We start from the raw sequence: 288,358 nt of genomic DNA, 5'->3' as shown, positions 1-288,358 counted from the left end.
TAGGATCTATTATCTGACATCACTTCCTACAATTTTTGTAAGTCAATAAAAAATCTCTCGCTAATTTTGAAATTATGGCTGTATTGGCAGCTTTACATGCAGAGTACAATGTAATGAATTTGTAAAACAAGTCATTTACGACAAAAATAGAGCAGAAGGGCTTTGTAGATCTGGGCAGTGGTCCATACAGATGTACAGAAGCCAAACTCAGTGGTTTTTCTGGAACGTGTCCTTGGCTCTTTCTGTTTAGCACTTTGACCTTTGACACCTGTCACATGTAGCTAACTGTTTGTGGATTTTCCTCATTGTATTATAAAAATATACAGTTTCTTGCAGCTTCAGCAGACATTTCTGGGCCCCCATATTCCTATATCTCACATGGACATAATGTGCTAATCTATTGTCATGCTATTCAGGAAAGCTTAATTTCCATTTTTCAGAATCCAATTTTGTTTTTCTAAACAAAATTACCCTCAAAAATTGTCCTCTAGAGAGGGCATCAGCCATCACCTCATGTGAACCCTTAATCTGCATTACTTCAAAGTCAGATTGTTGCATAAGGAGGCCCCACTAGCCAATTGACTATGATAGAGTCAACACTCTTGTAGGTAATTTAATGCTTTGTGGTCTGTATATACAATTAATGCTGACTTAACAGATAAAATTTGAATTTTAGGGATCCCCACTGAAATGAAATTCCTTTTCAGTCACTGACTATGCCTTTTCACACTTTCACCGCGTCCTACTTGCAAATGCAATTGTCTGATGTCTGTATTTACTATTTACTTCATATTCTTGAAACAAATGAGCTTCCAGCCCAATATTGCTACCACTCGTGGCTAATTAAAAAGAGTAGAGTGAAATCAGGTCCAAATAAAATTTTGCTATTGCACAGGGTCTCTTTTGCAGCATCAACTACTTTCTAACAGTTACTGGCCCAGACACAAACTATAAGATGTTTCTTTAGTCGGGGTGCATTTAAACACCGTCCATTCATAAACTGTCCATAGAAACTACGTAAACCATAAAGTGATTTAAGTTATTTCTTGCTTCTTAGGGGTGGGAACAAGCGACTACTTTACGTTTCTCAATATCAGGCATGTTCCAATGTTCTGTGATTTTATAACCCTGGAATAGCCCTTATTGAAAACTGCACTTCTTTAGTTTTAAAGTCATGCTTACCTCTACAAATGCTTGAAAACATCTTTGGGCAATTCAAGATGAGTTGTTCATTTGGCAGTAGATATTAAAATATCACCTACATATATTGTCTGTCTGTATGCTATATCTGCTGCAAACATGAAGTGAAGGGCTCATATGAGCTCTTCAGCAGAGACATTCGAGGCAAATGGTACCACATATAGTAATGGTATATAAGAAGGCAGTGTACTTGACAGAATCAGAAGCTAAGCCTTTCTGGTGATTGCCTGCTGTTACCTCCATACTCCACAAATTGTATATATATTACACTTTACTGGTTTTTAGAGGGGAAAAAAGTAAACACTGTGGTTATCTTTGTCATAGTCATGTTGCTGGGGTCTGGAACTCCTGTTGACGTTATAGAATGAAGTTCGCGTTTTTAAACCCTACCTTGTGCAAAACACAATGTATGTTTACTCAGATATGTTTTGACAGCTGAGAGTCATCTTCTGTGGCCTATTTGTTTTTGAAACTAAATTGATTATGAAAACTTACTTCTACAGGTCGGCTTTTTTATTCTTTCTATCACATCGATGGCATGTTATGTTTATCGACCAGGTTCTTTTTCTATTGCAATTCTATACATTGTTTCCTCACCTTTTTACTGTCGGCGACAGGAACATAGCGCCTCTCTATGAGTATGACGACATAAGTATTTGTTCAAATCTCACTTCTGTGTAAAAATCTTGTGAAAATAGATTTTAGTGAAGTATTAAAAGGTGTCGAAAACACACCAAAGAAACACAGATGGACAAAAAACATGAGGTATTGTTGAAAAGACAAAAGGTATAAAACCAAGCCGATCTGTAGAAAACAATTTTCACAAGTAATGTAGTTTTAGAAATAATTCGAGACCCATGGAAGGTGACACTAAGGTGTCTAAGCATGTATGAGTAAAGAGAAAAAGGAATACATTGTGTTTTGCTTAAGGCGGAGTTTAAAAACACAAATGCACTTATCTTGTGAGCTCGAAAGGTTACAAAGGTTTGCGTTAAACACATACAATGATGGAAAAAGATCTCAACACCAAGAACTAAATAACGTAAAATAATGAAACTTCGGGAATACATTTGTCTAGGTAACACACTTAAGTGATTAACGTTGCAAGATCACAGGTTAATGTAAGCGCGAGATAAGCCATTGTAAATGTGAAATGCTGGTACATTAATAACTGGTTTAAACGCCAGAATGTTGAATGCAAGCGTGCAAACGTGCATGCATTGTGTTGTACAGGTGCTGGATATCATTTTGTGGGACGGGGTTCCACTTTTACACTTGTTCGGTCAATACAGGTACGGTTAATACTGGTTGCGGATGAGGTTGGAGTTGTCATCCGATGATCCCCCACATGTGCTCGATTGGAGACAGATCTGGTGATCGAGCAAGTCAGGACAACATGTCGACACATTGTAGGGCGTGTTGGGTTACAACAGCGGTATGTGGGCGAGCTTGTTGGGGAAACGCCCCTTGGAATTATGTTCATGAATCACAGCACGACAGGTCGTATCATCAACCGCCGTAAAAACAAATGCAGTCAGGGTGCGCGGGATAAACACGAGAGTGTTCCTACTGTCGTTACGAAATCGCACCCCAAATTATAACTCCAAGTTCACTTATTCTTTTGAGATTGGAATATATTGTTCTTTATTTATATTCATTATTGTTTTTCTTATTGAATATGATGATTATTTTTTCCTGTTATTTTTTTAGTTTTTTCGGTTTGTGAAGGTGCTTAAGGTCTTCCCTATTTTGGTTTCAATAATTCGGTCTCATGGTACTGATTTTTTAAATTCTTTTGGTTTGTCTTTATGTTAAAGTATTTATTTATAACTATTTTTTGATCCCTCTTTGTTTAGTAAATAATTGTTGGTGGTTGGTTCATTCTTTAATGTTCCTGTCAAGTGTTGTTTTTATTATTTGTGTGTATTCATATGCTGATTTGAATATAATTAGATATTATTTTGGTATTATTTTTCTCTTAGTTTAATTCTGTTGCGTTTTTTAATTTTTTCTTTAATAATTACTGCTAGATGTTCAGTTTATTTAAGTTCTTATGATTCTAATTTTTTGTTTTTATGGTTTTGCTTTTGATAATTATACTATATTGTTCATTTGCTAGATTGAATCTTCTTTCTTTTTATATATTTTTTCGAGGCTAGATTGGTTCCTACTTTGCTTTTGATTTTAGGTTGGGTTTATCAACCTGACCGTTTGCAGGCTGGTGTTTATTTCATTTTTTATACTTTGGTTGCTAGATTGCCTTTATTGTTAGTTTTATTTAAGGTTTATGACTTTTCTAATACTTTATATCTCCCTCTATTGGTTGATTTTATTTATTATTATTTTATATTTTATGTTTTTACAATTCTGGCCTTTTTAGTTAAGATGCCAATATTTTTAGTTCATTTATGACTTCCTAAGGCCCATGTAGAGGCTCCTATTTCTGGTAGAATAATTCTTGCTGGTGTTTTATTAAAGTTAGATGGTTATGGTATTTTTGGTGTAATAAAAGTTATTTCTTATTTGGGTTTAAGGTTTGATTATTTCTGGTTGTCCAACACAGAGACAGGTTGGTTGCAGGCCCTCAACTGTCCTCCTGCCAACCAACACACTGCCATCACTGGCACCGAGGCAGAACGAGCTCTTGTCAGAAAACATAACAGACTTCCACCCTGCACTCCAAATGAGCTCTCGCGTGACGCCCCTGAAGTCGTAAATGGCAGTTGTTTGGGGTCAGTGGAATGCACGTTACAGGGCGTCTGTCCTTGAAGTAACCGATTCGTAACAGTTCGTTGTATCACTGTGGTGCCAACTGTTGATTTCATCGCTGCTGCAGATGCAGCACGATGCGCCACGGCCATTCGCCGAACACGATACTCTTCCCTTCCGGGAGTACCACGTGGCCGTCCGGAGCCCGATCTCCTTGCGACCGTTTATTCGCGTGACCACCGCTGCCAGCAAACGTGTACTGTGGTTAGTTGCCTGCCAAGTCTTTCTGCAGTGTCGTAGAAGGAACATCCATCTCCTCGTAGCCTTATTACACCACCTCGTTCAGACTCAGTGACGTGTTGGTAACGGCGTCTTTGGCGCCTTAAAGACATTCTTGACCAACATAGACTTACCACAGTCTCAAAGATTAATGACGCTCACGACCGTTACAGGATGTATTTAACGCAAACCTGATTCGCATCCTCAGAGTTGCGCTGCTAGCGCCAGTGTTACGCGAGTGGCGCGGAACTGGAATAGACGTCATCTTTCAGGTGTAGAAACGCGCCTACCAACTTCCGTTTATGTCAGACAGCTCTTTCTTAGTTGCAATTTTTTACCATCAGTGTATTTGCCATCCACCTGGAATTTCGGGGCTTCTCTTCAAAAAACACTTGAACAGAATTCGTCACAAAATAACCAGAGCATAAAATAATCCCGGCGTAGAGTTCCCATTCGTGGAGTTTTCTATGTTTGGGACAAATAAGAATTAAAGTCTGAGCTCCCCTTCAATGCAACACGAATCCAACTTGTGCACTCCATCAATGTCACCAGATGTATTAGCCTGGCTGCAGTACAAGTAAGTTCTAGGTCTCTGGCGCCACAGCACACTTGTGCTGTCAGGTTTCTCTATACCATGTAAGTAGTCGTAAGTCAAAATATGTCTTCCTACTACAGTATTTATTAATTAACACAACCCACAAAGGAATTTCAAGGTAACAACAGACATTGGACATGTCTTCGTCCTGTTGCCAATCTGCATGAGGATAGGATTCACAGGAATTAAAATTATTGCAGATTCTACCCTAACCCTACGTAGCACAATAATTCACTCTGAACCGCTTTTTGGCCTCTCTCTAACATCTACCTAAAGGTCTCCTCTCCCCATCATTTTAAGGGATGTGAAGTCAGAGAAAATAACTAAAAACATATATTCAATAACAGAATTAAGCTACCTGAAAACTTAGGAAATTTTAATTTACATTAATATTAGTTTAAAAGAATTTTTCGTCGTATATTAAATTTTTTTGAATGTATATTAATATGGTAGCACCCATTCGTAAGTAATTATTTCCACAACCTTTTGTGCCGTCTTAGCAAAATAAAATTAAAATGTCACCGGCGACAGAATACAGCTTCAACAAATGACATGCGTTCGAATCTGATAAAACAAAAATATTGTGCCAGCCTAGTTGACTTTTGGGAGAGCAGTATTAAAGAATCAATGGCGAGGTCTACAAGCTAAGTTCGGCTTGAACGCTGCAGTAGCGGATGTAAGGTGAGACTGCGACTAGAAGATGACACCACGCGAGTCTAGCCAAGACTGATTGCCGTGAGAATTGAACAGCGGTTCTGTTCTAACTATGGGACACTGTCTATGCGCCAGAGGAAAGAGTTGGGGAGAGGCGGGGAGAGGCAGCCGGCACTTTGGTTGGAACCCACATCATCTCGACACTTCGCTTGAAGAGCTCAGATGGCAGCCCGAGTAGATTTCTCCAGCAGTATATGCTGGGAAAGGCTACATTCACATATGAAACAAATGTTTGTTCTACCGTGAAACTTCTGACAACTGATGTGTGAAGCGTCATTTCAATGGAATTTTCATACAGACTCCAAAACTTGCCTTAGATTTTGCGAGTCCGTAATATTTCGTAAATTATGGACAATTTGACATTACGATTTATATTTTGGTAATATTAACTCGGCTGATATGTTCAGGTTGGACTTGCATATGTAAAACGTGATCTTTGGTACCTAGTATCATTTGAATGAACATTACTTATCAAACCAGAACTCTCATAAAAAATCTATTTTATGCACCTATGAATTCTTTTCATGTCTGCCACTATTATTATTATTATTATTATTATCACTATTAGTGGCAGCAGCAGCAGCAGCAGCAGTAGTGGAAGTACTCTCATTGTTAACTTTCTCACTCCATAGTCAGTATTACTTACTCACATTGAAAGTATAGACAAAGAATTAATACTACTTACCATTCTAAAATTGTTGTTTCTTAGGAAACTATCATTTAAGAAAAGGTACTGTGTGTGTGAGACCCCAGTCTGAGGTAAGAGAGGGTCTGAGAGCACTAATAATGTCAGATTAAACGTAAATAAATAATTCAATTTTAACATTGCATTAAATGTTCCTATGTTAGTACATGATACAGTTTTGAAATTAAGCAAATGAGTAGGTTCCCCACGAAACCTTACATCCTTTTATTGTCTTACATTACTAATATCCTCAGCTCATGATGACAAAATATGGGGTTAAGGATTAAACCAGCTTCAAGATTCGAAGTAGTGATTTCTTACAGTAACACGAAATAAAATTTCAGAAAATTAGTGTAGTATCTATGGAACCAGCACAGCAGAGCTGTTGCTATATGTATGTCGTATGTATTAGAAAGTAAATGGAATTTACATGATATAAACTTAGGTTAGGGTCAAACCATTTGTTGCTAGGTATCACGATAGATTTTGCTTCGATAATCTATTACAAAATTATACTACATCAGCCATGCTGGCCAACCAGTTGATCAGCCTGCTGGCCAACCAGTCAACCAGTTACTTAGCCATGCTGGTCAACCACTCAAAAAGTTGTTTAGCCACACTGGACAGCCAGCCAGTAAGGGGACCTGCTGCCCGCTGGTGAGCTATTGTTGCATCTAACATCACTTGGCGAAGCAAGTTAGAACAATGTGTTACCGCGCATAACTTTTTGGTGTTATTACTGCTACTTTGTGTTCGATCGGATGTTTTGATTTTTGCTTCATTCGTCAACGTCATTGGCCTCAGTTCCATTGATTGTGCAGTGTGGACTGTTAACTGAGTACCTTAGCCTTTCCTGACGCCGTGTTTTTTTGTAGATTTATTTAATGTAGAGAGATCAACGTCATCAGGCGATTTGATGCATGTAATCAGGCATTCTATATGTTCTACATCACATTCATCACAACAAGCATGTCATAAGTTACTTCTAATACAGCAAACAACTTTTACGAATTACTGTTGTGCAGAAAAACCAGTTAAACGTTGAGCTGGAAAAGGGGCCGCCTTTCGGGAAGGGACAAAAAAGTCGTTTAGTCCACAAAAGGTTTAAATATACTGTCGTGGAGCTGCCTTGTAGCAACTGGTCCCAGGGCGAAGCATCACACACCATTACAACATATTTTAGCCACCAACTGTGGTTAGGAATCCAGTACGAATGTGTTAGAGATGACCCCCTGTCGAGCCTGATGATGGTGATGAAGCAAGAAACATTCTGTTTGCAGCGGAAGGGTTGTGTTATGCAAGTTTATATTATTCATATTCATTATAGCAGCAAAAGAATGTGTTACGAGCACACAGGTTTACTCATAATGTACCAAAAATACAACCGCAAGCAAAATACAGCAAATTAGACAATGGTGGGTATGTTTCACCTTTATCTTGCCAATCCTTCGGTGGCCACTGGCATATACTGTTATGAAAAGGTTTCTACTCGTCAGGTAAGTGTTGGAGAATTTCCTTTACATCTTATAGTTCCTTTTTTATTGGAACAAGTCCACTATGCGCTTGTTTATATGAACATGATCCCCTTTCTTATGTAAATGCCTTTCTCACGAGTACTTCTATGCAGGGGGCATAACACCTGTTGTACCAAACGATGCGTGCACGCAAAGATCAGTTATCTCCATAACGTAATTAAAAAAAAGAAAAGAAGTAGGCATAACCCCTTTTTCAACTCATCTATTCAGTTGTATTAGTTCGTGACAAATAAACCAGGGAAGACAAATTACAGGAGGTAGGTTTATACTATGAGCGCTACTGACCAGGAACTTCCCGTGTTGTCAACTCGAGAGCGGCGGCCGGAACAACACTCCCAGGGACATAAGGACAAGGGGAGCTGGCGTGTCGAATTGTGGCCGCTATTGTCTGCGAGAGGGTGTTTATTACGAGGCTGCCGCGCGGAGCGGAGCGGAGCGAGCTGTTTATTTGTCGCCACCGCGGGGGTGGCCGGCACTCAGCGCTCAGCCCGCCTGTCTCTGGAGGCTCAGCACCGTAACACGGACACCTGCAGTAATCACCTCATTCCGGAGCTTGCCTTCTAGCTAAACTGCAGTCGTCTTTTGATTTTCTATCCTACTATATCATATTTGGAAGGATTCTGAGGTGTCAGTACGTCTCCGGTTATTATCATTTTAGGTCCATCTATTGCGACATCGTGCCTGCTAAACTAAACACGAGAGAGAAAGGTGAGCTGAAACATCAGGAGGGAGTTAAAACTGTTTCTTAAGTCTAAAAAGACGACTTTAGGGAAGCGCCTGCAGAGTGAAACAAGTATCGAAGACAACACTGTGACGGAGACTAAACAAATTAACGTTATTCCTTGATTCAAAAAACTTTACCAACAGCCGTATGTTTTGGGTTATTTTATTTTACATCTCAAATACTACCAGTTTCGGCAACTCAATAATGCCATTTTCAGGCCCCATAAGCTATTATCGTATTAACAATCTTATCGAATGGTGTCATAAAACTGGAATCGTAAATCCGATCGTTATGCAACAGATTTCTGTGAATGGGTGAAGTTTCTTGAATCACGAAATATGTACCAGCCGATGTCTCCCAGGCCATAATGGACCGACAGAGACAATAAACGTTGTTGCCGTAGTTGCTAATGCCAGACGCATAGTAACCGTGTGAAAGCTATGAGGCGCCACAGACGCGTAAGACGCGGACTGCCCACCACTGGAAATGTGTTACATGTTGAGATGAGTCTACAGGGATTCCCTGTTATTACTATTCCCTTTTAGTAGTCTAACAATCTTTGAGTGACTCCTGCTATTCGAATAGGATCTGTGTACGGAAAAAGTGTGAAGCGATGGTCGACCGGACCCCATGTTTCGAAGTGGTGGTCACACGCTTGTCGTTGCAGTTTGGCGCCTGCTCTGGAGGTTACTCTAGAGTTCCAGATGGGGTGTTTGGCATTGATGTCGCGTCCTATTATGTGTTTGCCTTCAATTTGGCATAGAGTAGCTATATCTACCTCGTCTATCTCGTCTTGAGGGGGTCGACAGATTGCAAAAATTGTTAGGGGTCCGGTGACAGTGGTTACTTCCGCAGCCACTGCTTCGATTTTATTGGTAGCTGGTAAGAATACCTCGTGTTGGGGGATCCCTCTTTTTATGTATATGGCCACTCCTCCGCCTCGGGTTGCCCTGCCCTTAAGGTAGCTAACGTAGTTGGGGACTGTCGCTTTCATTCCCCCATCATGCATATGTCGATGGAGAACTCCTTCATGAGTTCTCTGAGCTTGAGCTCTTTATTAACAATGCCGTCTGCGTTAAAGACGCACATTGTCAGGCCTTGTATATTTGGTCATCTATCCATGATGGGGTGTTGAAACTACTGAGGAAGTCGCAGACGGGAGCGACTGAGTGTTCTGCTTCTGGGCCTCCCTGAATTCCTTCATCATTTCCATGACGAGGTTCATGGTCTGCACCATAATGCCTAACAACTGATCCGAGGGGGTGGACTGAGTGTGGAGTTCCCTAGGGCTGCTTCTGTCTTGGTGGACCTGGTCGTTGTTGTTGTCTGTTTCCCGGTGTTCTTGTGACTGTGTTTGGTGTTGTAGTGATAGGGCTACGTTTTCATGGTTTCTCGAGGGAGAAACCACTTCCGCATATGTTGCCCTTGGGGTGTCTGGTCTTGGTTTTACCCAAGCCCTGTCTGTGTGTGTTGACGGGTTTTGTTTCTTTGTGTAACCGGATGGGGTGGTGGTGTCTTGTTTTCGTGTGTGGGGGGTGGCCTTTGCACACTTTGCCTGCTGCGATTGTCTTTTGTGGACCTCACAACCTTGGTAACACGCTGTGTGAGTTTCGCCACACAGTGCGCACCTTATTTGTGGCTGCGAAGGTTTTAGTGTGCACGACGTCATGGCATGGGCCTCAGTGTACTTTCTGCGCCTTATCGCCACGGTGCAGGGTGCGGCAATGTGATTTAGGCTCTGACACCTGAAGCGGAGTGGTTCGGTGGTGACAGGCACAGCCAGGGCCATCTTAATCTCCCTTTTGGCCAGTGGGATGTCTGGCAGTGTGATCTGGAAAAGTGGCGACATGCTTTCCACTTTGCCCATCTGCTGCACGGCCTTGACGACATACCCCTGGGCAGTCAAGTCTGTTTTGATTGCCTGGGGAACAGTCGTCTTGGGAGGTCTCTGATAACGATATTCTTGTTTCGTGTTTTCGTAGTGGGGAACGTGTAGTGGGGTATGTTTCTGTTAGTGAAAAGTGTTTTGACTGTATTGTAGTCTTCTAGTGTGTGTCGTGATATTTTTATTTTGTCACCACCGGCAGGTTTCGCCTCGAAACTGCCTCCCCCGATTTCTGTTTTTAGCAACTCGAAGAGTTCGTCGTAATTCTGAGGAAACTCTGCGACAATCTGAGGGAGGTGGTGGGTGACTTGTTTCTGTGTTCGTGTTTCTATAGTGTTGTTTTGTGTTGTCCTGGCTCATCAGCCGTCGCCTGAAACCTGTTCGGGGTGTGTTCCACTCCCCGGGCCGCCGGAAGCCTCGGCTGGCGAAAGGTTTTCTTCGCCAACACGAAACCGTCCGAATCCTGCCCGTTTACGTGGTTCCCTTCCAGGGCGATGGTTTCTTGGTTCCCTCTGCTGTCAGGGAGCGCAGGCTCCTCAGAGGGTGAAGGAGTGGTTGTGGAACGTTTCTTGCTCTTAGGGTGCTTGTCCTTGCGGTCCTTCTTTGCACTCCGCTGCTTGGATGAAATGGACTTGTGTGGGGATGATTTAATGTATTTGGATCGGGTAGAGGGCTGGGTCGAGGCGGTGGGTTTGGAGAGGATTTCGATCGGCAGCCGGGTAGTCAGCTTGCCTTTACTCAGGGTGCGATGTAGTCTGGTAGGTGGTTGGCGGCGTTGACAAGCAGGAGCGGACTTAGGACAAGGGGAAGAGGGGTGGGATCGCATGTACTGACGACGTATGAAGCTGTTGGTTCAAATGGTTCAAATGGCTCTGAGCACTATGGGACTTAACAGCTGAGGTCATCAGTCCCCTAGAACTTAGAACTACTTAAACCTAACTAACCTCCAGGACATCACACACATCCATTCCCGAGGCAGGATTCGAACCTGCGACCGTAGCGGTCGCCCGGTTCCAGACTGAAGCGCCTAGAACCTCTCGGCCACTCCGGCCGGCGAAGCTGTTGGCGTTTTGTGTATAATCGCATTTCCTGTGTTATTAGAAATGTCTGTAACGGAATAGGGGGCTGCTGCCAAGGGGGTGCCACTTACGGCTATCGTTGTCACCGTTAGGTGGCCCCGCTGCATTGCTGGCCTTATTGCACTGGTGGACGCGGAGGTCTGGACGGCGGCGGCGGAAACCTCTTCGGTTCGGCGGCCGGCTTCCAGGTCCTGGTCAACAATTTCCCTAACCTTGGGCGCTTCAGTCTGGAATCGCGTGACCGCTACGGTCGCAGGTTCGAATCCTGCCTCGGGCATGGATGTGTGTGGTGTCCTTAGGTTAGTTAGGTTTAACTAGTTCTAAGTTCTAGGGGACTGATGACCTTAGATGTTGAGTCCCATAGTGCTCAGAGCCATTTGAACCTAACCTTGGGGGGGAGCAGAGCCTGACTCTGCGGCAGCTAGGGCACCCAAAACGGCCGGCGACGAGGCCAACGGCGACAACAAGACGCGCCTTCTGTCGACATCGGTAGACCGTTTCGACCCCAAGGCACCACTGGAGCTCGACATCCCGCAAAAAGAAAAGAGACGCGACAATTCTGCTGTCGGGCGTCGCTTAACAAAATATCCTGCCCGCCGTAATTGCTTACTGCAGACCTGTACTGAAATTCCGCCGATTCTTTAGTAAAACCAAAGCCGGAGATTCTCCTGTTTTGTCACTCGCGCAAGTGGGGGCCTATGGCTGACAGTGCGCGAGTTAGAGGAACAGATGTTCATCCCTTGACTGCCGCTCAGCGAGTCCGAGCGTCTACAGAAGAAGGCGTACACGGACTTATATCTGAATGCTCGGAGCTGCCACCATCCAGCACAACGTAACTCAGTACTCAACACCTTAGCACAAAGAGCGAGGTCGACCTGTGACAGCGAGAGTTTGCCGCGTGAGTTAGCACATCTGCGGGAAACCTTCCGAAAGAACGGCTACACCGAGACACAAATAAGACACGGCTTGCGTGCAGACAAGAGGCGGGAGGAAAAACCAGAAAAGACGAAGCAAAACGTGTGGCGTTTCTGCCGTTTGCTGGACCGCCGACAGCCAAGATCGCAAGAATATTAATGAAGGACGAAAGAACGTGCATCTTTCGCTCACCGAAAAAAGTCAAAGATATACTTGGCTCAACCAAAAACCAGCTGGGGTTGCAGACGCCGGGCATTTACAGTATTGAGTGCGAATGTGGGATGGAATATATCGGGCAGACACAACGATGTATCTCCCAGCGCTGTACTGAACACATGAGGAACGTACGACTAGAACAGGCAGACAAGTCCGCGGCGGCAGAACATAGCATTACCGAGGACACACCTACGAAATCGAAAAAAACGAAGAAGCTGTGCAGCGCTAACGGTTTCTAACACTCATTCTTCAAAGAGGCAGTGGAGATACGTCTGCACAACAATTTAGTAAACAGGGATGGCGGTTTTCAGCTCAGTGCAGCGTGGAATCCCACAATTGATAGAATACGTCAGGAACGCTCCGATCTGAAGGCAGCGGCGTCCGCAGACAGATTGGATAGCCACCGGGTCCCCCATCCCCCCCCCCCCCTCCCCCACCGATGCAGTACCCCCTTCCGGAGGAACGTGATTGGCCGGCCTACAGTAGCGGACGACGGCCAAGCAGCTATATAGATATGCAGAACACAGAATCCCGATATCTTTCGTGCTGGGGTGCCACAGGGATCGGTCCTGGGGCCCGTCTCGTACAGTCTGTACACTGCAGATACACCAACGGCCCCCCTGGTGCACACTGCACAGTACGCGGACGACACAGTCTTCTACACGAGAAATGCGAACAAGGACCTGGTCATTCGTAGGCTACAAAGGGTTTTAGACGACACAGAAACTTGGGCCCGTCGCGGGCGCATCACCATCAACTCTGAGAAGACGCAGGCTATGCTGATTACCCGCAGGCTCGGAAGGCGCGAACCTCCTCAACGCCCCCCCCCCCCCCCCACTCCATCTTCACCTAAACAGAACCCAACTCCCCTGGAGCAGAACCGCCAAGTACCTTGGCGTCACCTTGGACTCTCGTCTTACGTGGAAACCCCACATAGACGAGGTCCACAAGAAGGTCTGCGCCAGAATGTCCATCCTATACCCTATCCTGAACACAACCAGCTCCCTTCCCTGCCCAGTAGCAGTAAATGTGTACTAGGCCCTGATCCGGCCAGTAATGAAATATGCGTGCCCTGTCAGGGGATACACAGCGAAGAAGCACCTGGACAAACTCCAGAGGCTGCAGAACCGCTCCCTCAGGAGGGCACTGCATTTACCTCTTGGATTCCCCATAGATGCACGCCTGAGAGAGCGTTTCCAAGATCTGGCAAGGGCCTTCTATGAAGGTTCTTCCAGATCAGGAAACGACCTCATTCACTCCCTAGGTCGGTATGACATGTCCCGCGACAAGCAAAAGCGCCCCATGACGATCTTCGACGATTAAGTCGAAGAGAAAATCCCAATATCCAATCCTTAATCCTGCTCCTTCCCACATAACACCAATCATCTCGCCAACCTCAGGCAAGTACCAGACACAAACAGAACAATTATCACATTTCACAGACACCAAAAAACTACAGATGTAATCACACACACACGTATACAGGGGAATAAAAGCCGAAAGGCTACAAACTCCCCCTCACACTTCCGCAGAGAGGGGAAAGTAACAGATGAGAGCAGACAGCATCCCGACACTTCGCCAGAAGATGATGGGTACGAAACTCATTGAAACGTTGCGACAAGACGGCGCCACCACTCGGTTGATAACCCGAGAAGGATTCATCAGTGGAATACGGCGACAAAGACTGAAATCGCAAATATGAGTTTCCGCATGTTGCTGCTGAAATACCTCACGCCAAACAGTTATGAACGAATCAGAAAACTTTCAAACTTTCATAAATGTGGAGAGTGGTTAGAAATTACGTCCCGGTTACCTTAAAGCCATTAGGTATGGGACGATTAGTCACTTGAAAGATGACAGGGAAAGGAACCGACTGTGGTTTCACTCAAGGAATCATCGCAGCTTTCGCTTGAAATGATTTAGGAAAATGATGGAAAACTTTATCAGGGCTGCCGGACGGCTTCCAACTCCATTCCTACGAAACACGTTAACGACTGCGGCATCTCTCTCGATCCTATATTACGCGCATCAGCAGCCGCGCCGGGCTTTCGCGACGGATATCTGTGAAGGACGAGATGCTCGGGCAGCGTCACTTGCGGGGCGGGCTGTGGCGGCTGTCTGCTGTATTAGCACTTCACACGGCCCGCGGCAAGACGTGTAATCCGGGATTAGGCGGCCTTTGTGGGCGCGACGCGCGCTGCAACCACTGGCCGCGCCGGCGAGTCATGCCGTCCGCTCAGGGGAACCCCCCACACAGCGCCGGGCCGATGCGCGTGACACACACATACACACACACCAGGCTGCTGCCACTGGCAGTATTAGGACTACGCCCGCCGAAAGCTGTTTATGGATCTTGCAGTACGTCCAGTCGACAGACCTGTCATGAATATTCGTGCATCGTACCAGCTACGACGTGGGGTATATAAACAGCGTCTGCAAAATCACCATTCCCAAAATCACTGACGAAAACAGCTTAAACCTCTGAAAGATAAACAAATGGCAGTGAATTTGGAAAGCACTTACAAAATCTAGGAGAATTTGTGGTATCCAGAATGAGATTTTCACTCTGCAGCGGAGTGTGCGCTGATATGAAACTTCCTGGCAGATTAAAACTGTGTGCCGGACCGAGACTCGAACTCGGGACCTTTGCCTTTCGCGGGCAAGTGCTCTGCCATCTGAGCTACCCAAGCACGACTTACGCCCCATCCTCACAGCTTTCTGCGAGATTCGCAGGAGAGCTTCTGTAAAGTTTGGAAGGTAGGAGGCGAGGTACTGGCAGAAGTAAAGCTGTGAGGACGGGGCGTGAGTCGTGCTTGGGTAGCTCAGTTGGTACAGCACTTGCCCGCGAAAGGCAAAGGTCCCGAGCTCGAGTCTCGGTCCGGCACGCAGTTTTAATCTGCCAGGAAGTTTCAATTTGTGGTATGTTCCCTGCTAGATTAAAGAAGTGGCCGCCAATCTGTGGGTAGCGATGCACTAGTGGGTTTGCGGGCTCTATTCAGTTGGGTCACCGGACGACTTTTAATTTATCTAAGTAAAGTATCGTACCGACAGAAAAAAATATGAAAGTGCATTTCAAGAGGAAAGTTTTATAATATGAAAATTTATGTACGTGCGTTATCTGCTTGACGTTTAGTGTGTGCATGCGTGTTTATAGTGTTTTTCTTTTTATTTTATACTATATTTCTGTTTTATATTTGTCTCACTGTCTACGCGTAGATTAAGACTGGATGGTGCCGCGAAAGACAGACTACAGTTAATTATGACAAACCTTCCACATCCGGTACCAGTGCTTCATGTAATACAGCTAAAGGTGGCAGTGTTAGTGAAGTTAGCAAAATGAACTCGTTCATAAAGAAGGCAAAACCAACTTTCGTAAATACTACGCTGACTATTTGAAATATGAGTGTGTGTTTTGTGGTACACAAGACTAGCCGCTTCCTCAGTGCGTTGTGTGTTCTGAAGTACTTGCTAATGAAAATATGAAACCGTCAAAACTGGAAAAATATTTATGAAGAAAACATGCAGAATTGATTGTTTCCAGAACAAAAAAACGATTATCTGTCAAGTCAAAGTCAGTGAGGACAAAATCGACTTCTGGTGAACAAAACAAGCAGACTGCAATTGCTTTATATCGACTGTTACTATTGACAGCCAAAAAGGGACAACTTCCAAAATAATATCTGGTGCTTTACTTAACGAAAAGCAAACAAGACTAATTGGTGAAATACCCCTATCAAATACAAAGGTAAAGTGAAGAATCTATGGAATGCCAGATTTTGTGAAACAGTCAATGACCATAATTTCAAAGCATGATGAAAGTACAGATGTAGGTGTCGAGGCTATTCTGTTAGCTTTTGTTAGGTTTGAGTTTGATGAGAGGGTAGAGTAAGAAATACTCTTTTGTAAATGTTTGCCGTCGACAACAACGGGAGAAGAAACTTTTAAACGTATTGATGGCTTTGTACTAGAAAATGAAAGAGTAGTCAAAATTTGTGGATCAGTGGTGCCCATGCTATGTCTGGCAGTTACTCAGGTCTGACTGCTAAAGTTAGGGCAGTTGCCCCTTCAGTCCAGTGGACTCACTGTAGCCTGCAACGAGAGGCCCTTGTACTAAAAGATCTGGCCGAAAGGCTGAAGAAAATCCTGCACTGTGTACGCTGGCTGTCAAGAGGGTAAGTGCAATCAACATTATTTGAGCTTCGAGATGAACTGAGAATGTTTTTGTGAACAACGGTGACGCGAAATTGACGAAAACTGGCTAATATGGGTTTAATATTTGGGTGATATATTCAGTGCTCTCAATATCCTCAGTTTAACGCTGCACGAGAAGTTCTGTGTTCAAGACAAAATAGAAGCAATTATTAAAAAACATTAAATATCTTCCAGTAAAGTAAAAGACAGTTGTTTTGAACGACGTCTTACAAACATATGGAATCGATGTTTAAAAAGGTACTTCAATTGCCATGAAGGAACACCTTTAAGCACTAAGATCTAGTATTAGACAATTATTCTCAAAAGATTTTACTAGTAACCTCTTAGATTTAAAATATTTCTTATTAAACATAATTCTTATTATTTTCATGATATGTTTAACCCGATAAAGAAAAGTTACAATTAATTCTACAGCTTACTTATTCCAGATGATAATGGTTACAGGTTTCGCCTCACTGAAAGTTTTTTTTATGTAAATTATTTAAAACTGGTTCTTGTTTTAGGAGTTACTTTCCTATAATTCCTGATGAATTGTTGTGGATAGGAAATCCATTTATAAAGGATAATCTTAAAACGCTAAAACTGTCAGCATATGAGGAAGACTCGCTCATGGAACTATCAAGTTAACCTCCTTTAAATAGTCAAGCCTAATCCCATTTGGGATCAAAATAAAGGGTGAATATCGAGAGCTTTCACATATAGTTTTAAACAAATTAATAGGATTTAGAACGCTTAGTTATGCGAGCCTGCATTTTTTAGCTCGCTTCTTATATAAAAAAATTATAGAAACAAACACTTTTCGTTGTAAACAATTTACGCCTAAAACTAACAAGATTCAATCCAGATACAGATGTTAACACCAACACTAGATACTAAAAATCTCACTGAGTTTGCCATTTAAATTAAATAAATTAGTTATTGAAAAAAATATTGTTTCTTTTTCTTTAATAATGTTCTCTTCACCATTATGAAAATTCTTACTCAGCAAATCATTCGCTCATATGATAATAGCACCAGTTTCCAAGTTTATGTAAACTTTATATTTCTATTAATTGCTGTGAGGTCGCTTTAGTGGTAGTGAGACGCGAAAATGTTTCCAGAAAGATTGTGGGTCCCATTAAAAAAGAATGGGAACCACAACCGCTAGGATAAAGACTGACAGGTTGAACACTTTCACCCAAGTCAGGGCATGGCATATCTCATAATAATCAAGGTCCCGACTTGTAATGATTGTTTAAAATTGTAAAACAACGCTCATATGTGTGACTGTTTACAGGGGTGAACTTTCGAGAACGTAGTAGTAGTTTTCACGTGTTATGGCTGGAGTTAGAGAACAAATGTCTTCTGAAGATTTTTGTAGCCTTCTAAGAGACTCAGTACAATGCTCATCAATGGACACAACAGCATGCAGAAATTCGAAAATAGGGCTCCGTATCTTCTTGTTCGAACTCTTGTCAGTGATATACGCTAGTTTAAATATAAATAGCGACCCGTCCCAATTTCCTACGGGTACCACGAAGTGTCTACGGTCGGACGTCTTCCTTGTAATATGTAGTGATGCAGAATTGTTCCTCATGAATCAGCCTATTTAATACGGGAACTCGAGTAGTGCTGAGATGCACAACGACAGGACGGTACCATGTGCGTAGATTACAAAATGTGCAGTTGCATATGCTAAAACTGCACGATAATGGACTGGCAAGATTAACTCTTTGAGAGGCAACCATGTAGAATAGTAGTACGTAGATGGGGCTTAGTTTTTTATCATTAGATGGTTGTGAGCTTAAACCATTTTCATTTCGTGTCTTTTCATTCTATTCTACTCATTACGTTATTTCAAACATTTTGTTTTACTAGAAATAACTTTATGATTGTAATTTGAGCAATAAAGAATTGTAATACGTCTTTTGTGTCAAATTACCTGCAACAGTCACTCAAAAGGGTGGGTCTTCGTGAAATAACAATAAATAAATTTTAGAAAGTAGGAATGTTTTACGTGAACTAACGTGGAGGTCAGACGTTATGCAATTGTTTAGTCAAAGTCGAAACACATCGAGGAGATTGTATTTATGTCATTTTCATTTCTCAGTGGCAACAACGCTGCGTTGTCGGTTTGTTTATTTATTTATATAACAACATTATTTCTGTCATAGATGACCATGATAAACGATTGGAAGATATAGTAGAAATAAATGCATTGAAAATAAAAATAAATGCGGCCCTTGATTGATAAATGTAAACACAGGATGGTATGTCTTTCTGGGGGAGGGCGCTGAGTCGAAAAGTGGCAGCAACGAAACAGTGCTGATTGATTAGAAGACTTTTAAATGTTCAGAACCCGAAAACGATGGAACATGTCGAAAACTCTTTTGGGTTCCAGAAAGAGTGTTCTTTGCGTCACTTTCGGTACTTGTCAAATTTCTTAAGAGATGACGCACATGGTTCGATAAAGCTTCGTTTTAAAGGGCGGGGTCTTATCATGAACCTCGCGAGATTATATCGGCACTCCTGATTCTCAAAAGCGAGTGTGTTTTTATTTAATTCAGGGGGGAGTGATTCCCGGCGGCAGTGTGGTATGGTGTGGGGCAAATCGCTGACTGGAGGAGCAGTTGGCGGCAGAATCTTCCGAAAATTTTTTAAAGTCCAAATAAGCCGAAGTGGGTCATGGAACTAAACTGAATATTCACATATTGTTATTTGCAAGTCATATGACGTACTTCTTTTAGAGTAAAATTTGCCTCTCGTCTTCCTCCCCCCTCCCCCTCCTCCTCCAGGAATCTCCACTCTACCAGTACCTTGTTTTTTTCAGTCAATCATATTGTGCAGTGAAATGTACTTATATTTTGGTAAAGTTAAGTTGATCGTTGTTGAAGTTTAGAACTACTTGCTTTAGCTTTGTACGAAATATTTCTCAATGAATATACATGCCACATACGTATACTCATAATAAAGCGCCGAAATCCGTACTGTGAATATTTCGTACTACGAGTAATTACCGAGTCTTGCTTCATAAAAAAAGATGGAAAAATGGAACTTAAGTGTTGGACAATTTCTACTGACCTATTATTGGACTATTACCCTCTGATTTTTGTTTTATGTTATTTTGGATACATGGGAAAGAGACCTACATGTGCATGTACGTGATTACTCTGCTATTTACAATAAAACTCCTGGCAGGGGGTTCAATGAACCACTTTCAAGCTGTCTCTCTACCGTTCCACTCTCGAACGGCGCGTGGAAAAAAAAGAGCACTCAAATTTTTCTGTGCGAGCCCTGATTTCTCTTATTTATCGAGATGATCATTACTCCCTATGTAGTTGGGTGCCAACAGAATGTTATCGCAATTGGAGGAGAAAACTGATGCTTCCCTTTTTGGGTGTTGGTGTGACCAGTGCAATTTTCCAGTCTTTAGATACGGATCTTTCTGTGAGGGAGCGGTTATATATAATTTCTAAATATGGAGCTATTGTATCAGCATTCTCTGAGAGGAACCTGACTGGCATACAATCTGGACCAGAAGCCTATCCTTTATTAAGTGATTTAAGCTGCTTTGCGACACCGAGGATATCTGCTTCTATGTTCCTCATCTTGGCAGTTGTTCTTGATTGGAATTTGGGAATATTTACTTCGTTTTCTTTGGTGAAGGAGTTTCGGAAAACCGTGTTTAATAACTCTGCTTTAGTGCCACTGTCATCAGTGACTTCACCGTTGTTATCGCGCAGTGAAGGTATTGATTGCGTCTTGCCACTGCTGTGCTTTATGTATGACCAGAATCTCTTTGGGTTTTCTGCCAGATTTCGAGACAGAGTTTCGTTATGGAAATTATTAAAGCATTTCGTATTGAAGTACGCGCTATATTTGCCTTGAGCGATTTAGTGAAACTAGTTTAAATTTGGTAGATTCTGCTCGACTGGTTTAACGCGCAACGTACTAGCTTGCAATATACAAGCCGGCCGTTGTGACCGAGCCGTCATAGGCGCTTCAGTCCGGAACCGCGCTGCTGCTACGATCGCAGGTTCGAATCCTGCCTCGGGCATGGATGTGTGTGATGTCCTTAGGTTAGTTAGGTTTAAGTAGTTCTAAGTCTTGGAGACTGATGATGTTAAGTGCCATAGTTCTTAGAGCCGTTTGAACAATTTTTTTGCAATATACAGGGTAATGAAAGAAAAACGAGGTTTGTAAACTTTATGCAAAATCTAATTATGTTTGCAATTCGATCTAAAGCTAACTGTTACAAGCTAACTGTGGTAAGAAGGCCAGAGAAGCAAAATGATATAATTGTTAACTTGACGCTGTTACAATTTTAGCGAGAAAAAGTAATGAACAGTTAAGGCCGACTAAGCGTGTGGCGTTAGAGGGCGAGAGGATATTGAAAATCTGCGTCAGCACTATGTGCTGTTGATTGGGTAGCTTTCGTAGCCCGATCTGAGGTGGTTTTCCGGCTTGACAGACCACAGTGTCATATAGCAAGTCGTTCGTCTCGACTTTACCTTCCCCACTGTGATACGCTGTAACAGTTATCGTTTACACCCAGTAGGGAGGTGAGCTAAGCCCGGGTTCAATCCTGTCTCTAATGACCACATTTTCGACGGGATGTTAAACTCTAATCTTCCTTCAGGATTGAATCCGCGCCACGGCTAAACGACGGTTCAACTAGTGCACCGGCCTCACGGAACATTCTCCATCCTCGTTTAACTTTTTGAGTCCCAATAATAGAAACATAGTTAATTTTATAATTTTTCAAAAAATTGACCTTTATAATCATAGTAAGCAACGAATACAAGAAGAAATTGGCAAAAAGTAAACAATCAATTGTTTTCAAGTTTTGGTTTCACTTTGCAAACATTGGGACAACACAGTTTCAGCTGCTCCCCACTTCGTGAAATATATTTGAAAGCAGTTTCGCGTTTCTGCTAGAGACACCCCACATCTCGGACGCGTAATGCCTAAAAGAAATTATAGTCCTAAACAACAACCAACAGTGGTCCTAAAATTAAATAAATTTACATCAAAAGTACATAGTGGTTTCATTTCCAAACCACTCACAGCAGCACTAGTACAGACTCAAATTTACGTTACAGTGTTTTTAGATATACCTACTTTCACTGTCAGTGAGCTCCTCAATACCAGCACTATGAAAAATGAAAACGTTATGTCATAATCTCCGACAATCGCATAGCATAATCCCAGCGCCTACTGCTGCTTTGGACGCTGTGACTGTTACAGTACACAGCATACGTAAAAGAAGTAACTCAGTGTACCACTAGATGTGTCTGTCTTGTAATAGCATCTGTGGTTTCATGCGAAAGGCACTAGTACTTGGAAAAAAGTAACAAAATGGCGGTTACAGGCAGAAATCATCGGTACCCAAGTAAATGGTGTGGTGGTCCCGAAACACCTCTTCAGAAAATATCATACAATCAAGCAAAAAAATTTTCGAACTTTCTGCTAGATACGCCAGGAGCCTGCCTTGTAATCGCAATGTTGATGGTTCGATTCTCGGTAGACGCAAATTTTCTTCTTTTATTTCAGTTCTACATTCATTATTGAATTGAATTGTTAACTAACAAATACTGAATCACTATTTTTAATAAAATTTATTCTGAGTACTTCCATTTTCATGCTGTCAGTAGTTCAAAACCGATGTTATTTTTATTAGAAAATTATGATCCAACTTTTAAAATCAGGATATCATTTAATGATAGATGTACAGTTCAGATAAAAGTAAAAAAAAAAAAAAAATACGTCCACTTAAAATCGGATCAGCATGTTCGCGATTATAAGACAATAACGCTACACAAACACCATGTAGTCGCCCTGTTAGAAATCTCGAAATTTTTTCTGCTAAATATCGCTTGCAAGTCTCGAAAGGCGAATTCATCGAGAGATTTTGAAAAGTAGACGTACTGCTATGGAAACCGATGTTTGGGAACTGATCTTCAAATGCTATAAGTATGGAGAAAATGTAAGGCCTCATTGCAGGTCTGAGTGACTAGAGGGGGATTTGAACCGACGTCCCCGCGAGTTCGAGTACGCTACATTACCGCTGCACCATTTCGCTAGATGAATTGGTCCGACTCCGACTCCTAAGCAAGAGCTCGTCGTCGGAGCCGAACGGGCAGTTATTACGCCACGAAGAGGCGCAGGAACCTTAAAAAATTGTAGCTATTGAGGTACTTGTACTCGTATTTGGGTCCGCCGAATGCAGGTTGATTTTCTAGCTGTTACGGTGCGTAACACGGCTCGCGGGGCAGACGTATGACGGGCAGCTGTTCCGGCGTCCCGCTGCTTTGTGCGCTAAACGCCGCGCAGAATGGCGGCCGCTCCTTCGAGGAACTGTGTCGGCATCCCGTGGGCCGGTTTAGCGGTAGGGGTGTCTCGGCTGCCGGCTAATAACTTGTCAGTTGCGAGCGCCGCCGCCGCGCCGCCCCGCGCGGGGAACCCAAAGCAAATTATTTACACCCAAACGATTCTATTTCAATATCGGAACAAAAGAAGTGCTGGCGGCGTCGCGGGCCGAGGGGCCGCCACGGGAGGGGTCGCCGGCGCAGCGCCTGCAGCCTCCCTGCGCGCAAAGCGCAGCTCACTCACCCTGCCGCCTGCCCGCTCCGCCACTAAAACAGCCTCGTATCTCTCCCTCTGTGTCACCGACTGGGGAAATTGTCACTCGAGTACGCTGTACTCGAGGAAGATTCTTCGTCAGGGATACATTCAAGGTCAAACGTGGGTGTCCCTCACGGATGAGTTTTGGGGCCGTTCGTTTCCTCAATACTCCCACAGAACATCGAGACGTTATTTACGATTCGAGTCACGGAAACTATCTTCTTCGCATACAAAATTCACAAAAAACTGAATAGTTTGGTTCTGTAGTATACAGAAAAGTTGAAGCATTAGAAAATTGCAGCGAAATGCAGGAAGATCTGCAGCGGATAGGCACTTGATGCAGAGAGTGGCAACTGACTCTTAACATAGACAAATGTAATGTATTGCGAATACATAGAAAGAAAGATCCTTCATTGTATATGATAGCGGAACAAACACTGGTGGCAGTTACTTCAGTAAAATATCTGGGAGTATGCGTACGGAACGATTTGAAGTGGAATGATCATATGAAAATTAATTGTTGGTAAGGCGGGTACCAGGTTGAGATTCATTGGGAGAGTCCTTAGAAAATGTAGTCCATCAACAAATGGGGTGGCTTACAAAACACTCGTTCGACCTATACTTGAGTATTGCTCATCATTGTGGGATCCGTACCAGGTCGGGTTGACAGAGGAGATACAGAAGATCCAAAGAAGAGCGGCGCGTTTCGTCACAGGGTTATTTGGTAACCGTGATAGCGTTACGGAGATGTTTAACAAACTCAAGTGGCAGACTCTGCAAGAGAGGCGCTCTGCATCGCGGTGTAGCTTGCTCGCCAGGTTTCGAGAGGGTGAGTTTCTGGACGAGGTATCGAATAGATTGCTTCCCCCTACTTATACCTCCCGAGGAGATCACGAATGTAAAATTAGAGAGATTCGAGCGCGCATGGAGGATTTCCGGCAGTCGTTCTTCCCGCGAACCATACGCGACTGGAACAGGAAAGGGAGGTAATGACAGTGGCACGTAAAGTGCCCTCCGCCACACGCCGTTGGGTGACTTGCGTAGTATAAATGTAGATGCAGAATATAACATCCGCTTATGTTAAAGCAACAACTCCGTACCCAGTCACTAAATTTTATTTACTGTATTTGTAGCCTCGTTTTGAAAATCAATTTATTTGCCAAGATGGCTATGTGAACACAATTACTGGATTAGAGTACTAGTTTCGGCAATATATATTGGCATCCTCGCATCTATAAAAGCGGGCAGTAGCTATATCACACAATGTCAACACCACTCTGTCACATGAAGACTATGCAATATGCGCAAAACAGTCGAGGTATTAGAATGACATGCCAGGTGTCTATCATAAAGTACGTACAACCCTATACACGAACCAGACAGACAAATGCCACACCTTGATCCTTCGTGGCTTGTTGCCTGCGACAGAGTAACTCACGATTGGATTTGGACTATTTATTAGCCAAGGTCTGTACAGGTTCAGGTCCATCTACAGTTGAAGATCGCGGCCTCTCTAGTCATCTGGCAGCACAGCTCTCGAACGCTGTTACATGTCCATCGATTTGGTTCAGTCTACATTCTGTATTGAAGGAAACTAAAGTTCTGGAAGTGAAATACAAACTTTCAGGTTTGCCGATGACACTGTAATTCTAGTCTAAGGACTTAGAAGAGCAGTAACATGAAACGGAGAGATCTTCAGGAGAGGTTGTAATATGAATATTAATAAAAGTAAAAAGATGGGTAATGCAATGTATTTGATCAAAGTTACGTGATGCTCAGGGAACTGGATTATGAGTTTTGCTGCTTAGGCACCAAAAGTAGAGAACATATGGGTCGAGACTGCCAACATCAAGGAAAGCCTTTCTCAAAAACAGAAATTTGTTACCAACGAACACGAATTTAAGTGCTAGAAAACACTATCTGAAATTTATTGTACTTCTACAGCTTTACATCGATGTGAAATGTGGATAGGCGATAAACAGTTCAGACAAAAGGAGCATACAATCTTTTGAAATGTTTTGTTATAGAAAAATGCTGAAAATTGTAATCGAATTAGGCAGAAAATAAATTTATGGCACAGCTTGACTGACGGAAGGAATCGGTTGACTAGACACGCCCTGAGTCATCAAGCAATTTGGTAATAGAGGGGAGTGTGGGGCGTAAATGTTGTAGAGTAAGCAGGTTCCAACACATGCAGAGGACACACTGGCGTAAGGAGCTGCATTAAACCAGTCTGTGTACCAAAGACCACAACAACATTGTTCTAGTGACCTATGCAGTTTTCACCTCAGAACTGCGTTTCTGAGAATTATTCCGATGAAATAAAATTTCTAAGAAGATAACATTAAAGTTTCAAATCTCTTCAAGCCCAAATAAGGTAAAGTGTAGTTACTAAGTTATTGCTTTCATCGTTTCATATTCAGCCACAGACATAGTTTCAGCAACATTTGGCTGTGTGAGAAAATAATTTTTTTTTTCCGCTGAAAAATAAAAGAACCCAATTTTTTAATGCAGCTTTTGATGTTGCTGAGCAACAGTCATACAATAATTTTTAAATGAACAAACCTCCATTTGTATTTATGAGCTAGGTTTCGACCTTTTAGGCCATTTTCAAGTGATTGAATTTATGTCATTAATATACATTGCAGGGAATCAAGCTCAAAATTGGCCATAAATTAAGAAAAATATTGGCTCCCCACGAAATGTGAGGCGTAAAAATCACCAACTTGTAAAAAGATCAGTAAATAATAGTGTGTTCACTAAATATGACGCATTACCACTACTATTTACTGATCTTTTTACAAGATGGTAATTTTTTACATCTGACATTTCGTGGCGAGCCAATATTTTTCTTATTTTGTGGTCAGTTTTGAGCTTGATGTCCTGCAGTATATGTTAATGACATAAACTCAATCACTTCAAAATGGCATAAAAGGCCGAAACCTAGGTCGTAATTAAATAAACATCAATAAAGTCGAATGGTGGGTGTTCATTTATCTTTTTTAAAAAAATCAGCAGGTACATTATTTTCAGTGGCTTGACTGCATCTTCGACCTGCACTTTTAGAACATTTTCCCGCTATGTCTACGACAAGGATGAATCCAGAAATAAGCCAAGCCTTGTATCACTGTACTCCCTTTTTTGAGAGCTGGCAAACACTGCTAAAACTGTTTAATTGACACCATCTTCAGACACATGCGGCTGCACTATAAGCTTTTATTAGTCAGACTGAGCTTGTTTTGAACCGAAGTCCATTTCAGCAGTCCTCGTGGTAAAAAATGTTATGAGAACTTAAGGCATCTTGGAGACCTCCTGCTGCTAATATGTCCCTGTAACAGTCTCATAGTGAGAGGGGACCCCATGTCCGTCAATGTTGTATATATACAGGCACAAATGAAAGTGGAAAAGCGGCAGGCAGCAGTAATATTGGCGTAAATACTGAACAAGGACAAGAAAAGTATGTACTGGCAGATTAAATACGTGTACCAGATGGAGACGCGAACTGTGGACCGAGTTCGAGTGTCGGGCCGGCTCACAGTTTTAATCTGCCAGAAAGTTTCGCATCACCGCGCACTCCACTGCAGAATGAAACAGCGCATAATCCATTGAAAAGTGTAGTTGCTTCAATATTTCTATAGTTAAAGAACTTGTGTTACGAAAAAAGCAACCTACTCATCGCTTTCGCATTGTTTCGTAAAAGTTGTTTCAATATCATACGCGTTAAAAGTACAGCGGACTTCACTATAAACTCGTCGAAAACCTTGTATTGATAACTTGTGCTGTTCAGGAAGTATAACTGGTGTCCATGTTATGTCAAACAAGCTGCTTGGAAAAAGTCTATCGAAGATGAGCAACGTCGTGAAAATATTTGTTGCCCATTTATTCATGTAGTTATCGTCACTCTATAACTGTTAGCAGGCACATAACGGCAAAAAAATTATGTTTCGGTACAAGGCCATCTTAAACATGAATGGAAGCAATATGTACTGTTCTGTTCAATTAAAGTATTCGCCATTTCACAGGCAAAATCATTTGTGGGACGTAATTAAATGATACGAATACGATTAAAATGTTAAGGAAATTGAATCTACTACCAATTTCAACTCTTGTTACTAATTGAAGGCCTACTAGCCACATACTGCTGTATAATCCTAAAGTAACGGAACACGATAGAAAGAAAACCTAGACAGTGTTAGGAAATGTGGGGAGTGCACTAAACACAAGAGCAGAGCAGTGTTAGCAGTCCATGGAGCCACTCCCTCACTGATTGTACCTTCCAGTCTGAATCAAGCTCTCAACTGCTCGAGTCCTTCCCTGATAAATTTCAATTTTCGATTCTTTCTCATTATTACATTAAGACTCTCGGTTCCTACGGGTGCAGATTTAGAATTAAAAATGGTTCAAATGGCTCTGAGCACTATGGGACATAACATCTACGGTCATCAGTCCCCTAGAACTTAGAACTACTTAAACCTAACTAACCTAAGGACATCACACAACACCCAGAGAATTAAAAATACTTCTGTCACAATCGTGTAGTTGTGATTCTCTTACACTATTTACGCTGCTGTTAATCAGCTCGATATTTTTTTTTTGTCACTTACATTGACAGCTCGGCTACGCTTTATCTATTTTACTAAGTGCCTCTAAATTTATTGATTATGCATTTATTGAATCAGCGTTCTCTTAGAAAAAAATTTCACTTCACACTTTCGTGCACTGTAAATTTTCTAGCTTGCAAGTTGACATTGTGCTTCTACTCTCAAATATATTTTTTCAGTATGTCATATATTTACGTAGTTTTATGTGACTTTCGCGATTATTTGGTGTACATACGTTCCATGAGAGCGTGACTTCATGCAAAATATCTTTTGATCTGTTACTGGTTTGGTTGCAGCGGTTTTTTGATTACCATTCTTGCAGACAGCTCCTTCTCAAAAACGACGTTATGCAAACGAAAGTTGCACATGGCAGTGAATACTTTATGGAACAGTCGTCGCCATGTGAACATAAGCTAATGCAACGCATCCTCTAAACATGTATTGCCTATCAAACTATGAAAATAAGATGAACTCGCTATTCCACACACACAAAGGAGAAATAATAAAAGAGAAACTTCGCTAGTACTACCCAAGAACAGTTCCACGTGCCCCACCTCCCCCACCCCCTCCCCCGCTCAAATACATTCGCCTTTTTTATTTTTATGTGGGAAATGCGACAACTGTGACGTAGGAATAAATTAAAATAGTTCCAATTCTCTACTTCTGATCAATATTTTCGGCAAGTTTTCCTTGCTTTTAAGGCAAATACTGCAACTGGAAACCACCATACCATTCATTTACAACTGGGGAATTCCTCGGCCCTACTACCAGGTAGCTTGATATTTGGCGGAAAACAATCAACACTCCATAATGGGTCTAGGCTGCTGTACCCTTTAGATTAAAGATGGAGAGGTGCAGCGAAAAGTAGGTCATAGCACGTACCTTTTTGCTTTTCGTATCCTTATTAAATTTATAAATTTTCTTGCACTCGTAAAGCAGCAGCGACCTTATATGTAATATCCTTGCAGTGCATCGTCTCTGCGTCATATAGTGTACATCTTTGACCCGCACTTTCATATGTTCGTGTCAGTAGGACATGTAGTTCTCTCTTGAACCAAAACATTTTGTTTGTGTGAGCAGAAATTTAATTCCATCTGTCACAAATAATCTTCCTTAATTGTCTGCAACTGGTCAATAATGATTCAAATTATGAAGTTACTTCACTAGCCACGTTTTCTCTTGCGTAACACATTGTGTTTCGATAACGTATTCTCATTTTCAAATACTATGGGAGATTACGTCATGTTCAAAAACGATGTAAACTCCGACATAAATGAGAATAAATTCTTGGAACTGGTGGTGCTAGCCAAGAAAAAAATGTAACTGTTTCAGTAACTTTATTATTTGAATTATTACGTAAAACTGTTTCGGTAAAGTTAAGACATCGGTTTTTTCCTTCTTTACATATTCTCTCACTGCTCCTCTCTTGAGTTTTTATGAAACTGCTTCAGGTGGTGTTTGATCGTGTAATGCGTCATGTGTTTCATTCCTACAGTTTAGTGGCCAATTCATCAGTTCTGCAAATATTAAAACGTAAGAGCAGGCTTATCTGTTATTTTCGACTTTGTACCAGCTACGACTATTTGACAGCAGTCGAATGTCCATGTTGTTATGACACATTATTCCCTGTTCAACAGTCGTACACAGGCATTGCCGACCGCAGCGGCGTATTCTGCCTGTTTACGTATCTCTGCATTTGAATACCCATGCCTATACCAGTTTCTTTGGCGCTTCTGTGTATATGTAAGTACTAGTCAACAAGGATATCTTTTACGCTTAAGCGGCTGCGCATGCTTAGCATAGCTGGCTGGACGATGCGTTATTTCCTAATGAACGGCGTCACTGAAGCAAGCAATGGCGGCGACAGGCGCGCCTGTCACGGGATTCGAGCGGCGAACCGCGGCCAGGGACACCCGGCCCCGCCGCTATGCTGGCGGTTGGGCCGCCCCGCCTTCGTTACACGCCACATTAGCTTCCGGCTCGCAAATAAATGGCTCCACAATATTCCGATAATTAATGCTTTCACAGCCGAAATGGATTTCCGTTTAATTAAAATCGTTAAACAGCGGACATGTCTGAAAACAAAGCAGCATCAGTTGTTGCTAGGGATGCCTGCTGCAGAAATGAGTTCGCGCACGCACGCACGCACGCATGTACACACCGCCCACCACCCTGCTCGTGACTTTACTAACGAGAAGCACAATGGTGATGGACTGTTCGCTCCTATTGGTTGTTTCACGGTCGTGTGAACCGTGCGAAAACTGTTCGTTGCATAAAAAAGGCATCCCAATACCATATATTGTGTCCACATTTTTCCACAATTCAAACAGCACTTATAATTGTTGTAAAGTAACGACTGTTCGACAACGAATGTATTAATACCCTGTTCGAGAAGAATTAGTCTTTGTATTCGCTAGAACTTGTTTTGAGGGAAACTACGAATAATCAGAATCTAGACACATGGCAGGATACTTATGTACCGAATAAGAATGGAATGCTTTTTAGTATTCAATAGCAAAGTGGTCTTTTGACCAGTACACGAGGATTGTTTTGTTTACATTTGCTTATTCAGACAGAGGAATCCCTAAATCAGTGTGTTTATAGATACCGTGTTAACCCAGTACCGTTCCTTTTCATAGTGTTCGTTGCGTGTATGTATCCAGCAATCTTGCGATTATCCGGGTGCGGATTATCCGTGCATCATTCGGCGATTTTCGAAGAAATAAAATACGAAGCACGTAGTTGCCTATTATAAAGAGAACGGATGTTTTTTTTAAATAAAAGAAAAGGTGGTTCATAGTAGGCTTTATTTAAATCTTGCGGTTAGCTAATTTCAACGACTAGTCATTTTCAAGAACAGGTGTAATATTTTGTAATACATCTCGTGATTGTCAAGTTATTGTTTTTTTCACGACGCGTAAAAAGTAGAAGTTATATTCCATCCTTACGCGGAACAATATAAGGATGGAATATACCGTCTATTTTTTTGCATGTAGTGAAGAATACTTTGACAGTCACGACACGTAATTCATAACATTACACATGTGCTTGAAAATGACAAGTCATCAAAATTGGCCGGCAGCGATGGCCGTGCGGTTCTAGGCGCTGTAGTCCGGAACCGCGGGACTGCTACGGTCGCAGGTTCGAATCCTGCCTCGGGCATGGCTGTGTGTGATGTCCTTAGGTTAGTTAGGTTTAAGTAGTTCTAAGTTCTAGGGGACTGATGACCTAAGATGTTAAGTCCCATAGTGATCAGAGCCATTTGAACCAATCATCAAAATTGCCTTAACGCACAAATAAAATAAATATAGTCTATATTACAGCCTACTATGGACCATGTTTTATTTTATTAAGAATTTAGAGGCTGTGGTTCGCCACTGGAACAACATTTTGAGAATTTTTTTTTTTGTTTAGAAAACGTACACAACGAAAACGTCCGCGAGTGGTTAAAGAGCTATACCTATCAACCGGGATATCAGCAGGTAAGTGATGCAGATACAGTGAACAAAGTATGTTTGATAGAGAAAGAGATGGAAGACGACGCTTTCGAGGAACCCGTTATCACCCACAGCGTGCACTGAAATGCGTTGATTCATTGTTAGACTACGGAGGATAAAATACGTTTCAGCACTCTGGAAAACAAGAACTGTTGTCAGGATAAAAGTTAATGAAAAAGAGAAACACGAAAAAATGGACCATTATTTCCCGACATCCAACTGAAAGGAACTGATTAGAAATACAATGAGTTTTAAGTATAATTTTGTCAACACACTGTCTGTCTCCGACAGGTGGTGGTGGTGGTGGTTAGTGTTTAACGTCCCGTCGACAACGAGGTCATTAGAGACGGAGCGCAAGCTCGGGTTAGGGAAGGATTGGGAAGGAAATCGGCCGTGCCCTTTCAAAGGAACCATCCCGGCATTTGCCTGAAACGATTTAGGGAAATCACGGAAAACCTAAATCAGGATGGCCGGAGACGGGATTGAACCGTCGTCCCCCCGAATGCGAGTCCAGTGTGCTAACCACTGCGCCACCTCGCTCGGTCTCCGACAGGTAACGTATAGGTAATGCAACAGGTTTCAACATTAAGTGTAGGATGTTTTGTTAGTACAGTAAACACTACTTTCCGGTAAAATCATGTGTATTTTGGATTATCGGTGTATTCGGTTATCCGCGCAGCTTCGGATTCGCACTATTCCGAATAATCTGGAGCGTGGTGTGTATTTAAAGCCATTTATTGAACCGATTCTAGACTTGTTCGAAGATTACAGTGAAGATGAAAACAAGATGATGAGTGAAACAGTTTTTCACTTCCACCAGTGAGCCACAGATGCATTTTGTCTGCATGATTCATCACACCCGTAAAAATCTCGCATCTTACTCTGAGAAGATAGCTGACGTATGTCACAGTGTTCACAGATGGCTCAAATCAATGGGGAGAGAGGGAAGTTTGGGTTACGCCACCGTATGGGACATAAGAACTTCCATCATTGCAAATTCTGTCGAGGAAGGATGCTTTCCTAAAAACACGATTCATTTCTACGGCTTTCCAATCCTCATGGATTCGACAATGGAAGTGTTAATATAAATGTTTTCAATTAATGTGGGCTATGGGTCTTTTTGGTACTTCAGTTAGAATTGTTGGACATCAATGGCGAAACATGTATAACTGTAGGCCAATCTCATTCAACGTCCCATCGTGCACAGGATTTGATGCTATATTAAGCAAGCAAGCACTCAACAAAGGGGACAAAAATTGACTGACTTCCCAACTCTCAAATGGACGCCATTACGTAAAATCCCCCACCAGTATACCGAGAGCAACATGGTTTCCCCACATAAAACAGTCATACTACGACCATAACAAGCACCATCAATTTGGATCAGAGCTGTCTCCAGATGATTAAAATTTTGGCATCCCTTCCTATGGAGAGATCCCAGACGAGACCATTATTTTTATGACATCGATGAGCTCAGGAATTCCAAGACCTAGGTGCGTTTCGAAACTGTCCTGGCAATCGTGTAAGCCGTATTAAGTCAGTATATCCCCAATTTCGAAAGAAAGAGACAGTATTAACGACCAAGAAGAGAACTTACACGGTACATTGATTAAACTGACGGCTCAGTTACTCTCAATACCACCGTACATATTTGAGGTTGTTATATATTGAGCTACACAGTCCAGTCACATTAATGTGATCACCTGTCAAAGGCCCGAATAACCATCTTTCGCAGCGCAGATCGTTGCTTGACGTGCAGGAGGAAGTCAGTGAGCCACTGGAAGATGTCGACTCCAGTGGCGTGTCCAGCTGCGCTGCTTCTCGGTTGAGGATCCATGACGTGAACAGCCCGATCGAGGTGGTCCCACAGATTCTCAATTGGGTTTAAATTCGGGGAGTTGGGTGCCAGGGGAGTACGGCAAACTCGTCCTGGTGCTTTTGGAACCACGGACCCTGAGCTGTGTGACACGTTACATTGTCCTGCTGGTAGATGCCGTCGTGCGGAGAAAAACGTTTCACGCCATACTCGCCAACAGCCATCTGTCCGATGGAACACGAAACTTGATCCGTCGGCAAAGGCCACCTGACGCCTCCCAGTGGACGTCCAATTTCGGTAATGAGGCACAAATTCCAGCCTTGTCGCCGATGAACAATAGTCTGCGTGGATGTGTGGACGCAACAACTTTCGCTGAACGGTCGATGAGGAGACACTACTGATTGCCCCTTGGTTCATTTGGGTGATCAATAGCTCAACAGTTGCACGTCTTTTCGCCCGTACACCTCTCCCCAGCCATCGTTCACGCCTCTCATCTATGGCCCGTGGTTCACCACACTTGCTTTGGCGCTGGTTTTGGATAGCGCCATTTTGCCATGCACCGTATACTCTGACCACGCGAGCAGTTTACAGACGTAGTCATTTCGGAAACAAGTCCACCCTTGGTCCGAAAGCCAATGAATACTCCTTTTTCGGACGTCAGTTGAATCTTTAGCTTTTCATATTACGACAGCGGTTGCACTGTTTTGCGTGTCCCTTCGGCACCCTTACATACTTTCCACTGCTAGTACTGCCACCTTGCCGTCTGTTGGTTATTTATTGGACGTTGATGTCGAACATAGGCGTTGACACATTAATGAGACTGGAACGTGTATAAGTAAGTTACCTCTGTGGACAAAATATGTTATTTTGTTACTAGTATTCGAGTGATGTTTTACCAATATCATCTTCATCCTTAAACTTACGTTTATGCATAATTCCTGCCAAATACCTCGTTGAGCCAATGGCTGCCGCGTCACCGTACGGTCAGCTCTCACTTTCCTGCATATTTACTTATGGCAAATGAAGCCTGTTTCATCGGGGCTGCAATATTCAGTAGCTATCGCCTGGTGGTGTTGCAGGAAGGAACGCGGTAAGTCAAGTATGTAAGCGGAGCGGAGACGAATTCAGGGGTCATTCTTGCTTCGATACGGGTTACATACGGGAAAATCCACTGTCTTTGACAAGGACGAGTTTGTTATGGTTCCAGCTTTTCAGCTGTTCGAGTGCTGTTGTCATGGGGATCGATGGGAAGTGGTTATAGTATGGAGAAACCTCTGGTACGGGATAAGATATTGGACGCCGACGCCTCATAACAAAACGTGGAGGTCTGAGGCTTGTCCTCTCCGTGAAGCTTGATAAGTGACGACCTGTGGCAGATATGACGACAGAGTACAATGCTGGTGCAGGCAAAAGTTTTTGGAACACACAATTTACCGCACATTATTGAACATGGGATTTCGCATCAAACGACCCTTACCAGTTCCCAACGACATCATAAATAACGATTGCAACGGGCACGAGATGAGACAGACTGGACGGTGGATGAATGGAAACTTGTCGCATGGTCTGATGAATCATGTTTCTTGTTACGTCGGATCGATGGGTGTGTCCAGATACGCCGTCAACGGGGCAAACGGCTGCTCGAACGCTCCACGAACGCACCCCGGCGGGGGAAGGTGTATGCTGTGGGGGACATTCACCTGGGCTTCCATAGGACCTGTGGTAGTCATAGAAGGCACCAAGACAAATGTGGAGTACATGACCAGACCAAATGCATATCACTCCATACTTCTTTCCGCGTCACAAGGCCAGAAATCTGCTACAGTGTTTTGACGAGCGTAATAATGAAATCGCGTTTGCCTGGTCTGAACCCAATGAAACCCATCTGGGACGTTACTGGACCCCAGCACTGTGCCTGCAAACCACCGGCCCATAATTTACCGGACGTGGATGAGCTGTGCGTAGAGATCTGGCACCTCACACCTCTAGAAATCTAGCAACGAGTTGTCGAATCCATCCCACATAGAATCGCTGTTGTATTGCATTCCAGAGTGGACGAACACGCTATTAAGCAGGTTCTCATAATGGTTTGTCTCCTCAACGTCTATCAATTGGCGTGTAATGACCGAATTATGAAATGTTGCCAAAAGAAAAATCATCCAAGTAAGAATGTTAGCTGCTAAGCCTCGTAAATTTGGCAGAGGCGCGTAGTGCAAACCGCTTTCGTTAATTCTTTACGGAGAAACAGCCGGTTTGATGCTCACTGATTGCGAATTGGAAGTAAAAATAGACGCAGTCACATACCATCTATAAGCACACATCCTCACGCCTTATATAGAAACCCTCAAACGCCAAGCAAGGCAGAGGTTACCAGAGTTGCGAAAGTTCCAGCGAACGGAAGAGATCCAGCAATAGCGCTCTTGGATGAATGAGTCTACAGCTGAAGCAATGTAAGTGAGGAGTCAGACTGAGTTAACTATGTGCGTTAAGCACTTGAAAAGGTCGCCTGTACATACTTCTGGACTAGCGTTATTGGTTTCCATCGTACATTTCTCAACATGTACCGACGTCTTTATGTCAATTAATTGTGACGTGTACTTGAACCTGACAGTCCCATTATAACAGTTGAATCTGGCCCGTCCCACAGACATACATCCAGTGCCTAACGCCCAAGGAAGTTGTCGTCGTCATCATCGTCAGTTTCGCTGGCTTCCTGCTCATCTACGGCAGAGGTAGTTAACCTGGTCCCTACCGCCCCACTAGTGGGCGTTCCAGCTTTCATGGCGGCCGGAGGTGGCAGCGGTTTAAAAAAAATTTTCATTACTTCGTCATAAAGTATCTGGAAAGCAATTATTAGCAGATGCTTAACTTGCTATAAATCTGCGTTATAAATTTTGTAATGTAAAGTAACTTCCTTACTTTATACACAATGGCCAGAAACAGTCTGAAGAGCTTCTAAGGGTGTTGAATGCTTGGTTGTACCGAGAAATAATTGCTGAGAAAAAAATTCGATACGTTACGCCGTTTCCGAGTTAATTAGCATTGAAATAGACAATCAGGCCATTGTAAGCGCAGATTCAAGCGGCCCGCCAGATACAGTTAGTGTCAGGTGTTCTCACGGCACACGAGACTGCTGAGCCTTTGGCTCGGGTTCGTCCCACGTCCAACCTTTGTATCGCTTCCGTGTTCAGATTTACGAAACCACACGGAGTAGACGTTTGACGATACCGTCTCTGGAGGCTGCTTGAATCTGCGCGCGAAACGACCTGATTGGCTAACTTCAGTGCTAATTAACTCGGAAACGGCACAACATTCAAATCTTTCTCTCAACAATTATTTGTCAACGCAGTCTATCCTGCAACACACAAGCTTTCCACACTGTTTCTGATCATCCCCTGTATCACCATTGCTGTGGAACCAGTGAGCGGTTAGAAAATTTCAATACTAACAGAGAGACTATAGTGATAAGGTTGATAACCTGATTTATGGGAAGTAGTTAACGGACGTATAAGCCTCAAACAGGCGACATGGTATTGGACGTCGACGCCTAATTACAAAACGTGGAGGTCGGAGGCTTGTCCTCTCTGTAAGTCAGGATAGGCCGATATATGGCAGATCTGATGACTGAATAGAATGCTGGCGCAGGCTCCAGCGTTTCGGAACAAGCCTTTCAGCGCACAGTGTTCAACACGGAATTTCGCAAGAGACCCTTACGTGTTCCCAGCGACATCATAGATAAAGAGTGCAACGGGCACGAGGTGCCTGTCGGGTTGACTGTTGCGTCCTGGGTTTCATGTCACGTCTATTTTGTCGCTATTTTTATGTACTGAGGTACAAGGTGGTGCTTGAAATCGAGTCTGCCAAACCATCCAATTTATTTCCACGCTGTTTCGTCCTCAACAGCATTGCAGAAGTCCTCGTGTGTGTGCTCTAATCTGTGTGAGGAGTGTGCAGCGTATTATGAAATGTCCTGTGGAACCTCTCTCTCCACAAGCACATTCTTCCTTTCAACTGAGGTGCATTCAGTGTAATTGCGTTGGGTAAGGCTAAAGTCCAGTCAGGAAGTGGACCATTCCTCTGCGGGCGTCGACGTTTCCCATTCCTAACCGTTCCACGGTGCCAGGGAGCGCACGGTTCTGAAATGTAGACAAGAAGATCGCCCAGCAGAGTCGGTGATGACGTCTCTGCGGAAGGCACGTCACAGGTTCGGGGCGCGCCGGGCACGCGGCGTGCCTGTTTGCCTGCCCGGCTGCCTACGGCACGGCACGCCCATTCCACCCCCGCCTCCGCCCCCGCCTCCGCCTCCCGCGCATCGATTGGCAGCTGGCGGCTGGTGGCTGCTGGCTGAAGCTCCGGAATGCGTTGCCCGCTAATTGGACGCGCCGCTGCCGCCCGCTCCATTGCGCACGCACACACACACACACACACACACACACACACACACACACAGAGAGAGAGAGAGAGAGACATTCACAAATATACAAAGGCGCCCCGCGCGCATCATCCAAACCCAATGGCAACACGGTACTACTTCCACTGTGTTGACTCCTCCGAGCAAGAGAAAACGTTGGCAAAACAAAAAGATATTAATTTCAGCAAAAAGCGGTACATCATCGTCACGTGGTGGAAAATATCCCCATGTAACGCTGTCACCTGCGGCTATCCTTTATCAAAATTTCGTCTGTTTAAAATTTATCCGTCATATACTCCCAAGAGGAAGAAGCTAACTTACACCGCCGCGAAGGAATTCACAAGCGATATGGTGGAAACTCATAAAGATGTCGCCTCCGATATTCTTATCACCTTCGCTGCGCCGATATCACGACTCGTGATCTTCAAAGAACGACAAAAATAAAATAATGAAGTAATACCTAGAAAATGTTGACAAGAAATAAAGCGTTAAATTATGGTTGACAAGATGGTAATGTGTGTTGTTTCGAAACTTGGAGTACGATCGCTTGATGAGGAAAGAACGTGTGACTGGTATTGGGAAGAGCCAGGAGATTAGATGTAACTGAACGAAGGCTTGTAGCATTGCCAGAAAGGAATTGCAGTTTTCACTCGGAATGGAAGAGAAGGTTATACAATAAAAAATGCGAGCTCCTCGTGCAGGCTGTGAAATCCAAGGGGTGTCGACCGGCCGCCGTGTCGTCCTCTGTCTTGCGGCGTCATGCGGATGCCATGTGAATGGCATGTGGCCAGTACACCGCTCTCCCGGCCGTTTTCCTCACTTTCCAACCCGTCGAGACGGTACTTCTCTTTCCCACTTTCAAAAGACGCTCCTGGAAATGGAAAAAAGAACACATTGACAGCGGTGTGTCAGACCCACCATACTTGCTCCGGACACTGCGAGAGGGCTGTAAAAGCAATGATCACACGCACGGCACAGCGGACACACCAGGAACCGCGGTGTTGGCCGTCGAATGGCGCTAGCTGCGCAGCATTTGTGCACCGCCGCCGTCAGTGTCAGCCAGTTTGCCGTGGCATACGGAGCTCCATCGCAGTCTTTAACACTGGTAGCATGCCGCGACAGCGTAGACGTGAACCGTATGTGCAGTTGACGGACTTTGAGCGAGGGCGTATAGTGGGCATGCGGGAGACCGGGTGGACGTACCGCCGAATTGCTCAACACGTGGGGCGTGAGGTCTCCACAGTACATCGATGTTGTCGCCAGTGGTCGGCGGAAGGTGCACGTGCCCGTCGACCTGGGACCGGACCGCAGCGACGCACGGATGCACGCCAAGACCGTAGGATCCTACGCAGTGCCGTAGGGAACCGCACCGCCACTTCCCAGCAAATTAGGGACACTGTTGCTCCTGGGGTATCGGCGAGGACCATTCGCAACCGTCTCCATGAAGCTGGGCTACGGTCCCGCACACCGTTAGGCTGTCTTCCGCTCACGCCCCAACATCGTACAGCCCTCCTCCAGTGGTGTCGCGACAGGCGTGAATGGAGGGACGAATGGAGACGTGTCGTCTTCAGCGATGAGAGTCGCTTCTGCCTTGGTGCCAATGATGGTCGTATGCGTGTTTGGCGCCGTGCAGGTGAGCGCCACAATCAGGACTGCATACGACCGAGGCACACAGGGCCAACACCCGGCATCATGGTGTGGGGAGCGATCTCCTACACTGGCCGTACACCACTGGTGATCGTCGAGGGGACACTGAATAGTGCACGGTACATCCAAACCGTCATCGAACCCATCGTTCTACCATTCCTAGACCGGCAAGGGAACTTGCTGTTCCAACAGGACAATGCACGTCCGCATGTATCCCGTGCCACCCAACGTGCTCTAGAAGGTGTAAGTCAACTACCCTGGCCAGCAAGATCTCCGGATCTGTCCCCCATTGAGCATGTTTGGGACTGGATGAAGCGTCGTCTCACGCGGTCTGCACGTCCAGCACGAACGCTGGTCCAACTGAGGCGCCAGGTGGAAATGGCGTGGCAAGCCGTTCCACAGGACTACATCCAGCATCTCTACGATCGTCTCCATGGGAGAATAGCAGCCTGCATTGCTGCGAAAGGTGGATATACACTGTACTAGTGCCGACATTGTGCATGCTCTGTTGCCTGTGTCTATGTGCGTGTGGTTCTGTCAGTGTGATCATGTGATGTATCTGACCCCAGGAATGTGTCAATAAAGTTTCCCCTTCCTGGGACAATGAATTCATGATGTTCTTATTTCAATTTCCAGGAGTGGATTTGCTGAAACTGACGGCGCATATAATCCTTCGCGCTTGCATAGGCGTAGTTCGACTAAGGAAATAATGCAGGACGTATTGAACCTGCCGATACCACTTGTCTGATTTGACCCATGACGTCACCAAAGTGGTGGAAAAGCCACTTATTGGGCACTAACATGTGTAGAATAAGGCGTCATAGCAAGAATTATGGTTATTCTCGTGACATAACACTCGTCGAAGCTTCAATTGACAGCCAGACTGTCACCTTTCAACCTAACGTAGACCTCATGCTATGCTACAGATCTGTATGACACTACAGCAGAGATTTAGTCTTCACATCTGCTGGCTTCGCCAGCTCGTAACCAAACTATCATTTTCCAACGAAGCCTAGACCCCGGGTTGTGCCACAGTCCAGTCCTATGCCACAACTTACATTCCCAAAAGTAACATAGAAGAAAAAGAAATATATAGTCGGTGTTTTTCTCTATCCGTTATCCAACGTGTGATGTCACACGCCACGTCATTACCGACGTGCGTTTCCAGTTGCCTGGTTCACTGTCTGCGACTCTGTTGTGGTGGGCAGGAGTGAGCAAGCCACTCTTGCGTCAGCTCGACTCCAAATGGCCACGTGACACTCAGTTTCTTGGAAGTGGCTCGGGACGGAGCGGCTCTAATGGTGTGCACTGATTTTAGCTACAAGCGGGAACACACGCCAGCGCTGCCGCTCCGTCGTGGCTGTCTTCCTGCTGCAGGCTTAAGCAAATTCTTCGCAGGCCGGACGTCTGACACAAGAGATAAGTTCCTAGTATAGGTTGGAGCCAGCCACTCCCCAGGCGGAGAGACATTTGGTGTTCTGAGAACTCATGTTGTCTCTGTGTCACGTGGCTGTTGTGCCACGTGTTACGCACGGCGAATGCTTCACGCACGGATCTCTACTTCCGTCTTTGGGGTTAGCTTCCAAGATCCGAGGCCTTCTCATTTCGCGGTATCTGTAATCGACTGGCTTCAGGTGAGTAATTTCGTGTTTAAAATAAGCATTAAAGTCCACCTACAGCTACAAATTACGATCATATCCAAGAAGTACGTTGTACGAGGGCAGTTCAATAAGTAATGCAACACATTTTTTTTTCTCGGCCAATTTTGGTTGAAAAAACCGGAAATTTCTTGTGGAATATTTTCAAACATTCCCGCTTCGTCTCGTATAGTTTCATTGACTTCCGACAGGTGGCAGCGCTGTACGGAGCTGTTAAAATGGCGTCTGTAACGGATGTGCGTTGCAAACAACAGGTAGTGATCGAGTTTCTTTTCGCGGAAAACCAGGGCATCTCAGATATTCATAGGCGCTTGCAGAATGTCTACGGTGATCTGGCAGTGGACAAAAGCACGGTGAGTCGTTGGGCAAAGCGTGTGTCATCATCGCCGCAAGGTCAAGCAAGACTGTCTGATCTCCCGCGTGCGGGCCGGCCGTGCACAGCTGTGACTCCTGCAATGGCGGAGCGTGCGAACACACTCGTTCGAGATGATCGACGGATCACCATCAAACAACTCTGTGCTCAACTTGACATCTCTGTTGGTAGTGCTGTCACAATTGTTCACCAGTTGGGATATTCAAAGGTTTGTTCCCGCTGGGTCCCTCGTTGTCTAACCGAACACCATAAAGAGCAAAGGAGAACCATCTGTGCGGAATTGCTTGCTCGTCATGTGGCTGAGGGTGACAATTTCTTGTCAAAGATTGTTACAGGCGATGAAACATGGGTTCATCACTTCGAACCTGAAACAAAACGGCAATCAATGGAGTGGCTCCACACCCACTCCCCTACCAAGAAAAAGTTTAAAGCCATACCCTCAGCCGGTAAAGTCATGGTTACAGTCTTCTGGGACGCTGAAGGGGTTATTCTGTTCGATGTCCTTCCCCATGGTCAAACGATCAACTCTGAAGTGTATTGTGCTACTCTTCAGAAATTGAAGAAACGACTTCAGCGTGTTCGTAGGCACAAAAATCTGAACGAACTTCTCCTTCTTCATGACAACGCAAGACCTCACACAAGTCTTCGCACCCGAGAGGAGCTCACAAAACTTCAGTGGACTGTTCTTCCTCATGCACCCTACAGCCCCGATCTCGCACCGTCGGATTTCCATATGTTTGGCCCAATGAAGGACGCAATCCGTGGGAGGCACTACGCGGATGATGAAGAAGTTATTGATGCAGTACGACGTTGGCTCCGACATCGACCAGTGGAATGGTACCGTGCAGGCATACAGGCCCTCATTTCAAGGTGGCGTAAGGCCGTAGCATTGAATGGAGATTATGTTGAAAAATAGTGTTGTGTAGCTAAAAGATTGGGGAATACCCTGGTGAATTTCAATGCTGAATAAAACAACCCCTGTTTCAGAAAAAAAATGTGTTGCATTACTTATTGAACTGCCCTCGTATTTCGAGTTGTTTGTGCTCTTCTTCAGATACTTAAAGCAATTTTTCATCGATGTTTGTATGAAATTTTTGCTGGTCTTGTTCCGTTAGTGATCGTACAGAAGTGAGGCCCAGATGTTTCAGATGGCGTTTGGAAATCTCTGCTTCTTTTTTGTCCTGGCATGTGTTAACACACTTGCTGATCCGTGTGCGGCTCGCGTTCTTGCCGTTCGTAACTTGGCGTCTTATAATAGCGGTAGTGGCGTCTCGTTTCCTTCTTGTGTTCGTGGTGCCACTGAGTTTGCTAGTATTGCTTGTCCGCGAGTGGCAGCAGCAGCGGTTATCGATAGCCAGTACTGTGGTCCTATCTTTGGCGCCACGGCTAGTATTTCCGGGTCGTCGTATGTGTCGGACGGAGCAGCGAGGTGGCCAGCAGCGTGAGGGCAGGCCGGGACCGCTGGCGGCGTGCAGGCACTGCCGGACCCAGGACGTTTCAAGTTGAATGAACCTTATCCAGTAGTGAAATCTCCACGGTTTGAGATCTCGCTGTTGTTTGCGTATTGCTGCTCCCAGAGTTGGTGAGACCAACTGCAACAAGTGGAGTCTGTCAGGTTGGCGGAAGCTATCATCCGCCTTCTACTGCTTGCCGTTAGTTTGGATTTAGTGTTATTATTGCTGAAGTGCAACCAGCGGTATCTTCCTGCTTAGTGGCCGCTAACGCCCCAGTTACCTGCCCTGGAGGGTAGCGTATTTTGCGGCAGTGTACTTTTCCTCGACTTGCCGATCCTGTGCGGCATGGCGTGAAATTTGACAGCTTCCTTGACTGGCGTATGGATAATTGCTTTCCTTGTCTACCTGAGTTATAGCGACTCCTCCTGCCTTTTGGCGTTTTAAACACCGGATTCTGGAGACGCAGTACTGTCTGTCACTTCGCTCTCGCGTGAATTATTCCATCGTTGTACTGGTTATCTGACGTTAGGTGGATTTGCTAAGAAGATTGATCGGCGTTTAAACCGTCTCTAGTTTGAGTTGCCCTCCTTAGGTAAACATTACTCTTGGCTGTATGTCTGACCGCTTACACAGCTGTAGTCACTTTCCTCAGGTCGATCCAGGGGGCACTCTCTGTGGATCACTCCGTCATACTTGGTCAAGTTGTCATAATTGTTTAAAATTTACCCTAATGTTTTAACGCGTAATTGCCTTCCTCATTTGTAATTCAGACCTTCAGCTGTTGAGTATTGTCAAGTTGCTTGTGGCCTTCAGCCGACAAATAATTTGAAATCCTTCATAGTAAGGTCTTCAGCCGTCAGTGCAGTAAAATCTTTTAAAATGATGGTTAAAAGTTGTTTCTTCAAATAAAGTGTATATGTTTACTGTAACCAACGGTAGCTGATTACGGCTCCATGCACAATCGTTGCCTTATCCTGCCTCTCGCTGACTACCAGATTACACTTGCGTATAACGAATTCATGTAAGATGTAGACTCTAATTTGCCATGTTGTGTCTATGGAGCATCAGAGCACACTTTATTTGACTACAGAGGTTCACAGCCAACGCTGACTTTCGGTATATATTTCATTGGCCACTGACCACTGAGAAAGGCGTATGTGTCGGAAACAGCTTATCTACTAAACTATATATTATGTGAGCACTGAATGTTAACTTCTGTAGCTAGGAAAATAATTGTAATGCGAAGTGAATTATTTGTACTTCTGTGTAGTTATTTCCACAGGCCAGAGGCATACAATCACTGATTTTTCTCAGCTACCCCCTGCGAGAAATTCCGATATATGCGTAAGTAATGAAACTAACTGTTTTAACCATAACTTTTATTCTTTTTGTACATCAAGGCTGTCCCCTAAAGAAATGTTCTCTTCGGCAGTTCCACAGCAATGGAGCAATGGTAGTGTTGTTTCCAGCATTGTTAGCAGTTCTGGAAGGTTTCGCTGGAATACACTTCCGACTGTCAGTTACGCATTTCTGGATACGGTAGAGAGAACCAGAGTGACATCCTTCCAAGTGGAGTTTAGGACGGGGAAATAAACAAAGGTCACAGTGGTCCTGTGAATAGAGAGGCTGAGAAACCACAGGAATATCTGTGTGATCACCGTTGCTGTATCACTGTCGATACGAGAACAAATACAGCCTCTGAAAGGTGCAACAACACGCGCTTAAGCATGCAGGGCCTCAACAACGAGTTTAATGGTTGCTCGATTTGGGGCGCGCCAGTGCGGCCAGTCGTTCAAATCCAACCCACAGTTGCTAACATCCGTTCGGAGGAAGTAGCTGAATGGTAGCCGAGTAGTGTATTATATACTACAGTGGCGTTTCGAGCCAAGTATAATAATAATTCACGAAAAAAGTTGTTGTTGTTGTTGTTGTTGTTGTGGTCTTCAGTCCAGAGACTGGTTTGATGCAGCTCTCCATGATACTCTATCCTGTGCTAGCTTCTTCATCTCCTAGTACCTACTGCAACCTACATCCTTCTGAATCTGTTTAGTGTATTCATCTCTTGGTCTCCCTCTACGATTTTTACCCTCCACGCTGCCCTCCAATACTAAATTGGTGATCCGTTGATGCCTCAGAATATGCCCTGTATTCTAGTCAAGTTGTGCCACAAGCTTCTCTTCTCCCCAATTCTATTCAATACCTCATCATTAGTTATGTGATCCACCCATCTAATCTTCCGCATTCTTCTGTAGCACCGCATTTCGAAAGCTTCTATTCTCTTCTTGTCTAAACTACTTATCGACCACGTTTCATTGTTGTCTAAAAGTGATGCATTCATCAAAGTTGAAGTTTTAGTCGAATCTACTGGTATAATCGGGAAATACAAAGAATATAACTAATAGCGACTTCATATCAGTTGTGCTTACTGGACTCTACGGAGTTGTCATGTAAGGATAATTAATCCATAATCGGCAACGAGAGGACTAATTATCATTGAAATGAGGAAGCAAGGATTCCGACCTTGCGAAAAATTCATCGATGGAGATTACCGCGTGACAGGGTTCATTGTCATGGTGCAGCATCCAAAGTGCGAGCTAGGCCTTGTCTTAACACACGCCACTCTTTTCCTGACCTTTCAAGAAGCTCCCAATATAAAAATTTGACTATTTGTTTTGGATGCAGAAATTCATTTCAAACAATTCCTCGACAGTCAACAAAAGAAATGAACAAAGATTTTCATTTTGGATTTGCTCATTCTCGTTTTCTTCAGACAGGAAGAGTTTGCAGTGTGCCTCTCCCGACCCTGGCGTTTTGTCTCGGAAGGGTGTTGGAAAATCATTTATTCGTCATTTGTGATTACGCGAGTGAGTAATTCTAGTTCCTTCTCAAGGCAGTCCATAATATGAAGACACACATCTTTCCTGTCACTCATATGCTCAGTCGTGAAGTTCTTTGGAAACCTCTTCGCTCAACTTTTCTCGTGCCCAATCCGGGGTTAAAATTTGATGGATTCTAACCACATTCGCACTGAGCTCATTGCTGATCATTCTATTTGTGAATAGACGATCTGATATCACAAGGCACTTCTTGAGCTTGGAAGTCTACACACACTAGCTCTGTCTTGCAAATCTTCTCCGCTCGTTAAATAGGCTTTGTGTTCTGCGTAAGCCCTTTCTAACTTTACGTGTGACACAGTAGCGGTTTTGTGAAGCTTCACATAAAATTTTATGACGGAGAATTGCCAGTCCACGCCCATAAAACATTTGATAGACAAAACTTCATTTCAGACTTTCTTAAGAACAGCAGCAGCAGAGGCACGAGTCTGATGGTCTGGTACTGAGTCAAGGCCGCAATGCTACCGGACATCTGTGGCAAGGAGGAGTAAACAGGATTGTCGGTTCATGCTAGTGTTGCCATTCACATTCTTTTCCGACAAACCTCATATATTGCGTGAAATAAACGTTGTAAGTACATTGTTGGCCTCAAAAAATGCAGCAGCAGAAAGCGACAGGCATCAAAAGTCAAAGTGGTATAAAGTGCGCCGCAAGCTTAGATATGCAAATGATTAACGTTTCACGCAGCCTCATAAAGCAGATAGAGGGATTGGACAAAAATATGCAAGCAATGCGAGAAAAGCAAATTCTAACCATGATTGAAGGTTGCGCTGTTGTGTTTGACCACGAACAGCACCTGTGCAATGCCCTCAGTATGTTGCAAATGTCAGTCATGATCAGAACAGTTTTCTATGTAGTTATGACTGCATTATGGCGGAGCTAAGTGAATTCGAACATGTGGAAATTATTAGTGCTCGTATGGTGAGTTCTTCCGTAACCAAGCTGGCCGAAGTGTATGATGTTTCAAGAGTCTCCATATCGAAGATTTATAGCACATACAGGAAAAGCGGAGAAATATAAACCGATAAGTCACAACGCGTACGAAACTGTGTGCTGAATGATAGTGGCGGACGGTCACCGAAGAGGACTGTGATGAAAAATATGAGGACGGAAGCAGCAGAAGTTACTGCAGAACAGAATGTCGTACTCGCGAACTCTGTCAGTACCAAAACAACACTAAGTGAGCTCCACAAGCAGGGAATTGCAGGGCGAACTGCTGGAATTCCAGAACCATCAGCGAGTGATGCAAATACTAGTAACAGGAAAACGTGATGCCGAAGCCATAAAACCTGGATTGTGGAGCGATGGAAGGAATTCATTTGACCGGCTGGGTCTCGTTTCGCACTTTTTCCAACTTCTAGCCGAGTTTCTGTCCCAACATGGCGGCGGTTCGGTCACGATTTGGGCAGCCATAGCGTGGTATTCCACGGGCCCCTGGGTTACTCTGCTAAGTCGTATTACTACCAGGAATTATGTGACCTTTCTGGCTGGTAAGGTCCATCCCAAGGCACAATATTTGTTTCTCAATGGTGATGCTGTGTTCCAAGGCGACACAGCACCTGGACACACAGTTCGATCGTCCTGGGCGGCTTTTGTGAGCACGAGGAAGAATTATCGTATCTCCTCTGCCCACCGCACTCACTATTTCAATATTAATGAGCCTTCATGACTTACTTTCGAGAGAACGGTGCGTAATCGCTGCCCGTCCATCGTCGTTACCTGAACTTGTCACTGTCCTGCGGGATAATGGTATAACATGGCCTTGAAATCCATACAGGACCTGTATTCGTCCTTTCCGAGACGATGGAAGCTGTTTTGAATGGCAACGGGTTTCTTACAACGCATTAGGCATGGTAATGTTTTGTGTTCTTGTTGCATCCATATTTTTGTCCACCCCCTTAAGAGTAATGCCGACTACATTTGAAACATCCCCTCAGAAAAATTTATCAATTATTGTGCTGGAAAACCTCTACATTATTTGATTTTCAAACAGCTGAGCAAAACTAAACGTACTCAGACATTTCTCTCTTTCCTTATTCTGATCAACACTAAACTGACACACAATATTTTTAGCGCAACGCAATCTGACTTTCAATAATCCCTACAAAAGAATGGCCCTGACTAACATTAACCTATACCTTTCACAAATCACTTACCTCACAAAAATCTTCGTTACTCGAACTAGTGCAATACAGCGAGCGCCAACACTGCCAGCTAAATAAAAGATTCTAACTAGTGAAGGCACTAACTACTGATAGGCATAGTTAGCAAATAAAAGATTTTGATAGAGAACAAACAATGTATTTACCTTAATATATATATATATATATATATATATATATATATATATATATATATATAATCAGTTCATGACATTTCCTTTCTTTTTCTGATGGACACACATTCAGATCGTCCGCTCTCAAAACTCTTCCATCTCTCTCCCCACATCCACCACTGCTGACGGCTCACCTCCAACTGCGCAACGCTACGCACTGTTCACATCCAACTGCCCAACACTACAATAGCGAATATTCCAACAATGCCAACCAGCCTCAGACTGCACACAGCACAGCCAGTGATTTTCATACAGAGCACTACATGGCGTTACCAATATAAAAACCTAAAGAGCCTACTTACACATTCTACGAGAAGTGGGCCAATAAGTTATGGAAAAGTTTTTTTCACGGCCAGTTTCGTTTGAAAAGCAAAATACGGAATTTGTTGTTGAACATCGTTTAATATTACAGCTTCAGCTCCTATAGTTTCATGAATTTCCGTTAGGTGGTGGCGCTGTACGTGGCGTCTGTAGTAGAAGTGCGTTCCAAACGAATAGCTGTCATTGAGTTGCTTTTGGCGGGACACCAGAGCATCGCACATGTTCATAGGCGCTTCCAGAATGTCTACGGAGTCCTGGCAGTGAACAAAAGCACGGTGAGTCGTCGGGTGAGGCGTCTGTCAACATAGCGCAAACTTGTCTTATGCCGTGCCTGCCGGCCGCACACAGCTATGATTCCTGCAATGTTCGAACGTGTGCCACTCTCATTCGAGGTGGTCGACGGATTGCAAGTCAAAAAAATGGGTCAAATGGCTCTGAGCACTATGGGACTTGACATCTGAGGTCATCAGTCACTTAGAACTTCTTAAACCTAACTAACCTAAGGACAGCACACACATCCATGCCCAAGGCAGGATTCGAACCTGCGACCGTAGCGGTCGCGCAGTTCCAGACTGAAGCGCCTAGAACCGCTCGGCCACTGCGGCCGGCCGATCGCAAGTCAGACCCCTCGCTGCTCAACTGAACATCTGTGTTTGTATGAAACTTCCTGGCAGATTAAAACTGTGTGCCGGACCGAGACTCCAATTCGGGACCTGGAGGAATAAAAGTTGTGAGGACGGGGCGTGAGTCGTGCTTGGGTAGCTCAGTTGGTAGAGCACTTGCCCGTGAAAGGCAGTAGGTCCCGAGTTCGAGTCTCGGTCCGGCAGACAGTTTTAATCTGCCAGGAAGTTACATATCAGCGCACACTCCGCTGTAGAGTGAAAATTTCATTCTATCTGTGTTGGTAGTACTGATATATTCGTCCACGAGTTGTGGTACTGAAAGGTGTGTGTCCCCTGGATTCCTCACCGCGTAACAGAAGCCCATAAAGAACAATGAAGGACCATCTGTGCGCAACTGCTTGCTCGTTACGGGGCTGATCGCGACTCTTTTTTTTTTTTTTTTTATCGAACGTCGTCACAAGCGTTGAAACATGGGCTCATCACATCGAAACAAAATGGCAATCTATGGAGTGGCGCCACAGCACTTCTCCCCCGAAGAGAAAGTTAAAAGCAGCTCCCTTAGCCAGCAAAGTCATGGCGACTTTCTTCTGGCAGTCTGAAAGGATTATTCTGTTTCATGTCCTCCCTCATAGTGCAACGATGGACTATGAAGTGTATTGTGCCACACTCAGGAAACTGAAGCAAATACTCCAGCATGTTACTCATAACTGAAGATGACCTTTCTTTCTTCTTCCTTTCTACCAAACCACACTCTGTAATGCTTACTGTTGGTGTTTAGAAGACTTTCTGGAATTATATCATCGGCAAAGTTGTCGTACCTGTAACGATAAATTTTCCCTACTTTACATCATGATGGTCTTTCCTAATTGGGTTTCGGCGTTTATTAGGGTGTTGCATGGTCCAACAAAATGATTTTTAAAGCGGAATTTAACGCACCTATTCGATAGAGCGACCCCACATTAGGCTAGTGCGTTATTCGTTTTATCGATATGTATTAACAGGGACAGTAATGGACGGACAATGATCAGTACTTCAGCAGCGGTTCTGCATGGCGGTAGCAGTCATCGCGGGCCAGGGCAGTGCTACAGGTGGTGAAGTAGCGGTTGTTCTTCCTGTTTTACTGTCGGTGTTAATACACGCCGATATAGGGAATATTCCTGTAGACTAATCTGCGACCGCTCTGTCGAATAGGCAAGAAAATTACGCATTGAAAATCAGTTTCTTCGTACCAGGAAATGAACCGACGCTCTCCATCGACGCTGGGCGTCGCATGGAAGACGTGATGAGCAGTATCCTACTCTGTAGGAATCAACATGGATTGCGGAAACAGCAATCGTGTGAGACCCAACTCGCTTTATCTGTTCATGAGACCCAGAAAATATTAGATACAGGCTCCCAATTAGGTGCCATTTTCCTTGACTTCCGGAAGGCGTTCGATACAATTCTGCACTGTCGCCTTATAAGCAAAGTAAGAGCCTACGGAATATCAGACTAGCTGTGTGACTGGATTGAAGAGTTTTTAGCAAACTGAACACAGCATGTTGTTCTCAGTGGAGAGACGTCTACAGACGTTAAAGTAACCTCTGGCGTGCCACAGGGGAGTGTTATGGGAGCATTGCTTTTCACAATATATATAAATGACCTAGTAGATAGGGTCGAAAGTTCCATGCGGCTTTTCGTGGATGATGCTGTAGTATACAGAAAAGTTGCAGCATTAGAAAATTGCAGCGAAATACGGGAAGATCTGCAGCGGATAGGCACTTGGTGCAGGGAGTGGCATCTGACCGTTAACATAGACAAATGTAATGTATTGCGAATACACAGAAAGAAGGATTCTTTATCGTATGATTATATGACAGCAGAACAAACATTAGGAGCAGTTACTTCTGTAAAATATCTGGGAGTACGCGTACGGAACGATTCGAAGTTGAATGATCATATGAAAATTAATTGTTGGTAAGGCGGGTGCCAGGTTGAGATTCATTGGGAGAGTCCTTAGAAAATGTTGTCAGTCAACAAAGGAGATGGCTTACAAAACACTCGTTCGACCTATACTTGAGTATTGCTCATCAGTGTGGGATCCTTACCAGGTCGTGTTGACAGAGGAGATAGAGAAGATCCAAAGAAGAGCGGCGCGTTTCGTCACAGGGTTATTTGGTAAACGTGATAGCGTTACGGAGATGTTTAGCAAATTCAAGTGTCAGACTCTGCAAGAGAGGCGCTCTGCATCGCGATGTAGCTTGCTGTTCAGGTTTCGAGAGGGTGCGTTTCTGGATGAGGTATCGAATATATTACTTCCCACTACTTATACCTCCCGAGGAGATCACGAATGTAAAATTAGAGAGAATCGAGCGCGCACGGAGGCTTTCCGGCAGTCGTTCTTCCCGTGAACAATACGCGACTGGAACAGGAAAGGGAAGTAATGAGAGTGGCACGTAAGGTGCCCTCCGCCACACACCGTTTAGAGGCTTGCGGAGCATAAATGTAAATGTAGATGTAGTGTTCCTTGGGCCTGAGTCCAGCTACACGTTGAGAAAAAAAAAGATGTTTGCCGAAGCACAAGAGGAAGTGCGCCTGACGACTCTTTTATGAGAGGCCGTGTACGTGCATGTTAACGTAAAAGTGTCAGGTGTCCAGCTCAGACTGAGGGGTGTAGTGGATCGACTCTGAGAGTCTCGGTGTGCGGCCGTGAGGGGCCCGGCTGCCGCTCTGGCCGGCCGGCTACGCCGCCTGCTGCGCGCAGTGCTGCCCCCGGCGCGCCTGGCGCGGACGCGGCCGCTCAGCGATTCCAATTAGGCGCGCGGCCGCCACAAAGGGCCGCCCCCGGCGCCACGCCCCGGCCACGCCCACCTTTTAATTAATCCGTTTTATTAATCGGCCGACATTATCTGCGAGCGCGAGCACGATTAGCCGCCGGCCGGCGCCGTTATCTGTACCGCCGCTGCCGCTGCCGCTGCGGACCCCGGCGCGCCCACTCCCCCCCGGGCTGTCCGCACGCACAGGGGCCGCGAGCGTACCCGCGCTACACCGCGCCGCTGACTCCGGCGTGGCGGTGGCCGCATTATTCTAGCGCGGCTCGTGTCGGCTACAGCTGTATTTGCACTGTAGCGGCCGGCATCGGGCAGGCGCATTAGCTGACGCTGCTGATGAAGTGGAAGAGCTGCCGCGGTCAGGTCGCTCACTTTGATCTGAATCTACATCTACACAGACACTCAGAAAGCTACCGTAAGGTGCGTGCCGGACGGTACCCTGTATCACTACTAACCGTTTTATTCCTCTTCCACTGTCAGATAGAGTGAGAGAAAAACAACTGTGTATATGCCTCCGTATGAGCCCAAAGGCAAAGGACCTGGAAAAGCAGCTGAACGGAATGGACAGTGTCTTGAAAGGAGGATATAAGATGAACATCAACAAAAGCAAAACGAGGATAATGGAATGTATTCGAATTAAATCGGGTCATGCTGAGGGTATTAGATTAGGAAATGAGACGCATAAAGTAGTAAATGAGTTTCGCTATTTGAGGAGCAAAATAACTGATGATGGTCGAAGTAGAGAGGATATAAAATGTGGACTGGCAATGGCAAGGAAAGCGTTTTTGAAGAAGAGAAATTTGTTAACATCGAGTATAGATTTAAGTGGCAGGAAGTCGTTTCTGAAAGTATTTGTGTGGAGTGTAGCCATGTATGGAAGTGAGACGTGGACGATAAATAGAGTAGACAAGAAGAGAACAGAAGCTTTCGAAATGTGGTGCTACAGAAGGATGCTGAAAATTAGATGGGTAGATCACATAACTAATGAGGAGGTATTGAATAGAATTGGAGAGAAGAGAAATTTGTGGCACAACTTGACTAGAAGAAGGGATCGGTTGGTACGACATATTCTGAGGCATCAAGGGATCACCAATTTAGTATTGGAGGGCAGCTCGGAGGGTAAAAATCGTAGAGGGAGAGCAAGAGATGAATACACTAAACAGATTCAGAAGGATGTTGGTTGCAGTAGGTACTGGGAGATGGAGAAGCTTCCGCAGGATAGAGTAGCATGGAGAGCTGCATCAAACTAGTCTTTGGACTGAAGACCACAGACGGCCGGAGTGGCCGTGCGGTTCTAGGCGCTACAGTCTGGAACGGAGCTACCGCTACGGTCGCAGTTTCGAATCCTGCCTCGGGCATGGATCTGAGTCCTGTCCTTAGGCTAGTTAGGTTTCATTAGTTCTAAGTTCTAGGCGACTGATCACCTCAGAAGTTAAGTTGCATAGTGCTCAGAACCATTTTGAAGACCACAACAACAACAATGAGCCCAAATTTCTCGTATCCTGTCTTCACGGTGCTTACGCGCATTATACGCTGAAGAGCCAAAGAAACTGCTACACCGGCCTCATATCGTGTACGGTCCCCAAGACCACTCTGAAGTGCGGCAACACGAAGTGGAATGGACTTTACTAATGTCTCAAGTAGTGCTGGAGGGAACTGACACCATGAATTCTGCAGGGATCTCCATAAATCCGTAAGCGTTCGAGGGGGTGGAAGGGGGGGGGGTGGAGATCTCTTCGGCACAGCACATTGCAAGGCATCCCAGATATGCTCAATAATGTTATAACTGGGGAGTTTGTTGGTCAGAGGAAATGTTTGAAGTCAGAAGACTGTTCCTGTAGCCACTCTTTAGGACTGTAGCAATTCTGAAAGTGGGGGGGGGGGGTCGCATTGTCCGCTGGAGTTGCCCAAGTCCGTCGGAATGCACAGTGGACATGAGTGGATGCAGGCGATCAGACAGGATGCTTACGTACGTGTCACCTGTCAGAGTCGTATCTAGACGTATCAGGGACCCCATATCACCGCAACTGCACGCTTCTCACAACATTACTGAGCGTCCACCAGCTTGACCTCAGATGACATGTAGGGCCCTTGGATTCATGGGGCTGTCTCCATACACGTACACGTCCATCTGCTCTATAAAATCTGAAACGAGACTCGTCTGTTCAGACAACATGTTTCCAGTCATCAACAGTCCAGTGTCGGTGTTAACGGGCCCAGGCGAGGCGTAAAGCTTTGTGTCGCGCAGTCATCAAGAGTACACGACTGGGCCTTCACCTCCGAAAGCCATATCGACGATGTTTCGTTGAATGGTCCGCATGCCGACACTTGATGGCCTAGCATTGAAATCTGCACCAATTTGCGGAAGGGTTGCACTTCTGTCACGTTGAACATTCTCTTCAGTCGTCGTTGGTCCCGTTCATGCAGGATCTTTTTCCGGTCGCAGCGATGTCTGAGATTTGTTTACCTGATTCCTAATATTCACGGTACACTCGTGAAATGCGCCTACGGGAATATCCCCACTTCATCGCTACCTCGGAGAGGCTGTGTCCCATCGCTCGTGCGCCGACTGTAACATCAAGTTCAAACTCACTTAAATCTTGATAACCAGCCATTGTAGATGCAGTTGGCGATCTAACAACTGCGCCAGAGACTTCTTTGTCTTGTATAGGCGTCGCCGATCGCAGCGCGGTATTCTGCCCGTTTACTTACCTCTGTATTGGATTGCGTATGCCTATACCAGTTCCATTGGCGCTCCAGTGTATTTTGACGGCAGTAGGATGTTTCTGCAGTCACCTTCAGATTCTGGTTCTTTAAATTTTCTCAGTAGTGTTCGCCGAAAAGAGAATCGCGTTCTCTCCAGGGATTCCTGTTTGAGTTCCCGAAGCATCTCCGTAACACTTGCGAATTGATCGAACCTACTGGTAGCAAATCTAGCATCTCGCCTATGAATTGCTTCGATCTCTTCCTTTAATCCGACCTGGCACGGATCCCAAACCTAGAGCAGTACTCAAGAATGGGTCGCACTAACGTTCTATATCCGATCTCCTTTACAGACGAACCACACTTTCCTAGAATTCTTCCAATAAAACGAAGTCGACTATTCGCCTTTCCTACCAAAATCCTCATATGCTCGTGCCATTTCATATTGCTTTGGAATGCTACACCCAGATATTTAAATGACTGTGTCCAGCAGGGCACTACTAATGCTGTATCTGAACATTAATAGTTTGATTTTCCTACTCATCCACATTAGCTTACATTTTTCTACACATAGAGGCAAGTGCCATTCATCACGAGTGGCATTTATCACACCAACTAAATATTTTATCTAAGTCATCTTGTTAACATCCTGCTCTCACTCATCTTCAACACCTCCCCGTGCACCACAGCATCACCAGCAAACAACCGCAGATTGCTGATTATCCTGTCCGCCTGATCATTTATTATACGTATACAAAAATGGCACTGTCCTGACTATCTGTCTGACTCATCGAAGCCCATCTCAAACCGTTAAGGAAACTGGGACAAGTTTTTTTTCCTTTGTCTGAGTCACTTTTAACTACGATAGTGGGCCGTTTAAACCATTAGACAAATTGTTTCTGTCATATAAATTGTTTCTTATTACATATATTTTTAAACATAAATTATATACTCAACAATACTCTGTTTTGTTTTCATCCTGGCAGACAAATTTCACAGAAAAAAGACGGTTGTAGTTCTGACTCATCGACTTATGATTAGGATACTACTATAGCATCTGAAATTGCAATAACAATAAACATGGCTCAAGGTCAGATGTGGGGCAGAAGAGATGAACAGAGGGGTTGAAGGAGGTGGTGATCGAAAGAGAGAGATGGATAGAGGGAGGAGGAAGCTGGAGATCTGGACATACGTCCAGTTCCCATACGTATTAGAAACCTGCGCTTCCTCTTTTCTTTCTTTTCTATTTAACCAGATTGAGCCACAGCAACGTCTGGTCGGTTACATCTAGTCATTTATTTATTTATTTCTTGCGAACAGCTGCTCAGTAATTTGAACTTATGTAGGACATCGTTTCTTTTTCTCCTCCCAATGTCTCTTCATTCGTTCGCTGTGTTTCTTCTTCCATTCAATCTGTAACATGTCGATGGAGCTTTTCAGTAAAATTATAGTTGTTAATTATGGTTAAGAATTTAGTTATGGACTGGTAGATGTCTTCAAGCATGCAGTATGATTAACGTCTTCATGAATGTTAATCAGCCAGTTGATCCATTGCTTCAGTTCTTCATCGATAAAGCTAGGCTATATATTTTCTTTATGTATCAGTTACGCACACACTGTAACCGACCATATGTATGTGTGGTCGCCGTGTCAGAATTGCTTCCGCGATTTTTTTCTGTAATTTGACGTCTTTAATTTGATTTCTTATTCATTATTCATCGAAATTCCATTTTTGCATTTCGGTCCTAGGACTGTCCTTAAAATTTTTCTTTTTTCTTATTATTTTTGATTTGAGATCTTCCAGTTATCATTACAGTTCCGGGTTCTTTACGTACTTCCATATTAATGTCTGTTTTACAGTAATTTTGCTTTCTGTGATAGAGATTTATTATATCCGTAATAAACATGTTTGTATGTTCATAGTAGTATATTGTTCACATTACTGCAGTTTAAATATTGTCCCATTTAAAATAGTTTTGCCCTTTGGCAATGTTCATTTATTTCTTTGTCCCCATGTCCGACTGCTTCCTGTAACGCATTGCTTGAGACGGCTTGAAATTTTTTCACCAAATTTTCTTAGATTTCATCTGTGAAAATTATGTCTTATCAATGTGGTTTCAGTTTGGGGATCCGCCAGGTTGGCCGAGAGCGCTAACGCGCTGCTTCCTGGACTCGAGTAGGCGCGCCGGCGGATTAACGACGAGGGCCGGTGTGCCGGCCGGCCCGGATGTGGTTTTTAGGAGGTTTTCCACATCCCAATACGTGAATACTGGGCTTGTTCCCACATCCCGCCTCAGTTACACGACTCACAGACGTTTGAATACGTTAAACTATTCTATGAGTTACACTGGACACAGACAGCTGGGGTACACCAGTTCCCTCCCAAGGGTTATGGGGTGGTGGCAGGAAGGGCATCCGGCCACCCCTTAACATTAATCTTATCTGATCTATTCCTAACCATGCCGACCCTGCGACCGAGGGATAATGGCATAAGAAATAGAAGAAGAAGAATGTGGTTTCAGTCTGGGGAATATGAAGAAGTCCGTCGGGCCCATATGGGACGAATAGGTTTGTTGGACCACAATAGCTGCGACTTGTTTTACCTCAAAGAGCGATGTCTAAGTTGATGCCCTGTGGTTTCCCAACAGCTCGGGCCTCTCCCTGCATTCACTTTCCTGCAAACGTGTCAGAACGGTTGGGTTCGAGGTCACAGGGTACATACCTTTTGATGCACCATGTCCTTGTAAAAGTCGTCTTTACCTTGGAGGTTAATTGGTTTGCTTCGGGTGACGACAACGTATCAGCCGTAGACATGGCCTCTGTCTCGACTTCTCTATATTTCGAGGTTGCTGCAGACTGATAACGGGCCGATTCTCTTTCTACACACTGCTTTTTCTTTTAGACACAGTCGTAGAAAATGATTACAATCGCTACCGGTTGCGGCCATTTACAAATTCTACACACTGGAGCGTTCACGACATGCTAGTTCGCTTAATATCGCGTGTGATGTGAAAGGTCTGAAGATGGCGATTGTATGGCCGAAGCAGGTTACGTTTCTGTTTATATTCCGTGACACTGTCTAAAACAAAAAAAGTGTTTCATGTAACAGTAATCCTTCTTTGTACATTTAATGTCATTTGTCGCAGATTCTCTGTCTATTCGTGCATCAGGAGGCAAAGGACGATTTTTGCAATGACACGAATCATGCGAGAACCATGATCTGATTCCCTACTAATCCTCGCCGATCGTCACGTATTCATCGTCTGCATGGTGGCTTTCTGTTGAATAGGAAAGTCGTCCTGCCGGTGGACCTTCATCGACTGACTTTCTAACCTCTTTAAAGCAATTCAACCTCTCGTATAATTGCTCAGATTTTGTTTAGCCAATTCAAATATTTTTGTAAAATTGTTTGCCCATTTTTCATCAAAATTTGGCACACTCAGATGGTTCTCTCAACTCTCGCTTGGTAAAATTCGTCGACCACTGAGACGGCCGTTGCATACCTTACTCAGTTACTTCTAGAAACACTTCGTGTTCTTCTATCATCGTCAGTAAGTACTTATAAGTTACAGTCATTGATTGGCGACTCCATAGTGTCCTGTGCACTACGACCAGATAATGGGTATACTTGCAAGGAGAGACAGCATTGGTCGTACATTTTTGTTTGTTATCGCAAAATCGATTTTCGGTCACTTAGTGACCATCTTCAGTGCTGTAATATATAACTTAAATTAGTAAGCACTGGTGTCAATAAGCTTACGGCGACCACATAGACTATGTGATCGCCGTAAGCTTATTGACACCAGTGCTTACTAATTTAAGTTATATATTACAGCACTGAAGATGGTCAGTAAGTGACCGAAAATCGATTTTGCGATAATAAACAAAAATATACGACCAATGCTGTCTCTCCTTCCAAGTTACAGTCACATCATACAATGCTGATACCTTTGCTATGAGAATCCTACGCTCGTGTCCATTCACACAGGACGTCTTCTAATACTCCTAGTAAAGAGACACTGCTTGGGCTCAGGGACAGCGGTTTAGGGGAATAAAGTAAACCTTAATGGCCGGGTGGGGATTTGAACCGCTGCCCCGACGAAGACCCTCGAGGGACGCCACAGTGGAGGTACCTGTCGATTCTTAGGAGCGACGATGTGACGGTTCCCTTTACTGGAGCGACGAGTCGGTGGCCACGACTACGCGCCGGCAGAGGAAATGCCAGCGGTTAGGGCGACAGCGCGCAGTGGGCCGCCGCCCCCTCCCGCCCCCGCCCCCTCTCCAGGCGTGCCCCAGGGTATTGATCTGAACGACGCCGGGCCACGGCGCGCCGCTCCGCGACGCCTTGAGACGTGCCGCCGACGCCGCACCTGCGACGCCTTCTCCGCTCCTTCTGCAGCGCCGCGCCGCCAACTTCACTGCCGGCCTTTCTAAAGCCGATGTTACGCTGTTGTGTGGGGGCGAAACAACTGGTCAACTCTTCCCAGCCTGGCTGATTCTGTCGCATTTGACACAACCGACACTTTAGACCGGTGGTTCCCAACTTTTCTGAGTTCACTGCCCCTGAGGAAAGTCAGATAGAAGGTGACAATTATTGAACTATACTGAATAAAACCATCAAAACTTTTGAACGGTTTGCGTTAGGACGTTCAAACTGCACTGTTGGCCGGTGGGGATGATGGAAATTAGTATAGTTTGGTTTAGCGAGGAAGTCCACTTTCATCTCGATGGGTTCATCATTACGCAAAACTGGCGCATTTCGGGGACTGAGAATTCGTATTTCGCGATCGAGACGTCTCTTCTTCCTCAGCGGGTGACTCTGTGGTGTGCAATGACCAGACACGGAATGCAGAATTTCGCTACTCGTCTGCGCCACATTATCGCCAATGATAGAAGTCATATCGAACATGTCGTAACCTGAATCCGATTATGGGACATTTAAATGTTGTATAAACTGTGTGCACGCAGTAGTTTGTAATTAATTCACGTTTTTTTTTTCATATAGTTCAGTAACTGTCACCTTGCATCTTTCAAAGTCCCCTTCAAAGTTTAGCGCATTTCTAAGTTGAGAGGCTGAGAGTCCACATGTTCCTTCAAGTATGTCGTATCCAGGTGAAGGACTCATTGCTCATCAGATCCCCCAGAGCTTCTAAATTAGTACGATTTACCCTCAGTTCCAAAGAGTGTGTAACGGGACATACTCCTCTAGGATTTCTTTTTCTCAACAGTAGTTGTGGATTCCAATATCATTTTTCGAATTTTGGACAGGTCAATATTATCTCAGCTGCTTTTCTGAAAACTTTCATATAATTTTATAGATGATATGTTATATTTCAAGCTAAAATTTATGAAAAGGATGTACTTAATTTTAGATTTTACTGTCGATAAGTACTAGCTCGGAATATACAGTTAAAATTATTTTTTTAGGAACATTGAAGTTCCGAATTTTTTTTGGCACACTTAAAATTTCTTAATTAAGCAATCTAGTACTGTTTATTAGGCTTATTTCTGGATTCATTTATCAAATAATAATACAAACTAACAGAAATTCATTTGTCAAGAAAAATTGTAAATCCAGTGGAATCTTTTTATGTCCGCTGAGTAAAGCAGTATTAAGCATGCCTCTGATGTGATCGGAGGTATTGTTGTATTTTGGCGACAATGTAAATTCGGCTTTGTTAATGTGAAATTGAAGAGACTATGATATACTAAAATGTTACAAAATATATTAACTTAACAGAAATTCTGCAACAACAATGTTCAAATTTATTTAGATCAATTTAACACCTAGACAAGAAGAACTCGAGCCAACTCTACACATAAAGCTAAGTAAATTAGAAACTTTTTGTAATCTTCGCTCCTCTCACATTTTTCATAAAATACTTTACTTATTGTGGACAATAGCTGCCACTAGGAAGGAGAGAGTGAATTAAAAGTGCTACACATTTTCTATAGGATTAAGATTGGGTGATTTATCGGTCCTGCCGAGGACGTATAGAGAACCTCAATATTCGCCAAAACAGGAAAATCTGCGTGCGACACAGTGAGTATCTTGGAAGACGGGAGCGTCTACGTCACACTCCTCGTAAAGATGTAGAAGAAAGAGCAACACTTGGTCATCGAGAATGCTGAAACAAACATCGTGGTGAGAGACTGCTTGTTGACGGGAAATCGGGGGTCGAGTCCACGTCCGGCGCATATTTTCTTTGCACCTTCCCTTCTACAGCGGATGGTTGTCCTCATTCGCAATTGCGAATTCACTTATTGTAAACCAAGCAGATGTTCCATTCACACCTCAAAACGCGCAGCTCCAAAGCATGTCCACAAAATAGAACTACAGCAGCAATAATCACGAGATACCCCCATACCCACATTCTGAACTACTGAGCTATTAGTATTTTCACCCACGTCTCGCACTTCGAGTGATACTACGAAGTCCTTGTGTATTATAACTAATCGAGTACGTGTATGGAAGTAGCTGCCCCCTTTCTTGGTTCATTTCACGCTGTCGAAAAAGTAACTAATGCCTTATTTCTTCAAATAGTGTTAATCATGTTTGTGCTTATCATCGAGTCCTGACATACCAAAACATACGGTTTCAAGATTTTTACTCAATGTGTTAGCCACGTTTTATCTGCCTGCTCCCTTTCTCACTTTCTCTTTCTCATTATCTGTTTCTATCGTTATTTTTCTCGCAGTGTGATTTGATTTTCCGCAGCATTTTCAACATAAATCAATTATTGCAGCGCCATTTCTTTAATTGCTATGGAAAAATATGTACGTCCGCATTGTGGAATGTAAGGCGAATGGTCGGATGTAACGGAGAGTCCGAAGTTTTTCAGTTGCTCATGGTACTCGGAACTACATTCTTTTTCGTCATTCCGTATAAGACAAGCCTCTCCTCTAGTATTTACAAATGGCCGTACTGTGCAGTAGACCACATCTCCTTTATTTACATTTGAATCGCAGTCCCTATGTTAGTCTACTTGACTACATTTTCACTTTAGGTGCAAAGTACGGCTACTTAGCACGTCACGCATGGGGAGTTCACGTTCCTAGCTAAGAGGAGGTAGGCAGTCTCCTACCAGACTCAAACAGCATTCTTTATCAGGGAATCTCTATCAGGGAATAAAATTGTATAATAAACTGTCCGAAGAAATGAAAAAGATTACCAAAATACATCTGTTCTTCATAAGTAATGCATATCACATATTTAAAGGTTATATCATATTGCAATGCTTGTGTTATTCTGCATGCATGCATGTCCAAATGAACACGTACTGCGGCGAGCACAGCCGTTACGAAACACACCGAATGAATTCGCAATTGCGAATGGGATCTACCATCACCCGTAGAATGGAATGACAATGAAAATTTGTGCCGTATCAGGACTCGAACCCGTCGCTTTACCATTTGGCTGTTCGTGCACGACTCACGACATACAACTATTTGGATCTGGCCGTGAGTCGTGCACGAATAGCCAAATGGTAAAGCGACGGGTTCGAGTCCTGATACGGCACAAATTTTCGTTGTCATTCTATTCTACAGGTGATGGTAGACCTTATTCACAATTGCGAATTCATTTGGTGAATTAAAGATTACTCATAGGAATCTGTGTAGGGATTAATAATGAAAGGAATAACAGGAACACCTCATCACATTGCAAGAAAATCACTTGCCAAGATCTGCAGTGCACGTTAGTAATGTCAAATTTTTTCTCAGTTCAACATCTCACTCACCAAGGGGGGATACTGGCTCAGTTTTCCAGGCAGACTGAAGTGATGACACGGAAATATGAATGACGAATGGTAGCACGTTTGTGGTCCTGGAGTTAGTTTCCTGAATGGACTGAAGGGAGCGCGGGAGGCATCGCAGGATGTTTGTGGTCCTGGAGCCACCAACGGATGTTTGTAGTGAGTGGAGTGACGCTGTGGTGAGACGGGAAGAAGTAGTGCAAAACTACTTTTGATATTACAACTTATCTTGTGCAAATTGCGTGTGATCAAAAGGCCGTTGTGACACTGACCTCATGTTTGGGAGGCTGGAGTCCGCTCTGTGCTGTCATCCTGACTTAGGTTCTCCGTGGTATTCCTAAACCGTTTTAGGCAAATGCTGGTGTAGTTTCTTCATCAGGGCCACGGCCGACCACTTATCCTGTGCTCTAAAAGATGCTTATGTATTCTGTCTATATCTATATTTTGTGCTATTGATTTTCGTTGCACTACCGTGACGATCCTTGCATCAATAACAATAAAAGCAACGAATATTCTTTATTACTTTTGGTCAGTGTCCTAACTACAACCAAAATTTGAGCGCTACTACTGACCTAGAGCGCTCTGTGTTTGACATGAAACGAAAATCTATTTCTAGGTTGTGGTGTTTAGAAGAAGGTACGCTGTTGGAATGTGAGCAGGCAGCAATCTACGTACGTAAATCCTTGACGATCGGTATTCTATTTCTGAAGAAGTAGGAGTGAATCTGAAGTCTAACGTCAATGTTTCTTTGGGTTGTCAGAGAAACGTGCAAGGTATTTAGAAAGAAAGAACCCACTGTCTTCGGTAGCCAGTTGTGGAGAACTTTGCTTGGATTCTTAGGCTAGGCGCAAATTGAGACGCGTATAGCACGTGAGACGTGACACGACACTACAGCGCGACACGCACGTGCCGCACGAGTCGCGCGGGTGCAGCGCATATTGCGACGCGTACACCGTACTTCGCACGCGCCGACTGGCGACGCTCTGCGCTGACAGAACCGAAGCGAGCGCAACCTCTTATCTTTCTCAAACGATTTTACAGAAACTATTCGCTGATAATATATGATTTTTGTCTTACTTGTAGCGTTATATGTCAGCTTCGTGACGAAGTGCTCATCAACTCGCTAATGACCATTCTTATTGTAATGTACACATTTTAGTAAGACACTACGCAAAACTCAAAAAGTTTGCAACGAAAATTATGGGTCGCTATGATTTTGGGTTTGGTGCGTATTACACCATATGTTGCTGCGCATAAAATTTAGCTAACATGCTCAATTTTTGTTTAGATTTGGGAGGAGGTCTCTATCTGCCTCCGATCTCGAGAAAATGGATCCCATGTAGCGCGCTCACTTCCGATCTCACGCCCGCGAGAATGAAATACTCGCAACATTTCTCATATCTCCTAAACCGCACGAGACATCGAAACGAAAGTTTGACGAATTATAGCACACAAGAAGGAGAGTGTTCTGTCAATTCTTAAACACACGGAACTTTCTTATCTATGGCGATATATCAGTACTTATACTTCCCTTTTTAATTTATTTCACTCCACTGACTGTAATTTTTTAAGAGTTATCGACAGCTAGCGAAACAAGAGCTTCGTAGTATGAAAATAAACGTGAAATTACTTCTTTTATGTTACTGCAAACCGACAATATGAGGTTTTTCGTAAGCTATTGAACTCTGTGACTGCCAATTACTTGTTTAATGAGGTACTCCGTTTCGGAATTCTGTCTCAATAGTTGCTGTGAGATGAGTTTTGCAAATTACAGTGTGACAAAGGAAGTACAATTAAACCATTCACCAAGAGAAATGTGGCCGTTACTCACAAACGGTGCTGCTTCTTCGAAAAAAATAGATTACCAATTCCGTTGGAATGTTGGTGGAATGCACGTAACCCATCGTATTTTGACACTGAGCGACTGGAATGGAAACTTACCAAAGGATTTTATTCCTTCTCTTGATCTGAGTAGTATTAAAATAATGACGAGCGTTCCTTCAGGCGGAATGATAGGCACATGCCAGATACTGGTTACTCACCTACGACTTGCCAAACTGACAATGTGAGATCGCGAATAAAATAGTTGTTATTGAGAAAAATAAACAATTGATCTGTCGCACAACACAATTGTCAGTGTATTGTCAGCAGCGGAGGATAATGCGCGCGACAAGAATGCACAAGCTAGCCATGTGTGCCTTGTGAGTTGGAGTTCGAAAAACATTGTCATGAAAGTAGATCTGTCTTTGTCAGCAGTACATTTCAACAAATTAAATGTATCTAATCATAACACTCTTTTAGGATATTCCTACTTTCGTAATAATACCGACCATTTTGGCCGGCTTGGGTGGCCAAGCGGTTAAAGGCGCTACAGTCTGGAACCGCGTGACCGCTACGGTCGCAGGTTCGAATCCTGCCTCGGGCGTGGATGTGTGTGATGTCCTTAGGCTAGTTAGGTTTAAGTAGTTCTAAGTTGTAGGGGGCTGATGACCTTAGAAGTTAAGTCCCATAGTGCTCAGAGCCATACCGAACATTTTCTTCATTTGTGTAGCCTGTTGTATAATTAGTTTATTAATGCTGATGATGTGCATACAACAATTGAAATGCTTTTTCTCATCACGGCGAACCAATTAAAACATTGTTATTTGTGACTGCTTTTCGACTGTTTCTAGCTTGCAGTGGAAATATGTTGTTCACATGCATGTAGTACAGTGTGTCGTATTACATTGTTACATCCATATCAGAGTAATCACAGTGAAACTTCTATACTTCAGATCTTCGACGCTTTTTACCAGGAGCACAAAGGGATCACACCTGTGGAGATTATCCCTTTCTAATTTTTTGTAACAGATCGTACAGATACGCCAGCATACTAGACAGCGAGAAGATAACCTTGTTTCACTTTCCTACCTTCATTATTAATCACATGATTTTATAATATTCCTTGCATCCTTATTCACTATCTCTGTCCTTTCTTGCGATCTGAAAACATCGCGGAGGCATATGATACAATTCCAGCGGCCAATGGCTCATCAGTTACTGAAGTATGCATTTTTCTTGACATAAGAAAAAACAAAACAAAACTATACAGATACAAATAACAGAAAAGTATAACGTGCTAACGAAGAAGGATGGAGCGTTTAAATGGCGAAAAACGAAACACTACCAAAGGCAATGAAATTTAGTACACAGTAAGGCAAAATTTATCGTATGGGCAATACTACCACTGCTCATATGCACCGTTCCGATGTGAGCATATGGCCGGGCTACTTTTCCGCTCCCCACCTCAAATTTCCCCCGGTGCTAGGGAGGCACGCGCGACGCGTGGCGCGAGAAACTGTGCCTCAACCACAACGCCGCGCGACCTGGCGCAGGCGCGTGTCGCGTCCCAGTCGCGTCGCGTCGCAATTTGCGCGGTCCCATTTGAACCTGTGATGTTACAAAAACGCGCGCTGCGCTAAGTCACGCCACACGCGCTATACGCGTCTCAATTTACGCCTAGCCTTACGCTGACTAGCTACTGGACTGTGTTGCAGTTATAATAAAATGTGTACCAGAACAAAAGCATATCGAACAGCACATCTCATAAAAATACACTCGAGTTTGTTCACGATGGCTGTTCAAACAGCAGACTGCCATCCCTCCGTCAGATCGTGCAGCTACGCAACATGGACTGGATTATGCGCTAAGGAATTGATCCGGCTCTGCACACGTACATCCGTCAACAACGTGCCGTTGCTTATGCGTTGCCATCGCTGTCAGAACAAGGGCAACGCTGAGTGCGGAGAACCGTGGAACCGATCACACACTCGATATCAGCAGTTTAAAAACAATACTAAACAAAACCCATCCCGAACAGACCATGAAGGCCCAACGGTACTGACCGGCAGCCGTGTCATCCTCAGATCATTGGCGTCACTGGATGCGGATATGCAGGGGCATGTGGTCAACACACCGCTGTCCCGGTCGTATGTCAGTTTCCGAGACCGGAGCCGCTACTTCTCAATCAAGTAGCTCCTCAGTCTGCCTCACAAGGGCTGAGTCCACCCTGCTTGCCAGCAGCGCTCAGCTGACCGGATGGTCACCCATCCAAGTGCTAGCCCAGCCCGACAGCGCTTAACTTCGGTGATATGACGGGAAGCGGTGTTACCACTGCGGCAAGGCCGTTGGCCATATCAGAAGTTGGGAGGAATATTTTTCCCTTACAAACACCACATATGGTCGCATTTACCAGAATATTCAGTGATGTGTAGGTATTTTCAGAGCAATACAGACGCAAAGATATCTTTGCCACCAAGCGGGAGGAAGTACTCTTCCTGCGGAGAACAGCGAACCCTCGAGTCAAACTATTCGTCTGACAGCTCCTAAAACTTGCTTACAGTATTCGACTCATTCTATAAACTAGATAAACATGTGGTTACAGTAGCTCCGAGTTTCGGAAGATGACTGCGGGAAAACTACAAGATTGATAGAAAACAGATGCATATAAATGAATGGAACAACTTGCCAAGTTCTTAGCCGGCATTACAGGTGCTCAGGATTGGCACCGTTTGAGATGCAGCAAACACCAATGCGATAGTCAAAGTATTGTCACACACGTCTCAACACGTCGATATCAAGGACTGCATCAACTATTTTTTCTTGCAACTCTTTCAAATTAAGTGACATTGCAGACAGGAACGTATGATCTTTGACATAACCCGAGACGAAGAAATCACACGGAGTTAAGTCATCTGTCTACGGGGGCCAGTGAAGAATAGCGGTGTCATGACGGAAAGCACGTCCAATACAACACTGGGAAGTACGGTGTTGAAGCAGTCGCGAACGCCTGAAGAAAAGTGTGGTGGAGGCCTCTTGCTGGCAACTGAAGTCTGCACTGTCTGCTGTAATTTTTGGATAATCCATTGCTGCAGCGTGTCCACGCATACGAAACCGGTCATAGTTTTCTCCGCGAAGAGACTGGTCCATACTCTTTTGAAGAGAACATTGTACAAAAGACGTTAACGTCAGATGAATCACGAACGGGTTCCAGAATCTCGTCTACACGTCTTATGGCCCAAAAATGCACATTATGACGATTCACCTTTCAAGACACATGAAACGTGCATTCGTCACTGAAACAGGTTTCTGTGAAAAACCATCTCACTCCAATTGCCGCTGCATGACGTTGCAAAAATCTGAACGAAGCTCATTGCCCAGAGTGGTCAGCGAATGTAGCAGCTGCAGCTGGTACGGTTTTACACGAAGACCTTGGCAGGACAGTTGATGCGGCATCTGCAGTTCTCTGCTAGCACCTCTTCGGCCTGCTGACTAATGATTGCAGCACACGCACCGCCTTCTCTGCTGTCGTTCCCGGATGGCCTCTTTTCGTCAGACGGTATAAACACCTATGCTCACGGAAAGTGTTGTACGACTCATGTGTCGTTTTCTTTGCTGGAGAATTTACCTGATATTTGGCAGGAAGTGGGCGCTGAACCGACACAACTCACTCACATTTAGTGAATTAAACGACACAAAACACTCGCATCGGTCCATTATACGCCATATTCTAACACTTCTGCCCCTCTTTTCTTGCACTTCGCAATTACGCCACATTTCGAGCCGAAACTTGGATAGGTACTCTATCCACTGATATGTGTCATTTTTCTGTATGTCTTGTAGTTTTTGTGGAATAGTCCTTTGAAACCAAGGAGGTACTTACGAATAATCCTCTGCTGCAAAACAATTATAAAAACAGCAACTTAGATTTGTTGGAAGCGTTCTGGAAAAGTGCGGTGTTTCTCTAAAGGAAATCGCATACAAGACGCTATTGCGACTAATTCTAGAGTACTATTCCAGCGATTTCAGTCCTTATGAAGCATGCATGACAACAGATATCGAACCATTTCAGTGGCGGACTGCTACGATCGTAACAGGTTGGTACAGACCATAACAAAGTGTAACAGAGAAGCCGGCCGAAGTGGCTGAGTGGTTCTAGGCGCTGCAGTGTGGAACCGCGCGACCGATACGGTCGCAGGTTCGAATCCTGCCTCGGGCATGGACGTGTGTGATGTCCTTAGGTTAGTTAGGTTTAAGTAGTTCTAAGTTCTAAGGGACTGATGACCACAGAAGTTAAGTGCTCAGTTATAGTGCTCAGAATCATTTTTTGTAACAGAGAATCTCGTGGAAAAAGGCGGATTCTTTGTCGTAGAATCATGGCGGATAAATTAAGAGAACCTGTATCCAAACCAACGTGTCAACATTCTGTTGCAGCCATCGAATTTCTCGCGTAGGAACCATGAGAATATAATATAAGAGGCTATGACGCGTAGAAAGGTATGTACATGATGGAGAAAAACGACCTCGTTATGACGTCAGAGTGGGCGGGCGTCTAGTCGAGTAAAGTTTTCAGGATAACCTTCGTTAGGAATTGCGCCATTGTGGAACTGTGGTCGTAAAACAACAGCCAATTAGCCACCAGCGTGCGAAGTTTGTCTTCTGGACAAACGTGTTTGGGTGCCTAGCTGTGTGACTCTCTAGCCCATAAAAGCATAAAACGCCTTCTGTTTACGCAGTACAGCTTTTCGTCTAAGAAAATTAACGGTATTACGATACTTTTAGAGACGTAGATTTAGCAGTCAAGTTTTAACCAGTAAACATCACAGAAAATATGTACCCATTGCGATCAGCCTTGGATAGGAACGAAAGGTTTACTAAGTTTTGACTCTTCAGACGAAGCCATTATATTCAGAGAATTTTATTAGTAACTGAGCTCTTTAGCTTAAACAGCTATTACCTGAAATAAGTTACTTTAAGTGCACACAATTCCGAGCGCTCGTCGCTGATTGGTGGTTGTTTTTATGGCCGTAGTTCAGCAGGGTGCGTTTCCAACCTGTGGTTATCTGGAGGAACTTGACCGATGAGAAGGTACACACACCACCCTCATGTTATTACCAGGCTGTTTTACTCAACCCAGCAGACAGTCATTATCCCTCATTACATTCGGTAATGCGATAGAGCAAAAAATGCTAATGTTGGTACGAAGTATTTTAGCCTGGGATATAGACATGAATGGGAAGCTGGGTAATTGTCCAGTATCTTCTTAAAGTCATGTAATAAAGCTTACTGAGGTTTAGAGAGATGGCTTAGTATTGGGTGCCGTAATTCACCTAAAGTGAGAAGGTGGGAAGATATGTTAGTGACTATAAGAAGATACTGCACAATCTTCCAGCTTCCCAATCATGGCTGTGTTCCAAGTGTAACATGTTACAGGCTAAAATACAGGCAACCAGCAATAAAAAAATTTGCAGAACTTTTTGACTAAGGATTTGATATATGCCATACATGGCAACAGATATGTATTTAGCAAGCACCATCAGGAATGCAAACTAACCAAGATTCTTTCAATAAGCCAGCAGGCTTAGAAGTGGCCTGTGCCCAAGGACAACAAAGCGTGGAGATTGCAGGATCTCTCTCTCCAAGCGGGAAAAAAGTGCCCGACCTGTGTCGCGTTTGTGGCGACACATCTCAGAGAGTCCAACACTTCGAACAAGAGCGCACTTCAAGATTTTATTGAGAGAGCGCAAATAACTTCCCGACACTGACCCCAGATGGAGCTGACTGGACTGAGAAATTAAATCCAACATTATAGAGCGTGTTTCTAAAATATTTTCACTCTATTTTACAGCTGTTTTTCATTACTGTTTAATAATATTACATCTGCATCTACGTGCATACTAGGGAAGTCGCCATATGGTGTATGGTGGAGGTTACTTTGTACCACTGCTAGCCATTCCCTTTTCTGTCTCACTCGCAAATGGAACGAGAGAAAAACACCTCTATCTGTGCTTCTGTGCGAGGCCTGATTTCTCTTCTCTTATCTTCGCGGATCGTTCTGCAGTCTGACGCAAATTCCAGTTCCGCAAAGTTACTCAATAGTGTTTCGCGAAAAGAACGTTTTCTTTTCTCCAGGGATTCCCAGTTCATTTCACGGGGCATTTCCGCATCATTGGCGTGTTAGACGATCGTACCGCCAACTAATCTACCAGCATGTCTCTTAATTTCTTCGGTGTCATCCTTTAATCCGACCTTTTGGGGATCCCAAATACTCGAGCAGAACTGAGTCACACTAGCGTTCCATTCGTGGTCTCCTTTGTAGATGAGCTACACTTTCGAAGAAGTCTCCCAATAAACCGAAGTCGACCGTTCGCTTTCCTGACAACGGACCTTACAGGTATGAGCACATTCCATTTGATGTCGCTTTGCAACGTTACACCTAGATAAGGTGACAATTATTGAACTATATGAAATAAAATAGTCATAACTTCTGAACGGTTTGCATTAGGACGTTCCAACTGCACGGTTGGACGCGGGGCATGACGAGAATTAGTAAGGTTTGGTTTAGCGACGAAGACCACTTTCATTTCGATGGGTTCGTTAATAAGCAAGACTGGGACATTTGGGGGACTCTTAATCCGCATTTCGCAATGGAGAAGTCTCTTCAGCGTCAACGGGAGATTGTGTGGTGTGCAACGACCAGTCACGGAATTATCCGTGCGATCTTCCTTGATGGCACCGTGACTACCGAACGGTACGTGAAGATTTTGGAAGATGACTTCATCCCCAATATCTAAAGTGACCCTGATTTAGACAATACGCAGTTCTTGCAAGATGAAGCTCGAGTCCATCGATGCGGGAGTGTGATTGATGTCCTGGAAGAGCACTCTGAGGACCTCATTCTGGTTAGAGGCCACTGGCATAGGCTTCGATTGGTCGCCATATTCTCCGAATCTGAACACATGCGACTCCTTTTTGTGGAGCTATATTAAGGACAAGGTGTAGAGCTATAACCCCAAAATCATTGCGGAGCTGTAAAAAGCCATTCTGGAGGTCATCGACACCATCGATATTCCGACACTTCAGCGGGTCAGGCAGAATTTCGCTATTCGTCTGCGCCACATCATCGACAATGGTGGCAGGCACATCGAACGTGTCATAACATAAATCCGAATACCTGTAGTGACGTTTAGATGTTGAATAACGTGTGTGCACGCCGTAATTTACGTTTGCTTTCGTATAGTTTAGTAATTGTCATCCTGTATATATCGATATTACTGTATCAAGCAGCACACCACTAATACTGTATTCGAAAATTACAGAATTATTTCTCGTACTCATCTGCGTTAAAGTAGACTTCTCCTCTTTTGGAGCAAGGCGATAATGATCAAACCAAATTGAAACTCTGTCCAACAAGTCCTCCTGTGTCCCCGCATAGTCACTCAACGACACTTTCCCATGGACAACAGCGTCATCAGCACAGAGTCGCCAGTTACCGTTTATCCTGTCCGTCAGATCGTTTACGTATATAGAGAACAATAGTGATCCTGCTACACTTTCTTGGCGCACTGCTGTCCATCTACGACAACGTACTCTTTGCTCTTTCTTTGCAACAGCCCGTATCCCGCATTGTGCGCAGGATCGGCAGGGTAAAGTACGGATTTGGCATGATCAATGTCTTTAAGGGGTGGCCGGATGCCCTTCCTGCAGCCACCCCATACCCCCCGGGACGGAATTAGTGTACCCCAGCTGTCTACGTCTAGTGTAAATCGGGAAATAGTGTGAATGAGTTTCAAATGCATGCGAGTCGTGTAACTGAGGGGGGACGTGAGGACCAGCCCGGTATTCACCTAGTGGGATGTGGAAAACCACCTAAAACCACATCCAGGCTGGCCGGCACACCGGCCGTCGTCGTTAATGCGCCGGGCGGATTCGATCCGGGGCCGGCGCGCCTACCCGAGTCCAGGAAGCAGCTCCTTCGCCTGAAGATGATGGAGACGCATTCCATCGAAACGTTGCTGCGAGACGACGATGGCTGACAACCCGTGAAGACTTCATATATGAAATTCTCCGAGAAAGCCTGCACTCGCATATAGCGCGTTAGCGCTCTCGGCTATCCTCGCGGGTCATCTAGGACAACGTACGAAGTCCTACTAACGCTGAGTGGCCGGCGAGCTGTATACGTAGATGTGTATGTAGGCGCACTAGTCTGGCCACGACCTCAATATGAGATTCTCGCGTCTGCCCCAGCGCTGATCCCCTGACTTTCGGCCCACGCTGCCAGGTCTGCGGCCGGTCGGTGGCCCCCTTTCGAGCAGTACGTGGCCCGGACAGGAGCGCCTTCTTTGCCGGCGTCGAGGAGTGGACCGGAGCGGCGAGTAGTTTAGCGCTGCGGCGGGCGCGTGGGCGAATGTAAACGGCGGCGCGTGTAATAACGCGGACACGGCGCGGATGCAGGGGAGCGGGGGAGCACTACTGGCCAGCAGGGTGGCGGGGGCGGGTGGCAGGTGGCCTAGCTGCAGGGGCGCCGGCGGCGGGCGGCGGGCGGCATTCCACGCGTTTAATATCGGCGCGGCGCCGGCCGGCCTGCCCTTTGTGCCCGGCCCGCCGAACCGGCCGCGGTTTTAATAAATCTGCAGCGCCGCCGCCCCCAAAGGAGCCGGCCGTTTCTGTGTCTGCCCCGCCGCCGCCGCCACCGCCGCCTCTCAAAACTTTCGCCAGGGCACAGCGTAGCGCCTTCCGCATAACTCACTGCTCCGCGTTTCCTGACACTCTGGCTGTGGTGCACTGAGGTACCACACGAGAAGAATTTGCGACAGGTGATACCAGAAGTGCCGTGAACGTCCGTCCGCAGAAAGAATGTGGCTGCGCGGGAACCGTACACGCTGCCAGCGAGAATCACGTTCTCTGGAGCGGCGGCGCCTCCAGTGAGAGAGAGACGCGTTTGAGTACTCGTGCGCAATCAGAAGTCGTTTCCTGCTATCCTGATTTAGGCTTTCTGTGATTTACCTAAATCGCTTAGGCAAATTCCGGGATGATTACTTTGAAAGGGCTCGACCGACTTCGTTCTCCATCCTTTCCTAATCCGACGGGGTCGATGACCTCGGTGTTTGGTTCAAAAAATGGTTCGAATGGCTCTGAGCACTATGGGACATAACTTCTGAGGTCATCAGTCCCCTAGAACTTAGAACTACTTAAACCTAACTAACCTAAGGACATCAGACACATCCATGCCCGAGGCAGGATTCGAACCTGCGACCGAAGCGGTCGCGCGGTACCAGACTGTAGGGCCTAGAACCGCTCGGTCACCCCGGCCGGCACGCTGTTTGGTCCCCTCCTCCAAATCAACCAAACAGAAATTTTCAGTTGCAAATTGTAAGTCAGTCCAACTCTTGGTAGGTAATTCCTACAGAACATTAGTCGTTATCTTCGAGTCTTTGAGTCAGATAAAAACAGTAGCTAGTCTTCAGTAGAATAGAAGCATCGTCTATGGCAGAACTCGCCTGTCTAGATATTTAACTGAATACTGCTGGTTTGGAACCGTTCTTCGAATAGTAAATCAAGACAGAAGATTAGTTTTCTTCCGACTTTAGTTCAAAGAACATTATTTAGTTTGCGCTCGTGGACGTGTAGCCAACGCAGAACAGATAGGCTAAACCTCCATTCAACAATAACTGTAAGCGGCGTTACCGAAGCTGAATAGCACATTTTACGATTCACTGTTCTGTGTTCTTTTGTTGTGCGTTTGTGCTGCCCTAGAACCCACGCATCTATCCTACCAGGACAACTGTGTTAATCTTTTTCAGCGGCAACGAGATTTCATGAAAGCGGAATCTCAGTCCACAACACTGACCTCACACGGAGGCCCATCTATTGGTTGAGCAACAGAAAGCTGCATGTGATAACCTACACCGTCCGACAAGAAATTGTAGTACGCGGAAGACATGATCGGATGTCAATGTAACGTCGTTTAGGAACATATCATCCGCTCGTACGTATAGGATTAGCGTTGCAATTCTCGGTCACAAGTAGAACGGTCAACAGACCACATATAGCGAAACTAAAGCCGAATTTTTAAACTTCGCATTTAAGGTACCTTTGAGGCAGTAGAACTGTATAAACATACCGTCGTTTGACCGTCACATAGACTCCCATATGGAGGACATAGTAATAAGCATCCCTGATGCAAAGAAACAACTGGAAGAGTTGAAAGCAAATAAGTAGCCTGGTGCTGATGGTATCCCAATTCGGTACTCTGCAGCACGGGCCCATTATTTAGCTTACGTTTGTCGCGAATCTCTCTCCCAGCGCATAATCCCAAGCGACTGGAAAAAACTCATGTGATTCACGTACGTAAGAAGGGCAAAAGAACGTACCCGCAAAATTACAGATCAATATCCCTATTTTCTGCAGAATCCTTGAGCATATTCTCAGTTCGCCGGCCGGTGTGGCCGAGTGGTTCTAGGCGCTACAGTCTGGAACCGCACGACCGCAACGGTCGCAGGTTCGAATCCTGCCTCGGGCATGGATGTGTGTGATGTCTTTAGGTTAGTTAGGTTTAAGTAGTTCTAAGTTCCAGGGGACTGATGACCATAGATGTTAAGTCCCATAGTTCTCAGAGCCATTTGAACCATACACTGAAGATTGTATACCGACTAGGTTCCTTTCAGATTACGCTGATACAATAGCTCCCTACTTAGCAGTCATATACAACCACTCGCTCACCGATAGATCTGTACCTACAGATTGGAAAATTGCGCAGGTCGCAGCAGTGTTTAAGAAGGGTAGTAGGAGTAATCCATCGAACTACAGACCAATATCATTGACGTCGGTTTGCAGTAGGGTTTTGGAGCATATACTGTATTCAAACATTATGAATCACCTCGAAGGGAACGATCTATTGATACGTAATCAGCATGGTTTCAGAAAACATCGTTCTTGTGCAACGCAGCTAGCTCTTTATTCGCACGAAGTAATGGCCGCTATCGACAGGGGATCTCAGGTTGATTCCGTATTTCTGGATTTCCGGAAAGCTTTTGACACCGTTCCTCATAAGCGACTTCTAATCAAGCTGCGGGCCTATGGGGTGTCGTCTCAGTTGTGCGACTGGATTCGTGATTTCCTGCCAGGAAGGTCGCAGTTCGCAGTAATAGACGGCAAATCATCGAGTAAAAGTGAAGTCATATCAGGTGTTCCCCAGGGAAGCGTCCTTGGACCTCTGCTGTTCCTGATCTATATAAATGACCTGGGTGAAAATCTGAGCAGTTCTCTTAGGTTGTTCGCAGATGATGCTGAAATTTACCGTCTAGTAAGGTCATCCGAAGACCAGTATCAGTTGCAAAGCGATTTAGAAAAGATTGCTGTATGGTGTGGCAGGTGGCAGTTGACGCTAAATAACGAAAAGTGTGAGGTGATCCACATGAGTTCCGAAAGAAATCCGTTGGAATTCGATTACTCGATAAATAGTACAATTCTCAAGGCTGTTAAATCAACTAAGTACCTGGGTATTAAAATTACGAACAACTTCAGTTGGAAAGATCACATAGATAATATTGTGGGGAAGGCGAGCCAAAGGTTGCGTTTCATTGGCAGGACACTTAGAAAATGCAACAAGTCCACTAAAGAGACAGTTTACACTACACTCGTTCGTCCTCTGTTAGAATATTGCGCGGTGTGGGATCCTTACCAGGTGGGATTGACGGAGGACATCGAAAGGGTGCAAAAAAGGGCAGCTCGTTTTGTATTATCACGTAATAGGGGAGAGAGTGTGGCAGATATGATACGCGAGTTGGGATGGAAGTCATTAAAGCAAAGACGTTTTTCGTCGCGGCGAGATCTATTTACGAAATTTCAGTCACCAACTTTCTCTTCCGAATGCGAAAATATTTTGTTGAGCCCAACCTACATAGGTAGGAATGATCATCAAAATAAAATAAGAGAAATCAGAGCTCGAACAGAAAGGTTTAGGTGTTCGTTTCTCCCGCGCGCTGTTCGGGAGTGGAATGGTAGAGAGATAGTATGATTGTGGTTCGATGAACCCTCTGACAAGCACTTAAATGTGAATTGCAGAGTAGTCATGTAGATGTAGATGTAGATGTAGATGTAGAAGCTCCAAAGAAACTGTACCAGGCATGCGTGTTCAAATACGGAGATACGTAACCAGGCACAGGCTGTTATTCCCGTGCTACTGTTATTTCTTCGACAGGAATGTGATGTTCTTTTTCAGCAGGACACGTCTGCATACGACTGCTGCAACGCAAGATGCTCTTCGTGGTGCGTAACAACTTCTGTGGCCAGCAAGTTCACCAGATTTTTCGCCAACTGAATGTGTGTGGGACATGAAGCGTGAACTTAATTCTGCAGGGCCTGCAAGAACCATTGTCGAAGTGCAACAAAAGGCGCAAGAAGATCGGGACATTCTATTGCAGGCTGGCATTGGTCACCTTCATGATGGTTTGCAGGCTAGAATACACACCTGCGTTGCCGTCAGAGGGGGCACACTGTGTCGATGCCATTATTCGGGCACCCTTTGCTGTGTCATGTGTGTTTCATTTATTGTGAATTTGCTACTATATTCTTCTACAATGATGAAGTACCTCTTACCTCGCGTGTCACAAATAAAATGGCCTTGAACTTGACGGTGTTGCATTCCTCCATCCCTCCCCCCTCCCCCGGCAGTGTACACTGTGTTGACGTGATGCTGGGTGCTTTTCTGGGAACGATAAGCTATTGGCAAATTACCCGTGCAGAGCTGCTTCACAGCTGTACTAACACGAAATATTGTAGCGAGATCAGCAGAGATGTGTCAGGTCCCCATTATTTGCGAGTTCGTTTTTCGCGGCTCCAAATCGAGAACGGCCTCCTCCTATGCAACAGGCGCCGTGACGAGCGAGCCAAATGCCGAGGAGCAACACGGCGTTCAGGGAGACGCGAAGGGACGCAGTACGCGACCGAGATCCGCGTGGAGCAGCGCGCATCCTTGGACGGCCGGCAGAATGCGTTCTCCGAGGAGGCGCGGCAGTCCTTTGGTGGCGAGCAGATCGCTTACAAAGGCCGCCCCTGTACGCGGCGGGCGGGGGCGGGGTGGGCGGCTGCAGCTTTGTTGTGCGAGCGCACGTGCAGCGCCGTTTGATGGCCGCTGGCGAGATGCAATCTGCGCCGATGCTATCTGCCTCCTACAAACGGCCTCGCCTGTCAGCGGGCCAGCAGGGTCGCTGCAGCAGCGCGCCTGGCGCTCCGGCAACCCGCAGTACGCATCGGCCGCCCCCTCTGCTCTACACTACAAGCGCTTGCTGGAAAGTGACGCCTCCGAATACTTTATTTAAAAACTCTTAAATCTTTTTTTTATAAATAAAACAAACTCTGTTAACATTCTACATCTTAATTCCTCGTGTCTACATATTTATTTCCAGGACAGTCACCCTGGCGATGAACACTTCTGCCGAGAGACCAGTTTGTTGATACTATCGCTGTAGAACGTTCCACTTTGTTGGCGGGGCCACAAGACCACCGCTGCGTGCACCGATTCATCACTATCAAAGTGAAGTCCTCGAAGGTGTTCGTTAAGTTTTGGAAAGAGGTGAAAGTTGGGTGTTGACAAGTCGGGACTGTATGGAGGATGATCGATGACGATGAACCCAAGGATTATTGAAGATGTCGCAGCGCTGGTATGAGGCCTAGCATTGTCATGTTGAAGGAAGGGGTGCTCCGTGTGTGGACGACCTCTTCGAATTCTCAACTCAATTATACTAAGCTGTTTCTCACGTACCGACATAGTTACTTTGCACACGCTACAATTCGGGGCCCTCTAGCGGTGAAGCGGGAAATTCTACCGAGTAATAAGCGTGATGTGTAATACCCAAACCGATGTTGAGAACAGAGAAAAAATTTGGGAGGCATTACCTATCAGCTCGCTCTGGTACATATGCAGCTTTCGGAGTTAAAGTTACCCAAGTATATGTTTTGCTATTTCTCGGCTGTATCGTACAAATATGTTACTGTTCAGTGGAGTATTGAACGAAGTCCACGGTTAAATCTACATCCACCAGTTAGACTTCTTGCCTCAGAACTAGACCGTACAGTCAACTGAAGACTAAGTATTTCAAGCGTTCCAAGTGCCAAATCTCTCATCTGGCAGGAGAATCAAAAAACAATGTATCTCTTTTTGAACATAACTTACTTTTAGCAAAAAATTTGAGATGTTATTCTGATATCACATCTTTAAACTAAGAAGAGACCGTTGTATGCATTGAAGTTATATCGAAGGGTTAATACCTTTAGCTGAATCAACGATCTTACGTAAATCTTGCGGATCAAAGGACTCGTTTACTTTTCTTCATTACTCTATAATCCCAAAACCTCTCTCGCAACTCAAAAAACTGTGCCCACTCACCTGGAACCTGTGCGGTGTCACTTAAATCCATCCCTGGCCTACCAGAAACCTAATTAAAAATGCAGCCGTGCAAGTTACATTTTGGTCAGCACAGTTATCTGACCAGATGACATGTTTCTTATGTGAATTATCTCTTTTTCATTGCAAAGATGTTGTGATACAAAGAAAGGGTTACGTGTGCTACATATCACTCAAACTGTGCATCAGCTAAACGGAGGAGGCCTTGACACATGGCACTTCGAACTCCAGCGAGAGACACTATTTGGCACAAAGGCCATGCTCCATCTAGTAAGGAGTATCTCAATCATTTTCTCCATAATTTTGCTCTTGTAATAAGTCTAGGGATATGCAACAGAGTGCCGACAACACAATAGCTCAATATCACTGAAAACGTGTTTTGTGGAAAAAATGGCACTTAGAACGTTTGTCATTTCGACTCTTCAGTTGTTTTCAGTTATAGTGAACCAAGTCCACATTCGTATTATTTTATGACGCTTATATATTCACGGTCTAGCTCTTTGCTTTAAATGGTTCGTAAATAAACTCCAAAATTTTTACTTTTTGTGTGTTACTATAGTGGTAGAAGTAAAAAAATATAACAGTACCATTCTTCTATGAGCAAGTATTTAAGAGATAATCGACGCAACTTCAGGGATGTAGTTCTGTTTTTCAGGCTCTTGTTCGAGATAAGACCGAAACTATACTGAAACTAGCCCAAGTTTCTGGCCTGGAAAAATTCTATAATCTAGGCGTTCATTTTTACCTAACGATGTTGATTTCGGTGTAATCCAAAAAGCTACTAAAAAGGAACATTACGTTAACGTGCCAGAGAACTTGTTAAAATGATAAAATCAGCAAAGAGGAGTAATCCGAAATTTTCATTAGTTTAAATGCTCAGAAATGATTTTTTGAATAATTAAACTTAGAAATACTCAAAAACTAACGGGAAAACGGTTAGTCTGACAATTAAATCAGTATTCACTGGCTGCAATTTGAAAAAGACCCGGCCTTAATATTTAAATTCGAAGAAACAGTTAACGAGTTTAATCTGGAAGTGAGAGAACAGTTAAGACCTCAGCAAGAAAAGCACATCAAGATCTACTTTATTGGTTCAGAAGACGCTTGAGCGCGCAGAAAAAAGCGTATCTCGAACTCAGCAGAATGTTTGGCTGGCTGATATTGCATTTGTATACATGAAAACGATAAAACAAACCAGTACAGTGTGAAACCAATATCTTTTGAAGTCTAACTTATGCTTCCTAACAGCTTGCTCGCAACTGTACGATGTATGTAATTTCTAGTTTTGTTACAGCCGTGCCTCGTGATGGCTGGGTGTTGTGTGCTGTCCTTAGGTTAGTTAGGTTTAAGTAGTTCTAAGTTCTAGGGGACTGATGACCATAGATGTTAAGTCCCATAGTGCTCAGAGCCATTTGTTACAGCCGTTTTTTCCTACACATGTAAATAAAACGAATTCCATTTCAAATTCATTAATACTAATCTCATGGTAACCTATAAACAGTTTACTTGACTGTCAGGAGTTACTCAAACAAACCACGAAAGTGCAACGGGCCAATTTCATGCGTGTTTGTTTGCACCTTGAGACACCCATAAAGGCAAAACATAACAACAAACTTCTTTCTCCGTCTCCAGTCATCTCGATGGTGTGTAAGACTCCAATCTTCATTTAACTGTATGAATATCTATGCGGATGAATCTGAAGGTGGTTTGAGATCTCCTTAATCTGCGTGTACTATTGAGTCTTTTATGCCTGGAGCGCACGGGCACCGGAGTCGATTGTCCAGAGCGAAGTGACGGGTGAAGTGGGCAGAGGCTAGCAACTGCAAGTAAGCGCGCTGGGTAGGGACGGAATGTGGCCGGGGTTAAGAGGCCTTGAAACACATCTCAAGGGAGTTAGTGCGGCAGACTGGAATGCAAAACGGGTGCTCCACTGGGACAGTGAACGAGCAGAGCAGAACCATGTAACGGCATCCGTTGGGGCGTTTCACTACACGGAAGATCAGATCATCGGCACACAGATGTTAATGCATTGTCTTCTTTGTGTGTGAGCTTAACGTTCTGCAGAAACGGAAGCAAGTCCAAAACAAGACATTTATGTTCCTAGTGGAAGATGCACTGTCGCCTGGGAATGGAAAAACTACTGAATAAATATTTTCTTGCTTGTGAAAAGACACGAAGTGACAAAAGCTCAAAATCCAATAAACTAAGAGAATAGTCGTATTTGCGATAAATGTCGTGTGACTAGGGCCTCCCGTCGGGTAGACCGTTTGCCGGGTGCAAGTATTTCGATATGACACCACTTCGGCGACTTGTGCGTCGATGGGGAAACGAAATCAAAGAAAATACAATGTTTATTGTTAACACTAATTGTGTTAAGACTTAAACTATTAAGGCTTACTTCTGTACCGAGCGAGGTGGCGCAGTGGTTAGACACTGGACTCGCATTCGGGAGGACGAGGGTTCAATCCCACGTCCGGCCATCCTGATTTAGGTTTTCCGTGATTTCCCTAAATCGCTCCAGGCAAATGCCGGGATGGTCCCTTTCAAAGGGTACGCCCGTCTTCCTTCCCCGTTCTTCCCTAATCCGATGAGACCGATGACATCGCTGTCTGGTCTCCTTCCCCAAACCAACCAACCAACTTACTTCTGTTCGAGTCTTTGGAAGAATAAGACACAAACTTGTACGCTAACATTTTATAACGTAGATGGAAATGTCTGTGATGTAATAATTTCTGTTTGTTATATCAGAATACAATTACTGTTCGTTAAAATAAAATAACTGATTTTATTTAATGTTCATGTGTGTGTAAAGCATCTTACCTCCGAGTTGTTGCCATATTCAGAATACCAGATGTACTTTAATTGTTGCTAGCCGTTGCTGCAACATTCTCTAAATTCACCTTATGGGGTGGCACCCACATGTTCGCTGAAAACTGACTTCATTAATCAAGAGAAGTAAAACGTGCAAGCAGTTGAAACACATATGGCAGGAATTAAAATTATTTCATGTACAGCAGAACGCAGCCAGCCGATTTTATTTTACTGTTTTCTTCTACTTATAAATGATTTCTAGGTCTTCAGCAGTGGTATATGCAGAAACCACATTCACCCTGAAAATAAGACAGTCATGACCTGCTATTTAATCGGCTGTTCAACAGAATAGTTGTCGTCACACTTGTATGAAATTAGCCATATCTTTAAGCAAATAGTAATTATTGTGAGATGTTTTACTTTAACTACCTGGACTGTTATATGAAATATTGACGCATCGTGCAGGGAATGGCAATTGAATATCAATGTAGACAAGTGTAATGTGCTGCGAATACAAAGAAAGAAAGATCCTTTATCGTTTAGCTACAATATAGCAGGTCAGCAACTGGAAGCAGTTAATTCCATAAATTATCTGGGAGTAGGCACTAGGAGTGATTTAAAATGGAATGATCATATAAAATTAATCGTCGGTAAAGCAGATGCCAGGCTGAAACTCATTGGAAGAATCAAGGAAATGCAGTCCGAAAACAAAGCAGTAAAGTTATAGTACACTTGTTCGCCCACTGCTTGAATATTGCTCACCAGTTCTGGATCCCTACCAGATAGGGTTGATAGAAGAGATACAGAAGATTCAACGGAGAGCAACGCGCTTCGTTACAGGATCATTTAGCAATCGCGAAAGCGTTGCGGAGATGACAGATAAACTCCAGTGGAAGACTCTGCAGGAGAGATGCTCAGTAGCTCGGTACGGGCTTTTGTTGAAGTTTCGAGAACATACCTTCACCGAGGAGTCAAGCAGTATATTGCATCTTCTCCGTTGTTTCAGACATGCCGGCCGTTGTGGTTGAGCGGTTCTAGGTGCTTCAGTCTGGAACCGCGCGACCGCAACGGTCGAAGGTTCGAATCCTGGCTCGGGCATGGATGTGTGTGATGTCCTTACGTTAGTTATGTTTAAGTAGTTCTAAGTTCTAGGGGACTGATGACCTTAGATGTTAAGTCCCATAGTGCTCAGTGCCATTTGAACCATTTCAGACATGTTCGAATGGACAGAACTCATTCTTGACCTCACAGCCGTTCATATACATGACAAAAATATAGGGGAGAGAAAGGATCCACCTTGGTACAACAAACATATTAGGAAGTTGGGCCGGTCAGAGTGGCCGAGCGGTTCTAGGCGCTACAGTCTGGAACCGCGCGACCGCTACGGTCGCAGGTTCGAATCCTGCCTCGGGCATGGATGTGTGTGATGTCCTTAGGTTAGTTAGGTTTAAGTAGTTCTAAGTTCTAGGGGACTGATGACCTTAGAAGTTAAGTCCCATAGTGCTCAGAGCCATTTAAACCATTTGAGGAAGTTGGTGAGAAAGCAGATAATTTTGCACAGTCGTTTTAAACGTAGTCACTGCCCCGGTGACAAACAGAAATCATGCAAAATGAAAGCAGCTGTCAGAAGGACAATGAGAGATTCTTTTAACGCATTTGAAAGCAATATTTTATTTGCAGATTCTAAAAATAAGCCCAAAAAGTTTTTGTCGTACGTAAAATCTATGAACGCTACAAGTAATTCAATACCTTCTCTTGCTGACAGTACGGGTAATGTGAATGATGATGATAAACATAAGGCCGAAATTCTAAACCCAGCTTTCAAAAACTCGTTTACGGTACAGGAACGCAGCACAATTCCCCTTTTCAGTTAACGAAAAAACGCAAGGATGGCTGACATAGTGTTTAGGGTTCAAATGTGTGTGAATTTCGAAGGGACCAAACTGCTGAGGTCATCGGTCCCTAGACTTACACAATACTTAAACTAACTTACGCTAATAACAATACACACACCCATGCCCGAGGGAAGGCTCGAACCTCCTGCGGGAGGGGCTGCACAGTCCGTGACATGGCGCCTCTAACCGCGCGGCCACCCCGCGCGGTATAGTGTTTAGTGTATCTGGGATTGTAAAACAGTTAAGATCCTTAGACGTCAGGAGTGCATCTGGCCCAGACGGTATCCCCGTAAGATTATGTGTTGACTATGTTACAAATATAGCACCATTCTTATGCATCATCTATCAGAGATCATTGGAACAGCGGAAAGTTCCACGGGACTGGAAGACGGCAGCTGCTTTTTACGATTTACATAAACGGCCTGGTTGATGGTACTGACAGCGGCATTAGACTGTTTGGCGATGATGCTGTAGTCTACAGGAAAGTAGTATCACACGAAAGTTGTGAACAAATCAGTGAGAATTTGCAGAAAATTAATGCATGGTGTAATGACTGACAGTTATGTCTCAATATTAGTAAGTGTAACCTACTGCGTATAACAAGGTGAAAATCCCCATTAATGTACGAGTACAAAATAAATGCCCAGTTTTTGGAAGCGATAACTTCCGTCAAGTATCTGGGTGTGACTATTCGAAATTATCTCAAAGGGAATGATCAGATTACACAAGTAACGGGTAAGGCGAACTCTAGATTGCGGTTTGTTGGTAGAATCCTAAAGCGCTGCAGTCCTTCAACAAAGGAAATAGCTTACAATACGTTAGTTCGTCCAGTCTTGGAGTGTTGTTCGTCTGTATGGGACCCTTACGAGTTCGGTCTGATTCAAGAGATTGAGAAGGTCCAAGAAAGAGCGGCAAGATTCGTGACTGGTACATTTAGGCATCGCGAGAGCGTTACAAATCTCATAGAAAGTTTGAAGTGGGACACTTTTGCAGACAGACAGCGCGCTAAACGGAAAGGGCTGCTCACTAAATTCCGAAATCCGATCTTCATCGAGCATTACCGAACTTTCAAATCGTGCAATGATCACGATTTAAAGATGAGGGAAATTAAAGCTCGTACTGAGGCGTTCAGACAGTCGTTTTTCCCTCGCGCGATCCGGGAGTGTAACAGAGAGGGGGGAGGGGGGGGGGAGGAATATGACTATGACTTTGGCGTGAATTGTGCCCTCCGCCACACACCGCTTGGTGGCTAGCGGAGTATATATGTAGATATGTAGATGCAGATATGTTGAAAATGGTAGCAGCACTTTTGCACCACATTTGTTCACGAAAGAGCTCCTTGCAAGTGGTAGGAGATGCTCCGTAGCGGCGCATTTATGAAATACGCCACAGTTCCGTCTCACCCAGTGGTCCAGTCCTGCCGGACTTACCCTGTGTGTTGGCAACAAAAATTTCGTGCTGCGTATCTCGCTCCCCACTACGTCGACATGCCTACTTTGTGGTAACAGAATGCGTGTGTGCGTGTTTCCAGAGTAGTTAACTGTCAGCTGTAAAGAAACGCAGCAGGCGAGGTGTGCGTGAAGCCTCGGCGGAACCGTGTAGTAACGCTGTAGGGGGAGAGGGCTCTCGCTGAATGACTCCCTTCCACCTCCTCCCGTCCCCTCCCCCGCCCCCAAACCCCTCCCAGGAGGCAGCGTCTTCAGTAAACTAATCACGGCCGGCGAACGCGCAAGTTGCTGCAAATTATCCGCTAATGCGCGCCAAGTTTATCCGGCGCCCCCTCACAACAACCGCAGCGAGATAAGATCATTTCCTGGACGGGAGCGGGGCATCAAACGCAGCGCGCCTCGCCGCCCAACCCTTGCCTCCCCCGCACGCCGCAGCCAACAAACCAGAATAATTGCGTTAAGAGGCGCCACCTGCGCAGCCGGCCCGGGACGGGACGGGACGTCGCCGAGTGGGCGCAACAGCCGAGGGGTCGCCCCGCCATGTAAACAACACTCTGGCCTTCTAACGCAACACGCTCAGTTTTCATTTAGGTTCTGTGTTGCCGAGACCTGAACTGACTGATGAACTCAGGCAAATCGCTTATTAATTTCTTCGGCAGAATTTGATGTGATCACCACCTATATTCGACGCCAACGTGGGATAACCGCTCACAGACGGCAAGGTGTGATGTTTCAAAAGTCTAATCAGGAAACATCGTGTTTCTTTACTGCTTGAGCGACGCCAGTATGTGAAGTGGAGACTTGTTATTTAAAAAGATTTTGTTTCTTTTCTTTCGTGTCGAGCGTGGCAGCAAGATGGTCCAGTGGGGACTCCAGACGCGGCGGACGACGAGAGCTAACCACTATTGCATCGTGGTCGACGGCCGGCGGAACCTTTGAAATATCATGCTGACCATTATTAAAATATGTTTTATGTTTTTTTATATAAAATGAAAAGGAGTTCAATGTTGAAGGTGGAATGATAAAGTTTGTAATTGGATGTCAATTGTTTATCAACTGTTAAATAAACTGGAAGTTAAAACAGTCAGTTGACTCTGATATTACGACATACATCGTAAATATTACTTATGTGTGAAATTTGCAAATTTTATTAAAATTCAGATTTTCTTCTGGCAGAATTTTATCAGAAGTGTGGACGATCTTCAATAACTAACTAGTTTAAAGTTTTATTAATGAGAAGTCGACGCGTATTGATATTTTGAAAATAATCGATACTGTGAAGTGTATTAAAATTCTGTTTTAAAACTTTATCGGCGATTGTGGTCAAGAAGATCGGTTTTAAAGTGGAATATTTCGTTAAATGAGAACAAGATTGATTCTTTAGTGACATTGATTAATTATTTAAGGAAAAATTAGGAGAATTTCAATTTATTCTGGCAAAGATATCAAGGAGTGTCAGACCGCACAATGAACATATAGAGAAACCCTGTGACTTTGTTGAACTGCCAGAATTTTTTTTTTTCGATAAAACTTTTCTACAACAGGGACTGGTGAATTTTGCTGCGTCTATCCTTATCTTCTAGGTTGTATCTGCTACAGGTTAATGTTTTTCTTTATGGATATTTTAAGTAACTGAGAAAACAACTTATAATTTGATCTGCGGCGGACCGTCGATATTGGGTACACGGTTAGGCTGTTGTGTAGCCTGTTGGTTTGCAGATTGCCTTTCTTTCCCCTGCTGCAGACATCGTTGCTGAGTTCCTGCGATAGGATCGGCGGTTCAGCGCAAAGGTGGCCACACTAGCAGTAGAAGGTGTAGAATGCGTGTCGGGGCGATGTTGAAGAAAGTGCAGTCGTTGTTGTAATGCGGAAACGGAGAGATTTACCAGTCGTCCAAGAGGGCATGCTCATTGGCTTTCACACAGAGAATGGAAGCATTTCCAAAACGGCTATGTTTGTAAACCGTTCGTGTGCTGCTGTCGTTAAAGTGTACCATGTCTGGGAAAACGACGCCAGCAAAAACCGTGGGTCATAGGTGTCAGGGGGTGAAAGACGGTTGGCGAGGTGCGTACGGGCGAAGAGTCACGCAGCTGAACGCCCAGAGGGACAAGGGCCCACCAGCAGTGTCTCCTAAATCACTGTTCAGTGAATGTTGCCACGCACGGCCTCCGCAGCCGGCGCCTGCTTCATGCTCGCATGCTGAGTGTTGTTCATCGGCGACGAAGGCTCGAATTTGCACGCCAGTACCCCACAGGACATCTACTGGAGGACGTCCACTGAGTGGTGCGATATTCCTGGCTCTGGCCGCCAGTATTTTATTTTGCTAGACGCTCGCCTTGTTGCAGCTTGATACACGCGAAATAGCATATGGTACAAAAGTGGAGTCAGATACAAGCGACAGATGGTACAGTATGTACGAGGCGTGTTTTTTAAGTAAGTACCGTTTTGAAATTGAGAGGTGGCAGTAGCCCCCTCTCATATTTCTATCTTACTCTGAGTAATTAGATTTTCCTCTCTAATTGCATGCGGTGAAAAGTTGCTATTCCTTCACACGCGGACCTCCCATGCAGCGTCTCTCGTCACCCGGGTGGTCCGGTGACAGGCGGGCACTGCTGATCTTGAAAGGGTTAAGCCGACGGGTGTGAGGGAGTCGAGTGAATGCTTTCCAGACGCCGACATTTTGATAAAAGCGAGAGCGACACGCCCAGATGCGCCTGAAGGGGCGGCTGGGATAGAGATTCCGTTACTTCACAGGAACTTAGTGAAAACCGTTTCTGGCGGGCTACCAGCGAGGCGTGGGAATGACTTGTGTTCCCAGGCAGTCTTGGCAGGCAAATTCCTGCGTTTTCTGCAAAATCGTAACTGTGATTGGCTTGCTCAGGGCATAGCTCCGTGACGTAACAAAATCGGCGCAGAAATTGGCGCCAAGAATCTCCATTGGTGGAATGGTAGTGCTTCGGCAATAGAGTGGAATTTTCCGCCAGTTTTCGAGTTGCTGATTGGAACGTTTAACCACCTCCACTGTCGTGGGGGCGGGAATGTTCTGTGTTCGGCTTGTACGGGTGCTCTTGAGAGGGTCGGCTCTCGCCTTTCGGTCGGAGTAGGTTACAAGACTGAGCTCTCGCTGCTCTGGACAGCCTGCCTTCCGTTGGCTGTCTAATATACTTTTATTTGATTGTAACTGTTTGACGAAGCTGCTGAAGTTTCGACTTCAACGTAACTTTCCGAGTACAGTTGGCAATTGAGCGTTCTGCGTACAAGCGGCCTATGTTGTCTGTCTTGAGCAGTTTTGGCTAAAGTTGACTGTATCGGAGTTACTGTGTGACTTTGCTTGTTAAAATCAATCACTGTACCGTCAGTGATTGTGTGACGAGCCTTCTTCGTCTCCCTCAGAGGTGCATTTGTATTGCTAGGAAGTCTTTAGTCTGGAACAACCAGACCAGGATAATTTGTTTTGGGCTATACTCGCGACATTATCATCACCACGACCGGACGTCGAAGCAGCCAGCTTCTGGTACGCCAGATCGTGTCCTTGCAGTTAAGAAGACAGCCTGGTAATGTATGTCGGCAGCATCGGCAGATTAGCGAATTTTGCTCTGTGATAATCAGATCTCAGCAGAGCGCACCTGTTCCCGTCTTTTCTTATGTGGTTCTGCCTTGGATGCTCACTGTCTGAGTTCTCGCTACTGTAGTAGCAATTAATGTTGTGTTGGCTGGGTGTTTCTCTTAAGATTTGAGTTGCAAGGGATGGGCTCCACATACCACTTCATCATAAATGTCACAATCTAGTTTATGGACAACTTCACCTTCACAGCATTTATTTTAGTATCCAATTTGATGTATTGTAAATGTTTCATGTGTTTTGTTTATGATTTTGAGTTTAGTCGTAATAAATCAAATTGTTATTTTGGATAGAACTTTCATTCTGTTAATCGGTAGAGCAACCTTTTCATTTCTCACTACGTTACTGAAACTTTCCTTTATTTAATTAATGTCTATCAAATTAAATTATTGCAGGTGCCAAACTCTTTTCTACTCCACTTGCAGGGTGGATTACAGTCAGTACGGGTTTCTTCTTAATCCATGTGCAACAGCAAAAGTAGGAGTTAGAAAAGGGGGGGCTTAGAGCATCATTTCCATATGATGATTCGAGAAGAATTTAGTGTTAAATACACTGCTAGCCCCGGCACCTCGCAAAATTAAAAGAAGACGTGCTAAGACATCTCAATAATTTTGTTTTTACATGAAATCCTGTACCTTAATCTAAGCACTGACGCCACTGCACTGTGATTGTTCCTTGTTTACGTTGTGTAGTGAGTGTTTGAGATGCCTCCGATAATCGTGAGTCTCGCCGACTGTAAAGTACCGGCTGTTATAAGATTTTTTAGTGCTAAAGGCCTAAAAGCGATCGATATTCATCGTGAGATCTGTGCAGTTTACGGAGAAAACATTGTGAGTGATGGAATGGTAAGAAAGTGGGTGAGAGCATTTAAAGATGGCCGTACAAGGGTGCATGATGAACAACGGAGTGGGCGTGCTTCGGCCGTTAATGAAGGTTTGGTGCAGGAAGTGGACAATAAGGTAAGAGAAAACAGACGCTCTACGATATCCTCCTTGCGGGATGACTTTCCTAATGTTTCTCGTAGTGTTTTGTATGGCATTTTGAACAAGCACTTGAATCACCGAAAATTTTGCGCACGTTGGGTAGCGAAAATGTTGACGTATGTGCAAAAAACCAAGCGTTTAGACAGTGCATTGACTTTCCTTGAGCCATACCACAACGACGATGATCATTCCTTAAGCCAAATTGTTACGGGCGACGAAACATGGGTGGCCTACGTCACACCAGAATCAAAGCAACAGTCCATGGAAGTTGAGCAAGGGCATCGTTTTGCTGCAAGACAATGCCCGTCCGCATATGGCGAATCATACCATAAATCTCATCACATCTTTTCGATGGGAAACTCTAGATCATCATCCGTACAGCCCCGATCTTGCGCCCAGTGACTACTATCTGTTCCTGCACTTGAAGAAACACCTGGGCGGTCAGCGTCTTCAAGACGATGACGAAGTTAAAACAGTGGTGATGCAGACTTCTATGAGGAGGGTATTCAAAAACTGGAACAACGTTATGACAAGTGCCTCAATATTGACGGAAATCATTTATAAAAGTAGATTTCATGTAAAAATAAAATTATTGAGATATCTTAGCACGTCTTTTTTTAATTTCTAAACGGTACTTACTTAAAAAACATGCATCGTATCAGTCCCGTCTGAGAGTCCGCCAATTGTACTGACCTTGCTTCTGACTGGTCGACACATTGGAGTGCTAGGCGCCAAAACACCTAACGTGTCTTATTAACTATTTATATACTTTTCATCGTATTAAATCCAGTTTTCAGTGTGACAATCTCTTTTGGTTATCCTACGAATCTATCATTTTTGTTCATTAAATTTCACTAGTTTTGAGAACCATAAGAGTAACGACACTGAAACCGAATTGCTTCGGACACCTTCGGGTCGCTTTGGCGCACCTAGGAGATGAAGTACTTCGGCTGCGCTAGTCACTCTGTTTTGTGCGTTCTGAAGGTCCACTCACGCAATTCTGTTTCGGGAGTTCCGGAGGACTGTGTGTGGAACACTGCATCCGCGCGACTGCGACATCCTGCCTCGGGCATGGATGTGTGTGATGTCCTTAGGTTAGTTAGGTTTAAGTAGTTCTAAGTTCTAGGAGACTGATGACCACAGATGTTAAGTCCCATAGTGCTTAGAGCCATTTGAACCATTTTTATGCACAGGAAAGTATACCGCACACTGACTGGACTACGAGGAGGAGCCTGTCTGCAGCTTTAGAGAGAGAGACCGTGTTTTGGTGCCCTCATCAAGACAATAAGTATTAGTGCTAACAGTATCAAAAATTATGGATGGAGTCGATAATTAGCACTTCTGCATCAATAAATCATCTCTCGCCCGTGATAGCCTCAGATGTAAGGCCTTTCCAGGCTAAAATATTGTGTTGCAAGACTTACGCCAGTTGCTTCAAGAATGTTACTCAAAGTTTGACATTATGGAGTCTGGTCTATCTAATTAATGTGAGTTGCGAAAGTATTTTTGCAACACATTCTCAGCTTCACTGATTCTGAGAAGGCAAGCTACAAACAATTAATTTCGCTGTTCGTATACAGGAAGTATAGACTGAATTAACTTAGATTGTGTTGGAAAGTGCTCTTCGTCAATATATTGGCAATTAATTTAAACCAGTTTACAATCTCATTTCAACTATTTATTTAGATCCTATTTCAAAATTACAGTTCATTGTGTAGGAAAGAAATAACACTAATGTCATAAGTGTGTGATTTATTAAAGTAAGAAAGTGGTGCCACTCATCCTTGATGGCTCGCATTGTTATAATAATTGATTAAATTTCTTTTGTTTAAATTTATTTACTGAAAGTTACAAGATTAAAATAACTTCATTCTAATGACAATTACTAAATTTTTGTTTTGTAAAGTTCATAAAGAAATGTTTCATTCTGATATAAAAAGTAATTATTGCACTTCAGGACTTACAAATTCATTCTAAGATGAAGGAACAGACTTTCTTTCAAAACCAGTTCCTTCAGGTCGTGCCGACCCGTACTAACATGTAGTGTAATTGATATTCCGGTGGAAAACACTAAAGGTGAGTTGGTATTGATTGATGGCCCAGTCGTGAATGTTATCACTGTATTTTAATGGGACAAAATTAACAGGATTATAACTGAACTGTATAATTTGTTTCTCGGTACAATGACCTGCTAGTTTGCCCGCTAAACACTCCGGAAGTAGTACCATAGCCCGGTTAATATACAGACAGGTACAAATACAGTTAACACGAGTGAGACGAGTTCGATGTACTCTAAAATAGTGATACAGTTGCTAATACTTTTGTTCTTAGTTGCGAGTACGAAATTATACGTTACGACAGACAGTCGAGATTCTAGTGTGGTGACGAAGCGTAACAGGCGCGACATGACAGTCGGAATAAAACTTTACAAGAGAACGCTGTAGTTACGAATGGAGTAGCGGGTGTAGGACCGTTACAGTCTCTCTTCGCCTTCTTCTCATACACGCGACAGACTTCCAGGTATCCGCACTGTACTAACCTCTGTTCGCTTTTTTGGCGCCCAGGTGGTATTAGATACCATCGTTTGTGCAAACAGCGCCACACGTAAACAGTGGCTCGTGGATCTGTGGGACAGTGTTTCGCTTAGTTTACTTTTTTTCTATGATGCAGAACGTGTCAGTAGGTTAACAAATAAGTTATCTTTCCTCTGTGACAATACGACTACATACTGAAAATTTACATTTCAATAATAATTCACAACAAATGGTGGTTAGTGTAACTCAAAAATACATTAGAGACTTATAAGTTTTTTACGAATTAGAAGAAATTGTCAAGTATAAATTACTTCAATTTCTTTTTAAAACTTTCACTAGACACCGTTCTACAAAACTATGCAATATGCTTCCGGACTTTCTTTCATTTGCACCGAATAGTTAGCGTGTAATGTTACTTCATGTATCTCGCCTTTAAGTTTTGAAGCACAGTGTATATATCAGTAGGGCAACTGTTTTTGAGGCATCATTCTTTTCTTTTCTCTGTGCAAGAGGCTATTTTCTTTCTTGTCATGCAGCATGGTCAACGACAGTCTGAAAAGCTTGTAAGGCTGTTGTAGGGTAGGTCGTGCTGAGAAATAATTGTTAAGCGAAACATTCGATTCATTGCGGCGTCTTCATCTTAACTGACATTGAAGTTAGGCAATTAGGCTGTTGCGCGCAAATTCAAGCAGCCCGCCACAGACGGTGTCGCCAAACGTGTTATTCGTTTGGTTTCCTAAAACCTAACTATGAGCGATACAAAAATTGGACATGCGGTGGCAGGAAGATTGGAGCCCGAACCAAAGGCTGAGCAGTCTCGTGTGCTGCCATCTACGCTATGAGACAATCTGACACCTACTGTATCAGGCGGGACGCTTGAAATCGGGTACGCAACGGCATGATTCGCTAATTAAGTCGGAAATGGCGTAACGTATCGAATATTTTTCTTATCAGTTACCCTGCAACACCCTTACAAGGTTTACTGTTTACTGTTTCTGACCACGCTGTATTTATGACAGCTGTTCTTATTTATCAATTGTTCTTTATTCTTCCACGAAACTTCGTAAAGGAGTAAACGTATTGTGAGGCTGTTATTAGCACTTTCTTTTTTACACAACTGCTTAGCTGAAGTTCGAGGATGGACACCACATACCACCCTTAAAGCATATTTATGTCCAGTGAATACTTCTGTTTCTGTGGGAAAATTGCCCCACAAAATTATTCCATATGACATCGGTGAGTGGTAGAGTGCGGTGTGAGCTATTTTTAATTGTTGTTGTTAACTATGAAGATGTCGTATCTTTCTCCATGCAGAACTGAACAGACTGTTTTTTGCCTAAGTTAGATGGTAGACTATGCATTGACAACCAATCTGTAACACTTTTCAGTATTGCAGTTACTGCTCGTTCTATTTTTGCCGCCACGTTCTGCTTGATTATTGTGATAACATCAGCTAAGGGCACTATTTCTGCTTTATGAGCTCAAAATTGAAAGGCATTTATGTAAGGTAAAAAAGAACGCCAGTATTAATTTGCACTCCCATATAAATGATCGTCATGACAACTGCAGGAGTTGACCCTTTGCTTTCTCATCAGTTAAATATGAACTGAACTGCTTACGCATTATACCTTGAAACACACAAACTTAATAAGCTTCTCCAAAATCATGTTGCGTTTTGCCAACCCGCGATAAGCGGTTAAGACTGCTGAAGCATAATGCTCATGCAGCGTCCTCTCTTTTGCGAGATCAAATGGCAATCTCCAAAAGTCTAGCAACAGAGAGCTGATTGTTACGGACTGCAAGTAACCAAAATGCGTTTTTGCAAAAAAAGTTTAAAAAAATCAAGTGGTCCCATTTCGAAATGGACGATGAAGGCGTCATTGTTCATCGCCGCGCGTGACACGTAGACGCACGCACCATTCATAACACACACACACACACACACACACACACACACACACACACACAACGACCTCCTCCTTCACCCTTGCCACCGGCAGCTTGTAGGGAAATTGCAACTTCTGCGACAGATATAAGCTCCACAGCCAATAGTTTTGAACTGATCTATGACGAACCTTCCCTGAGAGGTCCCCAAAGATTCGGAGTCTAATTTGTGGCGCTTCGAACGCTGCTAAGGCTGTTATCGGTCTCTCACCTATTGATCTACTGTTCTAAATCGCAAGTGTCTCTTTGCAGATGACGTGATCTTCACCAAGACATCACACACTATTCAGGATGAAAACTCGACTAACATAGACGTCATGTACGTAAAGGACTGTTTTCGTCATATTTGAGTCAAGCTCGTATTCGAAGCAAAAGTATTTTTCAGTTATGCAGCTAATGTGGTTCCTGAAACCTTCTGGCGGATTAAAACTGTGTGCCGAACTTAGGCGCGAAACTGGAATCCGTGCCTTTCGTCCTGTTCCATCAACTGATCCATCAAAGAATGACTCACGACCTACCTTCACGCTTTACTTCTACCAGGTTCTCGGTTCCTTATTTTACAGACGTTCTCCCGCACATCTTGCGACACTAGCACTCCTGGAAGAAAGGATATTGGAAGACATATCTTAGCCACAACCTGGGGTTTGTTTCCAGAATGCATTCTGAAAGCATAATTCCTGTCTGTATGGCGATACGGACGGTTACTTGACGGTGACGGATCATCTTTTATCTTTCCATTTCTCTGTTTTCCTAAACATGTTCAAATCCATAAAGAAAAAAGTTTTTAACGAAAACCTCTCACAGTTTAAGCCTCGAAGTAATGAGAATGAGACATGCCGAAACATCACACTGCTATCTGGCTGAGTACTCGTGAGCATTTCAACAGGAGTACTCAAGGTGCATTTAAAAAATACGGGAATTTTTCTTTTTCGAGAGTAATTTCATTTATCTTTGTACTTCAATATTATGCCTTTCAAAATAGTCCCCGTTAAATAGGCCATTGCTTTTTCCGAGCTCCGAAAGACTTCTGGAAGCGTTCGATGGATTTTGGGTCTCTCAGCAATGCGTAAAGTGCACTGGCCTAAGCTGTCGCCAGCCCACCAGTCGGTAAGGATGTAGCACTAAGATTGATAGTGGGCGCTGGATGAAGCGTGTATCACGAGAGAGGCCAGAGACACACCGACAAGCAGCGCGCCGCCAACACCCTCTCGACAGGATGTATTTAGGCTGCCGCCGCGGCCGCGGCTGTCCGGGGGGCCTCACTGACTCACTAGCTCACACTCCAGTTTGGCATCTGTCAGTTAGTTGCAGTGCTGGCTGTCTTCACGTCTCAGGTTACGACAGTACATAGCGACCAGACTAGCGAGACTAAAGATTGTATTATCATGATTACTGACATTGTCTGCAAGAGGACTGTTCAAATGGTTCAAATGGCTCTGAGCACTATGGGACTCAACTGCTGAGGTCATTAGTCCCCTAGAACTTAGAACTAGTTAAACCTAACTAACCTAAGGACATCACAAACATCCATGCCCGAGGCAGGATTCGAACCTGCGACCGTAGCGGTCTTGCGGTAAGAGGACTGTTACTGATGAGCTTGTACCACGAACATGGACTCTATTCAAGATGTAAATAAAGAACTGTGTTAATCCACGTGTGCATTTTGTATGTAGAACGAGGATATCGGCCACCAGTAACAACATCCTCTCCCTTGCTTCCTATGGAACAAGACTCTACATAAAAAATACTGTCTGTTCCTGCAAAGCGATAACTCCTTAAGGGATTCTTTATTTTTAGAAATATAAAAGAAGTCACATAGGCCATTTCTGGCGAATGTGGATGTTGGAACATCATTACAGTACTATTTTTGGCCAAAAATTCACAGACAGTTATGAAGTGTAAGCAGGTTCTTTATCATGCTGCCAAAGCCATGAATTATTTCGCCACAAATCGGGACATTTTTTCGATTTTTTCACGTTAACAGCCTTGAACTTTTAAGGAGTACTTGTTATTGATCGTTAGACTTACTGGCAAGAAATCAATGCATTATCAAAGAACACGGCGAGCGTGAAGTTAACTTGTCGAGCTTTTTCCGGTTTTAGTGATCCTAAAGTACTCCACTGGGACGATTTATCTTTAGTTTCGATGTCATATGCGTGGTTATATGTTTCAGCAACTGTTATGGCAAGTTTTAACAACTCTGCGTCGTCATCGCTTTACCTAGGATTCCTCAGCAACTTTTACTCACCGTTTTTTTTTTCGAAATTCAACAAATTTAGAACTAATTTTGCTGTCACACGTTCCATACCAGAAACAACAGAAACCATTTCTTGGAAACAGCCATCTGATGTGAAAGCATCAGCAGCGACTTCTCTGTTTGTGATCCAGCGACAGTTCGTAATCATTTCTTTCATTTTTTTCCCCTGATTTCATCGGTTGATAGTGTTGTGAGTCGTCGATGGCGCTCGTCCTCTTCAACATTTTCACGGATTTCTTCGAAAATCTTATACAAATGTTGCTTTAGACATGGCAGACTACAAAAAAAAATCAATATTTAACTTTTCTAAAACTAATATGCCGTAGTCTATTCCGTTCTTGTAGCAGAATTTAATACAAATTCCCTCATCCATTTTTATAAAGATCTCACCATTTACTCGCGGATTGAAACGCGTACTGTACATATAGTGATCACATTTCTTATTCAGCCCTCCCTCTCTACCCAGATCTTTCTGACCACTCTCTCCGTCCATTCCCTACTCCTCCCTCTCCATCTCCTGCTCTTCCTGTCTTTTTCCATCTCCTCTTGCCCCCCTCTCTCTTAATCTCATCCTCCTGCTCCTCCTCCTCCCCCTATCTCTGTCCATCCCTCTATCTGTCACCCTCATGTTCCTTTTTCATCTGCCCACCATTCCCCTCCATGTTGCGCCTGCCTCTTATATCTAAACCCTCATCCCCCTCTCTCTTTGACCGTCTCGCCCTCCCCCTTTCTCTCTGTCAGTCCCCTCCTACCGCTTCTCTCGGTCCATCAGCACCATCTCCTCGCTCTGTCTATCTTCTCCTCCACCTCTTCCTGACCATATTCACCCTCTCTAACCCTCTCCCACAACCACACAACAACTAAAAAGTCGTACATATTGGGCTAACTCAACTCGTATGCACGGTAAATATATCTTCACAGAAACAAAGTTTTACTTTGGAGTTACTTTAGTGAAGGGCTTGTGCAGCGGCGCAGTTGGCGGACCTACCCTTCTTGGTGTGGAGGTCGAGGTCCGGGTCGGCCAGCACGGCGCACCCCGGGCTGGGCTGCAGGGGCGCGAACGGCGATCCCCCGGCTGGGTACCTGCAACGCACGGCGAGCAAGCGCTTTACCAGAGCCAACCTTTTACAAAATACTAAATATGCTCCTGCACCTCATCAGACACAATGGTTAGTAGTGGTAAAAGTTGCCCTTCAACATGCATCGTACGGTGGCGTGAGTAGTATAGGAGGTGCGGCTAGAAAAAAACCGGACTGATGCTGGAAAAAACATTTATTTACAATTATTTACAATTTCATGTTATCTCCTTCAACGCACTCTCCTCCTCGGTCTCTACACCGCTCCATACGAATTTTCCACTGTTCATAGCAATGCTGCAGATCATTTTCGGTAAGTCCATACATTACTTCCGTCGCTTTTTCTTTTACTGCTTCAACAGTCTCAAATCTAGTTCCTTTCAAAGCTGACTTGACTTTAGGGAAAATAAAAAAGTCACAGGGGGCCAAATCAGGTGAGTAGGGTGGATGATCTAAGATGGGAATGTTGTGTTTTGCCAAAAACGTCTTCACTGACAACGCACTGTGAGCTGGGGCATTGTCTTGGTGAAGGATCCATGACTTTTTTCTCCACAAATCGTTCCGTTTTCTCCGTACTCGCTCACGTAGGGTAGCCAGGACGCTAATGTAGTAATGCTGATTCACTGTTTGTCCCTCTGGTACCCAATCAATGTGCACAATCCCTTTGATGTCAAAAAAAACCAATCATCATTGCCTTGAATTTCGATTTTGACATTCGTGCTTTTTTTTGTCGTGGAGAACCAGGAGTTTTCCAATGCATCGATTGGCGTTTAGTTTCGGGATCTTAAGTAAAAAACCACATTTTGTAAGAAGGTGGGATCACTTTCAATGTTTTCCAGGATGTCAGAACAAATCATTCTTCGGCGTTACTTCTGTTCAATTGTGAGACACTTTGGAACCATTTTTGAACACACTTTATTCATGTTGAAATTTTCATGAAGAATCTGCCTAACACTTTCCTTGTCAACTCCTGTTAACTCAGACACTGCTCTGATTGTTAAACGGCGATCTTGTCGAACAAGTTTACCGATTTTTTCAATGTTTGCATCAGTTTTTGCTGACAATGGTCTGCCAGTGCGAGTGTCATCACTGGTGTCTTCGCGGCCATCTTTAAATCGTTTAAACCACTCAAACACTTGTGTTCGCGATAAACAATCATCGCCGTACACTTGTTGTAACATTACAAACGTTCCACTTGCAGATTTTCCTAGTTTGAAACAAAATTTGATGTTAACACGCTGTCCTTTCTGTACACTCAACATTTTCAGACGCACAGACAAAACGTCAACTACTTAAAACAGACGCCACGGGCAGACTGAGTGCAGGAGGCAGATGAAACTCGAGCAGTAGGCGGAGCGAGAGTCACGTGACAGGCCATGCGACTTTCAGCCTTATTGCATTCGTTTTATTGTTTCACCAGTACTAGTCCGGTTTTTCTCTAGCCACACCTCGTACACGATGAAGCGCCAAAGAAACTGGTATAGGCATGCGTATTCAAATACAGAGATACGTAAACAGGCAACATACGGCGCTGCGGTCGGCAACGCCTATAGGAGACAATAAGTGTCCGGCGCAGTTGTTGGATCAATTACTGCTGCTACAATGGCAAATTATCAAGGTTTAAGTGGGTTTGAACGCGGAGTTAGTCGACGCACGAGCGATGGAACACAGCATCTCCAAGGTAGCGATGAGGTGGCGATTTTCCCGTACAAGGATTTCACGAGTGTACCGTGAATATCAGGAATCCTGTAAAACATCGAATCTCGGACATCGCTGCAGTCGGAAAAAGATCCGACATCAGCGGGACCAATGACGACTGAAGAGAATCGTTAAATGTGACAGAAGTGCAGCCCTTCCGCAAATTTGTGCAGATTTCAATGATGGGGCATCAGCAAGTGTCAGCGTGCGAAACATTCAACGAAACATCATCGATATGGGCTTTCGGAGCTGAAGGCCCACTCGTGTACCTGAGCCGGCCGAAGTGGCCGTGCGGTTAAAGGCGCTGCAGTCTGGAACCGCAAGACCGCTACGGTCGCAGGTTCGAATCCTGCCTCGGGCATGGATGTTTGTGATGTCCTTAGGTTAGTTAGGTTTAACTAGTTCTAAGTTCTAGGGGACTAATGACCTCAGCAGTTGAGTCCCATAGTGCTCAGAGCCATCACTCGTGTACCTCTGACGATTGCACAACACAAAGCTTCACGCCTTGGTAGGATCGGGGTTAATACACAAACAAGAGATGCTTCGTGAACTGAAATTCCAATACCTGTTGAGAAAGTATAGACAGCTGGCATTTTCGGCTGACTGCAGAACAGTCATACTGGCGCCAGTGTGCATTTCACGTAAGAACTGCAAAGACAAGATAAGAGAAGTTAGGGCTCGTTCAGACGTACATAGATAGTAGGTTTTTCCTTCACCCCATCTGTGAGTGGAAGAAGAAAGGGAATTGGTGGCGGTGCAAGGTGCACTCCGCCATGCACTGTATGGTAGCTTGAGACGTAGACGTGATGGGGAAGAGCACAAGTTCTCCCTCAGCCTGAAGAACAAGCTACCTCAGGTTCTGGGTACGCCTATCAGATACGGCATCGAGACCACTGAGGCGCTGTGGAGAGTGGGATTCCGCTTACACTGCGTTTACAGGCACCGACAAATCCGTTTTACCATGGGCTTTTTCCCAATATCGCCTGTGGTCTGTTACGTAAATGCTTTATCACCGATTCGACAGTGACAACCGGTTTTCGATTCATGTAACACTCTACCGCAACTGAATCGTGCTTGGCAAGCCAGGATACTACTTTCTTATGAAATGTTTCCTTACGCAAACAAAGTGATTTTGTCTGGAGCAAGGAAAAGAATTACGGGATTGGCCTCTGACTATGGTAGACTGCCACATCAGTCTAAGTGCAGCATTCTTTACTGGAGTTGACTGCTGCAGCAAGCGCTGGTCTACTGTGGTGGGGTCGACTGCTGCAGAAGTTTTGAGACATCAGCACGTTTAGCGTTTAGCTGCCGGGTGGTGATGCTGGCGTCATTGACAAAGATCTTTTGTCCTCATCTTGAAATAGGTGCATCCCCCTTGGAACGCATTTCCGACATGTCCATATAACCTTTCTTGCTCCTTATCGTCTGAGACAGCCAACGGTCTTGCCACGGTGGTAACATCGGTTCCCGTCAGATCACCGAAGTTAAACTCTGTCGAGTCTGGCTAGCACTTTCATAGGTCACCGTCTGGGTCTGCCAAATGCTGTTGGCGAACAGGCTGCACTCAGCGCTTGTGAGGTCAATTGAGGAGCTACTTCATTGAGGTGTAGTGGCACTGGTCACGAAAACTGACAACGGCCGGGACAGCGGTGTGTTGACCACACGCCCCTTCGTCTGAGGATGACACGGCGGCCGATCGGTACCGTTAGGCCTTCATGGCCTGTTTGGATGGTGTTTGATTTTATTTTTTATCTTCTGGTGGATCGTTCCAGCATTTTGTCCCCATTTAGCAATATCACACTGCATATACAGGGTGTAATGGCTATAACTGCAGATATTTGTATTGGCGACTGAGGACTGAGTACTGCACAACAATACATCAGTATTTACGTCATCTGCAGACTACAAATTATAGATATTACAAGTCGTGCGTTTTTACACTACTGGCCAAAAACGAAGAAGAAATGCAGATGATAAACGGGTATTCATTTGGACAAGTATATTGTACTAGAACTGACATGTGATTACATTTTCAGGCAATTTGGGTACATAGATCCTGAGAAATAAGGAAGCAAGAACAACCACCTCTGGCCGTAATAACGGACTTGATACGCCTGGGCGTTGACTCAAACAGAGCTTGGATGGCGTGTATAGGTACAGCTGCCAATGCAACTTGAACACGATACCACAGTTCATCAAGAGTAGTGACCGGCGTATTGTGACGAGCCAGATGCTCGGCCACTGTTGACCAGACGTTTTCAGTTGGTCAGAGATCTGGAGAATGTGCTGGCCAGGGCAGCAGTCGAACATTTTTTGTATCCAGAAAGGCCCGTACAGGACCTCCAACGTGCGGTCGTGCATTATACTGTGAAATATAGGGTTTTGCAGGGATCGAATGAAGGGTTGGCTCAAATGGCTCTGAGCACTATGGAACTTAACATCTCTGGTCATCAGTCGCCTAGAACTTAGAACTACTTAAACCTAACGAACCTAAGGACATCATACACATCCATGCCCGAGGCAGGATTCGAACCTGCGACCGTAGCGGTCACGCGGCTCCAGACTGAAGCGCCTAGAACCGCACGGCCACAGCGGCCGGCAATGAAGGGTAGAGCCACGGGTCGTAACACATCTGAAATGTAACGTCCAATGTTCAAAGTGCTGTCACTGCGAACAAGAGGTGACCGAGACGTGTAACCAATGGCAACCCATACCATCACGCAAGGTGATACGCCAGTATGGCGATGACGAATACACGCTTCCAATGTGCGTTCACCGCGATGTCGCCAAACACGGATGCGACCACTTGATGCTGTAAACACAACTTGGATTCATCCGAAAAAATGACGTTTTGCCATTCGTGCACCCAGGTTCGTCGTCGAGTACACTATCGCAGGCGCTCCTGACTGTGATGCAGCGTCAGGGGTAACCGCAGCCGTGTTCTCCGAGCTGATAGTCCATGCTGCTGCAAACATTGTCGAACTGTTCGTGCAGATGGTTGTCGTCTTGCAAACGTCCCCATCTGTTGACGCAGGGGTCGAGACGTGTCTGCACGATCCGTTACAGCCATGCGGATAAGATGCCTGTCATCTCGACTGCTAGTGATAAGAGGCCGTTGGGACCCAGCACGGCGTTCCGTATTATCCTCCTGAACCCACCGATTCCATATTCTGCTAACAGTCTTTGTATCTCGACCAACGCGAGTAGCAATATGGCGATACGATAAACGATAATCGCGATAGGCTACAATCCGACCTGTATCAAAGTCGGAAACGTGATGGTACGCATTTCTCCTCCTTACACGAGACATCACAACAACGTTTTACCAGGCAACGCCGGTCAACTGCTGCTTGTGTATGAGAAATCAGTTGGAAACTTTCCTCATGTCAGCACGTTGTACGTGTCGCCGCCGGCGGCAACCTTGTGTGAATGCTTTGAAAAGTTAATCTGCATATGACAGCATCTTCTTCCTGACGGTTAAATATCGCGTCTGTAGCACGTCATCTTCGTGGTGTAGCAATTTTAATGGCCAGTAGTATAGATTGGTTAGTACCTCCAAGTATGTGTGGCACGCCGTTAATGCTTGTTTTCCCCTTGCCGGGTAGTCAGGTGTTGAAGTGAGAACGCCAAACAGTTCATCTAAACTGACAGACGTCGTTCACTTCGTGGCCTAGTTGCGGCTGTGCAGAAGATATCAGCTCGTTAAGTTTATGACGTGTTTGAGGGAAGACGTTCGATAAGGAGAAGAAACGACAAATACATGATGTGTGTGCGTATTACGGCACCACATATAAAAAAATCTGCACTTACAAGCATCACACCCTGTATAGCCCGTCGAACAAACTTATTGGTAACCTCAAGTTCATTGTGTCGACCGAAAGCGAGCAGTGAATTTCCAACAGTCTTAGAAAACCGATATTTGATCGGACTGGTAAAATTTAGTCAAACCTTAAGATGTAAACACCTCAGCGAAAATCGGTATCTGTTTAGTGTATGTCAGAGTGAGAGAGAGAGAGAGAGAGAGAGCGAGAGAGAGAGAGAGAGAGAGAGAGAGAGAGGGAGGGAGGAGGGAGGGAGGGAGGGAGAGAGAGAGAGAGAGAGAGAGAGAGAGAGAGAGAGAGAGAGGGAGGGAGAGAAAGAGGGTGGGGGGAGGGAGGGAGGGAGGGAGGGAGAGGGAGCGAGGGAGGGAGGGAGGAGAGGGAGAGAGGGAGGGAGGGAGGTAGGGAGGGAGGGAGAGAGAGGAGGTGAGGGAGGGAGGGAGGGAGAGAGAGGGAGTGAGGGAGGGAGGGAGGGAGGGAGAGAGGAGAGCGGAGGGAGGAAGGGAGGGAGGGAAAGAGAGGGAGCGAGGGCGGGGGAGGGAGAGAGAGGTAGCGAGGGAGGGAGGGAGAGAGAGGGAGCGAGGGAGGGAGGGAGAGAGAGAAGGGAGGGAGGGAGGGAGCGAGAGAGAGAGAGAGAGAGGGAGGTAGGGTGACAGGGAGGGAGAGAGAGAGAGAGAGAGAGAGAGAGAGTGAGAAGAGAGGAGAGGGGAGGGGGTGGAGAGAGAGTGATGGGGGGAGAGGCACTCACCAGGGGGAGGGCGACGGCCGCGGCCAGGCTGGCTGGCCGTTGAGGACCCCGCAGCTTGTCGTAGACGGCGTCCTGCGGGGGGCGGGCGGCGGCTGCTGCTGCTGTTGCTGCTGCTGTGCTGCTCCTTCTGCGAGGCCAGGTTGCGCAGCACGCGGTTTATGGACGAAACCTGCGGGCACACCGGACACTGCTGCTCAGGCACATAGGTGGGGGAGCGGGTCACAGCCCGGTCTGGGTTGTGGTGGGGTGCCCAGAAAAGCAAACACCCTAAAGTTAGGCGGACTACATATGGCATTGGGCTGTGAGTGTGTAAACCTGTGAAATGTACAGTGCTGGAAATATTTATTACAACGCCATGAATTACTTCGTCTTTTGCAGCAGTTTGCTTCAGGTTACACCAGTCCCATTGTTGCTAACCTTTGCTGACATATTCTTGCCGTAATAATCTGACTTCTTCACGCATGTTTTCCAAAAATGCACTACTCTTTGTTGTTGTCGTTTGGTTTTACAATGAAACCAGTGTTTATACTGCCATTTTGAGTTGAGACTTTGCAGTGAGAAGATGGGCAGGTCAGGTGAATTAACGCCAGAAAAGAAAGCTGCTATACTCGCTTATTCGTGTGTTGGCCTCAGGACCAGAGAGATAGCCTCTAAGACGGGATTCAATCAGTCTACGATTTCGAGGTTACTGAAAAAATACTTGGAAAAAAGGAAATGTTGATCGTGAGAAAGAAAGAGGTCGGAAAAGAGCGTCTACTGCCGAACAGGACAGGGTATTGAAAAGGCTTTCGCTCAACGATCGTCGCATATCATCAACTGAACTAAAGCGAGACTGGGTAGAGATGTGCGACATCTCAGTAACCTGTAGAACTGTAAGAAATAGACTACTGGAGGCTGGACTCTCAGCCTGTTGTCCAAGAAGGAAGCCTTTATTGACCAACATAATGCGACAACAGCGACTACAATGGGCAAAGGCACATGTGACATGGACACCAGAGAAGTGGAACAAAGTAATCTTTGCAGACGAGTCCAAATTTAATCTGCATGGCTCAGTTGGAAAAGTGTTCGTGGGTCGAAGAAAAGGTGAAGAATTTTTGCCGCCATGCATACAGTCAAACACCCACAAGGACAGATTGTCTGAGGATGCATTTTCAGTCACGGAGCAGGTCGTCTGGACTTCATCAATGGCACTGTCAATGCAGATGCCTCCATAAGCATCCTTGAAAGGAAGCTTTCGCCAACCATTGGAGACCAGTTTGGAGATGTTTCCAATTGCATTTTTCAGAATGACTCCGCTCCTTGCCATAGAGCTTTGAAGGTAAGTCCTATGACTAATATTTGTAACAAACACGAAGCAGATTACTTTCTTGGTTAATTATCACGTAGTTATACATTTCTTTTCTTCGACAAAATGTGGTTCGAGTATTAGATTGACCTGGAAACAGTCCTGATCTCAATCCTATTGAGAACTATTGGAAGGTATGTGAAATGCTGTCACCAAAAAGAAGCCACAGAATAAGTGGGGGGTGTTGGAGACCATTGTGCGGGTGTCGTTTCATGAACTGAGTGAGGAGTACATTAAAAAGTTAATTATTTCAATGCCTTCATGATGCAAGCAGTGATTAACGTGCGTGTTGGAGAAACAATGTATTAAATGCAACAGTGTGTTCATATGAGGCAATACAGACACTGAAATCCATCAGTGTTATAACATTAATATGCAGTGTTTCTTCCAACATTATTATTCATATTTCAGAATAGCAAACAAAATAGCTGACATATTCACTTATACTCACTTTTCATGAAAGTGTTAAATTATAAAAAACAAACATTTTTATAGAAACAAAAATTAAGAATGAAAACAAATTGACAAAAATTATTCTGTATATTCATTTCTGATAGAAATCAAGACAAATCAGGCAAATTTAGCTCAGTTATTCAATGTTTGTAAAAAAAATTGTTAAATGTAAGAGGTGATGCAATAAATATTTCCACCACTGTAGCAGAAACGTATGTTTGTATATCTGTTTGAGTGTACTGCGTGTCCCCGTCAGTCCGAAGACTGGTCTGATTCAGGTCTCCACGATATTCTACGCTACGCAAACCTTTTCAGTTCTGCATGACAACTGAAACCTGCATTCCTTGACCATGTTTACTATAGTCAAACTTTGACCCCCCTCTATACACTGTACCCCTATCCCCATCCATTTCACTCCATTACCTATTTAATGTCCCAGGATATATCCATCCGATGTATCTCTTTGCTCCCCATTATTCTTATGCAATGACACATTTAAAAAACTTCTCTTTTGTTTTTGTCTGTGCTACACTCAAAACAAATACTATCAGCAAAAACTTCCTACAAGTCAAATTTACGTAATTTAATTTTTTTTAGCGACAATGGAATATAGTCGAATTAAATCAGGTGATGCTGAGGGAATTACATTAGGAAATGAGACGCTTAAAGTAGTAAATGAGTTTTGTTATCTGAGAAGCAACATAACTGATGATGGTCGAAGTAGAGAGGATATAAGATGTAGACTGGCTATGGCAAGGAAACCGTTTCTGAAAAAGAGAAATTTTTTAACATCGAATGTAGATTTAAGTGTCAGGAAGACTTTTCTGAAAGTATTTGTACGCAGTGTAGTTGTCTATGGAAGTAAAACATGGACGATAAGTAGTTTAGACAGGAAGAGAATAGAAACTATCGAAACTAGGCGCTACAGAAGAATGCTGAAGATTGGACGGGTAGATCACGTAACTAATGAAGAGGTACTGAATAGAATTGGGGAGAAGAGGAATTTGTGGCACAACTCGACAAAAAGAAGGGATCGGTTGGTAGGACATGTTCTGAGGCATCAAGAGATCACAAATTTAGCATTGGAGGGCAGCGTGGAGGGTAAAAATCGTAGAGGGAGACCAAGAGATGAAACACTAAGCAGATTCAGAAGGATGTAGGTTGCAATAGTTACTCGGAGATGATGAGGCTTGCAGATAGAATAGCGTGGAGAGCGGCACCAAACCAGTCTCTGGACTGAAGACAACAACAACAACAGCGACCCAAACAAATCAGCCTTTCGTAATGCTGAAGTCGGTTTCGACCAGCCGGTGGTGCTCTTCAGACTGTCAATAGGTAATTATTTACAGACACTCTGAAGATGATCGCTGGTTGGACTACACCGGTTACGGCATTATGATATGCTCGTGTGTTTGTACCGGGAAACATATGCACTGTCTCATCAAAAGTATCTGAACATTCCTATGTAATGCGGAATTAGGCGTTACGTGTCACAAGAGGGGGCAGGAAGAATTGTGTTATCAGTAGAGAAACAATAACGGCAGGCTGGGTGAGTCAGGAGAGCACAGTGATTTCGCACGTTAACTAGTCATTGGATATCACACGAGTAACAGATCCATTCGGGTTATTTCTACCCGTGTAAAACTGCCCAAGTTGATTGTTGGTAAGGGTAATGTGATTCTGAAATGGGCACGAGAAGGAACAAGCACATCTAAACAAATACCAGGCGGACCTCATTTACTGTCTAGCATTGTGGTGGGTGGTCCAAGAAAAAAAAAAAAAAAAAGGCATGGAATGAGTGGTAGCAGTCACTCGTGAGTTCCATAGTGCTACCATCAATCCAGCAAGGACACTGACTGTCTGTGGAGAGTTACAAAGAACGTGGTGGAACGTTGGAGCAGCTCTTCGGAAGCCACACATTTCTTCAGTCAGAGCCGTGTGCCAGTTGAAGCAGTGGAAGACAGCGACGTCACTGTACCGTGGATGACTGGAGACGAGTGATTTAGAGTGACGGATCAAACTATACCCTTCGGCAATCCGATGTAAGGATTTCTGTTCGGCGAATGTCTGGTTTTGTTACCCGTCATCATGTTCAGTGTCAACAGTGAAGTACGGATGAGGTTGTTACAGTGAAGTAAGGATGAGGGTGTTACGGTATGGGGTTGCGCTTAGGGTGTGACCCCTCATTGCGGTTAAGGAAACGCTAACTTTCCTGAGACGGACTGGCCTGCCCAGAGTCCAAACCTGAAGCCAGTGGAACACTCCTGGGATGAGTCAGAACGCCGAATCCGCTCCACACCCCAGCGTCCGACATCAGTGCCTGCACTGGTTTCAGTTCTTGAATGGGCTGCCATTTCTTCACAGATATTCAAAAATCTCATTGAAAGGAGTGTCAAGTCGTCAAAGGCAAAGTGTGGACACACACTATTGTAATGTCCACACATTAGTGTCCGTATACTTTTTGATCAGATAGTGTAAATCACTCACTCTCGGAGACATTACATCATTTTTTCTAAAATTTAAATATGTGTTCGATGCCAACATTTTAATTTTTTTCAGAAAATATTTCACTGATGCGTGTGCGTCGTATATTCTCTCTGCTTCTGCCATTGTCAGTTATTTTTCTGCACAAACAGGAGAAAATCATAAATATTCAGCTTCCCATTTCCTAATCTAATCCATCCAGTGTCAACTTTGTTAATCTGACTACACTCCATTACCCTTGTTTCAGTCTTATAGCCGGGCGTGAGCAAAACACTATCCATTCCGTGCCTTATCTTTATGTTTTCGTCGGAACGTCTCGTCGGTTTCCTTACTGCTCCTTCAATTCATCACCACGCCTCCTTGTCTGACCAAGACAAATTGTTTGTCAACTTGCCTAAACACGCTCACCAATGCGACCTGCTCAATCTACGAGCGTTGAAGGTGTGTCGACTGTCTCATTCAGTAACTGAGAAAGCCCATATTGTAGGTGTGACGGAGGCTCGACGCTTCTTCCGCAGAATCAGCAAACACAATGGAACTAGAGGTTTCTGCTCTTCTCGATGCAAGGGTAGCGGCATGCAGATCCCTACCCTCGACGCTGCATCAGACGACTAGACATACATGTTCGCACTAACAGCACGTAACAAATTGTAACGCAAGTTGCAAAAGAGTGTCAACATACACCAGAAGGAATCGCTTGCGCGAGGATGTCACTGGTCTGACTTCCCCTTACAATCCATCTAGGGCGCAACCGGGCTTTAATAGTATAAGGTAGGAAAATTATGGTTTAACGTTCCGTCAACGACAAGTCATCAGAGACGGGATTTATGCTAGGACTGAGGTAGGACTGGGAAGGAAATTGACTGTGGTCTTTCAGAGAAACCATCCTGGCATTCACATTAAACTTCTTAGAAAAATCACGGAAAACCTACACCTAAACGGCCAGACAGGAAATTCCGTCTCCGTCCTCCCACATACGAGTCCAGTCTGTTATCCCTTCGCCACTTTTTTTTCTCGGTTGTACTACTGGACATATAGACACACACACACACACACACACACACACACACACACACACACACACACACACACAGAGAGAGAGAGAGAGAGAGAGAGAGAGAGAGAGAGAGAGAGACAGATGCTAACAACAGCTGCGTAACAATTTTGATGGCTTTCATCTTAACTTAACCCTAAAACGCGGATAATGTATTTTGCGAGGGCGAAAAGAAACACCCGCTTCTGTACAATGGCGTTAGACTCGGAGAGAATCGCTTTGATGGAAGATATTTCCATCGGTGGTATTTGGACGACAAGCGGAGAAGAAGTGGTAGCGGAAAGTTTGTGATTACCAGAATCTGTCTCATTGTCCTGGGTTAAATTCAAAATTTCTCCGCAGTCTCTCATGGAGTGAGGGCATGAGTCACAGTTGATAGCGAACCCTCCGTTGGCTAGAGACATTAAGCTCGGCGGCGCCCTAACTGGTATTCGTGAGGTGTAGTATGTATTGCTGGCATCAGTTTGCACGTCCGCCTTCTCTTCCTCTACAACGCAGCCCTACATCACGACAGACATCCACACGACACAGGTGCGCATGTGACAGTTCGCAAAAGGACGGAGGAAGGCAAAAGCAAAACATCTCCTTAGGGACCCTGCCTAGGACAGCAATGTTCGATGATTTCACGTACTGCCACCCCCCCCCCCCCCAACCTCTGACTTACGGAGGAAAAAATAGATAGAAGAAAAAAAAAAGACAGTCTGCACCAAGAACCATATATACATCGTCAAAGTACACTGACCACTAATTTTCTTTGTTGACAAATTTGTGACATTTAAAATAATAGCATATAAATAATAAAATTATGGAGAAACAATATTAGGATAGACGTCTTGGCTTTTCCAGACAACTTGGCGATCATATGTCACGACATCCAAAAAACGCAAGAGCAAACAGAAACTCTTAAGAAAAAAGAAGGAGTGGAACTCCAGATATAGTTCGAAAAAAACAAAGAACATTTCCAGCAGAAATCTGGCGCTCACAGTTGTAAAAACTAAGTCTGGAGCAATCAAGAGAGAGTACGTAAAATACTTAGGCGAAACCATTTAGGAAACGGGCCAGGGAAATAATGGTTACGAAATTGTTACAAACTGAAAACAGCATTCAAGTTTTGAAGAGATTTCGCCAATATAAAATTCATCCCAAAAAAGCTGAACTAGGACACTAAAACAATATCACGAAACCAGAGTGTCTTTATGGGGCTGAGAAACTCATTTAAAATAAGGAGATATTGAAGAAATCCAAACGAGAGAGTAAAAAGTAATCAGGAAAATTTTAGGTTCAAATTGTGTAGAAGAATGAACGTACAGACTAAGAGAAAGTGAAGAAACTGAAAAGTTTACCTACTTGTATCAGGATATGACAAAAGAAGGCTAAAATTCTATAGGTATATTAAATGAATGGCACCAACTGAATTAGCTAGAAACTCGCATAAAGCAAAAATAGAAACAATAAAATAGAGCAGCGCAGTAAAAGAAGACTTGGAAGAAGGAGGAATGACAACTTGATATACCAGTCTAGAGGATATTTAGGCAGAAAATTCACGATTTGATAATTGGCCTGGCAGGAAAACCCAAGAAGACCGGAAGAGCTTGGTCTTTGGAGCTGAATTGAGCCCAATCTATGGGCACAAAGGGAAGCTGAAACAAAACTCTGAAAACGGCCATGTTGTATATCACGTCGCCCAGTAGGACCGATAATGATGATGATAATAATAATAATAATAATTAGTATATAAATTTCATGACCGATTTCGTTCTCTTGAAAATGAGTGCAAACACGTATGGGACGATATGTTATTCGAGCCCGCGCGCTCCTTTAACTTGACTATGCTTAGAACGCCAGCATTATACCTTTCGCCCAGCCCACCAGCAAAGGAAAGCTTCCTTCCTCACGCATATCAGCGACAGTGTCATACGTTGACTACGTAATGACTTGCACGTTCTTACGCCTGAGGCTGTTGGTAGACATCAAGGGCCCTCCAAGATAGGAAATCAGAGACGTAATGCAGAGAGCAGCAGGCAAAAGTGGTAGCGTTTAAGGTACCGGAGCTAAATAGCAAAACTACAGCCCTGAAAATTGCAGGCACTCTGGGCTTCTGATAAAGGGGAGAAGTTTCGTTTCAGAAACTTATCTCGTAACTCCGCCTGCCGCCTAGACGCTGTTGTAAGCAGTCACAGTTGAGGATGGCCAGGAAAAGGCACGTTTTAGCAGAGGCAGCAAGCTTGATAGTTGCTCCTGAGAACTGCAGCTTCAGTGGGTTTAGAGACGTTAGATGTTACTACAGCAGCCACCACTCACAAAGGTGCGAGGGCGAGGCCAAGTGATGTAAAACGCTGTTGTTGCTGGCCACAATAGGGGTGGCATTGACGCTTAGCTTTCAGGTGAACGCTGTTGCTACCAAACTGGGGGTTGTCAATGTAAAGTCCAGAAGCATCCTCATCTACCGAGAAGGCGCAGGACAGGAATCTACACTACTGGCCATTAAAATTGCTACACCAAGAAGAAATGCAGATGATAAACGGGTATTCATTGGACAAATATATTATACTAGAAACGACATGTGATTACATTTTCGCGCAATTTGGGTGCATAGATCCTGAGAAATCAGTAGCCAGAACAACCACCTCTGGCCGTAATAACGGACTTGATACGCCTGGTCATTGAGTCAAACAGAGCTTGGATTGCGTGTACAGGTACAGCTGCCCATGCAGCTTCAGCACGATACCACAGTTCATCAAGAGTAGTTACTGGCGTATTTGGACGAGCCAGTTGCTCGGCCACCATTGACTAGACGTTTCAATTGGTGACAGATCTGCAGAATGTGCTGGCCAGGGCAGCAGTCGAACATTTTCTGTATCCAGAAAGGCCCGTGCAGACCTGCAACATGCGGTCGTGCATTATCCTGCTGAAATGTAGGGTTTCGCGGGGATCGAATGAAGGGAAGACCCACGGGTCGTAACACATCTGAAATGTAACGTCCACTGCTCAAAGTGCCGTCAATGCGAACAAGAAGTGACCGAGACGTGTAATCAAGGACACCTCATACCATCTCGCAGGGTTATACGCCAGTACGGCGATGACGAATACACGCTTCCAATGTGCGTTCAACGCAATGTCGCCAAACAGGGATGCAACCATCATGACGTTGTAAACAGAACCTGGATCAATCAGAAAAAATGACGATTTGCGATTCGTGCACCCAGGTTCGTCGTTGAGTACACTATCGCAGGCGCTCCTGTCTGTGATGCAGCGTCAAGGGTAACCGCAACCACAGTCACCGAGCTGATAGTCCATGCTGCTGCAAACGTCGTCGAACTGTTCGTGCACATGGTTGTTGTCTTGCAAACGTCCCCATCTGTGGACTCAGGGATCGAGACGTGGCTGCACGATCCGTTACAGCCATGCGGATAAGATGCCTGTCACCTTGACTGCTAGTGATACGAGGCCGTTGGGATCCAGCACGGTGTTCCGTAATACCCTCCTAAACCCACCGATTCCATATTCTGCTAACAGTCATTGGATCTCGCCCAACGCGAGCAGCAATGTCGCGATACGATAAACCGCAATCGCTATAGGCTACAATCCGACCTTTTATCAAAGTCGGAAACTTGACGGTACGGATTTCTCCTCCTTACACGGGGCATCACAACAACGTTTCGCCAGGCAACGGCGGTCAACTGCTGTTTGTGTATGAGAAATCGGTTGGAAACTTTCCTCATGTCAGCACGTTGTAGGTGTCGACACCGGCGCCAACCTTGTATGAATGCTCTGAAAAGCTAATCATTTGCATATCACAGCATCTTCTTCCTGTCGGTTAAATTTTGCGTCTGTAGCACGTCATCTTCGTGGTGTAGCAATTTTAATGGCCAGTAGTGTAAATGTGGTAGGGCAGAGGCGACCTGGCGTCGCATAGCGTCTCGTTAGACGGGTGGATTGGTGGGTCGACTATGGGAAGGGAGAAATAGCGCGCCGCCACGATTCTTTAAAAACCGATGTTTTTGTGTTCAGAGGGAGTTCTCAGTCAGGTCGCCGGGGCGCCGACTCTGTGTCGCTCGTGGCCGGCCTCGGTAAGCTCCGACATGTCTGATTTCCTCACTTGGAGTGCTGCTCTAAAGTTTGTACTTAAAATGCTGCTGGTGTTCTCTACTCCTGTCAGCGCTCACCCCAGTGAATTCAGACACCGACTTCTGTTGTGTAACCAATTGCGTCCTTTGCTTTTTGTTTTTTTTAATTGACCTTCGGTGTAGTAATTAGCCTGATCTATAATAGGTAGTGTTAATTGGACCGCTGAATTCCACGAGTCTGCTGCTGAAAGCATCCTGTAGAATCCCAAAACCCGCGCCTCTCCTGGGTGCCGTGTGACTGTGTTCGGCGTTGATGCAAGTGATGATTAACTGAAACCCTCAGCTGCCGACAGGTGTTGTTGATATACCTCGATGGGGACACCTGATAATGTGTGCTTCGACCGGGGCTCGAACCCAGGATCTCCTGCTTAAGTGGCAGACGCTCTGTCCATCTGTGCCATCGAGGCTGTCCCCATCGAGATATATGAACAACACTTGTCGGCAGTTGAGGGTTTCAATTAATTATCATTTACTCTAGAGAAGCTGCACGGTCATCAGTGGTATCTATTCTTTCGAGAACAGTCTCTATCTTCATATATATAGTTAAAGGCTACCCAACCATTGACCTTCGTCTGTGCCAATGCGCACAGGTTGCCCTAACTCTTACGGGAATCGTCACCTAGTGTGCGCGAGTAATGAGTGGATGGACAAATATCTATTAGGTATATTACGTATGTAGAGTGTGGACAGTTGGGAATGTGGGTCTCACGGGAAGCGTGCAAGGGATAAGTCCCTGCAGTCGCGCTGTTCATCTGTGTCCTCGGTGGCTCAGATGGATAGAGCGTCTGCCATGTAAGTAGGAGATCCTGGGTTCGAGACCCGGTCGGGGCACACATTTTCAGCTGTCCCCATCGAGGTATAGGAACAACACCTGTCGGCATCTGAGGGTTTCAATTAATTATCATTTATTCTAGAGAAGGTGCACGGTCATCAATGGTATCTGTTCTTTCGAGAACAGTTACTATCTTCATATGTATGTTGATACAAGTGATCAGCCTGCTGTCGTGGAGAATTTGTCTTCCTGCATTTGGTTCTCACGACTCGGAAATTGCAGACTGACCTCAAACCCCCTGTCTTCCCTCTTATCCTGTATCGTGACACTGTAACATACCGATTTCAGAAATTTTTCAATGTTTCGGAAACTTTTAAGCTGGGAGCCAGATATGTATATGTGACATATCACACCCAGAATTTAAAACAAAGAAAAAGCAGTGCTATAGTGACCTTCACCTTTTGCTGAAGTTGGTTTCAAATGACCGAAATTAGTACGCTGAAGCGCGTCGAAATCAATGGGTCACAGGGTGTAGCCTCTCCTAGTTAGCCAGGATTGATCCCTGGCTGTAAAGATGCGTCGGATAAAGGCTGAAAATAAGCGCGTCATGTCGTAGAGTAAGAAGCGGATGACGCACGCACCGCCCGGCTGGGGTCTGCCATTAATATCGCACATCGCGAGGTGTGTGGGAGGAGGTGGCTATTGTAAGGGTGAGGCGCCGTGGGGTGGAAGGGGACGGGGGGGGGGGGGGGGGAGCTACCTCCCGCAGGTTCCGCCGGCCCCCCGCGGCTTCATTTCTGGGGCAGACAGCCGGTGTCGGTGCTAATCTAACCCCCCTCCCAATCACCTCTCTCTCTGTCACACGGCAGGGCAGCTCAACGAGATTTCTGTGCTCATGCAGACGCACTTGGAGCAGAGAGAGCGAGTAGACTACACTGGTGAGTCCTGTTTAACAGCGTGTTGGTACAGCTTTGGAACGCAATGCAGCAGCGATTCTGCTTGGCGTAGGGTCACTAGTCCAGGTAAATGGTACCGTAATCCTACGCACACGTCACTCACGCAGTTCCCGTGAGCTACGGGCCAGTGGTGTTATGGGCGGGGAGCTGCAATCCGACACTGCCCAAAATGTGGTCCATGCGGTTCAGATCAGGCGAATTCAGTGGGCAAGATATCAATCTAAGCTCGCTTTCGTGCTCCTTGAACCACTCTAACACGGTTCTGACCTTGCTACACGGTCTGTTATCCCGCTAGAAGATCCCATCCACGTTGGGGCAAGTCATCGAGTATAAAAGGATTTGGGTGATTGGAAATAACTTTCGTGTATACGATATTGCAAGGCCTGTGTTGTTCAGAAATACGATGCAACGTTTTTTCGAATATAGATGCGTGTCCAAAGGACCTTTGCCTCGTATTTCTGAACAACACAGGCCTTGCAATATCGTATTTATCCGCCGACACCGGGCAGGCGACTTTCAAGTAAAAACGTCTCCACTTCACGGGAGGTACTACCACGGGGTGTAGACACATGGTTGACAGCATAAGGAAGTTTATGTCTGGCCGGCCTCGCGGTGAGTCGTGCTAGGATGGCCACATGACGAGGTACCGATCACGGTGAGCGGGAAATCGGGGTTCGAGTCCCGGCCCTGCACAAATTTTCATTGTCGTCGTTCCATTATACAGTTGATGTGTATCCAAATTCGCTACTTCACATACATTTAATGTAATTTTCGTGTTCTCCACAACTGTCATGGTGCCTCCAATTACTACACTGGACTCGCATTCGGGAGGACGACGGTTCAATCCCGCGTCCGGCCATCCTGATTTAGGTTTCCCGTGATTTCCCTAACTCGCTCCAGGAAAATGCCGGGATGGTTTCTTCGGAAGGGTACGGCCGACTTCCTTCCCCATCCTTCCCTAATCCGATGACACCGATGACCTCACTGTCTGGTCTCGCTCCTCAAACAATCCAACAACCCAACCTTCAATTACTACCATAGCTCTCGTGGAAGCCCCTATGCCGTAATACTAGCCTCCTTGTCCTGCAACGCAATAAATGTTTACAGTAACCGTTCGTCCGGAAGACGGCATGTACGAACCCGGCCATCGACCAGGCAACACGTTTCCATCGATCCACGGCCAAATCTTGACCTTGTGCCCAGTGTACTTGTTCAAAATGGTTCAAATGGCCCTGAGCACTACGGGACTTAACATCTGAGGTCATCAGTCCCCTAGAACTTAGAACTACTTAAACCTAACTAACCCAAGGACATCACAGGTATCCATGACCGAGGCAGGATTCGAACCTGCGACCGTAGCGCCGGCCGTAGTGGCCAAGCGGTTCTAGGCGCTACAGTCTGGAACCGCGCAACCGCTACGGTCGCAGGTTCGAATCCTGCCTCGGGCATGGATGTGTGTGATGTCCTTAGGTTAGTTACGTTTAAGTAGTTCTAAGTTCTAGGGGACTGATGCCTTAGAAGTTAAGTCCCATAGTGCTCAGAGCCAATTTTTTTTATTTTTTATTTTGCGACCGTTGCGGTCGCAAGGTTCCAGACTGAAGCGCCGAGAACCGATCGGCCACCCCGGCCGGCTGTGTACTTGTAACTGCCACAGACGGCCGCGTATCTGCTCCGCAGAGCGGGCAAGCCTCCGACCTCCACCTAGTGTGATGGAGGCGTGCAAGCCCAAAACCTTGTCTTGTACTCGTGTTTTTACTGTTCTTCAATCACTTTCCGTACATGTTCACGATAGTAGCACGCGAACAGTCGACCAGCTCATTCGTTCCGAGAAGCTCGTTCGTATGCGCTCCGAGCTGCAACAATCCGGCTTTTGCCAGAGTCGCTTACATCAGTGGATTCCCCAATTTGCGCCCCGCATCGTGGCTAGAGTGATGCCCTGCTCGTCTCTGCTCCACGTACAGACTTTCCTTGCCGTATAACACGTCCTCAGAGCAACTTTAACAGTGGAAAGTATTTGTTTACAGCCTTTACAAAATAGATACGTGTTTCAAAGTGTTACTGTCCTTCAGAGTAGCCGTCAGCATTCTGTATGACGCGTTGCTGGCAATGTGGAAGTCATAGGGTGCCCTAAGTAGCGCCGGTTCTGCTGGTAGTTCGAGTGGATCGATGAATATCGGTGAAAGCTCTGAAGCGAACGGCATGAATTGATTCCTTCATCTGATGGCAGTTTGTGTTCCAAAAACGAACACCTCAGAGAAATAAGCATCGAAATTTGCTGTAGGACCCGCACGTCATTTAGTAGAACAATGCTCGGGTGCATATGGCGAAAGTTGTGACATTTGTTCTATCGATGATGGCTGCGAAGTGCACCAGCCACACTCGCCAGACTTGATCCCTTGTGACTTCAACCTGATTCCTAAGATGATTGAATCACTTCACGCCCTTCGCTTCAGAGCTGCTACAGAGATTCGTCGGGCAACAGATAGCTCCAGTCGAACTATCAGCCCAACTGGCGCTGCAAAAGGGCATGCTGCTACTTCTACATCGCTGGCAAGTTTGTACAGAATGCTGGTGACTACCTTGACGGACAGTAAAACATATATCTATTTTCTATGTTCAAATGTTCAAATGTGTGTGAAATCTTATGGGACTTGACTGCTAAGGTGATCAGTCCCTAAGCTTACACACTACTTAACCTAAATTATCCTAAGGACAAACACACACACACACATGCCCGAGGGAGGACTCGAACTTCCGCCGGGACTAGCCGCACAGTCCATGACTTCATCGCCTTAGACCGCTCGGCTAATCCCGCGCGGCATCTATTTTCTATAAATTGTAAATAAATACTTGGCAATATTAAAGTTCCAACCGTTGTGTATGGTCATTTAGTGTGATATATCTAGGACGGAGCAATCCCAAATTTAACAATTTATTGCCGGCCGCGGTGGTCTCGCGGTTCTAGGCGCGCAGTCCGGAACCGCGCGACTGCTACGGTCGCAGGTTCGAATCCTGCCTCGGGCATGGATGTGTGTGATGTCCTTAGGTTAGTTAGGTTTAAGTAGTTGTAAGTTCTAGGGGACTGATGACCACAGATGTTAAGTCCCATAGTGCTCAGAACCATTTTTTTAACAATTTATTGGACGAGCATCAACAGGTAAACATCTGAATATTGAATAAACTTAGCTGCAGCTGTTGTAAATCCTTTGTCAAAGGCACGACCGGTTGCGTAATTTAAATTACATCATCAGGTTCAAATCTTAGAAAATCGAAGAAAGAAACAGTAAACGATATTACGCAATGACAATACCGCAGTGATAAAGTATCCGTAAGACTAAATACCATCTTCGTGGTGTAGCAATTTTAGTGGCCAGTAGTTTAGAAGTGTGGAATGCTAGAAATGAGTGACTGAATACACAGGTGGGAAGAAAGTGATGCTGCGTCATTTCGAGAAGGATCTCGGCTGTGATGCCGGGACGGGCGGCTGATTTCCTCTTCACCCCCAGAGCGCGTTCCAGCTCTCGAACTCGGACAATGGGAGCACGCGCCGTGGCGACCGGCCTTAAACGCCACTCGGGCGCTACACGGCCCGCGCTGACATTGTAGCCGGCCCGGCCTCCCGGCGAGAAGTGCGCCGCGACTGTTTGGAGTCGCGTGCGCTTTGTGGCCGAGCAACTGGCGGCTGGCCCCGGCCCGGCGGCCGCTGGAGCGCCGCGTCGCCTCGCGCTGCGGCCTTCTCCGGTCCGGTCCCCCGCGACGTGGCCTGGAGAGCCCTCGACGCGCTGACAGTGATTGGCACCGCAGAGAGCTCTGCAGGCCCGGCGACACGTCACTCAGCCCATTCTCCTCCGCGCGCTTTGAATATCGAAGACGCCGAGACAATGGCGCGGGCCATGGGAAAGCGAAACGCCAATGGACCCGTTAGCGGCGCAGTATTGAAGGAGCCGGCCGATACGGCGAGCATTGAGCCGGTCCGCGGGGGGCGGCCTGCCGGCTTTGTGACACCGGCCGCCAACGGCTGGGCACCACGGAACGGGAGTGCTCCTCCAGCAGGCCGCGCTATCCGTTTCCCGCCGTCGCCGCCACTCTCCGCATCGACGGCGAGCACTGGCTTTCGTGTGTCAGGGGAAAACAACAAGGTCGCGAGGGGAGGGGAGACTGCTTTATCCGAGGGTAGCAACACACATTTAATTATCAACTGGAAAAGTCGGCCTGCAATCAAGGAACCTGGTGACGGTCTTTGTTATGAGATGATGATGACGATGAGTATGGGTTTTAAACAGATTAAACATATTTGGTCATCGATCACTAATTCACTCGCCAAGACGGAATGTATACACTCCATCTGTTCTCGTCCAGCCGAACGGTCTGAGGCGCTGCAGTCACGGACTGTGCGGCTGGTCCCGGCAGAGGTTTGAGTCCTCCTTCGGGCATGGGTGTGTGTGTTTGTCCTTAGGATAATTTAGGTTAAGTAGTGTGTAACCTTAGGGACTGATGGCCTTAGCAGTTAAGTCCCGTAAGATTTCACACCCATTTTCTCGTCTACAGTAGGTCTCGTGTGCAAGTGTGAGAGATTTTTCTAAATGTAAACAAAGCTTCTGATATGATGTTTTCTATTGCCTTGACCCTGCAGATTTTCACCCTGCAGCGGAGTGTCCGCTGGTATGAAACTTCCTGGCAGATCAAAACTGTGTGCCGGACCGAGACTCGAACTCAGCACCCGTCTCCTACCTTCCAAACGTTGCAGGACCTCTCCTGCGAACCTTGCAGAACTAGCACTCGGGAAAGAAAGGATATTGCGGAGACATGGCTTAGCCAAAGCCTGGGGGATGTTTCCAGAATGAGATTTTCACGCTGCAGCGGAGTGTGCGCACGAGAGCTTCTGTACAGTTTGGAAGCTTGGAGACGAGGAACTGGCAGAAGTAGAGCTGAGGACGGGGCGTGAATCGTGCTTCGGTAGCTCAGATGGTAGAGCACTTGCCAGCGAAACGCAAAGGTCCCGATTACGAGTCTCGGTCCGGCACACAGTTTTCATCTGCCAGGAAGTTTCATATCAGCGCACACTCCGCTGCAGGGTGAATATCTCACTGCAGAGAAAGAAACTTGGGGAATATTCATGAATGGTTGTGAAAAGTCTATGGAGCATCTGCTGGGCACGGAGGGTGATGTCATTAGAAGGCGGTTCGGCGGAGCTCCACGATTTGCAGCGGTCGCTGACACCATCCACGGGGGTCACACCGATGGCCCTGACCTAGCCCTCTCCAACTTCCACTTGTTTGGGCCAATAAAGTATTTCATTCGTGGAAGATATTTTGAGGACGATGAGGAGTTGGTTCACACAGTGAACCACTGACTCCGCCACCACGACAAGGTTTGAAACAGACAGGGCATACACGCCCTTGTTTCGCGCTGGAGGAGGGCCATAGAACGGGATAGAGATCACGTGGAAAAATAGGGTGTATAGATAAAACACTATTATTTCGTGTGTGTAATTCTCATTGTATTCAATAAAGAAATGTTGGAAAAATGCGATGCATTACTTTCAGGGTAACCTCGTTGTAAACCAGTGTACATACAAGCGGTCATGGCAATAAAAAAACTTCATATCAGAAGCTTTCTTTACACCGAATTAATTGATCGCTTTCCATCCGCCGACAATATTAAGTATTTAGAGTTTTTCTAAATGTTCGCACAGCGTGTATCTGAGCTGGGACTTGGATACCAGCCCAGTCTTTACCTTGTGGGATGTGAGAAACAGCTTAAAAACGAGGTCCAGGTTGGCCAGCTCAGTAGTCCCCATCGTTGATCTGCGAGCCGGATTCTATCCGGGTAAGGTTCGTCTCCCTGTCTCCTCCTGCAAGCTATGCTGGCGAGCGGTGGTCTTTTCTACACATTCACTGTCATACATTGTGACATTAGTGTCAGACATCGCTAGGCGCTAGTGTTTCATTTTACTGTCACTGTTTAGTGGTTATGTGCTGGTGACCACAGGGTACATTTACTAGGCAGGAGAGCTTTCTGTTTTGCTCACTGAGAAGGTGCGTTCGTGATGTGGTCTCAGGTACCTGTTTTTTTTTCTGCAAAAGGCAGTCAGAGAACCTCATTACGAGATACGAACCTCCTCAGGGGAGTGGGCAGTTTTCACGGAAGCTGGCCTCCAGCTTGATCCGTGCTTTTGTGGGCAGAGCCGCCGGGACCTGCCCTTGCTAATGGCAGAGGCCACTGTGCCGCCACTGTCATCCCCACAGAATAGCTCAGCATGATATTTTTGCCTTTTCCGTATGAACATCAAAGGACGAGGTGCTACAATGTCATCCAGCCAGTGTGAGAAAGCTGGCTGCTGTCACTCCAAAAATTTTGGTATGTCCAATCGAATGTCTCGCCCTCATCACAGTGCTTGGCACGATGGAGCTGACCAGTGGAGGAGACAAGTGCCCCGGACCGGAAACAGCCTGTCGTGTCCCACTGACGTGTCCTGAGAGGGAGTGGAAGGACTGCGTTGGTGCGCGTCAGAGAACTCACTTGGCATGAGGTCTCGGTGGTGTGGGCCGCCAACTCCTCACTGCTCCGTTGTAGAGAAGGCTGCAAGGTGAGCTAGAGTACGGAACTCGGATAGGATCTTAGGGAAGCTTTCACGTATGAACACTCGATGTATAGAACGATTATACTGGAAGTACCCCTGGCACTTGTGATTTAAATAAGATTCTATATACAGTCTCCAATGATTGTCTATCTGGCTATGCAGTTGCCATCCCTAACTTCCCAAACCTAAGTCCTAATACAACAGAAGCGAGCGCACCAGGCTAAGTGTCAGCTGTGTCGATTCAGCCTAACTCCCTACTTGTTGCTGTGCTCAATACTCTCCTGCAACTCTTGCAGCATCCCGACGCAGACTAACGTGGACCGGCGTCCTAAGTACCTCACTCCATCACTGTCCTTCGATCTAGCGGCTATCCGCTTTTATAGGGGGTAGTGCACCCGGCACCACTTGTTCTAGAAGGTTCTAGCAGCCCCGAACTTTGAGCCCTGAGTAGGCTAGTCACGCGGCAGCATGTGATGCCTACGTGATGAACTAGCCATTCTCCACTGTTTGCTGTGTCCAAGGGTTGCCACTAACTGTGCTTGAGCCTCGTGATACTGCATACTCCGCTCTTGTTAAAATGGCTCTGAGCACTATGCGACTTAACTTCTGAGGCCATCAGTCGCCTAGAACTTAGAACTAATTAAACCTAACTAACCTACTGACGTCACACACATCCATGCCCGAGGCAGGATTCGAACCTGCGACCGTAGCGGTCGCTCGGCTCCAGACTGTAGCGCCTAGAACCGCACGGCCACTCCGGCCGGCTCCGCTCTTGTTAGTCGAGTACACATTACACATTACACATGAGATAGTCTGGTCACGTCCTCCTCGCTTGATCTGTAGCAATAATTTTCCAGCCTACAGCCTACATGATTTTAATTCTATCTTCTACTATCCGCGACAAGCCTTGTGTTTGCTATGCATTTTGTACACCAAGATAGGGAAGTTTCTGCTGTGTACCCCTATTTTCTCATGTATTAAGAGATATTGTCGTGTGTCACGTTGGCAGTGGCACCGACTTGTAAAATATTTTGAAAAAAAAAAAAAAATGTTCAAATGTGTGTGAAATGTTATGGGACTTAACGGCTAAGGTCATCAGTCCCTAAGCTTACACACTATTTCACCTAAATTATCCTAAGGACAAACACACGCACCCATGCCCGAGGCAGAATTCGAACCTGCGACCGTAGCAGTCGCGCGGTTCCGGACTGAAGCGCTTAGAATCGCTCGGCCACCGCGGCCGACTAACTCGAGGCATTACAGTGACATGCGAAGTCTGCAGTCATAAAGTATGTACAACTTTGGGTCCGCATGGCACGAACAACACAGGACACACGTCGCTTCGTGGTATGTTGCCATGAAGGCTGCGACAGAGTAACTGCGTCTTACGACACTTCAAAATTATCTTTCGGGATAGAACTACAAATATTCTTCAGATCTCTACCATTCTATGAAGCAGAGGCGGTACAGATAAAACCAGACAAATAATAGCTAGTGCAGACGCGTACAAGCAATCAATCAACTCTCGCAAGATCTGTATGGGACAAGTAGAAACTTTAATATACCATAAAGAAATACTCTGCCACATACATCACAGAGTGTAGATGCTGCTGATAAGGGACAGTAAAAGAGATGATGTATTTTGAGTGTTCTGAAACCGTCTGATAGGCTTCACTGATTATCCGTGATATTGTTTAGCACGAAAAGCTGCCTTAAATTGACACCACCTCGCCACAGCCTGCATATTATTGTTTGCTGCTTATTTGGCACGAAGATCGTATTAACAGACTGCAGCTTAGCCCAAGGTTTAGTGACGGTCTGTGAGGAAGCGAAGCTAACGAATGTGCTGTGACAAGAAACTGTTGTTTGGAGTAAACGTACAGTGACAGACTTAGCAGCAGCATAGCCTGAGACTTAGGTTAGAGTGGAAAGTGATAGATTGGCGGAGGGTTGGCTAAGCCAATGAGTCTGTGTCTTGAGAAGAAGCTCGACTGTAGCTACTGAACCGTTCGAGTAGTGATTGACAAGTCAGAGATAAGACGCTAAGCAAGTCCCACGTTACTTTGCGTTGTAATTTTGTAAAGTCTTGGTGATGTGGCAAACACGTTACGCTGGCAGGTTTCACACTACGCGTGACCGCGGTGCTTCGAACGGTCCCACAAGAAGCGTCTGCTGATAGTCCCCGACAGCCTTACGACCGATGTCAGAAGCGTACTGTGTTAATAGTGATCACTTTGAAGCCCAGTAAAGGTATCTTGTCTATAGCTTTTGTATCCTTTATTGTCTGAGACCATTCACGACAGTTTTCAGACGCATCTTGTGTATTAATTGTGGACAATAGTAGCCCTACAACAGTCCCTTGGAGTAGGCTCCGAATCAACTGTTACGTCTGAAGAATTCTCTACGTTGGAGAAATAGTAGCGACGTTCTGCTTATCAACTGCCGATGAAACACGTACACTTATGCTCTTCGTTTCTTTCTTCGAGAGAGAGAGAAAGAGGCGGAAGGGAGACAAGGTTTAATTCGATGAGTAATGTGAGAGGGTCGCTTGCACGGACACTGGTACTTGGACAAGGTAAGCTGCACCTGCCCGACGCTTGTGGTGCCAGAACACTGGACCTCGCTCCGCAGTCCGGCGCGCCCCGTTATTAGCTGAGAATGCCAATAACAAGCAGTTATGGCCCGTCTCCGTCACAATGCCCTTTGTTCCGCATTCACATCACCCCCTGTCCCGCTAAGTTCACACACATTCTCTCTCTCTCTCTCTCTCTCTCTCTCTCTCTCACGCACACACACACACAAAGCGCGCCCGAGACAGACTCGGCGCTAAACATCCTCCCTTGTCATGAACACCTGAACTATCGCCGTCGCAACATAACACCGATAACTACATGCACAGCCATGTGGATTTCTCACAGTTGACGCTGCTCTCATGACATTACTCTGAACCACTGATAAAAGCATTTCCACTAGGCTACTACGTGCCCGCAAGAATTTTAGCTTCCATAACGTATACCGAAGAAAACGTTCGTTTCCTAATGTTATTCGTCTTATTTTATGCAGAGGAAGGTACTCTCAGTCTCAATTTTGTGAAGTGTATGTGGTGTCAGTAAAAGCAGAGTCAATTCACATGTTATTTTAATGAAGTTCCGGCGTTAACGGAAGACATTATTTCGGTCCGGATTCCAAATTTTGTGCCCCATCGATGGATCCAATTAACCTGGTGCTACAATCCGTTTACAAGGATTTAACAGTGACGAGAAACTAAAAATGTGCTAGTGAACACAGTCGCTGCAAATACCAATTATAGGTAAGAACGTCGGTGACGGAGGAGACAAGTACCTTGGAAAAAACGACATTCCTCTTGCGGAGGCGGTGGCTAACTTATTGTAAGGCATTACTTTTTAATTTTTCACACAATAACTTTTTTCTGAGCCGCGCGGGATTAGCCGAGCGGTCTAAGGCGATGCAGTCGTGGACTGTGTGGCTAGTCCCGGCGGAGAATCGAGTCCTCCCTCGGGCATGGGTGGGTGTGTCTGTCCTTAGGATAATTTAAGTTAAGTAGTGTGTAAGCTTAGGGACTGATGACCTTAGCAGTTAAGTCCCATAAGATTAAAAAAAAATACTTTTTCATGACACAGTTATAACCGGTTTCGGCCTTCAAAGGCCATCTTCAGATGTTATGGGTGCCATTTGCTGGACAAGTATTCATGCGTTGACAATGCATGAACACTTGTTCGACAAATACCGCCAATAGCATCTGAAATCGCCTTTGAAGGCCGAGACCGGTTATAATTGTATCATAAAAAAGTGATGGAATGAAAAAACAAAATGAAATACCTTACAAAAAGTACCTTCTTAAAACAGCGTTACATCAAAAATGATTTGAAGTACATAATGCCGTTACGTCCAGACGTTCGCATTGAGTATGTAAACAACTTACAGCGCTGTAGTGCGTACTTCAGTACGTAAAATGGAGCAAGTACTACATATGGTGAGAACTGCCAGATATGCACCCCATTAGGCTAGTTTATGTGGGGATGCATGAAAACGGAAGCGTATTCTGTCTCTCTGTGGAGAAATTAGTTTGTTTTGGGGGGGGGGGGGGGAGGGAGGGGGAAGAGCACGTACACTGTCAGAAGAAAAAGAAAAACGCACCACGGAAGAATATTTGAATGGGATGGAAATCTGTAGATGTGATGAACATATAGAGACAAGCAACTGTTTACAATTTCAGAAAAAAATCGGATAATTTATTCAAGAGAAGGAGATCCACATTTTCTGCACGTCAATACGGCATTGGTACACCTCTGATCCTTATGTAAGCAGTAATTCGGCTTGGGAAGGATCGATGAAGTTTTTGGATATCCTCCTGAGGGACCGATTGGTCCACTAGATTGTCAAACTTCCAAGCTGGTTGTAGAACAACATTCCAATCAAGCAGCAGAAACTGTCGCCGTGTGTGGGAGGGCATATTCCTGAAATGTAAGCCCAGGGTCTTTCATGAAGGGCTTGACAACCAGAAGTGAGGGTTTCATAGCAGGACCCCTTTGGTTATCATCCGCCGCACTCTTTCAGCACAGCAATACGTCGATATTCTAGGCTCCATTTTGTTGCGCTTCATGTCAAGCCATTGTAGACTCACATTTCAGCAGGGCAACGCCCGCCCAGACGCGACAAAAGTTTCCACTGCTTGCCTTCGTGCTTGCCAACCAAGTCTTACCTTGGGCAGCGAGGTCGCCGGACCTCTCCCCAACTGAGAACGTTTGGAGCATTATGGGCGTGACCCTCCAACTACTTAGGGATTTTGACGCTCTATTGCGCCATTTGGACAGAATTTGGCACGATGTCCCTCAGGAGGACATCCAAGAATTCTATCAGTCAATATTAGCCGAATAACTGCTTTCATTAGGACCACATATGGACCAGCGAATTGACGAGTTGCTCAATTTGTGTAGCTTTTCCTCTTGAAAGACGTATGTATTCATTACCAGCGATGGCGAGGCATGACAGAATCTCTGACCAGAGAGGTATTTATCGTTAGCTGTTGCTAGTCTGCGCTTGACCGCGCGAGACGACAGTGCTAGTGTGTAGCGAGTCGGCTGAGGGAGTAGTCGGAGTCTGTCTGCAGTAGTAGTCAGTCGACAGTAGTAGTCAGTCGACAGTAGTAGCGAGTGGACGGTTGTACTGAGCAGGCGTCGGCAGGCGTCGGCGGCGTGCTCTTCTCGCGACTCTGGTCAGGATTGTGGTGGACGATGAGTATTGTTGTAGAAGGTAATGAAGCAGCATTGCGCACATCTAGTGATGTATGTTAATTGTAATTAATTTGTTCAAAAATATGCCCCAATAATAATTTTTTATAAAGGAACTCTTTTAAAGAAAAACATTCATTTCAATTTAAAGAATATATCCTATGCATTTCCTCCAAGAATCAAAATTAAATATACGCCAGCATTGCACGAAGCTGTGTTGATAGATAAGAGCAGATATAGATGCAGTTTTTTATTGAGGTAGGAATTTTGCTTTTGTTATTCAGAATATAGGGCCGAAGGTCAGCGCTGCTGCCCTTATAAAATTTATCAGGTTTAATTATTTCTGTTGAGATGTTAGATACGGTTCATGGTTCATTATCTAATTAATATTATTGTGTGGTTTTCTGGTTCCATTTTGCATTATTATTAAACATCATTTTTGTTGGGAGGTTACACTTGGCTCCATTTTCTTGATTTATATTTAATATTTCTGCGGGGAGGTTACACTCTTCAATACATCATGCTACCTTTTTCTGAAATAGTAATTATTTGTTTGTCTGCACATGTATATCACATCTACCGATTTCCACCCCATTCGGATAATTCCTTTGAGGTGCTTGATTTTTTTGTTTTAGATTGTATATACAGTATGACCCACGTAACTCTATGAACTTATACAGGGTGGTGGGTGGTCCATTGATCGTGATCGGGCCGAACATCTCACGGAATAACCGTCACGCGAGAAGTCTACAAAGAACGAAACCAGATGGCGCTATGGTTGGCCCGCTAGATGGCGCTGCCATAGGTCAAACGGATATCAACTGCGTTTTTTAAAAATAGGAACCCCAATTTTTATTACATATTCGTGTAGTACGTAAAGAAATATGAACGTTTTAGTTGGATCACTTTTGTCGGTTTGTGATAGATGGCGCTCTAATAGTCACAAGTGTGTAAGTACACTGCTGGCCACCGTAAATGCAACACCAAGAAAGACAAGAGGTAGCACAACAAAATTTCTTTTGTAGATAACATGTTGACCAAGTATCAAATGATTACGTTTACAGACGTCTGTGACATGTGGTTCCTGTCAGAATCAGTAGCCAGAGTAGCCGCCATTGTTGGAGATCACCGCTGCCACACGTCTCGGCATTGAGTCAAAGAGACGTTGGATGTGTTTCTGGGGTACAGCAGCCCAAGCAGCTTCCACACGTTGGCAAAGATCATCTGGTGTGGCAGCAGGGGATGTAATCTGGGTCACTCGTTGAGCAACCATGGGCCACATGTTTTCTATCGGCGAAAGATCCGGAGAGCGAGCCGGCCAGGAAAGCAATTCAATCTGGTTATTGACGAAGAACCTTTGGACAATGCGTGCCACGTGTGGTCGCGCATTATCCTGTTGAAATATGGCTGTGGCCGAGCCCTGAAGGTAAGGAAGGACAACTGGCTCCAGCACCTCGGATATGTAGCGCCGGCTATTTAAAGTACCGGCAATGCGTACTAGAGGCGTGCGAGAGTAATATCCAATACCGCCCCATACCATAATACCCGGCGCAAGACCAGTGTGGCGGTGCATAATGCAGCTGTCCAGCATCCTCTCTCCACGGTGTCTCCACACTCGAATCCGACCATCGTGGTGCTGCAGACAGAAGCGTGCCTCGTCAGTAAAGACAACGTCATTCCATTCTGCCGTCCACATCCGTCTGTCATCACACCATTGGCGACGGGGACGTCTGTGGTTCTGCGTCAATGGTAGACGAAGCAATGGACGTCTTGCGGACAGACCACTCGGCTGTAAACGGCGTCGAATGGTACGCGCAGACACTGGATGATGCGTTACAGACGCAATGTGCTGTGCTATGGTTCGGGATGTCACTGAACGATCCGTCACTGCCATGCGCACAATTTGCCTATCAGCACGTGCAGTGGTGCACCGAGGTGAATGCGATCGATCATGTCGGTCCGTCGTACCCTCCTGCATCCAACGGTCACATATCCGCATTACAGTTGTTTGGTTTCGTCCAACACGACTAGCAAATTCTCTGTATGATAATCCACAATCTCGGTAAGCCACTATCCTTCCTCTGTCGAACTCGGATACTTGATCAAACGATGTTCGCTGTTGTCTACGAGGCATAACTGATCGTATTGTGAAACAACCACAAGGTAAACACACGTGCCGAACGTCGAAATCGCCAAGCCTTAAATGGCGCTATGAGGTGGCGCCACAGGCGCGCGTGATGTGCGTCTGCACTGAAATTCTAATCAGTTGCATATCTCATCGCTGCAAACCCATGGTGTAAATTTCACTTGATTCGGATGCTTCCTTCAGGGTGTTGCATTTACGGTGGCCAGCAGTGTACGTGGCATCACGTAACATTCCGCCAGTGCCGACGGTATTTGCTTCGTCATATATAACCCGTGTTATAATGAACCGTTTATCAATTGCGGAAAGGTCGATATCGTGTTGATGTACGGCTATTGTGATCAAAATGCCGAACGGGTGTGTGCTATGTATGCTACTCGATATCCTGGGCGACATCATCCAAGTGGCCGGAACGTTCGCCGGATAGTTCCGTTGTTTAAGGAAACAGGAAGAGTTCAGCCACATGCGAAACGTCAACTACGATCTGCAACAAATGATGATGTCCAAGTAGGTGTTTTAACTGCTGTCGCGGCTAATCGGCACATCAGTAGCAGACAAACTGTTCGAGAATCGTGAATCTCAAAAACGTCGGTGTTGAGAATGCTCCATCAACATCGATTGCACCCGTACCATATTTCTATGCACCAGGAATTGCATGGCAACGACTTTGAACGTGGTGTACAGTTCTACCACTGGGCACAAGAGAAATTACGGGATGATGACAGATTTTTTGCACGCGTTCTATTTAGTGAGGAAGCGTCATTCACCAACAGCGGTAACGTGAACCGGCATAATATGCACTATTGGGCAACGAAAAATCCACGATGGCTGCGACAAGTGGAACATCAGCGAAATTGGCGGGTTAATGTATGGTGCGGCATTGTGGGAGGAAGGATAATTGTCCCCCACTTTATCGATGGGAATCTAAATGGTGCAATGTATGCTGATTTCCTACGTAATGTTCTACCGATGTCACTACAAGATGTTTCACTGCATGACAGAATGGCTATGTACTTCCAACATGATGGATCTCCGGCACATAGCTCGCGTGCAGTTGAAGCGGTATTGAATAGCATATTTCATGACAGGTGGTTTGGTCGTCGAAGCACCATACCACGGCCCGCACGTTCACCGGATCTGACGTCCCCGAATTTCTTTCTGTGGGGAAAGTTGAAGGATATTTGCTATCGTGATCCACCGACAACGGATGACAACATGCGTCAGCACATTGTCAATGCATGTGCCAACATTACGGAAGGCGAACTACTCGCTGTTGAGAGGAATGTCGTTACACTTGTGGCCAAATGCATTGAGGTTGACAGACATCATTTTGAGCATTTATTGCATTAATGTGGTATTTACAGGTAATTACGCTGTAACAGCATGCGTTCTCAGAAATGATAAGTTCACAAAGGTACATGTATCACATTGGAACAACCGAAATAAAATGTTCAAAGGTACCTACGTTCTGTATTTTAATTTAAAAAACCTACCTATTACCAACTGTTCGTCTAAAATTGTGAGCCATATGTTTGTGACTATTACAGCGCCATCTATCACAAAGCGATAGAAGTGGTCTAACTGAAACATTCATATTTCTTTACGTCCTAAACGAATATGTAATAAAAAATGGGGGTTCCTATTTTAAAAAACGCAGTTGATATCCGTTTGACCTATGGCAGCGCCATCTAGCGGGCCAACCATAGCGCCATCTGGTTTTTCCCTTCAGGCTAGACAAGTTTCGTTCTTTGTAGTTTTTTCGTTTGATGCTTATTGCGTGAGATACACTCCTGGAAATTGAAATAAGAACACCGTGAATTCATTGTCCCAGGAAGGGGAAACTTTATTGACACATTCCTGGGGTCAGATACATCACATGATCACACTGACAGAACCACAGGCACATAGACACAGGCAACAGAGCATGCACAATGTCGGCACTAGTACAGTGTATATCCACCTTTCGCAGCAATGCAGGCTGCTATTCTCCCATGGAGACGATCGTAGAGATGCTGGATGTAGTCCTGTGGAACGGCTTGCCATGCCATTTCCACCTGGCGCCTCAGTTGGACCAGCGTTCGTGCTGGAAGTGCAGACCGCGTGAGACGACGCTTCATCCAGTCCCAAACATGCTCAATGGGGGACAGATCCGGAGATCTTGCTGGCCAGGGTAGTTGACTTACACCTTCTAGAGCACGTTGGGTGGCACGGGATACATGCGGACGTGCATTGTCCTGTTGGAACAGCAAGTTCCCTTGCCGGTCTAGGAATGGTAGAACGATGGGTTCGATGACGGTTTGGATGTACCGTGCACTATTCAGTGTCCCCTCGACGATCACCAGTGGTGTACGGCCAGTGTAGGAGATCGCTCCCCACACCATGATGCCGGGTGTTGGCCCTGTGTGCCTCGGTCGTATGCAGTCCTGATTGTGGCGCTCACCTGCACGGCGCCAAACACGCATACGACCATCATTGGCACCAAGGCAGAATCGACTCTCATCGCTGAAGACGACACGTCTCCATTCGTCCCTCCATTCACGCCTGTCGCGACACCACTGGAGGCGGGCTGCACGATGTTGGGGCGTGAGCGGAAGACGGCCTAACGGTGCGCGGGACCGTAGCCCAGCTTCGTGGAGACGGTTGCGAATGGTCCTCGCCGATACCCCAGGAGCAACAGTGTCCCTAATTTGCTGGGAAGTGGCGGTGCGGTCCCCTACGGCACTGCGTAGGATCCTACGGTCTTGGCGTGCATCCGTGCGTCGCTGCGGTCCGGTCCCGGGTCGACGGGCACGTGCACCTTCCGCCGACCACTGGCGACAACATCGATGTACTGTGGAGACCTCACGTCCCACGTGTTGAGCAATTCGGCGGTACGTCCACCCGGCCTCCCGCATGCCCACTATACGCCCTCGCTCAAAGTCCGTCAACTGCACATACGGTTCACGTCCACGCTGTCGCGGCATGCTACCAGTGTTAAAGACTGCGATGGAGCTCCGTATGCCACGGCAAACTGGCTGACACTGACGGCGGCGGTGCACAAAAGCTGTGCAGCTAGCGCCATTCGACGGCCAACACCGCGGTTCCTGGTGTGTCCGCTGTGCCGTGCGTGTGATCATTGCTTGTACAGCCCTCTCGCAGTGTCCGGAGCAAGTATGGTGGGTCTGACACACCGGTGTCAATGTGTTCTTTTTTCCATTTCCAGGAGTGTATTTGGCCCTGTCACGATCAATGGACGAACCTGTATGTCGCAGAGTTAGGTGAATGACCATATATTATGAAGTTCGTGTGAGGCTTTTCCAGTGTTTTTCACAGCACGTGGTGTAGGTACATAGCGGCCGACGATCAACCGCTGAGCCCTGAGAGCGGCCGTCGGCCTCGGCGTTGGCGTCGGGGTTTGTTTACGTGAGAGTGGAGGACAGTAGAGTCCCGCCACGAGCTGTGCGGCGGGCGTGAGGCCGGCAGAGGCGAGGCGAAGCGGCAGGCGGTCGGGCGCCTGCCCTGCCCTGCCGTGGCCTGCCCTCGTGCCGGTGCTGTGCTGCTGCCACTGCGCTGCCGGCTGTGGAGGTCCGGGGGACGGCGACATGCATTATGTATCCGGCGCGCCGCTCGATAGCGCGGCCTGCCACCTCGGCTCCCGCAGGAAACGCCCCCTTCTTCTGGCTGTCTGGCGCTGCCCGCCGCTGTGGAAATCAGCCGACGCAGCCTCCTCACTGCCAAGGACGGGCCGCGCCGCATACAAACGCGCCGGCCTGTGTGTGGCGACCGTACTCGCCGCGAGTGGGAATTGCCGACACACCCCCGCCAGTGAGGCCTTCGAAATGTCCGGAAGTAAACAATACCAACACTCAGGCATAAACAATGCAAACATCCTTCGTCGATATTGTCCACCTACAGCGAGTCTACAGCTTGAGAGAACAGTGGGACTGATTGTGGAGGTGGAAGCACTTTCGTGGCTGGAAGAGGGAAGAACAGGTGAAAGTGTTTGTGGTCATTTAGGGCTGTGCTATCACATATCGATACCAGCCCACACGAGTCGATACGCCGGTAAAGGAAATACGCTACCGGCCATTAAAGTTGATACACCACGAAGATGATGTGCTACAGACGCGAAATTTAACCGACAGGAAAAAGGTGCTGTGATATGCAAATGATTAGCTTTTCAGAGCATTCACACAGTGTTGGCACCGGTGTCGACACCTACAACGTGCTGACATGAAGAAAGTTTCCAACCGATTTCTCATACACAAACAGCAGTTGACCAGCGTTGCCTGGTGAAACGTTGTTGTTATGCCTCGTGTAAGGAGGAGAAATGCGCACCATCATGTTTCCGACTTTGATAAAGGTCTGATTGTAGCCTATCGCGATTGCGGTTTATCGTATCGCGACATTGCTGCTGGCGTTGGTCGAGATCCAATGACTGTTAGCAGAATATGGAATCAGTAGGTTCAGGAGAGTAATACGGAACGCCGTGCTGGATCCCAACGGCCACGTATCACCAGCAGTCTAGGTGACAGGCATCTTATCCGCATGGCTGTAACGGATCGTGCAGCCACGTCTCGATCCCTGAGTCAACAGATTGGGACGTTTACAAGACAACAACCATGTGCACGAACAGTTCGTCGACGTTTGCAGCAGCATGGACTATCAGCTCGGAGACCGTGGCTGCGGTTACCCTCGACGCTGCATCACAGACAGGAGCGCCTGCGATGGTGTACTCAACGACGAACCTGGGTGCACGAATGGCAAAACGTCTTTTTTTCGGATGAATCGAGGTTCTGTTTACAGCATCACGATGGTCGCATCCGTTTTTGGCGACATCGCGGTGAACGCACATTGGAAGTATGTATTCGTCATCGCCATACTGGCGTATCATCCGGCGTGATGGTATGGGGCGAAATTGGTTACACCTCTCGGTCACATGTTGTTCGCATTGACGGCACTTTGAACAGTGGACGTTACATTTGAGATGTGTCACGACCCGTAGCTCTACCGTTCATTCGATCTCTCTGAAATCCCACATTTCAGCAGGATAATGCACGACCGCATGTTGCAGGTCCTGTACGGGCCTTTCTGGATACAGAAAATGTTCGACTGCTGCCCTGGCCAACACATTCTCCAGATCTTTCACGAATTGCAAATGTCTGGTGAATGGTGGCCGAGCAACTGGCTCGTCACAATACGCCAGTCACTACTCTTGATGAACTGTGGTATTGTGTTGAAGCTGCATGGGCAGCTGTACCTGTACACGCCATCTAAGCTCTGTTTGACTCAATGCCCAGGCGTATCAAGGCCGTTATTACGGCCAGAGGTGGTTGTTGTGGGTACTGATTTCTCAGAATCTATGCACCCAAATTGCGTGAAAATGTAATCACATGTCAGTTCTAGTACAATGTATTTGTCCAATGAATACCCGTTTATCATCTGCATTTCTTTTTGGTGTAGCAATTTTAATGGCCAGTAGTGTAGAAGTTTCCGTTCGACGCCGATAGCAGTCGTGGAGGATCGAGTGGGTCCCAACGGCGCGCGCTCGCTCCAGCGGCTCCGTACCACAGGCGCGGCGCCCTCTGCCGCCACGGTAGAGGACGTGCCGGAGGCAGCCGCCCAGCCCACTTGCGCTCGGAGTCACTTCACCGTGTGGCGCTACACAGGCGCCGTCTAGTCGGGGCTCCAACACCACACCTCCTGCTTTAGTGCACAGAGACTCCTTCTTGTTGGCACTGATTAGCTCGACTTTGTTTCTTGTTGCATTATCCGTAATAAACCTTCGTACACTTGGAGGAATATTAAGTTACGTAAATCTTCTGTTTACAGCGTTAACTTGTTCGCTAATAATTTCTGCTCCCGCACTGCTCTGTATCTCACCTCTCCCTCACTGTGTTCAAAGTAGCACACAGCAAGGCCAACAAAAGAATGTCAGGGCGTCCGTTTTTTCTTTATCTTATGTGAACAGTGCAGCCATCCATTTCATCCATTAACAAGACCACTGCCACCCAGTTAACTTCTCAGCGTAGTAATAAGTTATGTGTCGCCAACTGACAGGTTGCATCAAACACACATTACTGCGGAAGAGAAAGCTCCGATTCCCGCCTCGTCCTAATCGCCGCGACAGCAGCTAAAACACCTGCTTGGGCATCATTACTTGTTGCAGGTCGTGGTTGAAGTTTCACATGTGGCTGAACACTTCCTGTTTCCTTAAACAACGTAACTATCCGGCGAACGTTCCGGACACTTGGATGATGTCGTCCAGGACACCGAGCAGCATACACAGCACACCCCTGTTGGGCATTTTGATCACAATAGCCATACATCAACACGATATCGACCTTTTCCGCTATTGGTATACGGTCCATTTTAAAACGTGCAATGTATACGAAGCAAATACCGGCTGCACTGGCGGAATATAACGTGATACCACGTACTTATACGTTTGTGACTATTACAGCGCCATCTATCACAAAGCGAAAAACGTGCTCCAACTAAAACATTCATATTTCTTTACGTACTACATGAATATGTAATAAAAAATTGCAGCGCCATCTGGCGGGCCAACCATAGCGCCATCTGGTTTCCCCCTTCAAGCTAGACGATTTCGTTCTTTGTAGTTTTTTCGTATGATGCTTATTTCGTGAGATATTTGCCCCGGTCACTATCAATGGACCACCCTGTATACTTCCCAGCCCTGATGTATGTCAGCGGCAGTACGATCGTTCTGTAGTGTGCCCTAAATGCTGCTTCTCTAAATTTTCTCAACAGTGTTGTGCAAAAAGGACGTCTTTCTTTTACGGATATCCACTTGAGTTCACGGAGCATTCCCGCAATGCTCGAGTCTTAATCGAACCTGCCGCTAAAAGATCCAGCATCACGCGTCCTAATAGCTTCCCTGTCTTACTTTAATACGAATAAGTCACCTTTACTCCTTCTCTTTTATAGGTCAGCTACACTTTCCTACAATTCTCCCAATAAACCGAAATCAACATTTCTCCATCTCCACTACCGCCCTTACGTCCTCGTTACATTTCATCTCGCTTACCCATGCAGATTTAATAGATGTGGCTATGTCAAGCATTCTGTTCGGATATTATCGAACTGCATTAACTTCTCCACGTTTGGAACAAGATGCCACTCATCACATCAAGTAGAAGTTCTGCTTAAGTCGTCCAGTATCCTCATACGATACCGTCCCGTACACCGAAGTGTTATCAGTGAACATATTGACGCTCACCCTACCTGTTTGATAGTTTATGTATGTACGAGGGTCATTCCGTAAGTCATGGTAACTACGGTACTGTATATACAACACGGGAATTCCACGATGTACATTGAACCGGTAAGGCAGTGTGCATCTGAATGCCTACATAAGAGAGGGTTCCAGTACAGGGTATCACGGCAAAGCTTGAAATGAAAGACAATCATTGGAACTCTTTATTGTGACGAGTACAAATGGGACCAAAATCAATCAAAACCAACTGCCGTCCTTCAAGACAGTCTCCCAGCGCACCCACGCAACGTTGCTGACGACGGAGAAGGCGCTCGCTGAATGTCACTTACATTGCCATCGCCCATCAGTATGTGCCACACTCCAGAGTGTCGTGGCTGTCATACGCCAGACCGAGCGTGACCTTCGTGGGTGGCGCCGTATCACCCACAGCTGCTCGTAGTTCCGAGTAACATTTCTGCCAGCGAGAAAGGCAATTTTCACGTATCCTCTCTGTTCCAGCCCACTTACATCCATCTTGTAGGGGGGCCGAGCTCACGCTGAATGTTTCAGGCGCTGGTACCGTGCCATCCTCGCTTGCGGTCGCAATCCGTCGGCTGATGCAGATGCTGTTTGCCGCGGGCTTCCGAATGTGTTTACTGCGATTACGGGATGACGATTACGGAATGACCCTCGTAAAGGACAATAGCGGTTCGTTCAAACTCCTCGAGTCACTCCTGACGCTATCCTAGTCTCCAGTGAACATTTGCCATGCAGGACAACGTTCCGGGCTCAATTACTGAACCACTCACTTATTTGAGAACATATTCCTTACGGTTGGGCTCTCGTTAACAGTCTGTACTGGGGCACTATGTCAAACGTTTTCCGCAAATCTAAGAGTATGGTATCTGCCCGCTGTCCTTCATCCAATGGTCGCTTGGTATTATGCGGGGCTGGCCGCGGTCGCCGAGTGGTTCTAGGCGCTTCAGTGCGGAACCGCGCGAATGCCACGGTCGCAGGTTCGAATCCTGCCTCGGGCATGGATGTGTGTGATGTCCTTAGGTTAGTTAGGTTTAAGTAGTTCTAAGTTCTAGGGGACTGATGACCACAGATGTTAAGTCCCATAGTGCTCAGAGCCATTTGAACCATTTTGATTGTGGAAGTGTTGCGTTCATTTGTTGTAGCTTATGTGACAAACTATTATGTTTTCATCATTTCCTTTGGTTCAAATGGCTCTGAGCACTATGGGACTTAACTTCTGAGGTCATCAGTCCCCTAGAACTTAGAACTACTTAAACCTAACTAACCTACGGACATCACACACATCCATGCCCGAGGCAGGATTCGAACCTGCGACCGTAGCAGTCAGGAGGCTCCGGACGGAGTGCCTAGAACCGCGAGACCACCGCGGCCGGCTACTAGGCGTACAGATTAGGTACGTAATTACGAGATCATATTGCCCACATACTGTCACTAATGTTGTGTACGACACACCAGACGTGTTTTCCGGTGGAGGATTCGGTTGAGTTGTCGTCTTGTCATCAAACGTTTGCGCTTCCCATTCTAAGGCCACTTCCTTTCTGCTGCCCGAAGGAGGACTCCTGGCCGCCCTACATCGCACTTAATGTTCTTGGACCGCTCATTGTTTCTATTTTGCTTTTTTTACACAGTTCGGTACAGTTTCTTCCTGTTTTCAGGGGCTGTCCAGTGGGTCTCTTACCACTCTTACCACTAAATCTGAGAGAGAGAGAGAGGGAGAGGGGGAGAGAGAGAGAGAGAGGGGGGGGGGGGCGGGATAGGGAGTTTCCCTCGTCAGTAGGGCACTAGCATCTACATCTACATCTACATCTACATTGATACTCCGCAAGCCACCCAACGGTGTGTGGCGGAGGGCACTTTACGTGCCACTGTCATTACCTCCCTTTCCTGTTCCAGTCGCGTATGGTTCGCGGGAAGAACGACTGTCTGAAAGCCTCCGTGCGCGCTCTAATCTCTCTAATTTTACATTCGTGATCTCCTCGGGAGGTATAAGTAGGGGGAAGCAATATATTCGATACCTCATCCAGAAACGCAGCCTCTCGAAACCTGGCGAGCAAGCTACACCGTGATGCAGAGCGCCTCTCTTGCAGAGTCTGCCACTTGAGTTTATTAAACATCTCCGTAACGCTATCACGGTTACCAAATAACCCTGTGACGAAACGCGCCGCCCTTCTTTGGATCCTCTCTATCTCCTCCGTCAGACCGATCTGGTACGGATCCCACACTGATGAGCAATACTCAAGTATAGGTCGAACGAGTGTTTTGTAAGCCACCTCCTTTGTTGATGGACTACATTTTCTAAGCACTCTCCCAATGAATCTCAACCTGGTACCCGCCTTACCAACAATTAATTTTATATGATCATTCCACTTCAAATCGTTCCGCACGCATACTCCCAGATATTTTACAGAAGTAACTGCTACCACTGTTTGTTCCGCTATCATATAATCATACAATAAAGGATCCTTCTTTACGTCGCTGCCACACTGATCTCGTCGCGCCGAGTCGTTAAGCAGTGAGCGTACGCCAGGGAACACTCGAAGAGTCGAATTGCCCGGCGAGTGGCCGGCCCAGCTGAAAGTGTGCAGCTGCGAGTGCGACTGTGTTTGCAGCGGCGGACGTGGAGAGGCTGGAAGTAATAGCGCACACTCTCTTAGGGTTTCATTACGGCGTGTGTAGAATATCGGCAGCAGGGGCGCACGCCGCCCGCTGTTCCTTTGTCGCTCCGGAGACGGCGCCGCGCATTCAGGCGCGACCCGAACAGCCGAGCGGAGCGGGACGCGGCAGCAGCGTGGATCAAGAAATCAGCCCCTCCCCCCCCCCCCCCGCCGCACACCCCCTCCCCATCTCGACGCGGCCGCCCCCTTCAAAAGACTTCCGCGCTCCACGCCGCCGCCGGCGCACTCTCGCATCTTCTCTCGATAATGGGGGGTTCCCTCGTTCCGCTACCAACTGTTGTGACACAGGCTGCAGCTAAAAAGAAATCACTCATTTAAAGAGAAAAAAGGTCTTTATACACTCCTCCGGGAAGGGTAGACAGAAATAAAGGTCATCAGCGTTCATTAATTTCCTTTGTTGGCACCAGATGTGCCCGCACACCCTCAAATGACGCGCGCGTGTTATGACGGGGCTGTCATCAGACCCGTCTTTTACGCGCGGATCATTTGAGAGTAGTAGAGACCCCGTACTGTACATTTACTCCTAGTGAATCTCGAAATTCGTATCTGACGGTGTGTGGCGGAGAGTACTTTGAGTACCTCTATCGGCTCTCCCTTCTATTCCAGTCACGTATTGTTCATGGAAAGAAAGATTGTCGGTATGCCTCTGTGTGGGCTCTAATCTCTCTGATTTTATCCTCATGGTCTCTTCGCGAGATATACGTCGAAGGGAGCAATATACTGCTTGACTCCTCGGTGAAGGTATGTTCTCGAAACTTCAACAAAAGCCCGTATCGAGCTACTGAGCGTCTCTCCTGCAGAGTCTTCCACTGGAGTTTATCTATCATCTCCGCAACGCTTTCGCGATAACTAAATGATCCTGTAACGAAGCGCGCTGCTCTCCGTTGGATCTGTATCTCCTCCATCAACCCCACCTGGTACGGATCCCACACTGGTGAGCAATATTCAAGCAGTGGGCGAACAAGTGTACTACTTCCTTTGTTTTCGGATTGCATTTCCTTAGGATTCTTCCAGTGAATCTCAATCTGGCATCTGCTTTACTGACGATTAATTTTATATGATCATTCCATTTTTAATCACTCCTAATGCCTACTCCCAGATAATTTATGGAATTAACTGCTTCCAGCTGCTGACCTGCTATTTTGTAGCTAAATGATAAAGGCTCTTTCTTTCTATGTATTCGCAGCACATTACACTTGTCTACATTGAGATTCAATTGCCGTTCCCTGCACCATGCGTCAATTCGTTGCAGTTCCTCCTGCATTTCAGTACAATTTTCAATTTTCCATTGTTAAAACCTCTCGATATACTACAGCATCATCCGCAAAAAGCCTAAGTGAACAAGGTCATTTATGTATATTGTGAATTGGTTGATCTGGGGGAGTGGACCAAACGGTAGGTCAACAGTCCCATCGGATTAACCAGAAGCGCTTTGGAGAAATCACGGAAAACCTAAACCGGGATGACCAGACGCGGGTTTAAACCGTCGTCCTCCGGAATGCGAATCCAGTGTACTAACCACTGTGCCACCTTCCTCCGTACGTAAATGCAGGGTGATACGCACACAGAACTGTGTACTACAGACAGAAGAGCAACAGTTTGGGGACGATGACTGTGTCAGCATGAGAATGCACCCTATCGTAAAGCAGGACCTGTGGACCGACAGTCTGTAGAGAAATTTCTGAAATGGGTTGGCCTGCCCATAGTGCCAATGGAAGAGTTCTGGGATGAGTTAGAACGTCGACCCCACTCCAGATCTCAGAGTCCAACATCACTACCTTCTATAGCTCGGGCTCTCGAGGGATAATGTGCTGCCATTCCTCCATGGACAGTCAGACACCTCACTGAAAGCGTCCTCAAAACAGTTCAAGCCATCATAAAGGCGAATAGTTGAACTCGCCCTATTTATGTGCGTAATTGAGTCCGGCTGCTTTTGATCGGATAGTTTTTTTCAGGCACCAATAACGGGACAATACAGAGTAGAGCGCGTAAATGGGATACTGACAACCATTTCTCCCACGATCGAAACGCGAATGGAAGAGAACACACAATGCTGTACGAAGTAACCTCCGTTGCACACAGTGCATGGGAATAGCCATGTAGATATAATTCACATTTTAAGGAAGCTACCATCGATAAGGGTACTGTTTAAGTTGCTCTTCATTTCCTTACCATCCTCCAGCTAGGATATTATGTTGCAGACAATAGCATCGCCAGTAAATTGTTGGAGAATGCTGCAGATCCTTCCTGATAAATCGTTCATGTCATATACTGACAACATCGGCGGTCCTATTACACATCTTCAGATACACCCAATGTTACTTTCTCTTATACTCAGCATTGTCCGCCTAGTATTAGACACCAGATAAAAAAGAAAAAGATTAGAGTCAGTGACATTTTGACATTTATGAGAAGTTTAGCTGTTTACATGTGATCGAATCGTCGTTTATAGTCGTTAGTGTGACAGTAGTATAGCAAAGTGGAACATTACGGCACGAATGCTGAATTGGTCACTTAGTGAAAGGTCATCAGTTGGTGAATAAATGACTGACATGAATCCTCACCAGATACACTGAGTTGTACAGATGAAATGAAGTTGTATGTTACTTACATGAGCGTCAGAGGCAGACTGACGGCTCTACAGGAATTCATTCATCAACGGATGACGTTTTACTAGGTGACCTATTCAGCATTTGTGCAGTACTGTTCAAATTATATGATATATTCATATGCTTTCTGTTCGTGTCGCATCTCAAAGTATTATAAATGTCATACGCCTTTGGATTATTTTCCTTCCCATGTGCATGTATAGAACATTTGGTTCAGTATTATTAACGAAGGTACAGTCATATATGGTGTCAAACGAAATTTGAGAGTAGAGTAAGGATTTAGTAGTAAGGATAATGCGGCCTGTGTTCTTGGACATAGAATCACCGATAGTTGTAACATAACTGCAGAGACCCCCCAGGGACGTTTGTCGGGACATTTGTTGTTTATGTTTTACATTAATGACCATGCAGACAACATTAATAGCATTAATAGTAACCTCATATGATGCAGTAATCTGTGATGAATTACTGTCTGAAAAAGGGCACAAATATCTATTCAGGTCTTGATAAGTTTTCAGAGTGGTGTAAAGAAACGCAATTTGTTTCAAATGTTCAGGAACGTAAATCGGTGCACTTCACAAAACGGATTAACGTAGTGTCTTGTGACTAAAATAGCAACAAGTCACAGTCGGAATCAGTCAACTTTTTCAAACGCCCGGGTGTAAAAATTTTGTGGGGATATGAAATGGAACGATCGCAGGATCGCATAGGAAAGCAGGTGGTAGACTTTCGTTCATTTCAACGAAACAAGGACAATGCCATGTGCCTACTAAGCTAACAATACACTCGTGTGACCGCTACGGTCGCAGGTTCGAATCCTGTCTCGGGCATGGATGTGTGTGATGTCCTTAGGTTAGTTAGGTTTAAGTAGTTCTAAGTTCTAGGGGACTGATGACCTCAGAAATTAAGTCCCATAATGCTCAGAACCATTTTTTGAACTCGTGTGACACATTCTAGAATAGTGCTCAAGTGTGTGTGTCTCACGTCAAATAGGACTAAGCAGGGTATCTTGAACGTAGCGGGCAGCACGAACGGTCACGATTTTATTTGGCCCATTGTAGAGAACGACAGTAATGTTGCGAAGCCTGAACTGGCAGACGTTTGAAAATGGGAAATGGGCGCCAACAATCCCGCGAAAGCCAAAAGTAAAGTTTCAAGGACCAGAATTAAATGACGAAACTGGAATATACCACTGTCCCCTACCAACGCTGCTGTACCGACAGTGAAGACAAAATTGAACTATTTGCAGCGAGCACAAAGACATTTAAACAACAATGTAACCTGAAGAATGACCCGAAGGGGCGCCGTAATGAAACACTCTATTTGAAGTATTGTTTGATAAAGCTCCACAAATATATGGTGAAATCTTGCTAAGATTTCAATACGGTGCAAAGATTGGCAACTTGCTTTAATATTCTATTATGTAAAATTCACAAAAGGCGGAAGTGTAATGTCACGTGACTACATCATCAATGAGTCGCAACTGGAACCAAACCTTGGTTTAACAATTTATGGAGATATGAAGTGGAATCATAGAATAAGCAGGGGGGAGACTTAGGCTTATTGCGAGAATACTGGGAACAAGCAATCAATATACAAAGTAGATTGCTTACAAAACACTTGTATGATCCATCTTAGAATAATGCTCAAATAACAAATAGCACTACCCTAAGATATGGAACGTATGCAAGGAATTCCTCTCTCTCTCTCTCTCTCTCTCTCTCTCCATCCTTCCTTTCACAATGTCCATGAATTAATTTAGTTATTTGAAGATTTCCTTTGTTATTTTCCAAATGAACAACAACTTTCCTAACTCACAAAACCCAACAGATTCACTCAAATAAAACCAACAATTTGCACCCCGTGGCAGTCTGATATTACACGTATCTTTTCGTATTATTAAGAGTATATCTTTATGGACAACTTTAACTCGGTATCAATGTATTACTTCAGTATTTACTTAGTTATAAAACTTGAAAGATGTTAGTTTAACAAACCCACAACTCTAACGTCTCCAAAGCTTAGCTCTCCTTCTGGCAATGCTTTCATCCTCTATCTCTGAATCACAGTATTTTTACGTATAATTTCACCACTGTTGGCAACATAATTATTCCATTTAATATTTGTGACATATCACCGGATTACATAAACGAGTATAAAAGTTAAGCTACATAAACTTGAGAAAAAAGGTTTTGCATACCACTTGAAATGTTTACCCTAACGTATGTATTTATCAGCTCAACCAAAGATCTCCACAACGCTTTAAAACTTACTGCGAAATAATTGTGTTGTCTTGCTATATATTCTTTGTAGTTGGAAATAATATTTCTGTTTTTGCTGTATCTTCTTTGATTCTTTGCAGCTACTAGTTTCCACACACCATCTTTTTTTACAGACTGTAAAAGTTTATATGTGGTGTATACGACAGAGGAGCGTATAATCATTGGAAGTATTATATTTCTGTTGTCTTATTTTCACTTTTACATTTAGGTTTAGCTTTTAGTCAAAAACTTCCCCAAAACTCATGTTCTGAAATACAGTTTTGTTTCTCCACTTGACAGTGCCATAGGTTACTCAAAAGTCGTAACACAACACACACACACACACACACACACACACACACACACACACAAGTCATATTAACATATATAAATCACCCTGATGGAGGTTTAAACACTTCAGACGCGTTAGGGATATAAATAACTTGTAATATAAATAACTTGTAATTTCCTTAGTCAGAGAAGTCGAGTCAAAGTAGCCCAATACTTAAATGAACGTAGGGAAGCAGATAGAGGAGTCCTGCGTTGGTGTCCTAGGCGAGGTACCAGTGGGGGCAGTTCGCCATTGCCTTCCTGCAACTTGTTATGAAGTGTCAGGCGTGTAACTGTGCCGTATCGATGAGTATTTGTACAGCGGAGTGTTTGGTTTGTGTTGTTACGGATGAAAAGGAGAGCGTCATACTTACAAGGGAACCTGCCCATCGCACCCCCCTCAGATTTAGTTATAAGTTGGCACAGTGGATAGGCCTTGAAAAACTGAACACAGATCAATCGAGAAAACAGGAAGAAGTTGTGTGGAACTATGAAAAAAATTAGTAAAATATACAAACTGAGTAGTCCATGCGAAGATAGGCAACATCAAGGACCATGGGAGTCAAGGAGCGCCGTGGTGTCCTGGTTAGCGAGAGCAGCTACGGAACGAGAGGTCGTAGGTTCAAGTCTTCCCTCGAGTGAAAATTTTAATTTTTTTTTTCAGTTTGTGTGACAAACTCTTATCTTTTCATCCCTTTTTTGGGAGTTATTATCACATCCAGAAGAATACCTAAATCGGGCAAGGTAGAAGAATCTTTTTACCCATTCGCTAAGTGTACAAGTTAGGTGGGTCGACAACATATTCCTGTCATGTGACACACATGCCGTCAGCCGTGTTGTATAGAATATATCAAACGTTTTTTGCTGTGGAGCAATCGATTGACCTATGACCTTGTGATCAAATGTTTTCGGTTCCCATTGGAGAGGCACATCCTTTCGTCTACTAATCGCACGGTTTTGCGGTGCGGTCGCAAAACACAGACATTAAACTTATTACAGTGAACAGAGACGTCAATGAACGAACGGACACATCATAACTTTGCGAAAATAAAGAAAGTAAAATTTTCAGTCGAGGGAAGACTTGAACCAAGGACCTCTCGTTCCGCAGCCACTCACGCTAACCACGGGACCACGGCGCTCCAGAGTTCACGTTCTCCATGATGTTGCATATCTAGCGCATGGACTACTCAGTTTGTTTCTTTTACAAATTTTTTTCATAGTTCCACACAACTTCTTCCTGTTTTCTCTATCGATCTGTGTTCGGTTTTTGAAGCCCTATCCAATGTGCCAACTTATAACTAAATCTGAGAGGGGTGCGATGGGGAGGTTCCCTTGTTAGTGCCGGCACGTAGCCTACACCTCTTGAACACCAACAGAGACCGCCCAGGCAATCGCCCTCCCCTGGTGGACTGTACACCATCAACAGTGTCACATGCCCTTATTTCATGAGACATTGTGGAGAGGTTTGGAATTTTATCCATGACATTAGAGCGAAGTCTGGTGGTCATGAATTTCAACCACCACCCCTCTTGCCCTTGCCGGCCAAAATCTGGCAGTGAAAAATTTCTACCCCTAGCACTCGACCCGGTATACCTGCGTGACGAGCGCCACCGCACAGCAGTGCGTTGGCGACATAGGCTACGGAGGGGAGTGTATATAGAGAAGGCCAGTACAAATGGCCACTAGTACGTCCGATTCACGGGAGGGGTACACAGATATACTGCCATAAAAAAATTACACCCTTTTAGAGGTTCCAGTTCACTCAAGATTTATTTTGCAACAGCGCATATGGAGTACATGAAATTATTACATTCACAGTTAGCCGGCCGGTGTGGCCGAGCGGTTCTAGGCGCTACAGTCTGGAACCGCGTGACCGCTACGGTCGCAGGTTCGAATCCTGCCTCGGGCATGGGTGTGTGTGATGTCCTTAGGTTAGTTAGGTTTAAGTAGTTCTAAGTTCTAGGGGACTGATGACCTCAGTAGTTAAGTCCCATAGTGCTCAGAGCCATTTGAACCATTCACAGATCAATAGCAGAAGCCGTCCTGAAGCACCAGGTATCGACGCATGCTGAAACACCCGTATTAGTACTTGGTGTTGTCGCCACGGTCGGCAATGTAGGTGCTGACTCTGGCATCCAGTCGATCGTGCAGATGGCGAGTATTGACTTGTGATACGATATCCCACGCCTGCTCGATCTGTTCCGGTAGTTCTGTGAGAGTTGTTCTCTGACGAGTCGCCGAGCCACTTCTCGTCCCTTCATACCCCACACGTGTTCGATCGGAGACAAGTCCAGAGACGGTGCTGGCCATGGAAGTTGCTGCACGTCTTGCAGAGTATGTCGAGCTTCACAGGCAGTGTGTGAGCGAGCACTATCCTGTTGGAACAACGAATCACCTTCCTGTTGAAAGAACGGCAAAAGGATGGGTCCAACAATATTCTGCACGTATCGAGCACTGGTTAGCATTGCTTCCAGAGAGTTGTAGCTTACCGAACCCCATCCCACAAGGCCTGGGGTGGACCCAGTGAGCCCAGGGCAAATGCGCTCTATGAGAGAGGGCTCAACAGTTCACGTCGTACTCGCAAACGACCTTCGATTGCGTCCAGACAGAATCTGCTTTCACCGCTCAAGACCACGGCACGGTGTTCCATCTTCCAAGTGATCTTTGCAAAAAACAGACAATGTCTGATGGGGTGGTGGTGGTGGTTAGTGTTTAACGTCCCGTCGACAACGAGGTCATTAGAGACGGAGCGCAAGCTCAGGTAAGGGAAGGATTGGGAAGGAAATCGGCCGTGCCCTTTCAAAGGAACCATCTCGGCATTCGTCTGAAACGATTTAGGGAAATCACGGAAAACCTAAATCAGGATGGCCGGAGACGGGATTGAACCGTCGTCCTCCCGAATGCGAGTCCAGTGTGCTAACCACTGCGCCACCTCGCTCGGTAATGTCTGGAGGATAGCAGCGATCAGTGATTGTATAATGTTACTTATAATCCGTCTTGATTGCAAAATTGTTTATTCATATGACCGGTTTCGGTTCATCCAGAACCATCTTCAGATCTGATATTTCAGTTAGAGGAGTAACCCGTCCAAATCCAGCAACTTTCACGCAGCATGTGAAATCAGATCTGAAGATGGTTCTGGATGAACCGAAACCGGTCATATGAATAAACAATTTTGCAATCAAGACGGATTATAAATAACATTTCCAAGTGATCTTCTGACGGCACCAATCAAGCTGTGCATTTCAATACTGTAGCGTGAGTGGGAGATGGGCTAGAGTGTGCGTGCTAGTATTTGGGTTGGATGGGGTTGCTTGTGGGAAGAGACCAAACAGCGTGGTCATCGGTCTTAAGGATGATGAAGGAAAGAAGTCGGCCGTGACCTTTCAAAGGAACCATCCCGGCATTTGCCTGGAGCGATTTAGGGAAATCACGGAAAACCTAACTCAGGATGGCCAGATGCGGGATTGAACCGTGGTCCTCCCGAATGCGAGTCCAGTGTGCTGACCACTGCGCCACGTCGCTCGGTCGTGCCAGTAGTCCCTGCGCTAATAACTGGTTCGCAACCCCGTTGAGACGTTTTGGCTCACAAGCCCTCTTATCTGTGCTGTGACAGCTGTACGATCCGCCACTGCTGCGGGCGTCTGTGCTGCTCGGACGTCCAGAATATCGTCCTGGGGTGTGAGAACGTTCACGTGACCACTGATACCAGCACGGTTGCGCAACTGTCGCAGCACGTCCAAGTTTATGTCAGTTCTCCAAAAGGATCATCATGCCATTTGGAAGCGCACAATTTGACCCCTTTAAAACTCGCACAGTAGGCTGCAGGAAGCACGAATACTCACGTACAAAACATACATCAGGTCTATTTACGAATACGCCTCAGCGCTACTAGGCGGTATACCCAAGACCGTAGTGAAAAAACAGAGCGACGACTATTGCGTAGCATCGCAAAACTCGCACCCCAAGCAACGAAGTATACGAGATCACAGACATGACACCGCTCCAGACAAGACTCGTCAAACTCAGAGCAACATATGGGTCCCATATCCTCCACAAAAGACCACACATGGAAGACATACTGATAAACAAAACACCAACGACACGACGACGCCGGCCGGAGTGGCCGAGCGGTTCTAGGCGCTACAGTCTGGAACCGCGCGACCGCTACGGTCGCAGGTTTGAATCCTGCCTCGGGCATGGATGTGTGTGATGTCTTAGGTTAGCTAGGTTTAAGTAGTTCTAAGCTCTACAGGACTGACGACCACAGAAGCTAAGTCCCATAGTGCTCAGAGCGATTTGAACCATTTTTGACACGACGACCAAAATTCAAATACATATACCCAGCGCGTACAGTAGCTCAGAACACCTCCAGAATATTCCCCGACCTAGCTCCAACAATGACACAACCGACTCATCTTGAAACAACCCCACCTCACCTAGACGAAAGACCATAGCACAAGCCCATGACATGAAGTATAACGCACCAAAATCCACATCCAAAACACAGCAACGGCTCCACACCGCAGAAAATACACAAGTATCATACAGAAAAACACAACATCAACACACATAAAACACAAGAAAAGAGAACAAGAACAATCATAGAATCATAGACTAAGGAAAATATTGTAGTACCCAACTCCGAGTAGTGTAGTAACAGGAAAGAGGAACCTGTAACCTAGAAGTAAGTAAAGACACAAAAGTACGAACACCACAACAAACACGACACCACAACACATAACACTCGTGCACAAACAAGCAGTACAAAAAGGAAAAAGAAAAAAAACGCGCACCACTCTCATAGTACTAAAACTATGATAAAAATCGCAACCACTCTAATCCCTAATATAAGCACCGTAAACAACGTAAACAATTACTTAATGATAAATCACTTATTTATTTTTATTTATATTTCAATTATTTTAATTTATAATGTTACCAATCACTTATTTACATTAATTACTTTTGATTCTCCAGCAGAAAGAGGTTCCTACTCAAAGGTCTGAAGATGACCACAGTAGTGGCCGAAACCGGTCACCTTAATAAATAAATCGTGATCAAGACTGTTGTTAATAGTAGATACTTATTTATATGTTAATGAACCTAAAAAAAACAGTATAATGTATAGCATGTATTCAAAAAATAAGTTATGTAAAATAAATAAAATGAAGATGTAAACCTCTGGTTGATGAAGGGCACTGAGATAAGACTTAAAACATCCCGCCTTCTCGCTTCAGGAGGAGTGAAACGTGAGGGGAGGGGGGGGGGGGGAGGCACGAATACATCTCGTGGCACGGCTGCCTGCATGCTTTGCACATTTGCACCACATTGAGGCTTCGGGCTGTGAGCGTTCCCTATTAGAGGGCAGACACAGACACAGTTGGCTCTCTGATAGCTACGCCACTACGCTATCAAATCGACGTCGACACGGTTATCAGTATATCTACTATCCCCCAGGTGGCACATGCCGTCATACACTCAAAATCGAAGTCGCCTTTCCAGGTGTACTTTTTTTCTAGCAACGTATATTCAAAAGTCTGAACAGACAGATACTTTGAGATCAGGTCAACTATCTCGCGAAAGACTGATAAAGTCTGTAGAAGCAGTGTCATGTCAGGGATCTGTGAATATACAGTACTGGCCATTAAAATTGCTACACCACGAAGATGATGTGCTACAGACGCGAAATTTAACCGACAGGAACAAGATGCTGTGATATGCAAATGATTAGCTTTTCAGAGCATTCACACAAGGTTGGCGCCGGTGGCGACACCTACAACGTGCTGACATGAGGAAAGTTTCCAACCGATTTCTCATACACAAACAGCAGTTGACCGGCGTTGCCTGGTGAAACGTTGTTGTGATGGCTCGTGTAAGGAGGAGAAATGCGTACCATCACGTTTCCGACTTTGAAAAAGGTCGGATTGTAGCCTATCGCGTTTGCAGTTTATCGTATCGAGACATTGCTGCTCGCGTTGGTCGAGATCCAATGACTGTTAGCAGAATATGGAATCGATGGGTTCAGGAGGGTAATACGGAACGCCATGCTGGATCCCAACGGCCTCGTATCACTAGCAGTCGAGATGACAGGCAGCTTACCCGCACGGCTGTAACGGATCGTCCAGCCACGTCTCGATCACTGAGTCAACAGATGGAGACGTTTCCAAGACGACAACCAGCTGCACGAACAGTTCGACGTCGTTTGCAGCAGCATGGACTATCAGCTCGGAGACCATGGCTGCAGTTACCCTTGACGCTGCATCACAGACAGGAGCGTCTGCGATGGTGTACTCAACGACGAACCTGGGTGCACGAATGGCAAAACGTCATTTTTTCGGATGAATCCAGGTTCCGTTTACAGCATCATGATGGTCGCATCCGTGGTCGGCGACATGGCGGTGAACGCACATTAGAAGCGTGTATTCGTCATCGCCATACTGACGTATCACCCGGCGTGATGGCATGGGGTGCCATTGGTTACACGTCTCGGTCACCTCATGTTGGCATTGACGGCAGTGGACGTTACATTTCAGATGTGTTACGACCCGTGGCTCTACCCTTCATTCGAACGCTGCGAAACCCTACATTTCCGCAGGATAATGCACGACCGCATGTTGCAGGTTCTGTACGGGCCTTTCTGGATACAGAAGATGTTTGACTGCTGCCATGGCTAGCACATTCTCCAGATCTGTGACCAATTGAATACGTCTGGTCAATGGTGACCAAGCAACTGGCTCGTCACAATAGACCAGTCACTACTCTTGACGAACTGTGGTATCGTGTTGAAGCTGCATGGGCAGCTGTACCTGTACACGCCATCCAAGCTCCGTTTGACTCAATGCCCAGGCGTATCGAGGCAGTTATTACGGCCAGATGTGGTTGTTGTGGGTACTGATTTCTCAGAATCTACGCACCCAAAAATGCGTGTGAATGTAATCACATGCCACTTCTAGTATAATATATTTGTCTAATGAATACCCGTTTATCATCTGCATATCTTCTTGGTGTAGCAACTCTAATGGGCAGTGGTGTACAATGTATCGCACTCCTCCGTGTATCACTTGTGAGTGGTCTGCGAGCTACGATGCTGACGCGTGTGTGAGGTGCCCCGGCGTGCAGTAGCGGCCCATTAGGGGATGAATTGAGTTTGTCAGGGATCGGCGGCCAGGTAGCGGGTTATTACCTGCCCCTGGCGCCAGCACTCGCCAGATGAAGCGCCGGCGGAGGCGGCGTGGCGTCGGGCGCAGCCGAGGCGGGGCGTCCTTTGTGCCTGCCGGCCTGGCCGCCGACTCCCCGGGGAAAAATCCATAGCGCTTTGTCGCGCCGCTGCCGCTGCCGCTGCCGCTGCCGCCGCGCCCACCCCACGCCGCGACGCGACGCGCCGTAACGTGGCCTGGGTCTGCTCCGGCATTCCGCCCGCTCCCGTCTTACCCCTCCCGCCGCCTGCTCGCTACTCGCTAGCCACTACCCGTCTCAGGTACACTCATTACTACAAATTACACTGAAGCGCCAAAGAAACTGGTATAGGCGTGCGAATTCGAATACAGAGGTGTCTAAACAGGCAGAGAAAGAAAACAAGTGTCTAGCGCAGTTGTTATATCGCGTATTGTTGCTACGGTGGCGAATGATCGACTTCGGTTTATTGGGGAAATTTTAGGGAAGAGTGGTTCGCCTGTAAAGGAGACCGCATATACGACGTTAGTGCGACCTATTCTTGAGTATCGCTGAAGTGTTTGGGATCCGTAACAGGTTGGATTGAAGGAAGACATCGAAGCAATTCAGAAGCGGTCTCCTACATTCGTTACCGGTAGGTTCGAGCAACACGTTAGTTTTACGGATATGCTTTGGGAATTCAAACGGGAATCCCTGGAGAGACGGAGGCGTTATTTTCGCGAAACACTACTGAGAAAATTTAGGGAACCGTGGAATATCTCTTTATATTCGATGAATTATTCTGATACAATTGTACCCTTGAATGACGTTTACTAATTTTCTATCTTCATACTCGCAGAATGCATGCGCAAAGTAGTTTCATATAATAGCTATGCCATGAGCGCATAATTCTTCTTTGCAGTACTCTCTCTGGTGGTTGTTAGAAAAAAAGCTTCCGAGATTGTCTTCGTGCCGAGTAGCCTGAGTATTGTTTGAAGAATTGTAATCTGAATATTGAGATTTATGGCAAAAGATAACTGCTACGAAATTGTACGATTGAAAGGGATATATATATATATATTGCTCCTTCATACGAAAGGTGTGTAACAATTTATATTATTTGACATTTGAGAATTAATGATATTCATCGATATATTGCGTAGTTGTTAATCAGAAGGGAACTTCCGAAAGACTGGATACGAACCTGCATTTAATAACCTAAGAGCTCCATTACGTCTTCGGAAGGTTAAACTTCATCAAAGCCAAATATCCGCTTGATCTGAGGTTTCCCGACTGATTACACAACGCTCCCAAAAATACGAGGCATTTTATTTGTACAGATTAGCAGACTGCCGCAAAGCACGAGGCTGTAGAGAAGAAGAATCATCGCCTGATTTCATTATAAGGAGTAAAATTTCTGAATCATTTTGAGTGACTGAGTTATGACTGTGTTTCCTCTTTTCAATGATTGATTGCTCGAACGAATTGAGAACTACATAACTACATAATTACATAGATAGGAGGAAAAATTACAACCGGCATTTGAAGTTGACTGCCGGACGATTCCATTCCCGCCAACATACATTGCGCTTAAGTACCAGGAAGATACGAGAAATTAGGGCTCTTGCGGAGGCCTACAGCCAGTTGTTTTTCCCCTCGTTCTGTTTTCGGGTGAAACAGGAAAGGAAATGACAGGTAGTGGTACAGGATAATTTCCGACACGCGCCGCACGCTGACTTGCGGAGTATCGATGTAGTTGTAGAACACGGCACAACGGTACATCACGGACATCCTGTATGCTCGTTTGTTACCTCACATACGACAGTATCATGGTATCATTTTTCGACGGATCAGTGGTCGTTCACAGATGGCACACGTGTCTATGAACTGTGTGCGTGATGTCGAGGTACCACCGTGGCCAACAAAATCTTCCCGATCTCTCCTCGACAGAATTTGCGTGGGGGCCAACTCGGACGTGAAGTGTGTGTCCCACTGCCCTATCCGGGACGTCCAGGGCCAACTCGCCTCTGGACAGGATACAACTGCTGTATGACACCCTACACAATCGAGGCAGTGATTGCATCCGGGCCAGAGGAGGTGCAATGTGATACTGATAAGTGGGTTCATACCACCAAGTTCTACGTAAATTAGACTCGATTTTGTAATCACTGAAATAAAATTACATAGATTCTCAGCCCGGCAAGTGTTAATTACGTTTCCGCCTCCCCTTCTGGATGCTTGACTTTTTAGTCAGACAATGTATTATTGTGCTCTACCGAAGGTCTTCACTCGGTAGCTCTCCATATCCTAACGTCTTCTGCTGCTCTCTTTATGTCCTCGTAACTTCCACGTTCTTTCATGTCGTCAACCATTTTGTATTTTCTCTTCCTTTCATTTTTCTCTCACGCACTAATCATTCCAGTGCATTCAGCATCAAGCAGTCCTGTCGCAACATGTAAACCAACGATTTTTTTTCTTTTTAAAGATAATTTCCAGCAAGTTTCTCCGTCCTCACCCCTCCCAGCCCCCTCTCGCTGTTCGTCCGCCATCTATTCATTAGTAACACTCTGTACGCAACAAATCCTTTCCATCCACATCTGCATCTCAAATGCTTCCCACCTCCTCTCATCCTCCCCTGTCAAAGTCAATGTTTCAGCATCGCATAAAGTGGCACACTCCTAACAAAACACCTGGCTAATCTTTCATCGACCGTCGGTGGAAAAGTATTACTAATATCTTTAATGACTGAAAAATATTTAAAGTGCGGTAGCGTTACAGAGTGACAGACAGCCTGGCAGGCAAGTACCGGTCGCCACACACTCACCAGCTCGTTACCCGACAGTGCGGCAGTCGGCGTATCGCTTTTGTCAGAGAGAGAGAGAGAGAGAGAGAGAGAGAGAGAGAGAGAGAGAGAGAGAGAGAGAGAGAGAGAGAGAGACACGAATTAAGAGTGACCTTGACTCTGGAAACAAGTTCGAGAAAGTACTTGCGACACGGCAGTGCACCGGTTGACGAGTTCAGACACTGCTGCTCGGCGATATTACTGCATCTGCACACGATGGAGACTTTGGTGCTAAAATGCTTTTTACGAGGGTCAGTCAAATGAAAACCTTAAATTTGTAATAACAAATCGAAATTTCACCCCGTTATCCTGTAAGTAGGTATACGTGCTACAAACAGCGTGCAGAATGGCCTGTAGGTGGCAGCATAGTGCAGATGCACACATACCGTCGCAGTATCAGTATAAAGATGGCCGCCCCACTTGCGACTTGCACAAGGGAAGAACGGCGTTCTGTTATTCGGTTTTTGCGTAGTGAAGGTATGAAACCTATTAAAATTGATTGACGAATGAAGGTTCAGTACGGTGATACATGTTTGTCACAGCAGCAAGTCTATGAACGGAGTAGGAAGTTCGTAAATGGTGTGACTTCAGTGGAAGATGCTCCTCGTCCAGGTCAGGCACAACGAGTTGTGACTCCACAGAACATTGCAGCAGTTGAAGCCATAGTGAAGGAAAACCGCCGAGTGACACTGAATGACACTGCAGCATGTTTACACATTAGCCATGGGTCAGCACACCACATTGTGCATGATGTGCTCCAGTTGCACAAAGTGTCTGCAAGATGGGTGCCACGGCAGCTGACTCCTGAAATGAGAGAACGACGTGTTGATGCTTGTGAGGAATTTCTTCGGCGCTTTGAACGAGAATGTGATGGCTTCCTTGCAAGAATCGTTACTGGGGACGTAACCTTTGTTCACTTCCACCAACCGGAAACGAAGAGAGCGAGCAAGGAATGGCGTCATTCCTCATCACCAAAACCAAAGAAGTTTCGAACACAACCATCAGCAGGTTGCTGACTCTCTTTTGGGACGAAAAAGGCGTCATTTTGGAGCATTACGTGCCTAGAGGGACCACTGTCACCAGTGCATCATACACAGATCTCGTAAAAAATCATCTGCGGCCTGCAATCCAATCAAAGCGACGTGGATTGCTGTCAGCAGGTGTCCTTTTGCAACATGACAATGCAAGGTCCCACACTGCCCGTACAACAGTTGCAGCAGTTACAGACCTGCATTTTGAGTGTCTTCCTCATCCACCACACTCACCATACCTTCCTCCAAGCGATTTCCATATGTCTGGACCACTCAAAGTTGCAATGGGAGGAAAGAAGTTCCGTACTGATGAAGAGGTACACCACGCGGTGCATGAGTGGCTGCGCGGACTACCAAAAGAATTTTTTCTAAAGGAATTTATGCACTTTGTAAGCGCTGGAAGACTTGCATTGAGCGTGGGGGAGATTATGTTAAAGAGTGATACAGCTTTGTAACACTTCTGCACAATAAATAATATTTTACAAAATATTTAAGGTTTTCATTTGACTCACCCTCGTATCTTATGACGCACTTACGGGGGTACGTGATCTTGCAGAACGGTAGACCCTGGTGTTGTGAAAAACCTCAGTCACTCCAAAAGGATACGCGTCCTGTGGAAACGGCAGTGCAGTGAGTATTATGCCCCGAACATTTTTCACAAAACCGTAACTTCTGGTAGGTGTGAGAGCAACACACTGAGGTGAGAAAAGCCATGCGATAACTATACGCCCGTATACAGATGGCGGTAGTATTGCGTGCACAAGGTACAGAAGGTCAATGCACTGGCGGAGCTGGCATTTTTACTCACATGATTGACGTGAAAGGTTTTCACATGTGATTATAGCCACACGACGGGACTCCACACACTGAATGCGGAAGGGTAGCTCGGGCTAGACGTATGCGGCATAGCATTTCGGATATCTTTAGGGATTTCAATATTCCGATATCCACAGTATCAAGGGTATGGCGAGACTACCAAATTTTGGGCATTACCTCTCAGCACAAGCAACCCAGTGGCCGACGGCATTCAATTAACAACAAGGAGCAGCGGCGTTTGCTTGGAGTTGTCAGTGCTAGCAGACAAGCAACGTTGTGTTAAATAACCACAGAAATTAATGTGGGACTTAGGACTTTTAAAATCTCGAAAGCGCGCTCCCCTGAAAAAGTCTATCAGTACATTACTGAAACTTCATAGCTTATTAAAACTGTGGCCGAGCCGAGACTCGAGCTCGGGACCATTCCCTTTCGTGTGCGAGTACTGTACCGACCGAAGTAAAGCTGCGAGGACGGGTCGTGAGTCGTGTTTGGATAGGTCAGTCGGTACAGCACATAACCGAGAAACGCGAAGGCCCCGAGTTCGAATCTCAGCCTGGCACTCAGTTTTAATCTCCCGCGAAGATTCATCAGCGCACACTCCACTGCAGGGTGAAAATCTCATTTTAGTACATTGCTTCCTCCTACGTATATCTAGCGAAAGGACCATGAAGGTAAAACGTGAGAGATTCGCCCGTACCCAATCGCAACTGAAACAGAAAAGGGAGAGAAGTGACAGTGATACAAAAAAATACCCTCCACCATGCACCACAAGGTATCTTGCAGAGAATTCTGAGTGGAACATAAATCTGTGGCCAAACTTTCGGGAAACATTTTTCACACGTAGAGGGAGAAAACATGTTATATGGACATGGGCCCGAAAACGCTTTATTCCTGTTTTAGAGCTTAGTTTCTGCAACTCAAACAGAGTCACGGGATACACGAAGGAGTAGAACATATCGGCGCAGTACGACACACTTTCCTAATGTCATGTTCGAAGTGCCCTCCTGTAGTCTGGATACGAACATTATTCCCCGTCGCATTGAATCCCTGATGCGACGATGTATCCCTGGAGAATTGTGCACTGTTACAAAGCCTTTCACAAGGCGAGCACGAAGTCTCTGTAGATCTTGTACTGGGGTTCTGTACACAAGAGCGTTCAAATGGCCCACAAATGAAAGTCTAGCGGATTTAGGTTCGGAGAGCGTCGAAGCCGAGATATTGGTCCATCCCTGCCCGTCTATCTGCCACGGATTCTGTTATTTAGAAACCAACGAACATTAAAACTTAAATGAGGAGGAGCTCAGTCGTGCATGTAGTATATGTTTTGACTCACTACTAGCAGAATGGGTAGATGGTTCAAATGGCTCTGAGCACTATGCGACTTAACTTCTGAGGTCATCAGTCGCCTAGAACTTAGAACTAATTAAACATAAGACCGAGCGAGGTGACGCAGTGGTTAGCACACTGGATTCGCATTCGGGAGGACGACGGTTCAATCCCGCGTCCGGCCATCCTGATTCAGGTTTTCCGTGATTTCTCTAAATCGCTCCAGGCAAATGCCGGGATGATTCCTTTGAAAGGGCACGGCCGACTTCCTTCCCTGTCCTTCCCTAATCTGATGAGACCGATGACCTCGCTGTTTGGTCTCTTCCCCCAAACAATCCAACTAAACCTCACTAACCTCAGGACATCACACACATCCGTGCCCGAGGCAGGATTCGAACCTGCGACCGTAGCGGTTGCTCGGCTCCAGACTGTAGCGCCTAGAACCGAACGCCACCCGGCCGCAGAATGGGTAGAGTGTTCTCTAAGAAAACTGGGCAAGTTTCTCTGTTGAGCCTGCTTGGGACAATATGAGGCCCTAATAAACAGTTACCAACAAGGCCAGCACAAACGTTGACAGAAGATCATTACTGATGACGTGATTGCACAGTTTCGTGTAATAAGGAATAAGAGTGGGCCCAAAAGTGAACCTTGTGGGACTCTTCGTGATTTCTCCCTCATACCTAAGTTTTTTTCTCCTTCCAATATTATCTTATTCCCACGATTAATGTGAGAACGAAGAGAGTTAGAAAATTAGCTCTCTTATGGAAATAAAGCGTTTCCAGATTCGTGTCCATGTAAGGAATTTTGTTCCTCTAGTGTCAGGAATGTTTTCTGAAGGTTTGGCCACACATTTCTGCACACCCTGTAGATGCAGATGGTGGCTTTACTTTTGTGGCATGTAAGACTTGCCACATCCTGTGAATAGTGGGCCAATACAAACTGAAATAAATAAATAAATGTGTATGGTCACCATGCCCTCTTGGCTCGCATAGCACAGAGGACAATCGATATGAGATGAAAAACTGTGTGGTGCCAAGAAAGAGGATTTTTAAACAGGCCGCAGAATTTCCCGATTCTGGTGCTCAGACTTTGCGTCTTATTGCGATAGCCGCAACTTTTCCACTGTGCGCCGCTGCAGCGGGGAATAAAATGGCCGTGTTATGCCAAGAGCGGAGCCCGGCGCGGCGAAACTGCGGCGCCACGGTCGACTGGCGGCGCTAAACGAGCCCTAAACGCCGCCGCCTCCGCCTCCGCCCGCTTCCCTTCCCTTCGCTTCTCTTCCCGGCACAGTGCGGCGCGGCTGTTGCGTTCCGTTGCGTCCCGGTCCCCAACGTAATGCCCTCCGCCCCACGGGGCCCGACGCTAAATCATGGAGAACGCCGGCTTCCCCAAGCGCCGCAAATACGTTACGGCCGCACTGTGTCACGGGGCAACTCCCGATGGACCCTCTTCTGTAACTGCGGCCTGTGTAATGTGCTACAGTCCGCCAAAGAATTCATTATGCAAATGGCGTTCATAAATGCAGAGATGTATGACTAAACGTGGAGAGAAACAGTCCAGAGGTCTCGGCTGACCCGTAGGTACCGACCGGTCGGCGCGTCGCCCTCTGCTAATGGCGTCGTCGGTTGCAATCTCGAGGGCCACGAGAAAGACAGGCCGTTGTGCATTCGTCACAACACGTCGCTTTACAGGTCTTACGAGTGCCAGCGGCAGTTTCCGACGGCGAGTGACTTACTATTTCAGAGCAGGCAAGCTCTCGATAACACACGACAAAGTTACGACTTTTAGTGGGAATGTTTTCATTGACAAACTGATTTTCCGTGGACCCTGCGTAGAGCCGAGCATTCGCGATGTACGGCGTAGTAGGCGACTAGTGTGACGTCACAAGTTCGTTAAGGGGCCCGTATTTCTCGTGGACCGGTGCGGTATGGAGGAGCGAGGGGTCAGCACACCGCTGTCCCGGCGTTGTCAGTTTTTGCGACCTGGAGCCGCTAGTCGGGCAAGTAGCTCCTGGTGGCATTCGAGGCTGACTTCACTCCCACCGAGGGAAAACCTCTCACGGGTACTCCAACCCGGATCCTCCTTAGAGCAGTCAGCTGCGTTGACGACACAGCTACAGACGTGGACAGAGATTTAAGATGACTGCTGCATGCAATATCTAAACATTTCATTCGATTACTTAAAAATGCAGGTCTTTCTGCAGCTACTCTATCCTATCAAATATATCCAGAAACCTATTAGTGGAAATTACTATGGGGTGGATCAACCTTTTGCCTTTACGTTGGCTTGAATTCTGCTGAGGACACTGTCAGCGAGGTGTTTAGATGTGTAGTAATGGCAGCTCACTGATCCTCAAGACCCGAAACCAGGGAAGGTACAGATGGTGGACGCTTGAGTTAGGAGCTAATTCCACGTTCTAAATCATTCCAGATGTGTTCTATTGGATTCAGATGGGGAGTCTGTGCAGGCCAGCCAATTTAAGTAACGTCATTGTCCACAAAGCATTGCCTCACTGATGCTGCTTTGTAAACGGGATTCATTGCATCGTCTTCGAAATATTCCTCTACTGCACAGAGTAGTGTGATGAGTTCATATCCTTCCGTATTCACCATTTACTTAAGTGAAGTAAGGAGACTACGCTGTAACAACGAAAAATACTCTCATACCCCAACACCAATTCCTCTGTACTTTGCTTTTGACACCACACATGAAGTCAGGGGACTCAACTTCACCTTGCCAGGAAACGTGACGCGCTGCGCGGTCTTCTTCCTGAGGGATGAGCCTCTGGTTCTGAGTCCAGGCCCGTGCACTTTTCAATTCTCTCATCGCTGCAAGACACACTGCTGTAAAGTCTCTATTCGTAACAAAACCCGGGTGAAATCACACATTACTTCTCTTTGTTCAGTGGGACACTGTGCACTCTTCTCAGTACAGTTTGTATGTTGAAAGTCATTAAGCATATAGTTTTTACTAGGATTCCTATCTTATAAATTCCCTTGCATGACCAGTCAAAATAGTAGATGTTCTGTTGGTACCTTCACTTATCTTGCAACTTCGGAATCGATCAACGATCACCTTATTGGTGTCCAAGCCAGCAGGCAGGATCGAACCAGTGCGTTTCTACTGAAAGATGGCAAGAACTATGCCCCTTACATGAAGTCATTAAAGATCACCTAACTCACGTTGAGCGAACAGAAGGGCTGAACAAAAATGACTGACAAGGCACAATGCATCTTGTAGAGGCTATAGTATGGATGTATTGAAATAATTAATGTCGGGTGATGGTTTTAAAGTAATTCACACCACATGAAAACTTTGTGGAAACGCGTCGATTTACTGGAGGCTAGTTTGTCCCAGGGAAGTACTCAGAATTGACCGTGGCCGAACAGGGGAGGGGCGAAGGGAAGCGACAATAGGCAGCTTAGGGCGGTTCAAGCGCTGAGAAAGCGGTAACGGGGCGTGGCCTCCAGCCGCCTTAAGATGAGTGTCAGTGAGTGGGTGGTTGACCCCATGCTGGTGTACCAGGAAGCAGACGGAGAACTTGTACGTCTGTTGATAGATGTCCATCATCCCGTTTTCAGTGAAACATGCGAGAAAGCCACGCAAAGCTACGGTGGAGTGGTCAACAGAGGCCAAAATATGGGTGTTCGTGACGATAGCAACTTCACGCTGAATTCACGGTCTGCAGAGTCTGAAGTAAATCAGGTGAAGAGCGACAGAATGAAATACGCCCACCTCCGATGCGAACGTAGGACCGAGGAATTTGAAGTACTCTCCTGGGAGTCAGAATTTCGGAAAAATTGGTGTTTGTGCAGACGCTAACCTTGATGTGTGTCCTGGGAGGAGCTAAATAGCAGACGTTGAGAGGAAGGGAAATTTTGTGGGAATTTGTTCACTTCCCAGAGCAGGCATTGGTCAGCACTAGGAAGCAATGCATAATTAATGCGGCTTGCGCTGCAATTGGCGTAAGTGATTTTGCTGGAGGGGAAACCGAGGCGAAGAGTGGACTGTGAGAAGTCTCCTTAGGGGTCTTCCGTTCCCAGCTTGCCTAGAGTGCGTACGTGGCGTTCTTTACTCAGCTTGCCTGAGAGAGTGAGCGCTCTGCAGTTTAGGACTTAGCAAATGGAACGATTGAGCTTGGAGATAGAAAGTTTTTCGTTCAGCTATGTACTGAGCAAGATATCTAGAAGTGAATAGACGAGCGCAGCCTTGCAGCACCACGAGGTCGGCCGACGTCCGCAAACGACGACGCCCCGCCACGCTGAATTCGGTGATATTGCGCCCGCCCTGGCCACTGATTAATTTGCTGGATCACGTCGGCAAAGTTTCCACGAGGGTTTCATGGGCCGTGTATTGTAGAATTCTTCTCGCACTTCGCATTACGCCTGGGTCAGTCGATAGGAATTACTTTTGATTTATCGCGCTTTACTCCACGCAAACGCAATTTATTACCACTGCCTGTTAGGAGAGTCACGTAATATGATGATTGAAGGTCGTGAGTTAAAATAAATATGTGCTAATCGACTGCATCTGTTTTCAATCAAGTAGTTGAAATCCCAAGTCACTTTCTTAATTTTATGTTCAACATTTGCATCTGGTGTTAGCAAATGCTGGTGTTAGCTGAATATAATATCAATGTGCACCCCTTTTTAATTAAAAGGGATCAATTCTGAATCAATCAATGTCAACACTGCCACCGCAGTTCAATCAGGAGTCACAGGGCCTTTTTACTTTCTTTGCGTTATCCGACATTGCGGCAGTTTTGCACTCTCTGTTGATCTGGTAGCCAATTACCTGGGGTGAACACACGCCAAAACGAGATAAGTGACGGGTGGGGTGTTACACTATATCGAGTAATGTGAGCGATTGCTCTTTCAGAGGAATCGTTGAGCAACATTTATATGGCGACCGTACTTCATTGACGTGTTTCAACCAGCCGTAGAGGAACAGTCGATGGGAGTAATCGGTGAGCCACGGGCAGTCAGCTGGTGTCAGGCAGAGGCAGGGCGCCGCCGTGCGCGGGTACTCACGCTGGGGATGTTGTCGTTGGAGCAGACGCCCTCCTGCAGCAGCCGATCGCGGATCTCCCAGGCGAAGATGGACGGGCACTCGCGCTTGTACTGCGAGATCTTGCTGACCACCTCGGCCGTGGCGACGCGCGGCTTCGAGCCGCCGATGGCGCGCGGCCGGATCGACCCCGTCTCGTAGTACCTGCAACAGTTGCCGCCGCGCCGCCCACACGTGAACATGCTCCCACACACAATCCATCTACTGTCAGCACATAGGTTACATAAGGTGAGCAAAACGAGCCGGATAATAAAATCTCGGTGCCCCGACGGCTAATCGGAGCTAAAGCCGAACTTGAGAAGATTAACAACACCTTTTTTCGACAGGAGGTACACTACTGGCCATTAAAATTGCTACACCAGAAAGATGACGTGCTACAGATGCGAAATTTAACCGACAGGAAGAAGATGCTGTGATATGCAAATGATTAGCTTTCCAGAACATTCACACAAGGTTGGCGCCGGTCGCGACACCTAGAACGTGCTGACATGAGGAAAGTTTCCAGCCGATTTCTCATACACAAACAGCAGTTGACCGGAGTTGCCTGGTGAAACGTTGTTATGATGACTCGTGTAAGAAGGAGAAATGATAAAGGTCGGATTGTAGCCTATCGCGATTGGGGTTTATCGTATCGCGACATTGCTGGTCGCGTAGGTCGGGATCCAATGACTGTTAGCACAATATGGAATCGGTGGGTTCAGGAGGGTAATACGGAACGCCGTGCTGGACCCCAACGGCCTCGTATCACTAGCAGTCGAGATGACAGGCATCTTATCCGAATGGCTGTAATGTATCGTGCAGCCACGTCTCTATTCCTGAGGCAACAGACGGGAACGTTTGCAAGACAAGAACCATCTGCAAGAATAGTTCGACGACGTTTGCAGCAGCGTGGACTATCAGCTATGAGACCATGGCTGCGGTTACCGTTGACGCTCCATCACAGACAGGAGCACCTGCGACGGTGTACTCAACGACGAATCTGGGTGCACGAATGGCAAAACCTCATTTTTTCGGATGAATCCAGGTCCTGTTTACAGCATCTTGATTCTCCCATCCGTGTTTGGCGACATCGCGGTGAACGCACATTGGATGCGTGTATTCGTCATCGCCGTACTGGCGTATCACCCGGCGTGATGGTAGGGGGTGCCATTGGTTAGACGTCTCGGTCACCTCTTGTTCGCATTGACGACACTTTGAAAAGTGGACGTTACGTTTCAGATGTGTTACGCCCCGTGACTCTACCCTTCATTCGATACCTACGAAACCCTACATTTCAGCAGGACAATGCACGACCGCATGTTGCAGGTCGTGTACGGGCCTTTCTGGATACAGAAAATGTTCGACTGCTGCCCTGGCCAGCACATTCTCCAGATATGTCACCAACTGAAAACGTCTGGTCAATGGCGGCCGAGCAACTGTCTCGTCACAATACGCCAGTCACTACTCTTGGTGAACTGTGGTATAGTGTTGAAGCTGCATGGGCAGCTGTACCTGTACACGCCATCCAAGCTCTGTTTGACTCAATGGCCAGGCGTATCAAAGCGGTTATTAGGGGTATAGGTGGTTGTTCTGGGTACTAATTTCTCAGGATCTATGCACCCAACTTGCCTGAAAATGTTGTCACATGTGAGTTCTAGTATAATATATTTGTCCAATGAATACCCGTTTATGATCTGCATTTCTTGTTGGTGTAGCAATTTTAATGGCCAGTAATGTAATTATCGGCCAGCAGCAAAGTCTGCTTCCTTTAGTGTGGAGTTCGGGCTCGTGGTAGGTCGTCTGACGTCGCTAGGAATTCTGGTTTCAGTTCGTGGTGACGTCATCTGAATGGCGTATTCTCATACACAAATGCGGGAAGTCGGTAATGCGGCGATATGTCCCAACTCCCACGCAACCATCCCTACTTAGCTGCTATTGAGAAGCGGGAGGGGAATAGAGCCCAACGTCAGCAGACGCTCTCCTCTTAAGAGTTACGACTTTTGGTTGCATTTCTTTGAAGCCACCCTGTCTCAAGTGATATTATAAGCTCTGTCCCCGTTTTAACTGTTACTGCACAGTACATTTCTACTGCTTCTTTTACCATGGAATTCCAGTTGGTAGACACATGCAAATTAACCTTCATTTTCTCAAACTTGTCCATTTTGGAAAGGCTGTGTGTTCCGCTATCGCTGATTTCTCGAGATTTCTGTGCTTGATGTACCGTCTATGGTCAGTGCAGTACTTGGCTAAGGTACTTATTGTCAACAGTACGGAACTACGCAGTAGAAGGAATGGCAGACATTCGCAAGTGCAGTAACAGCTTGAACAGAGAAGGATTTTAGAATCTGTGGCCAACGGTTGAAAGGTCTCTGTTGGATTCCTTTCATGTTAATTTCTTAAAACTGTTGTCATTTACGGCATAAATTCCTCTTCTAAATTTACTGTCGTGTTTCTGACTATCTGGGAGGAGACTGAGCAGTGAAACATGTTACTTGTACGCCTAAACAAGAACGATCTGTCACACTACTACACTTTAAAACACAGTTTATATCTAATTCATGTCACACAGTCTCATACGGAACCTACATCCGCTTTCTTTTATATACTGTATATGATAAGATACTGTCATCCCCGTTCCCTTCTGTGTGAGAGGATGAATGAGCAAATGTATTTCTAGTTGCATGCTTGAGGGTAGCAGACAAGGCTGTCTGCTAGAGAACAGTAGGACCAACGTCGGAACAGGTAGCTACGCTTTCTTAAAGCAGAGAGGTTTCTATCCTTAGTATGGTCCTGTCCGTCCGTTGTCATGTTGGTATAGGAAGCTGCCCCTCTGGCCACTTCCGTTTATATTTGGGAAGCACGCTCGGTAGGAGCGCAGGTCAGTCTGTCCGTGGCGAGCGTCTGAAGTGGTAAGATCTCCGGCTAAGCGCGTGTGTGCTAAGTCTGTAGGACAATGGATTTCTTAAGTTCAGCCTAACTGAAAATTTAATCACTTTTATTTCAGGTTTAGCTCTAAAATATCTAATGTTATCTTAAATTGCAGCGCAGTGTAATTCTCGTGTGAAGTTCAGATTATTTTCCGGTAGTTGCTTTGTCACTACTTTGTGAGTAAAGTGGAACCACGTGTTGATCAGTAACTGTTTGACCCATCAGGTTAATAGCAAGACGTTAGTAACCAGTTCGAGGTTTTTCTTTTGTAAATTGCTTTTCGATCTAATTTATTTTAATTATCAAAATTATTGTGGAGTTATACGCTTTGTGTAAACCAAGTTGACCACGTGAAGCATGTGGTGTAATCATCAAAGTAGCCCTCAACTATTCTTTTCGGGAAGATTTCACAGAGAGTTCGTATGAATTTAGTATACCAGTGTGTGGTAATTACATGACGGACAGGATTGTGCTACGAACGTAATTTATTTGGGTGAAACCTGAATCTGTTGGTTGTGGTTAATTTCCTCTTGCTTATGTTTCAACGTTCTTCGTGTGTTATTTTATGAATGCAGTGTTGTATGCAGTCTCCCAATCTTCGCTCCATATTTTATGTGTTCTGTAAGAATACAATCTCACATTTTCACAGTCCTAAATAAGGCACCAGCTCAGTTATAACTCACGTTTAATATGCTGAAATTTCAATGATCAATCTTAAAATAAATTTCCAAATATAAACTGATTTCTTTCTTTTTATTTAAATTCTCCTTATATATATATATATATATATATATATATATATATATATATATATATATATTACCGGTTGTTGTATGACTATTAAAAGATTATAATCAATGTTAGTCTGATTGGGAATTTGGTAAACCTAGACTAGTTACCTGGTGAAACAGTTGCGCAGTAATGCACGGTTAACTTCCCCAGACAGCTCACAGCTTTTAACCCGCTTTTATTGTCCATCAGTACCGCTCTCATCATAGCAAATTAAAGTAACAACATTACACGGTCTTACCGCTGTGCTGACATCACCGGAGTGCTGTCGCGGCCGGTTATCAGATGGACGGGTCACCGTCTGTGTCAGCCGAGCGCTGTTGTCAGCTATGGCGCACTCAGCCCTTTTGAGGCCAACTGAGGAGCCACTTCAGTGAGAAGCAGCGGCTTCGGTCACCAAACTGACAGCGGCCGGTAGAAAGGTGTGCTGACCACATGACCCTCCATGTCCGCATTCAGACACGCCTGTCTGCTGAGGATTACACGGCAGTCGGTGAGTACCGTTGGGCCATCTAAGGCTTGTTATAATCTGAGACGAACACCTGGCACGAAACGCCTTCAAAGGAATGTGACGAGAAACCGTAACTTGTAATGAGTGAGGAGGGGTGTGGGGAGGGCATACCGACGCATTACCGATTACGGCATTTGCGCACACGAAACCGCCCAGCAGATATCGAGGCGTCAGATCGAGCAAAATTGTCCAGACAACCGTAGATCTGAAATACACTGCTGCAGAGCTATGGCTATAAAATCAGCAACTAGGACCTGCAAGTTTGTCCGGCAAGAGCTGGTCACACGGATGGTGGAGGCTAATTTAGTCATTCGCAAAGTGCCAGGAATTTTCTATAGGGTGCGCCAATAATTTTTTCGACAACACTATTGTAGCGACGTTGGAGGCAAGAATTTCGAGTATTTGCTGTAAAAAAAGTGAATTGAGGATACATGAGTATTTAAAAATAAACTGTTTTCTTATATACTGTACTCCTTAGAAAAAAATGGTTCAAATGGCTCTGAGCACTATGGGACTCAACTGCAGAGGTCATAAGTCCCCTAGAACTTAGAACTACTTAAACCTAACTAACCTAAGGACAACACACACATCCATGCCCGAGGCAGGATTCGAACCTGCGACCGTAGCGGTCGCGCGGTTCCAGACCGAAGCGCCAGAACCGCTCGGCCACCAGCGGCCGGCGTACTCCTTAGAATAAGCGTTCATTCGTCCTCTGTATATTAGCAAAAATAAAAACATTTGGCCTTTAGATTCCATTGCACCTTACAGTGCCACACGTCAGCTACCTTACTGCAGTGCGGCTTCCACATTACCGCATAATATCTTAACAAATTAATGACATTACGGTTCCTTCATCATAGCTGATTTGGTGAAGCTTTACCCGTTAAACATCGCAGAAAATTGACGTCTAGCGTAGCCAGCTGTGAATAGGATTTTCATGTTTCCCCACCGTGGCATGTCAGCTGGCACCGACATCTCGAGCTAATTTAATAAGTAACTGCGCTGTTTACCATAATAAGTATTATCCGAGGCAAATTACTTTGGATGTACTCTCTTCCGGGCGCTCGTCGCTGATTGGATATCTTTTTATGACCTTATCCCTTAGTTTTCCCAACAAAACACACAACGCATACAGTCGACAATTGCACTGTTCTGCAGATATAATGACGGGGAAAAAACGGAACACCAAAACATAATTAAATAAATGAAATTTGAGGAATACACTTCTCTAGGTAACATATTTAAGTGATTAACATTGCAAGGTAACAGGTTAATGTAAGCAAGATAACAGGTTAATGTAAGTGCGAGCTAAGCCATTGCAAATGTGAAATCTTCGTCCGTTAATAGCCGGTGTAACCGCCAGAATGTTAAACGCAAGCACGCAAATATGCATGAATTGTGTTGTAGAGGTGCCAGATGTCAGTTTGTGGGATGGATTGCCGTTGCACTCGGTCGGTCATTAGAGGGACAGTTAATTCTGTTTGTGGATGAGACTGGGGTTGTCGTTCGATGATGTTCCACATGTGCTCGATTGGAGACAGATCTGGTGATCGAGCAAGCCAAGGAAACATGTCGACACTCTGTAGCGCATGTTGTTTTGCAACAGCGGTATGTGGGCGAGCGTTATCCTGCTGGAAATGATCCCCTGGAATGCTGTTCACGAATGGCAGCACAACATGTCGAATCACCAGACTGGCTTAAAAATTTGCAGTCAGAGTAGGTGGGATAAAAAAAAAAAAAAAAAAAAAAAAAAAAACTTCAAATGTGTGTGAAATCTTATGGGACTTAACTGCTAAGGTCATCAGTCCCTAAGCTTACACACAACTTAAATTATCTAAAGGACAAACACACCCACACCCATGCCCGAGGGAGGACTTGAACCTCCGCCGGAACCAGCCGCACAGTCCATGACTGCAGCGCCTTAGACCTGGGATAATCATGAGATTGCTTGTATATAGCCCCAGGTGTGTAGAATCAGCACGCGGCCATCAGTGGTACCGAGTGGAATGCACTCTACAGGTCGCCTGGCTCTGAGCTGTCCTTTAGGTGACCGATTTTTAACAGTTCGATTGAAAGGGTACAGTACCGCCCGACATTGAAAATAGGTACAACATACTTCATTATTTTTGTCAGAACAACACAGTTTTTTTGTAAAATAACTCAATTTAAATTAATACAGCGAAGCCGGATACCAGTGTGGGAAAGAATGACAATTTATTTATTTAATTGATCACATGTGCACTCCCACAAAGTAAATCCCTACATCCAGTTTGGTGAGATCTGTGAAATGAATGAATGTATGGTCGTCTGCTAACCGCAGATAGTGAATGTGAATATATGATCATCTTTGAGTCGATCCTTTGGCCACCTTTGGTGGGACCAAAGAGATGAAATTTACCGGAGCTTTGAGCGCCTGAAATGTGGCTGACCAATACGATAGCAAGGTGCTTCCCCCACCTCGACAGAGATGGGAGAGGACCTAGAGAACGGCCATGTTTCGGCACTCTGCCGCTGGATCTTGTACTGTTAAGACCTGTTTTAGTTGTGCTTCGTAATGATGAAAGAGTGGAGACATGGTATGCATGTGGAATATTTAAGAGTAGTTTGAAACAATAGTTTATCTATTTCAGGAACTTTTGTGGGGAGAATTAAATGTCAGGCAGGTAATATTAAAGGGATTGTAGTAATCTTCAGAAGTGACTAACGGTCACAATGAAACCACGTGTAGCAATAAGTTGAAATACTTCCGTGTGCTTAAGTTAAGCTGAATTACTAGCGTGTGTACAATAAGTTGAAATATTTAAGAAATAGCGTGTGTACCATAAGTTGAAATATTTAAGAAATGGCGTGTGCAGGACTTGAAATTAGAGACGAGTAGTTCCACGTGGTGAGTACTGTGTGAGTCTCAATCTGTGTATGAGACAAAGGATAAAGAGAAGTACTCGTCCATGGTATCAGTTGAGGACTCGCGTGTGTGATGAATATGTTCTTAACGTTACTTTGCGTGATATGATTCCGTGTGGCGCTAGATTTAAACTCTGAGAGAGAATCAAGGTGAGTCGGCCGTCTATCCAGCAACGCCACTTGGCTTGCATTGCACAGGAAGACGTGCATATATCTCCAGAGTTCATAGTAGGAAAGTAGAATTACGAAGTGGGGCAGTGTCGTGTGAAACTGGGATAAGTATTAATTGAAGTGGGAAAGCTGAAAGTGATAATGTTGTGACCATTCTCTGTGTAGTATTTCCTATTGTAGTGTGGTGTATGTCATGTAATTTGGGTATGTGTGGTTTGCATGGGAGAGTAGCGAGGTAGTTTCAAAAGATTAGTGGGTTATGCTTGGTCCTTCGGTACCGCTCGGTCTGGAGGAAAGTTTAGTGATGATGATTGTGAGAGTCGAAGTGTGAGGTATAATAAAAGATCCACCATCCTATCCAGAAAGTGCACTGTAGCGTTAAAAATAATTACGAGACCATAATATAGAGATTCACCATTGTAAAGCCATGCCCACTAGGCGGAATTTCTCATGTGTTATTGTTGTAGGTTATAGAATTTGTGTGTTTAGGTTGGAGAATTTATCGGAATAAATAAGATAGTGAAAAGAAAAAGATTGGTGGACTTTTCCTTCGAATTGTATGTTGTCATAATGTCCCGAATTTATGATGTGTGCGCCATTCATATTCAGTGCGGCGGCCACGTGGTGACAAAAGCCGTTAAATAAAAGACAAAAAGAAAATGTGGTATTGCCAGTGCGTAGTGTACAGTCAGAGCTCTGTAAATTACTGATAGTCAGATGTGTGTTTCCGTTGCGTATTAATCATATAGGAGCATAACTTGTAACTTAAGTGTGAGTACTAGAGTTCATGTTACTTGATAAATAAGAATGAATCCACTCGCTTGGCAGACCACTCATTTTGCAGGGCTGACTGCTTGATGCCACAGTATGAGCAAGGCATGTGGGTGCCTCTCACGATGTGTGACTGTGGTGCCAAATGCCGCTGAAACTGCTGCTGCAGATGCAGTACGGTGAGGCAGAGCGATACGCCAAGCACGACGGTGTACGCTCTCCTCTCGGTATTGCCACGTGACCGTCCGGAAGACGCACATTCTGGTGATCACCGCTGCCAGCGGCGACATTCCTGCATTGTCGCAGGCAGAAGATACAGCTTCTCGTAGCCATATTACACGACTTCGTTCAAACTCAGTGAGGTGTTGCTAAAAGTGTGTCTTATCCCCTTACACGCATTCTTGACCAACATCAACTCACCATGCCGAGTCTCACCCTCACGACCGCTACACCGTGTGTTTAAAGTAAACTGATATGAGGATGCACCTCATATTGCGGCTGCCGCGTAATTTGAACAGACAGCATATTTGAGATGTAACAACACACCTACCAACTTTCATTTACGTCACACAACTTCTTCTTTCCGTCAGTGTATTACCAGTGCAATGCACACTACTGGCCATTAAAATTGCTACACCAAGAAGAAATGCAGATGATAAACGGGTATTCATTGGACAAATATACTATACTAGAACTGACATGTGATTGCATTTTCACGCAATTTGGGTGCATAGATCCTGAGAAATCAGTACCCACAACAACCACGTCTGACCGTAATAACGGCCTTGATACGCCTGGGCATTGAGTCAGACAGAGCTTGGATGGCGCGTACAGGTACAGCTGCCCATGCAGCTTCAACATGATACCACAGTTCATCAAAAGTAGTGGTTCAAAAGGCTCTGAGCACTATGGGACTTAACATCAGTGCTCATCAGTCCCCTAGAACTTTGAACTACTTAAACCTAACTAACCTAACGTCATGACACAGATCCATGCCCGAGGCAGGATTCGAACCTGCGACCTTAGCGGTCACGTGGTTCCAGACTGAAGCGCCTAGAACCGCACGGCCACAACGGTTGGCCAAAAGTAGTGACTGGCGTATTGTGACGAGCCAGTTGCTCGGCCACCATTGAGAAGACGTTTTCAGTTGGTGAGAGATCTGGAGACTGTGCTGGCCAGGGCAGCAGCCGAACATTTTCTGTATCCAGAAAGGCCCGTACAGGACCTGCAACATGCGGTGGTGCATTATCCTGCTGAAATGTAGGGTTTCGCAGAGATCTAATGAAGAGTAGAGCCACGGATCGTAACACATCTGAAATGTAACTTCCACTGTTCAAAGTGCCGTCTATGCGAACAAGAGGTGACCGAGACCTGTAACCAGTGGCACCCCATACCATCACGCCAGGTGATACGCCAGTATGGCGATGACGAATACACGCTTCCAATGTGCGTTCACCGCGATGTCGCGAAACACGGATGCGACCATCATGATGCTGTAAACAGAACCTGGATTCATCCGAAAAAATGACGTTATGCCTTTCGTGAACCCAGGTTCGTTGTTGAGTACACCATCGCAGGCGCTCCTGTCTCTGATGCAGCGTCAAGGGTAACTGCAGCCATGGTCTCCGAGCTCATAGTCCATGCTGCTGCAAACGACGTCGAACTGTTCGTGCAGCTGGTTGTCGTCTTGGAAACGTCCCCATCTCTTGACTCACGGATCGAGACGTGGCTGTACGATCCGTTACAGCCATGCGGATAAGATGCCTGTCATCTCGACTGCTAGTGATACGAGGCCGTTGGGATCCAGCACGGCATTCCGTATTACTCTCCTGAACCCACCGATTCCATATTGTGCTAACAGTCATTGGATCTCGACCACCGCGAGCAGCAATGTCTCGATACGATAAACCCCAATCGCGATAGGCTACAATCCGATCTTTATCAAACTCGGAAACGTTATGGTACGCATTTCTCCTCCTTACACGAGGCATCATAACAACGTTTGACCAGGCAACGCCGGTCAACTGCTGTTTGTGTATGAGAAATCGGTTGGAAACTTTTCTCATGTCAGCACGTTGTAGGTGTCGCCACCGGCGCCAACCTTGTGTGAATGCTCTGAAAAGCTAATTATTTGCATATCAGAGCATCTTCTTCCTGTCAGTTAAATTTCGCGTCTGTAGCACGTCATTTTCATGGTGTAGCAATGTTAATGGCCAGAAGTGTAGATACAAATACAAATAGTAGTAAGAGATCGAAAGAAATGCAATTACACTGTACGAGTCACGCAATAGCACCGATTGAGTCATACCGAAATAACCAGAAAAATGTCTTAAGTAACACCGAAATTTTGTCGGTGGAGTTCAGTTTTAGCCCATCTATAAAAACAGACGTACGTGGCAGACACACCATGGCTTAGTGGTAGTAGGAGATGATTACCACGGGTTTAAGACATTACTAGCACTGCTATTTTGTTATAGGTGTGACACAGTGGTGACATGTAAAGTGTATCTCTGAACACTTGCAGCAGTTTCGAGGAAACTTGGTAAGCATGTGACTCACTACCTGGAAAATAATATACTGTTGGTGTAAAATACCTCAAGCATAGGGATGGGGTATGGAATTGAAATGGGTGATCCGTAAAACTGATCTATATCAACTACATTACTGTCAGACTCTAAGCTTTTGGTTTCGCTAGGTTGATTGATGACTGACCTGATGGCGTGTAACCCCTAGGGTAGTGATGGTAGTGTGACGTGTAAAACACAGATATGGAACAACTGGATCAGTTGCAAGCAAACTTGGTAGAGATCGTGAAGGGTAACTAGTCCCCTGTGCAGAAACGCATTCCTGTCGTGATCGCTGGGCGAGTCCATCTCCCTGTCCTGAAGGGGCGACCGTCTCAGTTGAGTGACACCTGCCAGCCTGTGCATTCGAAAATACCTTCGTGCTTCTTCTTCTTTTTCTCTTAGAGTGCATTTATTGGGTAACATCTCCATGTGGATGACGACGTACAATGCTAAAAGACTGGGACCGCAGTTAAAACTACCCGTTAAACTTTTACTAATAACATAAACAATAGCACACGGGACACACTTCTCTGCAGTACACCCAAAAGTGCGTCCATGTCTCCGTCCAAGCTAACAGACTTCATTCTGTCTGTCAGAGATTCTTCAGTCCACTCCGAGCTGTGACTAGGAAATTGCGTACCAACTTTTTGTAATAGTCGGTGTAATACCACCTTAAAAGTATAGAAACGTTGAAGTCATCCGAGTGAAGAACTCGCGTGTATACAATAGGAAGTTACAGATGGTAGACTGATTCTTACTACACTCCTGGAAATGGAAAAAAGAACACATTGACACCGGTGTGTCAGACCCACCATACTTGCTCCGGACACTGCGAGAGGGCTGTACAAGCAATGATCACACGCACGGCACAGCGGACACACCAGGAACCGCGGTGTTGGCCGTCGAATGGCGCTAGCTGCGCAGCATTTGTGCACCGCCGCCGTCAGTGTCAGCCAGTTTGCCGTGGCATACGGAGCTCCATCGCAGTCTGTAACACTGGTAGCATGCCGCGACAGCGTGGACGTGAACCGTATGTGCAGTTGACGGACTTTGAGCGAGGGCGTATAGTGGGCATGCGGGAGGCCGGGTGGACGTACCGCCGAATTGCTCAACACGTGGGGCGTGAGGTCTCCACAGTACATCGATGTTGTCGCCAGTGGTCGGCGGAAGGTGCACGTGCCCGTCGACCTGGTACCGGACCGCAGCGACGCACGGATGCACGCCAAGACCGTAGGATCCTACGCAGTGCCGTAGGGGACCGCACCGCCACTTCCCAGCTAATTAGGAACACTGTTGCTCCTGGTGTATCGGCGAGGACCATTCGCAACCGTCTCCATGAAGCTGGGCTACGGTCCCGCACACCGTTAGGCCGTCTTCCGCTCACGCCCCAACATCGTGCAGCCCGCCTCCAGTGGTGTCGCGACAGGCGTGAATGGAGGGACGAATGGAGACGTGTCGTCTTCAGCGATGAGAGTCGCTTCTGCCTTGGTGCCAATGATGGTCGTATGCGTGTTTGGCGCCGTGCAGGTGAGCGCCACAATCAGGACTGCATACGACCGAGGCACACAGGGCCAACACCCGGCATCATGGTGTGGGGAGCGATCTCCTACACTGGCCGTACACCACTGGTGATCGTCGAGGGGACACTGAATAGTGCACGGTACATCCAAACCGTCATCGAACCCATCGTTCTACCATTCCTAGACCGACAAGGGAACTTGCTGTTCCAACAGGACAATGCACGTCCGCATGTATCCCGTGCCACCCAACGTGCTCTAGAAGGTGTAAGTCAACTACCCTGGCCAGCAAGATCTCCGAATCTGTCCCCCATTGAGCATGTTTGGGACTGGATGAAGCGTCGTCTCACGCGGTCTGCACGTCCAGCACGAACGCTGGTCCAACTGAGGCGTCAGGTGGAAATGGCATGGCAAGCCGTTCCACAGGACTACATCCAGCATCTCTACGATCGTCTCCATGGGAGAATAGCAGCCTGCATTGCTGCGAAAGGTGGATATACACTGTACTAGTGCCGACATTGTGCATGCTCTGTTGCCTGTGTCTATGTGCCTGTGGTTCTGTCAGTGTGATCATGTGATGTATCTGACCCCAGGAATGTGTCAATAAAGTTTCCCCTTCCTGGGACAATGAATTCATGGTGTTCTTATTTCAATTTCCAGGAGTGTAGTATTGTTACTTCTAGCTGTAATGTAATGAGTTTTGTGAAACCAGGAGGTGTCAGTCTGTTTTCATCAAAACCGAAGATGATGTTGGATTTTGTAAGTAAATGACTTCCAATCAGTCTGCAGCGGTCCTCAGATCCACGTCCTGCTATTGTAAAATAACGTTCCTCTGGTTTCACTAAATCACTTCCGATGAATCGATAAATTACTAACGAAGAGACACCTGTTATTATTCCACGTCTTTGTTCACCCGAGTCAGCCCTCGGTCTCTGATGACTTACACGTCATGAAAACTGCGAGCGCGGCTACCTTGCGTTATCGCAGGGACAGGGCGCCTGCCCCGTGTGAAAGCGGCCGCGGCTCCACAGCCCCGCTTGCCGGTCACTGCCCACGCCAGCTTACCGTCATCACCAGCCCCTATGGTGTCGCATAGCCCGCATCTCGAGTTTGGTTGTTCCGGCAGAGTTGTCAGTACGCGATTTCGACACACGCAGAATTATTTGTAAGTACGTCGAGGGTTTCAGAAGAAAACTGCGTCAAAACTACAATTCATACAGAATAATAGAACTTATCACTGGACAGAGCACGTCTCCAAGTTGCGATGCGTGGTTCGCGCCGTGGCGTAGTTTTGCTCTGGGACAGCCGTGTCAGAACATGTTGCATCGAATTAGGTTTGCACCTGCAGGTAGGCAACCCAATTAACAGATATACAAAGCTGTCACGCCTTCCCGGATAATTCGTGACGACGATTTCAACGAATTGCACGCACCCATTGACGTTTCCTGCGTCACAAATGGAGCCCATACTCAGCACCTGTAGTATGAGTTAAAACTTGATGTTCTGCCCATCTATATTCTGTATGTCACGGATTTTGTGGAGTTATCTTCTTAAGCTCTTTATTTTTTCGCAATTATACTTCCTTGGTGGGTATTGTCTAGAGATTTATTATTCAAGGCTCATTAGCTCACAATTTCGGGAATCGCAGCCAAGATCTTCTGCAGCCAAGGCACTTGATATTTTTATTTTATTTCACAATAACCGGTTTCGTCGGAACCTTGCTGTCATCATTGGATATTCAATGTACTAAAACTGAAGGCATGACAAAGAGGCTTTATCGCTGTGTATAAACCCATATATCCAGGTTAAGAAGAACATAAGCATTAATTTAGATACCTTCGGAAAATTCTTATTAACATGCGTACATGCCATCAAGACAATGAAAACACTTTCCGCTCATAGGAAACGACAACACGTTGGTTTGTGAACTACATAAAAAAAACATATAAAATATCCATTGCACCAACTGTCTTCTCAGGAGTGGACAAATAGCGTGTATAGTCGTGGCAAACAGCTTACGGCAAAGGGAGCCGTTACATGGTCAACAGGTGGCGTATGTGGGCACATATCGATGCTTGACATTCTTACAGAAATACACAGGAGGATCACGAACTGACATTCCTACAAAAACTATACTGGAGAACCATTACACCACGGCTCCAATATTACCGAGTATCTGACATTCACGTAGATACTAACTGAAGGCAAATATTGCCCGCTCTAGAGTGAATATGCAGGACATACCGCGTCATCAAAAAGTCAGTATAAATTTGAAAACTGAATAAATCACGGAATAATGTAGATAGAGAGGTACAAATTGACACACATGCTTGGAATGACGTGGGGTTTTATTAGAACCAAAAAAATACAAAAGTTCAAAAAATGTCCGACAGATGGCGCTTCATCTGATCAGAATAGCAATAATTAGCATAACAAAGGAAGACAAAGCAAAGATGATGTTCTTTACAGGAAACGCTCAATACGTCCACCATCATTCCTCAACAATAGCTGTAGTCGAGGAATAATGTTGAGAACAGCACTGTAAAGCATGTCCGGAGTTATGGTGAGGCATTGGCATCGGATGTTGTCTTTCAGCATCCCTAGAGATGTCGGTCGATCACGATATACTTGCGACTTCAGGTAACCCCAAAGCCAATAATCGCACGGACTAAGGTCTGGGGGCCTGGGAGGCCAAGCATGACGAAAGTGGCGGCTGAGCACACGATCATCACCAAACGACGCGCGCAAGAGATCTTTCACCCGTCTAGCAATATGGGGTATTCTAATAAAACCCCATGTCATTCCAAGCATGTATGTCAATTTTTACCTCTCTATCTACATTATTCCGTGGTTTATTAAGTTTTCAAATTCATACTGGCTTTTTGATCACCCGGTACATCTACGCTAGTACAGTATACCATTACAGGCACGCCTTAGCTTGGATGGCCACACAGACCACAGATCCTCGTGTACAACAAGACGCTTCCTTACAGGTGAAACAACCGGATCTCCACAGGACACACTATTTGTTCACCTCCCCTCTTGTGTGTACAGTTGGATATTTTGTATGTTCTTTTTTGTGTGTTTCTTAGACCAACGTCGTGTGGTTTCCTATGAGCGGGAAGTGTTCTCATTGTCCTGGTAGCATGTATGTGTGTAAATAATAAATTTCTGGAAGTATGTAAAATTATGATTATGTACTTCTTATCACTGATATGCGAGTCCACACACAGTGGTAAATTCTCATGGTAATGGCGTTACTGTTGGTACATTGCAGACCCTACGCTGGCAGCAAGATTCTGTCGAAACCGGTTATTGTGAAATGAAATATCAAACGATCTTGGATGCAGAATATTTTTCTATTCACTAGTGTCAGATCGCTCCCAACGGACATTGCAACCTGTATTAGAGGTAATAGCTAATGAAAACCTAACATGGACGGAACACGCTGCTACAATTTGCAAATATCTCTCCACCTCCTATAAATATTTAAAAAGGTATTCCCTTTGGGTCTGAGAAAGAAAATTTTACAGTGATATTATTCTGCAAGGTCTTTCCCAGGTAAGCTGGAGTCAGTGCCTGTGATATATCTGTCACAATCTTAACTTGGCTCATATTTTACCATCTTAGCCACAACTGTCCCATCTTCATGCAGACGAGTACGGCGACTTCCATACAGTCTGTGGCTTTGGGTCTGTTGTCAACGCAGATGTCTCACATCGTTCTTCATCCTTAACGCTTTTGTCTAAATGACGCTGCAGGAACTGTGGTTCTCATCAGAGCCAAATCTGTTTCCTCCCCGTTCAGTTACAAGGATGCCTGTTCCTCGTCCTTTGCAGTAGCAGAAACCCAACGTTAGAACGCTCTCTCCCGTAATATCAGAGAACAGAGTCAGAGGTCTATCTTGAAAAGACAACTAACGATCTATCTTCAATACAACAACGTCTGCCTTTGCTTTTCTACGCCCCCTTTACCCCATTATAATTCAGTTCCTTTCTATCTCATTTACTCAAGTCCCGACTCCACCTTGAGTTCTTTCCCATAGAATGATTGTGTCATAATCTCACTTTTGAACACAAATTCTTTTTTTTTGTAATTTCTAGCGTTATTTTTATCTTATTAGGATTTTTTCTCGGATGGGCTAAATGAAGACCACGTGCCAATTTCAGTTCCTTACTCGTTGTTCTTTTTCTTTCTTCCGGTACGCTTCAATCTATTCACTATGTTTTTTTCTTCCTGCCTTCTGACTGCTTCAGACCAGTGTTTTGACTCTTCTAGCTTGCAATCCATCAGTATTCAATACTTTTTCCCTAAACAATTCTGTCACTTGTTTCTTCAGAATTTACACTGCATTTTTTCTACATCCTCTTTTACTTCGTGGATCTAACTTCTGGTTGACTTTCAATCAGACAAATATTTGATTTGACATCTTTTTGATTAATTTACGGTCTTGCATTCGATATAAATGTTAAAAAACATCGTCTTTTTCCCATTATTTCTAAAGTATTTTGTTTGCTTCGATAAATTTCATCGTCACTTCTTAATTTTTATCCTCCCATAATTTTCCGTGGCCTAATATTTTTCTAATGATTCGCCTTTCTAGCATTTCTGAATTATATAAATTATAATGCTGGCAGATTTTTTTCATTGTGAAGATCTTAGTTACCGGTACGCCATGTCCTATTGCCATCCAATGTATCCTTTCTTCTATAGTATGCTTTTTTCAAACTACTGTCGATTAAAATCTCCCTAAGAAACTAAAATTTTTTAGCCTTTTCTATTTGCCCAATTATTTAGTAGTTAGATATAGGATATCATTATGACTTGTAAAAAGGCAGAAACTGGTTAACGTAATAAAACGAGCCAAGTGACCTACACGGTGTCCTTGTTTGTTATAAACATTTCTGAGCGATAAGACGTGACAAAAGCATATCTATATACGGGAGATGAAAGTTACAAGAGAGGAGTCTCCTAAACGGGATAGAAGATATTAACTAGCGGAAACAACCATGAAAAGCAGTGAGGAGCACACTATGTGAAAGAACGAATTGTCAATACTAGCAGTACATACTATAAGCGGTCACTCGATGTGGGAGCGAAACAGTCAAGAGGCTTCGCAAATCGTGAGGGGAGTTTGCAGGCTAAAAAAGAAACATTTTTGACATTTTACAAAACAAGTCTTACAATGTTCTTCACTCCTTCCTGCGCAAAATGGTATATAGATTATCTTCTTGTGACACTGAAAAGTGCTTTATTTTTAATTTTATCGTATTGCTTGCGCATGCCTGAAACTACCTAATTTCGGACGTGCTTCGCTCTATATGCGATTCTGAAGCTTGTAGGTGTGTAGCTAAATGAAATCCATATGAAAATGTGGACATAAAGAAACTGGAGGCATTGGAGATGTACAAAACAGGATGGGCACATGCCTCAGAAAAATTAAAACAAACTTTCGCACCACCTTTATGTCAGGTGGCAAGTCACTAAGGGTCGCTGATTGATAAAACAATAGACCAGCTTCAGCAGTTTTATGGAATGGCCCTCAGGAATAACGGAAATGATTTAGAAAGTATGAAGACAGAAGTCTTTGTCTCGTATTTCCACAGACGCTCAAACCAAAAACCGATACATTAATTTTGCCCACTTGGACCTGAATCGTGTTATAAATTCTGGAAGGGCGACGTTTCATGAGTGTGCTTTGAATACAAGTACTTTATTCCTGAAGCTGTTATGGGAAGCATCAAGAGAATTTATAGGAATCTAGCTCATTGAGACGTCATCCGAAAGCGTCTACATGGGCGGACCCAAAATCCAAATAAGTCTTTCTATAATATTGTCTGAACCCGACTACGCAAAAATGTGTTTGTAGGGTTAAATACAATGAAACTGGGAGTTATTTGTGTTGTATTAGCATTTAATGATGAAAACATGGGGAGAATCTTCCCACGCTGTCATAATGTAAAGGGGTTGAAACGGTGAGAGAAGTCGAGACTTGCAGAGGCACAGCGCGCATTCAATTTGTGAGAGTTTCTGGCATTTTAAACTTAAAACTCGATTTTCTCATAATAACCTTTTTTTTGTATTTTATCTACCTATATACCAAAAGCTACTTATGATAGCTACACAAACTTCGTGACCTTTTTTTATTATAACACACTATGTCTACTGAAGCACAATAATGATAGTGATTTGAGTAGGTATGAATTTAAGGGTTTACAAGTGCAAAAATATTCAAGATAAAAAATGGAATAATTCAAAAAGTTTATCTCTGGCTCTTTTGTATCCTATCTCTTGATTCTGCTTCAGTAGACATTGATAGCACGAATAAATTATGTGTAAAAACGTTAGATCGTTATCTTTATTGATAACAGAGATAAAGGTACATAAACTTGGCTTATTTAACATTGACCGCATAGGCTCTGCAAACTGCCCAAGAACACTATACACGTTGTCTGGCATCGGCACGTTTCCTCAAAATGGTGCGGTTCTGCGAGCTGTCTAAACATTGGCGTATCTTTGCAGAGCTACCCTGCGTTGCAGAGTTCGATTTCGCGGTCTTCGCCGCGCGAATCGCAGTGGGAGCTGAGCCAACACGAGCGCGCCCCACTGCCGGCAATCTGGCGTGGCGCTTTCAACTTTATTTCGGTTAGCCTCGGGGCAAAACTTTGGCCGCTGTTTCAGAACGTTTATGCTTTTCCGGACGTTTTATCCGTCAACGCTTAATTAGATCCGCCCGGGGCCAGCGGCTTAACAAAGGCAGCTTCGAATGGCTGCGGGGGAGGGGGGCGGGGGGAGGCCTGTGTGCTTTGCTGGCTGCGGCGGTTGTGGGCGGCGCTTGTACGCGGGTGTCGGCGCAGCTACAGACGCCGTGTCGCGGGCAGAAGGGCGCCGAATACCGTATCTGGCGCGAGGGCGGCGCTGGGTGGATGGGCAGTTGAAGAGCCACCGGTGTACCAGTCCTGCGGGGCAGCGAAACTTCTCTGAAGTAGTTTCTTTCGTCGAGGGTTCCAGGTTCGACCAGATCCAGCAGAAATGGAACGAAATGAATGATCTTTCGAGTGGAGACAGACATACACCAGATGTGGAGGACCAGCTTCTACAGGCAGCTTGTAGTTTCTCCAAATCTCGTGTACGCACAGTCCGCCGTCTGCCTGCACGTTCACACGTTAACCTGTCTGAATGATCACACAGACGCCCAAAAAGGGCTTGAAATGTTGTGCGATGAGGTTGGGGTCGGTGGGGGTACTTGTTTTGGTACAGCTGTGATGCCTCTCGACCGTTTCCACATGCTTGGCCCTACACAGACACCACCTCAGCTTCTTCTCGACAGGAATGCCGGACCATCCTGCTGCTGACAGAACGCTGCGACAACCACACTGCCTGCAACACACAACGAACACATGGCACGTGGTCAGAGGACCTTGCATTCGTCAGCGCCATCTACCATGGGAACGAAGCATTTCCGGACACATGTTCGTAGTACGTTTTCTCCTCCATTTCCAGTAAGAAGTCCGTTCCTGCAGTCTGTCGGAGTTATTAACTTTTACCTTGTATATACATACACTACTGGCCATTAAAATTGCTACACCAAGAAGATATGCAGATGATAAACGGGTATTCATTGGACAAATATATTATACTACAACTGACATGTGATTACATTTTCACGCAATTTGGGTGCATAGATCCTGAGAAATCAGTACCCAGAACAACCACCTCTGGCCGTAATAACGGCCTTGATAGGCCTGGGCATTGAGTCAAACAGAGCTTAGATGGCGTGTACAGGTACAGCTGCCCATGCAGCTTCAACACGATACCACAGTTCATCAGGGGTAGTGACTGACGTATTTCATCCGAAAAAATGACGTTATGCCTTTCGTGAACCCACGTTCGTCGTCGAATACACCATCGCAGGCGCTCCCGTCTGTGATACAGCGTCAAGGGTAACCGCAGCCACGGTCTCCGAGCTGACAGTCCATGCTGCTGCAAACGTCGTCGAACTGTTCGTGCAGATGGTTGTTGTCTTGCAAACGGTGCCATCTTCTCACTCAGGGATCGAGACGTGGGTGCAGCCATGCGGATAAGATGCCTGTCATCTCGACTGCTCGTGATACGAGGCCGTCGGGATCCAGCACGGCGTTCCGTATTACACTCCTGAACCCACAGATTCCATATTCTGCTAAAACTCACTGGATCTCGACCAACGCGAGCAGCATTGTCGCGATACGATATACCGCAATGGTGATAGGCTACAATCCGACCTTTATCAGACTCGGAAACGTGATGGTACGCATTTCTCCTCCTTACACGAGGCATCACAACAACGTTTCACCAGGCAACGCCGGTCAACTGCTGTTTGTGTATGAGAAATCGGTTGGAAACTTTCCTCATGTCAGCACGTTGTAGGTGTCGCCACCGGTGCCAACCTTGTGTGAATGCTCTGAAGAGCTAATCATATGCATATCACAGCATCTTCTTCCTGTCAGTTAAATTTCGCTTCTGTAGCACGTCATCTTCGTGGTGTAGCAATTTTAATGGCCAGTAGTATATATATATATATATATATATATATATATATATATATATATATATATATAAGGATGCCTGAAGCGTGAACGTAGCCTGTGCGGTGGAGTGCAGTCGCAGCCACGGCCCTAAGACGCCCTTCCCGGAACGAAGCGTCGCGACGCGCCAGCTTCAATCGAGCGGCGGCCAGCGTCGCCCTGGAGACTCCGGTGCCGCCACACCTCGCCCTCCCCTCTCCCCCCCCCCTCCTCCCCACCCCACCCACACTTCCGCCCTGCCTCCTCCTCTACCAGTTGCCGTAGCTCGGCCAAAGTTTTTGAGCTGGCTTCGATTTCCATTCGGATGCCGAATGCTCGTGCTGTGTGTGTGTGTGTGTGTGTGTGTGTGTGTGTGTGTCACGTTTACATGGGCTCCTAAATCCGGTTTACCGTATAGCCGATTTCCCAACGCCGCTCGTCGTCGGTGATGTAAACACTCACGAGGCACACCCACAACATTCCCTACGTCATCGTCCGAGGTACGTCCAATATGCGGATGCTTTGACGCAGTTATCGTCCTCTGGTGATATTTATGCTAAGCTAATCACACTTGCTACTGTTAACTTCGTCTGTTTATCTTAATTACATTCACTAATTATAAAATATGCACTTAAAAGCAACGTTTCAAATCCAGAAATAAGAGAAATGTGCGTGCTACCTCCAAGGCTGTAATTATTGTACGAAACATGTCTATTTTGGACCACAGATGAAGCGACTGAAGTTAAAGTTTACGATTAACATCGTTCTGTTGCACATTACGATTAAAAACAAAGAAATGGCATGTGGCCATTGCGCGAGTATTTATCTCACAGTCACTTTCCTGCGTGTTGGTTATTACTTTTAGAGAAACTGTCATGACTATCGAATTTTATGAACGTAAATATTTAATACGACGCACAAAGCACAGCGTCAGTCGGAGTCAGACAGTGCACTAATGCTCCAACTGAGGTCACACTGCAGGTTGATTCTTTCAAAGAAGTGGACAGCAACCAGGCATTATCGTTAACGTTATTTATTCGCATAAATAGCTCCGCAACAGGCTTATACCTACAGTTTTATCTTTAGATGGCTGTTCACATTAAGATGCACAGTTCTTGAAGTTTACATAAGTTTTTGGCTCTTTATTCCCCCTTGTGCCTCGATATAGTTGGGATGACGTTGCCCTGCAGTAAAAAGTGATATTAGAAGCGACCTATGTAAACGTGAGTATCCTTCATAACGTTCGAATACAATGTCAACAAATCTCTAAAACTGACTAGTTTTAGTTATATTTTACTTACGTCAAAATATTGCTTCATTTTGTTGTAATGTTGCTGGTTTGTAGTTACGAAATACAGTAGAGTGTGCACAGCACTTGTCTGATTTGCATATAACCACACGTTATAAAGCGCGGTGCGCACATCAAGAAGTTTTTGCGACATGGAAAATGTACACAAGGATGGCGATACCACAAATACAACAGTGTCAACGAAATACTCTCTTACAGATATTAGAGTATATACGCTATTCGACAGCTGAAAAGTTACGGAGAATAAACATTACGTGCATTTAATATTCAAGGACATTTCATTACGAATAAAGTCAACAGGTGTAGCAACAACTTTGTTTGTGAATATTGTGGTACATACAGGGAACAAAACAAGTGGCAAGAAATAAATAAATGTTACGAGAATAGAAATTATATTAACATCTAATAGCTAGTTGAAAATTTAAATTAATTTAGCAAGTGTATGAGTACGTGACTGAGCTGGCTGCTATATTTTAGTGCAGTATTTATACTGGAATAGCGAACCTGACAATGCTTCGCAACTGCTAAATTTGTGTAGGCATTGGATAAACATCCACCCCTCTGTCCATCCTCTCCTCCCGCCCTCTTTACCCATCTCCTACTCCTCCACAACCCCTCTCCCTGTGCATCACCTCTTCTACCCCCCTCTCTGTTCGTCTTCTTCTCCCTCGTCTCTATGTTCATCCCCTGCCCCGTCTACCCGTCCCCGCACTCCTTTCTTTGACCTTGATATTTGCTTCTTGTTACTGCAAACGAAGCCTTGATTAGAGATTGAAGTCGCTTAAAACGAATAGGAAAATCGGTTGGAATCATTGATATATAGGATATGAGACACACCTCTTCAGGTGCTGCTTCTGTAGGATATTAGCTTTTTTGACACTCAGTCTGTGAATGAGTAGGATTGCGAACTTCTGGATGACTCAGATTCCGTAGCAGTTTCCTCATCTTAGCTCCATAAACCACAAATACAGCTCCCCTATTTTCTGTAAACCAACAGCATAGAAGAAAACAAAACGGCCCATTGTTGTGTGTACAAATTCTGTTTGAAAATACACTGAAGAGACAAAGGAACTGGTACACCTGCCTAACATCGTGTAGAGTCCCTGCGAGCAGGCAGAAGTGCCGCAACATGACGTGGCATGGACTCGACTAATGTCTGAAGAAGTGCTGGAGGGAACTGACACCATGAATCCTGCAGGGCTGTCTACAAAGGGGGTGGAGATCTCTTCTGGACAGCACGTTGCAAGGCATCCCAGATATGCTCAATAATATTCATGCCTATGGCCAGCAGAGCTGTTTAAACTCAGAAGAGTGTTTCTGGAGCCACTCTGTAGCAATTTGGACGTATGGAGTGTCGCATTGTCCTGTTGGAATTGCCCAAGTCCGTCGGAATGAACAATGGACATGAATGGATGCAGGTGATTAGACAGGGTGCTTACGTACTTTGCACTTGTCAGAGTCATAGCTAGACGTATCAGGGAATCCCATATTACTCCAACTGCACACTTCCCACACCATTACAGAGCCTACACCAGATTGAACAGTCCCCTGCTGACATGCAGGGTCTGTGGCTTCATGAGGTTCTCTTCACACCCGTACACGTCCATCCGCTCGATACAATTTGAAACGAGACTCGCCAGATCAGGCAACATGTTTCCAGTGGTCAAGAGTCCAGCGTCGGTGTTGGTGGGTCCAGGCGAGGCGTAAAACTTTGTGTCGTGCTGTCATCAACGGTACACGGGTGGGGATAATGTTTCGTTGAATGGTTCGCACGCTGACACTATTTGGCGGCCCAGTACTGAAATCTGCAGCAATTTGCGGAAGGGTTGCACTTCTGTCATATTGAACGATTCTCTTCAGCCGTCGTTCATCCCATTCTTTTCCGGCCGCAGCAATGTCGGAGATTTGATGTTTTATCCGGATTCCTGATATTCACGGTACACTCTCGAAATGATCGTACCAGAAAATCCCGATTGAATCGCTACCTCGGAGATGCTGTGTCCCATCGTTTGTGGGCCGACTCTAACACCACGTTCAACTCACTTGAATCTTGATAACCTGTCATTGTAGCAGTAGTAACCGCTTTAACAACTGCTCCACACACTTGTTTTATATAATTGCCGACCGCAGCGCCGTATTCTGCCTGTTCACCGATCTCTGTATTTGAATACGCATGCCTATACCAGTTTTTTTGGAGCTTCAGCGCATATATAAATAGAAAGAACAGATGTGGGAGAATCAAATTGGCTGACGGCTTATAGGCCCCCCTGTCTTTGTTGAAACTTATGGCAAGAAGAAATCGAATCCACACATTTTCACAGCAGAGCACAACATTTTGTTTCTTGCATACTGTTGTAAAAGAAAAGCTGCATATTGTTTGAAAATGTATAGTCGTTGTCGTTCTGAATCTTTATTAGAATATCGTGTAAAATTTGAAGAACTTTTTGAGACTTTTGCAAACGGCCTATATCTGCCTGAATGTTCAATGGAGTATTATGTAATCATCTGAAGTAGTCGGTCAAGAACTTTTCGAGATTTGTATATGTATTTCCATCTCTTTAAGATGATTCATAGAGATACCTTTCTCACCATGATGCATTATTTGGATAAGGGCTTCTGTGCTTTTTGCTCAATGCCTGTTGATACTTGTATGCGTTGAAAATGCAAATTTTGACGGGTTCTTGAAACATATGGCATCTAAATGTTCTTTGGACCAAGTCTCGAAGCTTTCAGTTTTTCCTATATACTAGGAGGGATACTTTTGGCAGCTGAGTTTGTATATACCTGATCTTTTATAGGGGGGGGAGGGGGAGGGGAGATATTTTTCGTCAAGTTATGAGTGGCTAGCTCCCTAAGTTTGTGATATCTGTGGAAGCTTATACTCGTATTAATGTTCCAGTTTTTAAACAGATTACTTATTTTGTAAGGTATGCTCCGTGAGATTTTATGCTGCTTTCTACCGTCTCTTATGTTGACTGCATAGCTATATACTGTGAGGCTTTGTTATCTCATGTTTTCTGGATTTTTTGTGACTATCTGCCACGTAAGGGTTATGTCCGTAGTCTGAGGCTATGGTTTTTATGATAATGATTTGTTTATATTGTTTGTGTGGTTGAAATGAAGTTTGATGTAGGCGATTCATTGCAATTCAGCTACTTTCTGTAAAATTCAAAACGATGTTTCCGGTTTTTGCTTAAGTTTTTCTAAGTCTATGGAGCTGAAGTAGCTGTTTGTTTCGTGATCAACAGTGAATTCAATGTTTTTGTGAATGTTGATCAGCTTTGTTGCTCACCTTTTGTTGCTGATGTTTTAATTTCCTCATTGGTGCCATCAAACAGAATTATTGTATTATCCATACATCTTTTATACTATATGATTTTCCTGTTAACTTTGAAAAATGTTTTCTGTAAGTGGTTTACAAAATATGTGCTAACTTCCCAACTTTGATGCTGCCAATTGCCAACTCATCTTTCTGTTAGCCAATTAGTTCATAAGCGTTCCTAATGAAGTTGTTGTTTTCAGAAGTATAAAGCGTGTTTACATGAGCTAGCAGTTTGTTATTTATTCCATATGAAGGTCTGTTCCTAGAATTAACGATAGGCTTGATTGTACAGTTTTGTTTATGAATTTTAGGCTGTAACTGGAGATGAGGTGCAATGGGGCTCATAGCGACGCAGAATAAAATATAAATAAACATTACTCTCTTTGACAACAACATACAGTCAGTAATCCAATATAAACTCTACACTAAAATATAGCAGCCGGCTCAGTCACACACTTGTTAATTTTAACTTTCAGCTAACTATTACATGTTAATATAATTTCTACTGTCGTAATATTTATTTTTTGCCATTATTTTCTTCCCCGTGTACACCACAATATTTGATGATGAGGTCCAATGCTCCGAGGAGCGTAGGGGACTCTGCGGGAGACCCGCAACCGCCGTACTAGGCAATGTCCTATCGGAGGTGGTTTGCCATAATTTAAGTAAAATTTCCTACCAAACTGGTTGCTACATCTCTTGACTTTCGTCGTAATTAGTGATCACTGAATATTAAATGCATATAATGTAACGACTATTCTTCGTAAATTTATAAAGCCAAATCAATGTATATATTGTAATGTCTCTGACAGATAATTTATTTGGAACTGTTATTTACGATATCGCCGTCTTTGTGTACATTTACGTCTAGTAAAAATTTTTTGGTGTGTGTGTGGTTCTTTACGCCGTGTGGTTATGTACAAATCAAACGAGTGCTGCATAAACTCTACAGTATTTTGCGACTACAAGTTAACAATTGATTGGCGACTCCATGTTGTCTTGTACACCACGACCAGATAACAGGTATACTTGAAAAGAGAGACAGCTGTCTCTTTTTTCAAGTATACAAGTTAACAACATTCCAATAAAATGATATAGGATTTTCTAGGTAAGTGAAATATAACTTCACCTGTACAATCTTAAAGAGTTGTTGACACTGTATTCGATCGTTATGAAGGATAGTTATCAGAATGAGACCTTCACTCTGCAGCGGAGTGTGCACTGACATGAAACTTCCTGGCAGATTAAAACTGTGCGCCGGACCGAGACTCAAACTCGGGACCTTTGTCTTTCGCGGGCAAGTGCTCTACCAACTGAGCTACCCAAGCACCACTCACGCCCCGTCCTCACAGCTTTACTTCTGCCAGTACCTCGTCTCCTACCTTCCTAACTTTACAGAAGCTCTCCTGCGAACCGTGCAGAACTAGCACTCCTGAAAGAAAGGATATTGCGGAGACATGGCTTAGCCACAGCCTGGGGGACGCTTCCAGAATGAGACCTTCACTCTGCAGCATCACACACATCCATGCCCGAGGCAGGATTCGAACCTGCGACCGTAGCAGTCGCACGGTTCCGGACCGAAGCTCCTAGAACCGCTCGGCCACCGCGGCCGGCTAAAATTATTTCACCATTTATTTCTCGCCTTTCAGAAATGCTCAGTGCAGTACACGTTTGATTTGAGCGCCACCTCTCTGGGACTTCACTTCACTGTTTTGCAATCACCACATGCTATGACTCGATTAGGTCGGACTGGTACATACGTGTAAGAGACTCAAGCTGTCATGGCGTCGCATCTTACACACGGGACTTCGGGGTTCGCCTCACAGTTGGCGTGTTCGGAGTGTCAGAGGACACTGAAGGCACAGATTTTCAGTACTCATTCGTACACACTGTCAGGCGCTGACGCGTGTGGTGAACCGGACTGCCAGACGGAATGGATATCTGCTGCGTTGCGGAAGTGTTTGGGTATTCCGAGAACCACTTTATCTGGGACTGCTCTCACGAAACGTATTCCCACGATAAGCTGCAGGATTGGAAACAGTTCACTTCCACTTCCTCGAGATAGGAGTGGCTTCGAAGCAGCTTGTGATGTGCGTGACAATGCGCCTAGCGACTTCCAGGAAGACGTTCAGAAGTCAGACGTCGCAGTCTAGGAGGTGCGCGACCGCCGCGGCGCTACAGCGACGGTCTACGATATGAGACCCCACACTCGACGAACACTGAGTCGTTGATGTCACAATATCGTATTGCGGCACTCCGTCTGCGTGCGTCGCATGTCAGAGAGGATATCGTTGGCCTTAATAAGGCTTTGAAGACGGTGCAAGCTGAAGTCCGTTCACTTAGCAGTAACGGAATCCTAAGACAGCAGAAATCATAAGCTTGCTTTAGCATGTCACTGAACAACGTACCCATGTCTACTGGCGTAATTTGCCACTGTGAAGTCTCCATGAAGCCTTTTTAGCCCAGGGGGAGCCGTCACATAAAAAGTAAGCTCTGTTCCTAACGATATCCGAGACAAATTAATTTAAAACTGTCGGAAAAGGGACAAGTGCTGGTATGCTATAGTAACAAATCGCTGCTTTCTCTATATCACTGTTTCTATCCGAACAAAGACGTGACCATCGAATTCAACGCGTTTTAAAGCGTGTGCAGACATACGCTGTGGCGTTGGTGCTAGCACTATTAAACGCGACTTGGCAGCAAATCAAAAGTATTTTTCTTTCAAGTGCTTCGTGCTGATGATGTTTCTGTTTCATGTATCTCAGAAACCAGGACCGGATGATGATCTTGTGGATGGAAATTGGCAACACAAGAGATTCGCTGTCGGTGTGTATTCCAGCATGAGTTGTATAAAAAGGCAACAGTAAACATTGGAAACAGGGTGCTGCAAAAGGAGTTTAAGTATGAAATGGTCAGATAAAGTGCGTAGCGTAAAAAAAACTATGACGAATAGTGTAAATAATAAATCTGTCGTTCAGGATTTTGCCAACTTATACAAAAGTAATTAATTCGACATTGCAAGGAGGTGTGGAGGGAAAGAAAAATGTTGAGGGGAGACAAAAGATCTCAAAATAAATTTCTCAGAAAAGATATGCGTCATCCACACAATTAATTTGGCCTCTAGGAGCCCACTGTGCACAATATTACCAACCAGCAGCATAGTGTGTGCGGAGAAGGTGAGCAAGGGAACACCTGTAATGGAAACAGGAACAATAGTGCCGGTCCTCTTCACCAACAAGGAGGCGGCCAAGTACCAGTGTTCAGTGTTCGTGTCAGACACGCAATACCTCATGTCCAGCTTGTTGGTGGGTAAGTCATGCGTGGGGCCGGTATCATATTTGGATGTCGGTCATCTATCATCGCTGTTGAACACAATTGAACGGCTGTGCAGTATTGAGGCAGGATCCTCCACGCTACTGTCCACTCCTACAATCAACAAACTGACTATGGGTTCGTCTTTCATCACGAAAACACCCCAGTACATCAAGTCCATCTAGTGAATATCTTTCTCCAGGAGGCAGATATCAAATGAACAGAATGGCCTGCAGTTTCTGCTGACACGACGCAGAGCATGCTTGGGACCAGTTGACACTTGAGTACGTCTTCAAGTGGTCTGGATGGCATTAGGATAGCCACTTTTGACGAGTGGCGCAGGTTTGAACACCGAAGCCTCGACCACCATGTGCACATTATGTCAAGAAGTGTCTACGCATGTCACAACGCTCCGGGTGTATAATAACCTCTCCAACAGACCGTATCGACAGCGTCTCGGAGGCATCACAGCTAGCAACTGATAGACGCCACCAGGGGCTTGAGCAACACGTCACTCAGACCAGACCACTCGCAGCACATAGCTAGCTAGCCATGCAGCCACAAGTTAGCCTTCGATAGCTCGCCGCAAGAGCTGTTACAAATCTCGCTTAGCTATTATTTGGGTATCGACCCGCCTGTGGACTTTGACTTTCTGGTGAGCGTTACTGGCATTCCTTCTGTGTTCAGCTGTCGCTGGTCTAGCGCTGTTTATGGATTACGAGTTTGTCAGGACCAGACACAAAAGGGTGAAGTAAAAGGGGTACCGAAAGTAGCACGGCTAACACAGCAAAAAATTTTTGATTCCAGAAATGTGTAAAGATGTGCAGTTTAAAAAAATAGTCTTTATATCGATTATTTTTTCCACTCATAAGATATTTTATTCTGTTCCATGTGGCTTTGTCTTTAATCCCCTGCTCTCGCTGAATATCAGCCTACATGGTGGCCCGGCGGAGAAAAAATTGTCAGCAGTTTATTTAACTGATCTTGATGTTGTTGGTAATAGGAGGAACGCAGACATCAAAAGTTTCGCCAAATCCACGGGGTTTCAAAAAGATTCATGCGATTTCACTCAGCTATATTTTCAACCGTAATGAAGCACAAATCTGCGGTGAATTTTAACTTAAGGGTCGAAATTGCAAGTTTACCTCGTCGCCAACTGTAAGCTGCCGGTTCACATGGCTGCCCGTAGGAGTGCATATTCCATGGATCATTTTGCACGATAAATCGTGATAACGTGGGCCGAGTCATTTTACATTCACATCACAAATTAATTTGTTCACGTGGTTACGTGATGAACATTTGTAATTCTTTTTTTTTTTTTAGAAAAAGAGATGTACAGATGTGAGTTAGTAGTTCCTACCCACCATCTTTTAACACTATTACAATAGAAATTATTCTGCGGAATAGGAGGAGTTGCCAAGGAGAAACTTTGTCAGTTCGTTTTCAAATCTTCTTTTGCTGCCTGTCAGACAGTTTATGTCTCTGTATAAGTGCTCAAAGCTTTTTGTTGCAGCATTGTTTACCCATTTTTATGCTAAAAAGAACTTTAGCGAGGAGTAATGAACGTATTGTAACTATGTTCACCATTCCAAATGGGGCGGGGAGTCGTGCTTGGGTAGCTCAGATGGTAGAGCACTTGCCCGCGAAAGGCAAAGGTCCCGAGTTCGAGTCTCGGTCCTGCACACAGTTTTAATCTGCCAGGAAGTTTTATGTTCCCCATTGTTCCTTTTCAACAGTTGATTGTTTACAACAAATTTCACGAGGTATTAAATATACTGTAAAGCAGTAGTCAGAATGCCCAACTCCTTAAGCATATGACTGCGAAACGATCGTGGGCGAGCCGGCCGGGGAGGCCGAGCGGTTCTAGGCGCTACAGTCTGGAACCGCGCGACCGCTACGGTCGCAGGTTCGAATCCTGCCTCGGGCATGGGTGTGTGTGATGTCCTTAGGTTAGTTAGGTTTAAGTAGTTCTAAGTTCTAGGGGACTGATGACCTTAGAAGTTAAGTCCCATAGTGCTCAGAGCCATTTGAACCATTTGATCGTGGGTGAGCACCACATAATATTGTTACAGCACCTTTTTGAGGAACGAAGACTTTCTTTCTTAAGGATGAGTTACCCCATATGACATTATTGAATGAAAATATGCTAAATATCTCCAGCTTACAGATTTGTGTTTCTCCAAGATTTGCAATGATCCTAAATGCAAATGTGGCTGAACAAAGTTTCTTTACGAGTTCCAAACTGTGCTTTCTCCAGTTTAAATTCTCGTCGATTGTAAACTACATATTATTATGGTTGGTACAGTAACTCTTACTGATTGCTGTACTACACATCAAAGTGACACAGATACAATGCTTTATTTTTGAACAGTCACCGGGTACGTAAACAGCGGTGGGAATGTCCTATCTCGTTCATTTCCTCGACGACAGAAATCCGCTCCTTGGTCACGGAGCCATTCGAGAACCGCAGTGTGAACGCCCTCATCGTCGGAAAATTTGCGATTTCCGTGAACACTATCGTTTTTCGTCGATGGCGATGGCCTTCCTCTCCCATCAGCATCGACAACGTTTGTCCGACCTCTATCAAATTGTTGGCACCATTTCACTACAGCTGGACACTACATTGCATTTGGCCCATTATTGCCAGAATTTCACAGTGAACCAGTGTGCAGTTTAGACGTTCTGTCCAGAAGAATTTTACTATCTCACGTACTTCAGCTTCGGAGTACGCATCCAGCTGTCGCGCCATTTCGCTCTCACTCTTTGATGCACTTGTTAAAGCAGCAGAACTGTGTCTGCGGGAAAGTCAGAACACGTACTCTTTTGACAACGCGACTCTCTTGTTATGCAAGGGTCTTAGCTTGGGAGGCACGTGTAACTTACTTTTTGAAGGCCCTCGTAACAGGTGTAATACAGACACGATCCACAGACCCCGATGAGCCACTCGGCACCAACCGACCACCCTGCCATCCTTCACTAACAGCGTTATTGGATGCAGTATGGAGGGTCACTGCGTCGGCACCCCGCTCTCCCAGTCACATTCTCAGTTTTCGACACCTGGAGTCGCTGCTACTCACCCCCCCCCCCCACTTCCCCCCCCCCTCCCCTCAACTGGCATCATGAGGCCGAAGTCCACCCCGCTCCATTCATGCTACCAAGGAAGAAATTCGATGTATGTACGAGGAATCTAACCCGGCTCTCTGGCAGTCAGCTGTGCTGACCATTCAGCTACTGTAATAGATGTACCCTTGTAAAATAAGATAATTCCTACAGGAGAAAACTTTTGTAGCCCTATGCGTAAGTTAAAATCCCCCATAACTTTCTATATTAATTCAAGTACAACAAATTCTTGCGAAATCGGAAGAATCTTTAAGTAACACCCTGCATTATTCGAATCACACCATGGCACGTATCCAGTGGAGGGACTGATAATCTAACACCAAAACTTCCAGATATAGACACTCAGATCGGTACCAAATATACAACGTGTGTTGGTAGAGTATCAAGCAAGACACAGGTTTAGTTCGTAATATGTGATGCTGTGCAGTACAACATGCATAAACGGCAGCACAGGAAAACCATATCTGTCAGAGTTTCTACTGCAAATCTCTCGTGGGTGATATGGTAATGCGTGTGGTGGTCGTATCAGAGGTCACACGTTCAAGCACTACTGATGACAATTTTTGTAACTATTTACATGTGAATCTTTTATATGGGAGAACATTTTACTAACATGCAAAAGGAGTTTTCAGAGTTTGTAGCGATGTTGTTTCGGAAGTCTGCTTTTACTTTGTTAGTTGAACGTTATGTACTTACTATTGATCTTATTATTTTGTTTACTACTACTACTACTACTACTACTACTACTACTAATACATATAATAATAATAATAATAATAATAATTATTATTATTATTATTATTATTATTACTTCCACACCTGTTATGACACTACTTATTTTTCACTTCTGATTGTATATTCTATGAAACTACAAACGTACTCTATGTGTTTACTGCTTTCAAAGAAACGAAGTGAAAGCAGACTGTCAAGAGAAAACTGCTATAAACTCCAAACATCGTTTTACATGTCATAAACATGTTGTCGCATTTAACACTTTCACGCATAATACAGTAAAACAAAATTCGTCGTGAGGGTTTGAACCAAGGACCCTTTTCACGGAGATTAAACGCTCTACCAGCTTTTTTTTATCTCATTTTGTTCGTAGCATTTGTTCGAAGCTGACGTTCAATGACACCCGTTTAAGTTTATCGGTAATCCATTCACTAAATTTTTTATTGTATTTTTATTTATTTATTTTGTATTACAGACGCCAGCTAGCCCTCTAATCGAATACACTGAGCTACCAAGCAGGCTTCATTACGGAAGCTATGCAAACGAGTTATTCACAGTTATGCTTTTTATGTGCTTCGCCAATCTCGTTTTACTTTTAATTAACACTTACGCGCATTCTGTTGTGTACGAACTACATCGGAGTTGTGATTCATACTTTATTAACATACAACGTTTGATAGCGATCTGAGAGCCTGACATCTGGAGGTTTGGGTGTAAGTAAAATAGACAGGTAAAACTTTCGAAACCATCTGATTCAGTATTAAAAAAAAGTTTACACTACTGGCGATTAAAATTGCTACACCAAGAAGAAATGCAGACGATAAACAGGTGTTCATTGGACAAATATATTATACTAGAACTGACATGTGATTACATTTTCACGCAATTTGGGTACATAGATCCTGCGAAAACAGTACCCGGAACAACCACCTCTGGCCGTAATAACGGCCTTGATACGTCTGGGCATTCGCTCAAACACAGCTTGGATGGCGTGTACAAGTACAGCTGCACATGCAGCTTCAACACGATACCACACTTCATCAAGAGTAGTGACTGGCGTATTGTGAGGAGCTAGTTGCTCGGCCACCATTGACCAGACGTTTTCAATTGGTGAGAGATCTGGAGAATGTGCTGGCCAGGGCAGCAGTCGAACATTTTCTGTATCCAGAAAGGCCCGTACAGGACCTGCAACATGCGGTGGTGCATTATCCTGCTGAAATGTAGGGTTTCGCAGGGATCGAATGAAGGGTAGAGCCACTGGTCGTAACACATCTGAAATGTAATGTCCACTGTTCAAAGTGCCGTCAATGCGAACAAGAGGTGACCGAGACGTGTAACCAATGGCGCCCCATACCATCACGCCGGGTGATACGCCAGTATGACGATGACGAATACACGCTTCCAATGTGCGTTCACCGCGATGTCGCGAAATATGGATGCAACCATCATGATGCTGTAAACAGAACCTGGATTCATGCGAAAAGATGACTTTTGCAAATTCGTGCACCCAGGTTCGTCGCTGAGTACACCATCGCAGGCGCCCCTGTCTGTGATGCAGCGTCAACGGTAACCGCAGCCACGGTCCATGCTGCTGCAAACGTCGTCGAACTGTTCGTGCAGATGGTTGTTGTCTTGCAAACGTCCCCATCTGTTGACTCAGGGATCTAGACGTGGCTGCACGATCCGTTACAGCCATGCGGATAAGATGGCTGTCATCTCGACCGTTAGTGATACTAGGTCGTTGGGATCCAGCGCGGCGTTCCGTATTACCCCCCTGAACCCACCGATTCCATATTCTGCTAACAGTCATTGGATCTCGACCAACGCGAGCAGCAATGTCCCGATACGATAAGCCACAATCGTGATAGGCTACAATCCGACCTTTGTCAAAGTCGGAAACGTGATGGTACGCGTTTCTTCTCCTTACACGAGGCATCACAACAACGTTTGACCAGGGAACGCCGGTCAACTGCTGTTCGTGTATGAGAAATCGGTTGGAAACTTTCCTCATGTCAGCACGTTGTAGGTGTCGTCACCGGCGCCAACCTTGTATGAATGCTCTGAAAAGCTAATCATTTGCATATCACAGCACCTTCTTCCTGTCGGTTAAATTTCGCATCTGTAGCACGTCATCTTCGTGGTGTAGCAATTTTAATGGCCAGTAGTGTAGTTATCTGTAAGAAGTACTGGAACAGACCGCATAGCCACTCCGGCAATCAGAGAAGAGACGGGACGAGAGGAAAGTGAGGTGAGGTAAGGCGAGCGTTACCTGCCGAGGATCTTGGAGACGCAGCCGTTGGAGACCTGCAGGATGCGCGAGATGTCGCAGGGCCGCGCCCCCGAGTGCGCCAGCTCGACGATCTTCTGGCGCGTCGAGTCCGGCAGCGGCCGGCCGCCCACGAACACGCCGCCCAGCTGGTTGACGCCGCTGTGCCCTGCAACACACGGCCGCCGCTCGCTACTGGCCACCACACTGCGTCTCCTGGGGAGCAACCACTAGCTACTGGCCGCCACGCTGCGTCTGCTGGGGAGCAACCACTAGCTACTGGCCGCCACACTGCGTCTGCTGGGGAGCAACCACTAGCTACTGGCCACCACGCTGCGTCTGCTGGGGAGCAACCACTAGCTACTGGCCGCCACGCTGGTATGCGGTTGCAGCTGACAGCTACTGACTACAACAGCGGTAGTTCAAAGGGGACGTTTCATATGGCGACCCTGCCAGGATACCTCACTGGAATCTTCTGATTTTTTCTTGTAGTTTGTGTAATTAGTGTAGCTTTTGTTTATTGCTAGTGCGTAATTATAGAGAGAATTTCCTTTGTAGTTGTAGTTTTTCATTGTTGTACACAGTTGAATGTTGTACACAGTTGCATGTAGATTTGCGCCAAGTATTTCGCAGCTGCACTTGCAATTAACTTGATATTATTTTCAGTGCTATGTTAATGTGTTCTCTTATTTTTGCTCTTCAAATTGTGTTTTTCTGTGTTGTCGTGTGAAATATTGTGACAATAATGGCGTGTGAAAAACGTAATACTAGGCTCCAAAGTAAACTGAGAAATGACAGTGAAGACGAAAGCAGTGTGTTAGCGCCACCATGTAATGAAATAACTAATGTTCAGAGTAGTACTTTGGTAATTGTGCATAGGGCAATGGAGCGGGCTGCAAATAACGATGTAGGCAGTGAAACAATTAGTGAACAGGGAAGCATTGTCGATCGATCCGTCGGCAATAGCTCGCCTCAGGAATCCGAAATGACAGGACACAATTTTGCAAATACTGTAGATTCAGGTTTTGCGTCCTCACCGTTTTCTCAAATAAATCAAGACACATTTTCTGCTTTTCAAAGTGCGAATGTTGCCGGTTCAAATGCACTGCCGAATAGCACTGAGGAACATGTTTCAGACACCAGTGCACTGTTATTACAGTTAATGCAACAAATGGCACAAAGGCTACAAAAGTTAGACACAACGCTTTAACAAAATCAGAGACAAATGGGACAAAGGCTTCAAAAGTTAGACACAATGGAACAACACCAGAGACAAACACAGCAACAGTTAGACACAATGGAACAACACCAGAGACAAACACAGTCGTGTATAATTTTTCTAAGGGGACGTTTCAGTACGAGGTTGTGACTGGCGACATACAACCACCAGCTACTGGGCATCAAGATGGCTGGTAACGAGCAATCACCATACACTGGCTTCCACACGGGAAGGGGCTGTGGCTGGTGAGAAGCAAGTACCACATACTGGCTACCACATAGGAGGGGGCTGTGAATGGTGAGGAAGAACTGCCAGCTACTGTAACACACTGGAGAGGTGACTGACCACTGAGGAGAAACCACCAGATACTGGCCACCACACTAGGACGAGGTTGCAGCTAGAGAGGAGCCACTACGACATACTTGTCACCACAGCTAATGGGTATCAAGCTAGGATGGAGCTGTGTCTGGTGAGAGACAACCACCCCCCACTGGCAACCGCACTGGAATGTGGCTGTAGTTGGTGACGAGCAAGCACCAGCTACTGGCTGCCACACTCCGGAGGGGACTGTGGTTGATGAGGAAAAACCGTCAGCTACTGGCTACCACAAGGGGACATAGCTGTTGGTGGTGAGGATCAACTACCAGCTACTGGCTACCAGACTACCATGGGGAAGTGGCTGGTGACGAGCAACCACCTGTTACGGGCTTCAACATTGAGAAGGAGCTGTGGCTGGAGAGGAGCAGTCACTATGAGGCAGCGGCAGCTGGCGTCAACAGATTTACTGTACTTACCTACATTCTGTGACCAAAAGCACCTGGACACCTGTTTGTCGGCGTTAACATGGGGTGTGTTCACCTTTTGCCTTTATGTCGCCTTGAACTCCGCTGCAGCACTTTCAGTGAGGCGTCTGAATGTCTATGGACGAATGGCAGTCCATTATTTCTCAAGAACCGAAACCAGAGAAGTTAGTGACATTGGGCGCAGGGTGAGGAGAAATGTCGTCAGTAACTCTTCCTAAAGGTGGTTCATTGGATCAGGTCTGGACTTTGGGTGGGCCAGTGTATTTCAAGAATGTTACTGACGATGATGATGATGATGATGACGATGTTTGGTATGCGGGTCTCTCGACTACGCGGTTATGAGCGCCCGTACAAATTCCCAACCTTCACTCAGTCCAGTCTCGCCACTTTCACGAATGATGATGAAATGATGAGGACAACACAAACACCCAGTCATCTGGAGGCAAAGAATTTTATTGTCCACCATCATTGCCTCACAGATGCTGCTTCATGACAGGGTGCATTGTCATCATCTCCAAACTGTTCCTCAACAGCATGCAGCACACAACATTGTAAAATGTGTTCATATCCTTTTGCATTCTATCACTCAGGTGTCATCCAATAACGAGCGCTCGTTCTATCGCTGAAATCTCGTGGTTGGACCGCTCAGTTGTAAGTGCTTCTCTGCTTGTAATACTCCCTGCCTCCCTTCATACCGACAGGTTCACCTCTCTTGGCATTTGCTGGCCGAATCCGCATTACATGAATGTGTCCGAATACTTTTGATCAGATAGTATAGACCCAGACAGTTTCTATGGAATTGAGATGGGAAGATTTGGTGGAAGAATCTAAATATGACAGGTTGCCTGGGTGCTTGTTAAACCAGGGACCTACGTGTGCAGCCCTGACGCCGTGACAGACTTTTCATCTTACAAGGGGAGGCCGCCAATTGTGAAATTCAGATTCGATTCATACTCCGCATAATAAAAGCTCATGGCCAGAGGTGTAATGTGGCAAAGCACCAAGATGCACTTCTCAGCCGTTGCCGAGAAAATCGACAGTTAAAAGAAACCGTTGTCGTGAAATACTCTCTACGATTAATAATTTTCTACAGCGTCGTGGCGCAGCGGTAAGCGCTCGGGTTCGTAATCCGAAGGTCGCCGGATCGAATCTCGCGCCATGCAACCCTTTTTTTGTATTTGTTTTTAGTAATATATATATATATATATATATATATATATATATATATATATATATATATATATATATAATTCCAGGCAATCAGTTGCAAGAATTATGCATATAATACGTTGTTGAAAGTCGTTTGTCGTGCAAAAACTGGCGACTTCGAACATCATTATGTTTTCCGCAAACAAAGTTGTATTTCACAAATGTTATTAATTGTCTTCATAATGTTAACCACGTATAGTTAACGGAAGACGTAGAAACGGTATTCCGAAACGAATACGTGCATCGTAAGTCAAACGTTCGAATTAGAATAGAGACCCCACGAACACAAATGTGCTGCGGCATGTATGAAATATAAACTCCGTTACTCGCTCGTTACACTTGAAGGACAGATGTTGAATAGGCCGAAACGAGCCGCCGCATAACAGCGTAGATGCCTGCTAACTTCGAAAGAAGGTAGATGCGGTCCCTAGCGCAACTTATAACATCGTCGAAAATCAGTGCGGACGGGAGAGCTTTGGTACACCCTGTTAAAAAAACTGAAAAATGGAGGCGGTACAATTGGAGAGCGATCCGCCTTCACCAGTATGCATAAGCAATTCATTAATAGTATATATATTTGAATTACAAAAAACCAATAATAAAAAAAAATTGCATAGCGCGAGATTCGATCCGGCGACCTTCGGATTAAGAACTCCAGCGCTTACCGCTGCGCTATGACGCTGTAGAAAATCATTAATCGTAGAGAGTATTTCACCGCAACGGTTTCTTTTAACTGTCGATTTTCTCGACAACGGCTGAGAAGTGCATCTTGGTGCTTTGCCACATTACACCTCTGGCCATGAGCTTTTCTTATGCGCAGTATGAATCGAATCTGAATTTCACAATTGGCGGCCTCCCCTTGTTAGAAGACAACAGTTCCCACACTATTTTCATTATGTAGGTGCAAAAGAAAGGTGAACAGTGTGCATCGAGGATGTTGATATAACCATCTTCGTTTGTGTTCACGGAGATGAGAATCGATGGGTTTCAATCATGGTATGAGAAACACGCAAACGCGTCCAGGCTGACTACACTCTCCACACACCCCAGCTTAAATGCACGCGTCTTGCATCATTTCAAAAGAAGCAAAATGGCGACTGTTCGGTCCACACAACACGCCTCCATTCAGCTACTGTCCAGTGTGTGTGTTGGTTGGCCAAGTGAAGAGATGCAGCTTCATGTACTGCTGTGAGAAACCGCCTTTTCGACGTACCTGACCCCCAGGGGTCCACTGCGTGCTGTTCCCTTCGCAACGTTTGCGGGGAAGTGATTGGTGTGGGTGTTAGTTCCTGCCACGTTTGAAATCAATCACACACTGACAAAGCGTGACACTGGTCTCAGGTCGTATCAGTTGTACCTTTTTCGTTCAGTGTTCTTACGTCGTGTTATATGACTGCAGTTGATGCACCATACCTTGCAGGCACGCTAATACACAAAAGAATCGTGGAGTGTTATTCACGGTGTGATCGTGGACAAGTACAGACATTTCAGAACGAATTTCCAATCTGAAGCGGAGTATACGCTGATATGAAACTTCCTGACAGATTAAAACGGAGTTGCCCTCTCATGGGCAACTGTTGCACCGATAAAACTATCCGAGCGTGACTCACAACCCTTCAGCACAGCTTTACTTTCATCACTGTCTCATCCCACTGCAGTTGGTACAATACTTACCTGCAAAATGCGAATTTCAAGTCCAAACATGATTACTCCTGTATGCCACCGTCTCCAAGTCGACTCATCCTGTTGCACTGATTCCATTTATACACACCACTTCACTGCTTTGTCATGTCAGTGGCAGAGTGTCGCGCGACCCCCTGGCACAAGTCTTCCACCATCTATAGCACTCAAAACGAGGCATGGCAGATCTCCTTGGAATCATCCCTATGAGCAGCGTCAGACCATCATGAGCTACTGCTACTGGGAGCCCAGTGCATGCTACCACTAACTTCTTATGGGGCTCCGGAAAGGCTCAAAATCATGAAAAGTTCAATTTTTACTTTTTTGCGTTTTCTGAATCTGCAGACTATTACGTTTTAATAGATATATAATTTATTCAATTCCGAAGACTACAACTATTTTTAAATTTTTTTTGAAATGTGTTCTACATGGGCGTGACCCACTGTGGCGCTGTTAAACTGCTGTCAAATGGTGTTATTATTAACGTCCGTGTTCATCAGGTACATTTTAGTGATGTGAGATAAAGTATGTGTTGTGGATAACCTGTGATGGTTCAATATATATCGCTGGTGTGATTGTCGATTGTTTCATGTTTATTTACTCTGTCGTTATCTAGAAAATATTCGTAATTAATTCTGTTTCTTGAGTCTCTGTTTTGTTGAAGTATAATAATGAGTAAAAGCAGAGTTATTAGAAATCCTCTGAAGGCTTTTAAGAAAAGGAGAAATGTTGGAAAGCCAAAGGTATGTGTTATTACTGTAAACAATAAAGACGATAACCAAGTGAGTGAACCTAACCTCTCAAGTACACCTGCCCATAGCAGTCAAAGTGAGAAAGAAAATACTTCACAGAAGAAGCTTGGTTCAATGAGTGAAAACTATGAATGTTTTATGGGCGAATCGGATGTGAATGAAATATTTGATATGTCGATTCTCAAAGGAATTTTTTCAAACTGTGTAAGATGTATTCATTGTAGTGAAGTTGGTCTGGAACTCTCCATAATAAAGCACGTAGGACTTGCTAGTGAAATACAACTGAAATGTGATAAGTGTTCATACATGACCACCTTTTGGAACAGTGTTGCAGTAACTGCAACTGAAGAAAATGGTAGCAAAATCTACGAACACAACAACGAGCGATGCTTGCTTTAGACAATGAACGCCTTCGGGCTGCAGACAGGGCTGTAAAGAGTCTAGAAATACAAGCAAGAGTAAACAGGAGGAGGAACAAGAGGAAGCTGGAGGAGGAGTTTGCAGAGGATGAAGATAATCCATCCTATGGACCTGGAATGCACTAAAAAGTTAATCCAATCTTTGTCGCTCGAGTCCCAAAACTTTTATTTTCTCATACTAATTATATGTTTTCTAAGGATCTTCCAAACATATTTGTTTCAAACTTTCAGTAAATGTTACACAGTACCTTCTGCATAATTTAACACAGCCTTTTTCCAAAAAACTGTATATTTTTGAATATATAAATAAAAAATTGCAAAAAAATGTTGTGAATTTTCATTACAATTGAAAAAAATCATCTTTAATAACTGAACTAAAATTTTGTAAAATCCCTGTGTTAAGTTGTAGCCCATATTCCAATAAATAATCTGTAAAAAGTTCAACTTCCTACCTCAAATACTTTGTGAGGAAAGATGTAATTTATAAGCGTTATTTTAACATTGCAAGTATAGGGCGTTCCGGAGCCCCTTAAAGCGATCTGTGATGCAGCACATATCAGGTGTTAAGTTGATAAGAACAGAATTTTTTATCAAACAGTGAGCTGGCTGTAGGAAGCATGAGTGTGCCTTCGCGGAATGATTGCCTGATTGCTTCCACATATTTGCTGAGCCTCCTGGTTGTGAGCATTCCTTATTAAAGGATAGACACAGATAGCCCTCCGGTAGCTAAGTCATTACGCTGTCTGTTGGCGGTCAACGTTGAAACCATTATCAGTACGTCTACCATCCCCCAGTTGGCGTATGCGTTCAACGGATCCAATTCGACGTCGTCACCCCAGATATATTAATTTTTTTTTTCGGCAGTGTATTTTAGTAAGTACTGAAGTCGTTCTTGTCAATCGTTTTATTTTACGCTTACTATTAATGCCATCCTGTATCTATCATTTATTTGTGTGACTGACATCGAGAATTTGAAAATCTCTTTAGGTACCTCTACAACAATACTTGGTGGAGAATTCCTCTGATAACGTAAAGTTCCGTGACCTGACCCTAGTCGTGCCATCCGGCTCCGACCAGCCGCCACGTCATCGGCTGTCAGCAAACCGCTCTCCCGGTCGTTGTCGGGTTACTGGACACCGGACGGCTACTGATCGGTGGAGTAGCCGATCAGGTGGTTTCACGAGGTTGTTTGCACCCCTACCAGCACTCTCGCCAAGGGAAATATCCCTTGCAGTACCGGGGATTGAAGTCAGGTCCTGCGTATGACAGTGAGATGCACTGACCACTCGGTAGAGCACGTACCCGAGAAACCCAAAGGCCTCGAGTTCGAATCTCAGTCTGGCACTGGCCTCTGGTACGAAAATCGTCTTCCCACTTCTCTGTTCTACTCGCGAATGTTGCTTGGGAAGAATGACTATAGGGAAATCTGTGCGTGATCTCTAATTTCTCTCATACTCGTCGTGGTCATGTCGAGACGCATTTGGGAGATTTTTCTTCCAGATATTCATTGTTCCAGTGTTTTACTGTTTTACAAAACAAAACACACAGGAGAAAACACGGATGAGTATAGTTGTAGACAAAATTGCAAGTAACAATCTGAAGCCGGCCGTGTGGCCGTGCGGTTCTGGGGGCTACAGTCTGGAACCGCGTGACAGCTACGGTCGCAGGTTCGAATCCTGCCTCGGGCATGGATGTGTGTGATGTCCTTAGGTTAGTTAGGTTTAAGTAGTTCTAAGTTCTAGGGGACTGATGACCACAGCAAAAACAAAAAAAAAACAAAAAAAATGGTTCTGAGCACAATGGGACTTAACATCTCAGGTCATCAGTCCCCTAGAACTTAGAACTACTTAAACCTAACTAACCTAAGGACATGACACACATCCATGCCCGAGGCAGGATTCGAACCTGCGACCGTAGCGGTCTCGCAGTGATCACAGCAGTTAACTCGCATAGTGCTCAGAGCCATTTGAACCATTTTTTGAACAATGTGAAGAAGGCCAATATACCGCAGAGAATGTCCAGCATATGGTGATGACGATGAAGATCATGATGTTGCTGCTGATCATGACGACGGTGATGCTGATGATAGTGATGCGATGATGATGATTGTTATTCATAGCTGTCTGCAGATTTTTAAGTCAGAAAGACTGTTTGTCGAAATGCAGTTAACTTTCGCAGAACGGAACGTTTAGTCACGCTGGCGAGAGCCCTTAGCTTCAACGCCTCACGCAGTCTCTGTTGTACGACGGACGGCCATTTACACTTGTCGACCGTTGCTAAGCGGTGCGACGCACGGGGTTTTTAACGGTAGACTGCCCCTCAGTGCTGCCAACGTCGCAGATGAGACGCCGCCGGGCCTTTGAGAGCCGGCGGGCCGGCGGCGGTCGCGTGTGGTTGGTACGCCTGTCCCTTAGTTAGCTTATCACCCATCGGCAGCACAAAGGCGCAGAACCGGTTCGCTTCGCCCCTTCACAGAGCGCAGAGGCCTAGTTGAAATTCCTCAGCCTGCCGGAATGGCTGCCGCCGTCCTCATGCGTGACGCCCCAGATCTGGGCTGACGCTAACGTGCACATCACAAGCGATGATGTAACGCGTGCTCGATACGTCATACAAATGGAAGGTGGTGTGTCTAGGAAACCTGCTTACTCGGTTCACTAGACAAACAATAAAACAACTCGTGTTAATGAGTTCTGTTACAATTAATCAAATACAATACTTAACTTTGGCAATTACACTACTGGCCATTAAAACTGCTACACCACGAAGATGACGTGCTACAGACGCGAAATTTAACCGACAGGAAGAGGATCCTGTGATATGCAAATGATTAGCTTTTCAGAGCATTCACACAAGGTTGGCGCCGGTGACGACACCTACAACATGAGGAAAGTTTCCAACCGATATCTCATACACAAACAGCAGTTGACCGGCGTAGCCTGGTGAAACGTTGTTATGATGCCTCGTGTAACGAGGAGAAATGCGTACCATGACGTTTCAGACTTTGATAAAGGTCGGATTGTAGCCTATCGCGATTGCGGTTTATGGTATCGCGACATTGATGCTCGCGTTGCTCGAGATCCAATGACTGTTAGGAGAATATGGAATCGGTGGGTTCAGGGGAGTAATCCGGAACGCGATACAGGATCCCAACGGCCTCGTATCACTAGCAGTCGAGATGACAGGCATCTTACCCACATGGCTGTAACGGAGCGTGCAGCCACGTCTCGATCCCTGAATCAACAGGTGGGGACTTTGCAAGACAACAACCATCTGCACGAACAGTTCGATGACGTTTGCAGCAGCATGGACTATCAGCTCGGAGATCGTGGCTGCGGTTACCCTTGACGCTGCATCACAGACAGGAGCGCCTTTGATGGAGTACTCAACGACGAACCTGGGTGCACGAATGGCAAAACGTCAATTTTTCAGATGAATCGAGGTACTGTTTACAGCATCATAATGGTCGCATCCGTGTTCCGCGACATCGCGGCGAACGCACATTGGAGGCGTGTATTCGTCATCGCCATACTGGTGTATCACCCGGCGTGATGCTATGGGGTGCCACTGGTTACACGTCTCTGTCACCTCTTGTTCGCATTGACGGCACTTTGAACAGTGGGTGCTACATTTCAGATGTGTTACGACCCGTGGCTCTACCCTTCATTCGATCCCTGCGAAACCCTACATTTCAGCAGGATAATGCACCACCGCATGCTGCAGGTCCTGTACGGGCATTTCTGGATACAGAAAATGTTCGACTGCTGCCCTGACCAACACATCATCCAGATCTCTCACCAATTGAAAACGTCTGGTGAATGGTGGTCGAGCAACTGGCTCGTCACAATACGCCAGTCACTACTCTTGAGGAAGTGTGGTATCGTGTTGAAGCTGCATGCGCTGCCGTACCTGTACACGCCATCCAAGCTCTGTTTGACTCAAAGCCCAGGTGTATCAAGGCGGTTATTAGGGGTATAGGTGGTTGTTCTTGGTACTGATTTCTCAGGATCTATGCACCCAAATTGCGTGAAAAATGTAATCACATGTCAGTTGTAGTATATTTGTCCAATGAATACCCGTTTATCATCTGCATTTCTTCTTGGTGTTGCAATTTTAATGGCCAGTTGTGTAATTATCGGCTAGCAGCAAAGTCTGCTTCGTTTAGTGTGGAGTTAGGGCTCGTGGTAGGTCGTGTGACGTCGCTAGGAATTCTAGTTTCAGTACGCAGTGGCCAGTAGTGTATACAGATGTGCCGCAAGGAAACGGCGACATACGAAATAATGTCTTTGCAGTGACTGCTGACTTCTGACTGACAAAGTCTATCCTGAACTGCTATCCGAGTGGCTAACCCTCAAGCTGCTATGCAAGTGGCTGACAAAGTGGGCCGCCACCCTTCACGTAGGGGCCGCTGCTGTCGCGTTGTCCTCCTGGAAGGGAGGTCGGTCAGCGTGCGATTGGCTGACTTCTCCTCACAGCCTTCTCTTCCCTGTCGTTCCCGACTGGCGTGCCGCCGCTGACCTTACGCCGTAACAGAAGGGGGCTAAGAAACTTTAAATTTTTATGTTGTTGGCCCTATTGACATCGAAGCGTTATGGACACTGATGTAGCTCACTTGCACTTGAAAGTAGAAGACATCAAATGTACGTTACGCTCCACAAGAGAACTTACGGTGTGTGGTGGAGAATACCTCTTGTACACCATCTGCTCCCCCTTCCCTGCTCTATTCGCGACTGGCGCGTGTGAAGAATGGTCGTCGATAAACTTCCGTGTTGGTTTACCTCACTTTCCCGTCGTGGTCACTTCATAAGATGTATGTGGGAGGACGGAATGTGCTACTCGCCTCTTCTTGGAATGTACGTTATTGGACTTTCAACACTAAACACTCCGTTATTCATAATGCATGTCTTGTAGAGTCTATTACTAGGATTTGTTGAGCATCTTCGCAACGATCTCCCGCCGACTAAACGACTCCGTCATCAAACTCGCTGTTCTCCGTTGTATCTTCTCTATTTCCTCTATTAGTCGAATCTGTCAAGTGTCCCAGACTGATGAGCAATACTCAAGAATAAGTTGAACAATGTTTTGTTACTCACTTTTTTCATAACTGAATTAAATTCTCCTTACGACTCTTCTAACGCGTCTCAGGCAGTTATTGCGTTATGAGGTTCTTCTTTATATTTGTCCGTATGGTTGCTCCTAAGTTTTTTTACTGTATTTGCTGATTCTAATGGTCTGCGGTGAATAGTGGAATCAAATTGTAGTGGACTACTTCCCCTTTTTATGCGCACTAAATTACATTTATTTGCGTTCAGGTTCAAGTGTCAGCCCCTTCTCCCAACGTCAATCCTCTCCAGGTCTCCGTGCTTTTCGGTACAGTCTTTTACACTGAAGCGCCAAAGAAAGTGATATAGGCATGCATATTCAAATACAGATATATGTCAACGGGCAGAATACAATGCTGCGGTCGGCAACGCCTATGTAAAGAAACAAGTTTCTGGCGCAATTGCTAGATCGTTTACTGCTGCTACAGTGGCAGGTTATCAAGGTTTAAGTGAGTTTGAACGTGGTTTTATAGTCGGCGCACGAGCAATGGGACACAGCATTTCTGAGGTAAAGATAAGGTGAAGATTTTCCTGTACGACCATTCCTGAATATCAGGAGTCAGGTAAAACATCAAATCTGCGACATCCCTCCGGCCGGAAAAAGATCCTGCGAGAACGGGACCAACGACGACTGACGAGAATCGAACTGCGACCGTTCAGCAAATTTCTTCAGATTTCAATGCTGGGCCATCAACAACTTTCAGCGTGCGAACCATTAAACGAAACATTATCGATATGGGGTTTCGGAGGCGAAGGCTCATTCGTCTACCCTTGATGACTGGACGACACGAAGCCTTACGCTTTGCCTGGGCCCATCAACACCGACGTTGGACTATTGGGGCCGGCCGCGGTGGCCGTACGGTTCTAGGCGCTCCAGTCCGGAGCCGCGCTGCTGCTACGGTCGCAGGCTCGAATCCTGCCTCGGGCATGGATATGTGTGATGTCCTTAGGTTAGTTAGGTTTAAGTAGTTCTAAGTTCTAGGGGACTGATGACCACAGCAGTTGAGTCCCATAGTGCTCAGAGCCATTTGAACCATTTGAACTATTGATGATTGGAATCGTGTTGTCTGGTCGGACGGGTCTCGTTTCAAATTGTATCGAGCGGATGGACGTGTACGGGCATGGAGACAACCTCATGAATCCATGGACCCTGCTTGTCAGCAGGAGACTGTTCTAGCTGGTGGCGGCTCTGTAATGGTGTGTGGCGTGTGTAGTTGGAGTGATATGGGAGCCCTGATATGCCTAGTTACGACTCTGAGAGGGTACAGTACCTAAGAATCCTGTTTGATCACATTGTGCATTCTGACGGAGTAGGGAAATTTCAGGAGAACAATGCGACACTTACTACAAGATGGGTACGGAGTGGCTCCAGGAACAATCTTCTGAGTTTAAACACTTCCGCTGGCTACGAAACTCCCCAGACATGAACATTATTGAGCATATCTGGGATGGCTTGCAACGTGCTGTTGAGAAGAGATGGTTCAAATGGTTCAAATGGCTCTGAGCACTATGTGACTTAACTTCTGAGGTCATCAGTCCCCTAGAACTTAGAACTACTTAAACCTAACTAACCTAAGGACATCACACACATCCATGCCCGAGGCAGGATTCGAACCTGCGACCGTAGCAGTCGCGCAGTTCCAGACTGTGAGAAGAGATCTCCACCCCATCGTACTCTTACGGATTTATGGACAGACCTGCAGGATTATGGTGTAAATTCCCTCCAGCAGTAATTCAGACGTTAGTCGAGTCCACGCCACTTCGTGTTGCGGCACTTCTGCGTGCTCCCGGGGGGCCATACACTATATTTGGCAGGTGTACCAGTTTTTGTCGCTCTTCAGTGTACAAAAACTAGAACAGGCGCGAATACGACTTGCTCTTTGAGGGTTCCATACAAACTTAATTATGTATGTACGTATATAGTTGTTGTGTAGGGTCCGAGGAGCCAATTTCCTAGTATTAAAATATCTAACATGAAGGGTTAAATTTCTGATTGCATTGACTTAAAAGCCTCTTACAGTGACAAGGGACGGTAGAACTTATTATTTGACATTAATCAGAACGTGATACTTCTAACCGTTCATGAGAAAAAGGGGTCTGAACGGATGGATAGACAGACGGACGTCAAACTGATCTTATAAGGGTTCCATTTCTACCGATTAACTTCGGTGCCCTAAAACAGATATATCTGGAAACGGGACACTAATCTAATGAAGAGTTGTTAGATTATAATGTTGAGTCTCCATATCCAGCGGTGAAGAAATCGTCTGGATGACCCAGATAAGGTCTCAATTTACACTCCTCGATGTGTCGGATGGTCTGGTTCTGTGTTCCAGAATCGCAGCTTGGACACGACTGCTTATCCCGTTTGTGAATCTTGTATGCACACGTTCCGCGTCGTGTTAGGATGCGATTCATACTCTTTCACTCGTGCTGTGGAGTTCAAAACCTCTGGGTGTTTGTAGAGAGGATGAATACGATGTCTCAGTGAGATGGAGAATTTGCAGTCCAGGTTTCACGCCAATTGCTGTCGATGGTGAAGCTACTTTCAGTAAGCTACTGGGCCATTCGCAGGGAAAAAGGGGGGGGGGATTTGGGGAACGAAGTCGGTTTGTTGATAACCCGGGAATGGAATGGGTTGGATGAGAACTTTAAAATTATGGAAGACTTTTCTTCTTCTTCTTCGCGGATGGATCACTTAGGACCACGTGTAATCAACATTTGTTGGCCTTCCTTTTCGCCCAGTATTCCTTCATAAACAACGAATGGGCTATCTTCCGTTGCGTAGACCACGTATGTCGGTTAGTTTTTCTCTCTTCTTCCTCAAAACCCCGTGTGTTTGTGATTTTTCTGATTTCATTTCTATCCTGTGGATTTGTTGACCATAATTCTCTCAGGTCTTTTTCCGTCTGTTTGTACCAGTTCGGTCTTGTAGTTTTGTTCTTTAAAAATGTAGGGATATTGTGCGTTAACCTGTTTGAGTCCATTCTTTCTAAATGCCCCATGAATTGGATTCTTCTCATGCGCATTGTGTCTGTTATTTTGGAGATATTTTTATATATTTCTGCAGTGAGTTTTGGATAATGTACCCCATCTTTAGTTCTTGGTCCTAGGATTTTCCTCATTGTCTTACGTTCTTTCACTTCTAACTCCTCTTTTAGTGTTCTGTGTTGAAGGTTTAGTGTCTCAGATACGTAGAGAGCTTCGGGTTTAATTACTGTTGTGTAGTGCCGTATTTTGCAGTCCCACGAGAGACTCTTTTTGTTGTAAACGTTTTTTGTTAACTGAAACGCCGTCTCCATTTTCTGGACTCTCGATCTGACATGATCTGACAGATTTCTTTTCATTACAATTTTCTGCAATCCATTCACCTAAATATTTAAATTCTTTTACTCGAGAGATGTAGTTATTACCAGTTTTGAGACCAGAAGCTGCAGCTTTGATGTCAGTCATAAATTTTGTTTTTTCAAATGAAATTTGTAATCCTATTTTTGCTGCCTGCTCTTGTAATAATTCTAGCTGTTTCTGTGCATCGGTAATGTCTTGTGCGATCAGTGCCATGTCATCAGCAAATGCTAAACAGTCCAATTCTATGCCCTTACGTCTTGGTCCCAGTCTGTGTGCTGGTTCACCTGCTTTTCTCCATTCTCTAACAACTTTTTCAAGAGCACAATTGAAGGTCACTGGGGACAGTACATCCCCTTGTCGTACTCCTGTGTCTATTTCAAATTCTGTGCTCAATTCTCCCATAAATTTTACTTTGGATTTGGTCTCCGTGAGTGTTTCATTTATGATGTTTGTTGTCTTTTGATCTAGTCCAAATTCTGCTAATACTTCAAAAATGGATTCTCGGTCTATACTGTCATATCCTTTTTTAAATTCGACAAACGTGATGACATAACTTTTGTTTGAAGTACTATGCAAATATTTCATTGAGTTTGTCAAGTTAAGGGTTTGTTCTACTCATGATCGACCTTTTCTGAATCCACCTTGGTATTCGCCTAGTTTTGAATCCAGCTGAGGTTCTGCTCGGTTTAGTAGGGCTTTAGACACAATTTTGTATGTTATTGACAATAATGAGATTCCTCGATAGTTGTTGGGGTCTGTTTTACTTCCTTTTTTGTGCAGAGAATGTATGATTGCTGTCTTCCAATCTGTGGGGATTTTTTCAGTTTTCCAGATTTCATGTATAATTTCTTTCAGTTTTGCAATAATTTTGCGATGATTTGGTCTTATTTTTCAGTGAGTGAATTATCTCTTTAATCTCCTGTAAACTTGGTGGCTTCGAGTCTGGGTTTCGTTGTGTGTGATGGAATTGAAATTTTTCTGCAGGCTTTTCACAATTCAGTAATTTAGAAAAGTATTTTGCAAGAATTTCACAGTAGTTTTCGGTGTTGGTATGGGCAATTTCCCCATGTGCATTTTTGAATTGGAGTGATGGAGGAGAGTACTTTGTTAATTTTTGTTTGAATACTCTGTAGAAATTTCGGGAATTGTTTTACCTGAAATCATTTTCTGTGTCTTGCAATTTTTTGTCTTCGTGTTGTTTACGGACTGTTCGTATTGCTTTTGTGACTGTTTTCCTGGTGTCTTTGAGATCTTCCAGGGTGTTTTGATTTTTGTTGCACAACCAATTTTTCCACGCCTGTTGTCTGAGATTTATCAGTTGGTCACAGACTATTATTATTTATTATTTTGGAATACTCCTTCAACCGCGCAGCGATGATTCGTAGTGTTGTGTTAACCTGAGTACTTATCTTATTTAAGAGAGGGCTGTTCGAGCACACCATACACGTGCTGCTTAAACGAGCAACATTAATCTGGCTGCCAGACATAGCTTCACACTAAGACTGATGGCTAATAGTTCTCAGAAATAGGGGCGACAGTGCTAGAGGATATGGTGATTGGACGTGCAAGCAAACTGTTAAAAGTTAAGTGGTCTGTGGTGTGCCAACAACAGAAGAAAGGGGACGGTATGATACGGAGTGGAACGGAAATATCTACCCAAAGAAGAACTAGAATGCATACAGTAAATATCGCTTTTGTGATATGGATAAATGTGTCAGAATAAACGTGTCATCGTGAGAGAATAAGACATAGCTTCACAAAAACGCACCTTATATTAGAATTTTGAAAAAGATGAAGCGTCAGGATTAAAGTGGCCAGTGCTTTATTCAGACAAATGACTGTGAGTAAATGTTGTCACAGCGACAGTGTGCGATGAGTATCTGTTGTAAGATTTGCATATGGTTTCTTCCACTGCAAATAATTCATCTTTACTGCACAGTGAGCCCGTTGTACGAGTAGTGAATAAGATCCTTGACTCTGTGGTTGAGTTGGTCGGTGGTTCGGTTGCTCGCCTGTCAGTTGTGCAGCGGTGGGACACAAGGGATTTGATGTTTGTGCATTTGGGAGAAATTATCCGAAATACCTACTTATGTAGATGAAAACGTGGTTGTAAAAATATGTTACTGATTCTACGGATGGAGACGTGTTTTAAAGGAATATTTCAAGGCAATCAAAGCGAGTCCAACAATGAAATATTTATTTGTCAGTACTATTAATTGAAAACTAATAATATCCATAAATAGCATTAGTGTGGTTTATGTAAAAAATAGTGAAATTACTGTAAAGGTCTGCATTTTTTTAGTAATGAGAGAATTTTGTAATCCTTAGAGACTTCTTATGTCTTACAGTCTTTGTGGCAATAATCGGAGTCTGATTACTCAAGAACGATTTTCTTTACGGGAAAACCCTCCTCCGCCATTCTTTGTGAAGTTTAAAGTATTTTATCGTGTGTGCATTGTAACTTACGCCACATGCAGCCACAGATTGTTTCTAGCAAGCAGAAACAAAGTTTGTAGTCAGCACATTATTTTTCTGTAGCTGCTGCATTTGCTGATTTCAATTTGCTTTCGAGATCGTCAGTACAACAGACGCGAAACAGCATGATGAGAATGAGGTAAGTTGCTTTTATTTCAGGGCGGATCATACTTTGCACTCTTGTGAGGAAACAGCCCGTAGTCAGAATTTTCAGGTATTGTACTTATTAAGCACATTAATTTATAGTGAACAGTGTAAGTAATCTGAAACTTATTTTTCTTCTGAGTAGAGCAGTATTTTATTTTTGTGAACATTTCAAAACAGAAATTGCACTTCAAGTCCCATAATTTTCATAATGTACTTCAATATTGAGTTCAGTTTAATAGTTTTCGCTGAATACACAGTAACTTACTTTTGACATTTAATTAGATTAGTTTTCACTATTTTAGATTCACTATTTCACACAGTCCAAAGTTTTGTTTCACGGCACTCTTCACATGGGCAATACAGGGCCAAACAAAAGTCAGCATCGCTCAGCAGTTGAATGTTGTTGTTCTTGTGGTCTTCAGTCCAGAGACGGGTTTGATGCAGCTCTCCATGCTACTCTATCCTGTGCAAGCTTCTTCATCTCCCAGTACCTACAGCAACCTACATCATTCTGAATCTGCTTAGAGTATTCATCTCTTGGTCTCCCTCTATGATTTTTAGCCTCCACGCTGCCCTCCAATACTAAATTGGTGACCCCTTTATGCCTCAGAATATGTCCTACCAACCGATCCCTTCTTCTAGTCAAGCTGTGCCACAAATTTCTCTTCTTCCCAATTCAATTCAATACCTCCTCATTAGTTATGTGACCTACCCATCTAATCTTCCGCAACCGTCTATAGCACCACATTTCGAAAGCTTCTATTCTCTTTTTGTCTAAACTATTTATCGTCCAAGTTTCACTTCCATACATGGCCACACTCCATACAAATACTTTCAGAAATGACTTCCTGACACTTAAATCTATAATCGATGTTAACAAATTTCTCTTCTTCAGAAACGCTTTCCTTGCCATTGCCAGTCTACATTTTATAGCCTTTCTACTTCGACCATCATCAGTTATTTTGCTCCCCAAATAGCAAAACTCATTTACTACTTTAAGCCTCTCATTTCCTAATCTAATTCCCGCAGCATCACCCGATTTAATTCGACTACATTCCATTATCCTCGTTTTGCTTTTGTTGATGTTCATCTCGTATCCTCCTTTCAAGACACTGTCTATTCCATTCAGCTGCTCTTCCAGGTCCTTTGCTGTCTCTGACAGAATTACAATGTCATCGGCGAACCTCAAAGTTTCTATTTCTTCTCCATGATTTTAATTCCTACTCCGAATTTTTCTTTTGTTTCCTTTACTGCTTGCTCAATATACAGATTGAATAACATCGGGGATAGGCTACAACCCTGCCTCACTCCCTTCCCAACCACTGCTTCCCTTTCATGCCCCTCGACTCATATAACTGCCATCTGGTTTCTGTACAAATTGTAAATAGCCTTTCGCTCCCTGTATTTGACCCCTGCCACCTTCAGAATTTGAAAGAGAGTATTCCAGTCAACATTGTCGAAAGCTTTCTCTAAGTCTACAAATGCTAGAAACGTAGGTTTGCCTTTCCTTAATCTATTCTGTAAGATGGGTCGTAAGGTCAGTATTGCCTCACCTGTTCCAAAATTTCTACGGAATCCAAACTGATCTTTCCCGAGGTCGGCTTCTACCAGTTTTTCCATTCGTCTGTAAAGAATTCGTGTTAGTATTTTGCAGCCGTGACTTATTAAACTGATAGTTCGATAATTTTCACATCTGCCAAGGCTCTCAGTAGTTCTAATGGTATGTTGTCTATTCCCGGTGCCTTGTTTCGACTCAGGTCTTTCAGTGCTCTGTCAAACTCTTCATGCAGTATCATATCTCCCATTTCATCCTCATCTACATTCTCTTCCATTTCTATAATGTTGTCCTCAAGAACATCGCCCTTGTATAGATCCTCTATATACTCCTTCCATCTTTCTGCTTTCCCTTCTTTGCTTAGAACTGGGTTTCCATCTGAGCACTTGATATCCATGTAAGTGGTTCTCTTTTCTCGTAAGGTCTCTTTAATTTTTCTGTAGGCAGTATCTATCTTACCCCTAGTGATATGCGCCTCTGCATCCTTACAGTTGAATACGATATCTAAAACTCACCTCACACGAAGAGAAAGTTTTGGAAAAAGGAATATTCGGTATTTTCACTTATGGATACATTTTTGTAGAAATCTCACTCTGTAAAATAAAAGTTCTGCTCACCGTTTAGTCGTTGTGCTATAAAGACATTAGCGCACTGACGTGTATCGGGTGGCAGTTCTCCACGCGTCAGAATGCAGAAGGCTGCTCTGTAGCTACCTTTCTTCCCCTCCCTGTTTCTCGTGCGGCCACTCTGGCTCAGTCTTCAGTTCGCTTTGCCAGCTAATAGCCACTGCAGTTGATATATTCCTCTCCACCTGAATGTAACCGGACCCTTGCGACGAAGTACAATGGTACTCGTTGAGAAGTGAATGCAGGTTAGCAATTGGAAGGGCCCCCCAGTGAAGGAGCTGGTGGACCAACATACGCCAGGCGCTCTCGACTGGTAAGTGTTATGGCTGGCAGGTAAGAACGCTCCACTCGCGGCAAGACGTGGAGTGGCGGAGAGGGCGGCTCGGCTATTGTAGCCACCCCAGCCGCGGTCCCCGGCGCCGCTCGGCTAGATGGCCCTCCAGGGAGGCAGAGGCAGCTAACAAGTAACAAGCCCGCAGCAACAGGTCCCGGTGTCACGCCTGACCGCCGGTCACCGCTGAGCTGTCATCGTCAGCTGGCGGCGCCACCACACTGGCGCCAGTCAGCTGTCCTACTTATGAAGGACAATGCTCCAAGCCACAGGGCAGTTGTCTGGCTGGCGTGAACGTCCATCAAACTACATTGAAAGGCCAAAGATACTGGTATACCTGCCTACTACGGTGTATGGTCCCCACGAGCACGCAGAAGTGCCGCAACGACACGTGGCATGGACTCGACTGATGTCTGAAGTTGACTGGAGGAAACTGACACCATGAATTCGTAAGTGCACGAGGGCGTGCGGATATCTTTTGAAGACCACGTTCCAAATGGTTCAAATGGCTCTGAGCACTATGGGACTCAACTGCTGAGGTCATTAGTCCCCTAGAACTTAGAACTAGTTAAACCTAACGAACCTAAGGACATCACAAACATCCATGCCCGAGGCAGGATTCGAACCTGCGACCGTAGCGGTCTTGCGGTTCCAGACTGCAGCGCCTTTAACCGCACGGCCACTTCGGCCGGCCCACGTTCCAAGACATCCCAGATATACTCAATAATGTTAATGTCTGGGAGTTTGGTGGCCAGCGGAAGTGTGTTGCTGGAGCCATTCTGTACCAATTCGTGCTGGAATTACCCAAGTCCATCGGAATGCACAATGAACATGAATGGATGCAGCTGATCACACAGGATGCTTACGTACACCTGTCAGAGTCGTATCTAGACGTATCAGGAGGCCCATATCACTTCAACTGCATACTACCCACACCACTGCAGAGCTTCCACCAACTTCGACAGTCCCCTGCCGAAATGCTTGGTCCATGGATCCATGAAGTTGTCTCCATATCCGTACAGGTCCATCTGCTCGATACAATTGTTAGATCGGTTACTTCTTCTCCAATGGCAGGTTATGAAGATTTAAGTGAGTTTGAACGTGGTCGACGCACGAGCGAAGGGACACAGCATCTCAGAGGTAGCGATGAGGTGGGGATTTTCCCATACGACCATTTCACGAGTGTACCGTGAATATCAGGAACCAAGTAAAACAAAAAATCTGCGACATCGTGCGGCCGGAAAAAGATCCTGCAAGAACGGGACCATCAACGACTGAAGAGAACCTTTCAATGTGACAGGAGTGCAACCGTTCCGCAAATTGCTGCAGATTTCAGTGCTGGGCCATCAACAAGTTTCAACGTGCGAACCATTCAAGAAAACATAATTGATATGGGCTTTCGGAGCCGAAGGCCCATTTGTGTACCCTTGGTGACTGCACGACACAAAGTTTTACGCCTTGTCTCGGCCCGCCAACACCGACACTGGACTGTTGACCACTGAAAACATGTTGCCTGGTCGGACGAGTCCCACTACAAATAGTATGGAGCGGACGGAGATGTACGAGTATGGAGACAACCTCATGAATCCATGGACCGTGCATGTCAGCAGGGGTCTGTTAAGGCTGGCGGAGGCTGTAGAACGGTGTGCGGCATGTGCAGTTGGAGTGCTATGTGACCTCTGATACGTCTAGATACGACTCTGACAGATGACACGTACGGAAGCATCCTGTCTGATCACCTGCACCGATTCATATCCACTGCGCATTCCGATGGACTTGGGCCATTCCAGCAGGGCAATGCGACACCTCAGAAGTCCAGAACTGCTACAGAGTGGCTCCAGGAAGGTTCTTCTGTGTTTAAACACTTCCGCTGGCCACCAAACGCCCCTGAGATGAACATTACTGAACATATCTGGGATGCCTTGCAATGTGCTGTTCAGAAGAGATATTCTCTCCTTTGTACTCTTACGGATTTAACGACAGCCTTGCAGGATTCAAGGTGTCGGTTCCCTCCAGCATTACTTCAGACATTAGTCGAGCCCCTGCCACGTGGGGTTGCGACACTTCTGCGTGCTTGTGGGGTCCCCTACACGATAACAGGCAGGTGCACCAGCTTCTCTGGCTCTTCAGTGTATATTGTGTAAATTATGATGTCAAAGTCCTAACACTTTACTGCTATCATAGTTTTGTTTTCTGACATAGGCTTTTCAAACGCTGTATTTGTCTGAATTGCAATTAGTTGTTAATTGTGCTAAAGTCACCTACTACCTGTAAGCACTCATTCAAACAAATTATTACTATATTGAGACATTATATACAGAGGCAGGACAAAAATGTCGATATACGAAACGCACAACACATTACCATGCTAATAAGGTGCAGGAACCCGTTGGTATTAAAAAGAGCTTTCAGTGGTCTGATATTGGATAAATAAAGGTGCATGACGGATTTAAAGCGAGTCTTATACTACTCTTGGCAACGGACCTGTCGCAGTGGATACACCGGTTCCCGTCAGATCATCGAAGTTAAGCGCTGTCGGGCGTGGCCGGCACTTGGATGGGTGACCATCCGGGCCGCCGTGCGCTGTTGCCATTTTTCGGGTGCACTCAGCCTCGTGATGCCAATTGAGGAGCTACTCAACCGTATAGTAGCGGCTCCGTTCAAAGAAAACCATCATAACGAACGGGAGGGCGGTGTGCTGATCACACGCCCCTCCTATCCGCATCCTCCGTTGAGGATGACACGGCGGTCGGATGGTTCCGATGGGCCTCTTGTGGCCTGAAGACGGAGTGCTTAGACCAATCTTTCTGCAAAATAGTGGCAAGTTCAGGTAACGATGATGGAGGTAGACAGCGATGACGCACACTTCTCTGCAAAGCAGACCACAAAGGCTCAGTAGCGTTGAGATCTGGTGTCTGTAATGGCCAGAGAAGATGCGGCAGTTCATACTCGTGCTCACAAAAGCACTCCTGGACGGTTCGAGCTGAGTGAACAGTGGTCCTGCCGTCTCTGAACAGAACACCGCCATTAGGGAGCACACATTGCACCATTGGGTGGACACAGAGAAAATAATCACGTAATCCTTAGCAGCAATGCGGTCTGGCAGGAGGCCATGGAATAACTTGATACGGCTTCCAAATCAGCACCGAACCCCAGTCGTGTTTCACTTTTGTGTCGTAGAAGTTGGAAACAGCGTGCAGCTGGACTCATCCCACCAAACGGCTTTCTTCCATTGCTCCGTAGTCCAGGTTTTATGGCTTCGGCCGCACGCTTTCCTATTGTGCGCATTTGTATCATTAACGAGTCGTCTTGGAATTCCAGCTCACGCATCAATTCCATGTTTATGGCTCTCTCATTGCGTTGTTTCGGTGCTGACAGGATTCGTGAATATGATATCCAGTTCGGCAGTGACTTTTGGAGCGGTCGTCCTTTCAGTTTTCGTCGCAGTCCTAATCAATGACCGTCCCTCACTATAGCACAACACTTACTTCCGTCCGCGTTTTGACTTAACAGATGATGTTTTTCCGCTTTCCGTCTACGCGATATGAAACGGTGCCTCTTGTAACTCAAACACTTCGGCTAAGCACCGTCTGAAAGTCCAAGTTGGAATTCACGTAGCTCCGACATAACGCGCTCACAAATACACAGAACGCTTTTCTGGCCACGGTTGGCATATGCAATTTAAGAAGGACATTGCTCAGCTGCCGCTCGTGGTCAAACGCAACAGCGCAACTTGCACGCTTGGCTAGCATCTGCATTTATGTTGAAACATGCGTTTCCCGTGGTGTATCGATATTTTCGGCCAGGCCTACATATTTTATTGTTATTTTACACTACTGGCCATTAAAATTGCTTCACCGAGAAGATGACGTGCTGCAGACGCGAAATTTAACAGACAGAAAGAAGATGCTGTGATATGAAAATGATTAGCTTTTCAGAGCATTCACGCAAGGTTGGCGCCGGTGGCGACACCTACAACGTGCTGATATGAGGAAAGTTTCCAACCGATTTCTCATACACAAACAGCAGTTGAGTGGCGTTGCCTGGTGAAACGTTGTCATGCCTCGCGAAAGGAATAGAAATGCTACCATCACGTTTCCGACTTTGATAAAGGTCGGATTGTAGCCTATCCCGATTGCAGTTTATCGTATCGAGACATTGCTGCTCGCGTTGGTCGAGATCGAATGACTGCTAGCAGAATATGGAATCGGTGGCTTCAGGAGGGTAACACGGAACGCCGTGCTGGATCCCAACGGCCTCATACCACAAGCAGTGGAGATGACAGGCATCTTATCCGCATGGCTGTAACGGATCGTGCAGCCACGTCTCGATCCCTGAGTCAACAGATGGGGACGTTTGAAAGACAACAACCATCTACACGAACAGTTTAACGACGTTTGCAGCAGCATGGACTATCAGCTCGGAGACCGTGGCTGCGGTTACCCTTGACGCTGCATCACAGACAGGAGCGCCTGCGATGGTGTACTCAGCGACGAACCTGGGTGCACGAATGGCAAATCGTTATTTTCTCTGACGAATCCGGGTTTTTACAGCATCATGATGGTCGCATCCGAGTTTGGCGACATCGCGGTGAACGCACATTGGAAGCGTGTATTCGTCATCACCATACTTGCGTATCACCCGGCGTGATGGTATGGGGTGCCATTGGTTACACGTCTCTGTCACCTCTTATTCGCATTGACGTCACTTTGAACAGTGGACGTTGCATTTCAGATGTGTTACGACCCGTGGCTCTACCCTCCATTCGATCCCTGCGAAACCCTACATTTCAGCAGGATAATGCACGACCTCATGTTGCAGGTGCTGTACGGGCCTGTCTGGATACAGAAAATGTGCGACTGCTGTCCTGGCCAGCACATTCTCCAGATCTCTCACCAATTGAGAACGTCTGGTCAATGGTGGCCGAGCAAGTGGCTCGTCACAATACGGCAGTCACTACTCTTGATGAACTGTGGTATCGTGTTGAAGCTGCATGGGCAGCTGTACCTGTACACGCCATCCAAGTTCTGTTTGACTCAACGCCCAGGTGTATCAAGGCCGTTATTACGGCCAGCAGTGATTGTTCTGGGTACTGATTTCTCAGGATCTATGCACCCAAATTGGGCGAAAATGTAATCACATGTCAGTTCTAGTATAATATATTTGTCCAATGAATACCCGTTTATCATCTGCATTTCTCTTCTTGGTGTAGCAATTGTAATGGCGGGTAGTGTAATTCAAACGTTATGAATTTGGGGTACAGTAAAAGTGGGGTTGCCGGCAAGGTGTGTTTGGGGAAGGGGAGGGTGAAGAAGTGACAAACTGGGACCACCCTCCCCCCCCCCCCCCCTCAGAACTGAACCCAGAATCTCACGGCACGGGATGAATAAATGAAGATGCAGACGTGGGTGTCGTTACGCCACTGAGGACTAATGACAAAAGAGGTTGCTGCGCTAACAGCAAAGTGAGAATGATGTTCGGGTCTGGGGACTGGAGTGGGGAGCCGTGTTGTCGGGTGGAGGCGATATGTTTACAGCGCGGTAGACTGGGAGGCAGGGGACAAAGCTCGAGACGTATCGGCGAGATGAGAGGCGACAGCTGCCGAGCCAGCAGCGACCAGGCACAAAGCCATTGTGGGAGCCGCCTTTGTGCGCACCGCTTGCTACAAAGTGCGGACACCGCCAGCGCCGGCTGCGCTTCAGAACGCCGGACACTGCCGGCCCGCACAGCGCAGACCAGGAGGGAAGCGTGCCGCTTTGGCCCGTCTGGGAAGCTGCAAATGCTTCGGCCGCGGCTCAATTTCGTTTTCGCTGCTTTTACACGGGACCGAACTTGCGGAAGACGAAAGTCGAACAAGTCGTCTGTGGGCCGGACATGTCATCGTAGAAACATTGTGGAGGCCCTCAGGGTTCAGACCTTGAACCGTTGCTTTTCTCGCCGCATGTCAATGGCGCTTCAATTGTGCTTCATTCGTGCAACTGCCACTTCTATGCTGATGGTACCCACTTGTGGCTAAGCGCCAGAGCTAAGAACATTGCTACTGCTGCATCAGGCACGGAAGACGGCGTTTGTTTTGAGTTACTATTGGGGCAACAACTCAATCTGTAACTAAACCCTAACGAGTTACACGGATCCTCACGCGAAAGCTGGTCAGCGGAGTTCTTAATGGTATCCAATTACCATATTAAAAAAAAGTGAAAGATCTGAGCAGAATCTTGGATGAACATCTAAATTGCGAAGAACTTATTGTTGCAACAGGTAGCAAATCTATCTCTTGCCTGCTTGTAAACCAAAAACGTACAAAATTATTCCACGTCAAATTAAAATTAGTCCTTCTTTAGTCATGCCAAACCTTTACTAATTCAGTACGCCAAAAATAGCGGATCCAGCTGTCTGAATGCTTGAGTGAGTAATGCTCAGTTAGGCTGGATGTGATTAGAGAGGCAAAACGATTTTCACACTCCCCTTTTTCTTCTATTTCATCGTGTCCTTGGCCACTTGTCCTCAATGCCTCTCCTCACTTTTAATAATTTAATACACTGCTCGTGGTCTCGCGGTAGCACCGAGCGAGGTGGCGCAGTGGTTAGCACACTGGACTCGCATTCGGGAGGACGATGGTTCAATCCCGTCTCCAGCCATCCTGATTTAGGTTTTCCGTGATTTCCCTAAATCGTTTCAGGCAAATGCCGGAATGGTTCCTTTGAAAGGGCACGGCCGATTTCCTTCCCCATCCTTCCGTAACCCGAGCTTGCGCTCCGTCTCTAATGACCTCGTTGTCGACGGGACGTTAAACACTAACATCCTCCTCCTCCTTCGTCTCGCGGTAGCGTTCTCGCTTCCCCAGCACAGGGTCCCAGGTTCGATTCCCGCCGGGGTCAGGGATTTTAAACAGCCTCGAGATGACTGGGTGTTATTGTATCGTCTTCCTCATCATCATTCATCCCCATTACGGTCGCAGGAAGGCAATGGCAAACCACCTCCACTACGACCTTGCCAAGTACGGCGGTGCGGGTCTCCCTCCCGCATCGTCCCCTACGCACTGTTACGGAGTATGGGACTTCAGCAGCAGCAATACACTTACCATTCCGTAACTGCAAATCCAGACTGGATACGTCCAGCATCTTGGCTGTGCCTTTGTGTAACACTAAATCTTTCTCCACCCCCTGTTCCATTTCAGCCACGCTACTGTGGAACAAACTAGTCTCTAAACTCCGGCTTGTGCAAAGCCACTAGGCATTCAAGAGGAGACCGAAGCATTACCTATTATCTTCAGCGTAGATTCCCTCTCGGCACGCCGGCTGGGGTGGACGAATGGTTCTAGGCGCTACAATTTGGAACCGCGAGACCGCAGGTTCGAATCCTGCCTCGGGCATGGATGTGTGTGCTGTCCTTGGGTTAGATAGGTTTAAGTAGTTCTAAGATCGAGGGGACTGATGACCTCAGAAGTTAAGTCCCGTAGTGCTCAGAGCCATTTGAACCTCTCGGCATATCGCAGCGCAGCTGTTTTCCTTCTGTCCAACAGCTAACAGTATCTCCGTCACATTATGAACTATTCGTACTTTTCTAGTTCCTTTCCACTGTTTTCTTCCTTGCGTTTCATGTGCTAATCTTACCCTATTGTTCCTCGTACTTTTCTGATCACTCAGCTTCTTCTCCACATTGATTCCTTCTTTACTGCCACCACACATCTCTGTTAAGGTTCATTACTCGCATTTGACAACAACGCAACGAGACAATTTTAATAAGACTGACACTTATTAAATTCCAAATGTTTACTAACAAACATTGTTATTATTATTACTGGTATTATTCCTCATGCACGACGCAAACGGTAATTTTGATTCACAAATAATGTCAGGTTAGATGTAAGAAAGGGTAAGATGAACTAAAGGAGTTTTGCTATCGCGTTTATATGTTAGGACAGAACTGGTTTTCTCGACATTGTTGTTTTACACGACTAGTGTCCGTTTCGTCAGCGCGGTGAAGTGCGGTTACCGGTATCTTCGTATTTTCTTAACAGAGACAGTACAGTTGCGTTATAGATACCAATCAATTCATTGTGGAGAGGGAGAGGACACTACTGCAGAAGAGATGTTTAAAAATGTGTGCAAAGTGATCATTGCTGCTAACTTAATGTACTCCAACCCTTTGGACACTTGGAGTGACACTAAAACTTCGGAATGAGTCAATAAAGGTTTTTGCTTTGTGCACGGAATTAGAGAATATTTTGACATTAGCCATAGTCCTGTTCAAGGGCCTTTGCCACTGAAATAAAGAATGGTTATAATAATTTACGAATTAGGCAGCTACGTGTTACCAAACTTTTTGATTTTGCTGATTTAGCAAATACGTCAACATTTACTTATACTTTTCCATTCGTATAACAGAATGGTTTCTTCTTTTTCTTGACTCCGGTCGAAGTCACTTCCACATTCAACTACCATGGGAAATCACTTCCAAATCAAGCTACGTTGTAAAAAGCAAGTAATAATCCGACAACCCACTCAAGACTCAAATGTGGTAGAGTATTTATGTGGAGCGAAAATCGATTGTGGTGGTTGAAATACGGCAGCCAGACACTGATCTATAGACTCCGTATTGGATTATCTACTTGACCAGCCAAAAGTTACTGAAAAACCGATTTACGTAAAGCTGGATTTGGAAACCTCTGTAATCGTAGTATTGCTGGGAAAACGTTTTTATGGAACAATAGCTACAAATAGTAAGTCGTGTACTTCGGACTTAACCAACGTAAACCAAAGCGCAATGTTATGTAGACCCCTCAATTTCGATGGGGACTTTTCGTTTCCTGAGGACAAATCACTACTGGTGTGCCATAGGGTTCAATACTGTGTCCAATTATACTCTAGTCGCACAGTGACTGTAAACGCGATCCAGAACACATGGCAGTAATAGTAACAGTTGACTAAAAAGTGTAATTAGCCTATCGAAAATACAATGAGAAACAATAATTGTGTCACACAGTTTGTTAATGCAATCAGCTCAGGACGATGTTGTATGGAGTCACTCAACTTTTCAGCATACTTCAGAGATGGTTGCACAACAGTTCGAACAGCTCACGGAATGTGGGAGATGCTTGAATATACTGTTTCTTACCAGATGAGTCTAGTTAAATAATATAATACGAGAGTTATATGTATAATTACATATGAAGATTAGTAATTTATCCATCCTCACAAATTGTAGATGTATATTTCGAAATAATCAGCAAAAAGTTGCATAAAGGAAATTTAATGTCTTAACCGGTATCGGATGCTTAGTGCTCTTCTTCAGAAGGTTATACCTATCACATTATTTGCGAGCGTCAGCAATAAGATGCATACAGCAAAAGTAAAGCGATAGGTAGAACCTTCTGAAGAAGGGCACTGAGTGCCCGAAACCGGTTAAGACATTAAATTTCTTTCACGCAAATGGTTGCCGTTTGTTTCGATACGTATGCAAATGATAGGCGCCTACGAAAGTAACTTAAAAACCCATCAAAATGTAACAAAGTATTCATGCATATTGATGTTTTTATTTATGTATTTACAAAAAATGTTCAAATGTGTGTGAAATCTTACGGGACTTAACTTCTAAGGTCATCACTCCCTCAGCTTACACACTACTTAACCTAAATTATCCTAAGGACAGACACACACACCCATGCCCGAGGGAGGACTCGAACCTCCGCCGGGACCAGACGCACAGTCCATGACTGCAGCGCCCTTAGACCGCTCGGCTAATCCCGCGCGGCTATGTATTTACAGACAATAATACGACTAGCATACCGACAAGGGAGGAAAAGTGCGTAGTATAGAACTACGGTAGGAAATATACTAACGTCCGTTTTTGTAAACAAACTGTGTGATTTGCTAACCAGATAGAGGCGGTAACAGTCGCTGTGTGATGAGGCTGCACCAACTCGTTTCTAAGTGTGCACAGCCCACGGTGTGAACCAGGTCTGTCGCGGTTAACGGTGAGAAACACGTCGCGTGTGAGGCTGGCTTTAGTGAGCGACGTCCTCGGCGACTGTCTTCGGCTCGGCTGTGCGACTCTCAGAATAGTGGTGGTCGCTTCACAACGAAATCTGAGAACGCGCTGCGCCTCGCTCACGTAAAGAGGGGCCCTCCGAGTAAGACTGGGGTTCTCCGGCGCTCCGAGCCGTTCCACTACAGCTACAGTGGGGACGCTGCGGAGGCGGGGTGGCGGCGCGAAGTGTCACTAACGCGGCCGGAAGCGCGCGTCGCACGCCGTGGGCAGGAGAGGGCGGCGAGGGAGGAGGAGGGGGGGGGGGGGGCACGCGTGGCGTCGCGACGCCCCGGCGCCGGGCCGCGCCATTTGTGAGTCAAATGAGGGCGGAGGGCGGCCCTCCCCCGCCGGAAGGGCGCGCGTCGACGCCGGATGCGCCGCGTCTGGCCGCCGTCTGCCAACCTGCGCGGCCCTCGCAGCCTCCGTGGAGCTGGAAGCAGCCGTGGTACGACCCGTTGTGTGGTGGCCGTTCGCTGCTCACATCACCCTCACACGGGGCGTGTTTCATAGCGTGAAGAACGCCAAACGTTGTTTCCAGCGTGGTCGGTTCATGTTCGAAAACTAGACTACTGGCCATTACAATTCCTACACCAAGAAGAAATGCACATGATAAACGGGTATTCACTGGACAAATATATTATACTAGAACTGACATGTGATTACATTTTCACGCAATTTGGGTGGATAGATCCTGAGAAATCAGTACACACAAGAGTCGAACTCAAGCACGTCCACGTTGGATTTCGCTTACACGCATTGTATGAGGACGGCTGCACAGTGCGTGCTGCGCCCTAGGAGGCCGCAATCTCGATATATTGCGCCCTCAGGCTGGTTCACACTAGGCCAGTAATTTAGCTAAGGTCCGAGTGACTTCGCAGCTCTGCTAAACTTCGATTTGTCGTTCACGCACGGTTTGCTTGGTGGTCCAGTGTCCACTGTTACGGAGTGTCCCTCGATGGACGAGTGTTATTTAATGTCCGGCAGCAGCACGGAAAACAAGCACGCCGGACAAAGAATTAGTCACCCCGGGAAGACAGTGCACTAATACCGTGTAACGCCGGCTCTATCTTTGATAATGCCCTCATTTCGGCGACGAAGAGAGACTCCAAATTTCCTGAGGTGTTTCATTATCAGCTGTCGGCTTTCGTTCATAATTATCTTTCACAGGTCTACCATCTTACAGAACGCAGTTTGCTACGTTCCCCTCCCTGTTGCAAGAGCTCACGACATTTTGCATGGAATTAGGAAAGGTTGATTTAGCTGGCCAGTCGATGCGTGGTAGGGTGGCAGAGTGTTCGTCAAACCAGGAAAGTAAGAGCACAACCCTGTGCGAATGGCTGTTATCTTGGGCGTCGCGTCATCATACTATCATGAGAAGCAACAACCGCTTATCAACTAGGAAGTTGAAATAAAAATCCTGATTCATGTTCACGGTAACCCGAATGAGTGGACCCTGATCACGCTACGAAAACACACTAAGAACATCATAGAACTATCTCTGACCTGAATTACTATCTCCACAGACCGCGGGTTAAACGACTAATTAGACGGTCGGTGCACTAGACACCTAGCGTTATTTGGAAAGATGCTATCTTGCAACTCATCTGATCACACTACACGCCTGCAGTTAGTTTCTGCGTTGCGTGGCCCACTGAAGACGTTAAGTTTTATGTATCGCTGTTCACAATGGCCATTTACGAGGTACGTACTTCAGATGTCTTTAACACACACTTCCCTTCAAAATGTTTGCTCGGAAATTGATTAAGATGGACCCAAATCCACCGACAGCAGCTATTCCTGTCTGATTTGAAACCGATAGTTACTGACAGTCGATGACAGTCGTTTCGCGTCTGTCGGCTGGAATCTTTTTACAACCACCGTATTACGCCGTGTTACATGGATTCGAGTGGCACGCCATTCCTTGTGGACGCGGAAGAGAGTTTTTGCTGGTACACCAACAAATCCGCGGGTTGGTTGCGGCCTCCTCCAAAACAGTACCTACTTTCTGCCATTCTGTCGCGATTCCTAGCCGGCCGCGGTGGTCTTGCGGTTCTAGGCGCTGCAGTCCGGAACCGTGGGACTGCTACGGTCGCAGGTTCGAATCCTGCCTCGGGCATGGATGTGTGTGATGTCCTTAGGTTAGTTAGGTTTAAGTAGTTCTAAGTTCTAGGGGACTGATGACCTAAGATGTCAAGTCCCATAGTGCTCAGAGCCATTTTTTTTTTGACGCGATTCCCTGTTGACCCTTCTTACTGCATCTATTCCATACAACCTACTGGCACTCACACACCAGTTCTCTGCTATAATTAAGTCGGCGTTGAATGGTCACATGACCTCCTACAGTACTACAGATTGAGATTTCGTCTTATATTTTACACAGCTAGGTCAAAGTACGAGTTGTTAAAGTATCAGGATAGACCAGCCTGAAAAGGAGAAGTGGATTGTATTGTTTTGTACTCATAGCGATTATCTGCTGAAGATAATTTCGTTTGTCACTAATTACGGACAGGGTTACTAGTGAATTATAGCAATGGTGAGGGTCAGCTATGAAGTAGACATCCTCCCACCTTCCTGGTGGAGGGAAGGACACTCTTCATTGGGCATACCAAGTGGTGAAAGTAGATAACTGTATAACATAGCCGTTACAATTATGTAATTAATAGTAACACTACACCAGCTCTATACTTTGTTAAACAGTAGAAATTTTATTAGTATTACGACGATATAAAGGAGCTAGAGGAATGGTCACACTAAATACTAGCAGTTAAAAATGTTTTTGTGGATGCTCACCCAGCATCGTTTGAGGATTATGCTCTCAAACACAATCTCAGTGAATTTACATTTGGATTCTGCGTAAAAGAGATGTAATGCTTGGCAGAATCTGTGAAGGGAAATGGGTGGCAATCCTCATTACCTTAACACTCAGTCGTTTTCCAAATCAAAGAAGCTATTAAAACTGTTTGCAGTAGTAGACTATGGATCCAAAGACCTTGGGTTCGATGTCCGTCCAGTCCTAGGATTTTTATCTGTCACTTTTCATTTCTTCCAACTCTGGTGAGTTGTACCGTGGTTCTGAATCCACGTTAAACTGTAGGTCCCCTTAAAATGTCTGGGTAAGTCAGTTCAGAGGTCAGAGGAAGGTAGCGGCGTACCGTCTCCAGCAGGGCCACGCCTGGCGAAGCACTACGGTGTACAGATCGCCTTTCAGGTTGATGACAGTTTTACCTTTCAGAAAAATGAACTGTCCAAAGTCGGTGTCGATAATTTTCACTTTTCGTTACATTGGATGTTTTCTGTAACAATCACTTCTCGTTACTAATATTGTTGTTCGAATAATTGGTTTTTCGATTAATGTGGAATAAATGGTCAAAGATTGTAACCTAAAGATATCTGTAACGAAAACCAAGGCGTTGGGCTCTATATTTTATAAAATTTTAGAACATATGGACAGTTGCAGTTACTTTAACACATAATATCTTACTGCGAGAGAATAATAATCGAAGAAAACTTTGAATCTATAGTGTAATCAACAGGACATTACAAGGGAAAAACCCATAATTAGCCAAAAGTTCTACAAGGTGATGGTAATGGTTGTACTAACATACGGCAGTGACAACTCCATAACAGGCTGTTGGCATGCGGTTTTACATGCTATTCACGCCTGAATAAAAAAAAAGTAGTCGTCCTAATGATAACAGAAAGGAACAGTAAACTTTCAGTATAAAAGATAGCATACCAGACAAAAAATTCAGTGAAAAGAATATAATGAGTAAATGGACAGTAAGAAAATATCAATATTTTGCTGGAGTGTAAGCCAATAAAACAACGGAATGCAAGAAAACCTCTCAGTAGATGGGAGGATAATTTTCCAAGTACAAGTCATACTGCATAGTTTGGTGCAAGGCTGAGGGGCACACTGGCATCTTGTTTCCTAAATAATAATTGTTCTGCTTTAAGAGAAAGTCGAAGAGTAACCGAGGGCAAGGTGATTACTGTGGATTGTTGATTACGATGTGTTACGGCAGAGAATAAGAGCTGGTAACCGCACACGGACTTTTTCAACCGAATATGTTAGTAAGGAGGAGGTCCTGCAGAATTTTTTTTAATTTTTTTTTAAACGCAGAATATTAGCGCATTGTTTACGAGACCCATAAAACAATAGATACTGATGACGTCGGGGTTGATGCCGTGTTCCTTGACTCCCGGAAGGCGTTCCATGCAGATCCGCTTTGCCACCTAATGAAAAAAATTACGAGCATTCGTAATATGACATCAGCTGCATGATTGGACCGAAAACTTCCTAGTAAATAGAACACAACATGTAATCCTCAACGGAGAGGAATCTTCACGAATAAAAATAATTTCGGGCGTACCCCAAGGAATTGTTATAAGACCAACGCTTTTCACAATATACAGAGTGATTAAAAAAAATGTTTACAAACAGACATGACACATCGCGCATGCAAGGATCAGTAATCACACAGGAACCGAGTGTCGTAAAGGCAATACGGGGACACTAAGTGACTTTGCAGCTGTTTAGTCACATGCTATAAATGGACGCCTACTGCACTGCAGGAGATGTTCGAAGTTTTATCCAGATGCATCGAGACACGCCTGACATCGACGCTGCACTGGACGCCACACCGTCTCAGAGATACCTGGTGTACCTTTGTGAGAAGCCTCCTGGATCACGGCGTTGTTTACTGTCAAAGTTCCCAGAGCGTACACTCCTAGAAGAGTCAACCGATGTATTATTTATCCCTACGTGTATCTCTCAGATACACCATGCAGGTAAAATTAGAGAGATTTGAGCCCACACGGAGGCTTACAGCAGTCGTTCTTCCCGCGAAGCAGTCTTAACTGGAACAGGACAGGGTGGAAATGACACTGTTACGCAAAGTACCTTCCGTCACGCACCGTAAGATAACTTGCGGAATATAGGTGTAGGTGTCTGGAGATAAGGATACGTACTGGTCATGAAAATTTCTTCTTTCACCTCTCAACACTAAGGTTCTTGAAACTTTTTACAGAAGCTTTTGCAGCATGGTTGGTGTCTGCCTTCAAGCACCTGCTAAGAGTCTCAGCATTCCCCTGACGCTGTTCCGTGGTTCCAATAAACGTGTGATCTTACGTGCTGCCCATCTTCGTATACGCCCAGCATCCCCTCCCTGTTACGCCTATTTGGTACGGATCCCACAAACGTGACTAATTTTCTAGACAGAGTGTTTTGTATGCTGTCTGCGTTTTTCGAGTATTCTACCGATAAGCGTAGACTGCCACCTGCTTTAGCTATGACTCTTGTGTTAGTGACAAGCGCGAAAATTTAGCCAGGCAACATGTGGCATTAAAACCCGTGTAAAATCAGAGGCCGTGTTACTTTTCGTGCAGCGATGATCCACTCCGCGTGAATGGCGGGTCTGATTCGCAGCGCACCTCGCCCCCGAGAAACTGCCCTCGGAGGTGGCCAGCCGGCGTGTGGAGATTACAGGGGACGGGGTGTCTGTGGTGTGTGCCGACAGCTGGCCCCACAGGTATAAGCTGCCACAAAGGCGGCGCCGCGCTTTGAGGGCGGAGCCCGGCCGAGCTGCCGCCTCGAATCGCGCAGCCTACTTGTCAACCGCACACAATGCCGCCGCTTCCACGCCGAGAGGCGCTGATAAAAATGTCGTCCTCACTACATCCGACACTAAGCTCTTAGCTAAGTGACCTAAACGTTCCGCCATTACGACCGACGTCAATAAACCGCGTCTCGCGCGGAACTGGGCCACCGGAATGGCTGTCTTAGATGACTGGTGTCGAGCACAGAAGAAGGATTCCAGAATGAGATTTTCACTCTGCAGCGGAGTGTGCGCTGATATGAAACTTCCTGGCAGATTAAAACTGTGTGCCCGACTGAGACTCGAACTCGGGACCTTTGCCTTTCGCGGGTAAGTGATCTACCATCTGAGCTACCGAAGCACGCTCACGCCCGGTACTCACAGCTTTACTTCTGCCAATATGTCGTCTCCTACCTTCTGCAAGGTTCGCGGGAGAGCTTCTGTAAAGTTTGGAAGGTAGGAGACGAGGTACTGGCAAAAGTAAAGTCTGTGAGTACCGGGCGTGAGTCGTGCTTCGATAGCTCAGATGGTAGAGCACTTGCCCGCGAAAGGCAAAGGTCCCGAGTTCGAGTCTCGGTCGGGCACACAGTTTTAATCTACCAGGAAGTTTCACAGAAGAAGGAGTTCCGCCTATTGTACACGTAAATGGTCGATGCTGATGTGAGGATAATTGGCCCTCCTGCCTACAACAATGTATATAAATGCTTTCATATAATTTGTTTACAGCAGTTCTTAGTACAGCACACTGGCCAAACTTTCAGAGAAATATACCATTCGCTAAGTAGTCATCAGAAAATTCTAGACGTACATGTGTCACGCAGTTGGTTTAAAAAGTATTAGGGGCATGCTGAGAAGTAACGCCTCCGAATCTAAGTGGAAACTCATAAAGATATTTAAATAAAACAACTGTCAACAAAATTTTTAAATGGCTGCACGTTCAGAGACCGTGAATAGTTACAATTGAAAGAAAACAGCCCTCGGTCACTATTTTTAACGAATTAATCGGGTTTCAACACTGGTAGGACTGTCATCAAAGAATGGTCTATAACATGGTCACAGAATTATGGCTAAAAACGTATAATACAGAGTATAACTACGGAATCATCGTGAAAGACTGGCATTACCTATATGTCATTTATAAAATAATAAATATGCCAAAAGGGCATTAGTCACAAAGATATTTAAGATAAAAAAACTGCGATGGCGAGCCACTTGACTAAGGGCTGCTCGATACTTGCGCGGTTACAGGTTGGCATATTTATTATTTTATAAATGACATATAAGTACTGCCAGTCTTTCAAGATGATTCCGTACTTTGTATCATACGATTTTAGTCATAATTCTGTGACCATGTTATAGACCATTCTTTGATTTAAATTCTGAGGAAGACAGTCCTAGCAGTGTTGAAACCCGGTTAATTCGTTAAAAACAGTGACTGAGGGCTGTTTTCTTTCAATTGTAGTTGTCAACATATTCGCCCTGACGACGAACACATTTCTCCCAACGCTACTGTCACTGTACAAAGTTTGACTTTGTTGTCGGAGCCACAAGTACTTCATCACTATGAACGTGAAGTTCTCTAAGTTTTGGAAACAGATGAAAATCGGATGGGGCCAAGTGAGGACTTATGCACGAGGGTCATTCAATAATTAAAGAGACAAATTGTCTGGGAAAAAAAACTGTTAGTAGGTCAAGTTTGGTACTTTTATGGCTTTAAGTTGGCATTGCTGGGATGAGCTCTGATCAGCTGATGGATCAACCTTGTTTTGTTTATAACCTCAAAAATACATTTCAGGATGGCAAGTTTGCTTGAAACGTCCACATTAGTTGAACAACGTTCTGTTATATGGGACTCTACTGCTGTGGTCATAAGTCCCCTAGAACTTAGAACTACTTAAACCTAACTAACCTAAGGACATCACACACATCCATGCTCGAGGCAGGATTCGAACCTGCGACCATAGCGGTCGTGCGGTTCCAGACTGTAGCGCCTTTAACCGCTCGGCCACTCCGGCCGGCGAAATATTTACACTGAAGTGCGAAAGAAACTGGTATAGGCATGTTTATTCAAATACAGAGATATGTAAACAGGGAGAATAAGGCGCTGCGGTCGGCAACGCCTATATAAGACAAAAAGCGTCTGTGCGCAGTAGTTAGATAGGTTACTGCTGCTACAATAGCAGGTAATAAAGATTTAAGTGAGTTTGAACGTTGGGTTATAGTCGGCAGACGAGCGATGGGACACAGCAAATCCGAGGTAACGATGAAGTACGAGGGTGATCCTAAAACTAAGGTCTCTTATTTTTTATAAATACATAGATCTGTTTATTTCTACAATGGTTTACATCAGTTTACAGCTTGAACATTTAGCTATTTTTCGACATAATCACCATTTCTGTCGATGCATTTTTGTAGACGCTGTAGCAGTTTTTGTATGCCCATGTCATAGTAGCTCGCTGCCATGCTGCTCAGAAAGTTACGAACCTCTTCTTTCACCTCGTCGTCGGAGCTGACTCGCTTTGGGGCAAAATGTTCTCTTAACCTAGGGAACAGGTGATAGTCACTGGGCGCCAAGTCAGGACTATAGGGTGGGCGGGTGATTATGTTCCACTAAAACTGCTGTAGGAGAGCAACGGTTTGCCGAGCGCTGTGTGGGCGAGCGTTGTCATGGAGAATGTGTACGCCCTTCCTCAACATTCCTCTTCTCCGGTTCTGAATTGCCCGTTTGAGTTTTTTCAGAGCCTCACAGTACCTGTCAGCGTTAATTGTGGTCCTAGCGATTCAGCTACGACGACGAGGTGAAAGAAGAGGTTCGTAACTTTCTGAACAGTTGGCGGCGAGCTGCTATGACATGGGCATTCAAAAACAGCCACAGCATCTACAAAAATGCATCGACAGAAATCGTGATTATGTCGAAAAATAGTTAATGTTAAAGCTGTAAACAGATATAAACCATTGTAGAAATAAGCAGTCTATGTACTTATAAAAATATAGGAGACCTTACTTTTGGGATTACCCTCGTAGGAATTTTCCCGTACGACCATTTCACGAGTGTACCGTGAATGTCAGGTATCCGATAAAACCTCAAATCTCCGACATCGCTGCGGCCGGAAAAAGATTCTGCAAAAACGGGACCAACGACGACTGAAGAGAATCGTTCAACGTGGCAGAAATGACAGAAGAAATTGCTGCATATTTGAATGCTGGGCCATCAGCAAGTGTCAGCGTGCGAACCATTGAACGAAACATCATCGACATGGGCTTTCGGAGCCGAAGGCCCACTCGGGTACTCTTGATGATTGCACGGCAGAAAGCTTTACGCCCCGCCTGGGCCCGTCAACACCAACTTTGGACTGCTGATGACTGGAAACATGTTGCCTAGTCGAACGAGTTTGGTTTCAAATTGTATTGAGCACATGGACGTGTACGGGTATGGAGACAACCTCATGAATCCATGGACCCAGCATGTCACCAGGGGACTGTTCAAGCTGGTGGAGGCTCTGTAATGGTGTGGGGCGCGTGCAGTTGGAGTGATATTGGATCCCTGATACGTCAAGATAAGACTCTGACAGGTGACATGTACGTAAGCAACCTGTCTGATCACCTGGATCCATTTATGTCCATTGTGCATTCCGACGGACTAGGGCAATTCCAGTAGGACAATGCGATACCCTAAATGTCCAGAATTGCTACAGAATGGCTCCAGGAACACTCTTCTGAGTTCAAAGACTTTCGCTGGTCGTTAAACTCCTCAGACACGAATTTTATGAGCGTATCTGAGATGCCTTGGAACTTCTACTCAGAACAGAGCTCCACCCACTCGTACGGATTTATAGACAGCCGTGCGGGATTCATGGTATCAATTCCCTGCAGCACTATTTCAGACATAAGTCGAGTCCATGCCACGTCGTGTTGCGGCACATCTGCGTGCTCGCGGGGGCCCTACACGACATTAGGCAGCTGTACCCGTTTCTTCGGCTCTTCAGATTATACGGGACAGACTGACCTGTTGAGCTTGTAAGCTGCCACTAGATGGCATTTGCAGTGGCAAGTCAGTTTGGAAGCTCAAAGAGGCTTTAGTTTATATTTAGCCTATAAAGACCACAATCTGCTCACTTTCTCTACGTTCCGAGCGTATAACACACATAAGCCGAATTGTATTTCAACTCGGGAACTGCAAATCCAGGAGTGAAGGCGGCGCATTAATGTAACACTGTTAGATTAGTGTCACGTACCCGGATGAAGGCACTTGCAACGGTGGCCGAAACCTTAGTACAACATTGTAGAAGGCGATTTACTGCTCGGAGTAATTATAAAACAAAATGTTTTCCTTTCGGCCAACCGCACAAACTTTACGCTGGCGAGTAACTTGGCACTAGATTAGAGCCACGCCGAACGGTGTCGGAGACGCGATATGAAACCTGAAGCGAGTGTCTGGCAGCAGGGAAGACTCTGCTCTCCTCTCCGCTCAGCAGATGACGCGCTGCCATCTGGTGGCCGGCCCGCCCGCCGCTCTTCTCTTTCCCTCCGCCACCCGACACCGCACACCACAGAGTAGCGAAGCCTCCAGAGCGATTCCTTGTTGATGGCCCTTGAACAGATTCAACTGAGGACAGCTGACCTGTAAGCGTTCTCAATATGGGCACACAAGGAAAACCTAGTCCATTCAAACCCAAGGTATACTTATGATTCTAGACTCATTACCCTTAAATTTCGGAAATTTCTACCATCGTCAATGTGACAAACATAAATTACTCCCCCTCAAGGAAGATTCTGTGATTAATTTCGGATGAAAACCAAAATTAGGCTGAAAATACAACTACAATTTGGAGAATGTTCACCATTTCGAACGCCTATAGAAACATTAAAAGTTGCCTCTATGGATCTGAAAATGAAACGTACGCTTTTAGCCAGTACAATTGCGCGTGAGGAAATAAAGCAAATAACGAAATTTTAGTTACTGTGCGGAACTTCACTTCACATAAAAGTTGAAGTCCTCTGCAGCTTGTGTCCGTATGTTCGGGCTGATTCACTTTTGATTAGAAGGTAGGTTGATTCAGGAGGAAGGTACACTACTGGCCATTAAAAGTGCTACACCACGGAGATGACGTGCTACAGATGCGAAATTTAACCGACAGGAAGAAGATGCTGTGATATGCAAATGATTAGCTTTTCAGAGCATTCACACAAGGCTGACGCCGGTGGCGACACCTACGATGTGCTGACATAACGAAAGTTTCCAACCGATTTCTCATACACCAACAGCAGTTGACCGCCGTTGCCTGGTGAAACGTTGTTGTGATGCCTCGTGTAAGGAGGAGAAATGCGTACCATCACGTTTCCGACTTTGATAAAGGTCGGGTTGTAGCCTATCGCGATTACGGTTTATCGTATAGCGACATTGCTGCTCGCGTTGGTCGAGATCCAATGACAGCAGAATATGGAATCGGTGGGTTCAGGAGGGTAAAACGGAACGCCGTGCTGGATCCCAACGACTAGCAGTCGAGGTGACAGGCATCTTACCCGCATGGCTGTAACGGATCGTGCAGCCACGTCTCGATCCGTGAGTCAACAGATGGGGACGTCTGCAAGACAACAACCATCTGCGCGAACAGTTCGACGACGTTTGCAGCAACACGGATTATAAGCACGGAGACCATGGCTGCCGTTACCCTTGACGCTGCATCACAGACAGGAGCGCCTGCGATGGTGTACTCAACGACGAACCTTTCCCGAATGGCAAAACGTCATTTTTTCGTGTGAATCCAGGTTATGTTTACAGCATCATGATGGTCGCATTCGTGATTGGCGACATCGCGGTGAACGCACATTGGCAGCGTGTATTCGTCATCGCCATACTGGCGGGATGGAATGGGGTGCCATTGGTTACACGTCTCGGTCACCTCTTGTTCGCATTGACGGCACTTTGAACAGTGGACGTTACATTTCAGATATGTTACGACCCTTGGCTCTACCCTTCATTTCAGGAGGATAATGCACGACCGCATGTTGCAGGCCCTGTATGGGCCTTTCTGGATACAGAAAATGTTCGACTGCTGCCCTGGCCAGCACATTCTTCAGATCTCTCACCAATTGAAAACGTCCGATCTATGGTGGCCGAGCAACTGGCTCGTCACAATACCCCAGTCACTACTCTTGAAGAACTGTCGTGGTGAAGCTGCATGGGCAACTGTACCTGTACACGCCATCCAAGCTGTGTTTGAGTCAATGCCCAGGCGTATCAAGGCCGTTATTACGGCCAGGGTGGTTGTTCTGGGTACTGATTTCTCAAGATCTATGCACCCAAATTGTGTGAGAATGTAATCATATGTCAGTTCTAGTATAATATATTTGTCCAATGAATACCCGTTTATCATCTGCATTTCTTCTTGGTGAAGCAATTTTAATGGCCAGTGGTGTATGTAATTTATAAATATTTCGACGAAACTGGCTGAACTACTGGTTTCCTCCTAACCAACACACAACCATCAGTGCCACCGGTGCAGAATCGGCTTTCATCAGAAAAGACACACAGAAAAAAAAAACCAATTCCGCCGTCCAATGAGCCCTCACTTGATACCACTGAAATCGCAAACAGCGGTTGTTTCGGGTGAGTAGAATGCACGCTACAGGGCGTCTGGTTCGGATGTGTCCTTGAAGTAACGGATTTGAAGCAGTTCACTGTGTCACTGGGGTGCCGACCGCTGCTCGAGTTGCTGGTGGAGCCACGGTACTGTGAGCCACAGCCGTCCGCCGAACACGATGGTCCTCCCTCTTGTCAGTGCTGCCTGGCTGTCCGGACGGAGCCCGGTCTTCTTGCGACCGTGCCTTCCCGTCACACCATTGCCAGAGTTGAGCTCGACGTTACATGGCAAGGTAAGAAGCTAAAGCACTGACCAAGACCTAAATACCTTGGGGTTGTACTTGACAGAACGCTTTCCTTCAAGCAGCATTGCCAAAACACCGAGGCTAAAGTCTGCTCCAGGAATAACATCATCCGCAGGCTGACAAACTATGAATGGGGAGCTCAACCATCAGTACTGAGAACATCAGCACTTGCTCTGTGTGTCTTTGCAGCAGACTATGCAGCGCCAGTATGGGAAGCATCTGCACATGCTAAACAGGTTGATGTAAGTGTAAATGAGACAATGCGAATTGTTACAGGCCACACCAACGGGTAACTTGTACCTACTTGCTGGAATTGCCCCATCCAAGATCAGAAGGCAGGTGGCAGCAGACGCTGAGAGAACAAAGAAGGAGATTCTCGACACCCACTGAATGGGCACGTCACTCAGGCTCGGAGGCTTACGTCTAGAAATAGCTTTATTGCAAGAACCGAGATCCTTGACGGTTCACAGGAAGATAATAGAGTCCGTAAATGGGAGAATGAACATACCGCACTGCAGATAATACCAAAAGAGCAAATGGCACCTGGAAACAAACTTCCTTATACAGTGTGGAGAACACTAAATAGGCTGAGGGCTGGTGTACCCAGATGCAAAACTGATCTGTGCAAGTGGGGACTGCTGACTAACGATGACGACGTTCTTTGCGGATGCGGAGAGGTACAAGACGAGGCACATCTGCTCATGTGCCGACTACTGCCGGAGCCCTGCAGTTTTAGTGACCTGCTACAAGCCAACGACAAAGCCGTAGCGGTGGCTAACTGTTGGAAAAATAAAATTTGATCTGGACACGGAAAAGTAAAGTAAGTAAATTGCCAACAGTCATGTGCTGCGGCTACATTCCTGATAAGTGTTTCTGAAATATCGCGGAAGTTGTATCCAGTTTTTCGTAGTCCTATAAACGACCTCGTTCAAACTTGCTGAGGTGCTGAAAATTGCACCTTCGTCATCTTAAAGGCATTCTCGACCGACATCACTACGTCCAGTCTCAAAGTTAACTGACGCTCACGACCGTCAAAGCGTGTATTTAAACTAAACCAGATTTGCATCCAAACAGCGGTGCTGCTAGCGCCACCGTCGACACCTACCAACTTTTGTTTATCTCACACAGCGCCTTCTTGATGTTGGTTTTTTTTTTCCCCGTCGTATTCATATTTAATTGCCGTTTGGAGTGACGGCTCATGGCAGTGATGGGACCTACGAGCTCGCCAGCTACAGAAAAGGCGGTATTTGGTGGGAAAAGCAGTAAACTAAAGAGCCGCCGCAAATCAGCAGAACACCGAACATAGACGAGAATCTATGAATATTATAAATTAAAACCTCTGCCGCGTTTTTCCGTCTCTTCGCGAAGGCTAATCTCAGGAATTACTATATGGATTATGATACTATTGCCGCTAATGGTTCAAAAATGGCTCTGAGCACTATGGGACTTAACTTCTGTGGTCATCAGTCCCCTAGAACTTAGAACTACTTAAACCTAACTAACCTAATGACATCACACACATCCATGCCCGAGGCAGGATTCGAACCTGCGACCGTAGCGGTCGCACGGTCACAGACTGTAGTGCCTAGAACCGCTCGGCCACTCCGGCCGGCGCCGCTGATGGATACGTATTTCACGAGGAAGGTTTGTGTGGATCACTAAGCAATACAAACAAGTCTTCTGCTTGCAGATACTTAGTGATGCCCGTGCGAAGCTGGGACAGATTGCTAGCACAGTGTATTAGGAAGACTGAATGATTAAATTCGTACCTGAGTTGGAAGGATAGCACTGCCTCTTCAGGCCACAAATGGCTTATCGGGACTATCCGACCGCCGTGTCATCCTCAGCTGAGGATGCGGATAGGAGGGGCGTGTGGTCAGCACACTGCTCTCCCGGTCGTTATGATGGTATTCTTGACCGAAGCCGCTACTATTCGGTCGAGTAGCTCCTCAATTGGCATCACGAGGCTGAGTGCACCCCGAAAAATGGCAACAGCGTACGGCGGCCCGGATGGCCACCCATCCAAGCGCCGGCAACGTCCGACACCGCTTAATTTAGGTGATCTGCTTCAGCTGTTGCCACTGTTCATCTCTCATACTGTAGTGGCTAGTAAGTGGTCCGGTGCAGGCTGTCAACCACTCATGACCAAATGTTGTCAACGGATGAGCGATCTGGTCGAGGTTCTGTCCAGAGAAACAGTTGAACACCCTCTGTATCGAGGTGGCTCACATCAGCACGGGCAATATGTGGTCCCGCGTTATCTTGTTGAAACATAACGTCTGGGAGACATAGAAGATACGATACGATCACTGGCCTTAACACATTAGAAACACCCAAACTGCCTACTTATGAGGACGAGAGGTGATTGTGTTGCGTGTTCACTGGCATCCCACACCATCACGCCAGGGGCCAGACCCTTGTTACGGTGAGGAATGGATTCTGGCAACGCTCGTTATCCTCTGAGCCTCCACACACGGACGCGTGCATCGTGCTGGTGTATGCAGCCTTCTATGAAAAGACTTTGTGATGCACTCCCGAGGCCAGCGTTGTCGATGGGCACTCCACTGGCAGTGCAGTTTTTCGAGCTGGCGATGTCGCTTGTGGACAGTTATGTCGGTACCGACACGTGAACAAACACAGTCGACACAGATGTATAGTTAAAGCAGAATTACGCCATAACCCAAGCGAACTGATTCAAGACTCGTTGGCCTGAGGTTTCGTGACACCCAGGAGCATCTTTCATCCTGAATGTGACATACTTAAAAATCTATCCCTCAAAAAATAGTCTAAGCGTAAAATTTAAACTGAGATGAACATATAACTACAATCTGCAAGAAGGCTTGTGTTCATTACAGACAAGGGTATCGTCAGGAGTGCCCTATGGAAGTGTGAAGAGATCGCTCTTATTCTTTACAGAAATAAATGATCTGGCTCTTTGCTGGTGATGCTGTGGTGTATGGGAAGCTGTGGTCGTTGAGTGACTGTAGAAGGATACAAGGAGACTTTGACAATATTTCTGGTTTCTGTGGTGAATGTCAGCTAGCTCTAAATGTACGGAAATCTAAGATAATGCAGGTGAGTAGGGTAAACAAACCCGTAGTGTTCCAATACAGCATTACTAGTGTGCTGAATCACTTGGGCTGATCGAATAAATATTTAAGCGTAACGTTGCAAAGCCATATGAAATGGAAAGAGCGTGTAAGGATTATAGTGCGTAAAGTGAATGGTCGACTTCAGTTTATCGGGAGATTTTTAGAGAAGAGTGGTCCACATATAAAGGAGACAACATATAGAACACTAGTGCGACCGATTCTTGAGTACTACTCGAGTGTTTGGGACCCGCATCAGGTCGGATTAAAGGAAGACATCGAAGCAGTTCAGAGGTGGGCTGCTAGATGTGTTTCCGGTAGATCCTATCAACACGCAAGTATTACGGAGATGCTTCGGGAATTCAAAATGGAATTCCTGGAGCGTTCTTTCTGAGGAACGCTATTCAGTAAATTCAGAGAACAGACATCTGGAGCTGACTTCACAGCTACTCTACTGCCACCAACATACATTTCGCATAAGGACCATGGACATTAGGTACAAGAAATTAAGGCTCGTATAGAAGCAGACAGACAATCGTTCCTCCCTGGCTCTATTTGCGAGTGGAACAAGAAAAGAAATGATTAGTGGGGGTACAAGATACCCTCCGCCACGCACCGGAAAGTGGCTTGCGGAGTGTGTTTGTAGATGTATGTTCTGACTACGCATTATTATAGCAGGAAATTTGAGACCACTAATCTGGCCACATTTCATGTTTTTTTTTATTTTTTATTATTATCTTCTTCTCTGGTACCCAGTTCCAGTCACTCCAACTTCAGACCAGAACGTTTGACACAAGTTGTTTTGTTTGCACGGCCGACTGGTGCCCAGCATAGGGCAATAGGTACTTCATTGCTGCCTTCGCTGCCACCATAATAACATTCTCTTTCGGAAGTGCCATATCTGAAAGCGATTACCAGGAAATGAAATAATGTAAATGCGGCGTGGATTCACATAACATCAACGGTTTCATATCTGTCTCTTAAATTATGTCTAAAGCTAAACAAATCTTCATGCTGAGAGCTCAAAACGTAGAACACGGGAGTGTGCGCTTGTAGGTTAGTCAATCCTGAAGCCATGCTGTTGCAGTTGTTGATTATGATGCAGTATTCAGCCTGAAGACTTGTTTGATGTCGTTCTCTACGCTAGTGTATTCTGTGCGGCCTCTTAATCTGTGTATAGCCAGAGCAACCTACGTCCAATGGAATCTGCTAACCGTATCCATCCCTTTGCATCCCTCTACATTTCTAACTTCCCACACATCCTTTCATTATCAGACTGACAATTCCTTGATACCTCAGAATCTGTTCTGTGAGCCAATCCCTTCGTTTAGTAAAATTGTGATATAAATTTCTTTTTCCCCAATTCGATTCAGTACCTCCTCATTAATTACTCGATCTCCTTGTCTCTTCAGTAGCACCACAATTCTAAAGCTTCTATTTTATTATTGTCTGAACCGATTTTCATTAAAGTTTCACTTCCATACAAGACTATACTCCATATAAAAACCTTCAGAAAACAATTCCTAATATTAAATTTGTATTCGATGTTACCAAATTTCTCTTCTTCAGAAACTCTCTTCTTTCTACGGCTAATCTACATTTTATATCTTCTATACTTCGAACAGTCATTTTGCTGTCAAAATGGCAAAACTCATCTAGTATGTATACTGTCAATTCCTAATCTCATTCACTCAATATCACTTGATTTAATTCGATTGCATACCATTGCCTCCGTTTTACTTTTATTGATGTTTGACTTGCAAGCTCTTAAAGGTATTACACATCCGTTCAACTGCTGTTCCAAGTCCTTTGCTATCTCTGGCAGACTTACAGTGCCATCGTCAAACCTCAACGTATGCTTCTCCCTGAACTTTAATTCCCTTTCCAAATTTCTTCTTGGTGCTCTTTACTACTTGCTCAATGTACAGATTGAACAACGTCGAGAATATACTGCAAGGCTGTCTCATCCCCTTCCCAACCACCGCTTCCCTTTCATGGCCCTCGACTCTTTTAACAACCTTTTGCTGCCTCTGTTTGATCCCTGCTACTTTCAGAATTCCAAAGAGTGTTGTTGTGGTTATGGTCTTCAGTCCTGAGAAAGGTTTGATGCAGCTCTCCATGCTACTCTATCCTGTGCAAGCTTCTTCATCTCCCAGTACCTACTGCAACCTACATCCTTCTCATCTCTAGGCCTCCCTCTACGATTTTTACCCTCCACGCTGCCCTCCAATACTAAACTGGTGATCCTTTGAGTGTATTTAAATTAAAATTGTCGAAAGCATGCTCTACTTCTACAAAAGATATAAACGCAGGTTTGCCTTGCTTTAACCTACCTTGTAGGATAAGTGCCAAAGCGATATTGTGTTACATATTCTTAATTTCTCCGGACCTCAAATTGATCTTTCCTCAAGTGAGCTGCTACGAGTTTTTCCTTTCTTTTGTAGATAATTCGTCAGTGTTTCGCAACTTTCTCAAGGATATCAGCGAAAAAGGCACCCAGTCTCCTCACGTTTAAGTTTCCTTTGCATTCTGTCCAACAGTCGCACACTTCTGATCATCGTTTCCTCGGTCTTGGTGCGCATCTATTCTTTGTGGTACTAGCTGTTGCAGCATGTCGTCTACTAATAGACCCTACAACAGAGTTCATTTTGTTGATACTGAGCTAGGAGTGCTATAGCTCAGACATAGGAGTGTCGGGCTGACGTACGACACAGTTGCAGCAGTTTTCCTCTGGCTTTTGCCCTTGCAGCGGCTGCGATGCACTCACCAGCCGAGCGTTCGTGTACACACCACCACAGCACAAGCCGGACCTTCGCGTAACATTGTCACACCGGGATGTCTAACTCCAGGCGCTTTCGCCGGCTGCAGTGGTTTTGCCGTTAGGGCGAATGAATATCTTTTCTTATTTGTCGCGCATGCTTGTGCAAAACTTGTGTGTCTCTACATTAAACCATTTTCACGATTGTAGACAAAAAAAGTGTTCAGCTTCGGAGTAAAATGCTGAACGATGCACCATTCTCATTTGAGATTGTTGTCAATAAGATTTAGACTATAGCACACCAAGTAATTTCTGTCTAGGTATCGCAGAAAGTGTTATTTGGAACTATGGGAGCAAAACACAACTACAAGAGGCCACCGACGGTTGCTACGCTATCAAGGAAGCGCCTGAGTAAAAATATCCTGTCCTGATGAAGTCGACACGCCTGTGATCCATTGAGGGACAATTCCACTAGCATCAGGTAGATACTGATATTATATGCCTATTAGCAGACAAATGGCTCTTCAACGCAAGAGAGCTGGATCGCTTTGCCACAAAGCCTCTTATTTTTAGGTGTCGTGGATCAAAGTCGCGAAATTTCACTATTTTGTCAGTGGGATTACATACATTGAAGAGCCAAAGAAACTGGTGCATGTATCGTGTAGGGCCCCCGCGAGCCACTCTGTAGCAATTCTGGGCGTGTGGGGTTTCGAATTGTCCTGCGGGAATCGCTCAAATCCATTGCAATGCACAATGAACAAGAAAAGAGGCAGGTGATCAGACAGGATGCGTACTTAGGTGTCACCTGTCAGACTCGTATCTGGACGTATCAGACGTCCCAGTCACCAACTGCACACATCCCACATCATTTAGGAACCTCCACCTGCTTGAACAGTCCCATGCTAAAATGCAGGGTCAGTGGATCCGTGAGGTGGTCTCCATACCCGTATACGTCCATCCACTCGATTCAATTTAAAACGAAACTCGTCCGGTCAGGCAACATGTTTCAAGTCATCAACATTCGGTGTTGACGAGCTCAGACAACGCGTAAAGCCTTGTGTCGTGCAGAAATCAAGGGTAGAAGAGTGGGCCTTCGGCTCCGAAAGCCCCTAACGATGATGTTTCGTTGAATGGTTCGCATGCTGTCACTTGTTGATGGCCCAGCATTGAAATCTGTAGCAATTTGTGGAAGGGTTGCACTTCTGTCGCGTTGAATGATTCTCTGCAGTCGTCGTTGGTCCCGTTCTTGCAAGATCTTTTTCCAGCCGCAGCGATGTCGGGGATTTGATGTTTTTCCGTGAAATGGTCATACGGGGGAAACCCCACTTCATTGTAAGCTCGGAGATTCTGTGACCCATCGCTCGTTCACCGACTTTAATACCACGTTCAAACTCGCTTAAATCTTGATAACCTGCCATGATAGCAACAGTAACCGATCTAACAACTGCGCCAGACACTTATTATCTTATATAGGCAAAAATGTTCAAATGTGTGTGAAATCTTATGGGACTTAACTGCTAAGGTCATCAGTCCCTAAGCTTACATATTACTTAACCTAAATTATCCTAAGGACAAGGACTCTAACCTCTGCCAGGACCAGCCGCACAGTCTACGACTGTAGCGCCTTGGACCGCTCGGCTAATCCCGCGCGGCTCTTATATAGGCGTTGCTGCCCGTAGTGCCGTATTCTGCTTCTTTACATATCTCTTTGGCGCTTCAGTGTATTTGAGAAATGACAGTATTTCAGTACGTGTATGTCTAAGTACCGTCTCTGTGATTTTAAATGTACGTGGGACTTTAATAATAAGAACCCCCCCACCCCCCCACACAGAGAGATTTACTGGCGTTCCAGAGCACACATTCGTCTTTACATCTGTTGAGTGTTGAGTTGAAATGGCTGACAGCGCTTATACAGGGTGTTTACGTGATGATGTTACAAATTTTCAGGTTTAATGTAGAATTGTGAATGTATCAATTTGAGGCAAGGAACCCTGATCCGGAAACGATGGAGTCAAAAATTATGAGCGGGAATCGGGACGCCTCTGACAGTGGAATATCCGCACCGGTACAGTTGTTCCTGTCATTGTAGGATGGGCAACATTCAGAGGTGGCAGTATGGAACAAAATAAGAAAAATATGTCCAATAAATATGGATTCTAAAATGCTTACCTTAAGAACTGTGAGTGGTTGCTCAGTAGAACAAATGTGTTTCACAGTAGCGAAGATGAACATATGGTCATAGCTCTTAATGTGTGAATTTTAGAGCCCATATTTACTGGACTCTTCTTTTGTTCATGCTACTACCTCTGATAGCTGCCTATCCAACAATCTTAGCAACAACAGTACCGATAGATTTATTCTACTGTCGGAGATATCGGAACGATTATCGCTTATAACTTTCAACCCGATCTTTTCGGACCTGGAGCTCATGCTTCAAATTGACACATTTACCCTTCTCCATTCTCCGCGGAATTTGTAATATCATCTTGGAATTATCTTGTACGAACGTCGTAATGATGAGGGAATGACATGCAATTGTTATCGACATAAAAAATTCCAGCTACTGAACACGGAATGCCGGATTAAGAGAGGAAAACAAACGCAATGTTTTGTTAATGGGCCACTCGCTTTGTCTTAATTAGCTCTCTAACCAAATTTTCTCGTATCTCATAACTGAGTGGAGGATTATGTCACGAAGTCAGACGTTTTGAGGCTTTCTTCAAAAGACACGAAACAAGTGTGTGTGCATGTGTGTAGAGTCGTACCATAGTTTGCATGCTATTACAGAATACACCATTTTGCCTATTTGGATGGATTGAAAATAGGTTCAGGTAACCCGAAACTATTAATCAATTAAATTAAAAACTGACTCTTGCAACTTTAGCTGTTTTCTACATCAAAATGGTTAACGCATGTTGCTGTCCTGCTATTAACCCAGCATACTGAAAATCCTTTAAAATATTTACTTTAACAGTCACAGTTAGCAAAATGGCACCAATGATAACTAGTTTGGATCACTTAATGTTCCATGATAAGAACACTGAAGAGTAGAACGAGAAGAAAATTTACAAGTCATAGCACTACCCGCTATTACTATAAGGAGCAAAACGTTTGTTGTAAAGATCGAAACACTAAGACAACGTGAAACATTAGATATGAAGTTCCTTTGATACGTAAAGTGTTGCACGGTCCAAAATAGGAAAGTAAGAAACAAGAAAACAACTGGAGGTACAGCCATTACTTGAAAAAGCAATCCACCGAAAGCAGAATTAGAGACTCTGTTGCGTCAGAGAATCCCTCGCCAAGTGGTGGAAGGAGTGTGAGGAGTCCGAGGAAGAGATGGTGTGGCCGGAGATGGCAGAAGAAGAAAGATCATATACACATCTTATGAATCACGTAGAGGACAAAGTCAATTTTTTGTGAAAAATTATTGTAAGTGTTCTAAACTAGTTGGCGTTTGTGTCAATTTGTAACTGAGCCTGTTGAAATAAGTATTTTTCATAAGTGACCTATACAGCTGAGGCATCTCTCATGACAATGTCAACTTCTTCTTCTTCTACATGGAGAAACTATTGTTTCAAATAAAGTGCTTCTGCCTGTCTTGACATTACTTCTCATTCGCTCACTCTCCTGTTGTTTTTGCCCCTGGGTGAAGATTATTTCGCGTTTATTCTCTTTTTCTTGGAAAACTTTGATGTTTTTTATGTTGGGCCCGCATCTCGTGGTCGTGCGGTAGCGTTCTCGCTTCCCACGCCCGGGTTCCCGGGTTCGATTCTCGGCGGGGTCAGGGATTTTCTCTGCCTCGTGATGGCTGGGTGTTGTGTGCTGTCCTTAGGTTAGTTAGGTTTAAGTAGTTCTAAGTTCTAGGGGACTGATGACCAAAGCTGTTAAGTCCCATAGTGCTCAGAGCCATTTGAACCATTTTTATGTTTGTTCTAAATTTTTCTCTGTTTTCAATGTTTTCCTTAGCTACGTTCACCTCTCATAATTCATTTTGAGTTTATTTGAGCAACTGATTTTTGTTCCTTTTGTTACTGAAATACTGCATATTGCTTTTAGTTAATCCATTCTCATTCCTTCTTTTCACATGTCCAGAGAAACTTACCTGCCTTTTGTAGATTCTCTCTGAGTGTTCGGGCATTTTTATAGAGTTCTTTCTTGCTTCTTAATGTGTAGTTGCCATATGTCCCTGTCGCACATTTTTGAAAGGATTCTCCTCTTTTTACTCCATTTTGTCCCATTTCTGTCACTTTAATTTTGGTAAATGGATTCTGCTGCATAGAGTGATTGCTGTTTTATAGCTGTTTCACAGTATCTAATTTCGCTTTAATTGAGACTTTTTGTTTTGTTTTTTAACTGTAGGTGTTCTTGGAGAATTTGTAAGTAGGCTGTTTAGGTTTTTATGTTGGTAACGCCACATAGCGCTCTATATGAAAATCACTGACTTTGCTGTGTGAAGTCTGTGGCTGGTTGGCATTGTTGGAATAGTCGCTATTGTGGCCAGTTGGATGCGAACAGCGCATAGCGTTGCGCAGTTGGAGGTGAGCCGCCGGCAGTGGTGGATGTGGGGGGAGAGATGGCAGAATTTTGAGAGCGGATGATCTGGACGTGTGTCCATCAGAGACAGTAAATTTGTAAGACTGGATGTCATGAACTGATATATATATGATGACTTTTGAACACTATTACGGTAAATACATTGTTTGTTATCTATCAAAATCTTTCATTTGCTAACTGTGCCTATCAGTAGTTAGTGCCTTCAGTAGTTTGAATCTTTTATTTAGCTGGCAGTAGTGGCGCTCGCTGTATTGCAGTAGTTCGAGTAACGAAGATTTTTGTGAGGTAAGTGATTCACGAAAGGTATAGGTTATTGTTAGTCAGGGCCATTCTTTTGTGGGGATTTTTGAAAGTCAGATTGCGTTGCGCTAAAAATATTGTGTGTCAGTTTAAGCACAGTTATTTATAATGTTTCTAAGGGGACGTTTCAAATCGATACGCCCTTTCCCACCTCTCGGTTCTGATACTGTTTACGTCTTTGTTCACTCTCTTGTTTTGAATGATTTACGCAAGGCATTTCAATTTATTTCATTCTTCCGAGTATCGTGCTTGTGTAGGAAGTGGAGCATTAGACTCCAGTGTTCGACGTCTTGGGTTCAGTTCCGGATATGGAGGCGGGTGGCGAATTTTCATCATTCCAGCCCCTCCAGGACGGCCCCAGGTACTATGAGCGGACTGTCAAAACGAGTACTGGGTCATATACAAGAGGCAGAAAATCTCAAATTGGTACGCAGTAACCTTGCGCATTGACTTGTGAAGTATATGTGTACGTATACGTAGATTAGCTTCGAAGCAGAAACGGAAAGAAACGGTGGGAAGGGTACGAAACTTTAGCTCTGCCACTGGGTATCAACGTTGAAACAGTACGTTGCTGTGGGACTGCGCTGTTTTCTCGTTTTTTAATTCTTCTCTCTCTCGTCGTTTCGGTCACTGAGCTGGAGATGGCTTATCAGGGCAGGAGGCTATTCGTGACTAAGCAGACGTCACGGAGCGGCAGTAATTGGGCGCGCTGACGTGTCGGCGCGGCCAGTGGACAGGTGCGTGTGCGCCAGGCCGGCGCGCCATTGGCGGACGCGGCGCGCGGGGGCGGGGCTTCCAGCCGCCCCTCCCCCCCACTTCCCCGCCGGCCCGCTACGTTCACGCCGCGCCACTTGCCAGCTCTTTATTCCAGCCTTATCTCGCGACCGGAAACTTTGTGGGTGCGAGCGACACGCTCCGCGAGTGGAAGTGGAATTAAAAGCGAGGCCGCTGCCGCCGCTGCGGCAGTTTGCAAGCACACAGCGACCTGCAGTTGAATACAGGCAGCGTGTCAACAGAGGCGCATCCCTGTCTGTGTAATTTGCACAATTTGCTGCGTACAGAACCAAAGAACACAAGAGCCTAGTACACAGAATCTGATCAAAAACGCCCGGGTACTCCTCTGTAACGCCGGACTGATCACTAGATGTCACGACGGGCGCACTCGACAAAATAAAAGGAAAGGGGAGTGGGTCTGAGGTACTGCGTGATCAGGTCGAGAAGTTGTACCAGCATATTGGGTCGGTCGGAGAGCCCAGTCACTTCGAACGTGGAATAGTTACTTGTTGTCACCTGATAACATGTTAACCTTCCTAAAGCTCCCCCACGTCGACTGTTGGTGGTATGACTACGAAAAAGAGCGAAGGATCAACAACAGGTAAACAAAGACAAGGGGGCGCCCGTCGTATACCGACGGATAAAAACCGTCAAGCGTTGCGAAGAGTGGTAGGGAAAAAAAACCGCACGAAATAAGCGGAAGGAATCATTGCTGCCAGAAATCCAGCTAGCAAATCGACTGTGCGTAGGCAGTTATAAAGAACAGGGCACAACGATCGACATCTCCTCATAAGCCACACACTGCTGATGTCAGCGTTATGTGACACGTGAGTTGTTGTGGAGAGCGATGGGCAGTGGGTGACCCGGAGTCACGAATCACGCTGTGTACTCTCTTGTTATCCCATAGAAAGGGTTGGGTTTAGGGTTTGGCGACTGGCTGGAGAACGTCACCAGCCATCATGCGTAGAGACTAAAGTGAAGTACAGAGGAGGTGGCATTACCGTGTGGGGATGTTTTTCGTGTTTAGGGTGTGCTCCCCTTATCGCGCTTAAGAAAACGCCAAATGCCGAAGGATGTGAACACATTTTGTAGAGGAACAGTTGAGTGGCGATGATTGTCTCAAAATGACAGTGTATCCTGCAATGAAACAGCATTTGTGAGGCAATGGTTTATGGACAGTATCATTTCTAAGCAGACTAGCCAGTCCAGAGTCACGATCTGAAACCAGTTGAACACCTTTGGCGTGGGACAGAACATGGACTTGCTCCAGACGCCAGCTTCCGGCATATTTTTCTGGTTTCAGCTGTTGAGGAAGAGTGGCTGCCATTCCTCCACAGACATTCTAACACATCACAGAATGCGTCCCCAACAGAATTCAAGCAATCACAAGGGCGAGGCGCGGACACTTTTCATATTAATGTTCACTAACAGGTGCCCCGATACTTCTGATCAGATGGCGTACGTCAGTGAGAACAGTGCGAGTTCGGTAGGTTGTCGAAATCAAGCTGGATCTCAGAATATAATTATTTGTAAGTAGCCGCGTCCGCGTAGCTATGGATTCATGAGCCTGTGACCTACCATGTAAATAAGCGAAACATGACGAATAATTTACAAAAAAGAATAAATAGGGGAAAATTAAGAAATAAAAAATGACTACTCTTGCAATGGTTAACGGAGGGTAAATGAAACGCTGAAACTTTCGCAACTGCGTGACCCGGTTCTGAAGGAAAGGGTAGAGGAGAAAATACAGAGACAAAGAAAACAGAACCTATTTAAAAAGGGTCATTCGTATGAACACAAGACATGCCCACGTAGATCTGGTAGGCCAGAGGAATAACCGTCGACTTTGTAGGTTCAGAAGACGCCTACAGGCACGCCCACTAAAGTTACTGTGCAGTAGGACGATGGAATGTGTGAGAAATAACTTTTACGCCGTCTTTGATAGTGCAGTTTCTCCGTGATTCACTACCTCATCGAAATCCTAATATCGCTGCACCAGGACACCATCTCTCTTCAAGATGTAGTCAGATAAAGCTCACGAGGCCTCGAATACGAAATGCTATAAGCGGGGAATGTAAGACCTAGACAGCCTCGTGTACACTACACTTCTTGTCGATCTCGTAACTGCTGTACAACTGGCGCAAAGGAAGACACAAATGCCGACCGCTGTGGCCGAGCGGTTCTAGGGGCTGCAGTCTGGAAACGCGCGACCGCTACGGTCGCAGGTTCGAATCCTGCCTCGGGCATGGGTGTGTGTGATGTCCTTAGGTTAGTTAGGTTTAAGTAGTTCTATGTTCTAGGGGGCTGATGACCTCAGATGTTAAGTCCCATACTGCTCAAAGCCTTTTGAACATTTGAAGACACAAATTGCTTTTTACGAAAACGGAAATAAATACAATCAGACCTAGCATAATTAGAGAGAAAACAGCAGTTTTTGGTAGGAATTAAACACAAGACAAGGAAGCTGAGATGGAGAGGACTGAAGACTAAAAATCGTATAAGGATTTAAGAGGTACACTGTCATCGAATGGGAAAAATAGAAATTATTTAACAACAAGTTCGATCATCTATATTTTTACTCGCAAGACAGGTAACGGTGCGAGGCTAGACTGATTTGGGTACCACTATTATTTCCCCCTTCCATGTTTCAATCGCGAATAGTGTACAGGAAGAGTGTGTGTTGGAAGGTGTTCCTAGACTCTCAAATTTCTCTGATGTTACTGTCGTACTTACTTTACGAGATGAAGGCGGGCGGCAAAATACGTTGCTTGACCCTTACTGGAACATACGTCCTCGGATTTTAACAGACACACCGTCATTCATTACGGCTCTCCTGTAACTTTTACCGTAGCTTGACGAACATCTCTGTCACGCATTCGCGCTTACTAAAGGAATCGATGACGAAACACGACGCTCTTTTCTCGATATAAATGTATAACACTGCACCCCAGCGCTGAACTTTAGGGCTCAGCAAGTATCGAGGAAAACCGAACATATTACCTTCACGATTGTGTTTATGGGGCGGATATCTGGGAAATTACCAAGAAGCACCATGGCACATTATTCCCTCTGGAAGCGATCTTCTCAAGCAGAAGTAGTGACGTCCAGCACGACGCATCTCTGAAGTTTTTGTAATTAACGGAAGTAACTTAGATTTCAAAAATAGTAAACAACTTTGGGGAAGTAAAAGAAACAGCCCGTGTCTGGAAAATATTATGAGAAGCTATTTCTATGCCAAGAGCACATGGAGTTCTACAATAAACTTGCAACGAATGATCCCACGTATGCAACTGTGTAAGAAACAGAGGTCATTTCTCGAAGATTTATTTCTTGAGTTTCATTTTATTATTGTCTTGCAAAAATTTAGAGGATGTTAAAAGTGGTTTTTGTCAAATACAGTCCTAAAAAAACCCTACTGGTGTATTTCTGTGCTTTTACTGTCACAAATAAATCGTAGTGCATCAATATTGATGGTACTTGGAACATAAACTTTCTTATTGGTATTTACATCCAGATGGTTCCCTGGTGTGGTACCCAGATCGTTCTTACTAAATCATTTATTTCCTAATTTGTCTCATTATGTAGTGACGACGTAAACAGCATAATTTTGTGGTATCAGAATAACTCCTCAAACTTTGGATACAAAAATGGCATGTGCAAAAAGAGATACATATTTTTCTGGTTCTCGTGAGAAACGTGAGATTTCACGCATAGAATGTTTGACATTCCCACTCATCAACTGAAATAAATGTCTATTTTAATACGTATAGACCTCGATAAAATGAAGAAAGGCCTGGAAAGGTATGGAAACGTTCTCTCCCACAGAGAATGTCCAGTTGTAAGTTGGTGGTTGGTGTGGAGCCATTCAGGGTTCGATTATTCAAGAAAATTACAAGAAGAGCACTAGCAAGATATGGACAGGAAGTTGGGAAGTGAGAATCGGCGACAGCGAAGAAAATTTCATGTCTGAGTACATTCAAATTGTATGAGGTCACCTACGAAGTACCAGTGTCCCGATCTAGTTGAGAAGCACGCATTTTCTGAATTTTTAAATTCTGGACGCATCGCATGTTCTTCATCCTATGTTCTCATGTCACTCCTCTACTTTGGCCGTAGTCAGTTCTCTTGCTGCCCATGCAGCGAAACCCATCTGCTTCATTTGGCGCCGCCCTTCCTAACCTAGTTCCCTCACCATAACGTGACTTAATTCGAGCACATTCCATTCTCGTTGTTTTACTATTGTTGACCTAAGTATTTGATTCAACCAATCGTCTAAGTTCTTTGCCATCCCTGGTAGCATATTAATGTCATCAGAAACCCTCGAAGTCTTCTTGTCATCCTGAACTTCAGTTCTTACTCCAAATTTCTGCTACGTTTCCTGTAATACTAACTCAACGCACAGATTAACACTGGGGATAAGCTACCATTCAGTCCTACTTTCTTTTCAGCTCAAGAAAGGATATTGCGGAGGAACAGGCGAGCCAGAACCTAGGCGTTTGGTTGAAGAACGGACCTTACACGGAAGCGGATTGTGAGTTGCTTCCTCCAGGATCGCTGGTCCATCAAGACGTGTGGCGGAACCTGTCTCTAGTTTGGGAAACGGGAGACAGGGAGTGGCAGTGGTCGAGCTGTGAAGGCGAGTCAAGGCGCATGCCCGTCAAAGGCTAGTTTCCAGGTGAGTGCCTGTTCCAATCTGCCAGGAAGTTTCAAAGATTAGTTTCCTTTCCTCCAGTATAGTTTGTACATTTGTACTAAGTAATTTAAGTAATTGCGGTTTAGTCTGCTGTGAAATGAAGCGCTTCCAGAGACGCGTGAGTTCCACGCAGCCGTAATGCCTAAAAGCGTTAGACGATCAGGAAAACTTCGCTTTTTCCGACGAGTGCCAACGGTCTTGCCGAAGTGGTAGCTCCGGTTCCCGTCAGATCACAGATGTTAAGCGTTGTCGGGCAGGGCTCGCACCCGGATGGGTGACCATCCTGTCTGCCGAGTGCTGTTGGCAAGCGGGTTGCAGCGCAGCCCTTCCGAGGCAAACTGAGGAGTTACTTGATTGAGAAGTAGCGGCTCCGGTCTCGTAAACTGACTTAGGGCCGGGAGAGTGGAGTGCTGGCCACATGCCCCTCCATATCCGCATGCAGTGACGTTTGTCGGCCGAGGACGACACGGCGGCCCGTCGGTACCGTCGGGTCTACACGGCCTGTTCGGGCGAAGTTTGGTTTCTAACACGTATGATGGCAGCCTACATCTACATACACACTCCACAATCGACCATACGGTGCGTGGCGGAGGGTACCTCGTACCACAACTACTGTCTTCTCTCCCTGTTCCACTCCCAAACAGAACGAGGGAAAACTGACTGCCTATATGCCTCTGTACGAGCCCTAATCTCTCTTATCTTATCTTTGTGGTCTTTCCGCGAAATATACGTTGGCGGCAGTAAAATTGTACTGCAGTCAGCCTCAAATGCTGGTTCTCTAAATTTCCTCAGTAGCAATTCACGAAAAGAACGCCTCCTTTCCTCCAAAGACTCCCACCCGAGTTCCTGAAGCATTTCCGTAACATTCGGGTGATGATCAAACCTACCAGTAACAAATCTAGCAGTCCGCTTCTAAATTGCTTCTATGTCCTCCCTCAATCCGACCTGATAGGGATCCCAAACGTTCGAGCAGTACTCAAGAATACTCCCTTACAGATGAACCACATCTTCCCAAAATTCTACCAATGAACCGAAGACGATTATCCGCCTTCCCCACAACTGCCATTATATGCTTGTCCCACTTCATATCGGTCTGCAGTGTTACGCCCAAATATTTAATCGATGTGACTGTGTCAAGCACTACACTAATAATGGAGTATTCAAACATTACGGGATTCTTTTTTCTATTCATCTGCATTAATTTACATTTATCTATATTTAGAGTTAGCTGCCATTCTTTACATCAATCACAAATCCTGTCCAAGTCATCTTGTATCCTCCTACAGTCACTCAACGACGACACCTTCCCGTACACCACAGCATCATCAGCAAACAGCCGCACATTGCTATCCACCGTATCCAAAAGATCATTTATGTAGATAGAAAACGACAGCGGACCTACCACACTTCCCTGGGGCACTCCAGATGATACCCTCACCTCCGATGAACACTCACCATCGAGGACAACGTACTGGGTTCTATCACTTAAGAAGTCTTCGAGTCACTCACATACTTGGGAACCAATCCCATCAGGACCTGGCGATTTATTTATTTTCAACCCATTCAGCTGCTTCACAACCCCAGGGATGTCTATCACTATGTCCTCCACACGGGAATCTGTACGAGACTCAAACGGCGGTATGTTTGTACGATCCTCCTGCGTGAAAGATTTCTCAAATAATAAATTTAGCCCGCATCTCGTGGTCGTGCGGTAGCGTTCTCGCTTCCCACGCCCGGGTTCCCGGGTTCGATTCCCGGCGGGGTCAGGGATTTTCTCTGCCTCGTGATGGCTGGGTGTTGTGTGCTGTCCTTAGGTTAGTTAGGTTTAAGTAGTTCTAAGTTCTAGGGGACTGATGACCATAGATGTTAAGTCCCATAGTGCTCAGAGCCATCTGAACCATCTAATAAATTTAAAATTGCAGCTTTCGTTTCGCTGTCTTCCGTTGCCAGGCCAGACTGATCAGTGAGTGACTGGATGGCAGCACACGTATCAGACGCTACCAGGGTTCACAGCGGACTGCCACTGAGGTGAAATATCAAGTGTGTAGCGGCACAGACTGGTTCAAGAACCTTTTGCCATAACCACTTGCAGTAAACAGCTGGCACAACATTTCGTCATCGCGTCCTCCTCAGCGCTTCCGTACGACCGTTCTGTCTGCAACCAGAGCTGTTAATGAAACCTGGGACACTTCTGCAATATTGTGGTAGGGGAGGTTGGTGACGCCTGGGGGTTTCTGCCTGACAACACGCGCGACCCTGGAACACAGAAATACTGGCTGTCCAGCTGGGAAGAGGCGTAGGGTCGGTGACCACTACCGAGCAGGTACCACCACGTGGCCCGGATGCCTTCGTCGCTCTACTGACAACCGCTACAGCAGCCATCATTCTGTGGAAACGCCTGCCCTGCGGTCCAGCGTCAGATCTGACGGACTGACATCGACCTAGGACTCTTCTAGGCACCGACCCGCTGGCCACCTACCAATGCCAAGACGTCAGGGCCTGGAGCCTGGACTGGCTCTCCAGATGCCATCACTTGTGCTACGCGCTGCTCCTGGAGCAAGCCGCCATCACTCGTCGCTCTCAACAAGGCGGAGCCAGCGCCTCTTTGACCACCCTGAGCGTGCCGGCTGCAGATGATTGCACAGCAAAGCACTGCTACCGAGGAAAGGAAAGAAAAGAAAAGGCCAGAAGACTGGAGTAAAGGAGTCACCATCCATCTGTTCAAATAGAGCATCACGCTGCTGTCAGACACCTTGAGGGTGCTAGAAAAGTTCATAGAAATGAGAATTAGAAAGATAGTAGAACCTTCGCTTGAGGAAGAGCAATATGGATTCAGGAAAGACCGAGGTACGAGGCGTGTTTTTTTTAAGTAAGTACAGTTTTAAAAATTAAAAAAAGACGTGCTAAGATATCTCAATAATTTTATTTTTACATGAAAGCCTGTACCTTAATCTACTTTCCTACATAATTTCCGTCAATATTGAGGCACTCGTCATAACGTTCTACCAGTTTTTGAATACCCTCCTCATAGAAGTCTGCCGCCTGGCTTGTTAACCACTGCATCACCACTGTTTTGACTTCGTCAAAAAATGGTTCAAATGGTTCTGAGCACTATGGGACTTAACATCTGTGGTCATCAGTCCCCTAGAACTTAGAACTACTTAAACCTAACTAACCTAAGGACATCACACACATCCATGCCCGAGGCAGGATTCGAACCTGCGGCCGTAGCAGTCGCGCGGTTCCGGACTGAGCGCCTGAACCGCTAGACCACCGCGGCCGGCTTTGACTTCGTCATCGTCTTGAAGACGCTAACCGCTCAGGTGTTTCTTCAAGATGAAACATGAGAGGCCTGCCTCACACCAGAATCAAAGCAACAGTCCATGGGATGGTGGCATTCAGATTCACCCAGAAAAGTGAAGTTTAAGCAAACAATTTCTGCCCGGAAAATCATGTGCACAGTTTTTTGGGACAGAAATGGAGTATTTGCTTGTGGAATTTCTGCCTCGTAATGAGACAAGCAATGCAGCAGCTTATTGTAAGACATTGCACAATCTGCGCCGTTCAATTCAGAACAAAAGACGTGGCAAGTTGAGCAAGGGCATCGTTTTGCTGCAAGAGAATGCCCGTCCGCATGTGGCGAATCAGACCAAAGATCTCACCACATCTTTTCGATGGGAAACTCTAGATCATCCTCCGTACAGCCCCGATCTTGCGCCCAGTGACTACCATCTGTTCATGCACTTGAAGAAACACCTGGGCGGTCAGCGTCTTCATGACGAAGTCAAAACAGTGGTGATGCAGTGGTTAACAAGTCAGGCAGCAGACTTCTATGAGGAGGGTATTCAAAAACTGGTACAACGTTATGACAAGTGCCTCAATATTGACGCAAATTATGTAGATACGTAGATTAAGGTACAGGCTTTCATGTAAAAATAAAATTATTGAGATATCTTAGCACGTCTTTTTTTAATTTCAAAACGGTACTTTCTTAGTAAACACGCCTCGTACTATGGATCTTATTTTTTCAGTAAGGATGTTGACAGAAAGGTACTGGGGATATGGAATAAATCTTGTGATTGTATTTGTGGACATTGAAAAGACGTATGACAATGTTCCTCGAAACAGTATATGGGAGTGTTTGGAAGACCTAAAGGTGCCAAAGTATCTAATCGACAAAGTGAAGATGCTCTACCAAAAGTGTTACAGCTGTATCCAGATAGGCAACGGACGATCAGAATGGTTTGAAACAAAGAGAGGTGTCCAACAAGGAAGTCCCCTATCACCACTCCTTTGTGTAATAGTAATGGAAAAGATCTTAAAATCAATCAAGACAATAGACAACGAACGAAATGAACTGGTTTTTGATGATGATGATAATGGGGAGAGACAGCAGCTGAAGCACAGAAGAAAATAATTGGAACAACACATTCAAATATTTCGGACTAAAAGTATGTAAAACTAAGACAGTAGAAATGACCAATAACAGGCAAGGAACAACCTCGAATATATTTCTAGGAGGAGTCAAAGTAGAATCTATTTCACTTTTCAGGTATCCAGTAAGCATGATCTCGAAAGACACCATTAATCAGGAAATACTCAGCAGGACACAGAAAGCATCAAATTTTTACAGTCAAGTCAGAAATCATCTCTGGGATGATCAAATGCCACGAAAAGCATAATCGACCATGTACCACACCTGTTTTTTACCAATCCTAACATATGATTTAGAAACATGTACCTTACGAAACAAAGACCTCAGCAGAATTCGGGCAACACAAATGAGATTCATTAGAACTATGAATCAACAAACTAGAAAGGACAAAATGAGGAATGAGGTGAACAGAAAAGTAACTGGTATTGAGGTATCTGTCACCAGTGTCATAAAGAAACGCAGTCTTCAGTGGTGTGGGCACATAATGAGAATGAGCAGACAAAGACGTGGCAAATGGTACTTCGGCCTGAGCCTAGTAGGAAGAAGACCACGGGGGAGACCAAGATAACGCTGGATAGGGACGGTAAGATCAGATGTGGAGCAGAAAAGACACAAATGGGAAGCCGTCCTGGAACAGAATATTCATGAAGACAGAATGAGATGGCGAGCGCTTGTACACCACACCTGGGAAACTGGAGTTGGGAAACGATGATGATGGCTGCTACCGAAGACCATAGGTTCCACACCCTCTGCCCACCTTGTGAATGTGGGGAGAGGATCTCCGTTGTAGGCTAAACTTAATAAATAAACAGATTGCTTCCAAGCCAAATGTGACTGTATTTGCCCTTGCCTAGCCACTAGAGAAAACAGCATCGTTACAAGGGTGATAGTTCTGGGCATTCTGAATAACACACAGTTTCTAGATATCGAGGGCTATCAGATCAGCAATCACTATGAGAGGCCGAGGTACTGCCTTCCTTCGGACAACTCTCTTCCTCTGCCAGCACAGTGGAACTGCAAAGCCATGGCTCACGGGCCTGGGCGTCTGCAGAAATTTTTCAAAGAGGTGAAGGTTAAAAAAGTGTCATTTGTGATCTATCTGATTCTATGAGTCTGGAAACGTATCGTGTTCGAAGAAGTAAATTTTCACGAAGTACACAAAGCTGACTGTGTCTCAGAAGTTTGATAGTTGTCGTCTTAGTACTCCTAAGGTTGCTTTGGTACCAAAACGATAAGCATATATCAACAGTACATGCAGAGTACGCATTTTTATGTTGTTACTCTTAATACCGGTGCCAATTTTTGAGTCAACAATATGAAACCAAATTTTCATACGATTAAGTTGTGGGCTATCCCGCAAGCTATGAAATAAAGCTATAAAATATTTACAAAAATAATTTATTCACACTCCCATATGGTGTGAGGCGGAAACTGAAAATTGATAAATGTGATCCTTGTCGCCTTAAAGCCATTCTTGACTAACATCAACTCACCTCGTCCAATCGCAAAGGTAACAAACTCTCACTACCCTTACAGCGTGTATTTAAAGCAAACCTAGCGCCGCTTTTATACTACTGGCGCGAACACTGAATAGACAAACTTTAGTTTATGTCGCACGACTCCTCCCTCGCGTTGCAATTTTTTCCCTTGCTTAATTTTATAGACCAAATGGTATTTGTATGAATGCCTCCCAAAGGCAAATTATGTAGGTAAAATTAAAAAAAAAGTGTTTTCAGAATAAATGAAAAACACGAGCGGTTTTTTGTCCCCTTTAACAAACCGGAAGAAAAAAATTCAGAATGACGATAATCCTGCTGAATATCAATAAAAATGCCGTATTGAAACCTCTCGAAGTAGAGAATCAGCAAATAAATTAAAAAAACGGTTATTCAACTTTGACGCCACCTATAACACTTGGTTAGCTTATAAAACTTCACAGCTGTTCAAGCTCATACAGAATTTAGACACAAGTACTACCTTAGATACTTTATTGAACTTTTAGAACACGAAAATGGATAAATCGGAAGTAACATATGCAACAACCAAAGACAATCTTAACAAATTTTAGTTACTAAAATAATATCGCTGTTCATATGCACAATCTTTGCAAACAAATAGCATCGTCAGACTGCTGTCACGTCGTAATTAACATTTTATTTTCAACGTCTTGGCATCACTTACCATCTTATTAAAGCAGTGTCAGTTATAAAACAGTTCACTAACGACATAATATGCGCGTCACATCAGTCTAGGCGTGAGTACAACACAGCTAGTTTAATATGAACGACATTGGCGTCCGTACCTGTCCTCATCAAAATTGTAACTGCATGTACTTGAAGCAGGCGATAAAGCCGAAACAGTCTGCCGTAAATTAAGATTGCTTATTATAAGCAGCTATTTGGTGTACCTTCTTTAATAATTATGTCGCTATCAGACATACGTTAGGCTGCTGGCCGTAAAGAAGAAAAACTGAGGCTCAGTTAGATGAGGGTCAGGTAGGGGTAGCAGATGGGCGCTTCTGACGCTGCGCTTGTTAACTGAGGCAATACCTAACAAAAAGCGAGACCCTCTCGTACGATTCTTCGACCTAGAAAAACCGTTCGACAACGTAAAATGGTACGAAACGTTCGAAGCTCTCAGAAAAATACATGTCAGCTACATACTGGGACAAGAAGCAACAGACAAGACTTCGAAATATATTCGCTGACTGCGAATCCTTTGACGTCACCTTTGTTAGGTATCGATCTGGTACTCAATAGTGACAGATGGAAATTTATGCCTGACTGTGGCCCGAAACCGTATATCTGCTTATCGCGAGCTGTTGCGTTAACCACTTCGACTATCCGGTCAGACCCAAACTCCCATATAACACTGTCTATATCCTTATATCGTAGTCCACTAAATTCAATATCAAATGCGCGCACTATTGCTTGCATTCCAGCAACAGGGAGAGCAATACACTGAGGAATCGACACAAATGATGTTATCGTCGTGTGGTCGCCTACTAACATGCATGTCTGAAAGAAAGGGCGCTGTTGACAACCCACAGCTGTAGAGAGCACCAAGAATTTATTCGCCGACTTAAAAGAATTCGGAATCGGCAAATAAATTTCGAAGTGTGTCCTACAGCTGTGGGTCGTCAACTGTGTCTGTTCTTTCAGACGTACAGGGCTATTACAAATGATTGAAGCGATTTCATAAATTCACTGTAGCTCCATTCATTCACATATGGTCACGACACACTACAGATACGTAGAAAAACTCATAAAGTTTTGTTCGGCTGAAGGCGCACTTCAGGTTTCTGCCGTCAGAGCGCTCGAGAGCGCAGTGAGACAAAATGGCGACAGGAGCCGAGAAAGGTATGTCGTGTTTGAAATGCACTCACATCAGTCAGTCATAACAGTGCAACGACACTTCAGGACGAAGTTCAACAAAGATCCACCAACTGCTAACTCCATTCGGCGATGGTATGCGCAGTTTAAAGCTTCTGGATGCCTCTGTAAGGGGAAATCAACGGGTCGGCCTGCAGTGAGCGAAGAAACGGTTGAACGCGTGCAGGCAAGTTTCACGCGTAGCCCGAGGAAGTCGACGAATAAAGCAAGCAGGGAGCTAAACGTACCACAGCCGACGGTTTGGAAAATCTTACGGAAAAGGCTAAAGCAGAAGCCTTACCGTTTGCAATTGCTACAAGCCCTGACACCCGATGACAAAGTCAAACGCTTTGAATTTTCGGCGCGGTTGCAACAGCTCATGGAAGAGGATGCGTTCAGTGCGAAACTTGTTCTCAGTGATGAAGCAACATTTTTTCTTAATGGTGAAATGAACAGACACAATGCGCGAATCTGGGCGATAGAGAATCCTCACGCATTCGCGCAGCAAATTCGCAATTCACCAAAAGTTAACGTGTTTTGTGCAATCTCACGGTTTAAAGTTTACGGCCCCTTTTTCTTCTGCGATAAAAACGTTACAGGACACGTGTATCTGGACATGCTGCAAAATTGGCTCATGCCACAACTGGACACCGACAGCGCCGACATCATCTTTCAACAGGATGGTGCTCCACCGCATTTCCATCATGTTGTCGGCATTTCTTAAACAGGAGATTGGAAAACCGATGGATCGGTCGTGGTGGAGATCATGATCAGCAATTCATGTCATGGCCTCCACGCTCTCCCGACTTAACCCCATGCGATTTCTTTCTGTGGGGTTATGTGAAAGATTCAGTGTTTAAACCTCCTCTACCAAGAAACGTGCCAGAACTGCGAGCTCGCATCAACGATGCTTTCGAACTCATTGATGGGGACATGCTGCGCCGAGTGTGGGAGGAACTTGATTATCGGCTTGATGTCTGCCGAATCACTAAAGGGGCACATATCGAACACTTGTGAATGCCTAAAAAAACTTTTTTAGTTTTTGTATGTGTGTGCAAAGCATTGTGAAAATATCTCAAATAATAAAGTTATTGTAGAGCTGTGAAATCGCTTCAATCATTTGTAATAACCCTGTACATGTAAGCAGCGTCTAAGAATAAGGATGTAAGACCAAGAACGACATGCTTGAGTTAGAAAGGGTGTAAGGTGGAAGCGCATTCTTTTCGCTCTACCGTTCAATCTATATATCGAAGACACATTTAAATAGATAAGCGGGAAGTTCAGGAATAGGGTTAAAACATAGGGTGAAAGGATATTACATTCTCCGGTGACACTGCTATCCGCTGTCAAAGTGAGGAAGAACTGCAAGATCTGTCGAAAAGAAAGAATAATCTAATGAACACACGCTACGGGTTCAGAATGAAGCGAAGAAAGAAATATCGAGTAGTAGAGGAAATCAGGTTAACGTCAAACTTGACACGAGAACTGGGAGCCAAGAAGTACAGGAAATGAAGGAATTCTGCTACTGAGCAAGCAAAATAACACTTGAGGAACAAGACAAGCCAGAAATACGAATTAGACTAATCTAACCGCGCGGCTGCTACGGTCGCAGGTTCGAATCCTGCCTCGGGCATGGATGTTTGTGATGTCCTTAGGTTAGTTAGGTTTAAGTAGTTCTAAGTTCTAGGGGACTGATGACCACAGATGTTAAGTCCCATTGTGCTCAGAGCCATTTTGAGACTAATCTAGAGCGCGTTTCTCGCCAAAAGAAGTTTTCTAGCATCAAACACTAACTTAATTTGAAAAACAAGTTTGTGGGAATGTTTATCCCGATCACAACCTTGTACGGAAGTCAGTCACATACTATATGGAAATCGGTATCTTATTGTTCGGCGTAAGGTGTTACAGATAAATGTTGAACGTTAAATGGTTTGGTAAGAAATGAGGTTCTTCAGAGAATGGGCTAGAAAAGCAGAGCCTGAGAGAAGGAACACTGATCAGCCGGAACATTACGACCACCGACCTACTGTCGATATAAACTGGTCCAGGCGACAGCAGCTTCACCTGGCGAGGAATGACTCCTAGCTGGACACATGCACGGTGCATGTTGTACCAGCGAGCGTGCTGTCTGTGAGCAGAATAGGAAAGTAGCTCGATCTGTCTGACAGAGGGCAGGTTGTGACAGACAGGAGGCTCGGCACGAGCATCTACATCTACATACATACACCGCAATCCACCATACGGTGCGTGGCGGAGGGTACCTCGTACCACAACTACAGTCTTCTCTCCCTGTTCCACTCCCAAACAGAACGAGGGAAAAAGGACTGCCTATATGTCTCTGTACGAGCCCTAATCGCTCTTATCTTATCTTTGCTGTCTTTCCGCGAAATATAAGTTGGCGACAGTAAAATTGTACTGCAGTCAGCCTCAAATTCTGGTTCTCTAAATTTCCTCAGTAGCGATTCGCGAAAAGAACGCCTCCTTTCCTCTAGAGACTCCCACCCGAGTTCCTGAACCATTTCCGTAACACTCGCGTGATGATGAAACCTACCAGTAACAAATCTAGCATCCCGCCTCTGAGTTGCTTCTGTTCTCCCTCAATCCGACCTGATAGGGATCCCAAACGCTCAAGCAGCACTCAAGAATAGGTCGTATTAGTGTTTTATAAGCGGTCTCCTTTACAGATGAACCACATCTTCCCAAAATTGTACCAATGAACCGAAGACGACTATCCGCCTTCCCCACAACTGCCATTACATGCTTGTCCCACTTCATATCGCCCTGCGATGTTACGCCCAAATATTTAATCGACGTGACTGTGTCAAGCGCTACACTACTAATGGAGTATTCAAACATTACAGGATTCTTTTTCTTATTCATCTGCATTAGTTTATATTTATCTGTATTTAGAGTTAGCTGCCATTCTTTACACCAATCACAAATCCTGTCCAAGTCATCTTGTATCCTTCTACAGTCACTCAACGACGACACCTTCCCGTACACCACAGCATCATCAGCAAACAGCCGCACATTGCTATCCACCCTATCCAAAAGATCATTTATGTAGATAGAAATCAACAGCGGACCTACCACAATTCTTTGGGGCACTCCAGATGATACCCTCACCTCCGATGAACACTCACCATCGAGGACAACGTACTGGATTCTATTACTTAAGAAGTTTTCGAGCCACGCACATACTTGGGAACCAATCCCATATGCTCGTACCTTAGTTAGGAGTCTGCAGTGGGGCACCGAGTCAAACGCTTTCCGGAAGTCAAGGAATATGGCATCCGTCCGATACCCTTCATCCATGGTTCGCAAGATATGTGAAAAAAGGGCGAGTTACGTTTCACCGGAGCGATGCTTTCTGAAGCCGTGCTGATGAATGGACAGCAACTTCTCTGTCTCAAGGTAATTCATTATATTCGAACTGAGAATATAATTATAGAATTCGGGAATTGCACGAGTTGTCGCGTGTTAGAGGAGTGCTGTGGTGAGTGTCTTCAACACGTGACGAAACCGAGTTGAAACCACGTCCAAACGTCATGAGGTTGGGCGGCCACTCCTCATTACAGATGGCGGACGTCTTACGCCGGGCAGACTGGCAAAACAGGATAGGCGGCGAACAGTGGCGCAATAACACCAGACTTTCATGCTTGGCAGAATGCAAGTGTGTGTGAGCACACAGTGCACCGAACACTCCTAACGATGGGAATCTCCAGTCGACGCCCGATGCATGTGCAAATGTTAACACCACATCGTCGGCATCTACGAGTGAAGTGCGCACGTGACCATCGAGATTGGACGTTGGTGCAGTGGCAGAGGGTTGCACGGTCTGATGAATCCCGATACCTGCTTCATCATGCCGACGGGTGGGCTCGAATTCGTCGTCTTCAGGGGAACGGCACCTTGTCACCTGTGCTGCGGGACATAGACAAGCTGGCAGCAGCTCCACATTCACGTGGGCATCCATGGATCCAGTGGAGCTCGTGCAAGGCACCATGACGGCCAAGGAGTATCATACACTGGTTTAAGATCACGTACACTCCTTCATGACGATCATGGCAGTGGCATTTTTCAGCAAGATAATGCGCCATGTCACAAGGCCACGTTTTTGATGGAATAGTTTGAGGAACACAGTGGCGTGTTCCAATAGATGTGTTGGCCCCCCAGCCTACCAGATCAGAACCCGATCAAACACATCTGGGATGTGATTGAACATGGCGTAAGAGCTCATTGCTGCCCCTCCCCGGAATTTCGGAATTTACGGGTATTAGGCGATGTGTGTGGTGCATGTGTGTGTGTGTGTGTGTGTGTGTGTGTGTGTGTGTGTGTGTGTGTGTGTGCGTGGGTGGGTGGTGCCAACTCCCTCCAGCAACCTACCAAGGTCTCATAGCGTCCATGCGACGACGCGTCACCGATGTCATCCGTGCCAAAGGCTATTAGGTAGCCGGCTATTGGGTAGCTGGTCATGATGTTCTCGCTGATCAGTGTACAAAAATAATTGAGGACGTTGGGTGTAAGTGCTACAATGGGGAAAAGACATTGGCACAAGAGAGAAAACTGTGGCGGTACACACCAAACTAGTCAAATGACTAAGGATCCAATGGGCATTTTCCATCCTACTGCTTCAGCTATGAGCACAGCAAGGAATGGAGTAGCGCACGGTGGTCCACGAGGCCTGGCTAGAGAGGTCAGTGGCAGAGGGTGGTGTGTGCGTGCACGGAGGGCGAGGATGAGGGTGGGGGTGAGGGCTACCTACCTCTCCTCGGCTGGGAGTCGGCCGCTCTGCCCCGCGAGCCCGCCTCCTTGAGGACGTCGACCCCTGCAAAGAGAAGAAAGCGACGTGCGCGTGCATCAGCCGTCATCTAGCTCTAGTCCAGTCCAGCTACCTCTAGCTACCTCTAGCCAGGCTAACGCGATCGCCTACTTACCGTCACGCCAGGGGCCCGCTCCCTGCAGTTCGCCACCTGGTGGGGCCTAGGTCTTAGCCATCTACTAGGATTTAAGAACTAAGAAAGGAAAGTAAGAAAAATGAATTATTTTCTCTTTAATATACAGGTAAAACTTCGTTAGTACTCCTGCAAAAATGTAGCAGAAAGAAATCTTCAGACTTACAAGTAGCTTCATGATGACCCCAAGCAAGTCTTGTAGCACTTGTAAGTAGGCTGTTTAGGTTTTTATGTTGGTAACGCCACGTACCGCTCTGTATGAAAATCACTGACTGTGCTGTGTGCAGTGTGTGGGTGGTTTGCATTGTTGGAATATTCGCTATTGTAGTTTTGGGTAGTTAGATGTGAACGGCGCGTAGCGTTGAGCAGTTGGAGGTGAGTTGCCAGCAGTGGCAGTTCTCCATTAAAATCTTTCATTTGCCAACTATGCCTATCAGTAGTTAGTGCCTTCAGTAGTTAGTATTGGCGCTCGCTGTATTGCAGTCCCCATAGAAAAATTATAAATTACTGTGGTGATTTTCAAACAGCTGAGCAGAACTGAACGTACTGAGACATTTCGCTCTTCACTTATTCTGATCAACACTAAACTGACACAGAATATTTTTAGCGCAACGCAGTCTGACTTTCAATAATCCCTACAAAAGAATGGCCCTGACTAACAATAACCTATACCTTTCATGAACCACTTACCTCACAAAAATCTTCGTTACTCAAACTACTGCAATACAGCGTGAGCCAAAACTGCCAGCAAAATAAAAGATTCTAACTACTAAAGGCACTAACTACTGATAGGCATAGTTAGCAAATGAAAGAGTTTGATGGAGAACAAACAATGTATTTACCTCAATAGTGTTCAAAAGAAACACACACACACACACATCCGGTCTTACAAATTTTCTTTTTCTGATGGACACACGTCCAGATCGTCCGCTCTCAAAACTCTGCCATCTCCCTCCCCACACCCACCACTGCTGGCGGCTCACCTCCAACTGCGCAACACTACAGTAGCAAATATTCCAACAATGCAAACCAGCCACAGACTGCACACAGCAGAGTCAGTGATTTTCAAACAGAGTGCTACGTAGCGTTACCAACATAGAAACCTGAACAACCTACTTACACACTCTTCACAAAATATTTAAATGACGAAGTCAATAAGGATGCGTGAATGTGTCGTAGTGGTAAAATGCAAGACTATGGAGCCAAAGTTCTCTGATTAGATTTCTGATCAGATTTAGGATTTTTTATCTGCCGGTTAACACTTTTCTAATGTCTGCGTATGTCTGTACAAGTGTTGAGTTGCGCAGTGGTTCAGAATTCACCTTAATCTGTTATTTTTTTATGGGTGACTACTTAAGGGTGGTAGGACGTTAAACGGGCCGACTTGGAGCAGGTGGGGCATCACAGGACACTTTAATTTCCAGTGTCTATACTTTTACAAATAAATTCATAAAACTTTGTCAGCATCACCAGGAAGGATTCAGGATTCACACTAATTGCAGTGGAAGTTCGAAAACATAACAAAATAAATATTTTTTACATGTGAAATTTTCATCATTTTTTTTTCACTTACTAATGGCTGCATTTGTTGCTATAGGTACACTTTTCTTCATAAGTAAGAGAGATTCTTCGATGAGTTTTGCACATCATACATACCATACTCACAGGTGTATGAAACTCTAGAATTTATTTAATTTATGAAAAAACGGATGAACTGTTATATTTTAAACTTCATGTTTAGGAAAAACACAACTTTTATAGTTAATTACCTCAATTTTTACCACAGATTTTAATAGATTTCGAAAATTCTAGAGTTTCATCTACCTTTAAGTATGGTTTGCATGCTGCCCACAATTCATCGAAGATTCTCTCTTACTTATGAAGAAAAGTGTACCTACAGCAACAAATACTGCCATTAGTAAGTCAAAAGCCGGCCGTGGTGGTCTCGCGGTTCTAGGCGCTCAGTCCGGTACCGCGCGACTTCTACGGTCGCAGGTTCGAGTCCTGCCTCGGGCATGGATGTGTGTGATGTCCTTAGGTTAGTTAGGTTTAAGTAGTTCTAAGTTCTAGGGGACTGATGACCACAGATGTTAAGTCCCATAGTGCTCAGAGCCATTTGAACCATTTTAGTAAGTCAAAAAATTATGAAATTTCACATTTTAAAAAAATATTTCGTTATGTTTTCGAACTTCCACTGCAATGAATGTGAATTCTGAATCCTTACTAGTCATGCTGACAAAGTTTTATGAATTTTTTTGTAAAAGTATAGACAGTGGAAATTAAAATGTCCTGTGGTGCCTCTCCTACTCCTAGTCGGCCCGTTTGACGTCTTACCCCCCTTAAGACAGTTCAAAGGTCAACCAAGGCATCGACATAGCAACAGCAATAGGACAATGCCTAGCAAAGCACTTTGGTCTCCAAACTAACCTATCGTTTGATGACAACTTTATAATTTTAGCGGATAAACTTGCAGGTTCCATAAAGCTATTCCATGGGGATGATGTTGGATGTGAGGTATGGAAAATATGCGCCATGGTTCGACAACTGTGTCAGAAAGCTGATCCAAAAGCAAACAGAGCTTAACCACAGATTTAAACATAAGTAAACCCTCGTAAATAAAACACCACAAAAAATCAAAGAAGCCAAAATTAGCGTAAGGAGAGCCATGTGTGAAGCGTTCAACGAATTTGAAAGTGAAATTCTATTAACTGATCTACATCTACATTTACAGAATTAATCTGCCATTCACAGTTAAGTGTCTGGCGCAGGATTTGTCGAACCACCTGCAAGCTATTTCTCTGCCATTCCACTCTCTAAAGGCCCACGGAAAAAAAAAACGAACACTTAAATCTTTCTGTTACGATTTCTCTTATTTTATTATGATGATCATTCCTCCCCATGTGCAAGGGAGGCAACAAAATATTTTCGCACTTTGAGGAGAGAAAGCTGGTGAGTGAAACTTCATGAGAAGATCCTGTCGCAACTAGAAACGCCTTTGTTTTAATAATGCCACCCCAATTCACGTATCATATCCGTGGCGCTCTCTCCACTGTTTCGCGATACTACGGGAACAAAACGAGCTGTTGTTCTTTGAACTTTTTTGATGTCCTCCGCTAATCCTATCTGACGCGTATCTGACACCTCACAGCAATACTACAGAAGAGCGTAGTATAGGCAGTCTCTTTAGTAGACCTGTTGCATTTTCTCAGTGTTCTGCCAATAAATCGTCGTCTTTGGTTTGCTTTTTCTGTAATTTAAATTCCTAAGTATTTAGTTGAACTTACAGCATTTCGATTCGTGTGATTTATTGTGTAACCGAAATTTAACGGATCCGTTTTGGTACTCACATGGATGACTTCACTCTTTTCATTATTTAAATTCAACTGCCGCAACCATTGTGGTATCTATGAAATTACAATTAAATCAATACCATTAGCTGCTGATGGGCGTTTATATATATCAACGGGGACAGTTAAAAATGTGTGCCACGACCGGGACTCGAACCCGGGATCTTCTGCTTACATGGCAGACGCTCTATCCATCTTTTGTTCGATATAGTTCGTTACGTTTGGTCGGGGCGGACGTCACAAGGCATCCGTTCAAATTGATAGTTGGTTCCTTGACTCAGTTTTTCTATTACAGAGAGCACGCAGCCCTCTGACCGAACACGCTGAGCTACCGTGATGGCATTCCATCTGAGCCACTGGGGGCACAGAGGATAGTGCGACTGCACGGACTAATCGCCGGTATGCTCCCTGTGAGACCCACATTCTCCACTTATAGTCCACAAAGTACATTCGTAGTGTCCCTGCCATTATACCCATTACTCGCGGGAGACAATCCACTGAGTCCCGTAAGAGTCCGCACTGATAAAGTTCATTAGCCGATTAACCTTAAACGAATGCAGTGTATGGACAATAAGTTGAGAATGTGGGTCTCACGGGGAGCGTGCGAGGGATAAGTTCCTGCAGTCGCACTACCCTCTGTGCCCTCGGTGGCTCTGATGGGTAGAGCGTCTGCCGTATAAGCAGGAGATCCCGGGTTCGAGTCCCGGTCGGGGCACACATTTTCAACTGTCCCCGTTGATATATATCAACGCCCGTCAGCAGCTAATGGTATTGATTTAATTGTAATTTCATTCTAGAAAGCTGCACGGTGACAGAAAGAACAGATGCCATCTTCATATTCTGGTATCTTGTCCAAATCGTTTTGGAACTTGTTTTGATCATCTCGAGACTTTTCAAGGAGGTAAATGAAAGCATCATCTGCAAGCAATTGTCTCCTAAATCGTTTACGTAGATCAGGAACAGCTGAGGGGCTGTAAAACTTCCATTCGAAAAGCCAGATATTGCTTCTGCTTTGCTTCTTGGCCTTTCGTATGACATAATCCCAAGAAATTTTTGTCGTATGTTTAACCATTTAATAGAGCGAAACCAATTGCCTAGAGGCTTAGTGACGATAATGACATGGCAACGGACGACGAAGAGACGGCCAAAATAAAAATTACTTTTTTCAGTGTGGGATATCGTACTGCAGTTCCCCTTTTCAGTAGTGGAACAAACGTCAAAATAGCCACGGGATAGAAGATCAATTAAAATCCCTCAACAGACGAAAGCCGATTGCACGTGGCGGGGTAAATGATTGTACACAGAATATGCAAGAAGAGTTGCTCCTCTTCTAGCAGCATTCTACCGTAGATCGCTGGAGGTGGGAAGATTTTCAGATGATTAGAAAAATCCGCAGGTCAGTCCCGTTTTCAAGAACGGTGGTCTAACAGACGTACAAAACTAAACGGCTATATTGCTGACTTCAGTCTGTTGTGGACCTTTAGAAGTCGTTTTATACTGACGTGTTTTGACCTTTCTCGAGACCGAAAATCTTCTCGTTGGAATCAAGAAGGATTGTGCAAACGACAATCATATGAAAAACGGAGGCCCAAAGGACAAAAAATAGGGGCACATGCTGATGGCGTGTTCTTTTATTTACAGGAGGCATTCGATAACTACCACACAGTTCCTTGTGACATGTTAGTCACAAATCGCTATGCGATATCGATTCGTTTCAGGGACAACATATTTCTTTCCATTTTTACGTTTGCGTTCAGTTGGGTTGCGTGTGTGGACGAGAAGAGCCTCGCATCGAGCTGAGGATCTTTTAGTAACGAGCATTTCACGGTCGTACTGTGAATATCGGGAATCCGGTAAAAAAATCGTATCTCCGACAACGCTGCGGGCGGAAAAAGAGCCTGCAAGATCGGGATCAACGACGACTGAAGAGAATCATTCAACGTGACAGAAGTGCAGCCTTTCCGTAAATTGCTGCGGATTTCAATGCTTGGCCGTCAATGAGTATCAGCGTGTTGACCATTCAATGATGAAACATCATCGATATGGACTTTCGGAGCCGAAGGCCCACTCGTGTAACCTTGGTGACTGCACGACACGAAGTTTTACGCCTCGCCTGGGTCCGTCAATACCGACATTGGACTGTTGATGAGTGGAAACATGTTGCCAGGTCGGACGAGTCTCAGATCAAATTGTATCGAGCGGATGGATGTGTACGGGTGTGGAATCAATGAACCCTGCATGTGACCAGTGATCTGTTCAAGCTGGTGGAGGGTCTGCAATGGCGTGGGGCGTGTTCAGTTGTAGTGATTTGGGACCCCTGATACTTCTGGGTACGACTGTGACACGTGACACGAACGTAAGCGTCCTGTCTGATCACCTGCATCCACTCATGTGTGTTCTCCTTTCTGATGGACTTGGGCAATTCTAGCAGGACAATACAGCACCCCACACGACAAGAATTGCGACAGAGTGGCTCTTCCGAGTTTAAGCACTTCCGCTCGTCACCAAACTCCCCAGAAATGAACGCTATTCAGGATGTCTGGGATGCCTTACAAAGTGTTGCTGAGAAGAGATCTCCAACCCCTCGTACTCTTACGGATTTATGGGCAGCCGTATAGGATTCGTGGTGTCAGTTCCCTCCAGCACTACTTCAGACATTAGTCGAGTCCATGGCACATCGTGTTGTGGCACTACTGCGAGCTCGCGGGGGTCCTGCAAGATATTAGGCCGGTATTACACTATTAAATTTCTTTGTCAAAGATTTGATCAAAGATGTGATCAAATATTCCGTCAAATATATTTGACAAAGTTCTTTGACGTAGCGCTAGAAGGCGTATTACACTGTCATCATATTTTTCGTTAAAGTTCAAGATGGCTGACAACAACAACTTGTTATTAACCGCAGCAGTGGCACGTTCCACAATTGCACTGTGCGCACATGCGGAAGAGAAGCGGGGGATTGAAAGGAAACATAGCCGGGTGAAGCCGTGGGTTTTACGACGACACCATAGCAGCATTCAACAAAACTTGTTGAGCTTATAGTGGAGAACGTCAAGCTGTACATAAATTACACAAAGCACAATACTGACTTAAGAACTGCTGCATCTGCATCTGTAACACTCCAATTCATTGCTACAGGAGAGGGTTAGATTAGGTCAGGTCTCCAATCTCCTTAATCTATTTTTGTATTCAGGGTGCGTCACGTTGTATAGCGCCTCATCAGCTTCATACATCTCTATTAATTTTGTAGTTGTCGGCACCAACCAATTGTATTTACCGGCAATGTTTATGAAAACACTACAGACGACAGAACGCTGCAGCGATGCTAGCGCTCCATGTGGTAACATGTCACATTGCAGTGAACAGAAGACGAGCGACTTCATCGATCAAATCTACAGCGAGGTCCTAGATTTGATCAAATATTGGACGACATTTGACAAAGTTCCCTATTACACCGTCAAATTTCTTCGACAAAGATATTTGACAAAGAAATTTGATAGTGTAATACTGGCCTTAGGCAAGTGTACCAGTTTATTTGGCTCTTGAGTGTATAATTGTACCGTATTTGTTACCGCAGTAAAATCCTCCTACAAATAAGACTTTAACTTTGAAAATGCTGCGTCGAAGTGGAAACAGCAGGACACATACGTTCGTAGATCGTTTGCACCTCATTTCACCGACGTTCAGATTTATTGAAGTTAAAAATCTTTTCAGAATGAGGTTTTCACTCTGCATCGGAGTGTGCGCTGATACGAAACTTCCTGGCAGATCAAAACTGTGTGCCGGACCGGGACTCGAACTCGGGACCTATGCCTTTCGCGGGCAAGTGCTCTACCATCAGAGCTACCCAAGCACGACTCACACCCCGTTTTCACAGCTTTGCTTCTGCCAGTACCTTGTCTCCTACCTTCCAAACTTTACAGAAGCTCTCCTGCGAAAGTTGCAGAGCTAGAGCACTCCTGAAAGAAAGGATATTGGGGAGGCATGGCTTAGCCACAGCCTGGGGGATGTTTCCAGAATGAGATTTTCACCCTGCTGCGGAGTGTGCGCTGGTATGAAACTTCCTGGCAGATCAAAGCTGTGTGCCGGACCGGGACTCGAACTCGGGACCTATGCCTTTCGCGGGCAAGTGCTCTACCAACTGAGCTACCCAAGCACGACTCACGCCCCGTCCTCACAGCCTTACTTCTGCCAGTACCTCGTCTCCTACCTTCCAAACTTTACAGAAGGTCTCCTGCGAAACTTGCAGAACTAGCACTACTGAAAGAAAGGATATTGGGGAGACATGGCTTAGCCACAGCCTGGGGGATGTTTCCAGAATGAGATTTTCACCCTGCAGCGGAGTGTGCGCTGATATGAAACTTCCTGGCAGATCAAAGCTGTGTGCCGGACCGGGACTCGAACTCGCGACCTATGCCTGACGCGGGCAAGTGCTCTACCATCAGACTACCCAAGCACGACTCACACCCCGTTTTCACAGCTTTGCTTCTGCCAGTACCTGGTCTCCTACCTTCCAAACTTTACAAAAGCTCTCCTGCGCACACTCCGCTGCAGTGTGAAAATCTCATTCTGGGAACATCCCCCAGGCTGTGGCTAAGCCATGTCTCCGCAATATCCTTTCTTTCAGGAGTGCTAATTCTGCAAGGTTCGCAGGAGAGCTTCTGTAAAGTTTGGAAGGTAGGAGACGAGGTACTGGCAGAAGTAAGGCTGTGAGGACGGGGCGTGAGTCGTGCTTGGGTAGCTCAATTGGTAGAGCACTTGTCCGCCAAAGGCAAAGGTCTCGAGTTCGAGTCGCTGTCCGGCACACAGTTTTGATCTGCCAGGAAGTTTTAAAAATCTTTTGCTGGTGAAAGCGTAGTGTTGGTCAGGATGGATGACAGTTCTGCTTTTTACTTTTGAAGGATGTGTAAAATGAGGTTTTTTTTGGAGGGGCGGGGGGGGGGAGGGGGGGGGGGAAGGAGACCAGACAGCGAGGTCATCGGTCTCATCGGATTAGGGAAGGAAGTCGGCCGTGCCTTTTGAAAGGAACCATCCCGGCATTTGCCTGGAACGATTTAGGGACATCACGGAAAACCCAAATCAGTATGGCCGGACGCGGGATTGAACCGTCGTGCTTCCGAATGCGAAGTAAAATGAGTTTTAACCACGCACGGGTAATGGACTGCAAAGTGTTACTGGATGAGCGCAGGGTGAGGGGGGGTGGGGAGCAGGAGAAAGTGGCAGGGTAGGAACACCTTGTAACGCTGCAGCTGTGTGTAAATAAACGGACCATCTTTGTATTCTCGAGCAGCAGTGGCGTGTCGATTAATTTTGGTGGACGTGCAACGTGTTGATCGGTATAAGAGGATCCACTGAGAGGGAGGGGGGGTGCAGGACGGAGTGTGTCGGTTTCAGCGGCGAGCGGGGCTCGGCGAGGCGTAGCCCAGCCCGGCCCGGTCCCCGGCCTGTGGGTAACGAGGGACGACGTGTCAGCCAGCCGTGCCAGGGCGACACCCGAGCCGGCGGCGCGGCCCCGCCGGACACCCGACACCCAGCTATGCGGCCGCCGCCGCCCACGCCGCCCGCGACCTCCTCACGGGACCGACGCCGCCCGCCGTCGCGCCCCGCCGGCTGACGCGCTCTCTCCCGTGCCGCACGGTTGTCTCCCTCTCGGCTTCTTCGGCTCACGATCGTTTCCCTGACTTTCGCAAGCTCGAGTGAATGGCGCTGTCGACGATCCACCTTCCATTATCGGCCTCAGACTGAAATTTTACAGTGCCGCAGCATCACACCAAGTCCACATCTATACTCTGGAAGCCACCTGACGGTGTGTGGCGGAGAGTACCTTGAGTACCTCTACCGGTTCTCCCTTCTATTCCAGTCTCGTATTGTTCGTGGAAAGAAAGATTGTCGGTATGCCTCTGTGTGGGCTCTAATCTCTCCGATTTTATCCTCGTAGTCTCTTCGCGAGATATACGTAGGAGGGAGCAATATACTGCTTGACTCCTCGGTGAAGTCATGTTCTCGAAATTTCAACAAAAGCCCGTACTGAGCTACTGAGCGTCTCTCCTGCAGAGTCTTCCACTGGAGTTTATCTATCATCTCCGTAACGCTTTCGCGATTACTAAATGATCCTGTAACGAAGCGCGCTGCCCACCGTTGGATCTTCTCCATCTCTTCTATCAACCCTATCTGGTACGGATCCCACACTGGTGAGCAGTATTCAAGCAGTGGCCGAACAATTGTGCTGTAACCTACATCCTTTCTTCTCGGACTGCATTTCCTTAGGATTCTTCCAATGAATCTGGCATCGCCGGCCGCGGTGGCCGTGCGGTTCTACGCGCTGCAGTCCGGAACCGTGGGACTGCTACAAACGCAGGTTCGAATCCTGCTTCGGGCATGGATGTGTGTGATGTCCTTAGGTTAGTTAGGTTTAAGTAGTTCTAAGTTCTAGGGGACTGATGTCCTAAGATGTTAAGTCCCATAGTGCTCAGAGCCTTTTAAACCACTTTAATCAGTCTGGCATCTGCTTTACCGACTATTAATTTTATATGGTCATTCCATTTTAAATCACTCCTAATGCCTGGAACTAACTGCTTCCAGTTGCTGACCTGCTATATTGTAGCTAAATGATAAAGGATCTTCTTTTCTATGTATTCACAGCACATTACACTTGTCTACATTGAGATTCAATTGCCATTCCCTTCACCATGCGTCAGCTCGTTGCAGATCCTCCTGCATTTCAGTACAATTTTCCATTGTTACAACCTCTCGATATACTACAGCATCATCCGCAAAAAGCCTCAGTGAACTTCCGATGTCATCCACAAGGTCGTTTATGTATATTGTGAATAGCAACGGTCCTACGACACTCCCCTGCGGCATACCTGAAATCACTCTTACTTCGGAAGACTTCTCTCCATTCAGAATGACATGCTGCGTTCTGTTATCTAGGAACTCTTCACTCCAATCACTCAATTGGTCTGATAGTCCATATGCTTTTACTTTGATCATTAAACGACTGTGGGGAACTGTATCGAACGCCTTGCGGAAGTCAAGACACAGGGCATCTACCTGTGAACCCGTGTCTATGGCCCTCTGAGTCTCGTGGACGAATAGCGCGAGCTGGATTTCACACGATCGTCTTTTTCGAAACCCATGCTGATTCCTACAGAGTGGCCGAAGTACACGCAGCGTTAGCGATGGTGTGATGTTTTCCTCTGTTCATTGACAAGGAAAATTTTGCTGTTACTTTCATGACTCTGCATAATAGTGACGTCATTTCGCGGGTATACGCTTTCAGATCGCTGAATCCTTTGAGCCTGTAACACATTCTTTAACAAGTTCTAGCTAAAAATGTCCATCTGCATCTACATCTACATGCTCTGTAAATCACATTTAAGTGCCTCGCAGAGCGTTGATCGAACCACCATCACAATTCTCTACTATTCCAATCTCGTACAGCGCGCGGAAAAAAACGAACACCTGTATCTTTCCGTCCGAGTTCTGATTTCACTTATTTTATTTTGGTGATCACTGCGCATTATCTAGATCGCCGTCAACAAAATATTTTCACATTCTGAGGAGAAAGTTGGTGGTTGGAATATCGTGAGAAGATTCCGCCGCAAAGAAAAATGGCTTTATTTTAATGATCTTGTAATCTCCCCACGGAAAATTACCCTCTACCACGCAATAATTAATAATGGTCAATCAAATCATCCACATTTATTCACTTTTGAAAAGTATCAGATCGGATTTTCTAGTAATATATGCGCCGACAGCTCGTCGACGCCAAGGTATTTTTCTAGTACGTTTATTCTTTGGAATAACAGAGATACATATATGTATTCTCCATGGTTATTATAGACGGGTAAGAAGGACAGCTTCGGAAATATCTGTTGGAAGATTGTCGGGTTTCTAAAACAGACATATTTGCTCTTCTTCTTGCTAAAGCGAGCTATTAACGTTTGTGCCACTAGCGGGTTATTCGAAGAGAGAGAAAAACTGTAAATGCAAATTAAGTAAGACTTGGAATCAACAGAAACGGAACATGTAATGGAGATGGATTGAATATACAATTTTCCTCAAAAATAAGGTTTGTGACCCTTTTATTCTAGAGTGAATGACGAATGAGTTCTTTGTCTGAATCATTGACGATCGCCTTGGCCCTGTAATCAGTGGGGAAGTTTCAGCTGTGTCGAAGAGAGCCTGCAATCGACAAGTCTTTATGAAATCGTCCAAAAAGGCTTCGGACACATCTGAAATTCGAAATCTGTCGTAAAATGAACGAATTGTTCAAACGATCGATTTTCCCAACTGAATGCAGCGCTTAACAATAATAATAGATATAAAGATCTTTTACAGCAAGCCAGCCGCTGAATGTTAAGACGAAGGGCTCCACCAGAGATTCTATTGGGCTGATTTCACGTAATGAAATATTATATTTAAAATCGTACAGAGAAAGAGAGAGAGAGAGAGAGAGAGAGAGAGAGAGAGAGAGAGAATGAAATTAGAGAAAATACTCAGAATCCTCCATTAGTATAATTGTTTGCCTGTCTTATCACGGATCAGCCTAAAGACAAAACAGGAGGCCCTTACTTTACGGTACAGATTTATGTGTGAGAGTGAAGGAATCAGAAAGGCAACAAATACACGTCCTTACAGACAAAACATTACACCAAGTTAGCGGCAAGCTGCATTCACATACATTCATCATTCAGTAATATAGATATAAAGATATTCTCCCAATAACATTATATAATTCATTATAATCTCCACCCCAAAACCTGTATCATTTCAGTGACACTCTTTCCCCTACTTCGCCATAATACAAAGCGTGCCGCCGTTCTTTTAACTTGCTCGATGTACTCCATCAATCTCATTTCGTAAGTTTGCTAAGAGAGGAGTGACAAGCTTAGTGTAAGGAGTCTCTTTACTAGATCTATTACATTTTCTAAGTGCCCTGGGAATAAAATGCAGTCCTTGGTTATCCTTTCCCATAACATTTTTTGCGTGTTCCTTCCAATTTCAGTTGTTCGTAATTGTAATCCTTAGGTTTTTAGTTGAATTTACGGCCTGATTTATCGTGTAACCGAAGTTTAACGAATTCCTTTTAGCACTTATGTGGATGACCTCACACTTTTCGTTATTTAGGGTCAACTGCCAGTTTTCGCACCACCCAGATATCTTTTTTAAATCGTTTTGCAATTTGTTTTGATCTTCTGATGACCTTACTAGACGATAAACGACAGTTTCATCTGCAAACGACTTAAGACGGCCGCTCAGATTGTCTCCCAAATCGTTTATACAGATAAGGAACAGCAAAGGGCCTATAACAATAACGCCAGCAATCACTTCCGCTTTATTCGATGACTTTCCGTCAATTACTACGAACTGTGGCCTCTCTGGCAGGAAATCACAAATCCATTCACATAACTGAGACGATATTCCATATGCACGCAATTTAGCTACAAGCCGCTTGTGTGGTACAGTGTCAAAAGCCTTCTGGAAATCCAGGAATACGGAATCGATCTGAAATCCCTTGTCAATAGCACTCAACACTTCGGCTCTTAGTTTACGAGTCTGTGTTTACTTCAATGAAATGTTTCGAATGTGTACTTATCTTGTTGGATTCGACGACTTTTCTGTACCATTTCAATGTTAACTGAGGTGCATAATACTTGTATTAACTGGTTCACTGCAGAAATCCCAGGAGTCGATGTAGAAAGCCGATGACATCAGATAACTGACATCAACACATAGTTTGCGTTTTGTGTTAATGTTAATATTGTTCCAGTACGTTCGTACAATGCACTGCCCAAAGAAGCGACCTTACACATCATGTACTCCAACTGACTGAAAACAACTGGCAATCCACCGTGCTGTCACCAGGAACAGAGCGTCAATCTCAATCTTACTGCTCTTGATATCGCGCCAGCCATCATCATCTTCATCATCATCATTAGTGCTCTGCTCAAACACAGGTATTCACATGGTCACTCACGATGCTCTTTGGTTTTGTGCCATCCTCTTCAGGTCTGCACAAGTTGTGCTTCACTTTACGTCTAACATCTTGTATCTCCTCTTTCCTCTCAATCTTCTCACAAAGCCCTGCCCCAGTAGCCCACAAAAACTTCTTCCTCGTATATGGGCTGACCAGAAATTCCACACTATGCCACAGTTTCATTTCTACAACAGAACTTCAACTTTCTGAAGGATCAGCATGATGCTTACTCTGTACTCCACAGCAAAAGTTGTCACATGTCATTCCCAGCGAAGCTGTGGTTTCGACTTCTTGGTAGACTGTGTTCTGAATCTCTGTGTAGCAGGTGATGTGGTTAGCACACTGGACTCGCATTCGAAAGGACGAGGGTTCAAACCCGGACCCGGCTGTCCTGATGTAGGTTTCCCATGATTCCCCCTAAATCACCTCAGGCAAATCGCAGGATGGTACCTTTGAAAGGGTAAGGGCGATTTCCTTCCCCATCCTCCCGTAATCCGAGCTTGTGCTCTGCCTCTAACGATCTTGTTGTTGACAGGACATTAAACACTGATCTCCTACTTCTCTCTGGTCTTGGTCAAGTTGCAGTTGTTGTTTCTCATTTCCAATTTACAATCACATCACCAAATGGCAGACAGCTTTAGAAGGACTTAAATGTCCTTGATGAATCTGTGGTAGTAGGGCAAAAAGGGCGTCAGTGCATCTTGTTAGTGCAGGTTGCCTACATCAAGGTACGCGATCAGGGGCAGACGTATTGTTGTCCTTTGATTGACAGATCATTAACCTATTGCTCTGCTAAGATCCTTCCTCTCCACCACAGAGCCACCAATTTCCAGGGTGGGGAGGGCTTGGGAGAGCAGGGTAGGGATGAGGGTTTACCACAGTGGGAGGGGTTGATTAATTGATGAATTCAATTAAGTAGTCAATCAAATTGATAAGAGTGAGAGGGGGCTATTTGAGTAACTCAGACCTGAAAGTGTACCTATATCATAGAGGGGGTGGGGGCTGGTTTGAGGTTTCCTGAGGGTTTGGGGGGGGAGGAGGGGGAGGAGGAGGAGGAGGAGGAGGAGGAGGAGGAGGAGAAGGTGGTGGTGGGGGAACAGTAGGTTAACGACCTGTCAATCAAGGATCTTAGCAGAACAATAGGTTAATGATCTGTTAATCAAAGGAGAGCAATAGGTTTGCCCCAGAGTGCATATTTGCCCCTGTTTGAATCAATCTGCACCAACAAAATGTGCTGATGTCCTTGTTGCCCTACTACTGTCTGTTACTCTGGTGACATCCTATGACTTGGCCACATCTGTAGTCAGCCAGCTGTTTTTGCTTCTCTACTGACGAGAAACGTTTCAAGATAACGGATAGAAGAGAAATTTCGCGAACAGGCGATACCTATGTACATTTTGTGGCAGAATCACTGTTGTATTTCCTTACGTTCTTTTGTCGTTTCACTGACGTGTGAGGGTGGGTATAAGCAGATCGTGACGCGCTGTATACGTCGGGGAGCGCTTGCAGCGGGGTTGGCGGATGCAGCCGGTGCTGTGAGGGAGGGAGGGCCTGGCGCCAGCTATTAATGCAATTAGGGCGCCCAGCCCGCAGACAAAGGCGGCCTCTGAACGCGTCAGTCAGTCAGTCAGTCAGCCAGCTCAGCTCACACCGCACCGTTTAAACGCTCGCACGCCGGCAGTCTGCTCGGGAAAAAACACGCGCGCCGATCTAGTGGTCACTGATCGAGCGACTGCACAGAAGACTGACTGCTCAGCTGGCCTAAGTCACTGCGTTGTTCTCCACTGGGAGACCGCATCAGAGCTCCAAGTAGTATGGGGAATGCCTCGAGCAAGTGTGACGGAGCCCCTGGTATTCATGACATACTGGCTGAACACCAAATCCACTGACAAAATTTTGGAGATTATTATGTGTAATAATCTAACTACCATTTATCCGCTTTTTTTTACTTCAGTTATCTTTGTTTTGCTGAAATTTCCTTCGTAACAGTAAGAAAGCTCGTAATATGCCATCACCAAAAAGTAAAGCATAAGATGACGTGTTATGCAACAACAGACAGAAGAAACGCGTACACTTTATCACAATGCGTTCAGTCTTTTCTGTCAGCATACAGTACAGTACGCAATAAATGCAGAATTGATCCCTGAGAAGTATTGTTCAAAATGTACAGCGGCTTGATCGCGGCAATGTGTACAACGGCGTACAACCGACTGTATTCCACGCACGATATTGTAAGGAATTTGGGGCCTAGTTTTTGCGGGTGTGGTAATCCTAGCAGCCATGTAGGTGTGGTTATCGACGGGAATCACGAAAACTACGCTCTTCCCGTGTCTCCAGAAGAAATAGTCCGTAGGTATCATGTCTGGTGACCGAGATGGACGTGGAACACGACCAGCCCATTGCTGTCCAAACTGTAGGTCATTGTGGTTCCTGATATCTGATGCAAAGTGTTTCCGTAGCCCGTCATGCTGAGACCACGTAAGCTCACGAATTCCATGAGGCGCATCTTCGTGGAATTGTGAGCGGAGAGGTTGAAACGTTTTGCACCTGAATCCGTTCAGTTTATCTCTAAGTACATTGATGCTTCACACAATCGTTAAGAAAACCATCTTATATGTTCACAGTGAATGTGTATTGAAAGGATCGTCTTCCCGCTGTGCTGTGCTACGTAGCAATTTATTTTTTATGCTTCCCTACCGGCCGAGGTGGCGCAGTGGCTAGCACACTGGACTCGCATTCGGGAGGACGACGGTTCAATCCCGCGTCCGGCCATCCTGATTTAGGTTTTCCGTGATTTCCCTAAATCGCTCCAGGCAGATGCCGGGATGGTTCCTTCGAAAGGGCACGGCCGACTTCTTTCCCCGTCCTCTCCTAATCCGATGAGACCGATGACCTCGCTGTTTGGCCTCCTCCCCAAACAATCCAGATCTGTATGCTTTCATTGTAGTGTTACGAGCCGAGTTTGGGAGTTGACGTAAACTCGTCTTTTATTCTACTATCACAGGACGAATCTCTAACTATATGTTCATTTACTTCATTGTAAGCCAGAAAAAATGGTGGATTTTACTTGTCTTTTTTTCCTTTTGGCGTATTTCTGGCTTATATATTAATTCAGATATAAACGGTTTTCTCTGCAACTTCACGCTCTTCCGGCGAGATCTAGTTATTCTCAATTCGAGCCAGATCACCTGTTATACATCTGAACATGTCTGTCATAATGCAGTGCCAACTAAAGTAAGGTTTCTTTAACTGTAGTGTGTTTCAGTCAGATATGATCCCTGTTCTACAAATTTTAATTATTTTTTTCAGGATGAGTTGGGCAAGTTTGCTGAATTCATTCTAAGTGGCTAAAATAATTCACTCTAAATTCGCGTTACGCGTTTTAGTGAACATGAAGTTCGTGTTTTTTGTAATGTTAATCTAAAAAGTACATGTTTGAAAGAAGAAGCTTTCCTTTTGTACTAATCTTTCTTCGCACTATATTGCACACTACCAGTATGTGACTTTTAATATCGACTGCGCCATATTTTTTTTTCCTGTTCCAATCAAAGTTCAGAAAGCCTGTATACTGCTCAATGGCCTTAGGTCCTTAACACACATTTCCACACACTCATCCGCCACTAAGTCTTCGTCCTCTTTCAAAATATTATGGAATGAGGAAAGTGCTGGTCAGATTTACAAACATGTCGTAACATACTCGAATTTCCTTCACAATTTGTATTGCTAGACACGTACCGATATCTTTGAAGCTGCCACATAAACAAACTGAAATCTTTCCCCTGCTGCACTTGTGCTCTTTTTCGAAACTGTAATACAATGCACAGTTCTTAGTTTATCACCAATCGCCTTTAACTTTCTCTTCTTCGTTTTGCTGCTCCCACTGTTATGATAAATGAGCTGCAGTGAAACTGCCTACGCGAACGTACACCTGGCTGCTCTGTAGACACGCTGGACTGATAGCACAAGCTATTGGCAGACGCAGCAGGCTGAACGGCTCCCGTGAAGCTTACCAGGGTTGCGGAATCCCAGGTTGGCCTATTTTAAGCACAGTGCTTCAGTACACATGCACTCTCGCGTCTCCGTTGCGGAAGATCGAACTGCTTTAGTGGTAACGTCGGAGATAGGTGCAAATAGGCTGTAAAGAGAATTTGTACGCCTCTGAATGGAACGAACACACACAGCGCATATCGTCGACATATGTACTGTTGAGCAGCTACAATACTGGCCATTAAATTGCTACACTACGAAGATGACGTGCTACAGACGCGAAATTTAATAGACAGGAAGAAGATGCTCTGATATGCCAATGACTAACTTTTCAGAGCATTCACACAAGGTTGGCGCCGGTGGCGACACCTACAACGTGCTGACATGAGGAATGTTTCCAACCGACTTCTCATACACAAACAGCAGATGACCGGTGTTGCCTGATGAAACGTTGTTGTGATGCCTCATGTAAGGATAAGAAATGCGTACCATCACGCTTCCGACTTTGATAAAGGTCGGATTGTAGCCTATCGCGATTGCGGTTTATCGTGTAGCGACATTGCTGCTCGCGTTGGTCGAGATCCAATGACTGTTAGCAGAATGTGGAATCGGTGAGTTCAGGAGGGTAATACGGAACGCCGTGCCGGATCCCAACGGCCTCGTATCACTAGCAGTCGAGATGATAGACATCTTATCCACATGGCTGTAACGGATCGTGCAGCCACGTCTCGGTCCCTCAGTCAAGAGACGGGGACGTTTGCAAGACAACAACCATCTGCACCAACAGTTCGACGACGTTTGCAGGAGCATGGACTATCAGCTCGGAGACCGTGACTGCGGTTACCCTTGACGCTCATCAGACAGGAGCGCCTGTGATGGTGTATTCAACGACGAACCTGGGTGCACTAATGGCAAAACGTCATTTTTTCGGATGAATCCTTCTGTTTACAGCATCACGATGGTCACATCCGTGTTTGGCGACATCGCGGTGAACGCACATTGGAAGCGTGTATTCGTCATCGCCATACGGCGTATCACCCGGCGTGATGGTATGGGGTGCCATTGGTTACATGTCTCGGTCACCTCCTGTTCGCACTGACGGCACTTTGAACAGTGGACGTTACATTTCAGATGTGTTACGACCCGTGGCTCTACCCTTCATTCGATCCCTGCGAGACCCTACATTTCAGCAGGATAATGCACGACCGCATGTTGCAGGTCCTGTACGAGCCTTTCTGGATACAGAAATGTTCGACTGCTGCCCTGGCCAGCACATTCTCTAGATCTCTCACCAACTGAAAACGTCAGGTCAATGGTGGCCGAGCAACTGGCTCGTCACAATACGCCAGTCACTACTCTTGATGAACTGTGGTATCGTCTTGAAGCTGCATGGGCAGCTGTACGTGTACACGCCATCCAAGCTCTGTTTGACGCAATGCCCTTGCTTATCGAGGCCGTTATTACGGCCAGAGGTGGTTGTTCTGGGTACTGATTTGTCAGGATCTATGCACCCAAATTGCGTGAAAATGTAATCACATGTCAGTTCTAGTATAATATATTTGTGCAATGAATACCCGTGTACCATCTGCATTTCTTCTTGGTGTAGTAATTTTGATGGCCAATAGTGTATTTTCAGTGCTATAAATATCAAAAGTATTCGGAGTGAAGACGTATTATGAATTTTAATAATTGTAATGAGACACTGGAGGCCACGGGTACCTTGTGCTAGACTACTCAAAATGTACCTGGAGGGCGTGGGTTCAGTAATCGCTCTCCTGGCCATTGTCGGCTTCGCAGACCTTACAGCCACTACGTTTCATTAAGGGAGCTCTTCAGTCGGCCCCGTGAACCTAAGTGCTCCCTGCCACCGTCCGACAACCACAAAAAAATAAAACGCCTTGGCGGGACTGATGATTTAACACGGGGCCTCTGCACGGCTGTCAAATATTTGACCGCTCACTAAGGGGCTGCACAAACTCCACCTCACCGATTTTATTCATGCGAACAGAATGTTTAGGGAATGACTAAGAATTGAACCTATGTAAGCAAGAAGACCCAAGTCTCAATCGTTTTGGAGAAAATCTAATTTGAGAATTTTATGCGTAATACTCTGATGGTCGCTAGTACGCAAGACGTCCAAAGCCAAGCGTCTAAAATGAAAATAAAAACATGTTATGCAATTAGTTTGAGGTGCACGACGGCCATGGATGGAAAATTCCTGCTTGCTCTTTTTTCCTTCCCAGATACTTATTGACTCTACAAAATTTAATTGCTGTTTCATTTATTATTTTCATAATATTTACCCCGAAAAGAGCAGAAACAAATTTTCGTAATGAGATTGGAAAAAATGGATACACAAGAACTTTCAATCAAGTCAATATAGCAATTTTATTTATATTATTTTATCTACTGACGTGGCAAGTATAATGTGTGAAATATGGAGCACTCTATTAATCAGGATGATACTGATCGTAGAAACATGGGAAACAATAATCAATGCGACGTACAGCAGTTACAATGAATACCGAATCCTTGCATGCGCATTGTTTTTTCAACATGTCTATTGCAAAACAAACTTAGGTTAGGTTCGTAAGCGATGGTAAATAATTATACAATTTTGCGGCGTGCAACGCATATCTATTGTTAGAATTACCTGACAATGAAACAAACAAAAAAAATGTACCGGAAGCGAGATTGGATCTACAGACCTTGCACTCGTGAAACTAAGCTCTCACTCGCTTGGCTGCGGAAAACGTGATTGCTGGCGCCTATACGAAGTGTGTCAGCGCGCTTATAACGTTCGAACTCTATTTTCACGAAAACGGTTCAGAATTGATTATTGCTATTTACGTGTGTTGAAGTCCTAGCCGTGCCCTACACAGCAGGTCGGTGGGAGGAAGCTCGTACAGCGCCCTCGTGAGCTGCGGAGGTAAATTTGACAGCATCCGTACAGATATTAGGGCAACTTTTGACCTCCTCTGGATGGGCATAACAGACTCGGTGAATTAAAAGAACAAAACCCACCGTTTCCAGCAGGTAGTTTTACACGCCTGTAGCGGAACTGTAAACAGCTGGATCTAGGGTAACGTCACTTTGTGAAGTAACTGACATTATGTGTTGCATGAACGCATGGTCTCGCGGCGATATGAACTAATAAAGGCACTGTGTGGATTAATTCGTCATTTCGGCCATGGTTGCAGAGACCTACCAGGCAAAGTGTTTAATGTTTTTTTTTAAGATACTTTCAGATTCTAGCCCTAAAGGTAGGGCGCGATGTTGAAGTTCTGAGCGATCGTAAACAAAGGGTCTTTACAAAGTAGTCCGAAGAGAGCTGTCAGTGAAGCAGAAGGATTCCCTTTCAGAATAC

The 288,358-nt window shown here is 45.3% G+C and overlaps 1 protein-coding gene and 1 non-coding gene across 2 annotated transcripts; one reads left to right on the top strand and one right to left on the bottom strand.

Moving 5' to 3' along the window:
• Positions 1-96,914: 96,914 nt before the first annotated feature.
• On the bottom strand, positions 96,915-226,766 carry LOC124623137 (paired box protein Pax-6-like). Its single transcript, XM_047148928.1, is given in 7 exon segments — positions 96,915-97,050; positions 103,308-103,354; positions 103,356-103,386; positions 103,388-103,476; positions 161,789-161,969; positions 196,570-196,735; positions 226,661-226,766. Coding segments are annotated over 7 exon segments (756 nt in total).
• A 44,896-nt stretch (positions 226,767-271,662) lies between these two features.
• Positions 271,663-271,737, top strand: Trnai-uau. The gene has a single exon. It is a non-coding gene; the product is annotated as a tRNA-Ile (tRNA).
• The last annotated feature ends 16,621 nt before the right edge of the window (positions 271,738-288,358 follow it).

Source organism: Schistocerca americana, chromosome 7 (assembly GCF_021461395.2).
Source record: "Schistocerca americana isolate TAMUIC-IGC-003095 chromosome 7, iqSchAmer2.1, whole genome shotgun sequence".
Lineage (NCBI taxonomy): Eukaryota > Metazoa > Arthropoda > Insecta > Orthoptera > Acrididae > Schistocerca > Schistocerca americana.
Note: the sequence above shows the minus strand (reverse complement) of the source record. Positions and strands in the feature narration are given on the sequence as shown.